The sequence below is a fragment of the Podarcis bocagei genome, assembly GCF_964188305.1.
Source record: "Podarcis bocagei genome assembly, chromosome: 11".
NCBI classification, from domain to species: Eukaryota; Metazoa; Chordata; class Lepidosauria; order Squamata; family Lacertidae; genus Podarcis; species Podarcis bocagei.
In genome coordinates this window covers 34307255-34595612 of record NC_138136.1, presented here as the reverse complement: position 1 = coordinate 34595612, position 288358 = coordinate 34307255, and the positions used below count along the sequence as shown (strand labels likewise).

General features: G+C 42.9%; 8 protein-coding genes and 3 long non-coding RNA genes across 18 annotated transcripts; 5 read left to right on the top strand and 6 right to left on the bottom strand.

Moving 5' to 3' along the window:
* Positions 1–29230: 29230 nt before the first annotated feature.
* LOC308597081 lies at positions 29231–34971 on the bottom strand. The gene is made up of 4 exons (XR_014012826.1): positions 33530–34971; positions 31846–31969; positions 31481–31546; positions 29231–30710 (listed from the first exon to the last, which is right to left on the bottom strand). It is a non-coding gene; the product is annotated as an uncharacterized lncRNA (long non-coding RNA).
* Positions 34972–53159: 18188 nt separating this feature from the next.
* On the top strand, positions 53160–62531 carry LOC308597085. Of its 2 annotated transcripts, XR_014012830.1 has the most exons (4): positions 53160–53658; positions 54220–54260; positions 54622–54807; positions 61840–62531. It is a non-coding gene; the product is annotated as an uncharacterized lncRNA (long non-coding RNA). The 2 variants fall into 2 exon arrangements; XR_014012831.1 differs by lacking the exon at positions 61840–62531 and having other exon boundaries at positions 54622–55035.
* Positions 62532–96233: 33702 nt separating this feature from the next.
* Positions 96234–100126, bottom strand: CARTPT (CART prepropeptide). The gene is made up of 3 exons (XM_081212551.1): positions 99888–100126; positions 99470–99553; positions 96234–98003 (listed from the first exon to the last, which is right to left on the bottom strand). Exons 1-3 carry the CDS (start codon positions 100029–100031, stop codon positions 97896–97898), a joined length of 336 nt encoding a protein of 111 aa, XP_081068677.1. The 5' UTR covers positions 100032–100126; the 3' UTR covers positions 96234–97895.
* A 5953-nt stretch (positions 100127–106079) lies between these two features.
* MCCC2 (methylcrotonyl-CoA carboxylase subunit 2) lies at positions 106080–143501 on the bottom strand. Its single transcript, XM_081212503.1, has 17 exons — positions 143275–143501; positions 138157–138223; positions 137474–137558; positions 135367–135468; positions 134834–134961; positions 133632–133744; positions 125162–125275; positions 122102–122166; positions 121710–121809; positions 119769–119864; positions 119362–119434; positions 118793–118869; positions 115923–115989; positions 115292–115448; positions 114635–114749; positions 114335–114420; positions 106080–106314 (listed from the first exon to the last, which is right to left on the bottom strand). The coding sequence occupies exons 1-17, from the start codon at positions 143413–143415 to the stop codon at positions 106197–106199; spliced, it is 1704 nt and encodes a 567-aa protein (XP_081068629.1). The 5' UTR covers positions 143416–143501; the 3' UTR covers positions 106080–106196.
* A 2210-nt stretch (positions 143502–145711) lies between these two features.
* Positions 145712–199940, bottom strand: BDP1 (BDP1 general transcription factor IIIB subunit). 3 transcript variants are annotated; one of them, XM_081212457.1, is made up of 42 exons: positions 199561–199940; positions 197397–197955; positions 195549–195658; positions 195026–195085; positions 193357–193491; positions 191072–191205; positions 189065–189159; positions 188842–188896; positions 188336–188488; positions 186676–186957; positions 185423–185585; positions 184013–184163; positions 182909–182976; positions 181683–181833; positions 181287–181375; positions 180523–180658; positions 180212–180294; positions 179259–179496; positions 178102–178298; positions 177173–177371; positions 176250–176431; positions 175219–175402; positions 174926–175059; positions 173052–173259; positions 172205–172410; positions 171644–171866; positions 168610–168803; positions 167816–168200; positions 166888–166995; positions 165991–166024; positions 164468–164551; positions 163285–163600; positions 162346–162503; positions 161882–162035; positions 158400–158565; positions 157112–157163; positions 155008–155206; positions 154191–154416; positions 152072–152114; positions 150420–150714; positions 149187–149418; positions 145712–147944 (listed from the first exon to the last, which is right to left on the bottom strand). In XM_081212457.1, exons 1-42 carry the CDS (start codon positions 199800–199802, stop codon positions 147822–147824), a joined length of 7206 nt encoding a protein of 2401 aa, XP_081068583.1. In that variant the 5' UTR covers positions 199803–199940; the 3' UTR covers positions 145712–147821. The 3 variants fall into 3 exon arrangements, with proteins under 3 accessions (XP_081068583.1, XP_081068584.1, XP_081068585.1); XM_081212458.1 differs by having other exon boundaries at positions 155008–155203; XM_081212459.1 differs by having other exon boundaries at positions 172205–172392.
* Positions 199941–203858: 3918 nt separating this feature from the next.
* Positions 203859–207873, top strand: SERF1B (small EDRK-rich factor 1B; the record flags this gene model as incomplete). The annotated part of the gene is made up of 4 exons (XM_081213328.1): positions 203859–203869; positions 204248–204384; positions 206748–206856; positions 207307–207873. The coding sequence occupies 4 exons, from the start codon at positions 203859–203861 to the stop codon at positions 207377–207379; spliced, it is 330 nt and encodes a 109-aa protein (XP_081069454.1). The 3' UTR covers positions 207380–207873.
* A 4021-nt stretch (positions 207874–211894) lies between these two features.
* On the top strand, positions 211895–217870 carry LOC308597059 (survival of motor neuron protein-like). The gene is made up of 9 exons (XM_081212540.1): positions 211895–212026; positions 213035–213106; positions 213694–213819; positions 214401–214598; positions 215591–215728; positions 215950–216021; positions 216285–216395; positions 216816–216877; positions 217291–217870. Exons 1-8 carry the CDS (start codon positions 211973–211975, stop codon positions 216870–216872), a joined length of 828 nt encoding a protein of 275 aa, XP_081068666.1. The 5' UTR covers positions 211895–211972; the 3' UTR covers positions 216873–216877; positions 217291–217870.
* A 1773-nt stretch (positions 217871–219643) lies between these two features.
* GTF2H2 (general transcription factor IIH subunit 2) lies at positions 219644–238562 on the bottom strand. 4 transcript variants are annotated; one of them, XM_081212520.1, is made up of 16 exons: positions 238432–238562; positions 237528–237603; positions 237349–237426; positions 236978–237014; positions 234743–234829; positions 234096–234146; positions 232465–232519; positions 230799–230904; positions 229304–229394; positions 229020–229107; positions 228177–228284; positions 226966–227029; positions 226026–226129; positions 225280–225382; positions 222354–222393; positions 219644–221273 (listed from the first exon to the last, which is right to left on the bottom strand). In XM_081212520.1, exons 2-16 carry the CDS (start codon positions 237581–237583, stop codon positions 221154–221156), a joined length of 1188 nt encoding a protein of 395 aa, XP_081068646.1. In that variant the 5' UTR covers positions 237584–237603; positions 238432–238562; the 3' UTR covers positions 219644–221153. The 4 variants fall into 4 exon arrangements, with proteins under 4 accessions (XP_081068646.1, XP_081068647.1, XP_081068648.1 ...); XM_081212521.1 differs by having other exon boundaries at positions 238300–238441; XM_081212522.1 differs by lacking the exon at positions 238432–238562 and adding an exon at positions 238265–238425.
* On the top strand, positions 222712–225273 carry LOC308597078. The gene is made up of 3 exons (XR_014012822.1): positions 222712–223541; positions 223987–224004; positions 224469–225273. It is a non-coding gene; the product is annotated as an uncharacterized lncRNA (long non-coding RNA).
* Positions 238563–240821: 2259 nt separating the features above from the next.
* ANAPC2 (anaphase promoting complex subunit 2) lies at positions 240822–243381 on the top strand. Its single transcript, XM_081212489.1, has 2 exons — positions 240822–243195; positions 243294–243381. Exon 1 carries the CDS (start codon positions 240878–240880, stop codon positions 243140–243142), a length of 2265 nt encoding a protein of 754 aa, XP_081068615.1. The 5' UTR covers positions 240822–240877; the 3' UTR covers positions 243143–243195; positions 243294–243381.
* Positions 243382–253829: 10448 nt separating this feature from the next.
* OCLN (occludin) lies at positions 253830–286912 on the bottom strand. 2 transcript variants are annotated; one of them, XM_081212510.1, is made up of 10 exons: positions 286777–286912; positions 283459–283547; positions 278926–279628; positions 276526–276684; positions 268594–268733; positions 264559–264753; positions 262625–262796; positions 260863–260904; positions 255963–256609; positions 253830–255767 (listed from the first exon to the last, which is right to left on the bottom strand). In XM_081212510.1, the coding sequence occupies exons 2-9, from the start codon at positions 283506–283508 to the stop codon at positions 256508–256510; spliced, it is 1563 nt and encodes a 520-aa protein (XP_081068636.1). In that variant the 5' UTR covers positions 283509–283547; positions 286777–286912; the 3' UTR covers positions 253830–255767; positions 255963–256507. The 2 variants fall into 2 exon arrangements, with proteins under 2 accessions (XP_081068636.1, XP_081068637.1); XM_081212511.1 differs by having other exon boundaries at positions 286746–286867.
* Positions 286913–288358: the final 1446 nt, after the last annotated feature.

Genomic DNA, 288358 nt, shown 5'->3' with positions numbered 1-288358 from the left:
TTATTGATTTGGGCAACTGCCAGAACATGTGGATGGCAACTAGGAGAAACTAGTAGAGAAAATGCAAGGAAATTAAATATATATATTTCCAGAATACTTAGCTGATTTCCGATTGGGGGGGGGAGTATTTTTTTCTTGGTTTTATGTACATACCATTGTAAACTGGTTTTTTAAAAAAAGAATAATGATATATATGTATTTTTCTAAATAAAAAAGGGAAGTCATTTGCCTAAAAAATGAGGTCATCCTGTAAACTGCTGTAGAGGATATATTTTTCACACATCACAGTTCTGTTTTTATTGTACTGCTAAGAACTTAAAGAAAAAAGAGAAGCAAAAACAAAACAAAATAAATATCAAATTTATAGATATCCCAACAAGCATCACAGTTATGAATATCCTTATCTAACAATACCCTGTAGTGCAAACGAGTTCTTAATGCAACCTCTTCTTTTTTTTATTGGCATGGCTTGGTCTCAATCATTTTCAAAGTTGTCATTTTCCTATTCCTGGGCAACTTGTTAACCTGTTTGCTATAAGTTTGTTTCAAATTTTATTCCACCTACATAGCTCAATGGGTAGAGCATGAGGCTCTTAAACTCAGGGTCACAGGTTCAAGCAAAATATGCAGTAAAACTGCAGCCACCTCACCTCAAGTATGGCTCAGTGAAGGTCCATTGCCAAGGGAAATCCTATTAATCCAATCGTGTTTTGGCTGGTCTGACCGAAAGCTATTATCTCTCTCAGGATCTGATCATTCCCAGAAACATGATTTCTGCTTCCCTCACTCCCAGGTCCCTACAGTAGACACGTCCTCCTTCCCCAAAGTTAGAGAACCACTCGTTAATCTTTTAAAAGAAACATGGAATGGAAAGGTTACTTTAACAGTAATATAATACTTGGGAATAGTCTCTGAAAATCACTGTATGATGATGCCTGGTTCTGTTCTACCTGGGCACCCTTTCAAGGCTGCTGATCTTGTGTAGCAGGGGGAAATTGCATGATCTTAGTCTGGCCTCTTGGAATTTTGTTCAGTTTTAGATTGAAGCTGCAGAGATGTTGTGAGGTTTGTTTATTTGTTTGTTTGTTTGTTTTTGAAATGCCAGATCTACAGTATGCAAAATGTTTTCTACCTCTTTTACTTCTTTAGGACCTATTGCAACCAACTGCATACCTGAATGTTTGATAGCTTGTCAATCTCTCTCTCTTTCTCCTTCTCTCCCTCCAGTTATCCTGCAAGTGAATTCTTTGCATTTCTATATGACATCTTTTGAAACTTACCACATGTTTTTTCAAGACATGTCTGCACAGGTTGGATTAAAAAAAAAAAATCTATGTGAGTCCTGCCACAGAAGACTAAATATTGTTGCAATGATGCTTCAAAGTGACAGGGGATGGGAAGGTAAGCCATAGGAAAAAGTGTGTGCGGAATGAAGTTATGGGAAGAAACTATATAGCAAGAAACAGAATGTGGTGACCAGGAATCAGTTCAAATATATGAGCATGGTCAAATATACATCAATATGTGCAAACAGAGTCTGGGGTGGCACATGCATAATTTTATTTTGCCAAATTTTGGTGGGAACCGTACCTTATTTAATCTTTTTGAACATAGTAAGTGGCAACAGTTTTACTCATATATGTTTGTTTCTGTTTAATAGTGCTATACCATGTATGTTTCGTGATAAGCTAACTGGGACCTACTCATAGGTACGTGTGTACATGATTGCAGCCTTGGGGTTTGTTTTGTTTTTTACCTATTTTTGCTAAAAAAATTATCATTTGTTTTATTACATTTCTGTTAGCTACCCTGGGGACATCATTATGTTAGAAGATATACACCATATATATGCAAGAATTAGCAGCATTTTAAATATTTTTTGCATGTAGCAATAGACCTGCTTGTTCTTAGAAGTAGAATAATTTATTTGTAAAGGCAGAGTGGAATCTGGCCCCAGGCTTTCAACTTAGCTTTAATTTGCCTCATCATTTCCTTTCTTGTGCATGACCAGGGTCTTTCCCTCAGTCTTTGCTATCTTAACAACCCCCCAGCTACTCAGCCTCAGACACTCAGTGCTTTTCTTCCCAGAAATTAGCCAATCCCCAGCACCAAACGTTTACCAGTCAGCCCATGATTATAGCAGTGAATGGAATTCTTTATGTGAGAGCAACATCTCAGCTGAATTGTACCCCAGAGCCCAAACATGTCATTCGGAGTCTGTCTCTGAAAATCAGTGAAGTCACTGCTGCCCAAGAGACTTTCCAGGATCAGGTACACTGATCTGAACAAAACTGAACTCCAGTCCCTTGAGGAGGAACTTCTGAAGGTCACTCACCAGAGTAGGAATTCTGAAAGAGTGACCAGACATATTGGATGTGATTGCTTGTCCATCTGATAATATGGACATTGTGCTTCACAGGACAGCACGGAGCCTTCAGATCTCTTGACTTGATGTTTGACCTTAAATAGATCATTCAAAAGTGAAGCTTTCCCCTTTAAAAGAGACATTCTGGATTTTTTCCAGGTAGTTACCAGATTAACTTGCCTCCGTTTAAAAGGTAAAACTCCTTGTTCTTCACCACCCAAGTGCCATGTTCAACCAATTCACTTGAGCCTTTGACAAAGCTTGACAGCTAAGTTAAGTTATGTGTGATTCAGAAGTCAATACGAATAAACTGAAGGCAGAATTGTTCACCCTCTGATTATGACAATAAAAGAATCAAGAGAGAATCCTGCAGATCACAGTCAATGCACCCACGAGTCAGACAGACAGGCATTGATCCTAGGTGCAAATCACAGCACAATCAGCTAATTTTCTGGGTCCTGTTTGCACAATGGATGCTTTAGCTTTGACCAACAGAATTTTCCATTGGTTCTAATATTGGGCTTAAAGTGCTCTAGCCGGCAAGATAGCTCAGTTGGTAGACCATAAGGCTTTTAATCTCAGGGTTGTGGGTTTGAGCCCCCCATTGGGCAAAAATATTCCTTCATTGCAGGGGGTTGGACCCTCGTGGTCTCTTCCAGTTCTATGGTTCTATTGGGCCCTAGAATCTAAAGCACTTCCAAATGCCTAGAATTACAAAATAACTATTTTATGTGATGGCAAATGATAACCGTGAATAATAGTACTAAAGAAACCTCTGAGAATGCAAATGAAGAGGCTGGTAAATCCACTGATATTCCTGATCATGGTTTAATTGACCAACTTTTTGTAGCTTGCTCATTTTTATTTGTTACACTACACTATGCTCTTAATGAGTTTCTATAGGTGGCCTCTTAGTTTTACAAAGATTCTCTATTGTTGCTGCTTTAAAGCAGCCTTCCCCAGCCTGCTGTTGTTGGACACCAGTTCCTCCAGCCAGCATAGTCTATGGTTAGAGATTATGGGAATTGTCATCTAAAATATCTGGAGGGCGTCAGGTTGAAGACGGCTGCTTAAAATATTGAATCATATCATATTATTTTATTTTTAGTATCTAATGTTTCTATAGGGAGCATGTCACCTCCTGTGTGAGACTAGAAAGGTGATTAATATGTTATTGCTAAATAATAATAAGAAATAATGATTAGCTTATATGAACTTCCATCAACTGTCACTGCAGAATAGAAGAATGCACTGAAGTTCCTCACTGGATCAATATGACTTCTGTATTAACAATACAGTCATTTAATTTAATTTATTTCTGAAGACATTTATATGTTCTGATTGTGTTGTATAGTGGCTTTTCACAATAACCCCAGTACCACATTTGATGGTTAGGAAATGGATTGCATTAATATTTTTATTCCATACGCCACATAATGGAATGATGTCTATGAACATGATGCAAAATCCATTATTATATATTTAGGCCATTTATTGAGTTTACTCACATTCTGAAAGATTGCTAACAATACCTATTAATAAGTGTCAATGGTGTGTGTGTGTGTGTGTGTGTGTGTGTGTGTGTGTGTTCAAAGTCAAAATTCCAGATCATGTATGTATGCTGCAAAACCAATTTCTGCAAACCAACTGGAGAAATTATTTCACTACCAAGAGAGAACAACCTAATTTACTTTCCAGCTCCACAGCCATCGTCTTCTAGCCACCTTGCCTGGTACTCATCTGCTTAATGATGAGTCTGGTATTGATTTTGAGAATAATGATCAAGGGTAAGGTTGTGGATTAATGATGGACTGGGAGGAGTTGATAGCTATAAGCAGAGCCAAAGGCAGTTAACCTCTTCTAGCCATTAGTCCCAAGGTGCTGCTGAGTACTGACTTACTTCTTGTCATTATAAGGAATGTAATGAAGACTAAAAGCAAACTACAGCATAATGGTTTGTGACGGGGGCCTGGAAGAACAGAGACAATAGTCAGTCAGATGAAACATTTGACAAATTTTGACCGAACTCAGTAGTCCTGTTATATTGTATATGGGCTTTTGAAATGTTTTGATAGAATTATTTTATTGTGTATTTTAATTATGTATGGATTTTATAACTGATTTTATACTTCTAAACTGCTTAGAAGCAATTTTGGCATGTGAGCAGTATATAAATACAAAAAAAATTGATTAATTAATATTAATTGTGTTCACGGAATTACCAAAGTGCTCCAGGAAGAAATATCTGCTTAACTGTCCTTCTAATCACAAAGCTCTAGATTTTAGATCATGTATTGGGATCTCTTATGCCAAATATTTTGCTTGCCAAAGGCAGTGGTTCTTTTGGATTTGAGAGCAACAAGCAGTTGCTTGTTGGGTGAAGGCTGTGTGTTTTAGGCAAGCATTAGACATTAACATGCACAATATACCCTACTTAGACTAGACAAGGCAAACTACCAAGTTGTTAAACCCAGCTAGAATAAAACACATTCCAGACTGGTTCATTATAATGTTCCATCTGCTGCCAAAGAATGCTTACACACAATGAATGATCCCCCTTGGAACTGGCTGATGCGTAGCACCCTCTCAAGACCTCTTGGTCTAGTCTGAGTTCTGCCTGATAGCATTGATAGTGCCTCCAGCTCTCATATTTACGTATCCTGCTGAGTAAGGTAACTCATGCCCATGTGGATCACAGGTCAGTGGTCCCTAGGACCCTCCCATAAATAAGTCCCTAATTAGCGATGTATGTATTTAAAGTTTTCTGTTTTAACCATCAAGCTGAAAATGTGGCAACTGCTGCTGCTTCCTTCTTTTTCTCTCCCTTGTCTTCCATGTTGTTTTTGAATGACTGGCAGGGGAAGACTATGGACAGAAATGCATGTTGTGCTGTATATTAATGTTGGCACTTCTCTTGACCAAAGCGTGTGCATTCTGTAATACAAGAGAACCAAAGAGTTTAACTGTTCTACAGCAGGTAAGGGAACCCATTCATACTTAGCTCTTTAATCATCATGCTATTCAATTAAGTGTTTCCTAGCAGACTGAACACTGTGAGAAACTTATAGATTTTCCTTGTCTGTTTTGCTTTTAGAGTCAATCAAATTGATGTGTCAAATTACCCTTTGTCCTGCATGAAATAGTAGCTAGAGTAGTTTTAATTGGTTCAAAACCTAATCTGAGGTGCCTTTTTCTATATCTGATGCCTGTTTAAAAGTGTGCATTTCCCCCCTTTAGGAAGACAGTAAAGGGATGAAGGTTACATATTTGGAATCCAGTGGCCATGTTCTGCAAGGCAGAATCGCTTGCTTGCTCCTGCCAAGAAGAAAAACACCAACCTGCAAAATAATTTGTAATGTCAAGACTTTATTTACATTCATAGTCTGGTTCTACATAATAGGTTTCTTGCAGCCAAAGTATCTACCTTCCAAAATGCTGGAAGTAATTTAGGCTTTCTGCAAACCCAGGTTCCTAGATGTCAACAAATGTATTTTCATACAATAAACACTTATTTTTGCCCACTTAGATTTACAAACAGTTCACGATGCAGGTCAAAATAATTTCTGTTCTGGGAAGTGATGTGACAGTGTTGGGGAAGGTAAGATGACTGCTTATCCTTTAGATTTCTGATTGCATCCATATACAGACAGTACTAGTATTCAATAACCCTAGGCATTTGGCATTCCTCCAACAGTGTATTTATATATTGCATTGACCTGCTTTTGTTCCAGCTCATTAAATATAGCTGATGTCAATGATCAGGGGGGAATGGACTGTCTGCTGTGGTCTAAAGGATTAGAGTAGCTGCAACCACTCACCACCTTTTCTAGACCAGTGATATTCATTGCACAGTCTATATACCTTGCAATCCTAACTGCTTGTCTGAACACACTCTGAGACCATCACTCACTAAGGCTAATCCAGCCCAAGAAAAGCATGTACACTCATATACTTTTCCACATGTGTGACCCTTAATATCAGTTCAGTGCAAGGTGTTGCTGCTGCTGAATTAAAGGACAGGTAGTGGCTGACTTGTGACTTGTGACGCGGGTGGCGCTGTGGGTTAAACCACAGAGCCTGGGGCTTGCCGATCAGAAGGTCGGCGGTTCGAATCCCCGTGATGGGGTGAGCTCCCATTGCTTGGTCCCTGTTCCTGCCAACCTAGCAGTTCCAAAGCACGTCAAAATGCAAGTAGATAAATAGGTACCGCTCCGGCGGGAAGGTAAACAGCGTTTCCCTGCGCTGCTCTGGCCACATGACCCGGAAGCTGTACGCCGGCTCCCTCGGCCAGTAAAGCGAGATGAGCACCACAACCCCAGAGTTGGTCACGACTGGACCGAATGGTCAGGGGTCCTTTTACCTTTACCTTTTAGTGGCTGACTTGTACCAAATCATCATCCCATGTATATAGGTGGTTTGCAAAAGAAATATAGAATAAAAATGGGTTGATATAAACCAATAGAAAGGGACATCATTCTCCCTTCTTCTCTTGCAGAATTGGGGCTTTTTTTCCAGCCAGAACTCGCCAGAACTAAGGTGGATGCCATTGCGGTTCTAAGAGAATGAAAGAGGTGTTCATGGTGAGTTTCAGCACCTCTTTTTCTAGAAAAATAGCACTGTGCAGAATACCAGGGTGCAGATGGGAGTCCTAGAGAAGAGGAAGCAGGATGATCTCAGGGAAAACCATTCCTCCTTTCTGACCTTGTGAACTTCTCTCAGCATTTTCATGCCATATCAAACCAGCAGCAGCACACACAGCCTCCAGCCAACAGCATTTAACTGCCAAGGTCATGGCAGGATAATTGACAGTGCTAGCAGGCAGAGGAAGCAGGCTTTTTTGGAGTTAAAGGAGGCAGAGTTAAAGAAATACTGAGTAATATTATGATCTTAGGAGCAGAAGTGTATAAAGGTACAGCTTTTTTAAAAGGCGGAAGATTTATACGATCTGAAGAGAAACCAGAGTATCTGAAGAGAAACCAGAGTTTCTCAGGATTGCTCCTCAGGATTGGGGGACCTGACAGAACAGTGAGAGATAGGTCACTGGAGCTGCAGAATGAGGTGCCCCAACTTTGTCAGAACGTAAGTGCTTTCTACTAGTGTTAAGTCTCTGTTGGAGATGTGTGGAGGAGCAGAGTTTCAGTTGTAAACAGAAGCAATGCTTCAGTTGTAAAGCTGCTGATAATCATTCTTGCTACCCTGTTTCCTGCATCTACCTGCTGGCCTGTAAAGCATGTTGGAAGAAAAAGAGAGCTATGACAGCAAAATCCATTACATCAGAATTCCGGCAAGCTGTGTTAATGTATTGGCTGCATTGTGAGTGCTGTACACCTGCGATGCCTCAAGGTGGGGGTTGGGTGGTGGTTTTGTTTCAGCTTGTATATGCTGCAAGATACGCTGCGGAATCCTTGACTGATGAACTTCTTTGACGGATGACTGAACCCAAGGTGCCCATTAGCGCTTAAGTATTTCACCAATTATATGCAGACACTAACAGCATCTTAAAGGTTAAATGTATTTTCATAACTCTTTTCACATAAGCAAATCCACCTTAGGATTAACAGTGATTTATTCTTGTTGGTTATTGACGATAAACTGCCAAGAGGCAGAAAGATAATTAACTCAGATATAATGATTCTGTGACCAATTATATTGGATATATCTGAGATCATTAACTCTGCATCTACAACAGGAAGCAAAAACACTAAGCAAAATCATTTTTAGAATTACTGAGTCATAATAATAAAAAAGGGAACTAATACAATACAACAGCAGCTTTGATTGGCTTCACTTGGCCCTTTTACTTAGTGCTAATATTATTTGCCAACTGTGCCTGAAAAGGAGGTCCTTCGTTTCTAACTGCTTAATAATTTGTTTTTATTAAATGTTTGAAACAGGGATTTTTACCATTACCATCTTGAGAGCATTTACCCAGCATAAGCCACATATCAGGGGTATAAATTTATGAATGCGCTATGGAGATATTTAAATACCGGTTAAATTAATAGGATGGATAAGCAGGTTTGTTCATACACGGGCTTCAATGGAAATTAAGCATGCCTTGAGATGCCCTGGATTGTGCCTGTGATGAATTAGATTTATAGCATCATTTTGGAGGGTAATGGGAACAGTGATGGAGGGCAGAAGAAGAAGAAGAAGAAGAAGAAGAGTTTGGACTTGATATCCCACTTTATCACTACCCTAAGGAGTCTCAAAGCGGCTAACAATCTCCTTTCCCTTCCTCCCCCACAACAAACACTCTGTGAGGTGAGTGGGGCTGAGAGACTTCAAAGAAGTGTGACTAGCCCAAGGTCACCCAGCAGCTGCATGTGGAGGAGCGGGGAAGCGAACCCGGTTCACCAGATTACTAGTCCATGCACACTAGAACCCACTGCCACCTTCCACATTTACTGCACTCTTTATCAAATGCCTGAGAAGGACTTTTGTGAACTAGCCCAATCACACTAGTAAACAGCTTCCCAAGAATCAGCCATTCCAGGCTATGTGCAATGAAACTCCTGGGATTGACTTGCCACAGCCACCTGTCAACCAGAACCCACCTAAGTCAAGAGTCTTTATAAATGTTAGTATTCCTTGGTCCCTTGGTCTCTGACCATTCAAGATGCTGTACTGCTTGTGTTTGAAGATGGCCCTAGACTTTTGTGAGTAGCTTACCTAATAAAATAAATACAACCTTTTAGAAAATTTAAGCATCCTGCCTCACTTGTGCTTACCCTCTCTGAAACCCTGTGTTTAGTAAACTCTCTTCAGTTTGGCTGCTGAGGTTCTTGTGTGCATTCGGGCCAAACTCCAAAGGATATTCCCCTTCATGCTATGTGTGCATCAGATGGGATTTGGCAGAGAACAGCAAGCTATATTGGGCTCGGGTGAGAGATGGGTGACATCCTTGTGTTTCACTTCCACTTAGAGCAATATACATAAGTATAATGGCAGCTTGCCTGAGAGCCTCTTGCATGGCTGGCCTACCTAGATTGGCAGTCATAGCAAAAGAGGAGTAGAGCAACTTCCTTACATGGGTGACCAGATGCTAAGCGGGACAAAACTCCTTCATGCATATCAGCTGTCTGTTGTTGTTGTTGTTTAGTTGTTTAGTCGTGTCCGACTCTTCGTGACCCCATGGACCAGAGCACACCAGGCACTCCTGTCTTCCACTGCCTCCCGCAGTTTAGTCAAACTCATGCTGGTAGCTTCGAGAACACTGTCCAACCATCTCGTCCTCTGTCGTCCCCTTCTCCTTGTGCCCTCAATCTTTCCCAACATCAGGGTCTTTTCCAGGGAGTCTTCTCTTCTCATGAGGTGGCCAAAGTATTGGAGTCTCAGCTTCAGGATCTGTCCTTCCAGTGAGCACTCAGGGCTGATTTCCTTAAGAATGGATAGGTTTGATATCAGCTGTGTAGAAGAGTGAATTTTGCCAGATGCAGCTCATCATGCATGGATCCTCCTTTTCAGGCCATTCAGTGGAGGCTGCAATTATTTGAGATTTATTAATGTATGCAATCAATAGGATCTTGAGGGTAATCCACTCTGAGGAGCTGACTTTGATGGAAGATGCAGAATATAAACATACAAAATCCTATATATATGCAGTTACTCACGATCAAGTCCCATTGAACTTCGTGGGATGTGCATCCAAATAAACATGTACAGGAGTGCACCGTACTGCATGTAAGGCCCAGGAACAGATAAAAAGCAGCACCTTCAAGGCAAAGAGATACAACAGAGAGCCTGTGGAGACTGTGCCCTCGTGGAAATGTATTCCTTCCAGCTTAGCTCTACCAATTATAAAGCTGTCTCAGAGAATGCACATTTCAGAATTTACTCCTGCAAACTGTTACATGCCATAAAATATGTTTCACATATAGGGCACTGTCTCTATAGTAACACCGGCATACTATAAGCACTGACTTTTCAGATAGGTATTGAAAAGGAAACCCACTACAATTTATTTTTAGTTGGTTTGTTGCAACTTATCTGCTATTTTTCGTGATTGTGTTATGTATTTTAAATTGTTTTAGGAGTAATCCTCTCCAAAACTGCACTTGTATTAAAGTGCAAGAAATGTTTGAAATAAATAATACTGGCTGCAGCTAGACTAGATATTGTTGCCAACTAGAAGTATTCTAAGTCATTAGGCATAGATCAATGGCATAAGACATTCTGGGAAGGAAGTCTTCTCAGCTAAGTTTAATTATTTCAGAAAACAAATGAAAGGAAGAGCACAAAATATATTTAAAGTAAGATGGGAGCCTTTTTAAAATAAAGCATTGAAATATACAGTTTCAACATAACCTCTGGCCCTACACTTCTGTTACATTAAAAGATTTGATTTGGGTTAGCATTTCTATGCATTGATGGAACAAAGATGATATATAATATTTATGCTATACTCCAAGGACATTTAGAATAACTTTTTAACTCTTACTGAGAATTAGTTTGCATATAATTGGTTTATTCATGATAAAGCTTTCCACACGTTAATCACATACAAGATTGAAAATAGCTCATTATTTTTTCTAGGCACACTATTGCATTTGCTTATACTTTCCCAGTTACTATATTGCATCTATATATATATTTGTAATAATAAAACAATATGGTGGGCTTTTCTTAGTTTTACGTTGACAGATGGTACCCTTTTCAAAGACACACACACAGACACACACACTGCAAAAGTGTTCCTAAACTTCCTTTTCAATTCAGAAGGTTCTTGATCTGGATATTGCAGGAGGCTGATGCCTTCCAAGGCAAACTTTCACATTCTATTATTGCCCTCAAGAGCTATCGGCCAGCCTTGCCTTCAGAGAATAAATGAGCCAGGAACCTTGCCTTCCGTTTTCATTTGGGATTGCAATTAAAGAAGAAGTAGGATGCTCAGTCGGTTTGGTATAAAAGTGTGGCTGGTGCGTAAACAAAGGCTCCTCGATCTTCTCCAGTTGTCTTTTTCTGTGACACAATGTGCCCCAGGGCTAATGTAAAACCTTTAACTCTGCAGGTGTCTGGGCAAGACAATCACTGTAAAGCTACTCTCCCAAAGACATTTTCAACTTGATTACGCAGCAGCAAGCAGGCCTGAAAGGCTTTATGATGTTTGCAACTGCTGCCAAATGTGACCCTCCTTTAGAAGTTGCAGGCTTTTATCTCCAGGATTGCATCCAGCTGGAAGCTGAGTGAAGGGATGATAAAGCAAAGCTAAAAGCAGCAATGCTACATAAAAAGTAATCTCTGTGATGCACACAAGTCAGGCCTCCTGACTGAGACAGTAGGCTTCTCCAGATTTCATCCTGGCAACACACATGAAGGATTTACCTTGAGAAATGTATGCTGAGCTGCAAAATAATAATAATAAAAATGCTAATGTTAACAAAACACATTATGAATCTCTTACTGTGATTAATGAAATCTTGCTTACCAAATAACTCTGCACAAGGCAAGGGCACCGTTGTCCAGGCTTTGCAGATAGAAAACTTTTAAAGTGAAGATGCCATTTCATCTTCTTAGGAAGAAAAAAGAAGAAAGGCACATTGGAAGGGACAGAGGTTTATAATATATAATGAGAATGAAAAGACAGAAATTATTCCCTCCCCCCTGACTTTCAGTATATTAGGAGGACTCTAGGCCATTTGTTTTAAAAGTAGCAGGTGTAATACAACTACCACAGCCAATGGACATTGGACAGGGTTGCCACTACAGTTAAAAACGGTAGATTCAAGGTGTCGTGAAAGAGCAGCAAATTGTTAGTTACTGCATCATTCCTGTTGTCCTTTTGCTGCCAGAGAGGAAGTACCGTATTTTTCGCTCTATAAGACGCACCAGACCACAAGACGCACCTAGTTTTTGGAGGAGGAAAACAAGAAAAAAAAATATTCTGAATCTCAGAAGCCAGAACAGCAAAAGGGATCGCTACGCAGTGAAAGCAGCAATCCCTCTTGCTGTTCTGGCTTCTGGGATAGCTGCACAGCCTGCATTAGCTCCATAAGACGCACACACATTTCCCCTTACTTTTTAGGAGGGAAAAAGTGAGTCTTATAGAGCAAAAAAAACCAGTATTTTGAAAGCTGAGAGGGAAAATCCCAGAAGCACCTCTTGCTGGAAGTAAAACATCAACAACTTAAATTACTAGCGATTGGCTGTCTTTCCATGGCACCAAAAAATCAGCTGTCTGAAGTGGCTACCTCACTTTATCACATTGACACTAGGGTTTGTTTTTTCCTCCTCATTTAGTCTGAATGGGTACGCTAGCTTAGTAATCAGCTTGCAAAGCATAAAAAGAATTTAATTCTTCAGTGCTGTTGTGCCTTTGGCAAAGTGTTGGTAGTCTGTAGCATTTTCTCTGCTCTGCTCTCAGAAAATGTCTAAACCAATTTATTAGATATTTTGATGATGATATATTATTTACTCTGTTCATGAATCCCCTCCCATGAAACATCCTGAAATGATTAACAAAGGAATACATATGCATAGATTTTCTAGCCCAATAAAGTCAAGGACAAAAATCTCTACTGGAAAAAGAAGGTATTCAACAATCACTGTCTGTCTGATACGTAATGTGGGGAAGCTCCAAATGGTGGTTACTATCACACTAAAGGTGTGATTGCTATATGCATGGAATGGTTGTTCTGATAAGATGGTATCTGTATGAGCCCTTTTCCTGCAGACTGTAGTGACTGGGTATATAAGAATTGAAGCAATCCTTTGGGAACTTAGATATAAAAACAGAGGTCTAAAGTTTAAACACTAGGTTCACTCAGTAGTCTTGCACATGCCAAAATGGATATTTGTTCAATTTTAGACCACTTTATTCTTTGGACAGCAGCAGGCACTAGTATCATGCCTCCCATTGATATATCACAAACTGCTTTTGACTTCACCCTCAGTTTCAAAAGCAATATGACACACTGTAGGAAGAGGATCTTTTGTTAGAGAAAAAGATATTTGAAGATCCCTTAGGCTTACAAAACTAGTTTCATGGCTCTTTCTATCCTGGTCAAAGTCTGCAGGTCAGGACATGTATAATCTTACTTCGTAATAGGGGCAGTCTAGAGGGCAGCTGGAATGTGTGATATGCATCTATATGGAGCCAAAGTGACCCAATACTCAATAAAATAAAATAAAATAAAATATAACCAGAAAGTATGATAAAGTAGTTTGAAAAGAAAGTATTAGTCATAAACCTAATGGCCTTATATTAAATATATTTAGGATAGACTTGCTGCTTTGCGTTGTTTGAAAGCATAGTGTTGTGAAGGTATGGGAGGACCACTGAACGAAGAGAAAATACTGATTCATTTATTTATAAGTTTTGTATACTGCTTGATTGTATATCTGCTTGATTTTGTATATCTGCTTTGAGGGTGGTTGCTGATTATTTAAATATTGTATGTGTGTGTGCACGTGCGCGCACACGCACCCACCCACACCCTGCAGGAATGTTGATACCTGGCAAGAAGGAAGGGATAGGCAGTTGCAATAATTCAGGACCATGGTCAGCTCCCTATGGAGCAAAAGTCATAGGCTGAATGTATGCAGACTCCAAGCAGGTGGTTAAGCCCAGAGGTCTAGGAGCAAAAGGCAGACTGCCTAAACCCCAGATAGGTCATGTGAACAGGCATTGCTGTTCATGACTTGGTGCATCGCTCACTGAACCACATGGGGAAATGAGAGCAAGACCTGCAGCCAGGCTGCCGGGTCTTCAACAGGGCCTGCTACTGCACTGGTCCCTGTCCTGGGATCTCCACATCAGTGAGAACCACTGCATAAATTTCCTGCAAAATCCTGTAGCAATGCTAAGCCGTGGGTCACTGTGGGAAATTAAAATGGTGGCTCAAACGCAGCTGCCAGACCACTGCTAGATAAGCCCACACGGATCCAATGGCACAGGAGAAGGCCCACCAGAGGACACCATACAGAGGTGCCCCTCAAACCCGGACTGAGCGTTGAGTGCCCAACAGGTTGTAAGAACATTGCTGAAACTGTGAGGTACATGGTGTCCAGCTCTGATGAAATGAGTAGCGGAACTCCAGTGAGGAAATATCTCCTAGCAGCTGTCGAATGCAAGAATCAGATTTACAAAAACAGCTTTCTCTTCTCTCTTTTTCACTTTAAGAGCTTATCAGTCACCTTTGCACTGAAAATTGCTCAGGGCAGCAAGGAAAAAAAGGAAATGAATATCTACAAATACACACTAAAATATCAAAAGCAATTTTTTGAAGACTGGAAGAAAAGGCTTCTGTTTATTCAGAGCTAGTCATTTGTCATGGGCTTGTCACAAGCATCTTCAGATCCTAACAGTTTTGCACAACTGATTGATTTTCTTTACATTAGAAATTCATGTCTTGTTTACTGTGGAAGCGTCTATCAGCAGGCGACTACATCATAAGGCAAAGACCAACAAGAACTCAAGGACATATTGGCCAAGCCATTTCACTGTTTAGCTCCAGACATCTTGTCAAGACATTTCTGTTTAAGCAAGCCTCACGGTGCTGGTGCTGTGAGTGGATCAACAATTATCGATTGCTTTCAGCATTTTCATTGTTTTGCTGTTTTTAAGAAATGGTGCATTCTCTTCCATAAGGCTTGATAAAGGCTACGAGTGCTCTTTAAATCATAGCAATTGATAATAGTGCCTCTTTGCAGCTCATATTAAAAAATATTATCGGCTTAACAGAGAGATCACCAACCTTTTGGGGCCTGAGGCACATTTGCAAGCTGGAGGTGTGCAGCAGCTGTGAAAAAAGGCAAGTTCTATGCTAGGAATAATTAGGAAAGGAACTGAAAATAAAACTGCCATTGTCACAATGCCATCACACAGATCTGTGGTGCAACCATACAGTTGACCTCAAAAAATATATTGTAGAATTAATAAAGGCTCAGAAAAGGGCAACCAAAATGATCAAGTGGGTGGACCATGTGGGATGTGATACATAATTAACAGTCAAGTACAACCTTCCTTGTTTTCCTTGAGAGGACATGCGAGGGAATGTTTGGTCCAGCCAGTTGAAAACTTCCCGTTTCCTCCTGGCTGGGACATACTTCCCTTGCATGTGACTAGAGGTGGGCGTGACCTTACCTGTCCAGGTAACAAAAGGACAAGGCACGCAGCACTCTCTTTCTCTTTGACTTCCTCCATCGTTGGAGCAGCTTTTTAGCTAGAGATGCTCTTTTGGCTCTCAGCCAACAGAGGACACTGGGATTATCCCCATTTGGGATAGATTCACATGTGTACTAAGTCTGTCTTCAGGGATCCAACTGTGAACTGAATGTGAGTAAACTTCTTTTATATACTTTAAACAATATTGTGGAGTGTTTATTCTTTTAAGAAGAAGGGAACTAACTTACCGGGAACCTAATAGTGAGAGGCTTACACAAGCCTGCAACCAGCTACCTGCTGTGTGTTTAAAAGGGGAAAGTGAAACACTGCTAAGTAAAGGAAATTGCTAACGCAAGTTTGGAAGGATATAATAATAATAATAATAATAATAATAATAATAATAATAATAATTTATTTATACCCTGCCCATCTGGCTGGGCCTCCCCAGCCACTCTGGGCGGCTTCCATAGAAACCAAAAATACAATAAAATATCACACGTTAAAAACTTCCCAGAACAGGGCTGCCTTAAGATGTTAATAAACAATGTATCCTCTCCTGCCTCCCGGAACATTCCCATAGACCAACTATATTATGAGGAAAGGTTGCCACATTTGGAGCTTCTTAGTTTAGAGAAAAGCTGAGAACGAAGCAACATGATAGAAGTATATGAAATTATGTGGAGTTTGCTGGTAAGAGGGATTGGTTGGTTGTTAAATCCTTCTGGCGACTCTAGCGCTGCGCAAGAAACAGGGGTCTCTTAACAACTCTCAGCACCCTTAACAAACTACACTTCCCAGAATTCTTTGAAGGGAGTCATGGCTGTTTAAAGTGGTGCCAGAGTGCTTTCGGTGTATGGTGTGAATGTGGCTTTGCTTATGTCCCATAGATTTCAATTGGTCTGTTCTAAGCTTAAGTCAAGATCCAACCCCATGCTTGTCTTTTAATGCCCTTGTGTCCAAAGAGATTTTAATATAAGCATTTTTTAAAAAGAGAGAGAAATGTTTTCTGGCTTTGATTAACTAATGACATGTTAATTAATTTTGGCAATTACCCGCATTGTTTTCTCCCAAAACAAAACATAAAATTAACAAGCCATACTGCATTTTAAGCATGCCTTCATTACGCAGCAGAATGCAGAGGAGAGGTAGCTCAACTGCAAGCAAGATTTTGTAAGCGTCTTGCTTAACCTCCAGGTTCAGCTAAAAGCATCATGGATGAGGTCATTCTCAGCAATGAGGTTTTGGCTTCAGTCCTAATGACATTGTTTCTAGCTCTTGTACACTATGAGATACATATTGGCGGAGAGGGTGGGGGAGAGAATTCCTTGTAAAATAAATGTATACCACAGACAATATGACCTTCCTTACCTTGAAATTTATATTGCACAAGGTCCTGCCCTTTTCAATTAATGATGGCAATGCTTTTGGAGCACTGCAATATAAAGTGACTAATTCAGCCTTCTGCAAAAGGCCCAGTTCTGCAACACTGCTGTGAAGGCGTGCCAGCATTCCATGTTGCAATATAATAAATTTTATAACCACCTCTAGAATTTAAATCTGCCTTATTCTCAGAATCTGATTCTCAAGATGAATATAGATTGCCTTTGATCAAGTGGCAGCTGTCTGCAGTGGACTGAATGCGTTCACACAGCGATGAGCTGAATTTCTGAGAGTATCTGATTTACGAAATAGGGGAAGGGACATAGTACAGTGGCAGAGCATCTCTCTTGTGTGCAGAAGGTTTCAGGTTCAATTCCCAGCTTCTCCTTAAAGAGACCCTGTTTACCTGAAACCCTGGAGAGTCGCTGCTAGTCAGTGCAGACAGTAATGCACTAGATCAGTGTTTCCCAACCTTTTTTGGACAAAGGCACACTTGTTTCATGAAAAAAATCTCGAGGCACACCACCATTGGAAAATGTTTAAAAAATTAACTCTGTGCCTATATTGACTATATATAAAGTATATATATATGCTTTCGTAGATTTTCACGGGTACAGGAATGCAGGTTTTGGTGTCTTCGGGTGTCTTCCTGTGTAAGAGTTGGGGTGTCTAGGCGACGTTTCGACGAGGTCTCACTCGTCATCTTCAGGCTGGTGCTTTCCTAGTAACAAGAAGCCGAAAGCACCAGCCTGAAGATGACGAGTGAGACCTCGTCGAAACGTCGCCTAGACACCCCAACTCTTACACGGGAAGACACCCGAAGACACCAAAACCTGCAGTATATATATGAAGATGACGAGTGAGACCTCGTCGAAACGTCGCCTAGACACCCCAACTCTTACACGGGAAGACACCCGAAGACACCAAAACCTGCATTCCTGTACCCGTGAAAATCTACGAAAGCAAATATATATATATATATATACTATATATTGACTATATATAAAGTATATATATATATATATATATATATATATATATATATATATATATATATATAGACTATATATAGACTATATATAGACTATATATAGAGACTACGGATTTGTGTCACTGCCCATTTCCATGAAAGATTTATTCATGCATTTTGCACAATGCCACAATCCCACATGCAACTTTTAAAAAGGATGGGAAACACTGGGCTATGCAGCTGAGGGTGCACCGCTTATTGCCAGCAGTGCAAAATAGCTCTGCTTTGCTAATACCTGTTTAGCTGAGTAGGAAGGAGTTACAGTCCAGCAGCGTAGTCCTGTGTTATCCTAGTGCATTGGCCTTTTCAGGAAATTGGAGTCAGCGGGCACAGTTGTAAAAGCAGGGGACAGATTGGAGGTTTCAGCCTTGGGTATCTGGATGCCTGGCCTACCCAAAGATGGAAAGCAAGGGCAGAGGAGCAGACCTGGTTGCTGTCTGACTGTATGCTTAGAGCAGGGCTGGAGAAGGGGCGTGGGGCGGGGCTGACGTCGGTCATCTGGAGGCCTGCCCCGGAGAGACGGAGGCACGCACTCCCCTGGACCACCTTGACGCGCATGTCGTAACCCGGGTCACCTCAGTCGTGCGAATGCGCGCCCAGCCAGGCCTCCCCCGCCGCGCTTCCCATTGCTGGGATTTGCCCGGCTTTCAGTCTCAAGGGAGGGAGGGAGGCTGCTCAAGACGCGAGTCGGAGGGGCGGCCTTCCGGCGGCTACGAGGGAGGATTTCGCCCCGCCGCCTCCACGACCAGGCCTTCGCTTCACCCAGGCACCCCATCCCTCCACCTTTTGCACGCGCCTCCTTCCCGCATGCTTATGCACCCGTTCTTACGTGCAAAAGGCGGCGGCAACTGCAGCTCCTCCTCCTCTAGAGACGAGGCGGGCGCTTGCTGCTGCTGCTGCCACTCGCTGGAAGCTCGCGATGGCTCTCCGTCAGCGAAGGCTTAATGGTTCCTCCCCTCCTCCTCCCCCCCGCTTCCAGGACGAATGGTACAGCCGGAGAAAGAGCGACACTCGAACTCCCGTGAGGAGGAGGAGCCTCCGACTCCCCTTAACACCTTCCGCGCCAGCTGCGGCTCTCCCTCTCTTACAACAGCCCTTCACATTTCAAGCGGTATCTCCTACCACTTTAAAGAGCGGCGACTTACCCCCCCCCCAAGGAATCCTGGGAACTGTATTTTGTTAAGGGTGCTGAGAACCGTTAGACTCCCACGGCACACCAGGCAACATCTCGCGGCACACTAGTGTGCCGCGGAACACCGGTTGGGAAACACTGCACTAGATCAGTGTCATGACTAGAGAGCCAGTGTGGTGTTGTGGTTAAGAGCGGTAGTCTCGTAATCTGGTGAACCGGGTTCGCGTCTCCACTCCTCCACATGCAGCTGCTGGGTGACCTTGGGCTAGTCACACTTCTTTGAAGTCTCTCAGCCCCACTCACCTCACAGAGTGTTTGTTGTGGGGGAGGAAGGGAAAGGAGAATGTTAGCTGCTTTGAGACTCCTTTGGGTAGTGATAAAGTGGGATATCAAATCCAAATCCAATCCCCAAACTTAGTCCTCCAGCTGCTTTTGAACTACAATTCCCATCATCCCTGACCACTGGTCCTGCTAGCTAGGGATGAAGTGAGGTTACAGGGAACCAGACAGAGGGCCTTCTCAGTAGTGGCGCCCGCCCTGTGGAACGCCCTCCCTTCAGATGTGAAGGAAATAAGCAGCTATCTTATCTTTAAAAGACATCTGAAGGCAGCCCTGTTTAGGGTAGTTTTTAATATTTAATGCTGTATTGTTTTTAACACTTGATTGGAAGCCACCCAGAGTGGCTGGGGAAACTCAGCCAGATGGGCGGGGTATAAATAATAATAATAATTATTATTATTATTAGTAGTAGTAGTAGTAGTAGTAGTAGTAGTATTAGTATTAGTATTAGTATTAGTATTAGTATTAGAGTTGTAGTCTAAAAACAGCTGGAGTCCCAAGTTTGGGAAACTCTGCACTAGATGGACCAAGATGGACTCAGTGTAAAGCAGCTTCGTATGTTCCTATCTTGCCATCGTGTGCAGATAAGCACATAATATGATGGCTATAGTGTCCTATCGGGTGGTAAGGAGCATGTTGCTACCTGCCTGCATGTAATCAGAAATCCAGGAAAGTGGGCCAGTCATAGAATTCACTACTTTGTAGGCCAGTGCAGAGGATCACAGGTGAATACAAATGACCGTTGACCAGCTGATAGCGTACTGCAGAATATACACAATGTATATTTACACAAAAATATGCCTCACTGACTTCGATGAGTCATCTCCACACCATGGGAAATATTCCACTAAGTTTTACTCAAGTTGGATCCACAGAAAGTAATGACCATGACTAAGCTGGGTCCATTAATTTCAGTAGGTCTACCTAGAGTAAAAAAAAAAGTTGAAAAAATAGTCCCCATACATTCAAATAACTCTTATACCACTTTTGCACTCATGACTTCCCCCAAAGAATCATGGCATGGGAATTGTAGTTTGTTAAGGGTTCTGATGTCACGGAGCTACAATTCCCAGCACCCTTAACAAACCACAGTTCCCAGGACTTTCCATGACTATAAAAGTGGTATAAGAATGTTTTATTATATGTTCTAATTAAGTGGGGCTGAAATCCTATCCAAACTTACCCTACAGTAAGTCCCACCGAACAAAGTGTGACTTATTTCTGAGTAAGCATGCACAGTATTGATCTGTAAGTGAACATAAGATTGTGGCATTAGGCTGCTGCCTATGCACATTTATTAGGTCCTAAATCCTACTGGGCTCAGTGGGACTTACTGTTGACTAAATATGTTTAGGGTTGTGCTGCACATGGGATAGGCATTGCATAGGGTGAATTAATCCTAATCCAGAGGATGAATTAAGTTTTAAATTTATATCCCACTACCTGGCTTTATAAAAGCTTTCAGAGTGGTTTTTAAAATTTAAAATAAATAAACAATACTTATTTACAATAAACAAAACATACAATTACATGGATAAAATGCCACATATTAAAAATAGAAAACAGCATTTTCAAATAAAACCATTGTAGCCGTAGAATTTCCCAATAAAACCATAAGAACTGAAATTTTATAATAACAGATATGAGATCATATTAAAGTTTAATGGCATTTCTGCTGTCTGAGCTCAGTACTGCACAGTGACAGAGAGTTCTACCAACCCACAATGCATTGCGTGAGAGAGGTTTCTTTTAGCAACATTTAAACCTGCTAAGCCATTAAGTACCACTGAGTATCATTAAAAACCAAAGATTCACAAACCCATGAAAAGTCACATCCCATGTGTTTAGCTTGGGTACTATGGAGACTGAAGTGTGTCAAATGTTGACTTTTATGTGGCATGCTTTATAATTCTTGAAATCATCTCAGTATCATTTAATCAGATAAGACTGTAAATCCTGTACCAAGTGGGGATACTGTCACATGAACAATGAAGGCTATACATATTTGACAGTAACTTGCAGACTGAGGTGCCATTGAAGCATTCTGAAACGTCGTTTGTTAAGCCCTTACCCTTGTGTGTAAAAACCTGTTCAGCTCTCATGCATGGCAATGTAAATTTCTGCATGTATAAAGAGATGCAGACATTGATTTGCATACTGGAATCACAAGCCAGAGGGAGACTTAACGACAGCCCGAATGACAGCAACATGAATGCCCAGACATAGCAATGCAGGAGAGATTCAGTTCAGTTTGCATTTTAAAGCAGGCCTATCTAATTCATATTTCCCGAAAGAATGTGAAGCGAAATGCAGCTGTTCTTTAAATCGAGCGCTTCTCCAAATTTGGCAGTACGGTTCTTCAACCCAAAGAAGGTGTATATCAGGTGGAAAGTGTATAATATGCACATATCAGTGAAAATAACATAGAAAATGCATTATATTTAGGAAAATGAGAAGCAATGCACACTAAAATCCTGATTTATTTTTTTAAAAAAATCACAAAGTGGTGTGGAAATGTGGTGGGCTCCATTTAAGACCAGAGAAATAATAAAAAAATTGAGAAAAACTGCAATTGACACATTAGAACGTACCCAGGCAGTAACACCCCAAGAGTGATGAAGAGGAGGCAGGCACTGTGATCTCTATTACTGCACTTTATGCAGATCCAGTGTGTCACTCTGCAGTGAAGGTTGGGATCTTTGAACTGACCTTGGTATCTTGATGCATCAGAATTAATTTGGGTGTAAGCCTATGAAATGTAAGACAGCTTTAGAAGAGGACTGGGCAGCTTCATGGAGGAGAGAGCTGTTGAGGACAATGAGCCACAAGAGCTATGCTCTGCCTGCACAGCTGGAGGCTGTAGTGCTTTTGAACATCAGCTGCTGGAAAGCACAGGAAGGGCGAGGGCTCTTGTGTGCAAATCTTGCTTGTATCTGTTTGGCCACTGTGAGAACAAAGGCTAGACCAGATGGGCCATTGGCCTGATCCAGCCTCTTCTTATGCTCTTACGTTATTTTATGCCTGTGCAAAATTCTCTTTTTAAAAAGTCAGCTTCCATTCCAGTTGGAAGTGAATGTGTTGGCATCTGCCTGTGTTGAGAATCAATGGAAGAGTGCACCCATCAGATGTAAAGTCAAACTGTCGGAGACTTACAGTGCTTGCTGTAGCTATAGAGACCAATATAGGAGAAACATGTTTTATTGCAGCTGGGGCAGATGAAGGCATCTGGTATTGCTGTTATAAATGCACCACGTTGCATTTCTCCCAGCAGTCATTTCTCCTCTGGTCACTGCTGTGGGTACATGACCTGTCTCCAGGCACTGTTGTCATCTGCAAGGCATTCCCACACGGTGGGGTTAATGTTGCCAACCTTCATGAGACATTTGTAGACATCTTTATAAGGCAGAATTGGTCTTTCAACAGGCCTCATACCTGAAGCTAGCTCACCACAAAGCACATAACCGGGGATCCTGTCACCTTCCATTCTGGGTACATGACCAAGCCAGCATAGACGTCACTGAGACAAAAATGAGAACCACTGGGAATGTGGATGTGGAAAAGCATATATTTGTTTGAGACTCTGTACTGTTATGCGATGCCCAAATCTTCCGGACACAGTACATATGGAAGGCATTGAGGCATCACTCCTGGCAGGAGTGCCAACTTGGGCCCACAACCATGGGTGCTCGCGGCTGTGGGTGCCATGCAGCATGCATGGCCCTCGCACCAAAATTTGTGGGTGCTCGGACCCTTCATGGGGAATTTTGTGGGCGCTTGGGCACCCAGGGAGTTGGCCCATATGACTCCTGGCAGGTGTAAGTTGCCCACGACTTGCTTCCATGAAACATTTCTGCTTGGAACAGCAGTCCCTCGGTCTTATAGAATGCTGTTCTCAAAAGCTATGTTTGAAACCAGTGTGAGTTTCAAAAGAGCTTCCAGTACCAGCCAGGATGACTGGACTGCTGTGTATAAAGAAAACTTAGCAGTGCAGTCTGGTACATGTCTACTCAGAAGTAAGCCCCACTGAATTTACACAATGCTGCAAGCCTTTATATTGGCCCCATTAAATTTGTTGAGGTTTACCTTTGAATATACATGCATAGGATTTCCCTCTAAAAGACCCAGTATGTCTTTGAGTCCTTCCCATTTGATGCTCTGGATCTGGTCCATGACACATACCTGTCATACATGTAAAAGTATCTTTGAACAATCCAGCTGAATTCAGTTGAAGTGCTCTGGGTACTTTCTTATCAGTACATGAACACAAAAGGCGATAAAAATTTACAATAAACATCTGCTGGCTTGCTTTCAGGCCCTTTCTGCTAAATTGACCACTTGGCTAATGTTGCCTCTCTACTCCTCCTCCTCCTCCTCCTCTGTCTCCCTCTCTCTCTCCCCCTTCCCCCCATCGCCCATGTCTTGGTTTTCTCTTATTAACAGCCTCAATGGAGGACAGGAGTGGAGAAACGTAGAGGCAACCTCAGCGCTGTCCCTGGAAGACGCAGAGATGAAATATTCCCCTTGCAACTATGAACCTGTGCCATTCTGGTTATGGAGCACTGCGATACAGCAGGGGGTGTCTGGCATCATCTTTCTTTCATGACTGTTCAGAGTTGCTAGTTGAAAAGATTCTGCTCCGGCGCTGTTGGTTGAACTTGTTCCATTGCAGTCTTTACATTAGATTACCAATTCCTGCTCTTTATAGTCTCTGTCACAGCGGTAGGCCCTGCCCATTAGCCACCCTGCTTCTCTTTAAACTTACGACATTTGCAAAGAGGGATCCCATTTGTATTCAGCCTCTCAGCCGAAAGGGATGGTTCACACAATGGGTTTGGCATTAGATGCATGTAGAAATTGCATTTGCACTTGTTGCAAAAACAGAGAATCATAGAATTGTAGATGGTGCTGGATTTAAACGTTCTCCCTATAGTTAGTGAGGTGATTTGAGGGCGGGGGCAGGCACTGATTCCTAGAATTAAGAATTAGAGAGAAATGCATGTTTGCACATAAACAAGCCACACATGTCCAAAAGTGCTTGCTCCCAAGTAATTAGGCAAAGACAGAAACAGTGCTAAAGACTCTTGGTTTAGGAAGGGTTTCAGCCTCCAAAGCCCTTAACCTTTCCTGCTACATGAATCCTGGTTCCAACTCTCCTTAGTGCTTGTAAATATATCATAGGTGCCGTTCTGTCTTACCATCTATTGCATGTTATGCAGATTAGGAAGGACAAGTGGAACATACAACAAAATGTTGCAGTGTGGAGGGCTCCAGTTCAGGGTTCCAGCCTGTCAGCCATACCTTCTTTCAGGATAGACTGTTACATCACTCATCTACCGCTCCTTTTTTTGCCCCCTTTCTCACAGAAGGCATTCTGCTCCTGATATTAGAATAAGAATAATTTATTTTTATATGTTTCCCATTTGACTGGGTTGCCCCAGCCGCTCTGGATGGCTTCCAATAATTTATAGAACTGTGTTATTATTTATTTTATTTTTTAAAATCTATAGTCTGAATAGGGGTGTATTTTTCTGAACATGTGTGGTCAATATCTTGTTTTTATTTTTGCATAGTGCTTAGCTATCTAGGTCACTTTCTCTAAAGTGGGTGGTATTCAACTACATTTTGTTTAAAGTAGACCAACTGACCATGACTAATTAATTATTATTATTATTATTATTATTATTATTATTATTATTATTATTATACCCCACCCATCTGGCTGAGCCTCCCCAGCCACTCTGGACAGCTCCCAATCAAATATTAAAAACACAATACAGCATTAAACATTAAAAACTTCCCTAAACAGGGCTGCCTTCAGATGTCTTTTAAAAATAGGATAGTTGCTTATTTCCTTGACATCTGATGGGAGGGCGTTCCACAGGGCAGGCACCACTACTGAGAAGGCCCTCTGCCTGGTTCCCTGTAACCTCACTTCTCGCAGCAAGGGAACCACCAGAAGGCCCTCAGAGCTGTATCTCAGTGTCCAAGCTAAACAATGGGGGTGGAGACGCTTCTTCGGGTATACTGGGCCAAGGCCATTTAGGGCTTTAAAGGTCAGCACCAAGACTTTGAATTGTGCTCGGAAATGTACTGGTAGCTTAATACAGATCTCTCAGGACCAGGATCTCACCAGTCTAGCTGCCACATTCTGGATTAATTGCAGTTTCCAAGTCACCTTCAAAGGTAGCCCCACGTAAAGCACATTGCAGTAGTCCAAGTGGGAGATAACTAGAGCATGCACCACTCTGGCAAGACAGTCCATGGGCAGGTAGGGTCTCAGCCTGCGTACCAGATGGAGCTGGTAGACAGCTGCCCTGGACACAGAATTGACCTGTGCCTCCATGGACAGCTGTGAGTCCAAAATGACTCTCAGGCTACACACCTGGTCTCAGGGCACAGTTACCCCATTCGGGACCAGGGAGTCTTCCACACCCGCCTGCCCCTTGTCCCCCCAAAACAGTACTTCTGTCTTGTCAGGATTTGATCTCAATCTGTCTAGGTCTAAAATTTAGTAATAATAATAAAATTTTAGTAATAAAATTTAGTTTAATACTGCCTAATATATATTTATTTCATGTCCCCCTCTTGCACTCCTTTTTCCTAAACTAAAAATCCCACCATTTGTTATTTATTACATTATATGGTTCTTCAGGTTATTTATGCTTTCTCAATTTAACCTTATATAAATAAAAGGTAACTCCTTTTCAAGGCTTACTGCAAGAATTATCACAATTAAAGAGCAATGTCTGGCTGAATGTATCACACAAAGGGCCCAGTTCTGGGGCTAAAAAAAACATTCATTCACATGAGTTTTGACTTGCCACTAATGAAAAACCTTGTTCTCTCTGCTCTTTTTTTGACACTGCATTGCCCATGAACTCTAGGGTAAGAATATATTGATCTAAAAAAGACACCATAAATTTTCCAGGTTTGGATTAGAACTGCATTGACTGCAAAAGGCACATCTAGCATGACATGATACTGCACGCACGCGCACATACACACACACTTCTTTCTTTTCAAACTATAGAAATATGGAGGGGTGAGGAGAAAACAGGCAACAGTTCTTACAGCATAAAGTAAAAATGACTATATGTTCAGAGCATCCAGCAAGATTGCTTCAGTCCTTGGCAATGTGCCTGTATGAAGAGTCCTCTTGTAAGGACAGGGACAATTTTGTTGTTGCTGCTGCTGCTGTTATAAATTAAATTTTTATTTGTATCTATTTTCATTTTTACAACCCATATCATTAAATAAATAACAGCAACAATAATATTCATAAACTCAAAACACACATTTCTTGGTATTTAAATGTAATATCCAACTCTGTAAATCATTTACAGTGGTACCTCTAGATACGAATGGGATCCGTTCCGGAGCCCCGTTCGCATCTAGAAGCAAATGTAACTAGTGTCGGCACATCTGCACGCGCGTCGCTTTTCACCGCTTCTGCACATGTGCGTGACGTCATTTTGAGCATCTGCACATGCGCAAGTGGCAAAACCCGGAAGTAACACACTGTTACTTCCGGGTTGCCACGGAGCGCAACTCGAACATGCTCAACCCGAAGCGCATTCAACCCGAGGTATGACTGTAATACATAACAATTCTCTTGAATTTCCTTACATGGAAATGCAATCCAACATGAAATAGTTTCATTTTAAAGCCCCCATTAATTTTATTCCGTTAAGATTCCATGTTTTAAAAAGCCCAGTTCTTAGGTCAGAGACAATATTGGCCGATTAAGACTCCAAGCCGTGAGGCAGCTTTTATTCACATTGTTTCATTTCTGCAGCATTTATCCCCAGGACTAATTTACGTTTAGCCAGAATAGTTTCGATCAGTCTCCACGTTGTGCTAAAGAACAGGCCCCAATTAACCTCTCTGAGATTCTTGTTTACATCTAGAAAAATCTACTATACAGTAATCACAGCTCTGAGCTTAGCTTGCAGCTACCTAGAGACAAATGCACTATCACCTCTTGATCTGGCAACCCAAAGGCAAAGCATGGTGGGTGCATAAGCCTTGAGAATGCATTATGCTCAGCAGCCATGTCACCGCCTTAATAGAATTGAAGTGGTCCAGACCAACATCAATCACTTGTCCAATTTCCTTTAGCTCTCTCCTTTTTATTGGAACACAGTGTTAAAATTTAATGATGCATTTCAGTGTTTTCTAATTTGGAAACAAAGGGATTTCTCTTTCCAGCTCATCGAGAACAGCCACCATCCATTTGGGTCCACGTAGCTTGCTGAGCGCTCGCCTGTTTCACAGTTGCCACCACGGACATCTGGCCATGGCAGGTTCTCGTTTTAATACTTTAAACTTGTTGCAGGATGTTCTGGCAGTGGCAGCTGGCTGCAGACATTTCCTCTCTGGCAGCACAACCAATAATGGCACTAGGATTTATTGCTTCCAGTCCCCGGCGCCCCCTCCCCTTTCATCAGAGGCAGCTCTCCATTCGTTACAGATGCCCGTGTTTTATATCACTTAACATTCTGCAGTGCTTCATCATAGGAGCAGATTGATGCTGTGAAATGTCAAACAGCAAGGTTTTATAGTGCCTTGGAATCACATATGAGTGCAAATATCAAAAAGGAATGTTATGCTTCCTGGGTGGCTGGGCATAGGCGTATAGCAAGTCTGACCTGTTGCAAAGCAGCTATGTTGTTCATCGAATCTAGGATTGACTACTCTGCCTGACAGCAGTTCTGCCAAGACTTGCTACCAGATCCCTTCTGCATGCAAAGTGTGCACTCTGCCAATGAGTGATGGTCACTTCCCAGGCCGGACACCAATGGTCGGTCAGGTCAGGCAGGCACTGGCCAGGGGCTCCAGGATTCACTGGAAGGTTACCATAGCACACCAGCAAAGGCGATTTGGTGTTCCTGCCAGCAAGTTTGCACCTTCCCAACACCACACCTCTCCCACTCTCCCTACAGGTAAGCAGCAGTGACCCATGTAATACAAGGTTAGTATTTAAGTAAAGGTAAAGAGACCCCTGACCATTAGGTCCAGTCGTGACCGACTCTGGGGTTGCGGCCCTCATCTCGTTTTATTGGCCAAGGGAGCCGGCTTCCAGGTCATGTGGCCAGCATGACTAAGCCACTTCTGGTGAACCAGAGCAGTGCACAGAAACGCCGTTTACCTTCCCGCCAGAGCGACCTATTTATCTACTTGAACTTTGACGTGCTTTCGAACTGATAGGTTGGCAGGAGCAGGGACCGAGCAACGGGAGCTCACCCCGTCGCGGGGATTCGAACCGCCAACCTTCTGATCAGCAAGTCCTAGGCTCTGTGGCTTAACCCACAGCGTACTGCTGCCCTATTGTTACACACACAACCCACAGACCCTCCAAGTGTCCCTATTTTCCAGGGACAGAACCGGATTTACAGAAGCTGTCCCAGTTTCTGATTTGATCCCAGAATGTCCCGCTTTTCTGCAGGATGTCCCTATTTTCATCGGAGAAATGTTGGAGGGTATGGAGTTATCTGACCCCCTGAGCCAAGGAGATAAGTAACTATACAACCTTTAGGAGACTTCTGAAGGCAGAAGGCAGGGAAGTTCTGTATAGGGAAGTTTTTGAATGTTTTCTTATGTTTTTATATATGTTGGAAGCTGCCCAGGGTGGCTGGGGCAACCCAGCCAGAGGGGTGGGGTATAAATAATAAAATTATTATTGTTATTATTATTATGGAATAGGATAGATTCACAGATTTGTAGAATTGGAAGAGCCCACAGGGGTCATCTAGTCCAACCCCCTGCAGGAGTCTTTCGTCCCTATTTTCATTGAAGAAATGTTGGAGGGCATGAACCCAGCAGTTGTTAGTCCCCTGACTGATGAATGAGATCAGACCACCCTTCCCTTCAGTTTTGCGGGCCCAGGGCAACTTGCAGTTGGAGCTGAATATTCTTTCTGGCAGGGAGTAGCGAAGCTGCTCCTTTTCTGGCCAAGAGAAGGGGCCAGACTAGATTTCCTGGGTCCCCTGTGACACCATAGTTTGCTTCCCTTCTGCTCTAGTTTTTGGAGAACTGCTTTTAAATGGAAGACTTTAGTTGCCAATTCAGCGCATTCTTACACACACGATGGATGCAGGGTTCCTCCAAAATCTGAATTAGGATGCTGTCCATTACAGGGTAGGGCCCTTGCTGTGTTAATTTGGGGAACAAGGCAGAAAACCAAACTCACTACAGCTGCAGAAAATGCTGAGGAAGCATCATTGCTCCTGAGTCACTGTGAACACATTGTAAAGCAGTCACGTGGGCAGCACTAACAAGCTATTAGATTATTTGTCTTTTGTAATACCCCCTAGAGTTACAACAAATTATTCCCCCTAACAGAACACTGTTTCCACCCAAGGTCTTCCTTCTCCCTTTCTTCATGCACTTCCTGTTGAACTTGAATTATTTCCAAGGCTTTTCCTCTTCTGCTTCTCTGCAAATTTCATAAATACATCTGTGCTTGTATAAACTCATCAAGGGTGGTAAATGGTCAAATGAATCATGTGGTCTCAATATAAATGTTGCACACACAATGTACACTTGATTGCCATTCAGTTCACCTGGAGTGTGCGCCTTAGTGAAACTAGTTATTTCCTCTGCCTTTTATTGTGGACAGGCTTTGCAACTCTATTATGGAAGTCGTGGCAAATAGGGGTGCGGTGGATAACAGAATGGTTGAAAGAGGAAGAAAGCCATTTGAGCAAATACTTTGCATCTCAAACAAGTCATTCACGCTTTTAAAATTGGCTCTCTTCATCATGAAATAAGCAGGGATGCCCTCAGCTGGCATCAGTTGCAGCAAAGCAAGATTTAAAGTCACATCCTATCCATGTTTACTTTGAACTGGGCTCACTCTTCAGGTAAGTGAACACAGGACTTCTGCAAAAAGATTTTTCTACTTTAAGAGCTTAAATTTTGCTCTGGTATGAGAATATTTGGAATATTGCTATTTGGGAGAAAGTTACACTCCATTTCCAGACATTGCAATGAACAGCTGCACTGGACACTTTTGGTGGGATTTTATTTTGTAGACAATGAACCACAATTTACAACGGCTTCGTGTGAGATCTTGAACTCTTGAGTTAACTTTGCTTTGGCCACTTAATATGTGTGATTTGCGTAATCTTTCTCCTTTTTTGGTTCCTTATTGTTTTTTTGTTTCCCCCCTCTCTTTCCCCCTTTTTATATTAAAATCCTTTTTTTAAAAAACTTATCTCAGTAAAGTGAGCTCCTGATCATTCCTTTGCTGATGGGCAGTAGGAGCGCACCTTCCTCCAAGAAAATGGCATTGAAACTGCTGCCAAAATGAAGCTTTCCCTCTCTGGCTACAATGCAAACTATGTTTTGCCACAGATCCCTGCAAGAAACAGACTTGAATTTACCGCCCATCTGCTGAGTTTGAGCCCTCTGGGCTGGTCCTGTCTATGTGTTTTGGTACTTATGCAAGAAGAAATCAATAAAAACCCCAGCCAAACCAGCCCTAATGCAGATGTACTCCCGTATTCTAATTTTCTGTGTCCCATTGTCCTCCTTGCCGAGAATTAGCCTTCCTTCTTTCTGCTATGTAACAAAAGCTCTTTCAGAAGGAGGAGCATATCCAATTCAAGGGCAGAAAATCCTTATAAGTAATCAGGGGAGAGAGAAAGAGAGAGTGTGCGTGCTAGCCAGACAGTTATTTGGGTTTTTCTATAACTGCTTACTCTGCTTTCAAATGAAAGAGAACAGTCACTATAGAAACTGCTGCATCACATGGCATTTAGTCTGCCTCTGAGGTATGAAATACCTTTCTAATGAGACTCCCCCACCCCAACATAGTCTCTTCCTCACCCCCTTTCATTTTTTTTTTTAAAAATCAATCTTTAGACAATATATCCCTTCCTGTAGCCCTTGCTAGCCTGGTTCTCTCCAAATGCTTTGGACTGCATCTCCTATCAGCCTGGCTAATGGGGTTTTTGGACTCACCGCTGTCCATGGAGACACAGGTCAATTCTCTGTCCAGGGCAGCTGTCTACCAGCTCCATCTGGTACACCGGCTGAGACCCTACTTGCCTGCGCTCAGTCTCACCTCTACTTGGACTACTGCAATGAGCCCTATTCAATTCTGTTGGCATTTAAACACGAACCTACCAAATCTGTGCTTTCCGAGACAAGATGCGACCTGGACCATCGCCAGCCTTCAGTTTTCGCGCATATCTGAATTTTGCAACACAGTTTTCCAGTTAAGTAATGTGTATAAAAATGCATATACTGGGGTAAACCCTCTCCCCCCCCCCACTATCCTTGTAATCATCCCCAGGCGAACAGGGAGAATCATAATACATTACAGAAGTAGCTATAATCGGAGGTTAGTTTCAATTTGGAAAGAAAATGTCAACATATTCTTATGTTTAATTTATTGAAAGTGAAGGATTTAACTACTAGTACCTATTTTTCAAGCAAAGGAGGTTCATCACTCTTCAGTAATTAGAGGCTCCAACACATTTTCTAGTTACCTGAGAAAAGAGGTTCTCTCTAATAATTATGGGATGCAGTTTGCTGGTTGATTGTAAATTGGACCTTTGTGCCAATTTACACTTTCCTTCTCTGTCTTACGCTGCTGGCATTCCCCATGGGATTCTGCTGGAAAGAGGATAGCTACAATTTAGTTTTGGGACCCTGGAGGAAAAGTTCCTGAAACATGCACTTAAAAATGGCTTTTCATGATGGCCTGGCTTCTAAAGCAACAGTGCAAAGCGCATGTAATGGGCCATCTCTGAACATCTCCCCACCACCACCAAAAAACCCCCCAACCCAGCTGCTTCTTTAGAGTTGGAAGCATCAGTGAAGAGCATGTTGTGGTTTCTAGGCAACAGACCCATTTGCCTGGAACAAAGAGCAACGTGGGCCTTAAACCTTTTGCTGGCTTAAAAAAACCCAACAACGGGGGGGGGGGGAGGAAAGTCAATTGCATCTGGAGTACCGGAGGTGGCCCTGAGGGACATGAGTTCCAGCAATTCCTTGGCAGTGACTGGGGCAGGCCTTGAAGTTGTCTTCCTGTAATTTAAGCTCATTACTTCTTGCGCTATCTTCAATTAATATGCTTGGCAATTGTTTCCCCCTTGTTATTGTCTGGTTACATGATGCTTCATTCAGTTTTCCCCAGGACCGCTTCATATGACTATAACAGGGAAGTCGAAGGAAGATACTATCCCCTCTTATTATACAGAATAGCATGCTTGGTAAAGTGGCTTTGGTTTCGCTAAATGTATTTGTCTGCAGGGAAATGGGTGCTTTTTAATGCTGCCTGATGCCCGGGGGCTGTGTCAAGTTATACTGTGAGTAACTGCAGAAACAGGCAAGAATATTAGGGGACCAATGGGACACATTCTCCCACAGGTAAACTGAGGTGCTTTCATACCCTCCAAAATGTCTCCAAAGAAAACCAGGGCATGTGTCTTCTGGGATGCGCTTCCGCACAAATCACGGGACCCACACAAGTTTGCTAAAGATGTGCATGGGGGGGCTGTGATATCATGGTGCCCCAAAAGTGTGTGTTTGGCTGCTGTGTTCTTGAGAGCACAGCCTCCCACAACGGGATGTCCTGATTTAATTGGGACAGTTGAAGGGTATGCATTTGTCCACTTGCTATTTCTACCAATTAAAATACATGAGGAGCAGGACACAGAGATATTTTAAAAGCCCCAGATTCTGAACCCAGACAGTGGTGAAAGGACGGACAGAGGCTGAAAGTGCAGGTGCACACCTGCCACTTTTCTATCCATGGTAATTAATCTGGAATAACTACCACCCCCAGGTTCCTCACTCACAATCATTTCTCAAGAAAGCACAGAGAGAAACTACCCTGTAGCATCTCTTTAATCACTCTGTGCCTGCCATGTGGTGATTAAAGGCTCATCTGGGTTATGTGATATAAATAGATTTAGCCAGCAGCCCAGCTGAGTTTGCTATTGGAAGCTACCAGTAGCATCCTGTAGAAGGGGACTACGATCGCCATATTCCCCTCTTTACGCACGGCAGTTTGAAGAACTGTCCAGTCCCAATTCTAGTCTAAAGAGAATGAACCAAAGCGAGGGAGGGCAGTCTTTAAGTTGCCCATCACCAGTGAGCTCCTGGACAGCAGACGCAGGCTTTCTCGTAATTTTGATCTAGACCGGGGGTTGTCAATCTGGTCCCTACCTCCCATTAGTGGCTGTTTCAGGATTCTAGGTGGCCGGTAGGGGGTTCTGCGGCACAAGCTGAATCCTCCTTCCATCGAGCACTGGTGGGTGGTTGTGGCGTTTGCCTCCTAGGATGGGTCAAGGAAAGGGTTAAAATGGGTGTGATGTGATTGGCCAGTGAGAATGTGAGGGTGGAGTAAAAGATAGAGTGGGAGGTTTTGAAAGACAGTTGAGGTTTGGGAGTTGAGGTTTGTCAGTTGGGAGTTGAGGCTTGGGTGTTGGAGAAGGAAGAGGGAGGCTTAGGTGTGGGTTGGCAGAGTTGTATTGTGAGAGGAATTGTTAGGTTGAGTCAGATAGATAGTTGGAATAATCAGTTTGGAGTTGTTAGGAACTAAGATTAGGAAACTGACAAGAGAAAAATAAACTGTAACCGTATGTTTGTTCCTGCATTTAAAAATAAACTTGATTATTTGTTTATGTTAACAACTGTCTGGAATCCGGGTGTCCCCGTGAGAAGCGGGGTGGTGGCAGCGAAGAAAGCTAACCGCAGTGGTGGCACAGGGTCAATAGACTGTGAAACATCCGGGGGCCCTGTGTGATCGCCACAGTGGTAAGGAAATTTTCAAGAAAGATGTATTAGTGAGCGGTATGTATAAAAAGGTTGGCTACTCCTGAGCTACACTGTATTCTACTTAAATTATATTAACTATTTCTAAATTTGTATCTAAGTATATGAATTAGCATGTGCAAATTTTATGCAAAGCTGTGCCATAATGCATTTCCTCTTGTATGGCAATGCCTAAATGGCCACCCTAAGAAAAGGGGCTTTCTTCAACCTGACAAACAAACATGAGAGGTCAGAGTGGGAATCCAATCTGGTCTGAGGTGTGTGTGCAATGTGTGAGGCACAGCAAGAATGAAAACATTACTGATTTATCTTTACTTCAATTCCAAGGTTATATGACTTGTTATCTGGTCAGCTGTCTTTGTTTCACAAAGTGATTGGTTAGGGTTTTGTAAATGTTACTGATCCGATAATATGACATTATTTTAAAAGGTTTCCATCTGATTGTTAATATTTATTGCTGATTAATATTGGTTATTAATATTTCGTAGTGTGTTTTATTTTTATTTTGCACACCATTTTGAGATATATTTTTTGTTGTCTTTGAGTTCTGTTGGGCATATTGTTTGATTTCTTTTGCATTGCATTTGACCTACACTTGCATATTGTTTTGAGATTCCTTTATACTGTGTTTTATTTTTGTATTGTATATTGGTTTGAGTGTTTGTTTGCTCGTTTGATATTTATTTCCATTTTGAGCATGGTTTTGATATTCTTTCGTATGGTGCTATGCCTCTACTTTGTACAATGTTCTAAATCTCTGTTATATTGTATTTGATTTTAATTTTCAGTGCATCGCTTTGAGACTCTTTGGAATCTAAAGCATTTAGGAAATGGTCTAAATAAAAATGAGCAAGACTCCCCAGCTGGTGTGCTGTGTGTTGTTGTGCCTATTGGCCCGTCTGGTTGGGTACAAAGGATCCTGCCTTATAGTGCAGTGAGATGGTGTCAGTCTCCATCCATCCTACAGCTTCATGACTACATGACCAAGAGTCATATGAGGTTTGTGCCACTGAAAGCTCAGTTCCCAGTGGTATGTTGCTGACTCAGAGGTACAGTGACATCAGTAAAAGACTTAATGCCCCAGATACAGAGCCGGATTTAGGTTTGATGAGGCCCTAAGCTACTGAAGGTAATGGGGCCCTTTATATGTCCAGCTGTCGTTTGTCAACAACAAATTGTCACTGTTTTTTGTATTCAGTATATGCTATATGGTAATCTATTACCAGTCCATGCAGAATGTAAAAAAGGTAAAGGGACCCCTCACCATTAGGTCCAGTCGTGGCCGACTCTGGGGTTGTGGCGCTCATCTCGCTTTATTGGCCGAAGGAGCCGGCGTTTGTCCACAGATAGCTTCCAGGTCATGTGGCCAGCATGACTAAGCCGCTTCTGGCGAACCAGAGTAGTGCACAGAAACACCGTTTACCTTCCCACTGGAGCGGTACCTATTTATTTATCTACTTGCACTTTGACGTGCTTTCGAACTGCTAGGTTGGCAGGAGCAGGGACCGAGCAATGGGAGCGCACCCTGTCGTGGGGATTTGAAGCGCCAACCTTCTGATCGGCAAGCCCTAGGCTCTGTGGTTTAACCCACAGCGCCACCCGCGTCCCATGCAGAATGTAGACACCATATATATAGAAATGAGCAAACCAGTGATATTTTAGAGAGTGGGCTAACATGTGGGGCCCATTACTTACATCATAGGAGCCTACACAACACAAAACACTGCTGCTGTACGTAGATGTTATTTTATTTGTATTTTATCTTATATTTTGGAAATGTACATCCAGGTTTATTTTCCTTTAAAAATGTTTTTGGGGGGGACCCAGGAGAGTGGGGCCCTAAGCTATAGCTTGTTCAGCTTATACAGAAATCCGGCACTGCCTAGATACCAGTCCTCCGTAAACACTTCTGGATCAAAAATACTCTATTCCTGTTTGCAGAAGTGAAGCTGAATGCATTTGATGCACTTCCCGGACTCCAAGTGGCAGAGATGGGAGAAACAAAGGTACATTTTGCACACAAAAGCAGGAGAAGCCATGTTTCTTTTCTGCCCGTCAATGGCAGGGAGGGGAGAAACCAGCAATTTTCCAGTGCTTTCTGCCATACGTCCCTTGTGGAGTGGTTCCTGCACAAGGAATTTTGACAGGTGGGAGATTTTGCCCACCTGTCAATCACCTGCTGTCATAATGCTGTCACACAATTGATAGGTATGTAGCTCCACCCACCTGTCGCATTTGGCCCACAAGGTGATCTTGAGAAGGATTTGGCCCACGGAGCCAAAAGATTTTCCACCCCGTCCTGAGGCACTCCTCTTAGCTGATACAAGCCAGAATATACACACATTTATTTTAAAAAGCCCCCTATCCCTCTTTCAATCCCCCATGAGCAACATCCACTAGGGATTCTTTTCAGATTTTAAAAGGTGTGCTTAGCTTCCATTGAGAAAACACTGTGTCTTGAAAGACTCATTTAAATGGGATGAAGAAGAAGAAGAAGAAGAAGAAGAAGAAGAAGAAGAAGAAGAAGAAGAAGAAGAAGAAGAAGAAGAAGAAGAAGAAGAAGGAGGAGGAGGAGGAGGAGGAGGAGGAGGAGGAGGGTTTGGATTTGATATCCCGCCTTTCACTCCCCTTCAGGAGTCTCAAAGCAGCTAACATTCTCCTTTCCCTTCCTCCCCCACAACAAACACTCTGTGAGGTGAGTGGGGCTGAGAGACTTCAAAGAAGTGTGACTGGCCCAAGGTCACCCAGAAGCTGCATGTGGAGGAGCGGGGAATCGAACCCGGTTCACCATTTTACGAGCCCACTGCTCTTAACCACTACACCACACTGGATGTTGGAGATGTGTAATAAGGATTGTGTGGGGCTGCTAACTTGACCAGAGAAGCTGCACTGAGGAGGAATGGCCATTTTTAAAAAATTTCCATGCCATTTCCCTGATCTAAATCACTCCCTGAAATTATTTGTTTCCTGGATGTTTCACTCCACAGGACAAACAGAAGCTGGGGGGTGGGGTGCAATTTAGATCAGGAGAATAACACAGTAAGAAGCCTTATCCCACTGACCACAGGCACTGCTTGGGGCAGTTATTTGGCATTTTAAAGAAAAGTTGCAGATGATCTGTGATCATAGATCTCCCATCATTGTACAGTACAGAATCATCATGCGGGGTCTTTCCAGACTGGATCACTATTTGTTTTACTAACTGAAGACCTACTGACGCAACTTGGTTCTCTTCACTTGCCACAACCCTCATCATTTTCTCCCATATAATTAATGTAATTCATTTAATCCAGTTTTAGAGGAGGAACTGAAATAGTGTTCCTCAGGGATTACTTCAGGCCTCCCTGTCTCAAAGCAATCCGAAATGCCATGGCTTCACAGAGCACATTCATATTATAGAAATGTGTATTGAATAAATAATCTGACAGATGCATATGCAGACAAGCGACTTGTGTGTTATATTTATCAGCCCCCACACTAGTAAATATTCCATTGTATTACCTCCTTCACAGATAAAGCAAGAATCTCACGGAAATTAGAGTGCTGATAATTTGCTGGGGTGGTTTATTGCTACCTTCAAGTCATTTCCTGTCTATTAATATAATGTGCCTGAAATATATGAGGCATAAAGTGAAATATTAGCAGACCTCAGATTTAATAGGATATTGGCCTTAATACACAGCTGTGTGTTTTGCATTTCAGTAAAGCTGGACTGCAAGCATTTTGGAGTAAGCAAAACTACAGGGAACATGGTACTGCTTTCCCCCCCATTGTTTTCACCACATTTTGAATCTTTCTTTGCTTTGGGAAAATCTGCTTCATTAGTATGTACTGCCATTCCTACCTTGCTTACCAACCCAGCATAAAATAATCTTGAATTCTGCTGTGCGATGGCAGGAGTCAAATACTGAAGCTGAAACACATTCCATTTATAAGTAAAAGCATTTAGAGTGAAGGTCAAACTGCCCAGAAAATCAAATTTCCTTCTAAAACATCTTAGGGCACAAAAGCCAAAAAACATTGCAAGAGACAGTGTCTTTTAGACATTACAGACAGTGAAACAAAAATAGAGAAGTATTCTAATTTAATCCACCTTTCATGAATGTACACTTCCTTTGCAGATCACTTGCTATATATAAATATTTGTTTATCAGTCATTCCAGCACTTTTGAAAAAGCCAGTGGCAAGTGATATGGCCACGTTCATTTCCTGGTTGACATAGCAGTGCATGTAGATGTCTGTGTCTTGATAAGACACATGAAACATACAGAGAATGCCAAGACAGTGGCAGGTAATGGAAAAAGTTGCAAAGATTCATACAGTTAAGTAAATTTCAACAACTGATAACTTTACTCCCATGGTAAATAGTTCCAGACACCTGACAGCAGGTAGATCTGTTTCAGCAGAAAATGTAATAATGAAACTCTGGCAGGGTCCTAGAGTCTTCCCGTCTCCTTCCTAAAGCCTAGAATGGGCTTGCCCAGATTTGGGGAGGATAAGAGAGGGTTCTAGGATCCTGCCTGAGTCCTCAGACTGCCTTGCCAAAGCTCGGAAAGCCTGTGCAGGTGTGTGGTTGTTGTTGTTGTTTAGTCGTTTAGTCATGTCCGACTCTTCGTGACCCCATGGACCAGAGCATGCCAGGCACGCCTGTCTTCCACTGCCTCCCGCAGTTTGGTCAAACTCATGCTGGTAGCTTCGAGAACACTGTCCAACCATCTCATCCTCTGTCGTCCCCTTCTCCTTGTGCCCTCAATTTCTCCCAACATCAGGGTGTTTTCCAGGGAGTCTTCTCTTCTCATGAGGTGGCCAAAGTACTGGAGCCTCAGCTTCACGATCTGTCCTTCCAGTGAGCACTCAGGGCTGATTTCCTTCAGAATGGAGAGGTTTGATCTTCTCGCAGTCCATGGGACTCTCAAGAGTCTCCTCCAGCACCATAATTCAAAAGCATCAATTCTTCGGCCTTCTTTATGGTCCAGCTCTCACTTCCATACATCACTACTGGGGAAACCATAGCTTTAACTATACAGACTTTTGTGTAGGGAGGAATAAATAAACGTACAGTGGGTTTCCTCTGCTCTTCATTTATTTATTTCCCCACTCCCACCCCACCCTGTGGTAAGCTGCAATCACATCAGTAAAGTAAGTGTTAGATGCATGTTAACCTGTAGTTATAAAAAGTTTCCTTAATGGAAATTTGTACACTCTTTGGCGGCAGAGTGGAGAATAAAGATAACGAAACAACAATAAAAAGTGTTTATTGCAACTGAATAGCAAGTCTCTAGTATAAATATTAGGCACCTACCGTACTTTTCCATGTATAAGACTAGGTTTTTTATTTTAAAAATTATGTTCAAATTTGTGGGTTGTCTTATACACGGATACAACCCCCCCCCCATTTTCTCAATTTGGAGTCCCCCAAAATAGGGGACGTGTTATACATGGGGGCGTGTTATACAGTACACAGAAAAATACGGTATTTTGTTTGTGCATTGACAGTGCAGGCCCATGCATGGTTACTCAAAAGTAAGTCCTACTGAATTCAGTAGGACTTACTCCCAGGTAATTGGCTTAAGACTTCACCCTAAATATTTCATTTTGTGATACAGCCTGGGAGCATCACTGAAGCTCTACTTTATTCCTCTGATGGCCGTGTCGGAGGGCATTAAATAATGTATAAATGATATTCTTGGGAGACCTAATCTCCGCATTTGCTTCTCAATGAGGAAGTTAGCTCTGGCAGGAAATGATAAATAAGTAACCATATGAAATGGTTCACTTTGCCCCGTCCTGCACACTAACCAAAGGCAAAAAGATTCCTTTGTATCTCACCCTCTCAAAGCAATTTGCAGCAACTGAAAACCCCTTCATCCAATCTCTGTGCCAATATAATGTATGTGCAATGACTGATCAAGTTGCAAAATGAATCTTGAATTATATTTCTGTTAACACTCCACTTGTAAGAACATCTGCAGGACTGTTTTTATGTGATCTCATCAGAAGACTCCTGAAGGCATTTCTACTACATATAAGGCTTTTATTTCCAGATGCTATTGATTTTTCCAAATAAAATTAGGATCGATTCTTTTTTAAGCATTTAGTTCCATTATAGTAGCTTGCCCTGCTATAAATGTTAGTGACATAATGTTAGTTACAAAAAATCCAGGAATACATATTTCCAAAGGCCGAGAGATATCATTATTATTATTGCTATCATCATCACCATCAGTTTATAAATCACCTTCTACACAATATCTCAAGGCGATGTACAACAAAAGCAGTAAAAGCCACTTAAAAACACAGAAAGCGACCAGTGCATTAAATTGAAAAGCAATTGAAGGAAGAGGCTTAAAGAAATTTGCTGCAACTTTTCTTGTACTTCTGAGGTTGTATCCTAAGCAGAGGCAGATTTCGGTTGCAACGTCTAGGGGGTGCCACAGGGGGCACCATAACTATGAGGCAGAGTGGAAGGTGAGAGGTGGGGAGAATAGGCTGTTGCTAAGACTGTTGCACATGGAAGTCCCTCCTTGTCTACCTACCATTGAGCAGAGGCTTCCCATATAACCACAGAGGTGGGAAAGCTTAAAGCAAATATCTTAAACCTTCCTCACTCCCTAGTGTTTTAAATGGAAAGATTGCCTGCCTGGCCTTTGCAAAATATGTATTCCTGGATCCCTGCAACTTAAATCTTGGCTTCAGTGAATTAAGTGGAGCCAAGATCTCACTGTGTTTTGTCCCATATTTATACATCCTTGTGCCAACTGTGACTTTAAAAAAATCTCTGCAATGTGGCATAAAGCCATCAATTATATTACCGTTATATGGAAGTGTGCTCTGAGAAAAGTACTTGGGGACAGTCCAACGTGAAGAGTGAATTCTCGATTTTAGGCCATGCCTGCACTGCAGGTTAGCTTGTTTCTATTTAACGCAAGGCTGGCTTGACTCAGCACATACAATTTTCGCAATGCAGTTGTATGTAGTTGTCTATTTCTTCCAGAGTTCTCATACTATACTGCAGGCAAATCCAGTGCAAAGAATTTCAGCTCATTTTTGAATAATGTTGGGGGGGGTTAATCATCACCGCCATCGTTATTTTTTAAAAAAATAGTATTTCCAAATATACATAATATTCGTAGCAATTTTCATGCAGTGATGATCAAAAGGGAAGAAGAAAACCACACAAATAATTTAAGATGCCTCCTTTGGCAATCTTCACAGAACTTTAACTTAATGGTTGCCATCAATTTGATTTTAATTAATTTTTATAATGAAATGTTTTTAGAATGTTGCACTATTTTATTGTTGTTAGCTGCCCTGAGCCCAGCTTCGGCTGGGGAGGGCGGGATATAAATAAAAATTATTATTATTATTATTATTATTATTATTATTATTATTATTATTATTATTAAATTTGTTTAAATAAGACATATGGATGAGTATTTCTCAAAATCTGAACAATGTAGGGACATATTTCAATAAACTGGTTCACTGTTCACCTCTGAATTTGGAAATTTTGACTTGCACTGTAGTGGATACCAGACTAACTTCATTACATCATGGGATGAGCTAAGAGTTCAGAAACTGTGAAAATTGCTTGGCTGTGTGACATGTCAGAGCACATAAATGGTCAACGCACTGCAAAAAAAACCTGCAACTCCAGAGAAAAGCTGCTGGAGAGCAGATGATAGAGCAGGGAAGCAGAAGCAGACTACTTAACCCTTTCTCCACCCACCATTTTCCTGCTCCAAATAACTCCCCTAAGCTGCTTCTTCCTATCGCTTCATGGCTTTATACTGTTCATACATTACTCTGAATGCAAGCATATGTAGAGAAAGGGGCTGAATCATAGCCAATTGCATTTATGAGCCCTGCTACTCACTCTTCAGTCTTTAAGGAGGTTTAAAGACTGTCTCAAGGCAAATCTTAAAAAAAGTAGTATAAACACTGACAACTGGGAATTTTCATTGGCCTGTGAGCGCTCCAGTTGGAGAACAGCCTTCACCAAAGGTGTCATGGGCTTTGAAGACACTCAAACTCAGGACGCAAGGGAGAAACGTGCTAAGAGGAAGGCATGCTTGGCAAATCTACACCGTGATCAACTCCAGCCTGGAAACCAATGTCCCCACTGTGGAAGGACGTGTGGATCCAGAATTGGCTTCCACAGTCACTTACGGACTCATTGTTAAAACCGTGTTTATGGAAGACAATCTTACTCGGCTACGAGTGATCGCCAAAGAAGAAGCTTAGTCTATGCAACCTATTTGGACAGAGCCTGCAGTCCCCAAAAGCAATTATCATTGTGCAAGGGAGAGAGCAGGAATTAGCCTGTTGGAATTGTCCCTCCATTGCATCCTCACTGCCAGTTACATCACCTTCCATGTACTGAGACAGGAAATGTATCTTGCAAGGGAGAGGCCTTCTCCACTCATAGACACACACATGAGCAGACTATAATATTTAACCTGGCATTTCAGGACTCATCCCCACTGTCCTCCTTGCATGATGGCAACCACACAGTGGTGGTGGTAAGGATACCTGAATAGCAATTCTGAGCTCACCAGCAAGGAGCCTTCGTAGGTGCTTGCAATCATCACCCATCAGTTTAGATATGGCGATCAGGTGCCATCAGGGCAGGATTTGGGGGCAGAAACCCACTCAGCAGGATGAGCAGGAAGGTCCCCAAGGGCAACAGGGCTGGCTCACTACATTTTGAAGTAAGTGAATTAAGAAACGTGGCCATTTCAGGAGCATACGGCCATTAAGCCCAGAGTCTAAAATTACTTAAGTGCACAACGGATGACTTGAAGAAGCAGGGATGGCTGAAACTGGAAACAAACCCAAGGGCATAAAATTAAGGGAAACATTATAACTTGTAGTGGGAGACAGGAATGCCTGGATGTGGAGCAGCAAGAAGCAGAGCAACAAATGAACCAAGCTGGCAAGACAGTAAAAGAGAAGATGTATTCTTTTTCCATTCTTCTTAGTATTCACTCTGTTTTCTGATGCCTCTGTTGTTTGGCCTTCGTTTGGCCTCTCAGCATTTGTGGAGCAGTTCCTCAGTGTTATTTAATACAAGAGCCAGGCTGCAGCTCCCTCCCACTGTCTGTTGGATTCCACATTCATTGCCTCAGGAGATTCCTTTCTGTTTCCCCATATGTTTTACCACCTTGGGCCTCAGTGAGTGACATCTGGCACAGGTTGCACCATACATATGCCCAGGTTGGACTTCCGTTTGTTTGCCTCTTATTCTTCATATTCTGTGGCCAATTCAGCATGGGCGGGAGGATGGAGAGACTCCCCTGTGAAGTCAGGTTGCAGTGTTTGGGACATTTTAGTTTCAAGAAAAGTAAAAGGTGACATGATAGACATTTATAAAATTGTGCATGGCATGAAGAAAGAGGAAATAGAAATGTCCCGTCCGCCCTCTTGTAACCCTAGAACTCATGGACAACCAGTGAAGCTGAATCTTGGAAGTTTTGGGACAGAGAAAGGCAAATACTACTTCACATAGCTAATGGTTAAATTATGGAGCTCAACCCCCAGGAGGTAGTGATGGGTACTGTTATGTACTAAGCTTGGATCCTAGAACGACAGGCAAGTAGAATCCTAGAATGCAACAACTGATTGGCTTGCATGAACAGACCAATCAGGCTCCAGGAGGAAGTTAATCAGCCTATTAGGCTGGTAGGATTGTAGAATGCAACAGCTGATTGGTCTGCAGGAGAAGACCAATCAGGCTTCAGGAGGGAAGCAGAATCAGCCAGTCAGACAGGACTCATTGTGTAAATAATGTATATAAAAGCCTGAGGTTTGGGGGGCAATTCAATCACTTGTTTACAAGCTGCAATAAAGAGCATGAAATCATTACAGGACTCTGGGTATATTTCAGGTACCAACCTAGATGACTTTAAAAGAGAATTAGACAAATGAATGGAGGAGAGGGCTATTGATGGCTACTAGCTATGATGGCTAAGCTCTGCCTCCACACTTGAAGAGAGAGTGCTCTTGAACTCAGATCCTGACGGTGGGTTATCCCACAGGCATTGGGGCATCATCTACTGTGAGAACAGACTGCTGGACTAGATGATCCAGCAGGCCTTTGTGTTTTCAAACCGCTGTTGGCAGCGTAAAAACTGTAACATATTCTACTGGCTTTTGAGTCCTAATTTCAATAGGGGAGGGGACCTTGTGGAAGCCAGGAACATAAGAAGCTGCATTGTACAGAGTCAGACCATCAATCTGTCTACACTGACTGGCAGTAGCAGAGCTGAGTTCCCTGGGAAGAGAGTTTGATGGTTAAACTGCTCTGAGATCTGTAGATTTGCAAGGGGGAATAGGGGTCTCCCAACAACTCTCTTTTTTCGTATTTTATTTTCAATTTTCAATAATTTAACAATTCAGCGTCCAAATTACTTACTTATTCATCCCTTCTATGCTTCCCAATTTCTCCCCTTTATTACTTTACACATCTTTAGTTTTCCATTCAGTTATAAGTCCATTGATAAGCCTAATTCACATTACTTCATAGATGCTATGTCAATCCTGCTAATGTTTTTAAGTCTTTACAGTGGACCTTAGTAAATTTAAATTTAGTCCAGTCTTGTATAAACTTTTTTTCATCTTGGTCCCGGATTTTCACAGTTATCTTTGCCATTTCAGCGTAGTCTACCATCTTAGTTATCCATTCATCCTTCTTTACAAATGTCTCCCAACACTGTCAACGAACTATTGTCCCCAGAATTCTTTGGGGGAAGCCATGACTGTTTAAAGTGGTATAACACTGCTTTAAATGTATAGTGCATGCGGGTCCTGGCAGAATGTGAGCCCTACCCCTTTTAAGGTACATGGATCTGCATTTCATCTTTATAAGGCTCCTGTTTGTGTTTGTGGTTCATGGCTCTTCCTCTCCCTTCCAACCAAGTGTGTTGAAGGACTGGGCTAATTAACCGTATAGAGTGCTTTTTCCTCTCACAGCTGCTTGGAGAGCATTCCCTAGAGCACTTTTTCAGGATTTCTTCTCACTAGCTCCTGCCTGGGAGCCCAGCTGTACCTCACCCATTTACCCATCTGCTTTCTAACACACATACAGTCTTCATTTCAGGAACTCTTTGGAATTGCTTCAGTTGGGCAAGCTCAGAATTTACATACACCTGTATCATCAAATGAAAGCTAGAAGAAGAGAAATTAATTAATTATATTGGAATTATTGGAGTTAAGGGTATTGACATAGCCAAAAAAAGAGAAAACATATCACTAAAAAAGTAGGGAAAGTAAAATAGTTTTTGCATATGCTAGTATTATATATAGATGCAAATTTTGAAAGAATTTTTGGAATTTAAATTTTGCAGAAAAAAGTAATTTCCCATGCAAATCAATTCCCCCTCAATGAATTTACTTCACATTAATCCTCATTATTCACCCAAAACTTGCCCCAAATTCATTATTTTGCAATTAGCCCTCAATCCTATTCCCCCCCGACACTAGTTCCAAAAAAAGAAATGAAAATATATGGGTGGGTATATATACCCCCTTGTTATTGCATCTTACTGTCCAATGAAGTGGGGGGGGGGGGTCTGGGGACATTCGTAGGGAATTGAGAGATGTTTTATTTTTGAGTGAAGGGGTAATTCTTAAATTTAAAGTTGTGAGGTGGGCCAAGGGCTCTTTTAAAGGCAAAAGCTGCCAGAAATGACTATGAAAAACTGCAGACATGAGCTTTCATAATGGTGGCTGGAATGGCCATGGAAAAAAGGTGGTGATGTAGTATTGGTTCCAGGGACATTGCACAGAAAATGTCTGTGGGAAGAAGGTGGAAAAGAAACAAAGATGGATGACCCCATGGGTGTTCTATCTAGTGATGTTCCAGTTACATTTTGAAAGTGCAACTTGCCTTATTGGCTGACCATACACTATACCTTTAAAGCACATTCAATCCCTCAAAGAATTCTGGGTACTGTAGTTTACCTCTCACGGAGTCCCAGCAACACTTAACAAACTATAGTATCCAGAATTATTTGAGAGCGGAAATGTGCTTTGAATGTGTTCTATAGGGTGCATGCAGCCATTGCCTGTTGAAATTAAGTTTTTTAAAAGTAAAAGGAGAAAGAAAACCAGTTGCTCTAATAATAAACCAGAGGTGCCAGATTTCACCCAATATTGAGGGTGCCCAGCCCCTTTCCAACAAACATTGAGGGGGGCGAAGAAATGTTTGCTGGGATCTTGTACCCAAAATTATGGTAATAAATCAAAACAATAAAGGTGGATATATGTGAGTACAGCAAAGCCTAAGCTGTCAACATGTTCTACCTCTTTTTAATCTGCACTTGAAAGTAATCGATTCTGTTCTTTTTTCAAAGAATCACATTGATTGGCAGTCTATCCTGGATAAAAAAGTTTGCTATCAGCTATTGGAGAAAAGTGTTAATTTTGTAGGGCAGTCACTGAGAAATGAATGGAAGCAATGATCTTAGCAACTACACCAGTTGCCTGGCCATTCAGGGTCATTCTAAGGGTTGTATGGTGGAATTAGCATTAAATTTCTAACAGTTGAGAGAAGAATGATAATATTTCTTCCACGTCCTAAATCCTTGAGACAAGGTAGGCTATTCATCAAAATAAAGGAATACTAAAATGTTATCAAATTATCAGAAACTCATTCAGCATTGATTATCTATCTATGCCGTTCAGGTGTTGCAAATCAGATCGGGCCTTGGAAACTTGTTGACAGACAGAGTTAATAGAAGACAATTGTAATAAGACTTAGTGGTTCAGAAAAAGCAAATAATCTTTTAATTTGACTCAGGAAGGAAGAGGAAAAAATCCTCAATATCCTCTTGTTTGCCTTCTCACTTTTTGGGTCCAGTGGAGAAAGACAAGGTCTTAGATAAAAGGAACTGGGTTCAAGTCCTATGTCTGCCATAGGAAGACATCTTTCACTTTTGCTGCAAGCAAGGAATGTTTCAAATTAAGAGTGCTAAAAAACTGGCAATTCTATTTGTCATGCAATAAAAGAACTTGTTTTCCCAATGGCCCAAATTATGTCTTGATGTTGTTAGCAAATATAGCCTAATGAATCCTAAATAACATACACTGGTATCTCTGATGTTCTAGTGATTCTATGTGGTGACTGTCCATGCCAGGAATGTCATCCGCAACAACTTTGCACGTGGAAACTCATCACACTGAGGTGATAGTGCCAGGGCTGTGGTCAAGAGTCTCGGACGAGGCTTTTAGGCATCCAGTTCAACCTGAATGAAAATTGACAGATAGAACCCTTCCCCTCATCTACTTCCACCCTGAACATGGGGCCACCAGACATCAAGTATCTTGTGGGAAGCATTGCAGGAGAGAAAGGGATTGCAGGCAAAAACCATCTCATAGTCTTCTTCTTCAGCTGGACTCATTTGTACCAAAAATATCCTTATGATTTTTCACATATTTATTGAGGATTCAAAAAATGTAGTTTAACATTGTTTATAAGCCACCTTGGACAAATGTGTAACCTTGAAAAATGGGGTGAAAATAATTGTAATAAACAAATGAATAATTTCTACAGAAGTTATTACCAAAGCTGCATTGGATCAAGCAATGAGGCAGAGGCTTCACGTCTGGGCATGCCCTTGGCTCTCCTGAATAAATATAGGGACTGCAGTAGCAAAGGAATAACTATCCATGAACAAGCTGCAAGCACAAGGCTGGCATATCCACTAGCATTTCTCCTCTTTAAAACATTGCTGTCTATAGCTATCTTCCATTTCATTCTGGAGCAACTTAGGCCAGTGGCTGCCAGCCTTCTTGAACCAGTAGGCCATTCGGAATTTTGAGAAAGTGTCGTGGGCACCAGACACAAAATGGCTGCCATGCAGTCATGGCGTAACATATAATGGATGTTGTGTGAGTGTTGCATAATGCATATGATGCTACATCACAACTGCTGCCACATCTAAGAGAGCACGAGAAAAGAGACAAGACCACAAAATGTTGTAGACATTCCCTCCCATCTGCCACCCCAGAAATGGTGGAGAAAAGCAGCCGAATCAGCCACTTCTGCACTTGCTTACAAAGAGCAGCTTACAAAGAGCACCTATGTTCATCAAATCCTGATAGCCAGTGAAATGTGGGCATGTTTAAGAGGGTGTTTCAGTGTAAGAGAGGCCGACCTGGTGCAAACGGAAATTGAGCATGAACAGTAGAAAGTCTCTCATATCTTGTGTTTTTGAGGGAATATTTACTGAGACCTTTTGTCGGTGCCATAGCAGATATTGGTGGGCACACAGGAGGGGCAGCACCAGAAAAACATATGGGGCACAGAAGCAGCAAATTATATGCGAAAGAAAGAAAGAAAGAAAGAAAGAAAGAAAGAAAGAAAGAAAGAAAGAAAGAAATGTTAATAATAGGAGTACAGAAATGGGGGGCAAGTGGAGGACAGGCTCCTTTGAGGTCGGTGCCTGCCTCCCTGCCCCCCTCTGGTGCCACCAACATCTTGATGAGCGCTGTTTTAGGCAATAAATTACATGAATAGTCCAGGACTTTGCTGCAGAGAATAGATTTATCTATCTTCAAATTCTTTCAGCTAAAGAAAAAGTATGCCCGAGAGAAACAAATGGCAGTTATCTGAATGAAGTATTTGACCTTGCTTCTGGTTCCTCAGCTCAGACTTATCTAATTCTGACATCATTGCCAAACAAACAAACAAAATGTGATTAAGAGTCCTGTCTTATAAAATGCTCCTTGAAGAAATTTACTGGAGAATCAACAGAGACCAATGTCCATCATGACAACATGCCAAGGCATACTCATCCCTTCTGAAGTGACAGCCTGTAAACATCAATTAACTTTTCAACCAATTTATTTTCATTTTGACAATACCCAACAAATAATGGATTAAATTGTTAGGCCCATAAATACTGTAACTGGATAAGCAAATCTGAAGCAAGAACTAAGGAAAGACTACTCCCCACACATAAAAAAAGCTAAGTCACCTTTAAATTTTGGTCAGGTTACCTGTTGGCCTATGTATCAAACTGTATTAAGAGGATAATAAATACATAAATATGAATTTATTCCATAATTTAGGGCTCAGTCAACATACATGTACACAAAGCCAGGGTTTAGGAACAGAGATTGGTGTGCTGGATTATGTGAACCCTCTCAGATGCTTCTTCTCTGTCCCATATTCTCTCTTTATCAAAAGAGTTTTTATTTTTCCTCTATCCATGTGTTCCATGGATGTGTGAAGGGGAACCATGCTCATGGATTATGTACCGAGTGTCAGTGTGCTTAACCTATGCACTTCCACTTAAATACATATGGGTTGGGGTCATGGCCCACACGCCTGTGTCACACAGTCACTCAGTATGTGAGTGAATGAGTAACAAGAGTTAGAATCTGACACTAACCTAAGGTGGCAATTACCCACATATAAAGTCAAACCAGTTGTGCTCTGATCGAGATCCTATTTAAACATCCCAAAAGATCATGCTCAAAATATCCATATTCAGTTTTATTGTATATGTATTTTAGGAGATGTCAAGATAACCTGTTTCACACGCGTTCTACCAGAAAAGAGAAGCTCTGGGTAAGTAAACAGCATATGCCAAACAAAGGAGGTTTAGTCTCTTTGTCTTGAAAAAGATACAGTATATCTTCTAAGAACATAAAAAGTGGCAACATGAGCATATTAAAAAGCAGTGGGTTGGTTCATTTGACATTATTTGTGCATTTATAATTTTCAATTTGTTTACTATAGGATGTTGAGCATTTTCCACAGCAATTGTGGATCCCTGCATTTTCGTGGATCTGAGCAGAAATGGCTTTTGATCAAACTTTCATACCAGAAGGCTCAATTGTGTGTTTTCTCTTCCTCTCCCTTTCCCCCCATTGTTTGCTTGTTTCTAAAGCTTGTCATTCTGACAGGGAGCAGAAACAATACCATGTGACTTGGGTGATCAATCACACACACTATAAAGGCTGAAGGGCTGGAATAAACAATTTTCAGGCATCCCTGGTTTTGCTTAAACACGTATGGGGCCTCTGACAAATCCCTTGACTAGATCTCACATCAAGATCAAAAGTATGACTTTTGCTATTCCCTTCCCAAGCTGGGCTTTGAGTTATGTATTTGTTTAGTTCTATAGCTTGCCTTTCCCAGCTGGTGCATACAAAGCATCTAATTACTGATAATTTAGATAGTAGATCCTTGTATTTGTGGGATCTGCTATCCCCCCTCTTTATCATTTAATTGACTAAGTATACTTTCTAGAGCAGGGCGGTCCAAACATCTGGCCTTCAAGACCGTTTTTGGCGGCCCTCAGCAACATTTGATGCCTCCACCCCAGCCCTCCCACTGGTGTCCCAAAGCTGGGTGAGGCACTGGGGTTGGGGATGGAGGTGAGACAGCTCTGACAGGGCCCTAAAGTCCTCCTCCACCTCCCTAAAACTTAGTTAGTGCTTTCCCAGCTTTGGGGTGACTGTGGGAGGGCTCTAGGACCCTGCCAGAGCCTTGTGCCTCCTTCCCAAAGCCTGGCACCTTGCTTAGTCAGCTTTGGGAAGGAAGTTCAAAGGCTGTGGGGTAAATTTTGGCCTCGCTCCCACCCACCCCCAATGCAACAAGTCAGTGTGCAGCCCATGGGTTCCATGTCAAAATACTCTTGTGGCCCACTTAGTATGAAAAGTTGGATCAGACTGTTCAAGAGAGGCAGAGCATAAAAGATTATTTCATGGTTGGTCTCACAGAAGTCCAAAATCATGAGACCCAGAGGTAGGCTGAAGTAAGTGCTACAGAACTCTGTCCACCAGTCACTGCTCCTGCTCCTTTTCTCTTCCTCTGAACTGGGCTAGCCAGACCTCCTGCCAATCCTCCATTTAACTGGGTAGGGGCTATGCAGCAGTAGTATGCAGCAGACTGCATCTGTACCTCAATTGCAATAAGGGGTCAACACATTTTTTAGGCCCTGCAGCTATAAGGCTCCTTATCTCCCTGCTGATGTGAGATCTATTACAAGAGCATGTCATTCCATCAATTTTATAATCATGTGCACTTCAGATGACCTACTTTAGGCATGCCTTTCTGAGGCGTCTTGATATGTTCTAGCTGTAGGACAATATTTCACTGTCATTTGAAGGGCACTGAAATACAGCCCCCTCTCTCAGTGACAGCCAAAACCTGTAAAGGAAAGAGAGGGGGGAAACTCCTACAGAGATATCTAATTCATACAGGGAATGTTCGTCGCAATAATACACAATGATTACATTCAGAACATTCAGCTTTCTTCAGAGCAGGGCTGCTTCTTTTTTCTTTGTCCAACATTGCTTCATTTTGAAAAGAAGGTATGGATTTTTTTTTTTTAATAACTAGAGCCACAAGACGCTGAATAATAAGAGTAATGTTGCCCCTTGAGAGTGCAACGAAGGAACAGCCATTTAAAAACCCTACAAGGAAGCAGTACAAGTGGTAGAGTGGAAAGCAGGGAGAACTACAGTAGGTTCGGCCAGAGCCAATGACAGGCCAAGTCAACTAATTCTAGTTTTGTCCCCATCCTCTTCCCTGCCAAGTTCTATGGAGGCAACACGGGGACTTAGGAAGAGGAAGATGGCAGGCAGCGCCACCTTCTGGTAGGGTTGGCTGAGGTTGATGGGGCAGTGTCTCATTGGTATAAATGGACCAGCCTCTACCAATAAGAACTGGCTAGAAAAGAAGTCAAATACCTGAAAGCTGCATCAATTAACTATGCAAATAATGACATTCTGGGAAGTCATGTTGCTATTCTTAGGACTAAAAGAATTCTAGATCTTTATAATTAGTATATATTGAAAAGGGAACAGTGTTTTCTTTGCAACTTACTCTTTGTTTCTATTGAACGAATAGTTACATACCAGTGTCCTGCATTATGCTGCTAGTTAATCTTGGGGTACGGTGTGGGTAGTAAGCTACTCCCTCGTCGTGGTCAGCTCTACTTTAGTTTAGTTTAGTTCAGGGCTATGTGTGTGGTGCTTTCGACCAATTTTTTTGGTCAGCTGAATTGCTTTACACTACAGGTGATGGGATGGTGGCTGATTTTGTTCCACCATACCCTTCACTGTTAAAGTAGTGAATAATTCATAAGATGTCATTATCCTGTTGTTGTTTAGTTGTTTAGTCGTGTCCGATTCTTTGTGACCCCCTGGACCAGAGCACACCAGGCACTCCTGTCTTCCACTGCCTCCCACAGTTTGGTCAAACTCATACTGGTAGCTTCGAGAACACTGTCCAACCATCTCGTCCTCTGTCGTCCCCTTCTCCTTGTGCCCTCCATCTTTCCCAACATCAGGGTCTTTGCCAGGGAGTCTTCTCTTCTCATGAGGTGGCCAAAGTATTGGAGTCTCAGCTTCACGATCTGTCCTTCCAGTAAGCACTCAGGGCTGATTTCCTTAAGAATGGAGAGGTTTGATCTTCTTGCAGTCCATTGTCATTATCTTAGTAACTTCTAATTAATAGTTATTGTAGCCCTTCCTTATTACTTGGTATCCCTTGCTTTATTTTTCTAGTACAAAAAGAAAAGGCTATCACAGTAAGAAAAAAATCTTCCCAGAGTTCCTCTTTTGCTCCTTTCTCAGTTTTTCCTACCTGCAGAAAATTGGAACAATTCCCAAAGGGGTGGGAGAAATAAAGGCGACCTGCACATTGCTACTTGTTCATTTTAAGCTTAAAAGGTTCGAATGAATAAAACCTGGCACAGGAATAGAATCAAGTGATGCAATTTACAGTAAGTGCTTCTTTTTACTGCTCCAAAGGGACATAAATGTATTGTCATTTGAATTATAAATGTGATCAAAAAGTGAAAAATTATCACTTATTTAATATAGAGGGTGAAGTAATATGCATAATATAAACGTCCCTCGTTGGAAATGGCTCCAGAGAAAACAGCAGAGCTATGACTCTGCAGAAGCATTAGGGATATCTTCTTTCATGTTCCTAATGAAGGGGAGAAGATGATATGAAAGTTAAGTAGCAAAAGAGTGAGACAGAAAAAGGCACTGAGTGATAGGATACATAAATTTCTATCACGTTCTGTCAAAAGCCAAATTAGGCTGCAGTCCTACCTATGACTAAGTGCCATTGTATACTGTGTGACTTATTTTTGATTTAATGTGCAAAGGATTGTGCTATTAATTACTCAGCTAAGAACATGTTCCATTCATTTCAATAAAACTTCCTTCCAGTTAATCTGCCCCAACTGACCATTGTGTCATATTGTCCAGCTACTGGTTTCTGTCCTGGAAGCTGCTTTAATTTCCTCTCTGTGGGTCTAGCTCCAGGAGGTTGTAAATTCCTCCTTGACAGATAGGGTGGTACCAGGAGACAAGACCAAACCTGAGAAAAACTGACTTAGACCCAGAAGATGTAAACAACTATAGACCAATTGCTAACATCCACTTCCTGGGCAAGGGATTCATGCAAGTGGTTACTGACCAACTCCATGCCGTTTTGGATGAAAATCATGTTCTAGATCCAGTTCAAACAGGCTTCAGGCCTGTTTTGGAAGGTAAACTGTCTTCAAATTTTGCCATGAGAGGGGCAGGGAAAGTGTGACCTTATTGATACTTTTGGACCTCTTCTGATATCCTCCACCATGGTATCTTTCTGGATAGGCTTACTGGGTAGGGTGCTGAAAGCACTGTTCCACAGTGATTCCACACTTACTTGAGTGGTCAGTTTCAGAAGGTGGCATCCCAGTTGCCCATTGACATTCCTGAAGAGGGTTACCTGGGCCTTACACTGTGATATTTCTGTGCCAAGTGAAGACTTTTTATATTTCCCCAGGCTTTTCAGTCATAATTTTAAAAAATGCTTTTTAGATCCCTTTGTTCTGATGCTGTTCAGTTGCTGGTTTTGTAATTTGTTCCATTTAATTTGTATATCTTGTGGTTTTAATTTTTACTTGAAAAAACCTCCCAGAGGACCTTTGTTCTTGGGTAAAATTCAGTATCTATAAATATACTTCATTTTTCATAGATGACACCACTAAAGGCAAGTAGTGTCAATTCTGTGAATGTCTACAGATGACACAGTGGAAGCATTACTGAAATGCACTTTCTCTTGACAGGTTCCAAATCATGGAATTGACTTGGGGATGGGGGGAGCAAAGTGAGTGCATACAGAACAAGCACATTTGCATTTTTTTATCCTGTTGTGTGTCAGAATCAACTATCTGCCAGTCAAGGAATCAGCAAACACAATCCATTTCATTTTTTGCATGTTCATATAATTATAACTTGATATGCCACGCTTTGTACCCATTCCTTCATTGCTAATAGTATCTTGTTTACATATAGAAAAATCTGCACCTGCCTTATCAGCGCTGTATAAATCCATTGTTATTCTTTTTTTTTTAATCATTTAGAAGATCAGTGTGGTGTACAAAAAAAATGTAATATAAAATAAAGCAGGCTGTATAAAAGCTAGTAAGCATTTTTCTTTGAGTTTGAATCTGAACCCTTCCTTATAGATATGCCCAAATTGAGCACTCCCTCATGACATGTGGCTGGAGGAATCTTGGATTAACTACTAGTTCCAAATCTGCCATCATGAAAACTACACAAGGAAGAGTGGGGAGACTCAGCAACATGGGGGCAGAGAGAACAGACCATCTTCTGGTACATGTCAGGATCTGAATCTACCAGCCAAGGAATCAGTAAATGTCATCCTTTGAATGCCTTTTGATTTTCTTCTGATGCCTCTGCTTGGTGGCCTGTTCTTTGCACAGGCTGTCATCTCATCTCTGAAGGCTGTGTCAGATGTTCAGCAGGAACGTCAGGTGCTGAGCACAAGGGAGACATTGAACTCAGTTTGCTTTTGTGAAAAGAGTGGATGGCAGTCCAAAGGCAAAGGATGCAGTTGAGGTGACTTGTAATGAATGCATTCCAGACAATTTTGAGAACAATAAAACAGTGTTTCCCAACCTTTTTTGGGCAAAGGCACACTTGTTTGATGAAAAAAATCTCGCGGCACACCACCATTACAGCCCCGTGACGTCAGCGCGCAGCGTCACGCCGGGAGGGACACACGAAAGTGAAAGTTTTCAATTTTTCCCCTCCCCCTTGCCTTCCTTCTGTGCCAACCGCCAAAAAGCCAAGAATCGCGGGACCGCCGGCGGAGGGGGGGAGGGGGGAGGGGGAGCGGAGGCAGCGGCGAGCCCCATTCCTCCCCATCCGCCCCATTCCGTGCAAGGAGCGCAAACAGGTGTGAGAAGGGGGTCAAACCTGCGGGTCGGCGCCGGGGAACCTCCAAGCTTTGGGGGTGGGGGGGAAGGAGGCAGCAAAGCGAGGCAGGAAGGAGAGCGGGGCTTGGTGAAGTACTCGGCGGCGAAGGCCAGCAGGTCCGGCGGCCGGTGCCGCAGCACCTCCACCGTGTAGCCCTGCAGCAGCTCAGTCAGACCCGGCGGGATCTCGATGCTCATCTTGTAGCCGAGGCGCGGGGAGACTCAACGGACAGGCCCGGGAGAGAGAGAGAGAGACACGACGGAGAGAGAGCGGGAGTCCCTGCTCGCCGTTGCCGCCGCTACAACTACTGTGGCGGTTGGTGTGGTCGTCGTCGCTGCCGCCGCCGCCGCCCACCTCTATTTTATCTCTCCCCCTCAGCTTTCTACACGGGCCTGGAGCCGGAGGTGGGGGGTGGCCGCCGCCGCTTTCTCTGCCTCCACGTCCTGCCTCCTCCTCCTCGAGCCCTCCGTCAGCCCTGAGGGAACCGCCGCGCTCGCGCCGCCGCTCTCTGACACGCGAGAAAGAGAAAGGAACAGAGCGGCGGGGTAGTCGGGGGAAGGAGGGGCCGGAACGGAAGCGCGAGGCGAGCTGCGCATGCCCAGCAGGAAGCGGCGGAGAGCGCCACAGAGAGAGAGAGAGAAGCAAGGGAGGGCGGGGAGTGGGCGGGAACACGCTTCATGCGTCACAATAACGGACAAGGGGCGCTCGAGAGATAGATTAGGACCTAATTTGACTTTTACAAAAAAAAAAAAAATCTTTTTAATTTTCCCCACGGCACACCAGGCATCATCTCGCGGCACAGTAGTGTGCCGCGGAACAGTGGTTGGGAAACACTGCAATAAAAACTCTGTGAAGAGAAGCACTGATTATTTGCTCTTGTTTGATTTGGGTCTTTTTAACGGAGATATGACAGGACCACATAATACAGTTTTCTGCATTAATTAAAAGCCTTTTTCATTATTACTCACTTGTCCATGTTGCAAAATGGCATTAAGACCCAAAATTGGTGCACGCGCTGATGATAAGCCCATAAAACAACATTTTAAACAATGACTACAGTGCCTGTAGATTCACAGTTTAAGCACAGTGGATGAATATATTTACAAATATTTATTTTCCTTCTTTCCAAATGGTTGAAAGTGTTCTTTTGATTAGAAATGTGGTACTTCAATGGTAGGGACGCGGGTGGCGCTGTGGGGTTAAACCACTGTGCCACTTGGGCTTGCCGATCAAAAGGTCAGCGGTTTGAATCCCCGCGACGGGTTGAGCTCCCGTTGTTCGGTCCAACTCTGTCCCCTCTCTACAAAGCTCTGGGGATAGGTATCTTCGTGACTGACATATAAGCCAATTAGTTTTATATACATTACCCCTAATTACCCTATAGATGAGCAGATGTGGCTTTGTGACTGAAACAAAGGATGTCCAATCAGAAGAACAATAAACTTCTGCTTATTGTATTTCATTTATTCTGTGGTTTGAAGGATGCTCCACAGCAAGAGACAAACCCTCACTTCCCTGCCTTAACAATATGAAACTAATATGCATTTTGGAATTTTAGCTGGCCTAATGAATTATTGCCGCAATGAGGGTTGTGGAGGAAGGTGGATCCCTTTTACTTTTTCCATTAAAAAAAAAAAACCCTGGACCTATCTGTCTGCAATTTGGCAGGCTTAATTCACACTGGAGGGGGCGGGGTTTCTCTACCTACAAATTTCATGTACTTCTGTTCAAATGGAAAAATGTTGTTGCCATTTATAGATTTCTCACAAGAATGAGTGGGGAATACGCAGCTTCATTTTACACAGGGTTGCTTGGAACCCAAGTCACAGACTAAAGCAAACAGAAACAGACTGATTCTGTTGGATTCTGTTGGTGGAGGGGAAGATACACGTACAAAGTGAATCTTGAGCCTGTACACACACTCAGTATGTCCCCACATAATAACTGTGATTTATATGGAGAGCTCCATTCAAGGATCAACTCTTCTAATAATTTCAGTGCTGAGGGATACTCTGTGGATGTAGATGTAAATATCCTAATATTTTCAGAATGTCACAGTGCAATTATTTCCTGTTCTTTCCCTGTTGCTCATGAAATTGGTCATTTCCCATGTTAATCCAGTGCTTTGTGTTTCAATTCTCAGTACTACAGAACAGCAATGAGTCAACAATTCTCTCTTCACTTATCAGGCATTGAGCCCAGGAAAGTGGGTGTATTTCTGGCTTAGAAGAACACTTTGCTCTTCTTCAAGGAAAGGAGATCGCCCACACATTATCCAGTTAAACTATAAGTAATATGCTACACTATCAAAGTATCAAAGCAGCCAGCAAAAATATATTAAATGACAAGTAGGCAGCCTTTCTTATCCGATATACAAGCTCCTGTCTCGTCTGTGGCATTCAGATTGGTAAATGCCGAAACCTTTCTAAACTCCACCCACACTGCATTCCAATATTTGCTCTTTTGCTCTTCCCTTCCTCTCGTTTTAGCATTGTCCACCTACAGAAATTCTGCCAAGTCATTTCCTCTTCCCACAGTCCCACAGAGGACAAATACAAATGGGAACAGTTCAAAAAAAGAAAATGCAATAAAGCTACAGTAAAAGTACAACAGATCAATAAACAGAGCAAAAAACCTGGAACACCATGTACCACACTTTATTTTTTTTTATTTTTTTTAAATGATATTTATTGGGAATTTAAATTACAGAAAAGAAAAAAGAAAGAAAAACCAAACAAAAAAAGAGATTAAACAATACAAATCAATACAAAAAGAATAAAAAGTACCAAATATACCATACACCAAAATAAAAAACAAGAACAAAAACATAAATTTAAAAACAAATCCAATATTCCCATACCCTTATCTTCATTAACCTATTTCCTTGACCTCCTCACACCTCCCTTTTTTGTATTCTAATTATTAATTATCTCAGCAAATCCTTTCCATCTTTCACTGTATTCTGTCCTTTAGTTGTCTTAATTTATTTTAGCCTTATCTTACCATAAAAAACCCTAAAACTTAAAAACTTATTTATACATAACTCCTTATAACATTTCTACTAAAGCCTAATAGTTTCATTCCAAGATTTTCCTAACAGTCGTTAATTTTGCAATATTACTCTAAATGAATTTTTAAACTTTCTGCCAATCTTCATCCACCGTCTCTTCTTCCTGGTCTCGGGTTCTGTCAGTCCTTTCTATCTGTTCCATCTAGTCCATCAACCTGGTGATCTTATGTCCGAGGCTCTTAACTCTTTTCCATGTCCCTTCTGCAGATCTTCTTCATAATTGTACCTGCACTTTACTTTGTCTTCTGCTGGTCTTGTTCTTAATTTCCTTCCTTTGTCTCTGAGGAGTAGATCTCGGAGGAACAACCTAAGAGTGTCTTTATCCCTTCTCGGCCGGTCAGCCCATTCTTCATGGTTAGCACTAAAATCCAAAAAATATTCCAAAACATACTTCAATGCCCCTCCAAAGTTGAGTGCCTCAACCACTCCAATCTCCTCCTGGCCCAAAACCAAATCCCAAAGGTCAGAGCATCCCTGCATGTACCACACTTTATACATTCAGGGGCTGCATTGGTGCTCTCACCACAAATGCAACTGCCATCACAAACACACCTGATTCCACCAGAGGGTTCAATTCTCCAGGTGCAAAAACAGGAGCTGGGCAGAAGCTGCCAATCAGCGATAGTTCCATTGTTGCTCCCTCCACTATCAGGCTTAACTTCTCCTTCTCAAGGAATCTCTCAAGGAAATCTAGCATAACCCTCCCTTTACACCAGGAGTAGGGAATCCCTGGCCTCCCAGATGCGGTTGGACTCCAACTCCCCAAATTCCCCGGCCCTGCCTTACACCAAACTGCTTACCACACCCATTTACTGCAGACACATAGCCAGACCAGGTTGTTTAGGTGATGGTGTTTTGTGTATGTGTGCCAGTTTGTAACGACTGCGGGACTTGTAGCTTCCATCTAAGAAGAGTTTGGATTTAATATCCCGCTTTATCACTACCCGAAGGAGACTCAAAGCGGCTAACATTCTCCTTTCCCTTCCTGCCCCAGAACAAACACTCTGTGAGGTGAGTGGGGCTGAGAGACTTCAGAGAAGTGTGACTGGCCCAAGGTTACCCAGCAGCTGCAGGTGGAGGAGCGGAGACGCGAACCCAGTTCACCAGATTACGAGTCCACCGCTCTTAACCACTACACCACACTGGCTAATCCGCGTCTCTTTGCAAATATGGACATGTGGCTTTCATTTAACCATGAATGTTCCTCTCATATTTAAACTCATGCAGAAAAAAAATAAATCCAATATTTTCCTTATAGCCAGTGCTTTCCCCCTGCAACAGAGCAGATCATAAAACCCAGAAGCCTTGTGCTGTCAGCATATTGCACTCAGGACGTCACTTATATATGGCTCAGTCTAGTAGTACTGGAAAGGTTTCATTAGCCTGATGGCACTTTGGCATTATGTGAATTATTTACAGGAGATGTTGCAGAGCGATTAAGATATCTGCTGAAGGGTTGGCTCTTCCCAGAGACAGTCTGCAGGTTTGGTTTGACTACTACTGGAAAACTGGTGTAAAACACGATCAAGGGGTCAATGGCTGCTTGTTGTGAGTAGAATTGATTGCCGGCGTTTTCTTGGTAAAGTAATATCTCAGCAATTCTATACACTTCTCATTGCTCAGGCAGGCCTAGCTACAAGCCCAAAGTCATAAATTTTGTTCTGTTCCTCTTGCATTGGGGAAACTGCCAAGCACACATATAGGATCTGTTGTGAAACATCTTGTTATCAGCCCCTGGCTGTGAAAATTTAGACTTTTCATCACTTTGTGTTAGTCAGGCTGATTCAGCTGACACTGTGATTTTCATATTAATTCAATGCCATCCTAAGGCGAATAGGGAAGCTTCTATGACCATGAACTTTGCAGACCTCCCATAGTATCTTCCTGGGCTTACAAACAACAGACATATAGCAAAGACTAGCTGCATAGTAACTATGTGCCAAAGTCACACACCCAACTTTACCGTTAGCACAAAGAAACCATTAGTATTACTATATAAATGCCTTTTCATTTTGCAGTAAAAAGTATGTTTTGAGTACACACAAAGAAATGTAAGAACACCCTTGGAATAGAGCCAACCACATTTCCATCTATACCTAGAACTTTGCCTTAGAAGGGTCACTCATGGTCCCCAAAATAAGGTGAGCCCACTCTCTGAATGCTCAGGCAGAAAAATGAGTCTGCTGTTGTAGTCAAGGCTAATTAATATAGAAGAGGAAGTGATGAAGCCTGTTTACTAGGATCCAGCAACTAGATTCATCTTGTTTGCTAGGAAGAGAGTAGCTGAATTGAAAGCTAATGTATGGTAAAAGGTAAAGATAAAGGACCCCTGGACAGTTAAGTCCAGGCAAAGGCGACTGTGGGGTTGCGGCGCTCATCTCGCTTTCAGGCTGAGGGAGTTGGTGTTTGTCCACAGACAGCTTTCTAGATCATGTGGCCAGCATGACTAAACCACTTCTGGCACAACAGAATACCGTGACAGAACCCAGAGTGTATGGAAACGTTGTTTACCGTCCCACCATAGCGGTACCTATTTATCTACTTGCACTGTGTGCTTTCGAACTGCTAGGTTGGCAGGAGCTGGGACAAAGCAATGGGAGCTCACTCCATTGTGGTGATTCGAAGCGCTGACCTTCCGATCATGAGAGTGCAGAGGGAACAGAAGAGGAAGCTTCTGATCTTCTACCATTCCAGTACAGTCCTCCTTCCCCCAGTACCACTTCTGAATTTAATATTTCATTTCATATTGGATCAACTTGAGGTTTCCTATTTTATGGGGAAAAAACACTTCTGAGTTCTCCAGGGTCACCAAATTACAATGTGGAGAGGTTGCATTTCTTTTTCTTTCTTTTTTTAAATGAAGCTGCAGGTGACAGTATAGTAGTCCTGGCTCTTCCTATCACCTCCCTCCCCTAGCTCCTGCTCCTAAACCCCTTCCCCAGCTGCTAAGGGCATACCTGGAGTTCTTCTTGCAACAGTAGGTGAGGAAGGTGAGGCAGTGGCACAAGGGACTGATGGAGCCTGACTACAGGAGAGAGTTGATAATAGTTTTTTTTAAAAAAAAAACCAACCACCAGTCTTTAAAAATGTGTATACATCACTATCTTAAGCCTTCAAACATTAACAAATGCTAACAAATGTTCCACAAAAACTTGTTGCCTACGGTTCTGTGAACAAGCATTAGCAGATGGAGTTAGGAGAGCTTGCTGGTCCAACATGTGTGGGATTCTAGCAGGAAATAGCAGAAATTATCACCCTTTTCACACATTTTAGGCCCACAGACAAAACTTTTTGCATTTCAGTTTAATTATTGTCTGTATATTGGAAGCAAGGATGAGATGGCAGACAAATGACTCTGGGCAACAAATAATAGAGGCATTTTTACTTTGTTTAGTGAGTTCACATTGGCAAATATCCTCGTTTGCCAGAACATGGAGACATGATGGGAACTGAATGTTGACAATTGATCCTCCACCATCTGCAAATGAGTCAGCCTGACACAGATTTTTCTGAAGACTACAACATGGTCAATGTATAAAACAGTCAATGGGGATCAGCATACTTTGGCCAGGAATTAGAGCACATTTTAAAAATATTTTTATATTTTTCTTAACTGACAGCAAAGTACAAGGTGTCCAGTTCAGTACCTTCCAGTGTGTAGCTCAGAAGCAGCTCCTGATCCAACTGATTAATTTGAGATGTGGATCACTGGAGATCAGTCACAATCAACAGTCACATGACTTCTCCATGCTTTTGAAGACTTCTTTTTCTGCTGGTGCATTGGCTGCATTCTCTTAGACAACTGCTAGACTACAAATTGACATTGGCTGCTGTGGAGGACATCATATTTAAGTTGGTACCCAAGAGATGCTGCTGGATGTTTTTCCCTCATCTTCCCATGCTTAGATGTGGTATAAGAGTGCAGCAAATAAGAATTGTTTCAGCAGCTGAGTGTGCAAAGTTTGTGATTAAGGAAATGTACCGGTAACTCCAGTGTTGAGCCAGGCTTAGGTATGTGGATGCTACAAATGTTTAAATAATAATTCCTTTTACTTTGTTTTTGCAAAATACAAAAAAAAATTGGTTCCTCTCCTCCTTTTACTCTATTTCTATTTCAGTAAAGTCAGTTGTCTTCACTGTCATTTCAATAAAGTCATTGTGCCTTCCCGGCATATATTTTAAGCCTCCCTGCAATATATTTTGTGCCTCCCTGCAAGATTTTTAAAGAAAATATTGTTTAAAATAAGTGCATAAAGCGTGTTCTCTCTGTACTTGTCCAGCCAAAACAAACCCTCCAAGAAAGAATACCTTTTTTCTCAGCAGAACTTCCATATAAAAATAAATCATTTTTAAAACATTTTAATTTTTTGGTGTGGGGTGTGTGTGTGTGTGTGTGTGTGTGTGTGTAGTGCACTCTGCTGCTCCAGCCCAAGAGCATACATCTGCCTTCGTTAATTAAAAACATAATGCAGATGTATGGCAATCTTCCCCTTTCACGTACACACTGCAAGGCTACCCTGCTCCCTTCCCTTGAAAGGTGCAAGAGATCTCGATGCTATCAATACCTCACAGGAAAATGCCACTGTCAAGAATCTGATATGGAGGAGAGGTGATTTCAAGAAAGCACACTGAACGGAGAGCCAGATTGCAACCAAGAATGGAAAGAGGTGGGGTCAGGATGTAAAAGGGTTCCCACAGAGTGACACACTTAGCAGGGGGAAGCCGTTCCACATCTCCTCCTTATCATTAGGAGCGCAGACAGCTGATGTCTGAAACAGCAGGGAGAACAGAACAATGACATTTGATTCTTTGGCTTTCCAGGTGATTATGTGAGCAGCAGGGCAAACTCCTTTTATGTACTGTTGCCTGAATAGCAATTTCCTAGGAAACAAGAGTTCATATAGAAGGATTCAGAAAAAAGGATTTTCCTTTTGCACATGACAGAAGGCTAATTTGCAGCTGCACCCAGTAAAGTTACAGTTGAAGTGACTGGGAAAGGTCGTAGGTCACTGGTGGGGCATCTGCATTCCACGCAGAAGGCAGGTGGAACTGGGAGTTCCTGCCCCTCAGCTGATAGGCCGTGACTTCAAGTCCATGGGATTGGCTCCTCTATTGAGTTCCTGCAGGAATACGAGAATGAAGCAGAATTCCATAAGATTTGGGGCAGGCAAAATAAAGTACTTCTTCACACGGCATAGTTAAGCAATGGGGCTCGGCCCCACAAGAAATAGCAACGACCGCCAAATATAATGGATTTAAAAGATGGACTAGGCAAATTCAAGGAGATTAAAGCTATCAACAGCTATGCTCTCTGCTGTTGGCAATATGCCTCTGAGTGACACCTGCTGGGAATGGCAAGTGCTGAGTGCTGTTGTGCTCAGCTTTTAGGCTTCCCATAATCATTTGATTGACCATTGTGAGAACAGGAAACCGGACCAGGTGGGCCAATGTTTTTATGTCATGTTCCAGTTTGCAAATAATAATAATAATAATAATAATAATAATAATAATAATAATAATAATAATAATAATTTATTATTTATACCCCACCCATCTGGCTGGACTTCCCCAGCCACTCTGGGCAGCTTCCAACAAAATATTAAAATACCATACTACATCAAACATTAAAAGCTTCCCTAAAGCCTTCAGATGTCTTCTAAAAGTCTGGTAGTTGTTGTTCTCTTTGACATCTGGTGGGAGGGTGTTCCACAGGGCGGGGGCCACTACCGAGAAGGACCTCTGCCTGGTTCCCTGTAACTTGGCTTCTCGCAGTGAGGGAACCGCCAGAAGGCCCTCAGTGCTGGACCTCAGTGTGTTCATAGACCCCAAAAGATGGATAGGTCTTCTTCTGTTGTTATCATAGGCGCCGACTCCATGGGGCCTGAGGGGGCCCGAGCCCCCTCAAAAATTCATTTGGGGGGCTCCGCCCCCCAATAATCTTGGGCGCCCCTCCAGCAGAGCACCGCCGCCGCCCCTCCCCCAGCCCAAAATGCACAGGGTCGGGCTGCATGCCTCCTGCCCTCCCTCCCGAGCAAAAGCTCCACCCAATTTCCTTCGGAGCTGATTAATAGGCGCAGCACGCTCTCCCCTATTCGCTCACGAGGAGGCGGCGCCACTTTATCTGCATATTCATGAGCTTATTTATTATTCATGAGCTTTCCCGGGCCCCCCCAATATTTTTTATAAGTCCGCGCCCCTGGTTGTTATAACTGGCACATGGGTACATCACCATTTTTTAATATAAATAGTTCCCTATGATTTAGGATGGTATTGTCCTGCCACATGCCATTTTGTTATTAGTGAAATGCTAAGAGGTTTGTAAAATGATGCACAGTCTGAAGAACGATGCTAGAAGAGCGTCTGGCCTGACTTAGCAGGACTCTTCTTCTCTTCTTTCACATCATCCTCAGTACACAGGTTTGGGAAATAACATTTGAAATAAATCTTTTTTCTTGATCAAACACCACACAAACCAGCAGTGGAACCTTGTCACAAGATAGCAATGCCATAGAGAAGCAAAATTTATTTTTTTTCCCCCAGAGGAAAGTTAACAAGTTCACAGTTTCCTGGGCAGGTTGTTCCATTCAACACTTTCCCTAGTTCTAGGAAGGAACTAGAATTAAATGTTATGGCAGAACTGCACCACAGGATGCATTTGGCTGAGGAAATGAAATTTAATACAAGATAGCTGGTTAATTACAAGTGGGGCTCTGATAGCAATTTCCCCAGCGGCTTAAACTGGCCTTTGTTCTAATTTGATTATGTGCAGCAAATAGAGCTTTTCGGGGGGGGGGGATTAAATGAAAATGTCTTACAAATAATCAGATTAAGGAATGGGGTCCCCCGCCCCTTTAAAGAAATTGCCAAACAATTTGGTTCAATTAATATTGTTGTGCTATAGATTAAGATATGGATTATATAGATAGTGACAAGCATCCTGTCTTATTCTCAACCAAAGGCTGTTTAGGAATAAAGAAAATGTGATCAGAATCAGTCATCCCAGCACTCAAGAGGACACACACCTTGTAACTACCCAAGGGAGGGAGTGGGCAATAAGGGCTGAGGACAGAGGACTTTACCAGAGAGTACCCCACTGTTAAGTTGCGGGTGAACATATCAGACAACACAGCGATTCTTCAAACAGCTCTTGTTTATTCACAGGCCAGAACAGAACTGAACTGAAGGGTTCAGCCAGCCTGCTTATATAGAGCTCCACTAGAACGCAAAAGTAACCATTTTCTATCCAATCACTGAACGTCACTTTCGATCCCTTATTTGCATATGTGGACCTGAGTGAAAACTATCTACAGTATCCCCCTGCTGGCCCAGGGTAAGAACTTCAGTACATAACACCCACCTTCTGGTTGCTTCAGCTGTTAGGAAACTCCCAAAAAGTGATCAACGCAGCTTCCAATAAAGCACTGAAATAATGCACCAGGTTTGAATGAGAGTACTCAACTCCCCTGCATAAGATGCACAGGCGTGAAGAAGAGTAGATAAGTGCTGAGGAACATCTTTTCCTTTAATCCAGGTGTGGGGAACCTTTGGCCTTCCAGATGTTGGTAAACTACAGTTAAGAGCAACCAATGGCCAGGAGTGATGGCTGTTGTAGTTCAGCAACATCTGGAGGGCTAAAGGTTCCTCACAGCTGTTTGGGGTATTTGTGTACAGCTTGAGGGAGGGGCGTGTTGCTTTCTGTGGGAACTGCCACAAGCCTTCAGGGGGTTGTGAAGACCCTATAGAAGCAGACAACATCATTGTCCATGGCTGTTTGCAGAAGGGGAAAAGCGAAACATGAACACATTCCTGGAAGACTACACAGGCAGAGTAAGAGAGAGGATAGCTGAGCAGGGGGAATGAGAGTCAGTTCATATTTAGGCCTGGGTTGCAGCTAGGTCAGTGGGAGGCTCAAATTTGGCATGTTGGCACAGATTTTACACATTGTCTTCTCCCAGAAGCAGTTACATTTATCATGTTGGATGGTTTGTTATGCTTTTGTTCTAGCTGTAACGTTTAAGCAACAAAGAAATATCTGAGTACTCCAAACCCCGTACAAGACAGCAGAGCATTTTGCCTATCTTTTGATACTTGCGAATATAACAATAGACCTATTGAGTGTGGAAATAGCTGGCGCTTGTAGCTGTGTTTTACAGTACGTTCCTCCCATTGCTGTACAATATTTTCTTCTATATTGTATCTACTACATAATGTTCGTTTTAAATGCATAACTGACGGTTCCATAGTACAGTCTTTTTGTGTGATAAGGATTTTCAGTTGCTTGGTATTTGAAGAAAGTCCTTTTTTGCCCTTGGGAGAAGCTAAAACAGTTATTATTACAGGGATAACTGGCATATAAAGGCTGCGAATTGATTCCATTCTATGTACAGCAGAGGTATTTAAGTAGCTAAGGAAAAGCTTTGCAAAAATCCATATCTTTGACATAAGTGCAGCTTCTAAAATATAATATACTTCTTTATTTTCAGGGTTCTTGGCCTCAAGTCTATATCACTAAGGCAGAAAAAGGGCATCTATTCTTCCATTTCCTCCCTTGAATTTAAGTTTCAGACAGGAGGTGGTGGTTAGGTGGCTTTTTTATTTTTTATTTTATTGGCTCATATTCCAAACCAATCTTTAGTTCATTGGTTATTACTGAAGGTTATGCCTTTCCAGGCTCAGGCAATTTTCTCTCTCTCTCTCTTTCTAACAAAAAAGCATCCAGAAGATTGGTGAAAATGTTGCCAAGGAGAACCGCAACCATGACTATCGACATTGAGAAGTTTGTTTACAAGTGACCTTAATAAGGCAGAGAAAAAAGAACAGTGTGTTAAAACAGGCTTCATATACACTGTACATTTAAGGCACGTTTAAAGCACAACCTGCAAAAATAATCCTGGAAGCTGTAGTTTACCCCTCATAGACCCAGCACCCTTTACAAATGACAGTTTCCAGGATTCTTGGGGCATGCTTTAATGTGTGGTGTGTACCCACACAGCCACAGTGCCAGGGTGGTTCCATCCAGACAAAAGTTTAAGATTGTAAATAGCAACAGTGTTGTTGTTTTAAATCTACGAGATTTTCCCTAGCAAGTCAGAACCAGCAGAATTAATCTGAGCCTTGAAAAGGACATAGAACTGAAATAGGAAGTGGGGAACAGTGTCGCTTGTCCAACTTCCTCCTTCATCTCTATGCACATTTGAAGGAAGAAAAAGGTAACAGCGAGTGGCGGAGAAGGCTGCTCAGAGGCTTTGTGGGTACTAGGGAAAGACCCTCCAAGTGTCCCTATTTTCCAGGGACAGTCCCAGAAAGCCACCCCAGCTTCTTATCTGATCCCGGAATGCCCCACCAGTGCTGCCAAACTTGGGGAGGAGGATGAGACAGTGCTTATCCTGAGAAGTGATGGTGGCAGTGGCGGCTTTGAAGGAGCATTCCATCTCCATGGCTGCTGTTGCCAGCCTCCTCCCTTGGACAACTTGGAGCAACTGCTGGAGAGCGGGTGAGGAGGAGGAGACCTGAGACTGCCAACGCCCAGCCTCATGTGACGCGCCAGCTGTGAGGCGCAGGCAGAGGGCAGGGCCAACCTGGGTGGGAAGTAAGGGGAATGCAATAAATTTTGCTTTAAAAAAAATAATGTTTTGTGTGTCTGCATATAATCATGCCCCTTTCGTGTGTGTGTGTGTGTGTGTGTGTGTGTGTGTGTGTGTGTGTGTGTAAATCTACCAAAGAATAAAATTAAATCAGGATTAAGGGGTTTTCTCAGGACAGTGGACAGCATGTGTGCTGTGTCCTGTTGGTAAGTTCATACTTCTTCTGATAGGAAATGTTCTGTGGGTGGGTGGAGGGACCAAAATTGCAGGGTAGAGGACAGTCAGTTGGAGGCAGTGAAAAATGTCCCTATTTTCATCAGAGGAATGTTGGAGGGTGTGCAATTGTGTCCTTGGGCGTCACACTGGCAATCCATGACCTCTGCTGACTGGCATTATCTCTCCAGGGTTTCAAACAGGCGTCTCTTCCAGCTGTACCTGGATGTGCCAGTGATTGCATCTGAGACCTGGGGTATGTGAGCATGGCACTAGCTACCATCTACACAACAGCCTCTAAAACTGGTCCATATGTTCAGGCTGACCTTCAGAAATGTGCTATACCTAGTTAAACCTTCTTGCAACTTTGCACTCTCTTTCAACAGCGAACTTTGCCCACTTGGTATTTCTGCAGATGCTATCATTGCTGCTGACGGGCCTGTAGTGACACCCACTGCCATGCCAATTTCAGTCCCAGTCACTCATGTATTCTCCAGAATAAACATTCTAATGTCTGCCTCCTAAGGGGTTCTCCTCTGGCAGCATATCCAGATACAAATTTAGCAGCTCACTTGTTGATTCCACAGCAGAGTACAAAGAGAGAGAGCCATGTACTTACAAGATCTTGCCAAAGGGTTCTTGTTCCCTTATCAAAACACATTGGCAAGGTGATATTTTGAAGATGATGCTTGTGGCTGTCTTTTGTCATGCAGCCAGTGTACACCTGATGCCCCGCCCACTGCCCAGGTGCACTGCAGAATGCTAAACTTGTAAACTTAAGTCACACAAGGTAAACCAGCCTGGTTGACTCCTATGGGGTTACTCCGGACAGCAGAAAGCCTACCAGGTTGTTATTTTTTAAGTCTTTAGTTAAAGCTACGGTTTTCCCAGTAGTGATGTATGAAAGTGAGAGCTGGACCATAAAGAAGGCTGATTGCCGAAGAATTGATGCTTTTGAATTCTGGTGCTGGAGGAGACTGTTGAGAGTCCCATGGACTGCAAGAAGATCAAACCTATCCATTCTGAAAGAAATCAGCCCTGAGTGCTCACTGGAAGGACAGATTGTGAAGCTGAGGCTCCAATACTTTGCCCACCTCATGAGAAGAGAAGACTCCCTGGAAAAGACCCTGATGTTGGGAAAGATGGAGGGCACAAGGAGAAGGGGACGACAGAGGACGAGATGGTTGGACAGTGTTCTCGAAGCTACCAGCATGAGTTTGACCAAACTGCGGGAGGCAGTGGAAGACAGGAGTGCCTGGCGTGCTCTGGTCCATGGGGTCACGAAGAGTCAGACACGACTAAACGACTAAACAACAAGTAAATCCCACTGTGTACTGCAGGGCTTAGTCATCCCTTGCCTAAATATGTGGAGAGCACCTGGTTGCAAACAGCTGAGGAACTCATTCACAACCCATTAACTCAGCCTTCTATATTTAAATGCTTCCAACCTCCACATTGATTAAAACATACCCAGGGTCCCAATTTAAGCATACATCCCTTATCTCTGTTGGGGATTTAGGATTAAGAGAGAGCTGCGTGGCCTATGGGGAGGCACAGAAACTGGAACATTTCATGCTCCTGACTCGGTTGTTTTGTAATAAGTTCCCCTCCTGCCCACTTGTCTTACATGACACCTAGCAATATGCAGTAACCTCTCATAAGACTTCAATCAATCCCCTCAGTAGGCTGGTAATAAAAAAAATGAATACATAATTATGAAAGTTCAAGGTGGAAAAGGTAATCTCATTTCAGACTCTTTTGGAACTGGCCTGGCGATGGGACAGAAGCTGCCTCAGGTTAATCTTATTCCTAATGAGGGTTTATCACATCTGCAGTAGTTCTGGATTAGCCTCAGAAATTGGGAGGCTCAAACAACTTCTGTTATATTAAAAACTCAAGAAAGCCATTTTCAGGGTTAATTTCTTAATCTGCAGACTAAGAAGGAAATACTAGCTGCTTCAGGAAATATCTGTGGAACAATTATTGTGCATTGCAAGCATCGCTGTCCATAGCGCTATTGATTAGAGGGTGAGCACAGCAGCCTTTGTACAACGCTAAACGGCTGCCCAAAACCCACCCAGAAGGCAGCATTGCAATTCTTTGCAGGACTCCTTATGCCAATCTCACACTTTACAAGCAAAAGGTACCATAACTATGGAGATGTCTATATTGTCAGAAAGCCTGGGGTGAAGTCAATCCATGTGTTGCTGTTTTTCACTGAGGATGGAGTAGCATTCCCCCTAGTTCTAATGGCATCATTGCATCACGGTGGAAGACCCACATTCTTGGAAGGGGGTCACCAAAAAAACCTATTGGGGGGCCACAGACTAGCCACTCCTTCCCTAGAATACTACGTCGCCAATTTCAGTATCAGCTGCTAACCCAGATCTCCTCCTGGTGTAACACACAATGCAGATTTTTCTGAAGCTGTCCTGGTTCCTCTTCCCAAATGCTGTTCTTTGCTAAGCCTTAAAAATGGTCTCTTGTATGTACTACCCCTCCTCCCCACCAGCAGCTTTCATGGCAATACAGTGGTACCTCGGGTTACATACGCTTCAGAACTTTGCTTCAGGATGAGAACAGAAATCGTGCTCCGGCGGCGCGGCGGCAGCAGGAGGCCCTATTAGCTTAAGAACAGGTTAAGAACAGTTTCAGTTTCAGGTTAAGAGTGGACCTCCAGAACGAATTAAGTACTTAACCCGAGGTACCACTGTATACCATCACTGGCTTAGACTTCAACCATTAAAAAGCATCCTAAATTCACTGGCTGTGTCTTCTTGAATATATTGTTTCTTGAACCCTACTGCATTTGGATTTAATTTTAAAGTACCCTGGCAGTACTTCAATGTGAATGAATAATGTTCCTATTTGAGGGAAGTATAAATATTTGGCTCCATTGCTTGTGTGGCCTAGATCCACAGACACACATCCACAGTCTCAATCAGGGCTCCAGTGCCCCGCAGAATGAGCAGGAAGGTTCTCAAACAATGCAAGGCAGGGCTGACCTCATGCACAGTTTGAAATAAGATTTTATTTTTGGTGTGCTGAATCCAAAGCCATGGATTTTGGGGGCCTCCATGGAAACCTAATGTGGAGGAAAGAGCTGTTGAAGTATTAGTGCTGTGCACCCTTCCTTCCATTCTAAAGGCACCACAGTCCCCACTGACCTTCATTCCAAGAAACTGAACCCTGGGCAAGTACTGCTTGCAACACCACCACTCAGCAATGCCCTCCTCTTGGCAGAAGCAGATCGCCAGGTGGGGTGGAAATGCTATGCTAGCTTCCCAGCAGGGAGGGAGGTGGCGAGGAAGTCTGCCCAGTCAAGTTCACCAACAGGAGAGCACTACCTTACCCCTTCCACTCTTCCTCCCAGTAAGCAGTAGTGACCCATCTGCAAAGCTACTCCACCCAGCAAGCCACTTCTGACTCTCGGCCATAAGCAGCACCACACTTTTCAGGTCAAAAATGTAGCCGCTTGCTCAAACACTTGAATAAAGTGGCGCCCCTCTTTTTGCTGATGGTGTTTACGTCATTAATATGGTATCTATTTTTATTTTGCATTAAGTTGCATTGACATGAATATTGTTCTATTGCATTTTTACGTTGTTTCTTGCTCTGAGATTTTGTGAACGGTTCGGTCCAATTTGTGGAATGCTTTCTTCAGGGAAACATACTTGACAGCATTATTATCAGCTTTTAGCGGTCATACTAAGCCATTCCAGTTTGCTCAGGCTTTTGGCTCTCAATCTTGAATCCTACCCTGGTATGATGCTGGCCTCCCTTATGCTGACATCATTGCACTGTGGAGTTCCTGGCTTCCGCCACCAGCAGCCAGTAGTGCGACGCACATCACACATTCCGTCAGGCTAAATATGACCCAGAAGAGAGGGAATGAGCTCTGAAGTGGCGGCAGCTGTCTCTCTCTTGTAGCCTGTCATCCTATTCATAGGACCCCATTCGATGGCTTCCGTCAATTGCACCTCAGCTTCAGGGTCACCTTTCCATTCTGCACACTTCCTCCTCCTTTAACCTCGGCCCTGTCCCCCTCCGTCACAAGCTTTTGCACATAGCAAGGCTGTAACTGAACAGTGTTGCTTTCCTTGTCTGAGACACCCAGACGAGGCGAAGAAGCGCAGCCGAGAGAGTCATCAGCTGCTTCTGGAACAAGTGTAAATGTGTCAATGAAATTCAAAGACAACTCAATTAAGGTTAGCCATGCCCAGCTGCTGTTGCTGCCGCCCCATTCTGCTGTGTGGTCGCTGGAGCACTGCAGTAAAATCTCTCCACCCAAACAGCAGCTGCTGTTTAAAAAAGAAGCGATTCACTTAGGAAAGAGAGAGAGAGATCAAACCAAGGCGACTGTGACTCAGCAGTTTGCCAGGACATTGATCCTGGAAACAAATTGTGGAAAACAAAGGCTTTAGAAACCATCACAATTTAAAAACCACCAACCCTTAAAGTGCTACTGTTATATAAATTGCAGCATCAGCAGTATCACATTCTCCTCCTTTCTCTTTCTCTGCATATAAATGTCAATACATAAATGCCTCACCATTTGCAAGCCAAGATCTTTACCTCTGGTTACTGTTTTGATATGCAGGGATCCTTCTTAGCTAGAAGGCTTTATGCCTGATCCAGGCTAAGCTTGCCCCCTTTCTAGCTGGTTCACATCAAAACTGGGATCTGCATATATTAAATTTTTATAGTTAATAGATTTAGCATAGCATAGCAAATGAAGAATTGCCGCTCCTTTTGTAACCGGGGAGAAAGAATGAGGTCATAAGTGAAACATGGGCTGTATAGAGGAAAGGGACACTAATGATGTAGTTTGTAATTCAGCGATAGCTAACCCATGGCATGCGGGCCTTATATGGTCCACTATGATAGCGTTTGTGGCCCATGGATAGCCCTCCCCCCAAAATATTGTCATTGATAAATTTGGCAGCTGCCCACCCCCAAAATTACACACACACCCCTGAGTTTTTAACTTATGTTGTGTTCACCGAGCTTCCCCAACTCCCATACTGTAATTTTCAGTGTGGAGCCAGTGTGGTGTAGTGGTTAAGAGCGGTAGACTTGTAATCTGGTGAACCGGGTTCGCTTCCCCGCTCCTCCACATGCAGCTGCTGGGTGACCTTGGGCCAGTCACACTTCTTTGAAGTCTCCCAGCCTCACTCACCTCACAGAGTGTTTGTTGTGGGGGAGGAAGGGAAAGGAGAATGTTAACCGACTCCTTCGGGTAGTGATAAAGCAGGATATCAAATCCAAACTCTTCTTCTCTTCTTCTTCTTTCAGGTGATTTCAACTTCACTATTCATGGATTTCACCACCCCTCCCCAAGGCTCCTTCAGGGTTCTCTGAGTGTTCCCCACTTGCCCACAAAAATATCTGGTAGTGCTACTCTTTTTAGTGCCACTCAGTCGCTAGTTGTGAAGCTTTCAGCGGTCAAAGAGATCCTCTCTAAAAAACAGCCAGAGGGATCTGTTATCTCTAGTTCCACAGCACTAAGACTGGAGATGCAGAATTTTATCCCGCCCACCCTAATGCTGGGTTAAGGATGGGTGGGCAAGCTGCTTTTTCCTCTGCATGGATCCTATTGTGAAGAAAAGGGCCATATTGCACAGAGAAAAATGGTGTATTTGTTACATGTACACCCCTCCTAGGAACTCAAGATTCTAATACATGGTTATGATTCTCCCCCATTTTGATGGCTCTGCTGCTGCTGCTATCTTTACTGGTGGAGTACAGGCTATATATTACACCGGTGACATTTTTTCCAAGTTCTGCTGGCATAACAGGGCTTTCTCAGATTCCAGAGCCCCTCCTGATGGATCTTGAGTGTAAGTTGCACCCTAAAAGCAGTTACAATTACAACTGGACAAAGACAGCTTCTCCTTTTTCTAAACAGTGCATGCATGCAATAAACACACAACATAATGTTGTACCTCTCTAGCGTAAGATCCACAAACTAAATTCAGCTTCCCTTCCAAAATTCACAGATTGCCATGAGCATCTATTTTGCACTGTTCTTTAGTAAGCAGCACAAAGGAGTGACTCAGCCGGAACCACTCCGAATCCCGATGCAGAGCTCAGGATGACTTGACAAAACTGCCTTACCAGACAAGGCCTAATGAGGGGGAAACTGCAGTCTTATTGAACAGAAGTTGTGCTGCTCTCAAAACAAGTCAGTATTAGACCACTTGATGCTTGTTTATGGGCTAATACAGCAGTACTGGGAGGTACTAAAACAGAGGTCTGCATTCCAGACTATTGAACTAGATTCTTCATTGCTTTATCCACTTAACCAAGAGCCTCATTAAACTGCATAGGATTGCACGGTTAGTACCCTATTTTTCGCCCCATAAGACGCACTTTTTCCCCTCCAGAAATGAAGGGGAAATGTGCCTGCGTCTTATGGGGCGAATGCAGGCTTTCGCTGAAGCCTGGAGAGCGAGGGGGGTCGGTGCGCACCGACCCCTCTCGCTCTCCAGGCTTCAGGAAGCTCTGTGCAACCCTCGGGAGACCGGCTCCGAGGGTTGCGCAGAGCTGCCTGCAGTCCCGGGACCAGCGCAGCTCTGCGCGGCCACCGGGAGCCGGGGGAGAAGCCCTCCCCGCTCCAGATGGCCGCGCAAAGCTGCCTGCGGTCCTGGGACCAGCGCAGCTCTGCCCGGCCACCGGGAGCCGGGGGAGAAGCTCCGCCCCGCTCCCGGTGGCCGAGCAGAGCTGCCTGCGGTCCTGGGACCAGCGCAGCTCTGCGCCGCCATCCCGAGCGGGGCGCTAAGTCCCGCCCCGCTCCGGATGGCGGCGCAGAGCTGCCTGCCGTCCCGGGACTGCAGGCAGGTCTGCGCCGCCATCCCGAGCGGGGCGCTAAGTCCTGCCCCGCTCGGGATGGCGGCGCAGAGCTGCCTGCCCTCCCGGGACTGGTGCACTTCTCCCCATTGCCAGCCCCACAAGCTCGGGGGACAGCGGGGAGGCAGAGCGTGCATTCCCACTGTTCCCCGACCTGGTTCTTCCAGCCCCGCACCTGGGGGGGAAAATAAAATTTTTTTCTTTATTTCCCCCCCAAAAAAACTAGGTGCGTCTTATGGGCCGGAGCGTCTTATGGGGCGCAAAATACGGTATGTGAAAGTGAACTGACCACACATTCTTTCCTGTTTATCTTCACTTCTGTCTTCCTTCTATTTCTCTGTTATCTCCCCTGTGTCAGATTTTAGAGCAGGAGTAGGCAACCTAACGCCCGGGGGCCAAATGCGGCCCAATCACCTTCTCAATCCAGCCCATGGATGGTCCGGGAATTAGCGTGTTTTTACATGCGTAGAATGTGTTCTTTTATTTAAAATGCATCTCTGGGTTATTTGTGGGGCATAGGAATTCATTCATTATTATTTTTTTCAAAATATAATCCAGCCCACCACATGGTCTGAGGGACCGGCCCACGGCTGAAAAAGGTTGCTGACCCCTGTTTTAGAGTATAAACTCCCTAAGGAAGGGACGTGTCTCCTTATTGTTCTCACGCCAGGCACATTTATAGTGCTAAATATTCTGCTCACACACACACACATTGTAATGAGATGTACAGAACAAAATGGTTTTGCACTGTGCAGCTTCTTTTGTGTGTGTGTTTTATAATTCTTAAATGTATTAATAATAATTGTGATTCGAGGACCAGCCACCCGCTTGAAGTTAATAAAATACACAAGGACACAGAATATTAGGTTAATGGGCTAAAAAAGGCCACAACTTTATTGATTACAGCATGTGAGCGGTATTGGCTTAGGCATTGGATAAAACAATGGAGTGTGACTCCACCCCCTCAGGAAGGGGTGAGTCTAACAAGGGTTAACCACCAGTAGGAGGAGCCTGTTGATGCAAATACAACTGTAAGCTCCCCCTGATGTCACCGGGGGCCATGCCATGGCCCTAGCCACCAGCAAGGGCGTTGGACAGGATCCACAACCGCCGGATTCCTTTAACGGAATGCCCATAAAGTGGAGGGGTAGGCGATGGCGATGGCCACACCCTGCCCTCCAATACACAAACATATTCTAATGCCTAACCGCCAATACCTAAAAGTTGTGATGATTTGCTATGAGGTAGGCGAAAAATCAAGTGGCTGGTGCCAATTTGCCGGTTGGATAAAAATTCCTACCAACTATAGGTGCATTGGATAGCTGTCAGGGGGCACAGTGCGGTAGCTGAGGCAACAGAGCAGGGGCCAGAACGCCCCCTGCTAAAGGCGGGAAACGGCTCCCGATTACAACTCCTCCCCTCTGGGAGGAGGAGAGGCTTAAAAGAATCACACACAAAAAATAAGCCACACAGTACAGAGCAATCTTAAAATTATAGCAGTTTTTCAAAAGCAGCCAAAAAAAGGCAGATTACAGCAACTGGGAGACTAAGGGTGCAATCTCAGCCCATTTTACCTGGGAGTAAGACTCACTGAATTCAGTTGGACTTACTTTTGAGTAGACATGGTTAGAATTGAGCTGTAGGACCAAATACAGTGGTGCCTCGCAAGACGAAAATAATTCGTTCCGCGAGTCTTTTCGTCTTGCGATGTTTTTCATCTTGCGAAGCATGGTCCGTCGCAACTGCGCCTCTTCAAGCGGCTTTAAGAAAAAAGCGCAAGACGTTTTCGTCTTGCGAAGCAAGCCCATAGGGAAATTCGGCTAGCGAAGCAACACAAAACCGAAAAACCCTTTCGTCTAGTGAGTTTTTCGTCTTGCAAGGCATTCGTCTTGCGGGGCACCACTGTATGTAAAAGCATGCCTGTAAATATTAAACAGCCACATTCATTGTATTGTTTTGATGCCTGCTAAGCAAAACGTTTTTGTTTAGGGAATCCTACCCAGACCTTTTAGTTTTACTATGTATACTTGTTTTTAAAACTGTTGATTTTATCTATAGTGTGATAATTTAATTAGGTCTACTTGATTTTAAAGTCTGATAATTTTATTGATATTTTCTTATGAATATTTAAACCATCTGATGTAAACTGCTTAAAGGGTTTTTTTTATTAAGTCGTAAATATATCTTGTCAAAATTGTAATTTGGGGATAATATAGGTAGGAATGCTCAAAGATATCCCTCTGTTAGACTCTCATTATGATTTCTGCTCATGGATGAGGTGATTATAGTTTTGTTGCTCATCCTTGTTATGATCAATGATTTTAATTTATTTTTCTTTGCTATACAGTGCTGTACAGATATGTTTGTTTTTGTGACAATAATAATGAAAGTGAAAATGCAAATGCAAATGCAAAATAATAACCTAAAATGATGTCTGAAAAAGAAAGGTTCGAGCAAACCTAAAAAGGAAGGATATGTTTTAATCACTGTGCCATCCCTGGAAAGTCTTTGTGTGGAGCCAGGGGGGTTTCATCTAATCTTATATAAAAACAGAACTGAGAGTGGGGCATCTGAGGCTGACCTTAACTGAAGGGGGAAACTCATATCCAAAAAAGCAAACCAGCTCAAATCCCTGCCAAAAATTTCTAAAAACGTGTGCTATGATGTTGGCAAGACAATCTGAAAAATCTGCTCTACTTTTGACCACAACTATGGCAAACAGACTGTGAGGGGGTGGGGGTGGGGAAGATTCCCGATACAAAAGAATACCCCTCTATAGAATCTCAGAGAACTGAGTGTTTTTCCATTATCCAGAAATAATTCTTCCTTCTGTTTCTGAGATTTAAACTTCTGGCAATTGAGTGTGTGTATGTCTTTCTGTGTGTACTGGGAGGTGCTTTTGGGTGTGTGGATTTTGCTTTCAGCTACATTATTTGAATAACCACTTCAGGCTATTAGAACATACTTCTGTATTAATCAGGACGAGGGAGCCACACGGCTAACCAATTAGTCATTTATATTTGAAGATCCAGAGTCAGATTATAATTAGGTCAGATAGCTTTGGTGGTGTCTCATGCTTATTCTCCTCTCTCAATCTCTCTTTCTCTCTCTCTCTCATCACTAACATTGAAGCACATGGTTTCAATTATCACCTCTAATGCCGATGAGTCATAATTCACATGGCTATCCTCATCCATTCCTGCTTTGAGACTCAAATCTAGGTATATTTTATCTAATCCATCCAGACTCTATGAGGCTATGAACAGCTATTATTTGCACTTGGTGGCAGTGGCGTAGCGTGGGGGGTGCAGGGGGGGCCGACCGCACCCGGCGCAACATCTGGGGGTTAGGGTTAGGGGGCGTAAATCCACGGGTTAGGGGGCGCAAATCCACGGGTTAGGGGGCGCAAATTACTTGCCTTGCCCCGGGTGCTGACAACCCACGCTACGCCACTGCTTGGTGGTGCTGTGTGGAATTTGATTTCTTGTGCAGTTAGAAGAAACTGATTCTATGATTCTGCAGTGTATCCAACTGAAAACAGATGAAAGATATAGGCAGTCCTGGAAATAAAAGGTGTATCCATACCTGCCCAGTGATGTTGTGGATGGGCGTGCACCAATATTGCCATCACCACTTTCTTCTTCATTCACCTGGGACCTGAGCAGAGCAGAAACAGCATGGGCAACCTGACCAAGAGAAGTGTTTTCAAATGGGCATCAAGTAACCACACCTGCCCTTGTGGGCTGTAAGATCTAGAACCAATCTAGATTGAAAGCAGCATGTTGAGGATCAGCATGAGTGATTCTGGATTGAGAAAAACTTTTTGTGCTGCAGCCTAAGAGTAGTTCTAAAAAGAAAAACAACTTATGGAATATGCAGAAATGGCAAAACTTACCGAAGAACAAGAAATCAAGATAACAAGTTTTTTTTGTAAAAGAATAGAAATGGTTTATTGAATATTTACAGATAAATTCTAAACATATAAAAACACTGGCAGGATTATTGTAATAACCTGAAGCTATATAAGAGTATATACACAAAGAAGATAAATAAATGAGCAAGTTAAGTTAATTTGGATATACAGACGATATTAAAAATAAATTTAAGGAACCACAGAAAGAAGGGGAAGGAGGTTAAGTTTTAAAATGTCAAAATGTATGTAAAATCAGTGAAATGTATATATCTGAAAAGTATAAATAATTATTTATTTAAGAGTAGTTTAGAAATATGGTGTTTGTTTGTTTGTTTGTTTTAAATTCCACATATCCTATGTAATTACCCTACAGCCTTGGCTTTCTCTTTGTGATTTCTCTTACAGAGACAAATATTATTACTAGCCATTTATGTGATTTTCCCACCACCACCACTAGGCTTGTCGTAAATCTTTGTCACAAATCAAAATGAAATTACAGTCCCGTTCGGAATTTAGCAGAAAACAAACCCTCTGCACAGGTTTAGGCCTGTCTCTGGCTCTTCGCCTGCCAGCCCGCCAGCCTGCATTCCACAGCTCTTTTTGTGACTTTGCAAGGATGCTTGGAAACTGCTAATTAGAGTTTGTACGCACACCATCAATTTCTGCCTGCCACATCAATGAAAGGAGATAAAGGATTAGGAAATGTGGTGCTGGCAACCTTTTTTTTACCCACAAAGCTATCAGGTAGTTTATGGGTGACCCAAATTTACTTACAGCTCATTAAAGTTTATGGTAGTGAATGGATACTGAATGTGGTTGCTCTCTGTTAAACCATTACAGTCATGTGTCGGAAAATATATTGTCTCCCTTTCTTGAGCAGCAGGCAGTACCAAGAACTTCTGAACTCATTGGCAAAGAGGGGTTGCCACCAAGAGGAAGAGGAAAGAGGCAGAGGGAAGATTAAGCCAATGGGGTACTCACACAGTGTGGTTTGCCCCAACCCCCCCACCCACCCACCCACCCATAGGGTGTGTGCACACCATACCCTTAAATAAAATAAAATAGTAAATTGCTTGGCAGAATCTGAGCAAAAGGTCGCCTAGTTCACACATAGGCTTTCATACACTCACAAACTGGGCACAAAGGCAAGTATCATCTCTCATCAAATGCCTCCAGCAGCTGGTAATATCAGATCAGTCTTTGATTCTCTCTCTCTCTGCATTAAAGCTTATACTAAGACAGGCTTTGAATGCTGGTACTTTAATAATGGGGACGTGGGTGGCACTGTGGGTTAAACCACAGAGCATAGGACTTGCCGATCAGAAGGTCGGCGGTTCGAATCCCCACAACGGGGTGAGCTCCCATTGCTTGGTCCCTGCTCCTGCCAACCTAGCAGTTCGAAAGCACGTCAAAGTGCAAGTAGATAAAAAGGTACCACTCCAGCGGGAAGGTAAACGGCGTTTCCTTGTGCTTCTCTGGTTCGCCAGAAGCGGCTTAGTCATGCTGGCCACATGACCCGGAAGCTGTCTGCGGACAAACGCCAGCTCCCTCGGCCTATAGAGCGAGATGAGCGCGCAATCCCAGAGTTGGTCACGACTGGACCTAATGGTGAGGGTCCTTACTTTAATAACAAAATTTTCAAAGCATGTCCTTATTGTACCAAAAGATAAAGAGTTTCTATAAACCGGGTCTCTGAGGATGGGCCTCTTTGTCTGAGGCCAGCGCTGCTTGCCTGAGAGCTCCATTTTCAGCAGTGATGTGCATCAATGCATAGACAAACCCTGCGTCACACACATGCCATAAACTTCAGCCTACACTTTACCTCTTGTGAGAGTCATGCGGGAGAAAGAATCTGGTAGGCAGGTGTCAGGAAATCAACCACAGAGGGGGCCAGATAGCAGTCGCTACCAGTTGTTTAAGGCACCAGCTACCACTCCTTATACAGCACTCGGGATCATGAGTCAGGATTATGACTCAGGATTATTTCCTGAGCAGTTGTCTGTATAGGCACGTCTGAAAGCTGTGTCTTAAATTATACCAAAGTCATTTAAGAAGAGCTGAGGACATGGTGGTTTTGCTGTAAAGAAGTCCTTTCAGTTTTGTAGTGATAATTATTAGAAACTGCAAGTGGAACATGCAATAAAATGTTTTGCAACATGGAATACTCCTCCTGCTCGGTGTGCCAGCCACATCCTTTTCCAGGATATGCCATTACATTCCCTCTCCCTGGCTTTTTCTACATTATGTTTTTTTCTAAATATTGCTTGTACTTCTGCAAATCTTTGGGTCCTCCAACCCTACAGAGACCTCTCCCTCGAGCATAGATAGTTCTGCTTTGATTACATAAACATCCACACTTGGAGAGTTCGCTATCACGATGTAGGATTAGAGCTGGTGTCGCATCTTGGCTAAGAGATTGGAGTATGGATCAAGAAGCCTTCGTTCTGAATCTCACCTCTGCCCTGACCTCACTGTTAGCCTTAGGCAACCAATTCCCTCTCAGCCCCTCCGTCTGCAAGACAAGAATTATAATCCCCACTGTGTTATTGTAAGGTTTAATGAAAAAAGGCATGTGAAGTCCTTGGAACTTTCAAAAGCAGCATACGAATGCTCAGCACAATTAAGTATTCCAAAAATGGGACATGGATAGGATGTGATGCTGGAGCACTGAGAGCAAGAAGCACAGAGTAGGTTTCTGCGGTCTTACAACGTTTAAAGCTGAGTTTGTAATGAATGAACAGAATATTACCATCAAATGCACCTCCTCATTGTAACGTCCACATATGTTTAAGCTGAGATGCTTAAAAAACATTAAATGTGCAAATAAAAAGGACTGCTTCTAAAGCACCTCTCTTTGAGTGCCTCCCATTTCTCATCAATTTAAATTTCCTGTATGGTATACAGATTGTGTTTTTATTGTCAGGCTTAGCATTGATTTTTAAGCGCTGTCTCGTATGGAAACAGAATGCGCGGCATGGGACCCAATTTGCCTAATCATTTGTAGAGCTTGGGGAGGGGAGATGGGTGGAGGCGCAGGTGGCAAAAGTGCTCATAGAAGGAGCACCTATTACTAAGGCAACCGAGAACCGTTAAATGGCTCTAATGGGATCTGCGCTTGCTTAAGCCCTAAATTACAGGCGCGTAGTTTTAAAGAGCACAAGCATTCACACTTTCCCCTCCTTGCCTCCTGATGATGGTGTTCTTAGTTTGTATGCATGTATTTATAAGTCTTCTTTGAGGGCTGGGCCTGGTTGTCTCCAAATCCCTGTCCTAATATTTACCATTGTTCTGGGTGGCATCAAACCTTCTCTGCCTCCATGAGCTGGTTCCTGAAGGCTGTGTCCTAGTCGTATATAACTTGGCATCTTCCTTTCCTGCGACTGCATGCATTAAGAAATAACACATGTCGCACGGGAAGCTTTCTGGTTCAAGGACGCCCCACTTTGCTCTATCAAAAGGGGACTTGAATGGACTCATTAATGGAATATTTGAATGGAATCATTAATAGCATGGCATTATGGCAAGGACACAGTAAAGACAGAAAGTGTTTGTGTGAGTGTGCATAACAACCACCTTTTTTTTTCAAACTCAGAAGGAAGAAAGCTCCTTTCTCCAAGGTTTTTAAGGAAACATATGATGCTGCCTTATACTGAGTCAGAACATTACTCCATCTAGCTCAACATTGTCTGCACTGACTGGCAGCAGCTCTCTGAAGTTTTGAACAGGTAAATTTGCTGTTAGCAGAACACATCACTCAAACATTTGTGCACGCTTCATAATGTAAGATAAAGCCATGCCTTTTAGGTATGGCTTCTCCTTACTGGGATGTTGGGTGCTGCTTAGGCAAGACTTACCTCATGCTTAACAGTGATGGGGCAGAAATTCAATCCAGTTTGCATTTAAAGGTAAAACTACAAGATCCAGGGGTGATTTCTGCTTGGCTATGAAGCTCATGAAATGATCTTGACCACTCAGTCTCTCTCTCTCTCTCTCTCTCTCTCTCTCTCTCTCTCTCTCTCTCTCTCTCCTCTCTCTGCTTCATCCAGCTCACATAATTTATGTTAGAATAAAATGGGAATAGGTTGCCATGTGTACCACTCAGAGCTCCTTGGAAAAAGGGCCTGGTGGAAATGTAACTATTATTTACTGCCTGGTCCAATGGTCCCTCAATGCTGTCACAGAATTCATTCCTCCCTTCATAAGGCATGCCCATTAAAAAAAAGAAAAATCAGCACCACTGTGCAAATTAAGAAAAATATTTAATATAGAGTAATAATATATTCCTGTTTTAAAATATCCTAAGCAGTTACAAGAAAACAAACAATAGATTTTACAAAATAGAAATTTTTAAAAATCTACAATGGCAGGAATAGTTAATGGTCGAAAGCCATGGTCCAAAGGTACAGAATGTAATAACTGCTAAATCAAAGCAGGTCAAAAGTCTTTAGATAGAAAACTTCTCAATGCTGCCTTGAGTAGAAAACAGCAGGGAGGGGAGATAGATATAAATGAAATTATTCAATAGTATAATGATTAGAATCAAGCAAAAGCAGCATGGATATAAATCACTCCATTAAAAGCCTTCAAGAATAAAATAAAATAAAATAAAATAAAATAAAATAAAATAAAATAAAATAAAAAGCTCAGCTTGGCCCTTGAAATTACATCATGGTTTGTGCCTCGCGTACTGGACTGGGTAGGCAGGGTGTTCTATAAATGTGGAGTCATGCAAGCACAAAAGGATTTGGAATCAGATCCAAACTCTTTAGAAGTAGCATTGAGATCAGTTCTTTTAAGTGAATAGTACATTTGTTACCTTGAACGTTGGCTTCAATCTTTGCCATGCACTTCAGTAAAACTGGTTCTGGATGAATAGGAACTTCAGCCAGAAGCTTCAGCCAGTTTACTCCATATATTTTTGGGGGGGAATTGATAAGCTCAGCACATTGTGATTTGAACACTGCAACTTTTAAGCTTATCCCTGCAGCAGATACTAGTGGATTTTAAACATTCTAAAGCAAGCAGTAAACTTAAAACTTTAAAAAAAACACAACCACAACTTGCAATAGCCTAAAAAATGATGGTTTTGTACAATTAAACAATGGATTCTAATCTTTTTTTAGATTTGCACATCATTATTATGATTATCAATTGATGTATAAACTACCTTCTAAACCACCATCTCAAGGTGATTTACATAGAAGACAATTTAAAATAGTTATGACCTGCTTGTAGCTTGAAATGCCGGCATCCTGATGGCTTCAGTAGATCACTGCTGCCCTTCAGTGGCAAACACCAGAAAAACGCTACATTCATTTGTTAGGGGTGAACTATATGATTTGAATGGTGCAGCATACACACTGCCCAGGCTTGCACCCCGGGGAGGTCACTTTGGTGCTGCTAACACAGTGGTTTGGCTTCACCCCCAGAGACTCACGCCATTGTCTTTCAAGACAGAGGAATGTCAACAATATGATTTGAAGCCACATAAGGAGAGTCCTGCTGGCTCAGACCAAAGGCCCATCTAGCCTAGCTCTCAATCTTACAGTGGCCCCCCAGATGCCCCTGGAAGCTTGCAAGTAGAACGGGGGGGGGGGCTACAGAAGTTCTCTCCCATTGTTATTTATCAGGGACTGGCATTCAGAGGCATGCTATACTGTACTGTACTTTCCAAAAAAATTAAAATGAGTTAAGTTCATCATTCATAAATGTTGGTTATGTGTCCATAAGAAAGCAATGTGGAACTCGGAAGCCCAATGGTTTCCCCAAGACTGTGTACACATCGCCAGTGTGCTCCCACCTCTGCTTTCTGAAGCCACAATCCCTCTTTATTATGCTAAACATCACACCTCACACTTTGCCGGTTATGCCTTTCCTTGCAGTATTGGCTGAACTTTTCTGCTGTCAAAATGGGGCTTGCCCTAAGGTTGCCTGACGGTCATCACCTTTGCTGTATGCATGAGTGAAGAAAGGACCCTTCTCATAGATGTAGATTTAGATGTTTTTGTAGGTCTTTCCATCTTCAAGAAAACTATGAGCTCATGTTGAAAGCTTTTTTATCTCGCCTGATCTATACGAAAGGATATTTTAGTGATGGATCCATCTGTATCCTGTTGCTTCTTGAGAAATACTTCTATCTGATGCAATCTCCCTCAAAGCAGCTTCCATCCAATTAGAAAATGGAAGCCATGGTTAACCTGAGGTATGTACACATCAGACGGCTGTTGCACATGGACAGATCGACGCTTCAGTGAATTGGGACAGAGGCAGTGTTGGGGGGGGCGCCACGCCGCCGGGGGCACCAAAGCAATGCTGTAGAAGGGAGGAAGAGAGGCAGGGGGGGCCAAATTTTAGTGTTGCATAGGGCACTGCTGAAATCTGAGAGCCCAAAGTCCACCACTGATTGGGGTTTGGAGTGGGGAAAGAAATCAGGTAAAACACGTCAGGTGAAGTACAGCAATGAAAGAAAGTGAACTGAAATGCAGGGGGGGGGGATGAACCTCTGCATTTTCAAGCTGCTCATGTGTGCACAGCCAAAATGTCCATATCTCTATTTCATTTTGTAACATAAATTCTCTCTCAAAGTAAATTTGAAGAGCACATCATAAAGCATTAATAGGCATTGCATTTTGGCAGTATTGATCAACACAGCTATATAAAGCAAGTGTAAACATTTTAATATCCCCAAGGCGATCAATAAAATCAGAACTGTTCTTTCATATAGATCGGGCAAGTTAAAAAGCTTTCATCATGGGCTTGTGATTTGCTCAGAGATTGAACCGACTTCCAAAATATCTAAATCTAGACCAGCAAGAAGATTCCTGTCTTCACTCATATATACAGCAAAAATATTGGTGGTCAAGTGGCCTTAGATCATCCCCAATTAGGCTTGTGGCGGGGAGGAAATGTGATTTTTCAAGCCTTGTTGTTAGTGGAGTGGGGGAGTGTGCAGGTGTCATTGCAGTGTGTGTATATGTGCATGGTTGTGGTGTATGCATGGCTGAAGTTTGTGTGTGATGCCTACCACAGTTTGCAAATGTGCTCATGGGCCTAAAAGGGTTGGCACACTTTGCTGGGAGTAAGTCCCATTGAATTCAGTTGGGCTCACTTCTGAGTACACAAGTATAGGACATAGTAAAGGTAAAGGGACCCCTGACCATTAGGTCCAGTCGTGGCCGACTCTGGGGTTGCGGCAGTCAACTCGCTTTATTGGCCGAGGGAGCCGGCGTATAGCTTCCGGGTCATGTGGCCAGCATGACAAAGCTGCTTCTGGTGAACCAGAGCCGTGCACGGAAACGCCGTTTACCTGCCCACCGGAGCGGTACCTATTTATCTACTTGCACTTTGACGTGCTCTGTGGTTTAACCCACAGTGCCACCCGCGTCCCTAGTATAGGACATAGCTGTCAACTTTTCCCTTTTCTTGCGAGGAATCCTATTCGGAATAAGGGAATTTCCCTTTAAAAAAAGGAAAACGTTGACAGCTATGGTATAGGATTGCGCTGATCATTTCACCACCTTCTTTGTTTATTTCACAGACTCTTGCATCCTTTCTGCCCAGAATAAGCCAACCTCTACTTACAATTTGCACATATGTTGGTGTACAATGAGTGTTGGCAGCCTGGAAGAATCATGTAGGCAAGAGTCATTTTAGCATCTAAAGCTGCCCTGAAGGCAACCAGCTGCTATTCACCCTTCAGATCTCTTGCCTGCATATGCATGTCCATATGTGACTATGTTGCATTGGGGGTTTTCAAAACAGAACCCCAAAATTAAGGAAAGGGGAAAGAATGAGACTGTTATTCTGAAACAAGACCATTCTAGGTTGCTCCTCTGAAAATGCCAAGTGCCAATGGCTACCTTTCATCCTGAATTCAGTTGCTTCCAAAGACGTAGAAAGGGGATTTCTGATGTGAAGCTGCATGAATCAAGACCCAGGGGTTTGCCAAGGAAACTGACTGCACTAAACCAATTTCCATGAAACCTGCCGAGAGCATTTGGGAGCAACAAAGCATATGTGGCATGAGAGGATTGCCACCAGGCAGACTCAGCCTGAATAACAGCCAAAGGCAGTCACTTGCTAGCGTATGCTAACTGCTTGCTAAAAGCAGTAAATCGGTCCACTCAAGAAAACTGCAGGTTCCTCGCTGATGGCAGTATCAGTAAACAAAGTGTTGATTGGCAGTTAATAAAATTATATAAATGATGCTCACCAGAAAAGTTATTCCATGGCTAAGAACTGAAATGGGTCATTACTTTGGACAACCATCAGAATGATTCCTTGATCCCTTAACAACAGATTGGCTTGTGTAAATATCCCTGTTCGGGTACAATGACTGAAATGAATGCCCCTGCCCTAGCCATCGCCTCGGCCCCAGCCGAAACCTCATTTCCTGGGGTCTCAACAGTTCTCACCAGAAGCCGCTGACTCTACACAACCCTGGTGGTCAGGTGGAACATCTGCATGGGGTTTCACTGCCTGAGGCACCTGCTTCAGTCTGCCTCATGCGCGGGCTGGCCCTGCCTAAGGAAGCTGCTGTTACCATCCTTTATTTCCAGCTCACATCATCTATTTCCGGTTAAAAGGAAAAGAGCTACATGTCCCAGCATGCCTTTGGAAAGTTTTTGTTCTTCCCTGCCCCTTCAGAAAAATAATCAAACTGTGATTAATAAATAAATTGTCCAGTTCTGGGCACCACAATTCAAGAAGGACACTGACAAACTGGAACGTGTCCAGAGGAGGGCAACCAAAATGGTCAAAGGCCTGGAAACGATGCCTTATGAGGAACGGCTAAGGGAGCTGGGCATGTTTAGCCTGGAGAAGAGGAGGTTAAGGGGTGATATGATAGCCATGTTCAAATATATAAAAGGATGTCACATAGAGGAGGGAGAAAGGTTGTTTTCTGCTGCTCCAGAGAAGCGGACACGGAGCAATGGATCCAAACTACAAGAAAGAAGATTCCACCTAAACATTCGGAAGAACTTCCTGACAGTAAGAGCTGTTCGACAGTGGAATTTGCTGCCAAGGAGTGTGGTGGAGTCTCCTACTTTGGAGGTCTTTAAGCAGAGGCTTGACAACCATATGTCAGGAGTGCTCTGATGGTGTTTCCTGCTTGGCAGGGGGTTGGACTCGATGGCCCTTGTGGTCTCTTCCAACTCTATGATTCTATGATTCTATGATTCTATGAAATAATTAAACTCTGTTTTAAAGCATATTGTATAATGTATTTTGCTATTTGTATCGTAATGTGCACTGCAATGTGTTTGATAGAGTGGTATTCTTTCTGGTCAGGTGAAAGTTAGTTTAACTATCCCTGGGGGACCTTAACTGACAGCTGAAAGGAGAGAGTGGAGACAGGAGTCCGTAGGCAAAAGGAGAATAGCCATGGGCTCTATCTCTGTAAGCATAAACACAAGAGAACCTTCTGGATCAGGCCAATGACCCATCCAGTCCACCATCCTGTTCTCACAATGGCCAACGAGATGCCTGTGGGAAACCAGCAAGCAGGATTTGAGCACAAGGGACCTCTTCTCGTCCTGTGCTTTGCAGCAACTGGTAATCAGAAGCATTTGTGGCTTCCAACTGTGGAAGCAGAGTATAGCCATCATGACTAGTAGCCTTCAATAACCTTCTTTTCCCTGAATTTTTCTACAGTACTCCTCTTTTTAAAGCCATCCAAGTTGGTGGCCACCACTACTTCCAGTGGCAGTGAGTTCCATAGTTTAACTATGCACTATGTGAAGAGGTACTTTATTTTTTCTGTCCTGAGTCTTCCAGCATGCACCTTCAATGGGTGTCCAGGTGTTCTAGAGTTGTGAGAGAGGAATAATTCTTTCCCCCCCAAAAAAAATCTCTATCCACTTTCTCCATTCCATGCATACTTTTCTAAACTTCTATCATATTCTATTTGCCTTTTCTCTAAACCGACTGGGAGGTCAGAGGGAGAAGACTGGGAGCAGGTGTCAGAGGCTGAAGGGGCAACAGGGTTTAGTGAGCAGGAAGAGCCTGTGAGAGGGAGCAGTTCAGACTCCAAGGCTGAAGCAGAGGAGGGGGTTGGTCAAATGACTGCTGAAGAATCCAAGGAATCTTCCTCTCTTACTGCAACAATCTCTCCTCCCCACTGGTCTCCAAAACTAACAGAGAAATGAGAAGAATAGAACAGAGGTCAGAGGTGTGCAGATGCAGTTTGAGACTGCGAAACACCCGGGAGAGAAGGAGCCTTAGAGAGGGTGGAAGGCAGGGACCTTCAGTTCTGGCAACTGCTCCATGGGGGCAAGACCTTTGGGGGAGTGTTGCTGAGACCACAAGGGCAAGTTGCATGTTCATTTCCTTGAATAATTTCCTTGAATAAAGAGTCAGTGGACAACGGAGATCTGCTTCCTTTATTGCTGACCTGCATCTGACTCCATCCCTGACAGTATGAATCTGGAAAGTTTGTTTTTAAATGCAAACATAATTGGATTACTCTTCCATCCCTACCCCCAACACACAGTGGGGGTTTTGCCCTACAGAATTCCAGTCCAAAGTGAGCTGCTCCCAGGCTGGCCCAACGCAGAGTAGTGAAAGTGGCACAGCTGCAGGTCCCGCTCAGTGATCACAGCTAGCCAACATTGTCTGAGTAGGTGCTCCTCTTTCCCAAAGTCAGCAAAGAGCCATCGGGATGACCCCAGGGAAGGGGGAAACAGGGTGTGCGCCCCTGGCAGGAACAGGACACATCCCACAGAAGTGGTGAGGAGGGAACAGCCCTCAAGGGGGCAAAATTTAAAGGGCACCTTTTGAATTTTACTGTCCCTATAATTTGGCTGCCCTGGAAAGTTGGAGTGTCACACTGGTGGTAGCCACTCAAACCTGACCTCACCACAAATCTCTCCCCCAGCCTCATCAAGATAAACAGCAGTACGACCAGCACTGAAAGGGTCGCTCCACTCCACTATGCATGCTGATATTGAAATGCTTGTGTACAGTAAAAAACACTTAACATTTTTTTTAAAAGGTATATTGTTCACCCTGAGAAATCAAAATCAACATTGCCACCTGCTTTTTCTGAGTTTCATGACATTCGCACAGAGGTGAAAAGTCTCATCTGATGTTGCTGCCTCCTCTGGTGCAACGACAGATGCACTTAAGGGAAACAAACTCTGCAAAACAGCCCTACCATTAGGCAAGGTGGTGGCTGATTTCAGTGGCATGAAAGGACAGCAAAGTGTTGGAATTTAAACCAGTTCTGCAGGATTGAAGTCATTCCCACCAGTAACATTCATAATCACACTTAGAAACCAGCAGTGGAAGGGCAATGAAATAAATGTGGTGGTGGTGGGGTGTCATAAAATGAGTCTGAAAAATCCCAGAATAAAGGGTTAGCAGAATAACTGCAGGTTGGTGAACGTGTCATATGTAAAGACAAAGGTAAGGGAGATCCTGGTGGTTAAGCCCAGCCAAATTCGGCTATGGGGTGTGGTGCTCATCTCCACTTTCAGGCTGAGGGAGTTCCATTTGTCCGTAGACAGCTTTCTGGGTCATGTGGCCAGCATGACTAAACCACATCTGGTGCATCAAGACACCGAGACGGAAACCAGAGCACACAGAACACCGTTTACCTTCCCGCCACAGTGGTACCTATTTGTCTACTCACACTCGTATGTTTTTGAACTGCTACATTGGCAGGAGCTGGGACAGAGCAACGAGAGCTCATCCTGTCACATGGATTCGGACTGCCAGTCTTACAGTTGGCAAACCCAAGAGGCTCAGTGGTTTACCACAGTGCCACCTGCATCCCTGAGTGTCATATTAGTGTTTCACAAGAAGCATTGGGACCGGGAGAGTGAAGCAAAATGTAAGATGGACTGAAATGTAAATTCGAAGTTTAAATATAGCTGAAAGCTGTAATTCTACATTCCCTGAGAAAGCTACTCAAGGGCCATGGGATGGAGGAGATCTACCCCTCCTGTGTCAGAGCCTCTCTCTACAGGGAGCACCATTTCCTAAAAGTATTGTATGGAGTTGTCCACTGGAAAACCCAAACCTAGAGCAGTTTATGGCCTCTTGTTCCTCTGTATCTACCTTCCATTATCTCTCTCGCTCTCAAGCCTTACTTAATTTGAATTAACAAACATCCATTGCTGAGTGATGCAAAGGATTGTGTCCTTAATCAATACAGGCAATTATAAATGGTGGTTGGCTGTCCTGAGGATTGATTGCAGCTTGTCTGAGGTCAATAAAAACATATATCGAAAGCTCAAATAGTCACATCAGTCCCTCCCTATTTTGCATTATTGTTATTTGTACCTGAAGAGAAGGGCACAGTTCATTACAAAGAGAATTTCCTCCCTCAGTAAATTGTGAATATCATCCTTCGCAACTGAAATCTCTTATTTTGAAAGCATTAGATTAGAACTATTCTAATAGATTGGAAGAACTATTTTTGCAATATGAAAATTAAAAAGTGTGCCGGCAGCAGAGCGTCATCCACTGGTCATAGCCGCTGCAGGACTCCACACATTCCAGCTGGCCTTTGCATGAGAAAATGCTGCACATGCCCCATTAAGGTGAATGCTAATCTCTCTTATTACCAGGAGAGGGAGTCAGACTCACACTTTTGGGTAGCAGCAGAGAGACAAAAGTCTTCCGTGGTATCAGAGGCAAAGAGGCAGGGTGTCTAAGCCTCAGCAAAATGCAGGACTAACCATGTGGACTCTAATACCACAGCAGTCCAAAGAGGCACAAAACAAGGATGCCCACTGTCTCCCTTCCTCTTCATCCTGGCTCTGGAACCCCTAGCAATCCGAATCCGAGCAGCCACACAGACATCAAGCAAATAGAAATAAAAGGCAGAGCCTATAAATTAGGGCTCTTTGCAGACCACCTGATGGTCACAACACCAGACCTCAGACTGCTGAGAAGGAAACCACTGGCAACCAGGTGAGAGCAGAGACAGAATGGAGAACCTCTTGCTAAATTGTACTTCAGCAGTTTCAGATGCAAGTCTCCCTTTAAAGCGGAGGGTGGCCACATTAAAGTCCATTATGAAATGCACTAGGTGGTCAAAATGTTTCTTCACTGGAGTTTGGATATTGCCATTTCTACTCTCAGATTCGTGCCCATTTATTTTTGTGTGTTGAGACTGGCCTGGGTGTCCTACACAAAATACAGAAGAGCATTGCTGGCAAACAGTGGCATACATATCACACTGGAAGGGGAGCAGGGGAGTGCACACTTGATGTTGTGTGTTAAATTGATCTGCTTACTACTACTCTAATAAACATTCGCCTTTCTTCAGATATCCTATTCAGTTATCCAAAGCAACGAACACACATGGTGCTAGTGCATATCAAATAAGACGAGTCTCCAAGTCTCCAAGATAGGTGATATGCAGTTGTGATGCAGCAGTGTATGCATTTCCCACAGGCAACTGGCTGACCACTATGGGAACAGGATGCTGGTCTAGAAAAGCCAATGGCATGAACCAGTAGACTCTTCTTACAATTGTGAAGTCTGGGCAGTTCTCAGGATTACATTACAAAAAGAGTATTCAGTGTGGATGTTTTCCTTTTTATATACAGTGGTACCTCGGGTTAAGAACTTAATTCATTCTGGAGGGCCATTCTTAACCTGAAACTGTTCTTAACCTGAAGCACCTATTTAGCTAATGGGGCCTCCCGCTGCCGCCGCGTGATTTCTGTTCTCATCCTGAAGCAAAGTTCTTAACCCAAGATACTATTTCTGGGTTATCGGAGTCTGTAACCTGAAGCGTCTGTAACCCGAGGTACCACTGTACTGCAGCACTGTTCTTAAACTGCCACCACCACACCCCTTCTTTTTAAAAGCAAACTGACTTATGCTCAGGGGAACCGTTTATCACAGCCCCTGAGTGAGTAGAAGTGATCAAAGGTGTAGGTGCTTCTATCTGAGATATACAGTGGTACCTCAGGTTACATATGCTTCAGGTTACATACGCTTCAGGTTACAGACTCCACTAACCCAGAAATAGTATCTTGGGTTAAGAACTTTGCTTCAGGATGAGAACAGAAATCGTGCTCCGGCGGCACGGCAGCAGCGGGAGGTCCCATTAGCTAAAGTGGTGCTTCAGGTTAAGAACAGTTTCAGGTTAAGAACGGACCTCCGGAACGAATTAAATACTTAACCCAAGGTACCACTGTAAATGCTGAGCAGTGGCACTTCTCCCCTGCCCTCTCTAGGCCTTTTTGAACATCTCAACAACTGCTGTTGACTACCATTTGTCAAATGCGCTGAAAAGAAAGTATCAACTATTTTTAATCTCACCGGCGGAGGAGTGAATACTGTCCAGAAATAGAAAGAAGTGTGTCTATCTGGCAAAAAGTGACAGTCTAATGCTGTCAAGTGTGGAACTGAGAACACAATAAAAACAACATGTAGGTATTTTTACATTCCACTTCCTCTGGGCTTAGAATCCTATTTAATAAGAGAAAAACAAATTCTTATTTCTCTCCCCCCGCTCCCGAAGTCAACCGGTTTAGTATGCAATCCTGTACACAATATGGGAGTAAATCCCATTGTACTGGATAGGATTCACTTCTGACTAAATTCTGACTAAAGTGGCTAGAACCCTGATAAGTGTGAAAGTGTCTGAGGTCCAGGGTCTGAGCAGAAGTGACTATCTGGTGATACCATGTACATCTTTTTGAACTTCCCATAGGTTAAGTCATAGAGTAAATTGACAGTTGACCTGAGTTAGAAAACAGGAAGCCAAAACTATGGATAGTTAGACAGTTTTGTCAGTGAACAGATGTGAGAAGTGGGGACCCTCAATAATCTATTGAGACGAATGCTTGAGTTAGGGGTTAGCAGTGAGCAGTGAGGTGGCTCAGTTTGCTGATGATACCAAATTATTTGGGAGGTAAAAATGAAAAATCATTTTATTGTAATCGTCTTGTGAAATACTTGTTAATAAATTGCCTACTTCATAGTGTAGCACAGATCAAATTTTATTTTATTTATCAAATAGCTTACAAGGATTAATATGGTGCAAGTGCATAGCTTCTTCTTCTGCTTCTTCTTCTTCTTCTTCTTCTTTGGTGCTGAAACATAGCTTCTTTTTATATGCATGGTGTGCGTGGAATCACATAGGCAAAGTACAATTGACTTTGATTTGATACATGCACATCTAAATCTGCACTGAGAGTTGAGCACTCACAGATATACTTGACAATGATAGCCAAACCTACGCAAACCACAGTGTCTTAATGGAATTGTTATCCCAATGAATGTTAACCATTTAAAACTACATATGCACACCCCAAGACCCTATTGTCACACTTGCTGATTATTCTGGGGAATGTTGTTACCCATTAGATTTCTGACGCAAGGCACCTGCAAACACTAGATTGAATTAACTATTAAAGGCTTAAATCATCCAATGGTGCTCAAATCACCACGGTCTGTGTCATTGTGCTGGGTGACAGCACAGCCTTATTACTGGAAAAGATACCCAGAAACTGCAGAGGAGGGAGCAAAATATGCACACTGTCACTGCCAAGGAAGTAATGAAGGTTGAGAAGGCTCACATCCAGACACCCTTTATATGGGACACATAGCATCCCTATTTTCCAAACTGGTTTTATTTTTAACTGTGTTTCTTTAGTTCAATAAAATAGCGGCTTTATTATTTTCAGCTCCTCCATTTCCACAGCCTGCCCCTTGCGCTATCATTTATTCTAAATGTGTACCCACACAGTAGAGTTTATTAGGTTGGATCTAAACTGTCAGCGCACTCCTAACCATGTCTACTCAGATGCATTCCTATTGAATTCAATAGGAATTATTTCCAGGTGTGGGGAAAGTGGTCCAGGAGATGCTTCCTCTCTCATAATATTAGACCTTGCGTCAAAGAGTGAGCTGGCAGTTGGAGTTAACTCTGTATTAGCAAAAACACGATCTTCATAGACTTGGCTGAGTGTCAGGCCTAATAAGCACAGCAGCTGATCCCCAGCAAGTCTTACCCCACTGCCGAGACTGAAAGTCCCCACCTTCCCACTGCCATCTAAGTCCTATCCTCTCCAGAGCTTTTTCCAAGCAATCAGAGACTGCACCTGTGTGAAGCTTGTTGCTGGTCCAATTTCAGCCCTCTTCTGGTTCTTGGAGATAGAGGGGAAGGGAAGGGAACTTGTTGCAACAGGAAGGAGGCACCTGTGACTATTCACCAGCCTGACTCATCAATGCCTCTTCACCTCCCTCCTCCGACTCGCCTGCTTCAGTTTCTTCCTCTGATACTGGACTCTCTGCCCAGATCCTCCCAGCTCACTAAGCCCAGTTTCCTCTTCAGCTTCTGACACACCCTTTCCCCAGTCTTCTCCCCCCCCCAACTGCTCATCATTGTCCCACCACTACTCTCTGGGCTCTGAGTCTTCTTCCTTTGGTGGGTCCCCAGCTGGTTCCTCTCCCCATTCCTTTGCTTCCAACCTTGGGGCCATTCAATAAAGCTGAATGTTGGAAGATTAAGGATGTACAAAAGAAATAATATACGTAAACTATGTAATTTGCTTCCACAAAAGTCATGATTAGGATTGCACTGCAAGTTATTCTTGCCGCTGAGGTCAGTGCAAACTGTGACTAACATAGTCTGAATCCAACGCACGGTACTTTTAAATTTGTTATTTATTGAGCACACGTTAACACTGAAATACCCTGGGCATTATGATAAAGCCATTATTGTTCCACCATTTTCCCAGAGGCAGTCCAAGACATTTGAGAGGTGGCCATCCTTGAATCCTTGCCATGTTTCACAGGAAGCAAGAGAGCATGGAAGTGTTTATGAGACTTGTACCACAATATCGCCAGTGACTTTGGGCGAAACCCCTGGGTCCCACATTGCTCCATTGGTGCTCCTGATAATATGGCCATCCACCCCAAGACACCTCTTAGATACCATTTGGGCCATCCCCTATTTTCCAGAATATTAACCATTTAACAACTGTAGCTGGTGGTAGGAGCATCCCGGTAGAGCATCAGGTTAATCTTGCTGACAATGTCCATCCAAACAAAGGCAGCAGTCCTTCAAATTTCCCATTTACCTTACCAAATTCTGATGACTTTATTACCAAGGCTTCAGCTTTGCTATTCACATGGTCATGTATGCATACGTTTGTGCAGGTGAAAAAGAACTTGCAACCACCTAACCCAAAATGCCCGAGTATAAAAAAAAATTCCCAAATGTCTGAAGATACTAAAAGAAGAAGGACTACACTGAAGAAGGACTTTGTAACAATGATTTTTATTAACAATCAAATAAAGGATTTGAACACAATGGGACATTACTGGAAAACATCTAAATGTGTGAGCTGTACATTGTTACAGAAGTACAGAAGTATTCTGTTTTGTGTGCTTCTAAACATTAGAACTCTTCCACTGAACACTCAGTCTCACAGTTCTGGACCCTGATCTATTCTGCAGCAGCTACCATCCATTCCACGCAACATAAGATATGTGAGAAATGGTGCCTAAAAATGGAAGGTTTTCCATATTTAATAGAAATTTGTACAGTACCCACCTTGATTCAGTAACCCCTACATCTTTAATGTGAGCTGCTTGGAGTTTATGATGCCTTGACCTATTCTTTTCAATCTCTTGCCAAGACCTGGTCAGCACAATGGTCAGAGATGTGCACAATGGTCATGCTGTTTGTAACTGCACCAAATTCATGCGCTGGGTCTCCAAAACAATCCCAAGTGGATACATCCATTAACAATGCTTTCTTACAAGTAAAACTGTTGGTAAAAGCTTAGACATTTTGGTCAATTTGAAGAAGACCCTTGTTCTCTTTGAACCTGTATGCTTTTTCACTGTTGAGAAAGGAAGACCCAACAACTGAAGTTTATACAGAGGAAGATTTGAGCAATATTCCTTTCTTTTCCCTTGTGGCTCCTTCAAAACCTAATTTGGCTACATATTAAGCATTTCTTCCAATTATTTCAGATTTTGAAGCCTGCTGCAGATCAACCGTACATGGTTTTCAATGTAGGACTGTTTTCATACCACGTGAATTTAGTAACCAAGAAGCAAACATGAAATAACATGGGTGGCTGATCAGTACAGATTCACTCGCTGAAGCTGTTTAACATGAAGTCAACATAGTGACATGTTTGCAATGCAGTTACTATTACATACACTTGCCCTTTGAAATGGCAACACCACAGGCTGATCCATTGCACACTTGGTCAAGAAAAACCATTCCTAGTTTCTAATTGCACCTAGAATCCTAGCATGCAGTATACAATTAGCTTCCATTGCTTTTTATTTTATTTTATTCAAGAATTTGGCCGCCCACCAAAAAAGGTGCAGGCACAGGGTGAAGGCATTACCAAACAGAGACAAAAGGACTGGCCCACAGGGTGCTTTGGAATGATGCCTTTGTTTACTTACTGTTCATTTACACATTTTCCTTGGTGTGCTTTAATGAAAAAGGTATTAACAGACACTGTCCTATTTATTGTTTATGTGTTGCAACCTCCCACATGTCCTGTCTCTTGGACCATTGGCTGCAAAGAAGGTAGACAGGTTAACGGACGCTCCCTAGATCTAGTTGTCATGAGGACATTCCACATACAAAAATACTAATTTCAAAATATCATTTGAGCTTCTTTGCACAGAGATACAGATGCATGGAAAGAACAAAGATGGACACAGGGAAGAAAATCAAACGGACAGAAAAATGTCAGACATCCTAAAAGGTAATGCACTGGCAACAGTTAAATATAACTGTCTCCTTTTTCCCCGTGTGTGTGTGTGTGTGTGTGTGTGTGATGGATACTATTCTCCACCCCACCCCACCCGCCTCGGTGTCACAGGTATGATCCTTCAGGCAAGGCAAAACTGGATCTTTCTCTGTTCTTCAATGGTCGAGGGAGGGGCATTTCTTTACAAGCACTTCAAGAGAAAAGTGTTACAAGATGTTCCTCTGGGGCAGTCACAGAGCTTTCCGATCCTGGATCCTTTCCGCACGGCACACTGCTCTCCAGCATCACACTGTTGTTGAGAGTAACCAACAGTTAGACAAAGGAAGTCACCATGCAGAAGAACATAAATGGCCACAGTGCCATTTCTACTAATTTTTCAATACCCGAGCTTTACTTTTTAAGGATTTAAATATTCTGCTATCCCAATATCCTAATGGGAGAACGAATGAGTGGGAGAATTGGTTTGCTCGGCTTCAGGTTGGGGGGCTTCCAGAATGGGGCTTAATTTGCAAATGGGTCACTGACATCCTGCAGATAGGTCATTGGCAACAGGTCTTTGTTTTTTGTTTTTTACTCATACAGATAAATTCAGATTAAATGGAGGTGAAGCCAGGCTTGCACTTTGAGGCCAGTGATGATGTGTAGGTGCTGCAAAAATAACAAAACAACAACAAAACCAACATCTGCTTGCATGAGGAGCAGTGATCCCGCAGTAAGCACCCATCTGGAAATACGGATACCAATATTGGAACATCTAGAAAACCACATTAAAATCTCATCAAAAAATTCACAAGCATACTTCCCCTAGGGAATCTGTTGTTTAATAATGGAAGCATGCAATATTTGAATTAGCAATCCTATACATTTCAACTCATAAGTAAGTCCCATTGTTTTCAGTGGTGCTTCCTTCCTGGTAAGTAATAAAAGATCACAAGCAAATAACTGTTTTGACCAAAGCACACATACTGCTGCCAAACATTTCAAGTACAGATTGAAAACTGAAACCCTACTTTTATGAGAATCCACTCAAAACTCAAACTGGAAATTTAAATATTGATAACATTAAGGAATTTTGTCTCCCAGTGCAATAGAAAGTAATCCTCTAATACCTTAATATAGCAAGGGGGAAGTGAAATCTAGTCCTCAGCTGAAATCAATTACCAGTTTCTTATCGGCTATTCAGAAGGATTTTTTTTTTAATGTGCTCCAAGTTCCACATCAATTTTAGATGATAGGATATAACAAAATATGCGAAGAAACTAAGACTGCAACCTTCCACTTACACTCCATTTTGAAAAGAGGAAGCCTCTTGGATCTTCACCAGGATTTACTTCCCAAACTTGCTTCAAGTTTAATCATGTCTACTCAGAAGTAAATTTAATGGGATTTACTCCCAGGTCTGTGTAATCGGGGACTGCAGCCTTGTAATACCTAATGGATTAATACGGCAGGGAGAGCTCAGAACTCTTGGAATCACAGCAATTGCGTGAAAGAGCAACAACCTGCAAAACTTCTGAGAGGTGTGGACTCCCAAGTCCCGATTTCAAATTAAGTGGGGGACGCCAGGATGAGAACCAGTCAACCAGGCTGAAGTCCGGAGGAACTGCTCAGTTTCCAGAATCCAGACTGACAGTCCCAGCCCTGTCTTGACCACACACCCACCCCGCCACTTCCTCTAGTCCCTCTCCGGACAACTTTCTCCTTCGAAAGCTGTCCTTTCCCTTCTCAGCGCGATGGGATCGGAAGCCAACTCACCATGGGGACTTGGCCATACTTCTTCTCGTAATGCGGGAGCCGCTTGCTTTTCAGCTTCTCCAGAACTTCCTGCAGCGCTTCGATCTGCGGACACACAAAGCGACCCGTCAGTGGATCGCGCAAGCAAACCTCGCAGGGCGGTGGGACCCCTGCCTCTAGCGGACACGTGCTGCGCTGCCCGGGGGCACCACGAGACGGGACACCCTCCTTGAGAGCCTTCCTCCTCGAGCTTCAGCTCCACCTCAGTCCCTAGATCACCTGCCTGCTCTTAACTGTGGCGAAGTTTCCCCGAGACTTCTACCTCTGCCGAGCAAAGCGAGCGATCCAGCTAAGCGAGAGATTTTACGCGCGATCCGAGCACGCTTTCTGGGTGGCCCCCGCCCTGCCCATGCACATCCTTCCCTGCTGTAGGACCTACCAGCTCCTTCTCGTGAGACGTATCCTCCATCGTGGAGTAGATGTCCAAGCCTCGCGGCTGGAGCTCCGTCTCCTCCTGCCCTTTGACGCCCACCAGCAGCAGCACCGCGGCTCCCAGCAAAGCCAGCAGCCGGTAGCTCTCCATGGTGCTGAAATGAAAACGCTGCACCTCGCGGCGCCCTCTTTATACAGCTGGCTGGGGGCACCTGTTGACAGAACTGCTTGCTCTGCGATACGTCAGTCCTGGCGCGGGTGCTGATGTGTGTGTGTATAGGGTGGGGGGAGGCGGGGACTGCAAGGTGGATGACGGATGAGTTGGACGATTAGCTCAATTTCCTCCAGGGTGGACGGGAGGAAGAAGACGCAAGACAAAAAGAAAAAGGGGGGGGGGGGAGGAAGGGTGCACTTAGGGTAAAGCGCAGTGACGGGCCTCCTTCCGGAGACAGAAACAATTCCTATTTCTAATGCAACGTGTTCCTCATGGACATGAGTATGATCCAACTTAGTAGCACTGTGCGTGGTCAGAAGGTACCTGGGAGCGTCTAAAATGTTGGCATATAATATCTGTACTGTATTTTTTATTAAGTTGTCATTACACAAAAGAAGTCTCCAAACAACATAAAACGCAAAATTAAACCAGTTAGGAACCAGATAACAAGAAGGAAACAGAACACAGTGAACAAAATTTCTCATCCAGGAGTGCTATGAAAAGGATAATCCCAGACCAAAAGTTGAGCACCGCAAAAGAGGCTTGATCAACTGAAGTATATGGGCAAAAGAAATGCCTTTGCCGGGCATCAAAAAGCTGATAATGAGGGCACCAGACATGTTGCCCCGGAGAAAACATAGAAGAAAGCAGTTGACTGAACATAGGAAGCAGTTCCTTCGTGCCAGTTCGGATCATTGGTCCTTCCTCTCCATTTTATGTAGCTATTCAGGAATTCTGGGAAAGCTGGTTAATGTTGGATGTAATCTGAATGTTACCTTTGTAGAGTGATTGTCACTCTCATGGATGGTTCCCATGTTATGGCACTAAGGCTCAAAGTTCCACATCATATGGTTCATGGTTCTGCTCCTGCCTGCTTTCCTAGTGTTAGGACTGCTGACACTAGCAGGCGAAATATCCATATGATTCCAATAATGAATGTGGTGCAGAACTCAAAATGACGCCAGTAGAGCACAGGAGCTAACTAGAAGAGGCAGCAACCACAGCACAAAGACCACATTTAAACCAGACCTGAATTTACACAAGAGGATGGAGGGAGGATGAATAACTTTGCAGTCTACATTATGCAGCTGTCATTATGCCAGGGAAAATGGTCATGGTGGCTCTAGGCTTTCAGTCTAACATTTCTCTTGTTACAAATGAAAACTGTAAGTGGTACTGAGCAGTCTGCATCCTGCATGTTTATAATATGTCGTTTAAAGTGGATTTTGGTGTAGGTCAGTGATAGGGAGGCTGTGATCAGATATTTTTGGACTCCAACTCTCACCAACCCCAGCCTACATAGTCCATGGTCAAAAATTTTATTATTATTATTATTATTAAACAAATTTATAAACAGCTTCACGGCATAAGGCCATCAAAGTCACGTCCAGGGTAAAAACAAAGTAAAACACAGAAGCACAATCTCCAAGAACAAGAAAATCAGTCCAACAAATTCTGTAACAATAGAACTATCCATACAAAACTCAAAAAAAAAAAAAAAAACATTTCATGAAATGTAAAATTGATTTTTTCCATAAATGACTGAGTTACACTTCAGGGAAAGCTTTTGTAAACAAAGCTGTTTTTTGTAAGCATCTAAATAGAAGAGAACAAGAGTTTGGACTTGATATCCTGCCTTTCACTCCCATTAAGGAGTCTCAAAGCAGCTAACAATCTCCTTTCCCTTCCTTCCCCGCAACAAACACTCTGTGAGGTGAGTTGAGGCTGAGAGACTTCAGAGAAGTGTGACTAGCCCAAGGTCACCCAGCAGCTGCATGTGGAGGAGCAGGGAAGCAAACCCAGTTCACCAGGTCACGAGTCCACCACTCTTAACCACTGTCACCAAGCTAGGCCCGTGACTTCTGCTGAGAGTTGTACTCCACTTTTGGAAGGACACACGTTTCCAATTGTTTTGGATTGTTGGTTATATAATTTATAAAATAGGGTAGAGTTGAGGTGGTGTAGGTAAGCTGCTTTAAGGCTTGGTTGTGAATGTAACATTTAGAAACTGCAATGACTGCTCAACTATGGACTTCAAAATAAATTGCTTTTATAGATTAGGTCTCACTTATCTCATTAACTGTGTAATGCTTAGTAATTTTAAAACAAGGACTTAAATCACATCTCACTTACATGACTCACACAAAATAACCAGTTCTATCAAGAACTGCCCATGTTCTTAGCCAGTGCTATTTTTCTAGAAAAAGAAGTGCCAGAACTCAGCCTGAATGTCTCGTTTGTTCTCTAATAATGGCAATGGCTCCCACCTGAGGTGTTGGAATTGAGTTCCAGTGAGTTCCCGCTGGAAAAAAAGCCCTGAGTTTTATACTCTCATCTGCGGATGCAACTTGGGATGTATTCAGCTAAGTCCTACTTGGGTAGGGCATTGAAATTAAGTTAGTCACAACTAACAAGACTATTAATTTTAATGGGTCTACTCTATGACCCTATGATACTATCCCTTGTACTCTCCCCCAGAGGAATTGCTTCTGTTCCTCAACCATAACAGGCCTAGCTCCTTAATATTTTTAATGCACTCTCAATGAATAAAACCAAATGTTACCTAACAGACATAATTTTATTTGTATGCCACCTTTCCATAGCTAAACTCATGCTCAAGGCAACTTGCAACAGGAAAATAATTACATAACTAACAAAAGTACAGGTAATCATAAACAATTAAAATATCAAAAAGTACACAACCAAATTGAACAATTTCCACATAAACCATAGTATAAAGATATAAAAAATACTATCAATAACAACCCCCTCCTCCCCGCAAAAAAACCCCTAAGCAAAACCCCAGCCTTAGAGTCAAGACTACATGTTTATGACAACAACACAGTGAAAATTAGTAATTTCCTACATCTTATAATAAGTAAACAGGAGGTAACATTTGCAAGGTATGAAGTCTGTAGAAATGCATCCTTTTTCATTATCTACATCTCAAGATTATTGATGAATTATTCCCAGCTCAAGAAGGGATTTAATTACCACTCTCTGTGGGAACCTTGGCAAGATAAGGATGTAATTCTGCAGCAAAGGCCTGGGGTCAGAAAGTAGTCTTCCTACTCCCTGCAACTAAAGGACAAGTAATCTGGCAAATAGTTCTATGAGGCATTGTCTGCAGCCCAGAAGAATGTGTTTACAGTAGTAAAGATGACCCAATTCTATGTGCAGGGTTTTGACCTATGAAGTCTTATGTGGTTCAGGACCCCAGTAGAAAGGACCACCTCTCACCATAAGAACCAACATATTTTTAATATATCTTAGTCTCTAGGTTGATGATTTTCCTTTTTACTGTTATCCACCATGAGCAATATTCTGTTGGAAAGGTGAGCTATAAATATTCTGAATAAAATAAAATAAATCAGCATATTGCTGATACTCCCGCCAAATTTCCTGATGAGGGCAGTCAGTGGCTTCAGAAAGATATCAAAAAGCATGGGAGACAAGATGGAACCCTGTTCTACACCACAGGACAGTTCCCATGGCACTCAGAGTTGCCTTTCTAGAACGACTTCCGTATTGGGAAGTAGGGTCAGAAGCACTGAAGTGTTGTGCCCCCACCTTGCTAAGCCTTTCCAGAAGTTACTATGGTCAATTGTGCTGAAAGATGCCGAGAAGTCAAGAACAAGCAGGGCCACACTCCCACATCTTTCTCGTAACAAATGTCATCAACCAAGGGTAACCAAGGCTGTTTCAGTGCCATGACCCTCCATTCCTGAAGCCAGAATGAAATGGATCCAGACAATAGGTCTCCTCCAACCATGCCAGAAGCTACACCGCCAGCACCCTCTCAAACACCTTGCCTCTAAAAAGGATATTCACCACTAAGAAATAGTTGTTTAACACTTCTTGGTCAAAGCAAGGAGAGGAGGCATCACTGCCTCCTTCAAGGCAGTTGGTACCTCCCTGTCCTCCTATTTGTTCTCAGGAGACAATGGAAGACTGCACCATTTGGGGTAAAGTCAAACGATTGGAGAGCTACAGCACCTGCTGTGGCTCTAGAGACCAAGATGCAACCGGGGCAGATCAAGGCATCTGGTTATGCTGCAGCAGATGCTCCATAGCATTTCTTTTCTTGGCTCTCCTCCCAGTAGTCATATCTCCTCTTGTCACTGCTGCAGATACAGAACCTGACTGGAATCTGTTGAGAACTACACTTGCCCCACAGTACACAGCAGGGAGATTTCATTGTAGCTGTTAGTGACGGTGGTCACCTTTGTTCATGTATGTAGAGGATCATAATGCCTTGTTCTGAACACCGCACGAGGAGGCTGTAGAGGTGTATCATGAGGAAGGAATCGAGTTTTCAGCACTTCTGTCGGGATTCCATCCTGTCCTGGGGTTTCACAACATGCCTGCTGAGGTCCAGCACCAAGGGCCTTCTGGCGGTTCCCTCGCTGCGAGAAGTGAGGTTACAGGGAACCAGGCAGAAAGTCTTCTCAGTAGTGGCACCTGCCCTGTGGAAGGCCCTCCCAGCAGATGTCAAGGCAATAAACAACTATTTTACTTTTAAAAGACAACTGAAGGAGGCCCTGTTTAGGGAAGTTTTTAATGTCTACGCTGTATTGTTTTTAATATTTGGTTGGAAGCTGCCCAGTGGCTGGGGAAATCTAGCCAGATGGGCAGGGTATAAATAATAAATTATTATTATTATTATTATTATTATTATTATTATTATTATTATTATTATTATTATTTGAAAGTTGATGGGTGTTCTTCAGCTTGTCAAGGGAAGGACATCTAGCTCTTCCAAGACAGGCAGAGTCTGGCTCCTGTTGACTGCTGTGTCAGAGACCATGTTTCCCCAGGAGTACAGTTCTTGATAGTGCTCTGCCCATCACTTCATCTGCTTGCTGTGGTCTGTGATGCTCTCTCCCAGCAACGTTTACAGCAGTGCAGTTTTTCTGATTATTGGCTCAAAGACTTTCTTCATATTTTACAAGTGTTGCCAATGTCAGCAGGAGTTGAATGCTCTGACCCAGCTTTAGCCAGAAGTCATTGGCACATCATCCGGCAATCCACTGGGCATCACTCCTTGCCTTTCTCAGTGCAGCAAGCATATTTCCACAGGGCACACTTTTTCCTTCCAAAGAAACATTAATTATTTGAGTATGTAACTTGGGGAGAATTACAATTAGATAACAATGTAGTAAATCTAGTTTCATTTAAATTATGCCTGAACACATTTGGACTAACAACTGCGTCTTGGAACAGATTGCCTTGCTATGGACTGTGCTATGGAATAAGATACAAGGTTAAAAAATGCCAAGAATCAAGCAGCTCCCATTGGTTTTAGTGTATTATCTCAAATTCCTCCCATAAAGGCAACTAATCTTTGTTGGAGTCAAGTCTTTTCTGCTATTAAATGCTGTGGGTGAGACCCAAGATAGTGGAAGCAGGTGTTCATTTATACAGGGTGGGGCTTCTTCTTTCTCTCCTCCCACCAGAATAATTTGGGAGGGGCACATGGGGGCTGACAGAGGGGGGAGAAATTGCAATTCCCATTGTGCAAGCATATTTCCATTGGGCAAGTGGTCCTTCATCATTGAACGTCACCCTGTACGTTACAGGTGGGGCACCAAAGGAGGAGAATAACATTGGGGACAAAATAACATCTGCGAGAGAAATATGACTGTACAGCAAAATAAGATATATGGCTTTGTTCTTTCTTACCTACTCATTATTACTCACTGTTAATTATAGCTCATTTTAGTTAACTGAAATATATAAAGGTGTATGTGATGCCTGGCTATTTGAATTAAATTAATGAAGATGTATGAGCTGTCTGGCTTCTGAATCACTTATATGCCTTAGATTCAAATTTGAATGTTATGGAGAAGATACTTGTGAATCCAATTTCAATTATTTAATAAATTGTTCAGTTTTTTTTGACAAAAATGCCACAATTACCTGTCTAATTACTAGAGCGATATCATATGAAGCCTTATTTCAATATGCACAACAATAAAACCCAACTACAGTATTGAACATATCTTTATTTGATATACTGATTCTTTTAGTCCATTTTATGTTTTGATTTGTTAATTAAAATCATATTAATAATCCAGAGGTGCCACTGCCAGACCATCCAAATCACATTCGGAAAACTCCAAACTCTGTCTTCTGGGTGGGCGCATTGAGTGCAGCACTCAGGCTGAGACCCAAAACCAGTCTTGTATCAGCTGGGTCAATAATTCCATCATCCCACAGACTGAGAAATAAAAAGCAAAAATAAAGGGTTACATTTTTACTGCAAGTGACACAGAAAGCTATTTCAGTTTAATAAGCAATAAATGGAACCTTTAGCATAGTACCCAACTACATTTTGCTAGTGTAGCATTTAAGTGACATCACTATATGGGCAGTAGACTTTAGTAGAATCTGCACTGTGCCACGTGGCTCCCACATACATAGCTTTGCTACATTTAAAGGCCACAGGATCCCAATGGATTCTATTCAGTTATGATTCCATCCTGAGACTGCTATAGATCCTGTTAGTCATTCAATATTCAACAAATATTTCCATTAGAAAAACAAAAAAACCAAAAGTGACAACTATGTAACAGAGGAGAATGCAACTTTTCCATATTCAAACTACAATGGAATAACAACAACAACAACAACAACAACAACAACAACAACAACAACAACAACCCTATAAACAACAACATAAAGGCTAAAAGTGTGCTGTGACCACAACATTCACCTGTATCTGCAGTATGTGGAAATAGCACATTTCAGATCTGTTTTGATTTGTTATTCAGGCCAAAATCTGAACTTTTAAATCTGAAGCTGTTTCACCATCACTGACTGTAAGAGGTATAAAAAGGGGTATAATATAAATCTGAAGCTGTTTCACCACCACTGACTGTAAGAGGTATAAAAAGGGGCATAATTTTTATTTTCCACATGTGGATGAAGTCTGTATGCAAAGAAGCCCCTCTTTTAGAGGATAAAGCCTTCTGAATTTCTGGCAGACCTATCCAGGAGCTCCCATACAGGGAACCTTTTAAAGCAAAAGTGTCTACATTTTTAATTTCATGCAAGAATTGGATGCGAACCACAGGCATGGTCACCCCTTCTGACAACTATGCTCTAAATCCAGTGTTTGTTTGTTTACACACACACGCACACACGTAACAAAGCGGTTTACACAAAACAATAGGGCAGTATATAAATTCTATTATTATTATTATTATTATTATTATTATTATTATTATTATTATTATTATTATTTCAGCAGAATTTGAACAAAACTATTTAGTTTTGTATTAAGCTATCCCACACATATAGAGCACAATCCAAAGAAACACTTTCAAGTCTCCTCCAGCATGTACACACACACAAACACAAACATACTTTTTTACAATATCTGTTCTCTAAAGGGGAAATGTAAATTATGACTAATTACTGGGCTTAAATGTCAACTAAATATGGTTTTTGTATTCAACTCAAAGATATAGAAAGTGGTGAGACATTTCTTTGTAATGCTCTGCCAACAATCATTTCATTAATCTTCTTTGTTGAAGAATGGAAACTAATGGAAAGTAATCCAAGTCATAACAAATTGCCTTAAAGCAATGGATTCGAAACTAAAAAAAGGTAACAAAAGCACTCTATCCCAATGCTGAGTACATCCATTCATTTAAATTTTAGATTTATGTCGAGTGTGTGGAAGCCAGTAGGTACTAGCCAGTTGCAAAGTCAATAAGCAAACTGATCATACAGATCTCTCAAGTAATTTTATTTGATTATTATTTTAGAGGGCAGAAAGTAAGAGAGAGCAGGCCATCTGGAAAACAAGTGCTTTAGAACATTCATCTGCGAATAAGCAGTCGGAACTGAATGGTTAGAATAGGGTATTTTCCTCTGGCTAAAGAATCAAGCCTTCAACTGTTTATTGTCTGAAGATTATATTTTTAAATCTAATTATGCAGAAAACGTGCAGCCCGCTTCCTGAGTGTTAATATTCCTAAAGAACAGGACAAACCAAACTTCATTTGTACATGAAAACATACTTATGGCAGCCTAACCCCATCAGGTATTGGAGATGGTCTTGGTTTGCTTTCGCCGGTTACACTTACAATCATAACAGCTGTTCTTTGACCTTTCTCAAGCCTCTTAAAAGATTATTCAAACTTAGCATTCCTAGATGTGTGATTTCCAAGCAGCATGCTCTCTCTGTTGTAATGTGCTACTGCGCCTTAGCTCCTTTTCATTTATCTTTTAGCTTCTGGCTTTAAAAAAAATACAAATGTCCTTTAGCCACATCTTTCTCTAATTGACTTGTGGTAGAAACACAAGGAGAAGATAGTACTTTTCTTTAATATGTGAATGGCCTGAATTTTTAAAATATGAAGTTTGTTTGGAGTATTGATATCAGGGAAGGATTGGGGAGCAAAAGTCCAGGGCAGAATGAAGGGAGCCCCCAAACACAGGACTGGCTTACGACAATTTGAAGTAGGTGAAGGAACAACACACTAGCATTTAAAATGAGGGCTCTTAAGACTAGCAAAACAGAGTCTAAATTACTTAGCGGCACTACTGTATGGTTGGGAATAATTGATACCCACTTTGGATGGGGTTGAACAATACTCTAAGAACTAGATTCGCAGTTTGGGAGTGTGCATGGATTGCTTTGCTCTAAATGTCTAAGGTGTGTCTAGGACCAGGATTGCTTTTGCAGATCTGGTTGCTCCTACACATTGATTGATAACCTGTCTTGGTGAATTATGTACCATCTAAATTGGTCCCTGGTCCATCTCCAAGCCCAATTCAGAATGTTGGCTATGACCTTTAAAGCCTTCAATTGTTTGGGATCAAGATACTTAAAATGCAATCCTCCCACGATCCTATCCTTCTGCTCAGGTTTTCAATTGAAAATCTGCTACAAATTTCACCACCACCTGAACAGTTGGTGGGTATGACACACATCTCATTCATGATTCCAAGACTGTGAATTGCCCTGGGAAGCTTGGCTGGCTCTTTCTTGATGATGGTTCTAGACTCCTTATAAAAACTATATTGTTCAAGGATGCTTTTGGCATAGTCACTTCTGCCTGGTAGTTTTAAGGACTTTAAAAAAACCTGCTTTGCCATGTACTTTTCATTTGAATTTTCAATTACACTTTATTCTTCTGGCTTTAACCTCACTATAGCCTCTTCGGGCTGTAGAAGCCAAAGATGAATTCCTCTTTCAGGATTAAAAAAACACACATTTTGATATTCTAGACAAGGTATCAAAATTAAATGAAAACACTGACCAGGACTGTATTCTAAGAAAATCTTAGTTACAGGTAGGTAGCCATGTTGGTCTGCCGTAGTCAAAACAAAATTAAAAAATTCCTTCCAGTAGCACCTTAGAGACCCACTAGGTGTGTTATTAGTATGACCTTTCGTGTGCATGCACACTTCTTCAGAAAACCTTATTGGCCCAAGTCTAGCCTTTTAAAAAAAGCACTATAACAAGAAAAATATCTATCCTTTAAATCTGTAGAACACAATTTTGATAGGGCAAATAGAATTTTTATTGGCAACTTGAAAGATTCTTCACCGTAAGATAAAAGATTACTCTCTCCAAATCACTGTGGCTTCCTATCTTTGTTTAGTGAAAACTGCCTTCTGTAACAGGACAAAGCATTAATTATTGAGCAACCCATCAAACCCCATGGCGAGACCATGAATCATATCTCTGCTTGTAAAAAATTCATAACAGGGCCTCTGCAAGAAAAAGAGGCTTGGGAAGAAAACTGCTCATGTCATTTGTTACAAGGTAAACTGATTAAACTCCTTTTAGAGACCTGAAAGCTGATTAATCTAGCTCATTAAAAAGATGTCTGGCTAATGACTCTTGGTAATTAAGACCTCTGCATGTGAAAGGTCCTAGTCAGGCACGTTTGATGAGGAAATACAACTATGGAGCAGACTACTGACATCCTGTACGCAGAATGAGATATAATTTATACACACAGCTAATAAAGAAATGTACCTCCATTTTTTAAAAATGCACTGTTCTGCCTCCTTCTGCCTCCTGTACAATTTTATAGTACAAAGATCACAGTACCAATATAAACACCACAGTGTGCATACAGAGTGATTTGCAAAATAATATACAGTGGTGCCCCGCAAGACGAAATTAATTCGTTCCGCAAGTTTTGTCGTCTAGCGAATTTTTCATCTTGCGAATCACGAAATCCCATAGGAATGCATTGAAAATCAATTAATGCGTTCCTATGGTCAAAAAAAGTCCAAACAAAGCCAAATTTGGTACAACAACAGTTTATTAACTGCTCTTTAAAGTCACACATACTGTAAAGAGCAGTTCAAAAATTTAAGGGAAAATAAATTAACTTTATAAACAAAACATGTCTTTGTTTTTAGTCAAAGAAAAAAAGTCGCGAGACGTTTTCGTCTTGCGAAGCAAGCCCATAGGGGAAATTCGTCTTGCGAGGCAAATCGCGAACGGAAAAAACTTTCGTCTAGCGAACTTTTGTATTGCGAGGCATTCGTCTTGCGGGGCACCACTGTATACAAACACGCATGCAGCACACTGTCACTGTTAATACCGCCGATCACCCGCTGAAGAAGTGATGGGGAGACTGGAATCTGCCTCCCCAATATCCCCAACAAATAAGCAGAAATGTCATTTGTTGGGTGCTACACACAAAATTCAAATCCACTTACTGGGATCTATGAAAGCAGCTGCAAGGAACTAGAACCAGAGACTCAGGCATAGGAATCATGAATAAAGCTCCCTTAAGCATGCACTGTTCCGTTTAACCCAGAAGAAGGTCAAACAAAAACCAAATTGACCTTGCTCTCTGAAGGTCTCGATCCAAAAATGTCACTGGATCCACTACTGCAGATTCACACAGATCCTGGCAATTTGTCCAAGATTCAGATACTTGGCCTTATACTAATGTCAATAAAATTTCCTTTTATTTGACTTTATAATCTAGCATTCTCTTAATATCTTTTATAGAAATCATTCTGATTTGTGTCACAAATTCAATGAGAAAACTTTTTGTTGATGTCAAAAAGAACTGCATTTGTATATTGATATTGCAGCTCTGAGGGAAATAATCTTATGAAACAAACAGTACTTCCTAAGCGTACAGCAAGCCAGAGCAGCAGCAAAATGCCCCACAGGTGCTAATAGTAGCCAGAGTGGATCAAAGGAGTCAGTGGTGGATCAGAAAATAGAAAAAGAGTTTAAAGGAGGAGCTTCCCCCTTTTTTGCCTCATTGTAGTTCTGACACCCCTGTAGCACAGACTAGTGTCTTTCAAGACAATGATGGCTTTTCCTCTTGAACTTAAGCATACAGACTTTTACCCACTAGAAACACCAGTCAAGGGGAAATATTTCCACTTCCACTTGGTGGATGTATATTTCAATGCTTAGGGCATAAAGTACTGTACATATAATTTGTGTGCACAAAACAGGCTTTTGGAGCTCTTGCTACCAATTATTGCATGCGGGTGGCGCTGTGGTCTAAGCCACCGAGCCTCTTGAGCTTGCTGATCAGAAGGTCAGCAGTTCAAATCTGTGCGACGGGCGAGTTCCCATTGCTCTGTCCCAGCTTCTGCCAACTTAGCAGTTCGAAAGCATACCAGTGCAAGTAGATAAATAGGTACCACTGTGGCAGGAAGGTAAACAGCGTTTCCATGCGCTATGGTTTCCGTCACGGTGCTCCGTTGCACCAATAGCAGTTTAGTCATGCTGGCCACATGACCTGGAAAGTTGTCTGTGGACAAACGCTGGCTCCCTCGGCCTGAAAAGCGAGATGAGTGTCGCACCCCATAGTCGCCTTTGACTGGACTTAACTGTCCAGGGGTCCTTTACCTTTTACCACCTAAAACCCTGCTTATGACAAGCAGGGGATCATTAGAGGTACCTTCAACAAAGTTCATGAAGCTGAATTGGAAAAGGGAATCTAGAATGCCCAATTATATCAGGTGATACAAACTATGCAATCACAGTTGTGCGCTTGTGCAATTCCTATTCCTTTCAATGAGGTTGCATATGAAATGTTCTTAGTAGATCCTATTTTTTCTAAGTACTTTAGCAATGCAGCAATTTAATGATGGATCTGAAGAGCATCAGAGATACTTTATTACTGAAAAGGTCAAGCACCACATAGGTAGAGGCAGACCAAACATGTCTGAAATGTTCTCTCATGAAGATCTCAAATTTAAAAGCAAAAAATGATGGAATGCCTCTAATTTTTAGCCTTTTCATCACAATTACTGAACATTCCTTATTAGTGACAAGTTTAAAAGCCTAAAGTTAAAATAACCTTTGTACAACCAATAACTAATAGACTGCTTATAAGATCATCCGCTGAAAGGCAGATGTTTCTTGTATCACAACTAGGCACATACTGCATGCTTAAAAATCCAATTATTTTTCAGGCCTTTAACACATATAAAAATTATAAAGGGCCTCCAGTTATTATATCCAAGAAGACAACACAGAGAGGGGGAAAATACCTCCAAATTAAGGATTTGGTTTAAGCACATACAGTCTGATGATAATTTTTTTAATGTAATTAGTTCAATGAGAAGTTTTCTTGACTGCAGTATAATCCAATAATAAAAGATGAAAATACATGTATTTATTTGTCCCTTCTGGCCTGGGGAGACATATGAAATTTTGTGACAGCTGGACAAAGCCAGGTCCTCAAGCGGTTTAACCACACGTATTTTTGCAACTGAGATGAATCACCCAGATTCGTATTTATTGCTAAGGCCAATCTATATCAAAGACCATGAATTTCCAGTTGACAGCAAGGAGTACAAGATAGGCTACTACTATATAGATAAGTCTGTGAGAACTGAGTAATTAACAAACGCTGGATGCCTTTGGGCGTTAATGATAAAACCATGCTTTAGCATTCTGAGAACAAATTGTAGTGGACCTCAGGATTGCAAACTCTTTTCTTCCTCTGGAATGGCCAATAGATAGGAAATTAATGCTTTAGTATAACTGCGCTTTAGCCTATCATCTGAACCCTGCAAAACTACAGTCAATGTTGACTGTGGTTTGAATAAGCTGGTTTATGGCAACCAGGTATATGTAACATTAGTCACAGTTTGTCTGGGTTCAGACAACATGGCAAGCTGTGAGCTTAACCTCTTTGCAGTTGTTTGGGATCAGGAGAGGGGAAGATGGGAGCAAGCAAGCCCTGCAAGGCTCATTGCAGTTTGTTCTCATAATGCTAAACAATGTCTTAGCGACAACATGCAACACAGCCTGCTATGTCAACTCTCAAGAAAAAAGATTGCCCCAGGTTCTTGCAATTGTTTGGTGTTGGCAGTAGGACAATGAATAATAGACAGTGAAATTTTGTGTTTAAACTCACACTTATTAACACCTTTTAATAAATCTGACTGATCAGATTTACAAGGTGGTAATTCAAATGCAAGTAAAATATATCCTCTGTGGTAAAACAGTTTCATTTGCTTTTTGGAAGATAAAAGCTCTAGCATTCTTCAAATGCGTTTCTTGAATTATCACAAGAAAGATATGGCTTGCTACTATTACTAAATAAAAACTTTTAAATAGCATAATAAACATACACTCTGCTTTAGTAATTCTAAGAGAGATGCTGGCTGCCCTCATGCCTAGTAAAACACAAAATGATCCATGTAAATTTATCTCTAGCAGATCATGAAAAGCCAGTTTCGGCTGGTAAATAAGAGTACTGAACTTGATCCTTGATTATCAGACTTCACATCCCCCTCAGGCAGTGGAGGAGCAGGCAGGGGCTGGCACGCATCCTGGGGGCATGGCGCCCAGCGCAGGCAGGGGGGGCAGCCGTGATGGCACCCCACCGGGACATGCTGCCAGGGGCGATGCAATCCCCCCGCACTCTTCCTCCGCCAGTGCCCTCAGGTACGTGGAATAGCCTTAACTCGAGTTATTATATTTGAACCTCAGTATTTCATCTGTTAAATTGGAGTGTTGATTATATTTACCAATTTTGTGGGTGCACAGGACTGAACACTTTGCACATTAACAATGTTTAATAAATAGTTGATAATAAAGGGCCTGATCCAATCAAGTCTCTGTTCCGCTAATGGAAGAGTAAGGCATTACCTATCTGACCCTCGTGACAATCCAACATCTCTGCAGCTTAAGCTTTATCAGAACCACCACCACAGGTTGTGGTGGCGAGGGGGTGTGTGGAAGCAAAACACCGTAGCATGTTAAACTATAATCTATAGGTTACCGTGCACTAGAGTAGTAGGGACTGCCTTCCTCTTCAAACCTCCGGATGATTGGCTCTTTGAGAGTTTTTTCCTCCTCTTCAGTTAGCTAGTGGATTGATATGGAAAGAAAGTGGGATTTTAGTCTGCAAGAGCTACACTTTTATATATTAAGAAGCGATATTGCACACTGGTTGCATAAGACCATAGGTTAGCATGACAAGAACAAGAACCAGAAAGCTTCAATCTCACATCTCTCTCCCTGCCCCATTCCCAGATTTACACCTGTCTTCTTACCCACATCAATAACAAAAAATACTTACCTGCTTCCCTTCCCTTGCTTTTCGGTCCTTGGCTATTGTAGCCAAAACCATTGCAGCTTGCTCTCCTCCCATAACTGAGATCCGAGCATTTGGCCACATAAAAAGGAATCTGGGACTGAAAAAGATAAAACAAACTAACACAGGGCACAAATCTCCTGCTTTTCCCCCAAATTTCCTACTCCAGAATTATTCTAATTTTATTTTATGTTTGAGGGGCACAGGGACAGGAAGAGTTTCAAAGACCTGCTCCATCATGTACCTAAACTTCCTTACTGTCATTGTGATTTGCATAATATGAAAGCAGCAAAGATCCACCATTTTCCTTAACCATGCCATTTATTTAATTCATTCAGCAGAGTTGTTATACCGCTTAATTATCCATTGGTGCCTACAGTGAGCATCAAAATTTTCATCAAGTTTTTCTAGCTATAAAGAAGGGGTATTTTATTTTCTGTGCCAGGATACTGCAACATTACACATACAAAGTGGCATGAGCACCATGTAACTGGAATGACCAAGGGATTTAATACAATGAGTAGGACATACGAATGTATACATTCACTAATTCACCTGTATAAGGTGAATAAACACAGGTGACATAGTCTGCCTGAGCCACAACTGCATTTAACAGTTAACTAATTCTAGGAACATACTCACCTATATGCTCTTCCGCACATCCCATAATTTCCAGCTCCATAGGAACCTCCAATTAGTACTGTTATTTTAGGCACATTGGCACATGCTACAGCAGTTACCATCTTGGCTCCATCTTTTGCTATTCCACCAGCTTCATAATCCTTACCAACCATGAAACCTAGTGAATTATAAAAGCAGCAAGATCAATGTCAACCAATTTTGCAAAGTAATCTTACTGGTCCATTGCAGAGGGGGTGGGGAGAGAATCCAAAAGCAACAGTAAGGTAACACCTTTACTGGGCCCACCCCAACCAAAACACAACATAAATAGCTTCCTCACTATTTAAGGTATTAATCTATTCTTACTTTAAGATAACAGTCCTTGCTGATTGTACACCTTCAGGACAGGGTTTCTTGTTCTTAATTTCAGTCATTATATACTGCTTAGATTTTAAGACACTTTAATAACACTTTACTTAATGTCAGCTCTACAGCCCTCCTAAAAAAACAAATAAAGGTTATAAATAATGGATAGGAATATATTTATTACTACTACGTATTTAGTTGCCTGGGGGCTATGCAATGAATCTGCAGCTCCAAATAATTTATTTCCCCTGAAATTCAGCTACATAAATCATAATGAGTCACAGACCTGTGATGTTTTGCAGAAATACAATGGGAATGTTTCTCTGACAACAAAGCTGAATAAAATGGGTGCCCTGTAAAGACAGTAAAAAGATAGTTTATCTAAAAGGTAAAGGGACCTACTGGCAGTTAATTGTTGAACAGCTTATCTTCAATCCCATCTATTGTTAAAACCAATAGGTGCTTCCATGACAATGTTTTATTAAGTTGATGTGTGTGTGTGTGTGTGTGTGTGTGTGTGTGTGTGTGTGTGTATCACAATCTTTTACATGTATATAATGCTTATCTAATTAAAAAAACAAACATTCCAACACATAATTGCACTTTCCCAATTCCCTCCGTTGGAAATGACCCTATACCTGAGCATCAGCTTGTCTGTTATTTTTTCTAACTGTAGTAATACTCTCAAATTGCTTCAGAATAAAACAACTTTTCCCAGTTAGTGTTACTTATCTTCGTAAACAGCTGATTCATGAAGAAGTTACTCATTCCCCAATAACTGCTAAAATAGATTTGAAGCAAGTTTCAACACATAAGGATGTGATAAATGGTAGGTGGTAATAACTGAGGAAACAAGTTTGCTATGGTACGGAATGCTAGAAATAGTACGTTAGATCACTGCCATTAAGAGTGACAAAATAGCAGGTTAGACTAAAAAATTCTTGCAGCGTGGCAGGTCTTGAGAAAAAGCTTTCGTAACTTTGTTAATAATCATACTTAGCATCTGTACAAATGTTCAAAGTGTTTCCCATGCACTATCTAGTTGTAACCCTTACAACAACACTGAAAGGTAAGTCAGTATTATTACATACACACACTATTAGACAATAAATCTATGACAGAATGTCTTCTAAGTCAGTGTTTCCCAACCACTGTTCCGTGGCACACTAGTGTGCCGCGAGATGTTGCCTGGTGTGCCGCGGGAAAAATTAAAAAATTCAAAAGATTTTTTTTTTAAGTCAAATTTTCGATTGGGGCGCCGTCACTAGATGACCCCTGGGGTTCCCTCCCTCCCTCCCGCTCTGCGCCTCCCTCCTCCTCCTCCGGGGAGGCCCTTCCTGGCTCTCGGCCAAGGCTTGGCGGCTGCCACTCACTCACTCGCTCGCCCACCCGTCCCTCCATCCCTGCACCCGGCCTCTCCCCCTCCGTCTCCGGCGCTGCCAGGATCCGTAGTCCCCTCGCCCTTGGGCTCCGCGCCCGCGCGGGGTGCGCGAACTACGTTTCCCAGCGTGGCCTGGCGGGTCGGGCGTTTTGTTTGAAGCGCTCTTCTCCCGGCCATGGAATGAGCGCGGCGGCGACCGGGTGGGCAGGGGCTCTTCCGCGCAGACCCCGCGCAGCCTGCCTGTGCCCCCGCGGAGATCGGGCGGCAGGATGGAGCCCGGGGATCCCCGCGGAGGCGGAGCGGCGGAGGCGGAGGCTGCCCCCAGGTAGGGCTGCGTCGGGGGGGGTGTTATTTTTGCAATGCTGCATCAGCGCCGGAGGGGACGCATCGGACCCTTGGCGGGCGGGCAAGGCAATGCATGCGTGCAGGCGTTGCATGGAGTGCAGTGCAATGCAATGGCAATGCGGTGCCCTGCATGCATGCATGCAACTTCCACCGGCGCTCCGGACTTGGCAGGTGAGGGGGGTCCCCAGTGGGCAGCAGAGAGAGCCGGGAGGGCGAAGGGGAGCCGGGGGGGAGCAGCGCTGCTCCCCGAGCCGAGCCCGGGGGGAAACTTCGGCGTCGTTGCGCCAGGTGTTGGAAGCGGAGGCTGGCGGGGGCCCCTCACCTGCAAAACCTGGTCGCCTCTCATATATTTCGTGCATTGCATTCATCGCCCGCTTTCTCCTCCAAGGAGCTCCCGGGGGCGCGCGTGGTTCTCCCCGTGTTATCCTCGCAACAACAGCCCTGCGAGGTGGGTCAGGCGAGTGGCCCAAGGGAGCACCCAGGGATTGTCCTGGCCAGGTGGGGTGATTTGAACCCTGCTCTCTGCCCGGTCTTCGTCCTCATTTAGCCCCCACATGTGCATGACTGTGCATGACTGAGGTTTCCCCCCCCCCCCTCGTCTTGGCTATGGTGTGAGTCTGTGCTGTTAATTAATGGGGTTCTGCCTTCGGAGAAGATGAGCCAGCCCTCAAGGAGGTGATTATGTAATTTTCTAGCAATTCATGTCCCTCCCGGCGTGACGCTGCGCGCTGACGTCACGGGGCTGTAATGGTGGTGTGCCTCGAGATTTTTTTCATGAAACAAGTGTGCCTTTGCCCAAAAAAGGTTGGGAAACACTGTTCTAAGTGTTTCTTCCTGTTGGGCATACAGTGGTACCTCGGGTTACATACGCTTCAGGTTACACACTCCGCTAACCCAGAAATAGTGCTTCAGGTTAAGAACTTTGCTTCAGCATAAGAACAGAAATCATGCTCCGGTGGCGCGGCAGCAGCAGGAGGCCCCATTAGCTAAAGTGGTGCTTCAGGTTAAGAACAGTTTCAGGTTAAGTACAGACCTCCGGAACGAATTAAGTACTTAACCTGAGGTACCACTGTATTTACAACTAAAATCAGCAAGAGTAATTATATTTCCTTAAAACAGGGATGGGGAGCCTGTGGCCATGAAGATGTCCCGGACCACAATTCCCCAGCCAACATAAAAAGGGATAATTGGAGTTCCAGTCCAGCAACATCTGGAAGGCTACAGGTTCCCCATCCCTGCCAGAAAATGTAAGAAAATGTAAACATGAAATTATTTTATTTTTTAGACTTGGTTATGCTTCTTATAGTCATAAGTAACCACCAAAAAGGTAATTAATTACCTGCTATGAATGTAGTTATCAGCAATTGCTTTGTTCTCAGCAATAATGAAAGTCTGGAAGGCAGAGCTTCAATAACGTATGTTATACTTGCCTTCTTTGCAGATTCTGAAAAAAGGACACCATTGTTTCCAATTATTCCTACCGGATAACCAAATATCCGAGCAAATCCTAGAGGGGGAAATGAGAATAAGAGAAAATTGCACATGTATCTCACAATGAAAGCATAAAACATTTCAACACCTTTTGAATGAAATCAGTATTCTAAGAATAAGAATTTTAGGCCTGCAGCCACAATTCTTCCATATAAATTATATGAATTGTTAATTTTCCACAAGCTCTTACAAAGTATTTTTAAAATGCAAACATACCCATATTCCAACATATTAAATAGTAGCAGCTTCATACCTGGTGTTCCTCATGAATTGTAAATAAAAAACAAAAAATCAGTTCAGTTTTGAAATAAGCGGGGGAAATAGGTGCAGTTTTGAAAGGTTCTGTTCACCATCTTGATTCAAAATGGCACCTGCTCCCTGATCTCATGAACCATTATGCAAATTTGGTTCTGATATCATAAGAAGTGTCCAAGTCCATTCAAACAAATAAACTACTTTCTGAAATGTGTAGCAGAAAATCTGATTTCTAATCACCTAAAAATAATACCTGTGATTAAGGTATCCCCGTATAAGGATTTAAATTCATCGAATTTACTTCCATCTACAAGTCTAGCAATGACCTTAAGTAGAAAAACAAACAAGAGACACATTATTAGTTCATTCTTCGTTACAACAGATAATATTTTTAAGATCACATTCTCTTTTGTATTAGATTGATATTAAATTCCAAGTAACTGGGCTTCATTACTACCAGCTGAAGGAACACACTAGGCTGAACGTGTTTGAAATTGAAAGCCCGTTTATTATAGAAAGTAGTTGTTATCATCACCGTCATCAGTCACCTTCTTCACAATTGTCTCAAGGTGATGTAGCAAACAAAAAACAAGTAAGCAGCAGATACATTTAAAACAATACAAAATAGACAATCATGGCAGCAATATTTTGTATTTATACCTCTCTAACATCAAAATTTCTTTTAAGCTGCTCTCCAACTATCCCATAAAGTTCATCAGCAGGAAACAAAGGTTCTTCCGATGGTTCTATTGTCACCTGCAATAATTTAAAGTACAAAAAAACCCACAAATTAATCAAAACATTCATCAATATTTTCCTCCAGGCTTCCAGAGTCTCTCTCTATAACCAACTCGGGCTCAAGTGTTTGCATCTGAGTAACAATTCATTCAGCATGACAGTTAAACTTATCTTGGATTCTTGGAACTTTTCTCTCTTCCTCGCAGCTCTTCCTAAGTTCCAGCAGTAATTTACACATTTCCAAAACAGCTTTATGGCTCAATTCTGACCTACAAGTTATTTGTTTTGTAATTATATATTTTATTGTTGTAACTCACCTTAGGACCCTATTATCTATTAAATTAGTATACCACCCTACACCCGCAGGTCTAAGGGTGGTTACAACATAAAATCACAATATAAAAACATAAAATACATAATAAAAATGAAAATTAAAAAACCCAATAATCCCCCTTCCCTAATACATTTTAAAAGGGCATTGGATATAGGAAAAGGTGGGTAAGAAATCAAATTAAATAAAAGATAGAAAGAAAAGATAGAAAGAAAATTGAACCCTGGTTAAGGGACTGGGAATGGGGTATCATATATAGTACCTGGCACCCTATTTTTGCACAAGTCTTGCTGTGGTGAAGAAGAAGAAGACGACGAAGAAGAAGAGTAGTAGTAGTAGTTTGGATTTGATATCCCGCTTTATCACTACCCTAAGGAGTCTCAAAGCGGCTAACAATCTCCTTCCTCCCCCACAACAAACACTCTGTGAGGTGAGTGGGGCTGAGAGACTTCAGAGAAGTGTGACTAGCCCAAGGTCACCCAGCAGCTACATGTGGAGGAGCAGAGATGTGAACCAGGTTCACCAGATTACAAGTCAACCGCTCTTAACCACTACACCACACTGGCTCTCCTCAGTCTGAGCCGCTAGGGGGCAAAAGAGGCACACTGGACTGTGCTGAGACTTAGCAGCTGGCCTTTGCAGAAATTAGCCTTAAAGCCCAATGGGTCACCCCTGGAAGAGGAGGAGGACAGAAGAGGGAGGGCACAGCAGGGCTCTCCTCCCAACTCTCTCTCCCTGAGACCAAAGGAGGCTTTTCCTTGCAGGTGTTTTCAGCTTCAGCCCTGCTCAAGTAGGTGATACTACCATGATCCTAAACTCACACTGAGCACCACAATCAGAGTTCAGGAACACCCATGGTTTCATGACAATCACACATAACCCTGGAATAGGAAGGTTAGATGAATTTGTGTGCGACAGGAGGATAGGATGGATGGTGTATGCTATCCTAAATTGTAGGTCTGAAAGTTAAATTGTAGGTCTGAAAATGTAATAGTCTAATATCTAGTCAGGGCCAGTGCAGGCATAACTCTTCATTTTCTGAACTAAGTTTAATACATCATCAGACAAGGACAGACCTGCTTACTCCATCTCCCACCCACTCCCCCCAGATGAACTCCTCAAAGCCATGGTTGAAGTTCACTCAGAGTAGACCTCTTAAAATTAATGGACTTCACTTTTTCATGTGCATTAATTTCAATGGCTCTACTAAGTATCACTTTGTTGAATACAACCCCTTATGTCAAAATCTGGCCTAGCGTAAACCTGGCCTAGTGACCGTACTGATAACACACTGCTCCAGGGATAGTGTTAACAAGGGAGGATGGGTAGAATCCAAATGGGAGAAGGGAGGGAACACATGAGCTTGCGATCCACTCTCAATCTAACCATGATTAAGAAACCAGCTGTCTTATGTTTGCAACAGGCCACAGTGCAAATGGAAACTTTAAATGCACAGCACTGCTACCAAAGCCACATTCTAAGTATTCTATTTCATACATCGCTTCAAAGGAAACTGAACAAAACATACTCACGTCTACTTTCTTCTGGTAATTCAAACTTCTCACCACTTTCCTCGCTAAATGGAGTGCATGATTATCATCCAAAGCATAGTGATCAGTTACACCAGATTTTCTGCACAGATTTAAAATACAAGACCATGGCATGTTATTAATCAATATATTTTTATCTACTATTCAATGGTGAAATACTTTTGGGAGGGGGGCAGGGAATGACATGCCATAGAACCCAAACACAAAGGGAACTTGAGAAATAAAGGGCAAGCATTTAGTGGTAATATCCATTGATAGCAGAAGAGCCCACCATTATTTAAAGCAAGGGGAATGCAACAACAGTTCAAAGCAACATAATTTAAGGCACGTTCCATTAAAATGTACTGAAGGTGGAGAAGAGTGTTTTGTTTTACCTGCAGTGAAGATCAGCACCACCAAGATCTTCTGCTGATACCTCCTCCCCTGTTGCTGCTTTAACCTAAAATACAAAAACAAAGTCTCAGCACAGAAGTTCATAGAACTAGGGATGCTATTTATATATTTAAAGCAATTTTAGCCCATAGCTGAAAAGGCTTCCAAAATAGCTTCCAAAGATAAGCAGCAATGCAATTATGTGTTTTTTTAAAAGTTAACTACAATAATCTTTGAAATTTTCAGGCTTTGGACCCTGCCTGTTATTTCCCCCAACTCTCATCCAAGAATCTCTTCAGTTCACTACTTTGGCCCATATAAACCAAGGTTTGAACCTAGTAATAAACACTGGTCTACACAGTTGGTTCAGACATACTGCTACATAATACTAATGCTGGAAAGAAAAGAGAGGGAACTCAAGCTGGAAAGGGAAGACGGGATGGAGCACTTTGCACTATGCTCAGTGGACATAGCTGATTGAGTAGAGTTTTAAATGCCATAAAAATATAACCAAGTAACATAAAATCATTATTATGATTATTTAAGAAGCACTATTAATATGTATGTCACTTTATAAAGACTTCCAGGATCTTATTATCTAAAGTTAAACAGTAAAATTGGAAGAACATGTGTTCAGTTCAGGAACAGATTTAAGGGTGATCATATCAGGAGAGAAGACTGAAAGGGTGTGCCAAAGAAGACACAGAAAATGGGGGAGAGGCGGTGTTGCAGGAGAGAGAGCTCCAGGCATAAGGGGAAGCAAGGAGAAACAGCAGAGTTGTTTAAGGGAGCTGGAGACTTTTTTATGACTGTGGGAAGTGTAGCTGAAGGAGTGGGTCGTGGGGCATGAATAAATTTAAATGTAAGAGTGAGGGATTTTGTGCTGGATCCAGCACAAGAGTAAGGAATTTGTGCTGCAGCTAGGAGTGGCCAATCCTTAAAGACAAATACAGAATCATTTCCCCAAAACCTAATTTTAATATTATCTGATGCTAAGCAGAGCCTGCCTGCCTCAAATCTCCATTCAACTTAGCAGCCTCAAAGCTACCTATTTTTTTAAAAAAAACATTTGTTTCCAAAAAAAATTACACTTAAAACTAATCAATAAGCTCTGAGTCTGTTCCATTTTTCTAAAGTGATATAATTAGTGCTGAAAATTCAAGCAGGAAATTAAGTAACAAATTAATTAGGGCTAAATGGCAGAGTTTCGTCATCCAAAGGTACCTATTGATTTTCTGTGTCTGCTTCTGCTGATTACTTTTGTACCAGAACACTATTCCTGACCCAGGAAAACACTTCCCACGCTGAAGCCATTATCCCTGCAAGCTAAGCAATGAAATGTGCATGTTTCGGCTTTGACAACACATCCAGCAGCTCCACCTTGAGACGTATTCTTGGACTCCCAGCTGTGATCAAATATGAAACAATGTGTGCAGAAATAGGTATACACACAATGGAATACTGGGCCTGGTCCACCTCAATAAAGTACTGGTTACGCTGCCATTTTCGCTGCTCTCCATCAAGCCTGCTCGCTGATTTGCTCAAAGACTCCTATAAATCAAGATGGTATCAGTTCCTCGAAAAAAAGATTGAATCTTTAGGCATCGAGCTGGAGCCCCTGTACAATTCTAACGAGCAATACATTTTCCATAATATCCTAACAAGACTAAAGGATGTCGAGAGACAAAATATTATGGCAGCTGTAAACAAAATTTGCTCCCCCATATTCTATGATTTAAATATCTTAGATAGCAGAGCCAATTACATCACTAAATTAATAATCCCAGCCCAACGTAGGGCTTTTATGCTGGCCCGGTTGAATGTTTTTCCCTCAGCATTTGTCTGGGGAAGATATCAAAACATCCCTAGAAACAAGAGATTCTGCAGATGCTCTATGAATGTCCCGGACACTGTAGAGCATATTCTCTTCCATTGCCCATTGTACGGTACGCTCCGTCAACGCGTGCTGTCCCCCCTTTTGGGTGGTCTGGAACCCCAGCAAGGTGAATGTGTGGGATTCTGCCTATCCGACGTTGACCAAAGGGTAACGGCGGGGGTAGCTGAGTTTTTGGTAGCAGCCCTCCAAGGAGCAGGTTAACAAGGAAAACCACTGATTCTATATGTATATATATATATATGTATGTAGCCAACTGCTGCCTTTTTATATATATCTCAAGGCTTTTACATGTTATTCTCTCTTTTATGGTTCTTATTTGCATAATGCCTAATAAAGGTTTGATTTCAAACAGACAACACATCATCTTGGTAAAAGAAATCTAGGTAGTGGCTGCCACTTTTTATTGAAATATATTTCAACAACTACAAATTTCCAAAGTTCTAAAAGTTCCGTATCATGTTTCCCCTTTAATGTGTTAGCTCTGTTTTTAATTAAGGACTGACAAAATATTGGAAAATGGATGTTTATAATTAAAAAGCAGAATTGGATATAGTTAAGGAAATAATAGTTTACATCACATTGAAAAGGATACAGGAAGGAAAATGCTTTTGAATTATGGTGCTGGAGGAGACTCTTGAGAGTCCCATGGACAGCAAGAAGATCAAACCTATACATTCTGAAGGAAATCAGCCCTCAGTGCTCACTGGAAGGACAGATCCTGAAGCTGAGGCTCCAATACTTTGGCCACATCATGAGAAGAGAAGACTCCCTGGAAAAGACCCTGATATTGGGAAAGATGGAGGGCACAAGGAGAAGGGGACGACAGAGGATGAGATGGTTGGACAGTGTTCTCGAAGCTACCAGCATGAGTTTGACCAAATTGCGGGAGGCAGTGGAAGACAGGAGTGCCTGGCGTGCTCTGGTCCATGGGGTCACGAAGAGTCGGACACGACTAAACAACTAAACAACAACAACAACAGGAAGGAAAGTGGCTGGATGATAGAACACATATTATCTCAGACATTTTCCTCAACTATCTGGGATACAGCTAGGGCAGGTATTGTTTTTGGTGTGACCCCATTTCTTCATAGAAGCCTGTGACACAGTTATATGTTATAACAAAAGCAGGAAATCCTACAAAATCCGTTCAAAACCATGCACTCACCAATGGAGGACCTCCCAAAAAAATCGTCCCTTGCTTGCCAACTATTATACTTTCATCAGCCATTGCAGGGACATAGGCTCCTCCTGCTGTACATGAACCCATAACCACGGCTATCTGAGAAAACAAACAGAAACACAGCATTCAACAGAAAGAAATATACTCACCTACGGGCAACTTCACTTCCTTGTAGTCTTGCAACCTAACGTGCAGCAACTGGCTCATATTTGTTTACATCTAGATTAAGTTTGTAAGCTGATCAGAAGAGGAATAGTTCTCTTTAGTTCTGCCAATTGGATCTATAAATTATGCAAGCTGCTGATGCTGCTGGGTCTTTCCAGGCAGCGTTTTATAGAACAGTAATATTAATCCTTCCCAGAGTCACTCCTTCTTTAAAGATTCATTCCTGCTATGTAAGAGAGGAATATTGTCCCAACTGGTGCACTCAGACCTCTAAATATGAAGCACAAAGCATGACATTTTCACCAAATTAGTATTACCATAAAAGCATAGAAAAAGCTTGAGAAAGCAAGCAAGAAAAATGAAAGGATATAACCTTCCGCCCTTGCTGTCTCAGTGGGCATTTATTGAAAGGAAATGCACTATACAAAATCGAGGGTAAATTAGGCATCATCGACTGAAAAGGCCCCCTTTATGTCCATTATGAACACTGAAGGCACAGGAGAAAGTGTTACAGGCAACTATTCAAATCATTAAGACGTTTACGAGGGGGAAAATTTCTTAGTTTGAGAAAAAGGCAGGATTATATTTCTTTCAAAACAGAAATCTAATTCCACAAGAACAACTTAGGGTAGATATAGGTAACAGAGCTGGAGGGTGGGGGCTGCAATTACATCGATTTTGTGATATCATCTGAAACCCAATCATTAAATTACATGCCTCTAGGACTATGACATGGTTTGATGAAATTATTTTCTTGTGGCTGTAAAGGCCTCGTTTCTTATATATAACACGATAATCAACAACCAAATGAGGGCCTTGATTGGTTTGAAAAATGGTTTCGGAAACAGATGTGATGGGCCTGGGTCTCAGCAAAATCTGCTTCTGTGTATATTAGAAAATACTTTAAAAGTGGTATGCAGGTGGTAGTGGATACCCATATATCACCTACAGTCCAACCATGATGCTGGTGGTGATGTGATAGTAAGGGGACTTATTATCACTTACAGCAGGGTTGCCTGGTAATACAGGTATTTGGGGGACTCAGAAGTATCCAACGTAATTCAGGCAGCCATGGATTTTACGCCCCAACTGTGTTTACTATCCCTCTTTCGAGGCCTTGAATGTTGCTATAAAGAATAAAGGTTTACTAACTATTCTTTTAGTGGCCACTTGGTTCTCTATAGGTCAAACCTGGAAGGCCTTACAGAGACTATCCTGGACTTAAGGTATAAACATGTATGGTGACTGCCTATCACTGAGAAAATAACTCATAACCTAGTGATAAAAGGAACAGAAAATCTGGACAAATTTTGTGCAATATGGTGCTCATTTATTCAATATACTGTACAAATTAAACTGGTCTTCAATACAAACTCTCCCAAGCATCTTTGTAGATATGACTATGCTGAACAGTACAGTTGAACTATATTCTTTCCTGGAAATGACCGTCTGTGATGGATAAAATAACATTTGTGCTGTCTCCAGGATATTATATGCTAGACATGTAAGTAATTTGTATGAATTAATAAAAATCATTTATTTTAATGTATAACCTGATAGCTGTTATCCTGGTGGGTAGGGTTGCCATATTTAAAAAAGAGAGAATCCAGTTTATCTATCTATCTGTCTATTTATTTATTTATTTATAAAGGTTTGTCTGTTATCCTGGTGGGTCAGACAAATATATTTATCAATCGTCCAAGAAAAACATGTGTAAGTGTGAGGGTTTGATTAGCTGCTTGTGCGTGAAAACGCGCTCCCTCAGAGTTTGTGCGGCCCCACAAACCTCCGTGTGTGACGGAGCTCCTCAGACATGTCTGCTCTAGTCACTAGTAGAGTCCGACAGTGGCTGCCTGCGGAAGCGTTTCCAGCAAAGAAGTTCCTTAACGGAAACGCGTCTCCTGGACTCACGGCGTGACAGTTTCCTGCGAGGTATGGGTCTCCCTATGGGAGACTCCGATACCTCCCCACTGTTCTCGCTGGAAGCCTCCCTGAGCCCTCCCTCCTGCTCGCATTCCCTCAGAGACCCACTCCTCCCCCTGCTGGTCCCTGCTTCAGCAGTTGAGTCTCTTTCATCCTGCCTGAGTCCCTCCACCACCTGATGCTCTGATGGCAGTTCCCTGACATCCACTTCCCCTCCAGGGCCCCCCTCACCCCCTCCCAATTCCTCCCCCCTGGGAGGTGAAGGGCTAAAACCCCGAAACGAATCTTCCTCATCTTCTGACGTCTCGAACAATTCTCTCCATCGATCGTCGTCCTGGCCAGCTGAATCCTCCTCCTCTTCAGAATCTGGGAACCCCTCCAACTCCTCTTCCTCGTCGGTGGTGGCAAAGTATTCCCTTCGGAACCTCGCTACAGGCTGAGGTTTACGTGGGAACCTCTGATGAAAAGTCTCTATTAAAACCTCGTCATTGACATCCTCTGCCCTAACCCAGGTGTTTTCCGACTCCGGTTCCCCTTCCCACATTACCAAATACTCTACTTGATCTCCCTTCCACCTGGAATCGAGGATCTCCGCTACATGGTAGCTGTGTTCCTTCTCCTCCATTGCTGGTCCCCTAGTGACCCTCCCCTCACTGTCTCCTCTATACGGTGACAGCAACGACCTGTGAAAAACTGGGTGCAGCTTCATGTGGTTCGGTAACCGGAGCCTGAAAGCCACTGGATTGACCTGCTGTATGACTTCAAACGGACCCAGCCTTTTGGGTCTTAATTTCTTACAACCTCCTTTGAATGGCAACCCTTGGGTTGACAGCCACACCTGGTCCCCCACCCTGATGCTTTCACCTTCCCTTCTGTTTTTGTCTGCTTGCCTCTTATATTCCTCCTTAGCCCTGTTTAAGTTGAGTTGGAGCTGGCGATGGATCGCTTCCATTTCTTCCACGAACTGCTCTGCAGCTGGAACGCTCCAGTTCTCCCCCTCCCCCCCTGGGAAGGCTCTGGGATGGCACCCGTGATTAGCCAAAAAGGGGCTCATCCCCGTGGACACGTTCTCTGCATTGTTGTAGGCAAATTCTGCCAACGCCAGCTTCTCCACCCAATCATTCTCTCTGTCATTAACATAACACCTCAAATATTGTTGGAGAACCCCATTTGCTCTTTCCGCCTGCCCGTTGGTTTCAGGATGACGGGCCGTCGAGAAATTAACCTCTACATGCAGTAAGCTCATGAGCTTCCTCCAGAACTTGGAAGTAAATTGTTTCCCTCGGTCTGAAACCACCCTCAAGGGGGCGCCATGCAACCTAAACACATTCTCTACAAACAATTTGGCGGTTTCTTCTGCTGTAACCGCATGTGAGCAGGCTATGAAGTGGGCCATTTTAGTTAACAGGTCTACTACAACCATGATGGCTGTTTTCCCTCTAGACCTTGGCAGATCAGTCATGAAATCTATTGCCACTGCTTCCCACGGTCTCTCAGGTGTGGGCAGTGGTTCTAATAAACCAGCCGGCGCCTGCCTCTCCCCCTTGGCTCTTTGGCATTGTTCACACCCTCTCACATACTCCCGCACATCTTCCCTGACCTTGGGCCACCAAAATTCCCTGGTAACCAGCCACATGGTTTTGTGTTGCCCAAAGTGCCCTGCTGTGGGGCTATCGTGCAGCTGCTTGAGTACTTTCTCCCTCAATTCCCCTTCAGGTATATATAACGCTCCCTTATAATACAATGCCCCATTTCTCTCCTCAAAACCACCGGGTTTGTCTTCCTCCCCTCTGAGATCCCTGAGTTTCCCCTGGGCGTATGCATCCTGCACCGTACCCTCTACCAATTCCCTTTGCCCCACCAAAGTCGCCCCACACACCCAGCGGTCCTCTGGAATGATATGGGTTTCTTCGGGTGCTCCCTCCCCCTCCAAATATTCAGGTTTGCGTGAGAGAGCGTCCGCCCTAACATTCTCTGGGCCTGGCACATAACAAATCTCAAAGTTAAATTTGGAGAACTCTTGGGCCCATCTCAACTGCCTTTGGTTGAGCACTCGCGCCGTTCTCCAGTACTCTAGATTTTTATGGTCCGTGCACACTTGCACTTTATGTTGTGCACCAACTAGCAGATGCCTCCATCTCCGGAACGCCTCATGAATAGCAAGCAGTTCTCGGTCGTACACCGTGTAGTTCCTCTCAGATTTGTTCAGCTTCCGCGAGAAGAAGGCACACGGACGCCACTCCGACTCCTCCTTCCCCGGCTGCAGAAGAAGCACCGCCCCTATGGCTCTGTCAGATGCGTCTGTTTCAACCCTTAGCTTCTTTCGTAAATCCACATGCAGAAGTTGTTCTTCAGAGGCGAAGGCCCTTTTCAGTTCCTCAAACGCTCGCTCCGCCTCCGCCGTCCATACAAACTTCTTCTTACTGCTGAGACAGTCAGTGATGGGCGCCGTCAGATGGGCGAAGTTGCGGATGAACTTACGATAAAAGTTTCCAAACCCTAGGAACCTCTGCACATCCTTCTTGGTTTTGGGTGTTTTCCATTCCAGCACTGCCTGTACCTTGCCGGGATCCATGGCCAATCCCTTGTCTGACAGGCGGTACCCCAGGAATTCCACCTCCTTGGTATGGAACCGACACTTCTCCAGTTTGACCCACAGCCTGTTGGCTTGCAGTCTGCTCAACACTTCTCTGACGTCTCTCACATGTTGCTCCTCATTCTCAGAATACACCAACACATCATCTAGAAAGGCAACGCAATTCTTGTAGAGCAAAGGGCCCAGCACGTGGTTCATAAAAGATTGAAAACACGCGGAGCCTGCTTGTAATCCAAATGGCATAACGAGGTATTCAAACGCCCCCAAAGGGGTAAACATGGTGGTTTTCCATTCATCCCCTTTCCTTATGCGTATCAGGTTGTACGCCCCCCTTAGATCCAGCTTTGTGAAAATCTTTCCCTTCCTCACCATGGTCAAAATATCATCAATTCTGGGCATAGGGAACGCCACCGGTTCAGTCACTGCATTCAGCCGCCTAAAATCACATACAAGTCTCGGCTTGTCCGCATTTTTTTTGTCCACAAAGAACACTGGGCTCCCCCCTGCTGCTTTGGACTCTCTGATGAAGCCTCTCTTCAGGTTCTTGTCAATGAACCCTCGCAACTCCTGCATTTCCCTGTCTGACATGGCATACAACTTGCCCACGGGAAGCTGTGCTCCAGGGAGTAAATTGATCTGACAATCAAAGGGTCTATGAGGTGGTAGTTGGTCAGCTTCCTTCTCACTGAACACGTCGCTGAGATCTGCATACTGTGGTGGTACCTTCACCTTCCCCATTACTTCAGTCCCTGCTAGGGTGGCTTGGGCCCCTACTGAACCCTTCTCCCCTTTGCAGTGTTCTAGGCAATGTGCTGAACCAAAGGACACCACTCTTTGATGCCAGCCAACCAGCGGATCATGTAGAGCTAGCCAGCTCATTCCCAAAATAATGGGAGCGCCCCCCAGGGTGGCCACATTAAACGCTATCAGTTCTGTGTGCCTTGCCACCCTCATTATCATTGGGACAGTCTGCAAGCGGACTCCTCCTCCCAACAACTCCCTGCCATCAATCGTGGTCACCTGCAGGGGGTTGCTTAAAGGGATGGTCTGTATCTGGTGTTCAGCAGCAAACTCCTTGCTCATAAAATTGCAGGAGCTGCCTGAGTCCAATAGCGCCTTTATTTTTAGGGGGTGCCCATTCTGCAGCTCTAGCGACACTTCAATCACTAGAGCAGGTCGAGGAGCTTCTGGCACGGGCACTTTCACTGCTCTTTGGCCTGGCTGCAGTGCCCCAATTGTGGCAACCAGGCGTTGGCTTTTACCTGCTCCGCTCCCCCTTCTTCTCCCCCCTCAACAGCTCCCACCATCCCTTGCCATTCCTTCCTCTGGGGGCAGACTCTGGCAAAGTGGCCTGGCTGTTGGCAGAGATAGCATTTCCGGGGGCCCTTTCCCTCCTTCTTAGCTCCCTCGCTGGTTTTTGAAAATGCGCGCGCGCGCGCTGTTCCGATTTCCATCGGCTCTGCCGGCGGGAAAGCTGGCTCAGGAATGTCTGGAATGCGGAACTCCTTCCAACGTTCCCCTCTCCCTTCCCGCCTCTCCAAGGCTCTTGCCTCCTGCCGCGCTCCTATGGTCAGCGCAGATTTGGTCAGCTGATCCATAGACTCCGCCCTGGGGCTCCGTGCCAGCTCGTCTTTCACCCCCGAAGAAAGACCTTCTTCAAATAGCATTTGAACGGGTGCCGCCGATAAATCCCAACTCAGTCTGTGAATCAGCATGGTAAACTCAGTCCAATATTCACGGACAGATCGACTCCCCTGCTTACAAGCCATTAGCTGTCTGCGCACCACCCCTTCCTCAATATCGCTGGAAAACATGATATCCATTGCACGAAAGAACTTCATTGTGTCCTTTAGTATGTCATTGTGCGTTGCCATTAGGGGTCGAACCCAGTCTCTAGCCCCTTTCTCAAGATGCCCAATTACAAAAGCAACTCGCGATTCCTCATCAGGGAACTCATCGAACTGCACATTAAGGGCATATTGCATCTCTGTCCTAAAAGCATGGTAGTCCTTGGGGTCCCCCCCAAATTTCTGCACCAATCCTGGTACCTTTCTGGGGAATTGAGTGGCTCTCCCCTTCTTGTCTGCATCCTGAGCCCTTCTCTCCTCCAGCCTCGCCGTCTGCAGGGCCAGTTGAACCTCCAACGCTCGGTATCTATCTTCCAAGCTTGGACCAGCTCCAGCCCCTGCTCCTCCGGTTCCGGTTGGTTCGCTCATGATGCCTTCTCTTGCACAGGCAGCGTACAAAGACTGTCGGACTGCTGTGAGGGTTTGATTAGCTGCTTGTGCGTGAAAACGCGCTCCCTCAGAGTTTGTGCGGCCCCACAAACCTCCGTGTGTGACGGAGCTCCTCAGACATGTCTGCTCTAGTCACTAGTAGAGTCCGACAGTGGCTGCCTGCGGAAGCGTTTCCAGCAAAGAAGTTCCTTAACGGAAACGCGTCTCCTGGACTCACGGCGTGACAGTTTCCTGCGAGGTATGGGTCTCCCTATGGGAGACTCCGATACCTCCCCACTGTTCTCGCTGGAAGCCTCCCTGAGCCCTCCCTCCTGCTCGCATTCCCTCAGAGACCCACTCCTCCCCCTGCTGGTCCCTGCTTCAGCAGTTGAGTCTCTTTCATCCTGCCTGAGTCCCTCCACCACCTGATGCTCTGATGGCAGTTCCCTGACAGTAAGGGACATCTATTTACTCATGGACTTACGTAATATTAATTTTACATTGGGGAAAACATCCTCTAGTTTATTAGATTCCCACTTTGAAAGAATTAAAACAGACATCCACTCGGCAGTGGGAGAGCAGTGAAGGTGGGAATCCAAAATACATAGAGCTATTTGGGGGGTCATTGCACTCTGAAGAAGACTCGTCATCTTGCGGTCAGACAAACCTTTCTCTTTCCAGGCTCAAATACAAGGAAAACCCAGTTGGCCAGCCTGCAGAAACAGTCAACAATGCATAGAACTAACTGGCTGGGACCTGTGGTATCATGAATCCATCATCACCCTTCTGCCCAGCAAACTTTTGCAGCTTTAAAAAGAAAAAAATGATTTCTCTCTCTCTCTAAAAAAGTTTCAAATGAAGTCTTTTGAACTTTTTTTTTTAAAGGAGACAGTCTTCCTAAAGATATGGAAGGAAGGACAAAGTGAACAACTACTGTAAATCAGTGTTCAAAGAGGCAAGTACGTATTTTGATTGCAGCGCAAAAGGTAAAAGAATGATGTGCAGAAGTGGGGAGGAGAATGCCAATTCCCGTTTTGACGTACATCAGTACACACTCAAATCTTTTCCAGTTAAATGGTGATGGAGTGGGGTAAAGCCATGTAGGTCAAGTGCTAGCAAATTGCTTCCTGCTGTTGTGACTCTACTTCCAAGCATAAGATCAGATATGGTCAAAACAGTTTCTTTTAACAAGTTGTATAAAATAATTCTACCCACTGCTATGTGTTTTCAACAGCACATGAATAATAGAAGAAGAAGAAATGTCCCTTTGAAATAAAACAAAGGAAAAGCAAAGAGGTCTGAATTTAGCAAATCAAACCTGAGACAGTTTTCTTGTCAACTCCAAATACACACAAGAAACAAACACTAATGTGATAAACTGAGATAAGAAATTCATGAGTGTCCTAAATAGCAAGGATGACTTTTAATTGACATTTTCCATTGTAACTGAAAATTATTTAGTTCTCAATTCCATATGATGCATGTCACTGCCTATATAGTTCCCTTTACAATCCAGCTTAATTATATTCCTGCTTTTTTTCTCAAATAAAGTTACCTGTGGAATTCTTTGTGAAGACATGCGTGCTTGGTTATAGAAAATTCTACCAAAATGATCACGATCGGGAAACACTTCTGCCTGGCGTGGTAAGTTTGCACCTCCAGAGTCAACTAAGTTAAAATAAAGATTGAACATTGATAAACAACATATTTATCTAAACATTACTGGAAACCATTATTCCCTGTGAGGAGGACACTGAGAAATCATAGATGTTTGAGGCAAGGAAAGGCACTTGCTTTCTTCCCCTGTCTAAAGTCCTTAATCAGCCACTGTCACTGCAAGCCAGAACCCTTATATGACAATTGCTTGGATGAAAGGTTGCCCTTGCCTCCAGTCTATAGCCCTTTATCTAAGCAAGTGCCACCGAAGTGAAGAACAGGGTGGGCTCCAGCACCTGAAAAAGGAAAAACAGGAAGCTTTGCTCTGGACAACAGTTGCTTAAAGCCCAGCCTTTTCAGACGCTTATATGAAGCATTAGAGACATACAGCCTGATCTGCAATTTTATATTTGCACTCAATACTTTGCTCCACTGTACTGCTCTGAATTGTTTAAACAGTATGTAATGTGTACAAAAATCCATCTTCTGCCTCTTCAACTTAAGTTTGCCGTTTCCAAGAAGGATGCACACACAGAAGCTTAATTTAAGCACCAAGTCTAAGCTTAGTTTGCACCCATTATAGATTATGGTATAAAAAACTGTGAGTGGTGTTCATGAAAGTTGTTAACTGCATTGGGCTCTCTTGTGAGAAAAGGTGGGATAAAAGAAAAATAGACATACAACAGACAAACTAGAGTTTAAAGCTACTAGTGTACATTTGTTTTCTGTCTTCAGCATGCAGCTTCAGAAATTCATTCCCATCGTCCATGGTGTAGCAGCCTTTGATGAACATAACTATGGTTGCCAAATCAGACATAATGCCAAACATTTGTTAGAGCAAACCTTGATTTCCGAACCCACTTCAAACCAGAGTTTCCTATTCAGATTTGCCAGCTGATGTTTTGTCAGTTCTTACACCAAGCCAAACCATAACTGAGCTTCCTTAACCACATTTTGGTGAGTAAAAGCACTATGGCTCCACAGCCCAACCACTAGAAAGGTAAAAAAAAAAAAAATGTCATTGACAGCCTACTCTTTAAAATATAGCTTTCCTCCAACCTTAACATATCAGTTAATAATAGTGTTTGCAATAGAACTTACCTAAATATAGACAAGGGAGATGATTCTGCATTGCGATTTCTTGAGCACGCAGGTGCTTCTTTACAGTGATTGGATAGTATGTTCCACCTTTGACAGTTGCATCATTTGCAATAATCAAACACTCCACTCTGAAACACAAATGATTTTCAGCGACTAAATCTTTCCCAGTTGAGCAAGAGAATTGCTGGCATTAATCCTAACAAGACTGAAATCCATCAAACTTTCATCCAAATAAACATGCTCAGGTATGCAATGCCAATCATATCTCATAAAAGGTTTCCATCAGTCCTGTATCATGACAGAGAGTGTTACACAAACATCTATTACACTTAAACTGAAGGTGACACTGCTGCATCTGATGTGCTGCTAATGAATCTTCAGAAACAGCTCTTATTACACAGTAACACAGTAATTCTAGAAAATAAAAAGAACTTATGAATTGTGATCTCTTGAGATTGTTTTCTGACATTTTGCAAGCTGTCGGAAAGCCAGAGTTGCAACCCACAAAAAGCACAGATAGTAACAGTTCTCACCCTGACACCCGTCCAATGCCTGTAATGATGCCACCTGCTGGTACCTCTTCATCGCCATATAGCTGGTAACCTGCAAACTGGGAGAACTCCAGGAACGGAGACCTGGGAAAAGATTTTTTAGAAATCTCAGGCACATAAGTCATATGAAGCATTTTAGGTAGGTAACTTTTCAAGCTCATAGATTGGCTCCAAAAGCATATTTTAATTACATGTATTACTTATTTGGAATTTTTATTCCACCTTTCCATTCTCACACAACATATAAAGTAAGTTTTATAACTTGCCAAATTTTGAGTTATCTCACAGAAAAGTGGTATATGCTTATGATACCATGAATTGGGTCAGATAATTTTCATGGAAGCTGTGAGAGGAGCAAACAATTTGCCAGGTTGGGGGGAAAAACTGAGGCTGAGACATAAATTCTATAGCAATGGTAGACAATGTGGTACCATGCAGATTTTACTGGACTACATATCCCATCAGCCCAAGCCAACATAACCAATGGTCAAGGATGATGGGAGTTGTAGTCCAACAGTATCTGGAGGCACCGAACTGTCTACCCCTGCATATAAAAACTCATGCCAGAAATAAGTACATTCTTTAAATTATCACAGGGCTCCCTGAAAAACTAACCATATTTTGTCATTATAATTTTTAAAAAATTAAAATAAGTATATTGTTAATAGGCCTGGTGTTAATAGGTAGGGAGTTCCAAACAGTGGGTGCTGCCACACTAAGATAAATTTCTTACAACAGTAAAATGTGTATTATGTAGCACCTGTAACAGTGCCTGTTCTGCAGACTGAAGCTGTCAAGTGGGTATATATGGGGCAAGGCCACAAGTAAAGCTCCATCCTGGACCCAGACGGCTATGGGCCATGTAAATTAATTTAAGAACTCTGAACTGAGTCTAGTAGTGGATGAGAAGGCAGCACAAGGTTTTTGAGCACTGGAGTCATATACAGTGGTACCTCGGGTTACATACGCTTCAGGTTACAGACTCCGCTAACCCAGAAATAGTACCTCGGGTTAAGAACTTTGCTTCAGGATGAGAACAGAAATCGTGCTCTGGTGGCGCGGCAGCAGCAGGAGGCCCCATTAGCTAAAGTGGTGCTTCAGGTTAAGAACAGTTTCAGGTTAAGAACAGACCTCCGGAACGAATTAAGTACTTAACCCGATGTACCACTGTACTGGCAATTGTCTGCCAGCATCAACATTCTAAGTTGCAGCATTTTGCACTAGCTGGAGCAGCCATAGGCAAACTCCAGCCCTCCAGATGTTTGGGACTACAATTCCCATCATCCCTAGCTAACAGGACCAGTGGTCAGGGATGATGGGAATTGTAGTCCCAAACATCTGGAGGGCTGGAGTTTGCCTATGCCTGAGCTGGAGCCTCCAGACTGGGCTGAAGGGTAACTCCCTATAGAGCAGATTGCAGTAACTGAGTCTTGCAGTTACCAGTGCATGAATCACTGTGGCTAGATTATCCCTGCTCAAGGACAGCCATAGTGAACATACCAACAATAGCTGGTAAAAGGCACTCCTAGCCACTGAGGCTACTTGAGCCTCCAGAGACAAAGATGATTCCAGGAGCAACCCTGAACTCCAAGTACCTGTTCTTTCAGAGGAAGTGCAACCCCATCCAGAACAAACAAACAACTAATCTCCCAGACACAGGAGCCACCAATGCACAGTGCCTCCATTTCCCCAGAGCTCAGGCTCAGTTTACTTGCTTTTAAATGTTGATAAATTCATATAATATTATTGTGCTATCTACAGCAGGCACTGTAACCCTCCAACGGTGTGACTTTACCCCCGAAGGCGCACTCTTCCATTGTCTCCCAAGACCGACAGATGCTAACAAGAACAACAATCATGATAGTACTGACTTCACAGCTGGTTACCAGGCACAGACATAATTTATAGACCCTGCTTAATGATGGCTACCAAAACAACATAAGTACACAATATTTGTCTTTCCAAATGACTAAATTCTAATATAATCTGAAATGGTTTACCATGACGCTAAAATCTTGGAAACAAAGCAATCTGCTAACTTAAACATCCTGTACATTAAAATATTAATAATGAAGACGGAAGTACCCACCCAGGATCTATGAGTCTGTCAATTCTTTCTCTAGGTAACAATTTTCCTCTTGATGTGTGAAGCTTCCGTGCCTTCTCTCCACCACCTGTCATGCAAGATCTTTTATTATTCCTTGTGCATGGAGCTGAACAAATAGCTCACACCCTTTAGCAATAATCAATACTATTTTAGAATCAAAGATATTAATAAAAGTTTTAATAAAAGTTTCATAAACTTCTGTTACTTGTATTTGTAATATATTACACCGATGCTAAACAACTGTTAAATGATACTATTTCTGTCTTTTTCTATTAAGTCCTAAAGCAATGACATTTTATCATGGTAAAGGTAAAGGGACCCCTGACCATTAGGTCCAGTTGTGGCCGACTCTGGGGTTGCAGCACTCATCTCGCTTTATTGACCGAGGGAGTCGGCATACAGTCATGTGGCCAGCATGACTAAGCTGCTTCTGGCGAATCAGAGCAGTGCATGGAAATGCCGTTTATCTTCCCGCCGGAGCGGTACCTATTTATCTACTTGCACTTTGACGTGCTTTCGAATTGCTAGGTTGGCAGAAGCAGGGACCGAGCAATGGAAGCTCACCCCGTTGCGGGGATTTGAACCGCCAACCTTCTGATACTGAAGGCCAAATACAACCAGTTTCCAATTATACAATGCGCTAATAGGAGAAAAACAGGACATACCAAACCTGATTTTTTCAGATTGCTGTTGGAGTTCTGTTACTAATGCCTTCATCCGTTCATAATTTTCCTGGTGGAGAATGTTTCAACAGGTTAACTAATGAAAATGTTTAACCAGAGACAATAAATCCCACCCCCTTTTCTTCACTATTGAACAATTATGTTTATAAACCACTTTTCTAAAACATGTTGTTAAAGCTGGTTAAAGGCTTATTAAATACATTTCAATTGATCCACTGTTTTAACTGCATTTTCTTCATACTTGTTTCTCTTTTGTGTATTTATCCCAGAGTTTCAGAAGTTCAAACACACCAAATACCACTGTCAATTACTGTGCATTAAAGCCATCTTCAAAGGCTCTCCTCCGGGTAGCAACTAAAAAGAAAGTCTTCTCAGAGGGGGATTCACCTGGTGCCAAACCATTTTTTCAGTTGTCAGAAAACTACATTTGTATTCTCCCAGGCTTTTTAATTTATTTTTTAAGGAACATATGCTGCTATTTGTTTTATTTTATCCATAAATATTATCTGCTTATTCTTTAACTGCCCTGATAGCTTTGCCAGAAGAACTGCTTGGTGGGGAGACCAAAATCAAGGTCAGAACATTTCCACCTGCTTTTTTCCACCACGACGACCATGGTGCCTTAAAAAGCTTGCCTGGAAGAGTTGCTGGCTGGAGAAGACTGAATAAAATATACATGGGGGTTGAAGGAGAAAAGATAATCTTTACTTCCCCAAATCAGAGCTGGGGAAGTGAGAGAACATGCCAAATGAGCGATAGGAGAAAGACTGTCTCAAGTGAGAGGTGAGGCTACCAACAAAGGTGTGCAGGTTAAATATGGAGAAGATCCTGTTACCTTGTGGAACTGAGATCTAGTTGGCCTTATATGCTGTTGTTATTCCCATGTTAGGTTTTATTCTCGCTCCCAACTAGGTTTACGCTCTTGAGTTAGGCAATTTTATTTGTAGAGTTGCATTGATTTTTATTATGTACTTGCTTACTGACACTACATGTTTTTTGTATTGTTCATATGTTTCATTTTATTTGCCCATTTGATAAACTATGAGATGCTTTGGCCACAATATTGCAGAGGTGGGATATGAATAGACAGATGGTAATAATGATGGAAAGAAAGAAAGAAAGAAAGAAAGAAAGAAAGAAAGAAAGAAAGGAAGGAAGGAAGGAAGGAAGGAAGGAAGGAAGGAAGGAAGGAAGGAAGGAAGGAAGGAAAGAAGGAGGGCCAGGCTGACAAATGCAGCAGGATGTCCCAAACCAGCATGAATGACACAAAAAAGTAAATGTGTTCGCCCACTTCTGTGTACCGAAAGAAACTCTCTGGATCGAAGTCAAAGATAACTAAGACAATGAAATCTGTTTTGATAATATAAGTTTTGACTATTCTGCATTTTCCATGCAGCCAATTCAAGTTAACATGCCCTTTTGTACTAATGGTAATGGCATTTCGTGGGCAACAAACAAAAGCTTGTAATGCCAGTTTATTCACAAGAAGAGCAGTGGAGGGAGGGGTATAAAGTGTATAAGTGTATAAAATAAACCCTACATTCTGAACAATGACCATGGGTTAGTCTCTGCCTCAGTTATTCATACCTGTCAAGCCTTAAAAAGGAACTACTTATGCTTAAATTATATTTTACATTCCATCACTCTATTGATGTTAGAATGCTCTTACAGAATGATAAATAAAAATAGGATGAATAAGAAACTTTTTATACTACTTATTTCATCTGAAGCTACACAGCAGCAACGGTCTCCTTTTTCATAAGTTACTTCTAGTTTTATCCACTATAGTTTGGATTCAGAGATCTACTTTGGCCACAGTCAAGGACTTGTACATGCCTAGAGGGATTTCTGGTTCTTTCTCCCATTTGTAAAACAAAATGTCAATTTTCGGCTCAGTTTTTTGAAGTCTCCCAAGTTTCAAATATGGCTTACTATAGGGAATCAAAGGTTGCCGTTTGAGAATTGCCAATCCAAAGCTCCCTTAAGGAAGCCTCAGTCTCGCAAATTCCTTCCTCTCCTTGCATGTGCCAATTCCCTACTGTTATATCTGAATTGGCAAGCCATGGTATACTGTTATAACCAAAGAAGGAAATGACATGCTTGCTCTCCAAATGAGAACTGGAAGCCATGATCTGAAGGGCAAATGCAAACCAGTTTGTTGATGTGTAACAGAAAACTATGCCAAAAGTCAGCAATGGAATCAGGGTGCCTAAGCCCAAGCTTGATTCATGCAAGGGATAAGCCATGATTTGGCATTATATACAAACTGGATCTTTGTATTTAATGAATCATGTACAATGGGATCTGAAAAGAACGATGAACTTCATGTAGCCACAACAAAATGTAATTGAATCCATTATTATTTTCTCTTTAGTTTGACAATGAAAACTAAATGTATAATTATTAACACACAGGAAAAACAAATGGTGCATTACAGGAATCTGCTGCCAGTTCTGTCCCTGTGACCTCATCAATGAATTTAGATTCCTGAACTAACACATACACTTTCTGTCTTACCAAACTACTTTTCCATCTATCCTGCCTTGAAAACTATCTTCCACCCTGCCTTGTTAAATCTTCAGAAATGAACAAACAATAAAGATCAAGAAAGGCAACTCATGATTGCCGCTGCACCGTTTCTGAGTTTGCACAGTATCTTGCCATATTACATTTGCTCAGAGTATAAGCACCTCATGGAAGGAACCTCACATGCTGGTGAAACAAAGTGTACATATTATGACCTTCATAAATAATAGCTACACCTGTTCAACAGCTCTGGGCCATCTTGCTCCTTGAATGTTATACGTGATATATGTGTGAATAGTTGTTTATTAAGCATAACTGGATACGTCTGGCTTGCCTTGGCCATTCACTTGAAACTTCCTTTTAAATAATTTTAAAAGAAAATCCAAAACTAATCAAGACTCACAATGAGATCCTGCAGAGCACTAACAAGCAACTAATTTCACAGGAGCAAACGGAAGTCCCAAATGGACTTCCAGCAAGCCACACTGCCACAGCCACAAAACCTTCCATGCTCAACTAGGTGCCAGATCCACTAGCTGTTAAACCCTACTATGTCAGACTAGTTATTATTATTTATTTCATTTAAGAATTACTTCACATGTGGCATCCTAAGTGATTTATAATACAATAGAAATATAGAGAGAGCAACAGTTGAAACATTTGCATTTATAAAAGCAATTGGGGGGGGGGGGAATTGTATAGCAATTTAAAACAACAATGCCACATAAATAAAATCCATTCAAATCCAACACAGATACCAGCTGGGATAAAAACCTGGCCTCCTGAAGGAAAAATGTCTTCAACATGCTCCAAAAGGCCAATAATTACCCTTGAAGGCAGTCCAGAAGCTGCGGTCAGTGCAAAATGTAGCCACAAGACTCTTACTTGGTTCAACACATCCAAGCCATATAATACCAATTTGGAAGACTTTTCATTGACTGCCTATGGTGCTTGTTGGCATCCATCTGTCTTGAGAGACAATGGAGTGTGCCCTTGAGGGTGAAGTCAAAATGCTGCATTAGCAGCACCAAAGTGACCTCCTTGGGCACAAGTCTGGGCAGTGCATATGGAAGCCCTGGGCTGCCCAGATGACAAGACTGCTCTCTCGGCCTCACTGATGTGGTCCAAAGGAAAGTAGAGCAATATATTGGGCACTAGCTTGGCTGTAGGAGTTGCCAGAAGGAAGCGTACAAGGCACTATCCAACTGTCACAGGGACTGTACTCCAGATTTGTGCAGAGCTTTAGCCTTTTCTTCTCCCAAACATATCCCACAAGTCAACAGAGGTTTAGAATCAGGGTTTTCTTTCTCTCGCGTTGACAATACCCACCTGTCCCTTTCTTCCCTTTACAGCACATGCAAAAACCGGCATTTAACCCTTGGAACCACTATTGGTCTTGTCTGCTCAATCCACCAGAGCCCGTCTTCGTATGCAGGCAAAGCCCTAACTCACTGAAGGTTTGAGACCCAACAGCTACCCCCACCTGGTTTAGCCGGTCAGCCAAAACTGTGAGTGTATGGGGTGTTAGGCAAGGGGTAGTACTTCTGGAGTAGTGTGTCCACCTTTGGTCGCCACCCTGCACTCAGCTCTCACCTGCGGCTCCTAGAAGCTGTCAGCATGCATGGTGCTTATGTTAGTGTAAAAAGCGGTAACAGATTGGGACCCAAGTTCCTGAAGGGAGTGCTTCTACCTTAAATCAAACTATTTGATTTGACTGCTGGTGGGGTCAAGGGGATCAGAGCATGTGACACCCATTTTGTACTAGGAATGAAATTCTAGTTTCTCTGAAGCATCCTCTCGGGTTCGCAACACGACTGCTCTAGAACATCTTTCCTTCAAAAAATGGGAGGCGGAGAGATTATGCTGCTTAGTGCTGCTCTTTGGAGAAATAGATCAGCCACCTTGTTGATAGCTCGTACAGTGGTACCTCAGGTTACATACGCTTCAGGTTACAGATTCCGCTAACGCAGAAATAGTGCTTCAGGTTAAGAACTTTGCTTTAGGATGAGAACAGAAATTGTGCTCCGACGGCACGGCAGCAGCAGGAGGCCCCATTAGCTAAAGTGGTGCTTCAGGTTAAGAACAGTTTCAGGTTAAGTATGGACCTCCGGAACGAATTAAGTACTCAACCAGAGGTAGCACTGTAGTTGTAAGAATGAGCTTCTGCTCCACTACACCGCTGCCTATCTCCCTGCCAAGCTAGGCTAATGTGGCAAGAAGGCGTGGCAGCTGTTACGCTGCCAGTGAGAGAAAATGGCAAGTGTGAAGCTATGGGACGAGACTTCCACGCTGATTCGGACTACCTTTAGGACCTACACTCCGAATTGCTAGGCATGGTTCTCCGTATTGGGAAGAAGGCTTCTAGCCACTAGAAAGGCACACAAGCCCCGTCTTTCCCTCCCTTTTTAAACGAAGACCGCGTCAGGTACGAGCAAGCGAAGGTGCGCATCGAGGAAACCCACGCGAGCTCACCTGAGAGCCCTTCCGCGCGCGCGCGTGTAGACTACCTCAACCTCCTTTAAAATAAAAGGAAAAAAAACAAAAGGAACGGGTCTCCTCCCCTCCTCGGCCTACCTGATAAACCGGGGAGGCGACGTCGGGCTGAGAGCCCACCGTGGCCACCTTGTCCCCATGGTAAGCGCGGCGGAGGGCGGCCGCGGCCGCGCGCGGGCAGCGAAAGAGCGTGCAGACGCGGCATTTCAGGCCCGGTAACATCGCGGCGGCCGAGGGTGGAAGGGCGGGCGGCGGAGGAACAACTTCCCGGGCCTGGGACCAACCTCACGGCCACTCCCCCCGCGTCGCCCAATAGAGAGACGGAGCGAGGCCTAGGCGGCACGAGGCCTTCCCCTCGCCAGGCGCCGCCTGCTTCTTCCTGGTACCTCAGACCAATGGAAGAGGCAGGCGAAGGGAACAGGAGGGGATTGTGGAAACCGACAAGCCGGCCCTCTCTCGCCCTCGGTTCCAAATCCCTTCCCGTCTTCCTGAGGAGTGTCTTTTTTCCGTCCCTTTAAAAGAAGGCTGCCTTCTTTTCGGGGCAACGTTCTTCTGACTTTTTAGCAGGCGTGCGAGTGGCAGAAGTTCACACCAGCTTTGTGGTGCTGCGTGGAGAAGTTTTGGCCCTTTAGTGTTTCCCAAACTTGGGTCTCCAGCTGTTTCTGCTATCATCCCTGACCACTGCTAGCTAGGGATGGTGGGAGTTGTAGCCCCAAAACAGCTGGAGACCCAAACAAAACATCCTACCCTATAGGAAAATTAATGGCCAGCCATACAGACTTTCAAATAAAAAGGAAGAAGTGCAAACAGCAGTAGCCTATGAAACTGGATTGGTGCTTTCTGTTAAGCATGGAGAGAGAAATAGGTTTTGCATACAATTATGTAATAGGCACAACAGGTCTATAAATAGAATGAAGTGATCAATATATTTGACCCAAGTGAGCAAGACACTGCTTTGAGCAGGGCAAATTGATTTTTGACAAGTCCACAAATTTCCTTTTTAAATAAACTTAATATATGTCCATGAAGCTTAGCACAGCCCTAAAGCATACAGCATTTTGGATGCATGTAGAAGGCTGCCATTTCCACCTTCCAAACAATGCTGGGCCATTCAAAAAGATACATTTGGTAGATAAACTAGGCACAAATTTATTATCAACCTATGTAGCGTATATATTGAGAATATTGTGAATATAGACCAGCCATAAATTGGCAGTTATAGAGCAGCAAATTGAAGGGGAAGAAATGGAGGCACAGAGAGCTTTACTTTCTTGGGTTCCATGATCACTGCAGAGGGTGACAGCATTCACAAAATTAAGACACCTGCTTCTTGGGAGAAAAGCGATGACAAACCTAGACAGCAACTTAAAAAGCAGAGACATCACCTTGCCAACAAAGGTCCGGATAGTTAAAGCTATGGTTTTCCCAGTAGTGATGTATGGAAGTAAGAGCTGGACCATAAAGAAGGCCGATCGCCAAAGAATTGATGCTTCTGAATTATGGTGCTGGAGGAGACTCTTAAGAGTCCCGTGGACTGCAAGAAGATCAAACCTATCCATTCTGAAGGAAATCAGCCCTGAGTGCTCACTGGAAAGACAGATCGTGAAGCTGAGGCTCCAATACTTTGGCCACCTCATGAGAAGACTCCCTGGAAAAGACCCTGATGTTGGGAAAGATGGATGGCACAAGGAGAAGGGGACGACAGAGGACGAGTTGGTTGGACAGTGTTCTCGAAGCTACCAGCATGAGTTTGACCAAACTGCGGGAGGCAGTGGAAGACAGGAGTGCCTGGCGTGCTCTGGTCCATGGGGTCACGAAGAGTCAGACACGACTAAACAACAGAGCAGTAGGTACAGAACACTGTCCACAATCTTCACAGAGCCTACTGTTGTTATTACACATGGCAAACAGAACTTGCTGTCGGTATTATCTTGTTGCTGCTGGCTAAGAGACACTTCATCTGCTCTTGACTAGTCTCAAAAACTCACTGTCTTAACAGGGATAACAATCTGTAGACACAGCTAGTTCTCTTAGACATACAATTTGTTAAAGCTAGATCACTTGCAATTTTGCAGAAAAACAAACTAGTTCTAAACAAAAACAATTAGGGCAAATCTTTTAATTATCTCACTATCTCTACAGACAGGCACTGATCTGATCCACACTTGCTCATATTCAGGGGTTCTAGTACCATTTAAAAAAGGTAAAGGTAAAGGAAAGCCTGACAGTTAAGTCCAGTCGCGAACAACTCTGGGGTTGCGGTGCTCATCTCACTTTACCGGCCGAGGTACAGCTTCCGAGCCAATGTTTGTCTGCAGACAGTTTTCTCGGGTCATGTGGCCAGCATGACTAAGCCTCTTCTGGCGAAACCAGAGCAGTGCATGGAAATGCCGTTTACCTTCCCACCAGGGCGCTACCTATTTATCTACTTGCACTTTGATGTGCTTTCTAATTGCTAGGTTGGCAGTACCATTTACTGCACCCTAAATCACCAGCCTTTAAAGAAAGACTTAACAAGTTCAGTGGTACAAAATTATTTATTCACATAATTTACATATATAACACAAGCGCTACTAGCGCTTTCTTTGAAATAGAAAGCTTCCACAGGAACATTACACACAGTTGAGGGGAAAAAAGTGTGTCACACTTTCCAGGACAGCAACCCCTTATCATATTTTTATGCAAATGAAATGCTCTGTTTCTGAACCCAGCATATTTAGTTCCCTTCTGTCATTAAATATATACAATACTCATGAAAGAAATATGCATGTTTTAAAGACGTTTAAAAGGGATAACCAAGAAAACATGGTTTACAGTGAAAGCTAATAGGATCGATTGTTCTTTCCATTTAGCAAGGAAAGATAAGGCACCTTCTAGCTGAGCTTTTTATGTGATTTCTAAAAAACAGTTAGTTTTGCTTTGTAATTTAAAGCAATTCCAGCAAATTACATAAAAACGTATTTCATTATTTCAGCAGCCTCTTGTGTGTACATAATTTGAGAGTACATTATATCTCCTCCATGTGATTAACATGAAGTAACAGCATACTGGAACGGATTCCACTTTCTCTGAGTCTGTTGATCTAAATTTACATTTGGTAAATTATTCACATTTATTTGGCGCTCTTTTTTTTGTTCTATTTAGGGCTTCAGATATGACAGAATTGAAACAAAATTCAAATGCTCAAACCAGCAGGCAAATATAGACTTGTTAGCTTGAAAATTAAAATATTGGGCAGCGTGCAGTCGTGCGAATGGACTTTTACTTGTGCAATTGAGTTTCCCTTCTTTACTTTTCGACTTCACCTGGCCAAATCTGCTCCAGAGGATAGTCCAACCCACTCGAGCAGATTTGGATAGCATTTGGACAGTGTTTGTTCTGGCAGAGAACTGACACACTTAGTGGACATCCACTGATTTGCTACTGATAACTATATGATACGCTTTTAGAAAAAGTGAGGAGTCTGTAATGCTTCTGTTATCCAATTTAATAACATCGGTAATTTTGTTTTGGGATGATATATGGTCACAAACAGATGATTTGGGAAAGAGAAGCAGCTGCAAAATTGTATGCTTAGTTGGACAATTGCAAGTGAGAACAACTACTTCCAAGTATTTGCAAATATTAATATTTATGCGGAAATGTAGAATAAAGTTATATTCAGTTGCTAATTGCAGTAAAGGAGATGAGCAATATTTGGTATCCAAATCACTAGGTTCAAGAAAAATGCAGAGAAAACAGGACACCTTTCTCAGAATGAGCACAACTGATTTAGACAGGTTTCCCCAAAAATGTCACATGGAAGTTGTGCCTTGTAGCAAAATCATCGCCAACCAAGGCTATAAACAGGGAAGGACAGAAGTCAAAAGTCTAAACAGGTAACAAAAGTGGGGGAGGGAACCAGTAATAATCATGATATATTATCCTTTTATATATTGGGGCTGATTTTATTCTTGAACATCCAATTTCTCCTTGTCAGTGGGTGTTTGATGGGTCGTTTTATGCTTTTCATTGTTTTTAGCTTTTTCATTTAAAATTTAGTGCTTAGAAGTAGAGTAATATTAAATTCCTCTTTTATCTCCAGGACAGACAGAACTAACTTGGCATAGTTAAAATTTCTATACATTCAACTTAAATAAATATTTTTTTCATGTTTATCTCTGTACATTGAAATTAAACATTACATTTTTGAACAAATTCACATAGGCATTTGTTATAAAATAATAACATTAATAAGATGACTAAAATCAGAACTTGGCTTATTTTATGATCCACATCCCATAAACATTTACTTCACAAAAAGAAGTAAAGATAATTTACAGCCCCCACAAACATGAGCATTATATTTAGATGGTGTCTGCTCATTCTTCATGGCATTTCTCAAGTGTAGCCATGCATCTAGAAACTACTTGTACCAAAATAAAACACAGATCTGGTGCTGTTCTTGCGAGTATCTTGGAACTTAAGAGAGTTGTGTTTTCTTCAGTGTTTCCAAATGATAGATTATTCATAGTAAAAGGAAAATAATTCTGCATTAAATGTAAAGGCCAACTGAAAACTTGTGACTAGTCAATTACATTACTGCTACAGTGCATTCTTGGATGCCAGGCATTTGATAAGCTCCTCAGTTATTCTGAATCATCCACCTCCATAAAAATATCCCCAAAGAAATATTCTGAGATCCTGGTTGGCTCTTCTTCTTTTTCCTGCTCCTTAGTAATGCCTTCCTTTTCAGATAACTCAGATAAAATCTACAAGAAAAACAAACAAATAAAAGCAACAGATATGAAATATGTAAATGTTAAATGTATGCCTAATAAACCAACATCTGCTAGGAGTGCATGATTTTGCTCACTTGTTTCAGAATATAATTTTCTATACAAATCACACTGCAGTAGCTATTCTAAAACATTTTTTAAATGGACTGAATCCAAAAGTGGCTCTTGCTTGAGAGTCTGTCCATGAACAGAAGTGCTTTTGATCCAATGGTGAATTCTACTTGGAAAGGAGGCAGGGAAGAGGTGGGTTGTTTTTTTCCAATTTCACATGTCCTCTGCAGCACCATGCAACACCTCTCACACTGTTGTGGGAGTGTCTCCAAACTCTTCAGAGCAGATTTGTGGAACTGGGGGCAGTGGAGGGGGGGTCTCTTAGAACACTCTTTCCGTGACAGGAGCTCTGTTCAGGGAAGCTTTAGATTCAGCCCAATAAAAAAGAGATTCCCTTATTGACTAAAGCAGTATAGCCAGTAGTCTTTACAGCAGGGGTAGAGAAATGTTGCTCAACTACAACTCCCATCATTCATAACAATTGGCTATGCTGGCTAGGGCTGATGGGAGTTGGGAGTCCAACAAGGGCCACAGGTTCCCTGTCTCTGCTCTATAACTTCACTGATTTGAAGTAATTCAAACCTTGCTTTATCACGATGTAGAGCCACAAAGCATAACCAGACTGCACACGGTGACATGGTCTTTAAAAAATACCTTCTGAAGAAAAACATTTATTTCACTCTCTGCATAGGTTTTTGACACAGCTACAGGGCAATGAAGTTTTGTTTCTGGCTTAATTGTTTACTTTTCCATGGACACCATGTTTGTTTGTTTTATAAAATTTATACACTGCTTGATTGTAAAAAAAAAACCCTTTAAAGCAGTTTGGAGCCTACTGTATATGTTTCTGGAAGAACTAAGTAACTAAAAGACCAAGGAGGTTGTGGAGAACTAATTACTGTTAAATTTTTATAAATAAGTTAAACAAAAATTTGCTAGAGATTTAAAGACAGGCAGTGCCTGTCTTTAAAAGGCCATGCAGGTCTACATTCCATCAGTCACAAAGTGAAACAATTCATACAAAATATGGCCTAACTACTAAAGCACCTTTCTGTGTGCAACACAATGAGGAATGCACTAATAAATGAAGAACTGGACATTATCTTACGAGCTGCGGAGTTCAACACACTTTAATAGATGATGTGTAGATATAATCATGCATACCTGAACAGTAGAGGAGCTTCCATTCTCACAGTTGGAGGTTGATGGAAACGAACTATTTTCTTGAGTATCTTCCTTGTTGTTTGAGGACAACTTTGGAAATTCAACAGTGCTTTCAGAGACCAATATATGAGGTTCCTGGAGAGGCTGTTTACTCCCTTTACTAGTTACTTCATCATCACTATTATTATTTTTGCAAATTAAAGGTAAAAATCCCAGAGATCTTTTATATGACCTATTCAATACAAAAATAATACAAATGTCAAGATAAATTGTCCGACATATGGTGATAATAATGATAGTTTTTTAAAAAACACAACCCTCTCATAGGAATCACAGCATTGCAGAGTTGGAAGGGATCCCAAGGGTTATTCTAGCTCAATGCCTAGCAATGCAAGAATCCTGCTAACAGTCACCCATGGGTGGGCTTGAGCCATCAACCTTCTGGTTAACAGCCAGATGCACTGACCCATTGTGCCACAGGGTGACTAAGACTTCTTAAGATTGATTTTAAAAAGAAAACAATAAAACACTTTCCCCTCATCTGGATTAACTTTTCTGCTGTACAGTGGTACCTCAGGTTAAGGACTTAATTCGTTCCGGAGATCTGTTCTTAACCTGAAACTGTTCTTAACCTGAAGCACCACTTTAGCTAATGGGGCCTCCTGCTGCTGCCGTGCCGCCGGAGCACAATTTCTCTTCTCATCCTGAAGCAAAGTTCTTAACCCGAGGTACTATTTCTGGGTTAGCAGAGTCTGTAACCTGAAGCGTATGTAACCCGAGGTACCACTGTATATGGTACAGAATCGGGAGCTAGTCAACTCCTTTGGTGGTATTACTACTTGATATTGTGTTCATGTGAGGTTATTCTACCGCTTGCATTGGGTTTACATAGTACTTTAGTCTCCTCTGCACCTTGTTAGCAGTAAAGCAGTTTTATTGCAGACCTTAGTGCATTGGTAAAGGACCCCTGGATGGTTTAGTCCAGTCAAATTCAACTATGGTGTGCGGTGCTCATCTCTGCTTTCAGGCCAAAGGAGCTGGCGTTGATCTGCACACAGCTTTTCCGGGTCATGTGGCCAGCATGCCTAAACTGAATCTTGTGCCATGGGACACCATGACAGAAGCCAGAGCGCACGGAAACACCGTTTAGTGATGAGCACATGTGGCTGTTTCAACACTACTACAAAGTGGGGGAGCAGCATAGCATACTAAAAACAGCTACTAAATAAGTACCTGGATAATTGTATTTTTGGAATGACTGCTGTGCCTCCAGCTTGCTCTGATTGTACAGATTTACAGGTTTCAACCGAGTTTTTCTGTTTTTCACTTGTTTCTGATTTTCTTGCATGGAGTGTCCTTGACACTTGGTCACCAGTAGCAGCTGCTTCATCAAGGAGCCCAGCCCCTAAATTCAGAGAAGATTGAGGGTTCTCTCTTTCCATTACTTTTACCTCCGTAGATTTAGGTACTGGTCTAGAGGTGGAGGTGGTTTTCTTCTTTGAAACGTTCGATTTTCCTGACTTTTTCCCTTTTTTTAAAAAAAAAGACGACAGCAAATACAAATAAATAAGCAAAAAAATATAGAATCTGCTACTTGTATCTGCTACAGGGAAATTCCATTTTACTCTATACAAAACAACAAATTTGTCTCATTTCCCCACAAATAAGATATTCCCACAGAAATAGACATTCAGTAACATCAACACCAAGAGACAACAAGTTCTGTGAATCCAAAAGTGGCTATAGATGCATTTCTCAAACAGCATCTGCCCAACCACACGGCACACGAGGAACTACTTTTGAAACTAGAGGGTGAGTTTCAAAATCAGGAATCAGGTGGGTACTGACAGTTGAGTGCTTCTGCCACTGAAGACCTACATCTTCATCCAAGCTCACCAGCTGCTAGCATCTCTGGCTACTGCAATTGTAATAAATGTTTTATTGTTGTTTTACTGATGTGAATCTTTTGTTGTTATATGGTATATTTTTATTTTACTTATTGTCATGTAAACCACCACGGTATTTCTTTGAAATGAAAGATGATATGTAAGTAATTTAAAGAAAGATGTTTCTGATCTGGACGGAGGAATACCTCAAGGCCTGCCTCTCCCAATATGAACCAAGTCAGACCCAGCAAGCACCTGAAGTCCTTCTTTGAGTGCCTCCTCCATGAGAGATCTGGGAGGCCTATTCTGTGGTGGCTCCCCATTTGTGGAATGCTCTCCCCAGGGTGGTTCGTCTGGTGCCTTTTTATGCGCCAGGCAAAAACATTCCTCTTCTCCTAAGCCTTTGGCTAATTAAACTTATCTAAGGCCTTTTAAAGGGACGTGGGTGGCACTGTGGGTTAAACCACAGAGCCTAGGACTTGCCAATCAGAAGGTCAGTGGTTCCAACCCCCTCGACAGGGTGAGCTCCCGTTGCTCAGTCCCTGCTCCTGCCAACCCAGCAGGTCAAAAGCATGTCAAGTGCAAGTAGATAAATAGGTACCGCTCCGGCGGAAAGGTAAACGGTGTTTCCGTGCGCTGCTCTGGTTTGCCAGAAGCGGCTTAGACATGCTGGCCACATGACCCGGAAGCTGTACGCCGGCTCCCTCGGCCAATAAAGCGAGATGAGTGCCGCAACCCCAGAGTTGGCCACGACTGGACCTAATGGTCAGGGGTTATTGTTATTATGTTATGTATATTATAAACTGCCCTGTGATATTCTGATGCAATTTAATTAATTAATTCGGTATAGAAATTTAATTAATTAATTGATTAATAATGTCTGCTGTTAAAATAAAAATTCAATAATGCATTTGGGATGCTGATGTACATCAATAGCTAACTATAGAAAATCACATGTACTGTGCCTTTTTATGTGAAAACAATATAAATTTCACCTACCAGCAGCTTTCCTTGGTATACAACTTGATTTCATAGAGGCGCCCTGCATGAAAGGAAATATGAACATCAGTATAAGTTCATTTTCAGAAATATGATTCAAAAGGACAGTACAATTGCTTCTATTATTTAGACTGTGAAAGAACAGGGATTAAAATTTTTAATGATACATCAACTTCATTTCCTGAAGTAAGGCTGAATTAGTATTATTTGTCCCCCAATATATTTCAGTTAAGATATTTGGCTAAGGGTAAATGTGTTGAAACAGTTTACAAAATCCTTCATCTTGAATGGAAAAATACTACAGTACTTAACCTTAGGTTAAGTACTTAATTCATTCCGGAGGTACGTTCTTGACCTGAAACTGTTCTTAACCTGAAGCACCACTTTCGCTAATGGGGCCTCCTGCTGCTGCCGTGCTGCCGGAACACGATTTCTGTTCTCATCCGGAAGCAAAGTTCTTAACCCGAGGTACTATTTCTGGGTTAGTGGAGTCTGTAACCTGAAGCGTATGTAACCCAAGGTACCACTGTACATCTATTTGGGGATTCAAGATAACATCTATGCCAGTGGACTTCCAAAAATTTGCATGATGAACTAATTCATTTATGTACTTCCTAACCTGAACACTGCTTCCAGAAAACCATTTAGATTTGGGTTTTCAATTAATTGTTTTTCTAGTGTCTACTCTAAGGTGCCTAAAGCAGAAGTTCAGAGGAGACCATAAATTTATATATCCAACAAAATTTGTCTTGTAAAAGTTCTATTGTATAAGTGGAAGTCTGCTGTGGTAGCAGAACAGCAATGTTGGACACGACCCCATGTTTGTTCCCTGGTTCTCAAATGATTAAACATGGGGTCATGTTCAACACTGTTGTTCTGTTAGCACAACAGACTTCCACATGCAACAAAACTTTCCTTTCCTTTCCTGTGCACCCTCAAAATCTGCCCCGAGAGTTGGAGGACCTCCTGGAGCAGACTTTGAGGGTGCACAGGAAGATGAAAGGAAGGGGAAGTTCCACTGTGTACCTAGAACTCAGCACACACGGCACTGGATGCAACCTATAAAGTGGAAAACTAGGGTTTTATCTAATGTTGCAGCAGCGGGGTTCCAATGGCTCAACAGGACTTTTACTCTCCTCCTCCTACATCTCCCCCAAATCTGCTCAGGAAGATCTTCCAAATCTTCAGAGCTGATTTTGATGGTCCTCAGGGGACAGGAGGGAAAAAGGAAAATCCATTGTGCACATTTAAGCCCCTTGACCCAGTAAAGCTGCAGCATTGGGTATGACCCCTGATTTCCAAAACTAAATTTCCTGAGAGAAATTCTCATAGTTTAATTAATCTGCAGCATGTGTTTATGATATATTTTTATTTATTTTACCCATAGAAACATACAAAGAACATAACTTAAAACATGAATAAAGCTCAGTTCCACATACAAATACACAGCAAAAAAACACACAAGAATTACTCGACAAAATACAGCAGAAAGATAACAAATGCCACTATGATCTTTAATGTGACTACAGCAATAGCAGCTATGCATTATTAATTTAGATGGCAGATCCCACAACTCAATATAATAGCCGTAGCTAACCTTTTCAGGATGAAATTTCAAGTCATGTCTCTGGGGACATTTTGCACTGGCTTTCCTATGTGCACGTACCTAACAATTCTCCAAATTAAACAACCACAAAATAGAAATACAATGGAAACTAATTCTCAACTCAGTAGCCAAATTCTTTAACACCTGTGCTCAAAGTTCCCAAATGAGTGGTTTAAAACATTTGTTAATTTTAGATTTCTTCTTTGTAATAAATACCCTAAATAAATACATTTCTCAAAATGGAATGGACTACTGTGCATAAGAAAGCAGTCAAACATCAGAACATCCTAAAAAAATAAGCATGTTGTTTTCAATTGCAGCACTTCACCATAGTTCAGGGTTCTTAAAAATGGACTCTTTTCTATAGCTGCCATCAAAAAACAGCACTGAGACAGATTAGAAGTGCTTTCTCCATTCTTTTTTCATGCAGCCTCCCAAGTTTTCTTCACTCAGGCAACAGATAGCGAACCCAAAAAGTTCTAACTTTTGTGATTCTCTGAATTAATCTCTGACCTTATCGGTGCTTTCCAGGTTTCCCCCTACAGGAGAAGACAGTTTTTTCTTCTCAGGAGCATTCCCGCTTTCTTCAAGGGCTTCAGCATGCCTTTTCAGATTCTGCCAAGAGGTTGAACCAAGCTCTGCCAATTGTTCCAACGAGGCTTCCAGCAATCCTTCTGCCCTCGCAGTGTTGTCCAAAGAGACAGCATTTTCTTCCACAGCAGCTGTGACGGATCCAAAGCTGTACAAAGTTGCCATGCAAAAGTTGTGAAATTAGTGTTATTTAATTCAATGTAAATGTAATTCAAATTAAAACTCTCCTTAATGGCAATCATTTAATGCCCTTTGAAAGCTGCAATGCTTGTCTCCTTGACTTGGCAGAGGTTTCACTTAGACCAATGGGACCACAGTCCAAGTAACTAATGTATGCTTAGGACAGAGCAGTAAAAACTCCTCTTTTCCTGAAAGTCGCTCCTTGCCTTGAGCTCACAAGGAGACATTCTGTCCTTTGACAAGGTACAGTTCTAATCAGCTGGCAGTTCTAATAGTTTTATCATGAATAACTTGGCTGACCACAAGAAGAGGGGAAACATAGAGCCTATTTCATGTTCCCACAAGGAGAATCCCCTCAAAACTTTCATTTGTTAAAAGGGCAAATTCTCTTCCATAATATCCCTTTGAATCGGGCACAACTAATTTTTTTCAGCCAGAGGGCTATATTCCCATCTTGGACAATTCTCTGGGAGCTGCACACTCATCTAAGGGCACTACCATCTCCAGTCTTAAGTACATCCAAGAACATCAGTGCATATTAAAAGATAATATTACTTACTTATCTTCTCTTGCCACTTCTGTGGAGTTCAGATTGTCTGGGGTAAAAAAAACTGGTGCTGGAAGCAGCTGTTCAGACGTTTGTTGTAGCAAACCGGATCCGTCACTGCAATTCTCAGAACCAACGGAGATTTCCACCAATGTTAAAATGAAAGTTGGCTCCTCTTCCTTCGGATATTCTTCAACTCCAGCACTAACTACTAAGATACATATGTGGGGCAAATAAAAGATTAATAATATATAAAATAACATCGTTCTGCATGCTGTTACTCTATTCAAAAACCCTTGCAGTATTTTTTATTCATTTTCACAAGTAAAGTGATATGCAAGTGCTGTAAGAAGAGATTAAGGTTGCTCCATGCTCAACTACATAATGAATACAACTCTGGGCTGTATCCAATGGTGTTCAAACAGATGGCAAACTTCCACAGCAGATCTTCCCTTTCTCTGCCCCCTGCAGCCAGCCTTGATAGACAGTTGATAATGCTATGTACAACTTCCCTTCTTATAGGTAACCAGTAGCAACTGTAACACACATACAGTGGTGCCTCGCAAGACGAAAAGAATCCATTCCGCGAGTCTCTTCGTCTTGCGGTTTTTTCGTCTTGCGAAGCAAGCCCATTAGCGGCTTAGCGGATTAGCGCTATTAGCGGCTTAGCGGATCAGCTGATAAGCGGCTTAGCGGATCAGCTGATAAGCGGCTTAGCGGATCAGCTGTTAAGCGGCTTAGGATCAGCTGATAAGCGGCTTAGCGGCTTGGGGAAAAGGGGGGGAGGGGAAAAATCCCGCAGGAACTCGCAAGACATTTTCGTCTTGCAAAGCAAGCCCATAGGAAATTCGTTTTGCGAAGCACCTCCAAAACGGAAAACCCTTTCGTCTAGCGGGTTTTCCGTCATGCGAGGCATTCGTCTTGCGGGGCACTACTGTATTAGAGATATAGCCAAACAAATGGAATCCATATATCTTTAAAAATCATATATAATTAGACTACATTATACATTCTTTAATGTGACAACTCCAATTTTTATTCCTTAAATATTTATGCCTCACCTTACATTTATAAAAACATTCCTGACAGCTTATTAGTATAAGCATTAGCTATTACCAAAATAGCCGTTTTCTTAGTATCTTTTGTGTTCACAGAAGCAAACGCAAAGAAGCCTTATGTACAATGTTGAAGAACTAGTTATAATTAATTTTATTGCTACATGTAGTAGGGAAAGAAGGATTGCTACAGGCCATTCCAAGTGCCTATCCCACTGAATCTCCACACGTGGAAATCTTGTTTGCATAGCTTCTCGTAGCAAAACATTCCATGCACATAGACTCAAACTGAGTGATCAACATCCCACATAAAACTAGGAATTTGACAGCACAACTTGAATTCTACAAACTGTATTTTTCAAGAATGCATGGTACGTAAGGGAGATGCCAAGCGTGGCCATCAAGCAGACCTAAAGGCAGAGTCAGCAAGCTGCGGTCCCATGCCAGCCATAAAGGTAAAGGTAAAGGGGCCCCTGACCATTAGGTCCAGTCGTGACCGGCTCTGGGGTTGCGGCGCTCATCTCGCTTTACTTGGCCGAGGGAACCGGCGTACAGCTTCCGGGTCATGTGGCCAGCATGACTAAGCCACTTCTGGCGAACCAGAGCAGCGCACGGAAACGCTGTTTACCTTCCCGCCGGAGCGGTACCTATTTATCTACTTGCACTTTGACGTGCTTTCGAACTGCTAGGTTGGCAGGAGCAGGGACCGAGAAATGGGAGCTCACCCCTTCTGATCGGCAAGTCCTAGGCTCTGTGGTTTAACCCACAGCGCCACCCGCGTAGGCAATAAAATTAATCAGAACTGGTCGTAACAGTGTTTCAAAGGGAGAACTCTTAAATCTTCACCAAAGCATTGATGTATAAGCCCATTACATGCTTCAGTCTGAGACATCTTAATGATACCTAGTTCCAGGGGAGGGGAGGTTATGGTGATCCACATTTGCATTTCTCTCTTCTTCTTTTTAATCTAACTTGTAAATGACGAGTGCATAACGAATATTTACGTTAAGCTAGTTCCCTAAAGCAGCAAATATGTGATCATAAAACAGTGTAAAATGTACCTGCAGCCATCTCTGTGGTGGATGAAATACTGGAACACTTGGCTGCTTCAGTCTGGCAATGAAAAAATCACAATAAAAATCACAAGCTTGCCAAATAACACTAATGCTCAGAAGACAAAAGGGAAAAATAAAGCAATGAAAAATTATTGATAATTGCTTTAAAAGGAATACATATTTTTATCCATGTTGTTTCCCTCTGCCAAGCCACCTGGAAAAAAATGTTTTAGAAGAGTGGAGTAAAAATGCCTTTTAAAATAAATAAACATGATCTCCTCCTTTGAAAGAACATCACTAAGAAATAAAGGAAAGAGACTTGGCAAAAGTTGTAACCCAAAAGAAAGAATTTTTGACTGGAAACATGTACTATTAGGAAATAAAATCTTGCTTATAAATTTACCTTATAACTACATGGAAACGAACAACTTTGGCCTATAGCACAATCTTTGCCTGAAGTGACTCACAGAAAAGATTGCTCAATAACTCAAAGAAAATTAATTCCTTCAATTATTCTAATTACTGAAGTGTTCATCCAAACCCACAGAGCTTGAGGCTGCTTCACTGATGACATTTTCCTACAGTATTTTTGCACATTTACAACAAAAGTTAGTTTAAATGCTTGTCAGAAGAACAGTCTGACATGCCTTTTGTGTGAAGACCATTGAAGACAAATAAAAAAAAAGATTGCTCAAGCCCCCAAATTCAAAGCAACATTAAAAAAAAATAGAAAATACAGTTTAGCAACAAACAAGCAGGGATGCGGAAACCATTTGTGGAAAAAGAGATCTAGTAGGAGGAAAGAATATCCTGTCCTGATTCCAACAAGGAACCCACAAGGCAGCAATATGACTGCAGTGTCACAGATAGTCCTAAGTGACTAACGTGCTCTAATAAAGGCTGAGAGGTGACCTGAGGCCTTATGACACACAGTCCACCCCCTCAAGCCCTACCACCTTGTTCAAAAAACAGTTTCTCTTGAAGGGTCGGTCCAGTCCAGTTCCTCAGCCAATAGCAGTCTTTGTATTGGCCAGCTCCTCCTGAGAATGAGGGCTAGGGCCATGACTGAGACATAGACAGACAATATACATATAAGCAGGGATGTCGTTTGTGCAATAACTATCAGGAACATTCAGAATGTACTACTGTATTCAGAGTGGCTTCTATCTATAATGGTTCTCTGTGTGTGCGTGGGTGGGTGGGTGGGTGGGTGCGCACGCACGCGTGCTTGAAGCAGCTTCCTCCTTTTATTCTCTCCCTTAAGATAGCAGTTTTAGTTATATAAAATATATACCTGTGCAGGTTCAATTGCCAACAACTGGTGCTCAGCAGGAGCAGAAACTTGGACACTGATGTTTGTGCTGCAGCCACCGGGTGGTTCAGGAGGGTCTGCTTCTGGAGAAACTTCTGAAGCAGTTAACAGTGATGCAACTTCCCAAGTCTCTCTCACCGTGTTGTCTCTTTGGAAAAATTAAGCCAGTTTCACTTCATAAAATGTTTATCAGTTAAATGTTTTCATGCTGCATTGCTTTGAAACAAATGGTGCCAGGTTTACAGTCACTGTTTGTCAAAGTGATTAAAAGTACTATTAACCGTTCCATATATAAGTTCAGCTAATAAAAAATACAATGTCTTAAAGTGTCTTCCTCAAGTATCTTAAAGATGTTTTATTATTCTCACATCTCAAAAGTTACTTGGGTGAGATGATGTGGCTTAACAATTAAAGATGCTATTTTCCTTTCTTTTCTCTAAAAATGACACCCTCTTTAAATATAGAACCAGTAAATGTGCAGTTGCATATTTTCCCATAATTCTAGTCAACTATATACTGGATATGCTCCTATTCTAATGGTCATCTTTATTTATTGCATTAGCCGTGTGGCCATAGCATAATATACATTGAGATAACAACATAAAATAGGGGTGGGGAGGTAAAGGTAGATATCGTCCTGGGCGATTACTTTAACAAACAAACAAACAAAAAACAACTGTTGAGGCTGGAGGAGGACCGTTAAAGGGTCCTTCAGCTCCTCAGATATGTCCTAGTTCGATTGTCCTTGTACAATAAGGCTACTTGGGACTTCGTTCGGTTGTGCGGCGTATCGACTGCAGCTGTGGTGTTAAAGAAGACGTTGGTGCCGCTTTCCTCTTCATCACACTAAGCAGGAAGTTTGCTGTCATCTCGGTAATCCAACAATCAGAATCCTGCAGAAAGAGGGACACTATCCAAGGCTGGATTGGGAGATGAAGCTTATTCACTAGGGGGGTTAAAAACCGAGATCTTTCATCTGTCCAGTTGGGACAGAAGAGCATTACATCGTCCATAGTCTCCAGGGCCGTGTCATTACAAGAGCATGTTCTATTTGCAATGGGAACTCTGGAATAACGACCCGACAGAACTGCTGTAGGAAAACAGTTGAGACGGGCACAGGTAAAGGCCCTACGCTTAGCCTCCGAAGAAATTGTGAAGCAGTATAGAGGGATCCCTTCAGGGGGTAGAATAGCTAGGGCTAGGCCTGAACACGGTCCTCTTGCATAGGAAGCTGTGTTAGAAAAATCAAGTTGCTGTAGTTTCTTTTTAATTAGAGGTAGGGCCGCCGGGCTGATACACTCTAAGTTAAGGACAGTTTTACAGTTCAAATTGAGAAGAGAGCGGAATTTGAGGTTAATTGTAGTTTTCCAAGGAGAATTATGAATATCTCTTAGGATCAGATTGGAAAAACCACCTCTAATTCGAGCATCCGATGTTAGTAGGTGGAAGCTGTAGGAAATGGCTCGGCTCCATGCTCGTTTAACAATTGAGGACTGGGCGAACTCGAGTCGTAGGGCTGCACCTGAGACACATCTCGGGACGCCAGAAAGAGATCTCAGAAACATATGAAGTGGGCGATCCAAGTTACCTGATATTGCTGTAGTCCATACTTCGCATCCATATAATAATTTTGGGACAACTTTGGCATTAAATATTTGAATTGCTGCTGGAAGGTGTTTGCCGCCCTTCTGGTGGTAAAATCGGACAATGGCGTTAGAGGTCGTGGTTGCGGCAAGAAAAGCAGATTGTAGATGGGTGGTCCAGGAGAGATTATAAGTGAATATTACGCCTAGATATTTAAAGGCTTTTACCTTTTCTAAGTAGCCACCTGTGATCTTAAGCGGCTCCAATTTGAGTTTGCGGGAACGAGTGAAGTGGAGGACTTTCGATTTTTTATAATTAATATTAAGAGCTTCCGCCTTACAATAGGCGATAAATGCGTTAACTGCGTTTGCTAGATCCGCAGCTGTTCTGGATAAGATGACAGCATCATCAGCATAGAAAAGGGAAACAACAGGGTGGCCTGCTAAGTGAGGAGGGTACTTCGATGCTAGCTTCAAAGTGGAAATTGCATCGTGAAGATAGAGATTAAACAATAAAGGGGCCAAGAGACAACCTTGTCAGATGCCCTTGGCCGTTGGAAATGGAGTAGTGAGGGAGCCGTTTGGACCACTTCGGACGCGAGCTGTGGTGTTTGAATAAAGGGAAATAATTAGGGAGAGGAGGTGCGAATCAATTCCCAGATGGGCAAGTTTGGACCATAATCTCTGCCTAGGAATGGAATAAAGGCGGCCTCCAGGTCCATGAAAGCGGCAAATAGGTGGCCTTGCCTTGGAGCAGTGTATTTACTGGCAAGGTGATAGAGAGTTAGACAGTGGTCCATGGTTGACGCTGACTTTCGGAAACCAATCTGTTCCAGCGGTAAAATGTTCCTCTCCTGGACCCATGAGAGAAGTTCCTCCAATGAAACAGCGGCAAATATTTTCCCCGGGATGGATAATAAACTGATGGGGCGATAGTCCCTAGGGATGTTTGGCTGGCCGCCTTTGAAGATCGGAACTATTATAGCTTCTCTCCAGGAGTCGGGGATGTCTAGGGCGGAGGAGATAGCAGTGAATACAGGAGTCAGGTGTTCGCTCCACCAAAGAGGATCAGTCAGGAAAAGGTCTAACGGGACCATGTCTGGGCCGGGGGCCTTATTCCTTCGCATTGACATTATGATGTTGAAAATGCGAGTTGAGGTAAAGTTTATTGAGGAAGTGGGACTAAGAGAGCAGGAACAGAGGTCCGACGGGGACTGAGGGAGATCTGTAAGAAGATTTGGAGAAGCGAAACTGGTTGAATAATAGGCAATCCATTCATCAGCGGAAATCTGGGTAGCTGGATTGAATGGTGCCGAAGGTCTAACTAAGCGCCAGAAGGAGCGGGAGTCATGCCTTTCTACAGCCGAAGAATGGACCAAGCCTCAAGGATGTGCTGCTGTTTCTTGCGATGAATCATGTTTCTGTATGTTCTTTTAATATCTATGAGCTTTGCGCGGGTTTGGGGATCGTTGGAAAATTTGATGATTCTGACCATTTTCCTAATTCGCCTTCTTAGGGCTTTACATTCCTTGTCAAACCAAGGCGATTCAGAGAAAAGGCGTTGGTGAGTAGGCGAAATGGTGGTTATGTAAATTGTTGAGAAAGCATCAAGTAATGTCCGGTATTGATCAGCGGGCAGGATTGGATCAGAGGGAGCTGCAGGCATATCAAATGATTTTTGTATGTCCAGGGCAAGAGAGGAGCTGAGGCTTGTCCATTTCTTTGTTTTGTATACAGGGTGGCTTTGTACCATAGTTCTATAGTTTGATGGGACTCCTATTCTATAAAACACAATTTACTACATATTTCACATACAGCAGCTCAAGATATCTAAGAAAGAAGCCAAAAGTACTAGCATGTGAAAATTATTAGTGTTATTACCTTTCTATGTTGTCTTTCTGCATGGCAGGACCAGAACTTGGAAGCTGTAGATGATGTTTCTCTGCAGAGCTGCTCTTAGTTAGCTCATTCAATTTGAGATTCTTTTCCAGTTCAACTTTCTGCTCTTCTATTGCATTGTCTGACGCCTTCTTTTCTATTATTTTAGACATTAAAACACCACTCAGTATAGTTTGCGGAATAAATATATACTATTTTGGATGAGGTTACAACCTTGACAGGGCATCACATCACCTAATCCCCAGCTGGAAGGATGAACAGACAGACACAGGTACCTACAGGTTTGGATGCACATTTGGGGGCCAGAAGCTTGTAATTTAGGAAAAATGAAATCAGATATTCTCAGAAAACATCTCCACAAGCACAGAGTACAATTTCTGCACAGGGTAAAGGATTCGTAAAGTCCTGATAACTAAATGCTTTAAGCGCAGGAACCAAAAACTTACCATTCTGGATTTCTTCAGATTGTTCAATACACGAATCAACATATTTTTGAGAAGCTTTCTTGCTCAGCCTCAGACTTCTGTTAAGATTTGGTTTAGGCTTAGGAAACCTACATCTTGCTTGTTTGGATGATTGATCTCCTTTGGATGACAGTAAATCACTGCAGAGAAACAGAAACCACCACTGAGTACCCTTAATTTCAACATTTATCCAACAGAAATAGTCAAAATCTTAGCTAGCAATGCAACCAATCTAGAAAAGGCATAAGAATGTCTGTGACAATTCACGTCAAACACCTTGGATGCAATCAACCCCCGCGCTTCAACTAGCTTTAACTAGACAAGAAGGGCAGAGGTACAGAGGGCATGTGGTTGGACACATTAGTGCAATAATTTTGTCCACATCATCAGGCCACGATTCCATAACACTTGGTCAGATGTGGCACTGGACACCTTGACCAAATTTGCCATAACAGTGGCATCCAAGTCGCTACAAAGTCAAGGGGCTTTATCCCCCAAGTGTCTTGTCAACTACTCAAACTAATCACAGTTTGTTAAAAGGGAATCTGGGGTAACTAATATTTGGATACACAGCAAAAAAAATGCCAGCCGAGCCCTTGAGGATGTGGCAAATGCAACAAAGAATGTCTTCTTTGCTGTCTTCACCACCACATGGCAAGCACAATTATATGTCCTAATGTGTTTGGGAAGCTTTAGAGTGAGTGACCTAGTCCTAAAAATCATAGACTGAAGATGAAACATAACACTATACACCTATGTTGTCCATTTACTTATATTTACATGGGATGGCTCGAAAAGATTAACTTAGAATGGAGAACAGCTAGGTGATATCATGCAATCATGGTAAAACTTCTTACAACCTAAAGAATGAGGAGGATTCCTAACTAACACAAACAGATTTTTAAATAGAACAATGCAAACCTGCTGATTCTAGTTGTTTCCTCTGAGCATGCTTCCAAAACTGATGTACTGCAATGCTGTGCAGCAGTTTTATTCATATTTTTTGAAAGTGACACATTAGTTGCTTCCTGTAAGTAAACTTCCAAGCCTGATGGTTCAACAATATGATCCTCTGCAGCAGTTACGTTTGCACTGACTGAAGAAAGCGATTCATTTTCTGAAGGGGCAGGATGTTGCATATGACAATGGACTACGCTTTGCTCTTCGTGACACTCATTTGGGAAGCTATCAGTTACATTCATTTCATCTTTACTGGGAAACTCCTGAATTTTTGGTTCTTTTTTTCCACAAAAAGAAAAAAGTTGAAAATAATTAAATTCTTAATTTACGTATAACAAACATTTACACTGTGCAATTTCAGTTGGGACAATATAAAGATTACAGTTTGAAATCCTAAGTAAATGATACATTTTCGTGTCTATATTTCATTAAATTACACCACTGCTTTTTGAATGAAAAATACCCATGAGATTAGAAACACAGAATTCTACAACTGGAATCCATTTTGCAGCTAAACCAATACTTTTATTTTACAATATTTGAATCTTGTGCAAAGTCTGGTTCTTTGGTTAAATCGAAGAGTACCTAAAATGATGTTTAGGGTTTACTAGATACTTCTTAGTCCAGATCATATGGACATCCTTCAGACATTTTTAGTTGCCAAAAGACTGTAATGTAATGTATGACTAGCATAAATAATGTAAAATGGTCCCCAAGTGCAAGTTTCATATTTCACTTCTTCAATAAAAGCATTCCATCCAACACTTATCACTCTCTTTCTCTTTGTTTTAATAAAAAGTAGATTTAAAAAGGAAAGAAATGGAGCAGACCTCCTGGAAATAAGAACCTACTACTGTCACCTAAGTATAGAATCCACAAAATATGCCCTGGCTAACAATTAGAAGTGGATGACCTGTAATCACAGTGAAGAGGAGACAATTTGGTCTTCCCATATTTAAATAGTGCATGCTTTTAAAACAAACTTAGTTTGGTGTTCAGTGCATGTTAATTAAATATTGCAAAGGAAAAATAACCTTTATTTCCACCCTCCAAAATAATCACAAAGCTAGAAAAGAATAAAAACAATACAGAATCCATTGTACCACTGCTATACCAAAGTGCTATATGATAACACTGAACATACCTTGGATGCCAATGTTTAACTGGAACGCTGGATCTCTCATAGCAAGTAAAGTCATGGCTGCTTCGGTACTTCCATCACTAATCCCTGAAAAATGTTTACCAAACAAAAGCCACCAAAATCAAATTTTGTTTCTCTAGTACACCCAAACTGCTTATGCTTGTCTTAAAAATGACTAGTTGCTTTTGGATCATCCTAGGTATTAAAATCGGTTTCTAACACATGCATCGTTCAGCATCCCTCATTTACAAACCATGAAAGTGGTTTCAAAGTTCTTGTTTTACAGTGCAATCTGATATGCTTTCTACTCAGAAGTAAGTATCGTTGTTTTCAATGCAGCTTACTCCCAGGTAAGTGTCTATAGCAGCATTTGCCAACCTGGTGGCCTCCAAATGTTTCTCGTCAGAACCCAGCAAGGCTGGTCTGTGGGACTGCAGCCTGAGTAGTTATTTCTTTCTTTAGGGAAAGAGAGACTTGAGGATCTCATCTTTTAAAAACTTTTTTTTTGTAAAGACCATTATTAATAAAATTTACAAATTTAACTTGGTCTCAATGGTACATTTACTTATGTATAGTTTTTTACCCTTCGCTTCATTCAAAGCAAGGCTCCCAGTGGCCTATATCAATCAATAATAAGACAGTTCCTGCTAGAAGACATGGCCCAAAAGGAAAAGGAGGAAAATCAAACTCATAAGAATTTCATAACTACAAGCTTCTTTAAGTGGCTATTCAGTTGTTCAGTGTTGTCAGAGCTGCTTCCAGATCCTAGCTCACAGAGGATCACGCTAGCCAGCGGTCACTTTATAAAAGTCTTTATTGAGTTACAGTTTCCATTCTCAAGCTGCTGCGCGCAACTCTACGTCTTAAGGGTTAGACCGGCGAAGCTCCGTCTGAGTCTCCGCCCCCTGTGCACCAGCTTACTAACCTAGCTTTACTCCACCTTTTCCGCCTGACCGTTCTTCTCTGGGTCCCTCTGCCCCCCGGGGTCTCTTCCTTCCGGGACTCTTCTGACGCTGACCCCCCGGACCCTCCTGTCTCCTTGCGCCGGGCTTTAGGACCTGGCTCCCTTTCCGGGCTGCTTACTGCGCCACTTTCCTGTGCATTTGAACTTGGCGCGCGCGCCCAACCTTCCACTTTCCTCCTGACCGTTTCTTCACTCTCCGATGGAGGTTTGGCCACTCCTGACTCGTGCCCTCCCTCCTGTTGCGAGCTGACAGCGCTTGATGCCTGGCGCCCTTCTTCTCCCCTGCTCTCTGTTGGTGACGCTGGTCCCGATTTCCAACTGCTCCCCTCTGAGCCCCCTCTGGACCCTTCTTCCTGGGGTGTCCCCCTAGGCTCCCCCCTTGCTCTGGCCACTGGTGCTCCTTTCTGTGAATCTTCTGATTCACTGGAAAGACTCGGAGATCTCGGGTCGTCGTCATCACTCATCTTTTCTTCTGCCTCCTCCCCCTCGCTCTCTGTTTCCTCCCTTGCCCTTGCCTCTGCTCCTGAACCCCTGACAAGTGTCAACAACTTGGACCATTTACCTGCTTTCTTTTCTTGATCTTCTTGTGCAACCACCTTAGATAAAAAGAAACGCAAGTTAGCAACTGTAGTTTTGAATCCCTCCCCCCCCCAATTAAATTAAATTAAATTAAATTAAATTCTACAGATCAGCTTTTTCACTTAGCATGGATAGTGACAATAACAGCTTGGCTGGCATATCATAAGCCACATGTTGTCATAAAGCATGTTTTAATCATGATCTTGCTCCCCTATTGCCACATGGTTCCACACTCTCCACACAACTCAAACCAACCATATTTTGGCTTGTTCTGTTGTTCAAATCTGGATCATGGTTTGCTTGTTTCAAACAAACCATGCACGAGGTTCATTTAATGTTTATTTCATGTTTCATGTGTTTCATGTTTGTTTAAATGAACCTGGTGCATGGTTTGTTGGAAACACACAAACCATGATCCATATTCAAGTGACATGATCAGCCATACTATGGCTCATTTGAGCCACGTGGACACCTTGTGGGGAAGCAGGAACAGACAAGCCACACCAGGAGGAAGAGCAAACAAGGCCTACATCAGCACAAACAACAAGGCTCCACATTCCTGCAGGTTTGCCTGTTATCATGCCATACTGGAATGGTGTGCTACATGCATTATCTGAATAGATGAATATACTGCTAAAAATAACTCAGTTCTTTAATCAGTATTGCCACTCCCTAAAACATTTGCTTCTCATCTTGCTTAAGGGAGTGGGGATTATTCAAGTGGCATCACAAAAGCGTAATATTTTTGCTAGCCTTGCTCCCTATTCATGCAAATGATACGTTAACTGTCCTAAAGTAACAAGAACTGAATTATGCTAGAGAAAATAAGTTTTAAATACATTTAAGGATGTTGCATAAAGAGGGAAATCAAAATACTTACATTTTGTGAGGAATACAATCCTTTGTCTGTCTGAATTACAGGCTGAGCATCTACATTCAGTTCATGAGACAGAAATGGCTCATCTGCAACATTCTCATATATCTCAAGCTGTTGGGCAGGGAAGCATACCAATTCAGTTTATCAGTTCCCCAAAACCAAACACATCCTGAAAGGGATCTAAGAAATGTCCTTTGTGCATTATAACTGCTTTCTGCACACTTAAATATAACGGAAGTGACAGCATGATATATTTTCAGATGCAGTGGAGGTGCTATATGTTTCACAATTCTCAAAATGCAATTCTTTCTAAAAGAGGCATAAGCAAAACTTCAATGGGACTTAAGTATGCATGCACTCTTAGGAACAGGAATATTTAGACGAACAATTGCTAATGGGAGAGGGAGCCGTGGAAGGAATGGACAGATAATATCAAATGAAATGTTGAAGAAATAACTTTCTTAAGAACAAATCATCAGATTGCCAGTAAGGTAACACATGGGAAAGAATTCCATGTCACAGACTATGACTGAGGCCAAAAAACTAAAGTCATGGCAAGCAATTGGCCCCATATTGTATAATGTAGACCATCTTTCTCATGGCAAAATGATCCATCAACTCTTCTCCATTAGCTGTTCTTTTATACTTGACAATAAAATGTCTAAGACCTTCTATTTTCTGCTTTAGCTTAAAGGGTGCTAAGCAGCTATATGTAAGTATGGCCAATCAGAGAGACACACTGAACTGGTACATCTGCAGTCATCTCTTTACAGCAGGCATGATGCAATTATAGCTTTCCAGATGTTATGAGACTGTAAATCCCATAATTCCTGACCACTGGCCATGCTGGCTGGGCCATATGGGTGTTGGGGTCCAACATCTGGAGGGGCACTGGTTCCTCACCCGCACTTTACAGGTGTTTCAGTCATACCTCTTCCATTGTTTCCTCAATCTGAACAGGAACTGGATTTGGAGATCGAAGCCCTTTAGGAACAAACACTGGAGCTTTGTTTACTTCCTCTGGTGAAAAGCATTCAACTTCATAGTCCGGCTCAAAGTCATCCCCATCATCGTCATCATCATCCTCTTGCTGAGAAGAAGCCCTAAGAGTCACCAGGTTGACCTTTGAATTCCCATATTCCTTTTTAGCATTCTTGCGAAGGACTGGTTTTGAACTTCTGCCTCTACCAACATTTGGTTTCCCCTTTTGGTAGTGTTTCCCCTTTTCACTAAGGTCATTCTCACATTCAGAAGCGAAAGACGTTATTGACCCACTTATGTTTTTCCTCTGTTTCACTGTCCTTCCCGCTTGTTTTCTAAGTATAAAAAGACATTTTGTTAAGAAGAGTTCATTGTAAAGGGTGGAAAAGACAGGGTGCGTATTTATGTTTCTTCTGTGATGAAAAAAGATAACAATCAACTCTTTTTTAAAAAGATACAAAACTTTTGCTAACATGTTTTTCCTTAGGGGCCTACATTTATATTATCAATATGGACTAGATGTTCGAGTTTTATTCATTCATAGAAGCATTTATGCTCCACGTTTCCATTTAATACAGGCATCCCAAAACTCGGCCCTCCAGATGTTTTGTGACTACAATTGCCATCATCCCTGACCACAGGTCCTGTTAGCTGGGGATGATGGGAGTTGTAGTCCCAAAACATCTGGAGGGCTGAGTTTGGGGGTGCCTGATTTAAAGAATAATGTTCGAAGAGTAACTTTACCCTTTTATTCTTTCAGATGCTCTCTCCTGGACAGAATGGGCCTTAGAGGTTTCTTTCTTGATTTGACTTCCACTGCAAGGGGACTGTTCTGAGGAATCACATTTTCCAGAGTGCCTGTGTCCTGTTGGAGACATCGTCTCAATACTATCTATATGACTTCTTTGTCTTGATTCAGAAGATGACGCGGAATTGTGCTGGAAACAATACAAAATTGTGCCAAATTTAATACGTTAAACTCTTCTGTTTTTTTTTTGTTTTTTTTTTTAATAAATTTTTATTGGTTTTACAACATTTTTAGAAAAAACAAACAAACACAAAAAATGACAAACAATGACATACAAAGTAATTTCAAAGATATTTTCATAAACCTCTTTTCTTGGACTTCCCCATACCCCCCCTCTCTGCATCCCAATGTCCATATTTGAACTAGCAACTCCCAATTGTTACTTTCTAATCTCTGTCATCTTAGTCCTCTTTTATTGTCTAACCTTGTATCCTTGTACCCAATTGCTTCTGGCAACCACAACATTTTAACTTTCATTCAATTTATAGTAGTCCTTAAGATAGCTTTTAAATTTTTTCCATTCTTCTTCCACCGTCTCTTTGCGTTGGTCACGGATTCTGCCTGTCATCTCAGCCAATGTCATATAGTCCATCACTTTCATCTGCCATTCTTCCAGAGTAGGTAAGTCTTGTGTCTTCCAATACTTTGCGATGAGTATTCTTGCTGCTGTTGTGGCATACATAAAGAAATTTCTATCTTTCTTTGTCACCAATTGGCCGACAATGCCCAAGAGAAAGGCCTCTGGTTTTTTAGGAAATGTACATTTAAGTACCTTTTTCATTTCATTGTAGATCATTTCCCAGAAGGCCTTTATCTTCGGGCATGTCCACCAAAGGTGATAGAAAGTACCTTCAGTCTCTTTACACTTCCAACATTTATTATCGGGCAAATGGTAGATTTTTGCCAGTTTGACTGGGGTCATGTACCACCTGTAAACCATTTTCATAATGTTTTCCTTTAAGGCATTACATGCCGTAAATTTGATACCGGTGTTCCATAACCATTCCCAGTCATCTGACATAATGTTGTGTCCAACATCCTGCGCCCACTTAATCATAGCAGATTTAACTGTTTCATCCTGTGTGTTCCATTTCAACAGCAAGTTATACATTCTAGATAAATTCTTAGTATTGGGTTCTAGCAATTCGGTCTCTAGTTTTGATTTCTCCACCTGGAAACCGATTTTCCTATCCTGTTTAAAAAATTCCATTATTTGGCGATATTGAAACCAATTTTCTACTTTGTGCTTCAATTTCTCCTGACTTTGTAGTTTAAACTTGTCTCCATCCTGTTCTAAGATTTCCCAATACTTCGGCCATCCGACCTCCATATTGAGTTTCTTCACTGCTTTAGCCTCCACTGGTGACACCCATCTAGGGGTTTTATTTTCCAATAGGTCTTTGTATCTTATCCAAACATTAAATAATGCTTTTCTAACAATGTGATTTTTAAAAGTACTGTTAACTTTGTCATACCAAAGATATGCATGCCAACCAAAAGCATTATTGAAACCTTCCAGATCCAAGATGTCCGTATTCTCGAGAAGCATCCATTCTTTCAGCCAGCAAAAAGCTGCTGCCTCATAGTACAATTTTAGGTCCGGCAGGGCAAAACCCCCTCTTTCTTTAGCGTCAGTCAGTATTTTGAATTTAATTCGGGGCTTTTTGCCCTGCCAGACAAATTTCGAAATGTCTTTGTGCCACCTCTTAAAACATTCCATCTTGTCAAGAATCTGCAAGGTCTGAAACAAAAATAACATTCTAGGCAATACATTCATTTTAATTACTGCAATTCGGCCTAACATTGACAGTTTCAGATTTGACCATATTTCTAAATCTTTTTTAATCTCTGACCAACATTTTTCATAATTGTCCTTATACAAATTGACATTCTTAGGTGTTAAATAAACCCCTAGGTATTTGACCTTCTTGACCACTGTCAAACCTGTTTCCTCCTGAAATTTCTCCTTTTCCATATCTGTTAGGTTTTTCCCTAAAACTTTAGTTTTTTGCTTATTCAACTTAAATCCAGCTACCTGGCCAAATTGTTGTATTATTTCTAAGACCCTTTTCGTACTAGTGTTTGGCTCTTGCAAAGTCAATACTAGGTCATCTGCATACGAAAACTCTTCTGTGTCCTTTCAGATCTCCTACCCCTCCTTTCACATCCAGCTTTAAACAAAAGCAGCAGACAACCAGCTCCTTTAACATTCAGGTAAAACAGAAATAATTTTCAGTTTTATCTAAAAATGTTGAAATAATTGTCTTTCTTTTAAAAATGTCTAATTTATTATATTATCTAAATTATATCCTGCCTTTCCACACTGACACTGAAGGTGGCTGTTTTAACAGCTACAGAAAAAAATACAGGTTATACTAGTTGATTTCTATCTGTAGTCCATTACTAATTTTGGTAATGAAGTGGATAGTGTGCTAGGTCCGCAGAGTGACCTCCTTTCAAACTGCAGTTAACTGTGGTTTAAAAGGTGAACACCAGGCCAGCGAGGCTACCACTTTAAGAAAACCAATTAATGAGAAAGAAATGGAGAGAGAATGCGACAAAATCTTAATTTTGTGTATCTTATTGCCAAAGGAGCCTTAAAAAAGAAAGCAGGAGGCAATCTCAAGGACTTTGAACCTGAGAATGGGATCTGCTAAAAACAATACACATACACCTTGGGGATTTCCTGGCTTCTCCTTCCTGATGCAGCTCTATGTGTCCCCTGAAAACCCCTCCAAAGGGTTCACTGTGACACAGGCCACTGCATCTGGTGGGTGGGGAGGGAAGGGAATCCCTTTGCATGACTGGGTGCTTTCCACTCATCCTAGGATTTCATTGCTGTTCCCATGCTGCTGCAGGTGATTTCAGACAGCATAAAAGCAGTTCAACAACCAGCTTCTTTATGAAAATCCAATGTTGTCAAAACCATTTAAATCAAAACATGATTTAGAATTCCCGATCAGGGCTCACCATTAATGTGGGTGTTTTCCCAGATTTGCTGTCACTTGGGGTTGTGTTGCTTTGTGTATCGCTTCCAGTTTTCTCTTTGGTGCTGACTTCTCCTTTTGAAGAGGCTTTTTTCTTTTTAGCTGCTTGGGCTAGGTTTGGTTTTGGCTTCTGAAGAGGACCCCTCAACAGCTGTGTGGATTTTATGCTTTTTGAAAGACTCCCTTCATGAGCACCAGAGATATCACTGACCAAAAAGAAAAAGTAACAGCAAAACAATTCAGTGTTTAGTTATTCCTGAAAATGTGTGTGTGTGTTTTGGCATATCTACCTTTTATTGTCTAGAGTCGAAACCATATTAATATTTTTTCCTTTGAAAACCCAGAACCAATCTTAGCTCCTCCTTATCTCCTCCACACGAACCCAATAAATTTGTGAGAGTGAGAAAAAGTAAAAACAAAATCCCACCCTCACCCCTCTGGCACGGTTATTTTCAGCTTGGAGATCACTGAAAGTTCTAATAATGCTTGATATAAAGACTTGGGTACTCAAAAGAAACACTTAACTTATTGAAAACCATTTTACCTTTCTGGAAGATCCAGACACTTTCCTTCAACATCTTTAGAAACAAATATTTCTTTTTGGTCTTTTGGAAGTTTGCATCCCTCTGGCTTCTCAGTCCAATCAATTTTCTGCTGATCGATATTCCTTTCGGGTGATGGGGCTTCACTGGATTCTGACACTTCTTTTTTCTCCAGATCACCAAGGGATGCCTGGACATTGACATTATCCTTGATTTTTTAGAACAAATACGCTTGTCAATTTACTAACAGAGCAAACATAACCCTAACAACATAGTGCTCACCCCCTTGATGTTACTGGTCTTTAAGTCCCATCAGCCCCTACCAACACAGCCAACAATCAGAAATTACGGGAGCTGTAGTCTACCAACGTCTGCATGGGATCCCTGCTCAAAAGCTTGATCTGGATTGTGATCCAGAAGTTAGTGTGAACTGGAATTTCCCTGTAGAGTCTTAAGATGGTTGACTCTAAGAATTTTCTGTTTGACTTCTGTCGTCTGAATTATCATTGCTGTAGGAATTTAAGTTTGGCTTTTGTGGCTCATCCCACAGTAAATTTATGAGTCTTTAAGGTGACACAAGTAGGTTCGTTGCTCAAAAACACAATTAATTTAAAATACACAACAGAAAAAGATATGCAGGAAAAACTCTATAAAGCCTTTGCAAGAAAAATGGTCAATTATTCAAGAATGTGGGCCAGAACTATTTTGCTTCTGCGGCCCCTTTCCTAATGCAGACCCCTCTGCTCCCTCACCTGCCCAAAAATGAACCGGAAAAGCAGCAGCATCTCCCACAATGTTGGGACAGGTAAAGCTGTGCTTAAATGAAAGAAAACTAAGTGTGTAGCTAACCTCTGAAGGCGGGTGCAGATCACTTTCCTTGGTCATCTCTGTTTTTTCTATGTCTCCCTCAACTGGAGCAGTAATGCTCTCTGACACGGGGTCTTCTTTCTTGTCATTCATTCTTCCAAGGTTCGGCCTGACTCTCTGGAATCGACCTCTCACCAGCTGAGCTGGTTTGATAGTACATGGCTTATTCTCTTGGGAAGTTGGTTTTTCCCTATCCCACAAAAGGAGAAAATGTTACTGAAGTGATTCAACAGGCCCAGGAATCAAGGGAGTGCTGTTTGTGGCAAAAGCCAAACAGGAGAGAGAAGAGGAGACTTCAATCCTTTCACCATCTACAGCTACTCCCCCCACCCCCGCCTTGCTAGCTTTGCACATGCTGAGCCTCTCACCATTAGGCAAGCCAGCCTCAGCAGCTGAGAGCAGCAGTAGTCTTGTGACCTCTGCATCTGCAGCCAAGCTATATCTCCTGGCTGCAGCACCAGATACAAAGCCAGCGCTACAATTGTTTTAGCTGTTTTCAATCGTTGTTGTTTACAGTTTTACTGAGGAAGGGAAGATGGCTCCACCCTAAAGTTTAGCTTAGAAATATTCTTAATTAATAAATTCACAGATTTCCCCACTTGACCAACTGCTTCTCTCTCAGTGGCAGTTCTAGAGCAAGAAAGAGCAAACTTAACCAGAGGAAGTAAAGTACCGTATTTTTCGCTCTATAACATGCACCAGACCATAACACGCACGTAGTTTTTAGAGGAGGAAAACAAGGAAAAAAATATTCTAAACGAAATAGTGGATATATGATTTTTGTGGTTCATGCTGTGGCCACAGACATGTGATCTGACAGTGAGTTTGGAGTAGCCCAATGCAAAAATCCTGAGGATCCATGCTTTGTAACCACAGAGGAGAGAAGGAAGGGGAACCATGGATCCTCTGCTCACGACTGCAGCAGATTCCCCCCCGCCACCCGCAGGCATTCGCTCCATAACACGCACAGACATTTCCCCTTACTTTCTAGGAGGAAAAAAGTGAGTGTTATGGTGCAAAAAATACGGTAACTGCCTAAGAGCTGAATGGCTACATTCAGACCTAATATGCTGAAAAGGGTCCAGGATCATCCATCTTCTTTTCTACAAAGAAGCAGGAGAGGAAATCTGACTCTGTGGTTTGCAACATCTGCCATTTCCTGAATTTGGACCTAGGAAACTGCAGCTGGAAAAAAGTGTATTGGAGTTCTGCCAGAGCTGTGCCCCATGCTAGCTGCGTCCTTGCCTCAAGTCAATACTCTCCACACCTGAGAAAAACAGTTGCAGCTAGAACAGAAAGGAGAGTGTGGAATCGTCCAAAGTGTGTGGTAGGATAAATGGTCATTTAAACATGCTTTGGGTGACGGGGGAGCAGATGGGAGACTTCTAGGAAGCAGATACAGGCTTTAGCAGCTGCCCAAGCAAGGAAGGAAGCAGAGAGCTCCAGAAATCCCAAGGCGAGTGCACACAAGAAAAGGGAAAGGCAGAACTCTAACCTAGGACTCCCTTTCCCCCCAGTTAAGGAGGGCCTGTTTTGCTTTTTTCTTATCACTGTGTGCCCTCTAGTTGCTACTGGTGGGAGTGCACTAACCCAAAGCTCTCCTATAGCTAAGAGATGGTTTAATTAGAGAACCTTTGCCTACGCTGTGTCACAGCAGAACCCCCATTTGTTTTTCCTCTTGCTGTATTATCAAAACCTGAGCATCACCAGCTTGAGGCCATAAGAAGCGTTATCCGCATTGGGGCCCCAGCAGAGAAGAACTGCACTCTTAAAAATATGGAGGATTTGTAAAGTCATGCACACATAATAAAGGGAGTTTGGGACAAGCTAACAAGACCTTGTTGAAGAACACACACCTGGGATATTGATCTGAAATATCCTGAGAGGTACTGGGTGCTTGAGGGTCTTCCTGAATCAATTTCTCCATGTCGACCAGTCTGTTCTCCAAGCCTTCAGCAGGTAATCTTTTTCTGTCACTCTTTAAATGACGCTGGCAATAAGAAGCAATATCGAACATCAAAACATGGAACCATTTTAGCAATGATGGTCTCAACTTTACACTGCATTTGCAAAAATATAGAAACAAAATCTCTCTTGAATTTGAAATGTCTTTACTACTAAAGAAAGTCTGGCCCTTTTCTTAACTTACTACTGCAGGGAGAGTTCTGGAAGGTCCATGTTTCTGCAGTTCTGATTTCTCAGTTCCAGCTGCTACTGCTGCTTCATTTCCTAGAGATGGTGTTTCTTTCCTTCCAACTGCCCTTCCTATGTTAGGTTTCGGTCTCTGGAATCTGCCTCTGAGAAAAGGTGTTGGCAGAACAGTGCTCTGTTTGCTGGAGGGGAGACCCAAAGTAGCACATATGGCAGTTAAAATCATTCTCATCAGATACATCACCACTGATACACACATGTAACAAAACTACATCCATAGGTTAAATAATTTATCCCATGTTTCACAGATTAATGGTAACTAGTGTACTTCTCAAATATGCAACAGAAAAACAAGTGCAATAAAACCTGAATTTGGTACTTCCACAAGGCTGAGGGAGAGACTTGCCATTATTGCCCTTCCCAACATATGCCTTTTGCAGCTGTCAAATTTGGACACAGTTAATTGTGGAAAAGCGGGACATAAGTAAACTTAATCAACCAATCAAAATAATTTTCTTTTTTATTCTTCAGTAAATTAATTATGTGGTGTTATCTTGCTTTAATCTTCAGTAATCACACATTCATTGCTTTCCCAAGGATTCCCTAGTTAACTACAGCTTAGATGCAGAGAACCATGTTCCATGCCTACACTGCTGCAGCACCATGTTCCACCTCTGAATAGTTACTCCTGAAGACCAGGAAATCCCCCAAATGGTACTGCAGTGATCTGTTAGAGGGAATAAACCTATCCGTGGCAAGGCTGCTTGGGTGTCCCTGGCCCCAAAGTGAGACAGATAAACTTGTTCTGGCAAATAGCTCCATCACAGAAGGATGGAAAACAAGGTTTAATTTTGGATATTGTTATTGCATCTCATTTTCAGTTAAGGAAAATCCGTTATCTGCAACATCTATCAACGTATCAAATGAATAGGATTTTTTTCAACCTATGTTTCAAATCAGCAGACCTGTAAAGGGGGGGGGGGTGGATTTCCAACTGATAAAACTCTTTAAAAGCTGATAGATCCTTACCCAACTGTAATCTTTTCTTGGATATCTGGGGATGATAAAACTTCATTTGGATCACTACTTTTGAAGTCAGAATGGCTTGGGGGAGACAAGTCGATCTCATTTGTTGCAGCTGCTTCTTGAGTATCTGCAGAGTTCCCCTCTGACAAAAGTGACGGTGGCAGGATTACGCATGCTATAGTTTCCTAAAATATATTATCAGAATGTTCAATACCTGGTGCAAAATGCATGCAGTTAAATTATAAAGTTCAAGGAAACACACACACACACACAAATCAGGCAGGGAATCCAAGTACAACACAAGACTACCAACAGTTTGTTCTATTATAACATACAAGGTAATATTTTTCAGTTCTTGTACAGGGAAGTAATGCAACATCAGCAAGGGGGAAAGTGGCATTAAACCAGCTGAACTGTTCTACTAACTCTCAGTCATTATAAGAATCTGGTACTCACTTAAGCTTTGTAAACAGTCCATGCAGTTTACTACAAGCCTGTCCCTATGTGACTTTAAAAAACAACAACCCCAAATTAAGAAAGTCATCTTAATGTCTTTGTTAAAACATGGACATCCTTCACAAAGAAATCCTTCATGCTTGAGTTTCAAGAATGATTTGCCATACATTGCCAGGAACTCCTGGGTTTTTTTAAGGAAAAAATAGTGACACTGTGTTCCTGAAATTAAACTGCAAGTATCTCATATATGGCCTAAGGTCAACAAGTAATCTCATAGGAAACAACATGCAAACTGACTGCCAACACACCATTTGTCCCACATAGGGCTTTCTACAAATCACAGTATTAAGTGTAATTTACTGTTTAATGCTTTGTTATGCAAGTGAATTCATAGGTACTTTCAGGAGCAAACAATACAGCAACCTGAAGCCATTAAATTACCAAGTACCAGCATTAAAAATAAGTCTTACATCCAGATTAGACGAGTTGCTGCCTTCACTCCTGATATTTTCTCTAGAGTCAGTCTTATGTTCATTTGTAAGCATTTCTTTTTCTGCTTGTATTAATTCCTCTGTTTCTGCCGCCTTTTCTGTGTTCTCCTTTAGACTTTTCAAAGATGGCTCTACTTCAGCAGAATGTTCTTTTTCTTCTTGTACAAAACTAGAATTGCTGTTGGATAAAGAAAAGTCAACAGGACTTCTATAACTTCTAAGTAAGCAAGAAAGGGTGTGTGATTTAGTTTTCCTTTTTAAAATCTCAGGAGCAACGAAAAAACCAATCAACACAGTGTTGCCCAATACAACACCACAACCCACATGAATATGTGCTTACTTACACTCTTTGCACATGTTTCAATTACTAAGGACAATTCCTATAATTATAATGCAGGCAACAGATGTTTTCACTCATACCCCAATAAATAATGTTGCTGCCTGCTTGTGGGGCGGCGAGGGAGAGGGTGATGGCAATCAGAGGGAAGAGGGACTCTCAGATCCTGATCAAGGAACAAAATTGACAAGTGAGCAAGGGAGTCACAGGTAGGTGGGCAGGCAGGGGAAACACAGAGCACCCCACACACTATAGCTCTGGTGGCCAGGAAGAAGAAAGCCAAGAAGGATGAGTGGGTGGAGGCAGCGAGACACTTGCAGCAGTCATGCAAGCTGTTTTTCACCGATCTCCGGGTCTCTGCCACCCTTTCAACGCCATTTTGGCACTATTTTTTATTTTGTGGCAACGCACGTAAACACGGTTGAACCCGAGTGGAATGTGCGTTGGGGCGGGGGGAGTGCCTGCACAATGTATTTGCCACAAACATACACATATGCCAGTATGCATTTTTTTCCATTAAGAAGATGGCACTGTGCCCCTTATTATTTACCTACAAAATAATAAACCTTACCTGGTAGCAAGATCCTTCACATCCTCCACTTTATCACTTGACGGAAACACATTTTTAAATTCATGGCTCTCACATTCGAAGAGTGTCTTTACAGGAGATTGGATTGTGTGTGCCAAAAGCACTTTCTCAGCACTGGCAACAGCTTTGTCTTCTAAGACATCACAGTGGGGAATGTCAGCTTCATAACTAGCTGCCTCCTAGGAAACAAATTAAACTTCTCTGAAACATCCAACGTGTAAGAGTTCATAAAGAAAATAATCTTGAAGACATTCAGCTAGTGTATACTTAGATGAGAACACAGTGTTCTTTTAAGCCTTTAGCCTGCATTAACGTAAGAAATTAATACCAATATAAAAGGAAATAACAGTTTAAAATAATAGTTACAAAAAAAGGTTACACTGGTACTGGGGGTGTCAAAATTGCTAATGTACTAGACTGCTTTGGTATGATAAAGCAGTACCAGTAAGTTTTCACGCTGCTTGGGATTCTTCTATGCATGAAGTCAATGCAATTCAAAAGTGTGCTGCCCTTTCTTACTAATACAGTTAGCACAACAAAACATATGTTTTGAATTATTGAGGATTACATCTGGAAAAAAGAAGGCAAGCTTTAACTTGGGTACCAAAACCAATATGTGCACATGTTATTTTCTGGACCAGATTACATCTTATTTAAGCAAAATAATGCTGTGCTCTTGAATGTTTTCAAATATTGGCCCCAGTCCCAAAAACATAAGTTTTGTACATTGTCTGCTAAAGTAGGGATAGAATGCCCTGTGCACCTACAGTGTACATCTTCTACATCAGCAGGAAGCCCATTTTCCAGAATTCTGAATTAAAGATCTAGACTGTATGTATAGTAAGCCTGCAACTTCCTCACATGTAATTTGTGCGCATTCAGCTTTATGCATGTGGCTAAAAAAATTTAAAGGGGACTGAAAAGGGTATGGGGTTCCAGGAAAAATATAATACAGAAAGCTTTGAGTACTTAAGATGTGATCTTACCATCTATATTAAGAAAATGAGTGCTCTGGCACCTTTTAGACTAACTGGTTTACAAGAAGCATAAATGTTTGCTGGCTGGAATCTAATTCATCCAAAATGTCAAGTGCTCACATAATGTTTTATGTACAGTAGCAAGCAGGCTGTGGTACTTACTGTGGTAACAGTTAGGAGTTCATGGCTGTTATATTCAGCTTGTATCTGAATCTTCTCAGATGATTCAATGGCTGCATCAGTTGCCTTTTCTTCTTCTGCCTCCGTGTTTCTTGCTGGCTCTTCTGGCTTTCTAGCAACCCTTCCTATATTTGGCTTGGGCCTCTGTATTCGTCCCCTTGCTAATGGTGCAGGTTTCAAGACAACCTGCTTGCTGCTTTCTTGTGATTTCTTACTAGTCCTGAAAGAACAATGATTTCAGGGAGGAAAAGAATTAGGGGGTCTTAAACATTGCAAAGATCCTTCATTTCCTAATGTAATTGAACCTGGTTGTTATTTGAACCAATTACAGGTGCTACTTCAAATTTTAGAAGCTTGTCACTATGGAGGATCAACTCTCCCCATATGAATAAACCAAAGGTATATCATCATCATCATCATCAACAGTATATAAACAGGCATAGTTGTATAATAAAAACAGGAGTGGTGTACCAGCTGTGGCTTTATCCACAGAAAGCAGACATTGCCTCTGTAATACACACCTTTCTTACCTCCAAGTTGGATTGCTGTAATGAGCTCTACACTAGTCTGCCCTTAAAGACTGTCTGGAAACTTCAGGTGGTACAGAAAGCAGTAGTAAGAAAAGTTATGAGAACTAAGTGTTCCAATAATCTCACACCTATTCTGTGCCAACTACAGTAGCTGCCTATTAATTTCTAGGCCCAATCCAAGGTGCTGGTTTTGGTCTTTAAAGTATGACATGGTTTGAGACCAGCTTATCTGAATCTGCTTAATTCTCTGATACTGTTTTTAACTGCTGCTGCTATTATGTTTTAGTCGTATTGTGTTTTGTAGAACAATTTTACAGTTTGCAATATGTTGTGAGCAACCTGCTGTGGGGTAACTCTAACGGTCAGCCTATAAATTATAGAGTAAACTCAAATAAACATACTTACAGAGATTCAGTATCTAAAACTTGGCAATCTTTTTCTGCAGTCTCCTCTGTGATGATACCGAGTGCATCATGCTGATCATTGTTCTGAGGAATAGGCATAAAAATAAGTGGAGTATACATTTTTAAAATAATAGTAGTTAATGTTAGTTAATAAAGTGGCAGAAACCTGCTATAGAAAACAACTAACATAATCCTTTACATGGAGTTAAAAATCACTAATAATAGTAATAATAATAATGGAGAGTTATTTTCCTAATTTCCCAAATTGCAGGAGCAGGGTAAGGGGAGAATTAAATCTAACATAGAGAATACCTTTCCTCCTGTTTCATTAGCCTCTGACTTTTCAGGCTTTTCCCGGAGAGGTGCTTCTTTTCTGCTGCACACTTTCAATATATTAGGTTTAGGTTTCTGCCGACGGCCTCTCACTACAGGAGCTTTTTGAGTGTCTCTGAAAACACACAGAGAGAAAATATTATAATCCCAACACTCTTTAGGCAAAACCTGCAAATAATTTATAAAAACAATTATTTATACTCTCCAAAACAGAGATGGAAAACCTGTGGCCCTCCATATTTTGTAGGGCTACAACTCCCATCGGTGCCAGTCAGCAAAGCCAATGCTCAGGGATGATGGGAGCTATAGTCCAACAACATCGGGGATGGGACATGATTCCCCATCCCTTCCCTAAAATGTCCAAGTGATTTCAAATGCAAAAAATCCAAAAAGAAATTGTGAAAAGTTCTGTTTTTAGTTTCCACTCATTGAAACGGTTATGCCTAATGCTCTGTTACGGTTAAAGTTTAGTACTATTTGACTCATCTCTAAAAAGGATTGATTTGGTTCAGTATCAAAGCAAGACTTTGCTCCAAAATGTCACCTCTTCTTCTATCCCAAAAAAACACAGATCAGTGTAAGCTGCTTAACTCCAAGTAGTTCCTACAATGTCTGATTAGGAGATGACATTCTCTAGGCACCATTAGGAGCTGCTTTCTTCACCACAACTGAATATAGTAAGTGGTGAAGTGATGCACACTTTAAGCCATATTTTTCAATCTTTCTACTTTACATATACTTACTGGGATTCACTTGCCACATCATTGCTTGCTCTGTCTGTTTGCTCTATGGTAGGTCCAGTTACGTTAGCAGTCGTATCTTGCACAGAACTCTAAATGAAAGAGACATAAAGAACTTAGATAAGAGTTATTATCATTATGCTGTCTATTATTCTGCTTTGTATTATGTGTTTATTATTATGCTCCATAAAATGTGTCCTTAATGCTATCCATCACCTTGGGATCTTTTGATAAAATGCAGTATACAAATTGAAATAACAACAAGGGTGTGTGCAGCAATGCAGCCAATCTCCTGAGCCCTCTGAAAAACAGGATTGGGTTGTGAAATTAAAATAGCTTCCATGTGCACAGAAGAGACAATAAAGGCTTGTATTAAGTTTAAATTATTTAGTCCCATACCTTTTCTGCAGCAACCAGAACCTCTGAAAGAGAAATCTTGCCCTCAGATGTGTCATTAACTGGAAGTTCTTTTTCTTCTGACGGTTCTGCTGCAAGTCTCTGTAGCTGTCCTTTCACTGTGGGCTTTTCAATAGCTGCTCTATCCGTTTCCCTGAAGTTAAATTGAATATATTTATATTTTCCAACACACACAAATCTAGTCCATCACCAACCATCTCAGTTAACATAATTTATTATGGGATGTAGAAGTGGTGGTGCCATCTATTATATTTTCCTGCCAGTCACTTCCTGCTGAAGCCCCCTGTGTCCCAAAAGCCACTTCTGAGTGTAACAGGAGTTTCCAGAAAGACATGCAAAGCAGCCTAGAAATTTTCTGCAGGATGGAGAAATTGCTAAAAATCTAAGACGCCACTCAAACAATACTCACACCTTTGGATTCAAACTATGCATTTCAATCTTGCACAGAAGAATCTACTTCTATAAACATTAAGAAACAGAAATAGAAACATACAAAGAGCCCTGCTGGATCAGACCAAAGGCCCATCTACTCTCACATCTTGTTGTCACAGGGGTCAATCAAATCTCTATGGGAAACCTCCGAGCAAGACCTGAGCACAACTGCACTCTTGTCACTTGTGAATTCCAGCAACAGGTATTCAGAGGATTTTAGGTATTCACAAGGTCTATAAAGTCTCTGTGACAAAGCCTTTGTGATCTTGTTAGTTCACCGACCAAAAGGAACATTATATTCCAATGCCACACCTTTGTAGGAAGGTGAATAGGTTCCATTCCTATGTGCTTACCTGGAAGTAAGCCCCATTGAACTCAATGAGACTTACTTCTGAATCTACATACATAGGATTGCACTCTAGAAAAGCAAATATGAAATTAAAAAGACAGATTCCTTTGGGCAAATAGACCTCACACCCATCATATATTTTCCACCTCTTTTCTGTTATTTTATTCACTTCAAATGGTAGTGAGTTTTCTTTTCTAAAATCTCCAGACCAACTTTACCAAGCCCATGTAATAAATTAAAAGCAAGGCTGAGAACCAGGAATAGGAGTTATGAGATCATAGACATGAACCTCTTTCCTATTCTATCCATAGAGAGATCACCTGAACTCACAACTTGTTTGAAAGCCTCCCCCACCCCCAAATCAGGCTATAGGATTAGTTTCATTATATGTGGGGAAATGGGAATCACGTCCAATTATTTTACTCACAGAAGCTCATCATTACAACTTGGAAAGGCTGTATTTTCATCCAGTTGATCTAACTCTGCTACTTCATTCTGCAAGGAAATAAGGACAGTTAGTATGATCTTATGGTCCTGGCTTCTTTAATGATGAAGGGAGAGGCTATGCCCAGGAGCAAGAACCTCTACCCACTAAGCTGACTTCTCTACAAAACAGAAGTGAACACGGATGAGAATTTCATGTGTGTGTCACGGTTGAAAGTGGGGGAACCCCACATATTGTTCTCTCACTCTCTGGGGGGAAATTGAACTAAAGTAGAATTTCAGTCAGCTCCCAAGTACACCACCTTCAGCTCCTTGGAAGATAAAGGTGGTATATAAATGTAATATATAAATACATAAATATAATAATAGTGGTGATGATGATGTGTCAGAAGCTTTTACAGCTTGTGCATATGAAGCAAAAATCTTTGTAGACTGCTGTGTATCTCCCCCACTGAACAAATAGCAGGCATTCTCCGGGTGGGCATGCATATTCCATGAACATTTTCCCCATGTGGGTTGATGACTGCTTAATCTTTTCCTCCTCACCTAAGTCATCTCTCAGAATTGTTTCCTCTCCCAGGCTGCTTTTCCCCCCAAGTGAAACAGGTTCTGGTTTATTTGTTTTTCCTCAAGGAAAAAAGGCATTTGAGAAGAAGGCAATTTTAAGTGGGAAAATAGCTGGGAAGAAGAAGGAGGCTGAAACAGTCCCTCACTCAGCTGGTCCTCCACTCATTCTGAGTTGTTTTACCCGAAAGAACAAATCCAGAACAAAGAAATGGGAAACGATCAGTGAGCTCCCAGAACATTTGGTATGAGTCCTTGTCCAAATAAGCTATCAGAGATGATAAAACCTCTTATCTGGTAGTAGGCCTGCAAATGCAGGTGCAATGTCTTCAAAGCACTACCTCCCCCACCCTGTTCTGTACATAATAACCATATCCAAAAGCAATATCCATATGCAGGAATCTCTGCCGAATCAGAACAGAAACCTTAAGTGTGGCATTCACTGCCTTCTTGTGGGTTTTATTTTATGAGTTGTTTCTTTGAAATAGGAAGTAGGCTAGAATCGCATGTACATATTGTTTACCTTTGCTGAACTGTTTTCTTCAAAACCTTCTTTATTTGTTTTGAGAGACATCTGAGACTCTGAAGGCTGCCCAACATGGTGCTCAGAACTCGCATCTGAATCATCTGCTTCTCCAGAATCCATGTCTAGGAATTCATTACCTTTCTGAATACTGTAAAGGTAAGAAGAATATGAAGAAAGCATTAATGGTTTTCCTACTCTACCCCATAGGCTCATGGCAGATTCTTGTCTTTCACTTTTGTCTTTCACCAGCTGTGCTGAGACAGAGGCTTGCTCAAAGAGACTGATAAGCGAAAAGCGCTCAAACTCACTTCTCTCTTTACTGGCATTTACACACGATTGTTCATGTGCAATCTCATCACAATTACTGTAGAAGTCTAGTTCACTATTCCTATTTTACAGCTGGAAAACAAAGATAAGGTAGGGCTTTCATCAAGATTACCCTGAGAGTCACTTGCTGGGCAAGAATTCAGCACGAAGTCTAAATCTAACACTTATTATTTTATTTGTCACATTTGTATACTCATATAAGGCTAAGGCTGGAATCCAGCCCCCCTCCCTCTGCCCATCCACTGTGCTGCTTGGGGTGGGAATTGGGAGTGGCCAAGCCCAAAACAGTTCCACTGGCATCACTCCCCCAAGAAACTCAGCATCAGGCCTTATCACTGCATCATTTCCAGGCTGGCGTGACAGGGTTTTTACCTCCAACTGCCTTCTGCCCCAGGAAGCATGAGCAGAGGAATTGTGGAGGTGGCTATGCCATTCTATCACACTCCACTGCTGCCCCGCTGGAGTTAAAGGACTGCACTGTAACGTCCTATCAAAGGACCCCCTCCAATACTCAAACATTGTATCTGAAGGCAAAATTCAGCACTGTGCAAGAACACTTCTGTTCACACAATAGGCCTTCCAATTCTCTTCCCCCTGCAACCTTTCAGAACAGATGTGGGGCTGCATGGGGCAGGGGACTACAGGTGGGAGGAAAGAAGATGAAGCCACATTGTTCAAGCAGAAGACTGCTGCTCACACACAGATAGCAGGTAAAAAGAAGTTCACAGCACACTGCAGTTATTCAATATTTGCCTATGAGATTCTATAGAGGTGTGCTATCTTTCTCCCAGCCCAAAGAGAAAGCAAGCTATGACATTTGTTTTGAATGCTCCTATGCACTCTCCAAACAAACAAAAAAATGTTTGTTTCTGTATATAAAAGACTCAATAGCTCCATATAAAGAAAATTAAGGCAGATTTGTCAGCCACATCTGAGTGGCAAATGAAATGGGCTCTATGTAATACAGCAATGCAGGGAATCTTTAGGAGACTTTTGGAAAGGAAGTAATAAAGTTGTTATATTTACACTTTGTAACAAGGCTTGTTCATATTATTCTGCAAAGATAATGTATCTTATTACCCAGATAAAGTTGAACCAAGGTCTCCCTCTGTCTCTTCATCCACCTGTGAGTCTTCTTCAACAGATGGAAGAGTTTTGGCAGGCGTTTCTTCATCAGGGACTTCCAGTTCCTCACCAATTTCTTCTGTGCCATTTATCTCCACATTAGATGGTAGATTTTTTCCTGACAATGTATTGTTGAACATTATATGTCCACTGAAGCAATTCCCACTCAAACACACTTAAAAGACAGAGCCTCTGGTTGCTTCCACATTAACTTTTTTCTTTGAAATTACTATCCAGATGGCAATTTTCAAAAGCACTACATCTCAGTATTTTCTGTGTTTCATTCCCGTTTTCTCAAATTGATCTTTGGTCATTTCCTCCCCACCCACCCCAAAGTAAATTTCAGTTACACCACTGGTCTATTTGCTATGGGCAGGCAGGATGATTCTGAATAACTAATATGCTTTTAATTAAAGCTTCCTCCTACCAGATCCAGTTAATTCTATTGAACTCTATTCAGTGGCTCTGATGAAGAGTATTTAATTTACTGGGTTGCTTTACTGGAAGGACTCTAGTGTGAAAGAAGTGCAATTTCCTAAAGTGATCTGGATTTCCCACTGTCACAAAGCATTAATCTTGTATTTAAGTTAACAGGAAGGAAAAAGAAAATTACACAATGTCCTCCCTAACCCAGTCATCCTAATGCCAGTCAGTATATGGAATTTATTTAACAGTAAGCTGAATCTTTCATTATTTCTCATAATTATTAATATGGCACTTTAACTATGACAACAGTTCCTGAAAATACTTAATGGAATAAATGACATAAAAATTAATGAAAAATAAATTAACGAAATAACTTCAAGTGGATATATTCTTGTGACTATGGAAACAATTCAACACAAACCATTATAAAACTCACTTTTCATAATTGACCCTGAAATATAGAACAATGTTGTGCAATTGCACAGCCTACAGATCTTTCGGAATACAACAAATATCGTATCCAACTACTTGCAGATGCAGATCAAGCCATTTTGTTACATTCAGGTTTTAAATTCAAATTCAAGATGAAAATCATCTCTATTTATGCTGTACACCTGTCATTAAGATGAAGTAAATGAGCTTCAGTTGAGTGATTATTAAATCTGGTTGTGTTACTAAGGCTGTTTTATCTTGCAATAAATAGTTTAGCGTCTGGAAGAAGATTAGCAAAATCAGCACACATGCACACTGTGACATAGTAGCAACAATTTCTAGATTCTTACTTTTCTTTCTAGTTTTTTCTCCCTCAGCCACTTCTGCAGAAATAGTTCTTTCGTCAGAAAGATTCTCTGCCTCCTGTTCAGAATCTTTTTTCTTCCTTTTTCTCTTCTTTTTTACCATCACTGATTCAGTAACTGTCTGTCCGTCTGGCTGCTCCAAAATGCTAGGAGATTCTTCGTTCTCTTTTTCGGCTGTGCCAGCATCCACTTCCATTTCTGCATCAGAAATTCTGGCATTCTGCGGGTCATCCTGACCATGGTTTGCTTGTCCATTGACAACTTTAGCTATCAAAGTATACAATGTAAATATACCTACAGCAAGACAATTCTCAACAAGGAAGCTAAAAAAAAATACCAAAAAGCTTTTTTTCAAAATCCCAAGAACAAAAATAGAATTCTACTTCCTCCATATAAGATTGTTCAACCTTTTCTGCTTTCCCTTCAGTCCTCCTTCCCTCCACTATACCCCACCCCCAAAGACAGTCTTAGCTGTGAGGAAAAGTCTTAATTCCACACACACGGCAATATTATATGAAAATAAGAGATATGCAACATAGCACAATAGGACTTCTCCTTCCCTGCAGCAAATCTATCCAACCAACCAAATCTGTCCCAGAGCATGAGGTCTATACGGAGAAGGAGAAGCCAAAGTTTTTTCTGCCGGCAGATGGGCACCATCGGATATCACCCAATGTGACTATGCATGTGACATATTCCAATCAAAACTATTCAAGATGGTAAAATTAAATTAAAATAAAAACCCAAGGATAAGACAGAGCAAGCCCTAGACCTGTCAAAACAGTGAAAGAAATCAAAACAAAACTAATTCTAGCACTGAAAAAAGCAACAATCAAACATGCACTATGTGAAATGCCTGTAAGGCAAAGTGTTTTTGCAGCCTTCATTGCCAATCAAGCCTTCGGAAAGGCTTTCTAGAGTGCAGTACTGTCTACACCAGGGGTCGGCAAACTAAAGCACAGGGACCGGATCAGGCCCAATTGCCTTCAGGATCCGGCCCACGGACTGTCCGTGGATCAGCGTAGGGATTCTGTTCATTCGGGCTGCACCATATTTTTTTCTGCGCCATTCAATTCCCCCTCACACACACACACACACCACGGCGGCGCCTCCTCCCTCCCTCCTCCTGGCTTCTCCCTGCCCTGCCTAGAGGAGGAAGGGGGCTGGGCTGAGCTGGTTGGGTGCCATTTTAAGTAGCCCCTCTCCGAAGCCAGCCCTTTTGTGCCGCTCATCTTCGCTCCACCGTCGCCTCCCTGATGCTCCTGTGGGCCAGAGAGCGGAGCAAACGAACTCCCTCTGCCTACCCACGAGAAGCAGCTGTGGCAGTGGCAGTGGTGGCAGCAGCAGCCCCTGGGAAGGTAAGTGCAGCGGCTGGGGGTGGGGAGGAGGACTACTTGCCCCCCTCGCCTCTTCTTCTAGCTTCCCCCCAACCCCGGTGCTGCTTCTCCAACCTACCACAAGGTCTGAGGGACAGTGGACCTGCCCACAGCTAAAAAAATTTGCCAACGTCCGGTCTACACTGACAAATCTAACATTGCACACAGAAGGAATGCAAAACAGTGGCTCCATCAGAACTTAGAAGAGAAGTTTAATAACAAATAGGATTTACTTTTACTCCTTAATACATTTAAGTACTTAGAAATACCTTTTCGCTTTTTCTTGAGTGTTTTTTTCTCATTGGGATTTTTTTCTTTTTGATGCTGACATTTAGCATCCTTATCCTTTTTTCTCTTTTCATTTTCCAGGACCTTCTCAAGGAGTTTTGTAAAGAAATCAAAGTCAAATGGCGTTTTTTCTTCTGTAAAAAGGGGGAGATTATTATTTTATGTACAAACATTCCAGCTAAAAATAATAATTTTGCCTTGAGCTTCTGTTGTCCTGAAAGGATTTGTCACTGAAGTTCATGCAACTAAAAATTAGTATTTTAAAATACATGTAGTCCTGATGCAACTTAATAGCACGAAAAAACATATTTACTGAATATCAAGAACCATTAAACGAGATCTAACAGAGCGATGAAACAGACCCTTTACTCAAAATGTTTATCTATTGTAAAAAGGTACAGTTATGGAATTTTAGTTTAGTTTTGCTAAAGTGCACACACCATTTCCCCCAAATGAAAAAAATGATTAAACATGTGGTAATACTTACTGAATGCTTTATCTATTCGCCATCCATTGGACTTTTCTTCACGTTTAAATTTATTCTGAAAACAGAAAGTTATGCTATATAAGCCATTCTCAGATCATCAGCTGATACGAAGCAAACTCAATTGAAATGATCTGTGCAAATGTTTAACAGAACAGCATAAAATGATAGATCCACAACCAGATGATCACTTCTCAATTGATTTTGGGGTTTTTTAAGTGCTTACCTTAATCTCTGTTCTTGCTCTGTGAGGAAAAAGCTGACTAATCATCGAGAAGTCAGTTCCTACCATACTTATAGCTAAGAAGAACATGTCTGTTTCTGTAAGAGAGGGGGGGAAACAGTTTAGCCATTTTTTAATGAGCAATTTTGGTATATCAATTTTAATCTCATGATCAATACATGTACACATTCAGCTAAATACCAAAGCATCTCCCTTTAGCTGCATATTATGAAATGGATAATACTTCATACTAACATTAGTTACTGCATTGTACTGCGCATTTTAATAAGGGTTGCATAGCTTTACAATTCAGTGAAACACAGTTCTGTTTTTCAGGTGTTCCCATTGAAAAGGATCTTAAGCTATTCACTCCAAATGTTAGGGTGCAGAACTAAGTTATATCTCTCCAGGACCACAAATGGAGCCTAAAGAAGCAAACTACTAACACTAATCTTCCTCTGGCAGCAATGAATAATTAGTGTGAGTCACCAAGTTTAAAGCACACCGATAAACACTGTCAATTAGCATCCAGCTATTTTTAACTCTGTACAGTACAGTAGATCTAGAGTAGGGGTAACTAACCTGGTGCCCTCCAGTTGTTGTTGGGCTACAAGTCCCAACATCCCTCACTAATGGTTATGCTGGCTAGGGCTAATGGGAGCTACAGTCCAACAATGTATATGGGCACCACTGTGGCTGCCCATGATAATAGAAACAGAACATGAGAATTACTTGAGATTATATGGATACATAATCATTTGATCGCTACTGCCAGATTTGCACAGAAAGTCAAAGGCACTGTAACTCTTTGCAGCAGTAAATGCCACTAAGACTTACTCTTGCAATTAACTTGCATGCATGCAGACACACACCATGGATTGTAAAAAAAAATACAAATTATGTTACATGATGTAACTGTCAGTTTGCATTTCTTAGTGCAGAAGTATTGATCTGATGTGCAGAGATCTTTCCTATTCTAATTAATTCAAAAAGGTTCTGGAAGCTTCTCTGTGTGAAAGAAACAAGCAGAAGGTTCATGATGTTTGGGCTATTCCTTCAGAGAAACTGAGTACAGCTGGCTTAAACTGGTCCTGTTATCTCTTTCAGTCAAGGTCATGCTGACTATAAAAATAAGGCCAGAAGGAGCCTGGGTTTCACTTTTCTCTTTCTATCGCTTTTCCTTCTGTACATAGTATGCTTAGTGTTAAGGTTTAGACTTACTGTAAGTTACTGTAAGTTTAAGTTAAGTCTGCTGCAACTGGATTTCTTATGGACAGTGCCAATCCTGAATGTATTGGATTTGTGACTATTATGCTCATTTGCCTTCAGTAGCAGTAAAGCTCTGCTGGATGAAATACAATTGCCTCTGGTCTTTTTTTGCAATGTGTTTAAATTGTTACTCTGCCAACTAGACATTGGAATCTACACTGGATCAATATTGAGTAGGATTCCACGACAGTAACTCCATTATTTTGCAGTGACTGAAGTCCAGGATAGAAATAAGATAGGGATGCATGCAGCTCTTGCCACTCACACTAGCTTTGTCCACCTCAAGCCATACAAGCCAAGATACTTAAAAAAGTGTAGGTCTTCAAAGCCAGGGACGCGGGTGGCGCTGTGGTCTAAACCACTGAGCCTCTTCGGCTAGCTGATCAGAAGGTCAGCGGTTCAAATCCCCGTGACGGGGTTAGCTCCCGTTGCTCGGTCGCAGCTCCTGCCAACCTAGCAATTTGAAAGCACACTAGTGCAAGCAGATAAATAGGTACTGCTGCGTCGGGAAGGTAAACAACGTTTCCATGCACTCTGGTTTCCATCACAGTGTTCCATTGCGCTGGAAGTGGTTTAGTCATACTGGCCACATGACCTGGAAAGCTGTCTGTGGACAAACGCTGGCTCCCTCGGCCTGAAAGCGAGATGAGCGCCACAACCCCATAGTCACCTTTGACTCGACTTAACCGTCCAGGGGTCCTTCAAAGCCAAATGCAAATAACATCACTGAGCTGCACCTACCTTTTTCTGACCATGGCTTGGTATAATAGCTTCTCCTGAAACTTGAGTAGGTTGTTGTGGATCCACGCTCAAAGATGGGATCATTATCTTCTACCACACATTGCCCTTTTGTCCTTAAAACTTCCACAGTTAAGCTAAATGTGAAATTGAGAGATATTAAAATACAAAAGAAATGTTGCAAGAAAACTGTCTTAACAAATAGTGAAGACCAATTGATTCCCATCTCAAATTTACTAGAATTTCTGCTCTTACTAGCAAACACTTTAATGAACAGTTTACAGTTTTTCAGTGAACTCCAGTATGGCCTTAAGTTATCATTCCATGCCAATATGAATATAGTTCACTAATCCAGCAACCATTAAGATCCATGTGAGAAACAAGAAGCCTTAAGAGTTCCAGGGCCCATATGGCTATTAGGTAACCAGAGGCAAAGCACTCAGGTGACAGATCTGGCACACTTTCCACAGGTAGAATTTTTTTTATATAATAATAATAATAATAATAGTAATAAGAAGAAGAAGAAGAAGAAGAAGAGTTTGGATTTGATATCCCGCTTTATCACTACCCGAAGGAGTCTCAAAGCGGCTAACATTCTCCTTTCCCTTCCTCCCCCACAACAAACAGTCTGTGAGGTGAGTGGGGCTGAGAGACTTCAGAGAAGTGTGACTAGCCCAGGGGTCTGCAACCTTTAAGACAAAAAGAGCCACTTGGACCCGTTTCCGGAAGGAAAAAAAATTGGGAGCCGCAAAACAAGCCAAATGTAAATAACCACACATTCTTCCCCTCCCCCCATTCTCTCTCTTTTCCCTGAGTCTATTTCAGATAGCAAAGAGGGGTATGGTACCTCTCATATCCATTTTTTGCAAAGCACCATGTGCATAGAGGGCATTATACAAATTAATACATAGGAAAGTGTCTGTCCCTCCCTGCAGTTCAACTCCCTCTCTTTTTACTAATAGCACATATTCGTTCCTTCTGCTGGTGCAACTTTCTCATCATTTCTACATAGCAGCATTTATAAACCAGTGCCAGAGAAACTGGGTGAAAGGAAGGTGAGAGGGAAGAGATATGAATATTTATGTGTGTATATGTATACATACATACACCTACACAATTACAGGTTTGAAGCCAACTTAAAATAAAAAGAGCTGGTAAGCAAAGGAATCTGTGGTGCTTTCCATGGGATCCGGGGACATGTCAGCTAATACTCTTCCCTTTCTTCTTCATTTGCTTGTCTCTGCAGCAAATCTCGAGGGGAAAGGGAGAAGGGCAGGGATTGCATAGGCACAAGAGAACCGGAGAAATCCCGCATGCAGGATTTTGGTGCCTAACAGCCCCCCTCCCTCTGCAATTGCTCTCGTGCTCCCCCGCCTCTCCTGCTGGCTACCTCTGGACCCCCTCCTCGTCACTGACGTAATTCACCCCTTCCTCTCTGACAGGGAGGGCGGGCCCATTTTGTGGTTCACCTCAGGTGCTCTCCCTCAACTCGGCGGCCACTCAGAAGCCAGGCACGGAAAAGGATCCCGAAGCACCACCGCCACCCCTCACACACACACACCCAAAAACCCGCCCCGCCATTTCCCTCGAGCGTGTGCGCTCTCTCTCCCTTGCCTCAGGTGCCTCGCGTGCGGGGCTGAGGAGAGTGTGGCCTGGGAGAGCGTTCCCCCTCACCACCACTGCCGCCGCCGCCCGTCCTACCCCGGGGGAAGCTATGAGCCATGAAGCCTCCTGGCAGAACTTCCCTCTGGCGGCAGAAGCAGCAGCAGCAGCAGCCCTTCTCCGGCCGCCGCCGCCGCCTCCTCCTCCATCCCAGCAGCCGCCGCCTCTCGAGCTCTGCTGCCGCCGTCGCCTTGCTTTGCCCGGCTCGGCTGCCCAGCTCCATCCCCCTCCTCTTTCTGGCACTTCTGCTTTTCTGCTCAGGGTCCCTGAGGATCTGCGGAGCCGCGGCAAAGGTGTAAAAGAGCCTCAGGTTGCCGACCCCTGGACTAGCCCAAGGTCACCCAGCAGCTGCATGTGGAGGAGCGGAGACGCAAACCCGATTCCCCAGATTATGAGTCTATCGCTCTTAACCACTACACCACACAGGCTCCCAGTGGACAAGCTCCTTTGCCGCCACCACTTATTCCCACTGCCTCAAATCTCTGCTCCCCGTCCTCTGTGGTTTAAAACTGAGCATATGCTACTGAAGGGGGGCAGCAGAAAGAAATCGCATATGTGAGACCGAAACAGAGTCAGAGGGGAAATGCAGCAATGTCCAATGCAGATACAAAGTGACAAAACCTAACCTTTCTTCATCGAGAATAATCGAACCATCTTCTGCAACCTTTACTCGAGGTACAAGAAGGGGGCCATCATCATCATCTCCCACTTCTTCTTCATCCTCATCTTCCTCATTTTCGCTTTCAAGAATGATTTCAGGCCTGAAATGGGAAGAGATAACAGTTTTAGTAGCAGGGAACTTTCTTCATATTTCCTTTTCAAATAAAAATTATTTTCTATGGCCCAAGCACTTATCAGTTACTTCCAACCGTGGCACTGTCATTATACTGTACACCGTGTTCAGAAGACTGTAATGTATTCTTGCACATACACTTTAAATAGGCATATATTTTAAATAGGCTGTTGAGAGCCAGCATCCACTAGCAGATGAGAAAGTGCAATAAAGTGCAATCACAATCCTAACCCACTCCTCTGATGTATTAATATTCCTCTTGCTGCCATCAACCATGGTATTATTTCTGTACTAACCCTGGGAACTCCTAAGCTAGCATTTGAAATCAAGAATCAAATGCTGGGTTAGGACTTAAGGTACAGTGGTGCCCCGCAAGACGAATGCCTCGCAAGACGGAAAACTCGCTAGACGAAAGAGTTTTCCGTTTTGGAGGTGCTTCGCAAAACGAATTTCCTATGGGCTTGCTTTGCAAGACGACAATGTCTTGCGAGTTCCTGCTGGTGTTTTTTCCTCCCCCCCCCCTTTTCTAAGCCGCTAAGCCGCTTATCAGCTGATCCAATCAGCAGATAAGCCGCTAAAAGCCGCTAAAAGCGCTAATCTGCTAATCCGTCAATGGGCTTGCTTCGCAAGACGAAAAAACCGCTAGACGAAGAGAATCACAGAACGGATTCTTTTCGTCTTGCGAGGCACCACTGTAAAGGTAAAGGTACCCCTGCCCGTATGGGCCAGTCGTGTCCGACTCTAGGGTTGAGCACCCATCTCACCTAAGAGGCCAGGGGCCAGTGCTGTCCGGAGACACTTCCGGGTCACGTGGCCAGCGTGACGAAGCTGCTCTGGCGAGCCAGCACCAGCGCAGCACACGGAAACGCCGTTTACCTTCCGTTACAAAGCGGTACCTATTTATCTACTTGCACTTAAGGGTGCTTTCAAACTGCTAGGTGGGCAGGAGCTGGGACCGAAAGACGGGAGCTCACCCCGCCGCGGGGATTCGAACCACCAACCATGCGATTGGCAAGTCCTAGGCGCTGAGGTTTTACCCACAGCGCCACCCGCGTCCCCAGGACTTAAGGTTAAACATGGTTAATGTCAGTGCAGGCAAAAGGTGGTAATTTTGGTAACCCACTTGCACACAAGACTTCTGCTGAGAATTTCTTGCCCACAACTGTTAAAGACAGTGCAGATAAGGTACAGTGAGTTTCCATGTGAGAGGGAAGAGGCTTGGGGAACCCATGTACCCAAGAACACAGCATGTACTTGGTCTTAGCTAGGATTATGTCTAAACTGGTCCTCGCAGAGTTTTACCATATGGGTATTTTATTACAATACACTGCCCAAAGTAGTATATCTTCAAGTAAAAGAAAAAATTCTGGGATTATAATCTTTAGAGCAATAATTTAGTTTCAATAATATTAAACAAACCAATCTTTTTCATACAAATCCCTCTGTGCTAAATTATTGCACAGACCACTAGTTCTATTTGAAAGAAGGGACAAAAAAATTACTCTTTTGCTTGAGTCACTGTAGAAGGCTTTTCGGATTTCTTTTCTTCCACCAGTGAAGACCTATTAAATATAAAAAGCACAATTTTCATTAACCAGTTATTAAAATAAAATTTGAAGACAGCAACTAGTGAACACTCCTGCAGTTTACCTGTGTGATTTACCATCCTACTCAGCACACTTTAATGTGAAATATTAGGTTTTTAATTGGTTTATTCACACAAACTTCAGTGGGATTGGGGGAAAATGTATCTATGTGATTTATTGGTTGTCAGAATAAGACAACTATGAATTGTTTAGAAATCTAATTACTTAAAATTCCTTTATATGAGCCGTGATGTTTTCCTATGGACAACAGAGAAAGCTGATATTATTTAAAGCAACTTAACAAGGAATCCCAAATTTTCCACAAGCCTGGAAAGTGAAAAGGAGGAGGCCTAGGTATCTTAAAGGAAGGATAAAATGAAGACATAACAAATATATAAAAGCAATTTACATTTACAATAAAAATAAAATGTGTACTTACTTCATTGGATTGTTTTCAGGCAGATAGTATATGAAGTCCCTCATAACCATTTTTGAACGATCTTTTGGCATGCTTTTTTCAATTACTGGGTATTTGTATTTCTGTTGTTGCTAGACACAAAAATTAACATTTATATGAGTTTGATAGGGTTTGAGACTTAATCAGCAGTCTATACGTTAAAATCAAGTTCATATATTTCGTAACAAATATATAAGCAAAGACTTTTCTTTTTTAGACAAATCTATGACAACTTGGTTGCTCTTTTTCTGAGTGGCCTTGTGGGAGCTTTTAATTAACCTTAACTGACTGCTCATTTTATTGTTATTTTTTACTGGAGTAATTGCAACTACTCTGTTTTAATTGTATGTATTGTTTTCTTTTAATATAGTTATTTTTATGTATTTTTATAATAGTCTAAGCTGCCTTACCACTGAATGCAGAAAGGCAGTGTATATGTTTCAGTAAATAAATAAACAAATACTTACTTATACCCCACCCATCTGGCTGGGTTTCCCCAGCCACTCTGAGCGGCTTCCAACAAATTAAAAATACATTAAAACATCAGTCATTAAAAAACTTCCCTAAACAGGGCTGCCTTCATAACTGGAGCATGCACCACTCCAGCAAGACAGCCTGCAGGCAGGTAGGGTCACAGCCTGCATACCAGATGGAGCTGGTAGACAGCTACCCTGGACACAGAATTGACATGCGCCTCCATGGACAGCTGTGAGTCCAAAATGACTCCCAAGCTGCGTACCTGGTCCTTCAGGGGCACAGTAACCCCATTCAGGACCAGGGAGTCCCCCACCCCCGCCCACTCCCTGCCATTAGGTAGGCTTGATGAAGAGCCCTCACCAGTGTTTGACCGCATTTGACTGGAGTTTTCCTCTACTTGTGTTGAAGCCATCTCGCCTAGCTTGTGCCCTTGCCCTAAGCTCTGTTGTGAACCAGTAAGCCAAACAGGCTCCACAAAGCAGGGGAAGACCTCAAGAGTGATCATGGCAACCCATTCAGATGTTCCTGGGGTCAGCTAGGGCTTCGACAAGAGTGCCAGATATATCAACCAGAAAATCCTCCAAAGTCACCTGGAAACTGATTGGATCCATCAGACTCCAAGGGCAGACCATCCTAACAGGTCCCCCCCCCCCACACACACATTTCATTTTAAAAGGTAGCATGCTTGATTTAAAAATCATATTTCATGTGATGCCACCTTCTAAAGAGAGGTGCTAACCAGTTCCATTATATCATTTCACATTCAGAGCATACTATACAACCATGATAATCTTACAAAAAGACATCCCACAGATACAAGCAAAGCTCAGTGTCTGCTGGCCATTAAATCCGGCAGGCTAATAAATCCGGCAGGCTAATAAGTGACCTTCCAGGTGTTTTGAACTATACCACCCATCAACTCCAATGAGCATGGCAACTCCAACGAGCATCAAGGGTGATGGGAGTTAGTACAGTACTACAACATTTGCAGGGCCATAATTTCCTTATCCCTGTTATAAATTGATGTATCATACAATGTTGCTGAGGGTCACGCCAGCTTTAAAAACTGGCGACCTTTAGCAAACTACCTTTTATAGGGAAGCATCATATCATGACATCAAGAGCTTCCACATCTCTTGTGGAAGTGGCAAAGTGCATGCTTTGAATGCTAATCTCCAGGTAAGACTATATAAATCTCCTCTCCAAAACCCTAGAAAATCAGGGTAGAGACAATACCACTGAATCAAATGCCAAAATTGATTCAGTATGACTTCTATGCAGAAATCAGGCTATATGCTCTTTCTATTACTTTCCCCTCTTCCTCATAACCACATCTCCAAAGTGTTGTTATACCTTCTCTTTCTTCAACTCTTCCTTGAGCATCTTCCTTAGCTTCTGAGCTTTGATTATTTTCTCACGATCGGAACATATTTTTTTCTCTTTGGCTGGAATACATTTTGAGTGTGGTATTTCTTCTTGAATCAGACTTTCCTGCGTTGGTCTCTCTTTGAGGGGTGAGGATGTGTTCTTCTGCAGGGCTTCGTCACTTTTTTGACCTGTTACACATGCATTCGGCTCTTTACTTACAGACTTTTTGAATGGAGAGAATTGTGGTACTTGGGGAACAGGAGTTTTCTTTTCAGGAAGTATCGGAGACTTCGGGGAATTCTCCACATTGGTCTTCTCAGAAGGTGGCAAGTCCTTCTGAAGTGGCGGGTTACAAATAACAGGAGAATGAGGTACTTGTTTTTGAGAACATTTTGATGCTGAAGTGGCAACACGTTGTGTGGATAGTGGTGCAACTCGTGGTTTAGCAAGATTAGGCATTGTAGATATTCGTTTTCTTCTCTGCAGAAGTGTCTCTGCATGTCTGCTACAATCTCCATCACCACTAGCGTTGGTCTTTTCATTTCTGGAAGATTAAAAGAGAGAAAGCTGTCATATTTCTAAAAACTGTAATCAGGCTGTTTTTAAAATAAATAAATGCACTGTATTCCCACAAAGCCAATCACATCATATTACGAGTTTATTTTTGAAAATGCTTATTCTGATTAGACATAAAAAATTAAAGCAAAAAATATATTACCACCTTATATCTACTTAGAATATAGATGGCTAGAGTCCCACATACAGCTCACTGTTAGCAATCTAGTATTTATATTATTTGATACATTCAGTCATCACTTTCCACAAGAAGACATTCCTAACTTACTAATACATAATAATACAAAAAAGGTTAACAATAATTTAAAAACCAAACACATAGAAAAAATGCAACAGAACAAAATTTCTAAGGGTGTTCATCCTACAATAACTATAAAAAATTACTCTTACCCATAAAATAGGCCGGAGATCATAGCACAGAACAATCCAAATTAATGACCAAAGGTCTTAACAGCTAAAAGCTGGGAATGATGGCCACATATATAATTAATAACGCGGGGGGCGCTGTGGGACGCGGGGGGCGCTGTGGGTTAAACCACAGAGCCTAGGACTTGCCGATCAGAAGGTCGGCGGTTCGAATACCCGCAACGGGGTGAGCTCCCGTTGCTTGGTCCCTGCTTCTGCCAACCTAGCAGTTTGAAAGCACGTCAAAGTGCAAGTAGATAAATAGGTACCGCTCCAGCGGGAAGATAAACGGCATTTCCGTGTGCTGCTCTGGTTCTCCACAAGCGGCTTAGTCATGCTGGCCACATGACCCGGAAGATGTACGCCGGCTCCCTTGGCCAATAAAGCGAGATGAGCGCCGCAACCCCAGAGTCGGTCACGACTAGACCTAATGGTCAGGGGTCCCTTTACCTTTATAATATACATTGCATATTATTATTAGGAAAGATGCAGCTAAGGTCCTGTAGATGCTATTAAACTACAAGTCTCATCAGCCCAGCCACTATGACAAAAGATGAGAGATGATGGGGCCATTCAGCAGCAACTTGAAGGTCATGACTTAGCCACCCTTGTTTCTGGAACTGGGAGACAGCAACTATTTCAAATCTAGAATTATCCCTCTTCATTACAGCCAACCAAAGAATGTATATTGAGAATTCTCCCCACACCTGCAATACACAAACTTGGTAGCACCACAGTCACTGTCTAATGTCAGCTATAATTTTGAGCCCTAGAATCACAGACACACACACACACCACTCTAAATAAGATTCAAAGCCATGCTGGTTAAAGGGGGGGAGGAAATAACGGACGATTGTGCGATATAAATCTTCTGAAATAAAAATAAAAAATACTCCGAGCTGGTTCACCCCAACTACACGTGCGTAGTGACTCCGGATAAAAGCGCCGCACTGTGTCCCAGGCGACGTGAAGCACCGGCCTTTGCGAGGGGTTCCTTCACAGGCGCAGGCCATCAAGTGTCGGAAGTGCACGTGAGAACCAGTTCCCGCGATTTTCAACGCGTCTCTCAAAAAAAGAGCTTTTTGCGCTCCAGCTCATCTCCTGAAACGGCTCCTTTTATTTTGTGGAGAAAGGAAGCGCGCAGCCTACAGCCAAAGGCGAAGCTTACCCCTCGGGGCTGGGGCTGCTACCGTCGTCCTGCTGCAGGCTTCCGGCAGCGCCCGACGGGAGAGCCGAGGCAGCCGCATCCTCAGAAGAACAGAGGGCGGATGCCGAGCCGGGCTGGGGAGCGGGGTCCGGGGCCGCGGCGATGCCTGAGGGGCTGGGGCTGCCCCTGGGGTTGCTGCCCCTCGCCGCCGCCGCCCCCGGTCTCACGTTGGGCTTCACATTAAACCTGGCGCGGCGGAACATGGCGCCGCAAAGGGGAACCGCCGACTCTCGCTAAAGCCCACCGTCCCCTTTTTCCTCCGGCCGCCGAGGCCGCCTCATGTCACCGGCCTCGCTCGGCCCAAGCCAGCTCCCCGCCCTTCCTCTCTCGCGGAGGGGGGGAGCCTGTCAGCTGCTCCGGGGACGGCGCGCGGCGTGGCGTCATCACTCTGCGACAAAACAGGAACATCACCTGGGCGGCGAGGACGCCCGCCTGAAACGCAGGAGAGCGACGCGTGTTCATGTCGAACTTGCCCTGAACTTGACTTGCACGAGGAGAGGGAAAGCAGCTAGTTTATTAGCCCAGTGCATTCGTAGCGATTCCCGGCTTGGCGGCTCTTGCCGCGTGAAGCCCGCATCACGAGAAAGGCATCCCGAGACCGGTGTTTTGTTGACCTCCGTTGGATTTTATAAATGTTATTGTTTTCCTAGAGCGGATTCCGAGCACAATTCAAAAGTGTGGGTGCTGACCTTTAAAGCCCTAAACGGCCTCGGCCCAATATACCTGAAAGAGCATCTCCACCCCCATCGTTCTGCCCGGACATTGAGGTCCAACGCCGAGGGCCTCCTGGCGGTTCCCTCACTGTGAGAAGTGAAGCTGAAGGGAAACAGGCAGAGGGCCTTCTCGGTAGTGGCGCCCACCCTGTGGAATGCCCTCCCATCAGATGTCAAGGAGATGAGTATTTATATATCTTTGAGGAGACACCTGAAGGCAGTCCTGTATTGGGAAGCTGTTTTAAGGTTTAATGTTTTAATATGTTTTTATATGTGCTGGAAGCCACCCAACGTGGCTGGGGCAACTCAGTCAGATGGGAGGGGTATAAATAATAAATTATTACTACTACTATTACAGAATCTGGAACCTTCTTTTAGTTTTGCAATTTTCCTTATTTTTAGAGGGTTATATTCTGCACTCTTCATTTATAAAGCATATTTGTATACCACTATTTCATTAAAAATTATATCGGGGTGATTTACAGATGAATTTACATGCAATAAAAACTGTGTGAACATTTAAAATTGGAGATCATCAACTATTAGAAAAAGCAGCTGTCTGCACAAGCTTAGTGGCATAAAAAAACTTTTCAGCAGGCACATAAAGAAGAGGAGGAGGAGTTTGGATTTGATATCCCGCTTTATAGTGATAAGGAGGAGGAGTCTCAAAGCAGCTAACATTCTCCTTTCCCTTCCTCCCCCACAACAAACTTCAGAGAAGTGTGACTAGCCTAAGGTCACCCAGCAGCTGCATGTGGAGGAGCGGAGACGCGAACCCAGTTCACCAGATTACGAGTCTACTGCTCTTAACCACTACACCACACTGCTGAAAGAAAGGGGTGCTGGCAACTATTCTGTAGTTGTAACATTCCACTGAATCCAGACATGGACATAGCCAGAGGGGGGCAAGGGGGGAGCTGCCCTTCCCCAATCAAGTAAATAGATAAAAATTAACTGACCAATAATGTCACGGTTCTGCCCCCCACAAAAAAAAAATTATCATGGCTATGCTCATGGATCCAGAGTAGGCTTTTAAAGAAGTAGGCACACAACTGACTCTTTAAGGGTAGCTGGCAACACTCCAACACAAAAATACATTTACTACACCCGTCACCCTCTCAGTCATCTAAATCCACGTAGCTTTAATAACCCATGGTGGACAAAGATCTAGTGAGCAGATGTGGTTGGTACATAAAGTATCTAGTTGGTCAACATAAAACATACAGTGGTACCCCGCAAGACGAACGCCTCGCGAAACGAAAAACTCGCAAAACGAAAGGTTTTTTCGTTTTTGAGTTGCCTCGCAAGACGAATTTCCCTATGGGCTTGCTTCGCAAGACGAAGCTTGCCCCGGGGACAGCGGGTCTTCTCTTTTGAAGCAAGGGGCTGCAGGGAGATCGCTATCTCCCCGCAGCCCCTTGCTTCAAAAGAGGTCCAGGGGCAGCGGGAAGCTAAGCGCTTCTTCCCTGCTGCCCCCCGAAGTCTTTTGCAGCAAGGGGCTGCAGGGAGATCGCTATCTCCCCGCAGCCCCTTGCTTCAAAAGAGGTCCAGGGGCAGCGGGAAGCTAAGCGCTTCTTCCCTGCTGCCCCCCGACGTCTTTTGCAGCAAGGGGCTGCAGGGAGATCGCTATCTCCCCGCAGCCCCTTGCTTCAAAAGAGGTCCAGGGGCAGCGGGAGGCTAAGCGCTTCTTCCCTGCTGCCCCCCGACGTCTTTTGCAGCAAGGGGCTGCAGGGAGATCGCTATCTCCCCGCAGCCCCTTGCTTCAAAAGAGGTCCAGGGGCAGCGGGAAGCTAAGCGCTTCTTCCCTGCTGCCCCCCCGACGTCTTTTGCAGCAAGGGGCTGCAGGGAGATAGCGATCTCCCTGTAGCCCCTTGCTGCAAAAGACGTCCGGGGGAAGCGGGGAAGAAGCCGCTTCCCCCGGACGTCTTTTGCAGGGTTGCCGGCATGCCGAAGCCTGGGAGCGCTGATGTCAGCGCTGATGTCAGCGCTGATGTCAGCGCGCGCAGGCTTCGGCATGCCGGCAACCCTCCGCCAGCAGCGGCAGCGCTGCCGCTGCTGGCGGAGAGGTCCGCGAAGCCTTGGCCGGACAGCTTTTGAAGGCAGGCGGGGGGGGAGCAAAGACTTTCGCCCCCGCCAGCCTTCAGAAGAGGAAGGCTGGCGGGGGGCAAAAGTCTTTGTCCCCCCTGCCTGCCTTCCCAGGGGCTTTTAAATCGCCCCGGACAGGGGAGAAGTCCTCCGCTGTCCGGGGCGATTTTAAAATGCCGCCCGCCAGCATTTTAAGATCGCCCCGGACAGCGGAGAAGTCCTCCGCTGTCCCGGGGTTTTTTAAAATGCTGGGGGTGGGAAGAAAAGCCCTTGCCCCCCCCCAGCCTTCAGAAGAGGTCCGGGGACAGACTGTCCCCGGACCTGGTCTGAAGGCGGTTTCCCTAGGAACGCATTAATTGATTTTCAATGCATTCCTATGGGAAACCGTGCATCGCAAGACGAAAAAACCGCAAGACGAAGAGAATTGCGGAACGAATTAATTTCGTCTTGTGAGGCACCACTGTACATAAAAGGATCTAAACATTTGGATAGTGATATACAATAACCAATATACTGAGCTATAGATATGAAAAGGAATGCATCAGCAGAAAAATAGTGCCATGCTTTATATAACTATGGCACATGCCATTATTATACTGTTGGTTCCAAAAAGATATGACCGTATCTTGGACTGCAGCTCTCCACCCATTTTTATGATGGTGTCCTAATGAGTTAAACCTATACTTTTTCAAATCAAGCTAACCAAACCATGGTGGGATTTATACAATATGCCAAAAAAACATCCAGAGAGACCACATCCTTATATCACTTACCGGCAAAAATTGTATTTCAGAAAAATGGCTCAGAACGCCAGCTTCCAAATGAACCAAACCAATCAAATTCACAGGTCACATTGGAACAGGTGGGAATGATGCAATAAGCCACAAAAAGTCCACAGAAACCACATCCTCATTCCTGTTCTAAGCAATAAACAATATTGCAGAACAGTCAGGAACACCCAACTTCTGAGTAGCTAAACCAATCAAATTCATGTCACATTGGGCAATGTGGTTCTAAACTAGCACACTGGTTTGTGGCTTAGTGCTCATTCATATCGGTTTTGATCTGACCTATAAATGACACTGGACAATAAATGGTATCAGAATGTGCTTTCTGCTTAAGCTTTGTGACTGCATCAATTCTATCCATTCCCGTGACCTGTGAACTTGGTTGATTTGAGGAACCATAGGAGTTGGTTCTGTTCAGATGAGTTCTGGATATGAAGGGGCCAATTGTATAAAGTATAAAATTGGAATACATTTGTTGTTCTTCCTTGCCTTTTTTGTTGACATATTACATCAATACAACAGAAATGGGCAAATATACATGATAGAATTCAAACACTGGAAGTCACTGAACAAATGGTATATCTCAAAATACATCCCCCAGTTTTGGAAATCGATTATAATTTAAAAAGCAGCCTTATCCTCCCAGTTTTCTTTAAAGTCCCCATAATTTCAGATGAATCACGGGTAAGTGCATCAAACTCAGTGGGGCTTCTGAAAACACAGGAATATTCGTTCATTTTATTTCCATCCCGCCTTTTAGGGCAAGAAACTCGCATCCCATTTGAAACCTGGAGATCGTGCAGAAATCATATCCCGCGCGTGCCAGGGAAATAGCGGTAATTACATCCCAACCGTACGCGCGTTAACTCGGAAGCAAACCCCACTGAGCCGCTCTCCCGCGTAACGCGCGCGCAGCGTCTCAGCTTCAACTCGCGCAGCTGATACGAGGTGTCGAGGCCCCATCGGTGGGTTGCGCGCACGCGCAGTAAGGGCACCGCGCGACCGGCTCCATGAGCGGGGCTGGGAACAGGAAAGGCGTCGACGTGCGGCCTGACGTCACAGAGGCGGCCCCTTACATAAGGAGAACAACGGCGGGCGCGGCGCGCAGAAGGTTCTGGCAGTTGGAGCGGATAGCGGGGTTGTTGCTGTTCGTGCGCGTAACGGTCGTCGCCGCTGGGGTTATTGTTTTGCCATGGCCCGTAAGTATGCGGCGTGAGCGGCGCCCGCCACCGCCCTGCTGGTGGCCTTCCCTCGCCAGTTAGGACTTGTATAATTGGTGGCGGCGGCGGCCTGGGGCCGAAGCGGGCCTTGCGGGGACCGTAGGCCAGCCGTGGGTTGCCGCTCCCGTGTTGTGGTCCCTGGCGGGCGGCTATTGTAAGATCGCCTCAGAGACGTTGGTAGCTTCGCTTGCAACCCTGGCTCCTCTTTGTCCGGGGAAGAAGCCCCCGTTGACTTCAGTAGGGCTTGCTCCCGAGTAGACCCGGCGAGGGTTGCTGCGCCGCTGGAGAGGCCGGTCGCGCGTGGGGGCCGTAGCCGCCCTTGTGTGTATCTGTTGGGGTGAACGGGGACTCTCGCTGGAGGAAATCGGTTCTCTTTTAAGAGGAAGCGATAGGAAGGGCTGCCTGAGAAAGCACAGCTCTGTTTTCCTTCCTCGACCGGGGAAACAACATGCTCTTTGTAAGCAGGATACGTCCCTGCTGCGCTCGCATTACTGCCTCCCTTATTCGGAATGAGCCGTGTGAAAGGGCCCTTTTCACCGAATCCGGGGCCCCAAACTGCCTTCCCCCAGTGGAGAGAGGCAGCGGGGACGCTCGGTGTCCACGGGTGGATGCTAAATATGCCTCAATAGTTAAGTGTTTGCACTATGCGGGCTGTACTGTACAGCATTTTCAAACTGCAGCGTAACTTTTTGGAAACAACAGCTGCGGCGCCGACTTCCGTTTCCAGTGACTTCAAACTGAAACAAAAGATGGTGCTCAGTGTGTGTTATTTCTATATAGGAGCGCTCCGATTTGTTTCCTCAGCAGGAACTAAGCTTTGCTGAGAGCTTCATTGAAATGTTAACTAGACTTGTACGCAGGCTTACTTGGAAACGAGGTCCCTTAAGTTCATTCCCCCAAAGGTGGTTCCTAAGTTCCTTATTCAGCACAGAAAGAAGCTGCCTGAATAGGATGGTTACAGCTTCACGGACACCAGAAACAATTTGAGCAGTATATAATGCCAACAGAGCTGTAGAGTTATCTGCTTCATATTTTCTGACTAGGAGTTGAACCTTAAACACTTGGCTGATATTCTGTATTTATTTTGTCTTTAGAATAGTGTGCATAAACTTTGCTGAATGAAACGACTGTTCTTGATGTTCATCATATGATTGCATTACTTCCAAAGAGCTCAGGGCAGCATACACAGTTATTGTCCAATCTATACCCTTGCGTCAAATAAAGGCAGTTATGAGGCTGGTTGTGCCTGTGCAATTGTTTGCTGAATTGTTTTAGTTTCAGAGCTTGCATGATTCTTTGCATCAAGGAAATGTGTGGATGGAATTCAACAAAACTGAGTGTTAATGGGCATAAGAAGCCTCTTGAGCTTGCCACTTGGTGCACACTTGACAGAGAGCCACAGCCAGTCTCCTGGGCAACTAGCAAGCATAGTTGTCAAACTCACTGTGCTTCACGTGGCTGAGCATACAGAAAATAGATTTTGAACTTTACAATAAATGTGAGTAGCAGCCCATTAATGGTATCAAGTTTTCAGAACTATAGAAGATTTCATTTTGATAAGATGTGAGGTATAATAAAAAGTAATGATTTGGTGTGAAATGTGGCTGAAGCGTATGTAAACTGTACTGCAGCACTCAAACTTTTTCTACTACTGAATTAATTAGTTGTTGTGGCATAGAGGTTGTTTTTTATTTATTTATTCAACTTATTAGGTGCTTGCCACCCAAAGGTCTCCAAGCAACTTGCAGCAAAATTATATGCACGCACACACAATATTTCATATTGTGGATCCATGGCATCAAAAGACTAGCATAAAATATTTGTGCATGCATACCTAAAGGGCATTGGTACCAGTGCTACTCAAGTTCTTGTCAACATGTATGTGCAGTAGCCCACTTTGGTTATATCAGTTATATTAGCTTGTAGGCTAAGATGTCACCATGTTATTGGATGAAGCACATTTCTTTGCAAGCCAGCCTGAATACTTGCCCACTTGATTGAATCTCAAACTACCTGGGCAAGCTAAGTATTTTCTTGGTGACTGGTGCTTACCAAAGCCACACTTTGTTGGGAATATTGAAAATATTGGCTATACTGTGGGCTGCGTAGTTGGGAACTCAGTAGTGCAGCTGATCCAACAGGGTTTGCTTACAAGCCTCATTTACCAAAGTGCAGTCAAAAGTGTGGTACTTTTAACATAGTGTAAAGGGGGAGATTTGGATTATCGGCAGCAGGATTTACTATTGTGCAACTAAGAGATGGACAATCTTTGGCTCTGTTGGTCAAAAATAGGTACTAGTAACTGGCCTAAAGCCTAACTGTTAAAACTGTTCCAACTTTAGGTGGGAACCAGCGTGAACTCGCCCGCCAAAAGAACATGAAGAAAAACCAAGAACTGAATAAAGGAAAAAGAAAAGAGGATACCTTGTCGGCTTCTCAAAGGAAACAGAGGTATGTTTGCATAGCAATCTCTGACAACCCACATACCCTGGTGCATATGTAAGTAGTGTAAAATTCTGCCTCAGAATTCTTAAAGATAAAATACAGTTTCTGTACTGTGGCCCTGTCTTAGACAGAAAAATTATATTTGATGTTTGGGAAGCTAACTTAATGTGCTTAAGCTTGCATTTGGCTATTTGGAATGGATACAGTCTTAGTATAATTGAAGTTGAGGGGGAGGCGTAGTTTAGAATTTTAGAACCAGAACACCAAACTTTAAAACATTGAGAACCAACATTGTTCAACAGGACTTCTTATTCTTCCCCGTTGTGTGCTCCAAAATCTATTCTAGAGGGTTGGGGGATTTTTGAGGAAGGTGAGAAACCAAAACTCTTGTTGCCCTGAAAAATATTATTTCCACTAAACATGGACGTCACTCGCTCTTCATCTTTTCTTTTCCAGAGACTCCGAAATTATGCAGCAAAAGCAGAAAGCAGCTAATGAGAAGAAAACTCTTCAGACAGGAACAAAATAATCTGTGGCTGCATGAAGGACCTAATAATGCTGCAGTGCATCTCAGAATAATAGGGCCTAAGAAAAGACATATTTGTAAAAGTGGCCAGCCATTAAATGGTTGATGTTTATCTTCTACAAGCTCATTTGTCCAGTATGCATTTATTTTAGAATGTCTGATTAGTAGAGTGCAGTTGCAACTGACTTGGCTTTAACTGAAATACTAGAAATAGTTCCAGTAAAATTGGATTCAAAGTTCCCTTTGCATGTCTACTAGTAATGATAGCAGTGGCTTGACTGCAGTTTTCATTGTTAAGTGTTGGCTTGGTAAATGGCTTGTGTGACTGTACCAGTTATTAAATATGCAAATAGACTGAGAATCCTGTCTGGCAGCCCAACAGCATTCAAAAAAGATACCACTTTTAAAAGCCCAGGTCTCTGTTCTTGCTTTCCACTTTGTAAAGCTCAGCTGTAAAATTAACCGTAAATTATTTTTACAATAAAATGTTGCATGAAGTACTGTCCAAGTTGGAAGTGGGTACATCAGACAGTTATAATAGCTTTTCCATTGTTTCTGACACGTTTGGCACAATTCAGAGGGTTCTTAGTCCTTTCATCAGCACAACTTTTCCATTGTGTTTCAATTGCAGCCTGAATACTTAATACAATTCTTCAACTGCTAAGCAAGATTCTCTAAATATATTGCTATGTATAACTGCAGCTTAAAATCTGTACTCTGAACTAAAATATAAATAACCTTCTCTTTTGTCTAAAGCTTGGTTGATTATAAAAATGGCAGCCAAGAATAAGTTGCTTAGTTTTACTGCTTTTTTTTTTAGGCCTGACTGTTTTCCATAGTGATGTTAAAGGTCTAGCGGAATTACGTATTTGACATTCATGGTTGTACTTCAGCTAGTGAGCAAGAACAAAAGCCTGTTGACCTGGGATTAAGCCAAATTTATTCTTCTGTTCCCTGCTACTTCTCTTAAAAACAATAGAGCTCTGTGTAGCATATTAGCAGATTGGGGTGGAGGCAGTCGGGGTGACCCTAACTCGGGTTTCAGAAGTTCAAAGACACTGAAATCTAGCATACTAGATAAGTTGTTCTAGTACAACAAACACTCAGCTCTAATACTTTGACTTTTCTGTAACAGACTAGGCAACTTGACCCCTTTGGAATTTTACCCAACATCCATTGTCTTGGAGCAGTAGTATAGCAGTGTGTTAAATAAGGATATTTATGAGTGCACTACTAGTTTGGTAAAAGTTTGGGAGGGGAGAATAAGCTGGCTTGTAAGACATATTGGTGGTCACAAGTAACTAAGTGATATATGGTTCTCTAATACTGCTATCCCAAGGGAAGATGGATTAGCCATACCCACTTTGTGTGTGTAAATTAGAAATGTCCAACTTTTTAAAAAGGTAAAGATAGCAGCCACCCTACTTCTCCAGTCTTTCCTGGTGGTGTACTGCTATAAGCTATGGTTTGGCTTGGTGTTGCATCCAAACCTAAGCTCATGATTTTATCTTTCATCAAACAAACCATAACATATAGCTAAGGTGGGTTCTATAGCTTACCACTTGTGGCTTGTCTTGAAGAGATATATCCGAACCCAGACTCATGCTTTAATGATCAGACAAGTCATGGCTTCAATCGCAACTGCAGAACTGGAGAAGCAAGGCAACAACTACTTTCTCTTGTTTGCTCATTTGCAGTAAGCCATGGCTAGAGTTACCTGTAAACTGCCCTCTTGTCTTGCCCTAGGCAAGATGGTTCTTCTAAAATGAGATTCAGAAGCAATACAAAATACACAAGTGAGTGAGAAGATTAAAGATTTTATTCTAAAACAGCAGGCAATGTATACGTATCAAGCAAGCACTTCAGTCTGCCACTTGGAAGCCCTCAAGAAATGGTGAAGTGACTCCCCCAGGTAGCCTCAGTTTGCATGGCTCTGTGGCCAAATCAGTCCATGCACGAGCTTCAAAGAAACTGCCCATAACTGTCTGATTTTATAGATAGCCAGTCTTGGAAGCCACACAGGCTATGTGCAGATCATCCATTAGCCACCCCCTCCCAAGGCTTCATTTCTCAAAACAATGTCCAACATCAAAGAAGGTACCCAGCATTATCCTCCACAACTGATTAAAGGCAGTTTTGTGGTGCTTCACCTCCTCCCAAGTTCTCAGGACATTAATGTTCTCACACCACCCAAAAACTTAACAAGAGTGAGGGAGGGGGGAGGGACAAGCTGGCAGGGCTCTATGTCAGACCATTAATTCCTCGATACATTTTTTTTCCTTGCAGATGCATTTTCCCATACACCTCTCTATTGGGATATGCAAAACTGATCTTTAAGAAATTGAGCTGGGCAAGTAGCTGTGTATGCACCATGTATTGTACAAGTGCTTTATACAAGCCATGCTTGCATCAATAGAAGGTTCAGCTTCTGTTTGTGATGCATTGGCTGTGGTCATAGCTGTCAACTGTGATAGCTAAACACCAGTATTCCCTCCTAAAGTAATCACTCCCTTACTGATTTCATGTCTGTTTTCATACAGAGATAAACTCTGGAGCTGTATAATGATGTCAGTCTTAATCCTACCCATGTGGTGTCTGCTTTTACACTTAGCTTGAGGCTCTGCACAGGTTTGCAGAATGCTGCTGTTGCAAGTATACATTTTAAAAAAAACTTTATAGGATTTCAGGGCAGTGTACAGTATTTTTTAAGGAAATAATAGGCTACTGTTCCCCATATACACATACAAATTGATATGTAAATTTCATGAAACTGGCTCAGGTCAACTACATTTTTTATTCTGCCCACTTAAATTTATTAAAGCATTTTTACCCTACACCTTAACTAAATAGACGACTAGATCAATAAAAAGTCACTCTTTGGTCCCAGTTTAACAATACTGTATCACAAAATAAACTGCAAGGAAGAAACTTTGTTCCTATGGACTGAATGAGATCCATCTGCTCAGTTGCATTCCCTTAGGGAAAGGGACAACAAACACTGCTTAAATATTTCTGGTTCCATGTAGGAAGTATGTAATTTCTGTTCCAGTATTTGAGAACCTTTTGTAAGCTACTTTGAGAGCTTCCTGGGACTGTAAAGTGGAATATAAGTTCTACAAATAGGTTCAGGAGCAAGGAGGACACCAGTTCTTAAAAGGAATTTCTTACAGAAATTACAAGCAACCAAATATGTGACATGTTTGGTAGAAAAGTTACTAGGTATAGTACTGAGGAATAGACAAAGGAAGTTGAGTTAATGGAATAGCTTTGTATTCATTCTCTCAGTTCAATGAAACATTGCCAGAAATCCATAGAAATGCTGGTTTGCACTTGGTTACCTTCAGTTAAGCATTTCTGAGAGGCCTTTAAAGAGACTTGGTTTGTACCTCTACAGGTTACATCTAGCAGGTACAGATTTTAAATACCTTACTGGGAAAGGGCTATGTGCAGAAGCAGGCATTTGTGAAGAAAGTGAGAATAGACCACAATAATACAAATGGTACACCAATTAGAAAAGAGGAAGGACTGGGAACTTGTGGCCATCCAGTTCTGTTCATCCCTGACCATATCTTATCCCAGGGTTGAGGAATCTGGCTCTCCAACACCTGGAGGGATACAGGTGCCCCCCCTCACCCAAAAACTAATATAAAGGAAATCATTTACCACACAAGAATGGCTCATTCCCTCTGAGTGCAAAATTGGGGTAAGCCTTGTAACTGGTATAGCTTGATAGCAACTATAAGTGGCCATCTGCGATTTCCTGATCACGCAAGTCTATGGATGATTTCTGGTACAGATTTTTTTCATGACCTTGTGGGAAACGGCCACTACTATAAATCGTTTTAAAAAGGCATTATACAAATCAATGGAGATATGGTTTATCAGCAGCGGTTGGCTTTGATGGCTAAATGTTCGGACTGAGGCAATAAGCATCGGAATATCAAGTGCCCCATATAAATGCGGTTTGCTGTGTGTATTATCCCATATAAATGCTGGCTTTCCTATGAAGCAGATATAGGGGAACTTTCCCTCTCCGGATGTTGCTAGGCTGCAGTCTCATCAACACTGATCGAACCATCTCAAGGTGATTTACGTATGAACGAATTAAAAAAACACAAACAACAGCAACAGCAAATACCTTTGGCACAATACCTCAAGCCCTAACAAGTGGACAAGTCGTAACCGTGGCGAAGTCAACCACTAACGAGACTTGGTAGGGTTTGGTCTCCCACACCTTCCCCTATACGTGGATCGAAAGAAGGGCTGGGCAGCTGGGATGCGAGGGTTGCTTTTTAATCCCTCGGTCTCTCTGCCCATCGTTGGAAACGGAATCCTGCACCAGACTCGTTGCGCAGCAAAAGCGCAGCTGCTATCTGTGGAATTCCCGCCCCGCTTTTGTCGCAGGAAGGAGGAGGAGGAGGCGGCCGCCGGGAAGAGCTTGAGGCCTCCTGGCCTGCAGGGGGCAGTAAGGCAATCTACCCGGAGGTGGCGGCGCTCGCAAGAGGCTTCTGTCGGTGGAGCTCCTCCCCTCCGGTCGCTGACTGATGACGTAGCAGCAGGAGGCCCTGTGGAAAAGCGCCTTATTCCGGAGCCCTCATGGCTTCTTGCGGCGGCGACGAGGCGGTGCTGTTCAGACGCGGGGCCGGGCAGGTACTGGGGTAGCCCGGGCTTTCCGTGGCCTTTCATAGGGTTTCGCTTTCCCTCCGCTGTCGGCTGAGCGGGCGAGACGAGGCTGCTCCTCCCGCGTGAGGCGTTGCTCGGGAGGGACTCTGAGCTTCGCAGTTCAGCGGAGCGGATTCTGAGGGGAAAGGAGCTGCTTTTTTATTTTTTACTTTGACGAAGTAATAATGATAAATGAATAAGAATAAAATTGTACACCCCGTCACCAAGACCATTCCATTGTAACCTCCCAAAACCTCTTGCGATGGTTTGACCCCTTTCCGTTTTAACAGTATAAATTCTACAAACACCTTCCACATCTCCTCAAAATCATTTTTCCTGCATGCTCCCCGTCTTAATGGCACATGTTAGAAAGTAACTGCTTAAGTGGGGTGGGCAAGAAGGTCGACCCGCTTCCAAAACGGAAGCAAGCAGTGGTATAGTAAGGTGAGTCTCATTGGGGATCTCTTCTTTAGATGACACTGTGGACTAGGCTTAAGTCCACTTACCTGGTCCTGTTAGGTTACTTCTGAGTTAGATATGTACACCAACTGCAAATGCCGCATACCAGCCATGGGGCGGGTGTGTGTGTGCTCCTGTTCATTCTGCTGAGCAGGGCCTTGAATTTCTGCTCCAAAGGCTTGCCCTAGCAACTTCAACAAAAGCATGAGCTATGCACAACGTACTGTAAAGCTGTCTCGGAATGCAACTAGTTTCACAACTAAGTTCTACATGCACAAGTGGATGCTTGCATTTGCACATGGCAACCAGTTATTGTAACCAGGGGAAAGCCTCTTAGGATGTGACATGGCAATCAGCTGGTGGTGCCTGAACTAACTTTTTAGATGCCAGCAATAATATAGCATATAGCATGAGATAATCTTGGGATATTGAAGAAGCCGCACCTTTAGATTTGGCTGTAATTCTCAAAATATCTTTTGGGTTTTTAAAAAAGTTTAAAATAAAAAGGAAACCTACAATTCTGTTTTGTCTCTACAGAGTGATGATTCTGATATATGGGATGATACAGCGCTCATAAAAGCATATGATAAAGCCGTTGCGTCCTTCAAGGTAAAACATTCTCTAGCATGACCCACCTGCTATGCAACATGTGAACTGCAAAGACTCAAGCTTGTATGGTGGCTACCCATTCTGATCCTTCACTGTCACCCCAAAGATAGGTGGATTGGAAGAAAGGAACAGAAGAAGATTGTTGCATTTTTCTTCTCTCAATATCCTTGTGGTTTTTAACAGCTGAGCTGAAAGCAGATAGTCCATGGAACAGTTTTTAGTGCAGAAATGCAGTGACAGGGAAAACGTCACCTGTTCAGTTTGTTACATACGTTTTTAAAACTAAAGGAGCCTTGCCAGGAAAAAGCTGGCTGCTCTAAGAAGGATGTTCTGTATATATACTATTTTATATTTTTAACATTGGCTTGGAAGTTAAGTTTTTATGCTTGATATGTTTTGATTAATCAAATTTGGTGCAGTGCATCATTATATCAAATGATCTAGATGAAATATATGAATATTTCAAGTAATAATTATTGTATTAATACTAGTAAAAAAAATTAAATACCAGTAGCTGTAACATAGTTTAAGGAGTGAATGGAGTTGGAAACTTGCAAAATAATTATTTTGTATCTTCTTTCCATCAGAATGCTTTGAAGAATGGTGACTGTTCGGAGCCTTTGGATAAAACAGAACAAAACGCTGGGACAAAAAGAAAAAATAATAAAAAGAACAAGAGTAGGAAGAAAAGTAATGCTGGACCACAGAAACAGGTGATTTTGGGGGGAGGGGAACTGTGACAGGAGAACGTACTAAGAATGTTGTTTTTAAAATCATGGAATTAAGATCCTGTTTCTTCAAACATAAATATATTCTCCCATATAAAAAACCCTAAGGCTTTAGCCACCTTTTTCTTGTTGCACTTGAATTTTTACAGGGAAATAACCTGGTTTTTGCCATGGCCTGTATCGTGCCTTTGGTTCAGTTCAGGTATTCCAGTCCTTAAAATGGGGAAATACTTTTTATATATGCAATAATAATGTATTATGCTGCTGGAGAGTATTTTTAGGTAGTGCATCTGCAGAACTATTTCAAACAGAGGTGTTAAAGGATGAAGTTTTAAAACTGATTAATACAAAGTAAAACGTAGCATGATACCCAAAGTTGAGTTTTTAACGCTAATGTGGCTAACAAATATTGAAGGAGAGTGCAGTTTACAATATGTTAATTTTTACATAGGTGTGTTGAACAGGTATGTCACAAATATGACATACATGTATGCAGGAGGGAAGTCATACTTGTAGAGTGAGGAATAAATTCATAACACCACCAACTTTTTTTCCTTTCAATGCAGTGGAGAGTTAATGATGCGTGCAGTGCAGTTTGGTCTGAAGATGGCAACGTGTACCAAGCAACTATTACCTCAATTAACTGGAAGAAAGGGACGTGTGTAGTTGTCTATACTGGATACGGAAATAAGGAAGAGCAAAATCTGTCAGATCTGCTACCACCAACGGATGCTGAGGGAACAAATGAGAAAAGTGCTGCTGAGGTGAGGCCAAGTAGAAAATTTACACTTGACTGAAATGGGAACAATTTATCATTGCTACATGTCTTTCACAGCTCAGGGAAGTACAGTGTGTGAGGATTAAATATATGAAATATAGGATTTTACCTTTTTTTTCTGTGGGAGCTGAATTTAGTCTTGAGCCTCCTGCACATGATTTATTTCAGGGGTGGACAGCCAAGCCACATGAAACCCTCATAGCAAGTCTTTCTGCCTGTTTGCATAGCAATTTCTGATTGGGAGATTAAAATTCTGCTGCCTGCTTTTTATAGAGCTTCTCTAAAGAGCACACAGAAAAATGTTTGTAGTAAACACACAACACAAAGGTTGGAGATGAAACATGCCTGCAATTTCAGAATAAAAGGCAGCATTTCCACCCACACACATTCCAGTGCTATCTCCAAGGTTCTTGAGCCCAGTTGTATATTGGTCTAGTAGTAGCTTTGATCCCATTTACTCGAGCAACTGCTGTATATCCATAAGACCACATGGTAAGCAGCTCAAATAGTGAGGTAAAACAAAAATTCTACTGGCTCCCTTTCCAAAAGATCGAAAGCATTTTGCTGTGTTTTCACCTTTTTGTGCTGTTTGTGGCAGGCAACTTCTGTTGCAACCAGGGAGTGAATGTGATTGTGCATATTTGAAGCATGTTAAAATGCTTCTAAGTAATATCCAGTATTTATTTATTTTTAAAAATCAAGGCAGAGGAGTAGGACATAAGCAATAATAGTTAAAAGGGCAGGCATGGATGAGAATGTGTCAAAACTTAAGTAGAAATAGGGGAAGGATGAAAGTAGAGTTCCAGAAGGACAGGTTCATAAAACCTTTTAACAGTTTGCATGTAAGAGGGTGTCTTTTGGAATGTCACAAATTCAGAACAGAAGAAAATAATGTTGCTTTTTTGAGTTTCATTAGTTATAGCTATGTATGGCTTGCAAATACTGGTTGCAAATTCCTAATTACTATTATTTTTTTAGAATGAAAACGAGACTCAGTATTCAACAGATGAAAGTGACATCTCATTCCGGTCACCTGGAAACAAATACAATCGTGCCAAATCAGCACAGTGGAATTCTCACTTTCCTCCACCACCGCCAGTACCGGGCCTTGGAAGGGTAAGCATAGAAGCAAATCTGAAAGACATCCAATTACTATATGGTAGTGTTCCAGCTATTTAGAAGAGTAGTATCTTTACCTTTACAAGCAGAATTACAGGTGCCATTCTAGTCATGGATGTTTTTGTGAGATTTGGGGGTTGCTGTATCTTGCATGCTTAATTCTGCAAGCATTGGTATAATGAAGACCTTTTATTGTCTTTTAAATTACTCTTGTGTAGACTGGAATGAAATTCAGTGGACCTCCACCCTTTTTATCAGGATGGCCTCCACCATTTCCATCAGGACCACCGGTGAGTGATGGGTAAAATGCATGACAGCAAAGGGATACTCTTGTCACAAAAGGGAAAGTTAATAACCCAGACGCTGAATGGTATCACCTGAGCTGGGGATTTAAATAATGGAATATTCCCCTACAATTATTATTTCCCTAATTCAATTAAATTTGCATTAAGAATTGTTCTAAATGTTTGTAGTGAACAATTGTTTCTTCTTCAATGTCTTGAGAAGAAAAGGTAGTTATTCCAGTTCAGAAGTCTTTCATTTATCTTTTTAGTTGATACCACCTCCACCACCTTTCAGTCCAGATTCTCCTGACGACGACGAAGCATTGGGAAGTATGTTAATAGCCTGGTATATGAGTGGCTATCACACTGGTTACTATCTGGTAAGAAACATACATCTTTCTCTGTACTAAAATGCAAGCAACTTGCCTAAGTCACCAATTAAGGTGCTAACACTGCTTAAATAGGTTAATCTTTCGATTTGTGGCTGGTCAGCACCTGACAGATTACATAAAATAAATATTTCTGTAGCTCATTAGAGAGACATGGAACACTGTGGCTGACAGACTTGCACACATTTAATCGGGGGACAATTCTGCTGTGTATTTTCTTCTGATTATAGGGAGTGCCAGCTGGTGTGCCTTCTCTTAACCAAAGACCTACTGAACTGCTTTTACCACTGCTATTAAGAACATTTAGATAATCAGGTTAAGTGTAATATGATTTCCACCCCCAGTAATTTAGAAAGCGGAAATATGAACAGGTCCTCTGTAACAACCCATTCTGTCTCTTGTATTGGACAGGGTTTAAAGCAGAGCCGCATGGAAGCTGCCTTGGGGAGACATGCCCACTCTAAGTAGCTGTTGTAAGTACTGCATTTTGTTTTAACTTTAACTTGCAATGGAGGGCAAGCTGAACTTAGTTTCATTTTGAAGGCACAAGATCAGTTTTGGGCTGGTGACATTTTTTTTGCTTTTTCGGGAGATGGGGAAATCACACCTTATGGTGTTTCCTTGGGAGCCCACAGAAAATAGGCTCCTGTAGCTAAATGAGTCCAGGGTTGCTGCAAAGGGGGGTCAAATACTAGAATGTGGCTTGTATGAGTATATTCTCCGTAAAAGAGTGCATGTGTATGAGGGATGGATGGCTATCAACATCAGATTTTTAAGTTTCCTCTATTTCTGATATAAAGATCAGCTTCGATAGAACATGACCTTAGCATTGGCATAACTTCTTCTAAAAAGAATTTACTATCCCACATGGTCTTTTTAAAACTAGGTTTTTAAAAAAAGATTCCCATGAAGGAGGACATCCCAACTCTGTATTGGTCAGCAAAGAAGCTTTCAATGGTACCAGGATTACTGACTGGATAACTCAGAGAGGAATCTGCCAGCAATGTTTTCATCATCATTAGCAAGATTTCTGAATGGATAGCCCTGCTTTTTTTGCAAGGTGCCCGTATCTTGTTAATCATCGGGTACCTGTTCTGGACTAAGTGAACTGTTATTCAAGTGAATCTGATTATTTGGACTTGCTTTGATTTGTAAAGCAATCTTTCAATTTGTAGAATATCTTCATTTCTAACTCGTTCAGTGATGCCAAGCTGACTACACATTTAAACCTTAAACGAGGTCAGTTTTATGGGATCTAACCATATTTTGCCGAAACTGATGTATGTCCCTTTCTAGCTGTGGATGGCAGTGGTGATAACAGAAACTGTGTAGTCACGTGGTTAATTATGCAGCAGTCCAAATCCTAGGACTAAAACAATTCCTAGGTAAGTTGAGAGAGAGATTACTTATCAGTTACACCATTCAACTGGTTTGTATTAGTGATCAATAAAATTATTTTTTTCCAACTTGCATTTGTATAATATGTCAGTGGGTGGGTGTTTATATTTAGAAAGCTTCTAGGTAAGTTGTAAGTTACCAAACATCTTTTTACATTTTGTTGTGGATGAAGATTACATCTCTGAGGGAATTGAACTTGAATTTTTATGCAGTGATGTCTTTAGGTTGTTCAGCACACACCCATCTAGGTTAAACATTTTGTTAGCAGGAAAACAGCACTAATTTCAGAACCAGAATGTACTAGTATTCCTAAATAAAATACCATGAGAGATTATACTATTTCGGAAATACAACTGCCCTTCATCTCCTTAACCCTAGCTTCTGAAAGTCTAGGTTACATATGGCAGTAGCTTCCCTTTCTCTTCTCCCTTGGGTCTTGGGTCTTTCAAATTTCAGTGGCACCCTGCGCAAGGCCAAAATTTGCTTCCCCCACCTCTCACCTTCCATTGTGCTCAATTCACTTCATCATTGTTGTGATGCTTTGCAGTTCGCCCTAGACTCGGGCCCATTGTGGAGGAACTGGTCATGCTGCCCTAAATCCACCTCTTCAGGTAAAACAGACCCTTGTCTGCAACCCTGGAAAGATGCTGCCAGTCAGTGCAGACAATACTGTCCTAGATGGAGTAGTGGTCTGACTCAGTATAAGGCAACTTCTGTCAGCCTCCTGTTTTAGTGTCTGTGTTAATTTAAAGGGAGATTTTTATTGTTTAGTTTCAATTACGAATGTTCATATTTCAGAATTTGTATACTTTGTAAACCACTTTGAAGCTTATTTTTGACAATCAAACAATTAATTCATTAATAACATTCAGCTGGTGAATGTGTCCTTGTACAAGGAGGTGTGGCCTTGCTCTTTGAAGGATACAGTAGTGCAGCCACTCCTAGGGAAATATCCTGGATCCAGTGGCATTTAATAACTACCAGCCAATCACAAATACCTTCTTTTGGGGCAAGGTACTCAAGGGGTCATGGCAGTGCAGCTGCAGGCATTCTTTAGGTAAACTGATTATCTACATCAATTCCAGTTACGGTTCAGGACTTGATCAGCCTCAGTTATCCTGATGGATGACTTTGATTGGGAGAAGGGGGAGATCAATCTTGCTGTTCCTGCTCAATCTCTCATCAGCTTTTGATGCCATTGTCAATGGAATCCTCCTGGACCATCTACAGGAGATGGGTAACAGGGGCTTCATTCTGCAGTGGTTCTAATCTCGAGACGGTTCAAGAAGAGAGCATTGAATGAGTGTTTCTCAGCCTTCTGGCTGTTGAACTACAGGTGGTTGCAAGATGCCGTACTGTCTCCAGTGCTATTTAACACCTATGTGAAGCAGCTGGGAGTGGTAATGAGATTTGTAGTGAGGTGTCACCAGTACACTGATGATAACCAGCTCAGTTTCTATGTAACCTCAGAATTGGGAATGCTTGAGAAGGTCCTGGACTGGTATCTAGATGTAGTGGTGGGCTGGATGTGAACTAATAAGCTGAGTCTGAAACCTGGCAAGATGAGGGCTCTGTGGGAGAAAGTCACAAAGCTGCCTGCTCTAAATGGGGTTGCACTTTCCCTGTAGGAGCAGGTTCAGTCTGGTGTGGCCTCCGATTCAGCTCTTGTCACTGGAGTTGCAGGTTGTTACAAGGGGTATGGCTGAAGCCACAGGCATGTCCACTGCATATGTGAACCCAACGTATACCCTGAGAGGAATGGAAACTTGTATGGAGTCAGAACATGAGTTTATTAAATAAGCATGTATACATGTATGCCTAATAAAGTGCCTGCCACAACCTAAAGTAGAAATGATTGGTTTATTATTCAGAAATGAAAGATGAGCAGTACAAGTGCTTTAGAAAACGATAGTACAACTATGCAGGCAGCAAATACGATTTAATATGGTCACCCACCTTAGTTTAGAAGAATGAAAGAGTCCCTAACTACCCAGAGCTTAGAGAGTGAGTGCAGCAGTTTGCCAGACTCATACTGAAAAGAAAGGAGGGCGTATACACCTAATGGAGCAAGTGGACCACAAAAGTCAGGGATCTGACATATGTGAAAGTTAAGTTCCCCCCTTCAAAATCCCATGGCAGCAAGGCAACAGAGGTCTCTCAGCCATTCCTTTGGTCCATGGTCATGTGCCTGATTTCTTCTTAAAGGATGCGTCTAAGAGAAGTTTTAAAAAATTCATTTCATACTCCTACTGATTTAGATCATAGCACTTCCCTCTACCATCTTTTCATTAGTAAAGGTAAAGGGACCCCTGACCATTAGGTCCAGTCGTGACCGACTCTGGGGTTGCGGCACTCATCTCGCTTTATTGGCCGAGGGAGCCAGCATACAGCTTCCGGGTCATGTGGCCAGCATGACTAAGCTGCTTCTGGCGAACCAGAGCAGAACACAGAAACGCCGTTTACCTTCCCGATGGAGCAGTACCTATTTATCTACTTGCACTTTGACGTGCTTTCGAACTACTAGGTTGGCAGGAGCAGGGACCGAGCAATGGGAGCTCACCCCATCTCGGGGATTCGAACCGCCAACCTTCTGATCGGTAAGTCCTAGGCTCTCTGGTTTAACCCACAGCGCCACCCGTGTCCCTTTTCATTAAAAGGTGCTTTATAGATTTCTTCTACTGAAGACAGCACCCTATAGTCGCCTTTGACTGGACTTTACCTTTTTCTTTTCTTTTTTAACTGTGTGGTACAGTTCTATCTCTTGCCTGCAGAAGCTGAAGTGCAATTGAACATAAAAAGACTCTCATCTGTAATCATTATAGTAAAAACAAAACACGCAGCACACTAACACTGTTTATTGAAACGGAGATTGCCTGACATCACTCTCAACCTTTGCCAACACAGAGAAGCAGCTCTTATCATGAGATGGTCTAGAGTGACCATCGCACCAGGGATTTTGCATCCTAGATTTTAAGTCCTAATGACATATTAAACTTGCTTCTCCATGACTGTGTTTTCTGGCTTGTAGCCTATTGTGCTGATTATTATTTAAAATGAAAGCAAGAGCCACTAATTTAGGACACATATCCATTTCAAGTTTCAGAGGTACAAACTTGCACACTGTTCAGATTATTTCAGAAGAAGAAAAAGTTTCAATAACTAGTTCCACATACAAATAGCTGTACACACATGTATATTCAAACTGGGTGTGGAAATAGTAATATTTACATAAGCATTCAGCAAAGTGCTCTTCCTCATCTTAAGCTATTTTGCTGAAGACCTTCACTGAACAGTCAAGTTGAATTTTTTACTCACAGAAAAGCAACCAACATTGTTGATCATTAGGTAGCATCACACACAGGGCGGGGCAGGATGCTTGTGAATGCAACCCGGACAGCAGTGCAGAGTATCATGAGCAAAAAGATCACATTCTACACAAAACGCACACTGGCAGACTTTACATATATAGACCTACAAAAAAAAAGATTTGAAATTTAAAACGTTACATTACAGCAGATACTAGAATTATTTTTTGCAACTATTGCCTTGTGTACTGAACACCTAACATAGATTTATCTGCTATGATCATAATGCATATTATTTTAAGTTGCCCTTCTGTTTACGTTTTTGATTGTTTGGTTAGCCACTTTCAGACATGAAGTAAAACACCCTAAAATGTTTCATTTCATTTAATAATATGGACTATATTTTGCAGCACAGCACAGCACATCATGGCAGTTGGAATATTCCAATGCACTGAACTAGTCTTGACAAGGTGGCATCACTGTGAATATTGAAGCCCACCCCCTTTGCCAGCTGATGCTGTATAGCAGGGATAAGTGCTTCACTAACAAAATCCCTGCTTTATCCCTGCCCAAACACCAGGAACAAACCCTCAAGCCCAGTTTTCAGGTGGATTGGTTTGCTGGAGAGAGCCACAGTTGCACAGACAGGTGTGTGATGCTCAAAGGAACCCTTTCACCAACCTATGTTGGTGTAGCATCGACTGGACAAAGTTGGGTCAGGTCTGGCCTGCCCAGCTTGCTCATACAGGCCTTGGAAATATATACCAGGTCAGACACCTCAGCTATGATTAGGTGCCAGATGAGGATTGTTTTATTGAGAACTGACCTGGCGTTCATGAGCAGGACCACATGGTGGGAAGGTTGGTATAGCACAGACTTACATCGCTACCACTCCATAAATATTTTGTTTGATCAATCATTGACATTTTAACCAATGCACCACTTTGCTTTTAATTTGAATGTTACCATATTAGCAAAACTTCTTTTATATATCAGGAAAGAGCCTTGATCTATCAACTAGCCCAGACACATTTTTATAGCCTGCAAAGAGACAATCCTAAACATTACTAAATATTTCTGCTCTCTCTGATGTAAAAGTTATGACCTTTGTTTATATTGTATTAAGTATTAAACATTCAATAACAATTTTTTTTAGCTGGAAGAGAAGGATATGGACAAAAAACATTACTTGCCTGGAGAGCAAGCAAATATAATGTAATTTATAGGTTGAACGCTGAAGACTTACATGCTGATCTGTAATTTCTCCTTGGCATCCTTGGCAATAGCTGTTTAAAAAGAATATTTACGAAGAGATTTTAGAGAGACTAATTAATACATACCGTATTTTTCGCTCTATAAGACACACCAGACCACAAGACGCACCTAGTTTTTGGAGGAGGAAAACAAGAAAAAAAATATTCTGAATCCCAGAAGCCAGAACACCAAGAGGGATCACTGTGCAGCGAAAGCAGTGATCCCTCTTGCTGTTCTGGCTTCTGGGATAGCTGCGCAGCCTGCATTCGCTCCATAAGACGCACACACATTTCCCCTTACTTTTTAGGAGGGAAAAGGTGAGTCTTACAGAGCAAAAAATACGGTACTTCATGTTAAACCTCTATTTCTCATGCCTTAAATTATGGGTGGAGAACATTTTGGGCCTCTTACATCCCAACCACCAACTTTGACAAGTGGGCAGGGACCACCCACCTGTCAATCAGCTTACATCATGATGACGTAAGGCGACTGGTAGGTGGACAATCCCACCCACCCGTCCAAGTTGATCCACAACAGTAGGGAGAGGGGTCTGCTTCATCAGCACATTCCCCCCAGGAAACACAGTGGAGAATTAGCACCCAATACACCCCACGATGTTAGCTGATGGACACATAGACATGGTTTGGGACAAATGACCTGGTGAGCCAACATTCACCCAAGGGCCAGAAGTTCCGCACCCTCGCCTTAAGTATATATAACAGAAATGATGCAGATCTTTCTCTAGTTATTCCTGCCTCCACTCCACTCCCTTTGTTGTCTCCCCTTTGTTGCCTTACAGAGTGTAAACCCTCTGACGTAGGGACCTGTTCACAGTGTTTTGTAAAGCGTTATGTGCATGCATAGGGTCTAAATAAACAGTAACAGTGCTGCTACTGTTGTGTTTATAAAGCAACTATTACTTTAATAACAGAATATAGGATCAGAACCAGATAATCGAATGCCAGAAATGTACAGCAGCTATTATGGGTACCTTGCAACTTATGCACATTTAACTTGCATGCAATCAGCTTTACATGCTCGGCCCCCCCAAAATATCATTTTCTGAAAGTGGGTGGAAAGGGGGCTGGTGGGGAAAAAACTTTGGCAACGCCACCTGTCATTGAACCCAATGTGTTTTGACCATATGCAATTTTGGCTTTATGCGTTATCCCCAGAACATGTCAGTATATGGAAACATCAAAGCTGCAGACACCCAGATTGTTGACATCACATGATGCGCCTATCTGTGGGAAAGAAGAATTTCCCAGGAGGTTCATAGGCTGGAAAAGTCTCTGTGAGGAGTGTAATTTGAAACCTTCCGTTTGCGCATGTTCAGGAAGTTTGTCAGACGTGCTAGAAGAACTGAACTGAAAGGACGTGTTTTTCTCTAGTGCTGTAATGTCAGAAATAAACATCATGTAAATAGATTTCTGACTTACCGTATTTTCTTTCCCCTGCGGAAGCAGGAGGGAGGGGTTGTGCATTTTGCCCATGCTTGGGAAAATGTCGCCTATGAAAATCTCCCTGGTCTGTCTGGATATCAGCCAGAGGAGGTTACCGGTAAGCAAGCTCTGAGGACAGTGAGAGGGGCCAGCCTCTGTGGAGGGGGGCTTGCAAACCGACAGAACCCCTGCCTGTATACCGTATTTTTCGCCCCATAGCATGCACCAGCCCATAGGACGCACCTAGTTTTTTAGGGGGAAATAAAGAAAAAAAAATTATTTCCCCCCCAGGCGCAGGGCTGGGTCGGGGGAAGCCGGAGCTTCCCCAGCCCCCAGAACAGGCTGCTCTCCGCAAGCCGTGGGAGGGCTCCCGTGGCTTGCGCAGAGCTACCCGAAGCCCCGGCGCGACTGCTCAGCGCGCCCGGGCTTTGGATCTAGAGGCAGCTCTGCACAAGCCGTGGGAGCCCGGCGGGAACTCCTGCGGGCTCCCAAGGCTTGCAGATGTGTTCCTGAAGCCTGGAGAGCGAGAGGGGTCAGTGTGCACCGACCCCTCTCGCTCTCCAGTCTTCAGCGAAAGTCTGCATTCGCCCCATAGGACGCACATACATTTCCCCTTCATTTTTGGAGGGGAAAGGTGCGTCCTATAGGGCGAAAAATACAGTAAGTGTTACTTTTAATGGGGACTTACAATGCACAGAGAAATGTCCAATAGTCCAGCCAAAACAGGGATAACCCGTGTCTAGCAAAAAAGATCCCTCACATGTTCCTACTTTCACTTGTGTCAACACAAAAACTGCATGATTATATTAATGATATTGTGGCATAAAATATTGGACCCTGTGAAATGACAGAAGCTGTAACTGTAAAGAGCTAAAGTTCTTTATTTGAAAATATTCCAATTAGTAACGCAAATTACTGTATGAGAATATTGCCGCTCTGGTCACTCAAGAAAGAAGAACAGAAGTGTCAGTTTACCACCATACAATCAGAGTTCCCAATTTGCTCATAATAATGAACCCTTATATCTGAAACAAAAACCTGTTTCCAAAATGAATGATTCATGGTGAGTTGATTGACACAAAACTTGGGGGGGGGGGGATGTTGTATCACAAATTGTTCTTATTCCAAGCAAAACATTACCCTGCTATCTTTTTAAAGGAACTAGAACAGTGGTGGGATCAATGGCTACTGGCTATTTAAAAGGAAATGGTAGTCAAACCCAAAAAGGTGACAATCCTTGCTCTGTTTCAGTAGCCGCAAGCTCCAGAGCCATTCTTGGAAACAGCAGAAATGGGAATTATGAAAAGATAGTTCACCCTTTGGTGGGAAAGAAACCCCCTGCAAATGTACCATTGTTACTATGTGTTCACCATGGTGTTGTGGTCTGTAGGCAGAGATAAAGCTATCAACCCATCACATGCTGGAAACATTAACCCCTGGTATTCAGACTGGTTATACCAGACATCTTTTACACACCGTTCTCCTATATACTGTTCCAGTGGGACTTCCTGAAAGGCATCCAAAGGAAATAGGTGATGGTAAGATCGAGCCAGATGGGGTGCAGATACTAGTGTAAGACCTACAAAAAATTATCAGTGTATTTATAAAGGGTTCCTGAAAAACAATTCTCAATTATCCTTTTTAAAACGTAGCTTTAACTTATTAACCCTCTTATTAGTATTTCAAACTTCTGCTCCTCTCATGAAACTTGTTTAACATATACAGCCTTACGGATGTAAAAAGTATGCAAATTCTGCTCTTCACCATGTAAATGACAAGGTTTTGTTCTGGATGTCACTTCTGAATGCTTGGAAGATATGAACAGAGTAAAGGAGTGCTTTTGGTATGTACAAATGACACTTAATTCATGGTCAAGAGACCACTACCAACCCCCTATCTGTAACTAATGTGAAGGGCTTCTAGATGAAAGGATATGACTTTTACACAGGCCTGATCTGTGGCAACATTTCGTTTAGAAGTTAAATATTGGGGAAACTCACCACCTTCCACCCCAGAAAAGAAACTGAGTACCGGGAATGTCATGATTGCCTCACACATTGAAGCTGGATAGCATGCACAATTGTGAAGTGTGTGGCTAAACCACAGTGGATGCAGCAAGAATCAAGGCTGGTGGCTTACTTTTCTGTTTTCCCAGTTGGGGGTTAGAGCACACACACACCCCCTACTATAATAGACAAAGATAAATACACTTAATTACTCACCACAAACTTTGCACTCCACAGGAAGCTCACAGTATTTAGCTCTACATTGGGGGCAGAAATATCCTCCCAGGGTAAGACCTGGATCATTGCTGTTTTCTAGCTGCCTGTAAAGAATAACATTTCCACCGCCCTGACAATGTTGCACAGAAACATTTTGAAAAAACTGAAAAGGTTTGTAAGGGTGAGAAATGGCATTAGGCCTCAAAGTTTATGGTTTTAGTTCTTGGAGAAGCCAGTATGGCTAAAGAAATCGCAATGCTTTGTCAAGCACTTGAAGAAGAGTTGCATTTTCCAGCAGGGGTGCTTCATCACTAGAATCAGTGCTGTTCACTGAGAGGGGGAGGGGAGAGGCCAGCATGGTTCAAGGCATGGGAAGAGTCAACCCGCTGCTCCCACTGGTGCATTTGTACCACACCATCCTCACTGCTGCCTTTCCCCTCCCCTCCCAGTAAGTCACTTGAGTCCACTATAATATTACAGAAGAAAAGGTGACTGTTCTGCAATGGAAAGACATTGAGATCTCCTTCTACGGCAAAAGAACTCTGCATTTGTTGTGCCATAAATCCATCTGGGAAGACCCATGCAGACACTGTATCCTTAAACAGTTCTACCTCATACAGAAAGTTGGTTCAACTGAAATTCTAGCAATAATAAAATTTACAATGAGCAAAACCTAGTTTTAGTTAAACAGAACTGAAGACCAAAATCTAGACATATGGGGAAGAACAGCTACACAGCCAAACCTGCCTTGGATGTTTCCACCAAATTATTTCTGAATGCTGAAAGAGGCTATGGGCTGCTATTAAAATGATGTTTTCCCTTACACTACTGGAGCTCTTGAAGCAGTAATTTCAGATAAAATGCTGGCTGTTCAATATACTCATTCAGACTTTTAAATCACGGTCCATGCCATGTCTAAACAAAGAAACCCATTACTTACGCCATGCTAAAAGATGGCTTTGCGTCCTGATCAGTCAAAGATGCAATGGTGTGCTGAGGAAAGCCTAGCGGAAAAGAACAGTCATAGTTTTAAGTCACTTTATATGTATTGTGGTCCTCATTTAAGAGGAGAATCTTAGTGTGCATTGATTTGCACCCCAATATAAGCCACTTTACCGCGCTGACACACAAATCTCTGTGTGGTCGGCCTGGACCATGCCATCACTAGGTAGACAGGGCAAAATGTATGTTACAGATAACTGAAAATGGTAATAACCTGCAGTTAATAAACAATAACTGTCTAAAGCAGTGGTTCTCAAAGAGTGTGGCACTGCGCATGGGTGTGGCAGGAGAGAGGATGGCAATTGTCAGGGGAAGATTCAAGGATAATAATAAAAAATTTAAACATTTCAGTGTGGTATGGATATACAACTGCAAACAGTATCTACATCTCTCTTCAAGAGTATTGGCCATTCTTCTACAGTTCTCCACAACATATTGCTGTGAACAAGGATTTTCAACTCTGACAAATATGAAAGATCAGAAAATGGAAAGGCTTCTTTGTGTTGATAAGGAGATGAGAGTTTGTCTCAAATTAGACCTAATACAGTCGTACCTTGGTTGACGAATGCCTTGCAACTCGAATGTTTTGGCTCCTGAATGCCACAAACCCGGAAATGAGTGTTCCGGTTTGTGAATGTTCTTTGGAACCCAAACGGCTGACACGGCTTCCATGGCTTCTGATTGGCTGCAGAATCTTCCTGCAGCCAATCGGAAACTGCCGAAAATTTTGGAAGTCGAATAGACTTCCAGAACGGATTCCATTCGACTTCCGAGGTACCACTGTATTATAAGGTAGTTGTGTTCTGTGTCATAAATCAAGCACTGCTAGGAGTTATTTCTTTTTGTTTCCCAATGCATTTCTTATCAATAAAAAATGCAGTGTGGCACAAGCAAATTTTTGTTCTGACAGCGCAGCCCAAAGTTTGAGAACCACAGGTCTAAAATATCTGCAGAATACAAGTGAAATATTACCGAGTATGGCAGGAGATAATTTATGCCAATTACTGGCAACCACAATATAACACTGAAATCGCCAGCTCAGAATAGGTGATCTTTAGCACTATCCTAATTGCTTGCCTCTGGATTTAGAGTAAATAATGCTGTGTGTTCAATACCAGTATACAAAAATATGAAAGGACAATTTCTTACCCATTCGAATAAGCGAGCTTTCAGAACTTGAACTAGCTGGTGGTGGACTGACGTGGTGCATCAGAAGTTCCCTATAATGGCTTTCATCTAAAATGACATGATAGGTTCCTGCCACACAAGGAAACAAAATAAAAATCTAATTAACTGAGAGCAGGCATCTCAGCAGTGGCTCATCTGGTTGCCAGTGGTAAGTAAGAATTGTCAATAAGTGACCAAGGAAAGGAGCCCTGCAAAACCAATTAGTTCTCTTTTCCTCCTTTTAGCCAAACCTGACACAGGTATATGTGGGCAGATGGGTGAGTAAAAATACATGTCATCTACTACCTTGTGGACCTAATTGTGAGGCTTTTTGAAAGTATGTCAGAGGAAAGGCTGCAATGGTTTAACAGCAAATGAAAAGTTTTGCACTAATTCCATCAGAGCGCAAAGAGATAAAAAGGTTTTGACGTGAAAAGTCATTTAGATAAGCCTAGATAACGCTGACTGACTTTGTAAAGATTAACTATTTATGAAATTTTCCTTCTGTTAGCATCAGCTTTTAGTGATTTGTCATCAAAATATGTTAGATACGAGCAGTTTTTATTTTATTTATTCCAGACAGCTCTTTGGGGCAAATGCCAGTCAAAAGCAGCTAACAATCAAAACCAAAGAAAGATTTTAAAAAACCTGATAGATATTTTTAAAAGCTAAAAACTACAGTTCAAAACTACAGTCAGACGATCATCCAAATTATAAACTTCACAGCAAGAAGGCCAACTGAAAATGCAGGCCTTCATGGCTTTTTCAATTTAGTTAATGGTTCTCTCTCTCACTCACTCAGACACACTCAATACATATACATACCACCAGTTTCCCGGGCAAGTACAGTGCAAACTCGAACTTCAGCAGAAAGGCCAATAATAGACACTCTGATCTTAACTGCCTTTAAACTCTTTGATATAAAAAAGAGAAAACATGCAATAAGAGATCTAAAAAAACCTATAAAATGTGCAAGGCTTTCAGGATTCTGTAACAAATATTTGTTTCAAGCATGTTAAGTATCTCTGCATCATCCCAAATGTCAAGAAAGTCCAGCATTCATTCTGGATTGTTTTAATAGAAAAAGAAAAAAGCAAAAACTTGTGTACCTTAATTAGATCATAAATATTGGAAGGATCACATGTTGTCAGGCTGCTGAATATTACTAAGACTTCTCTGCTTGTATGCCCTGGCATATGCCTAGAGAGAATAAAACACTCTTTTATGTTTGTGACAAACAAAAACAAGTGCCAAAACAATCAAGCGCAATCAAGAGACCCATTTCTACATAAATTACATAAATTACGTGAGAAAATTATTTTACACTCTGACAGCAATGAGACTTGTTATGAATCGGTGCAGAGAAGATGTTGCACATAGACACACAGCATGAGTAGGAGCATTTATGCTCACTAAGTAGTTTGGTGGTTCAGCCAAGGCTGTTGAAAGCAAAGTAAGAAATAGGGGAGGGGAATCAGTCTTGGACATATGGGCTTTAAACATTTAGCACTGTAACTTAGCACATACTAATCTCCAAGATAATTCTGCAGTTTGCTTTGAGTTGCTGCAGCATCTTCAAATTGCAGAATGTCCAAGAGCCAGGGTGGGCAATCTCTGGCTAAGTCTTTGAATCTGGACCACAGCCTGCCCTCTTCAGTGCCATTCACCATGTACTAAGTAATTAGCCCTCGGTCTTAGGAAAAAGGTCCCATTTGCACAAATGGAACCGTTCTTTTCCCTGTGACTACTTACTGCATGGGGAGGAAGCTAACATTCCCCTCACCCTATGCACAACACCCCCCCAAAAAAAATATCTAAGCCTAAGTGCCACACTGAGTAGGGGCAGGAAGAGAGAGGAGAGAAAAGGTGGAGAGATAACATAAGTGACTGTTTAAATGGCTGTGTGAGAATTGGGCTTGTATGGATGTGTGTGAATGGGGAGATAATTTAAATGGATGGGTACATGTGAATGGGGAGGTGTACGCAGTTTTGTTCTCAATATGCAGTCCCTGGAAGTTTACCCAAGACTCTTGCAGAAAGATTCCCCAATCTTGACAAAGAGGGACAATCTAGTTCTTCAACAAAATATTCTATTATTGGATAAAAGAACTTCAAACAGGAAATTCTAGTATGAAACTACTTATCAAGAAATTTGATTCTATCACCTGTGGCCTGAATACAGAACAGGTTCTTATCCCAATATAGGTGTTAATTAGCTAACCAATGCTACAATGTTTACGGTATCATCAACACTGCTCTGGGAACGGTCACTGTAATTATTTTACATGCATTTAAACTTTAACACAATTGTCAGACTGTTTTATTGCATTTGATTTCCTTCTAACCTAGTTTACACTCTGCCTCTCCCCAAACCATGAGTAAAAACATTCCATATGTCTAATGAAATGAATGAAAGTTTATACCATAATAAATATACTAATCTTTAAGGGGCTACAAAACTTGGCTGTTTTTGCTGAAGCAGATTAATGAATGCTGAAAAGGGATACTTGATTAATAAATCACTCTCCCTGTGATTATAGTCAGATAGATCTCCATGGTTGCTAAACAAAAAAAAGCACACTACAGTAGACTATATATACTTACTTTAATGTTTGTGCGGCCAAATTTAAGGCATTATATAAAGATGGCTCTCCGAGACAAGACATATCTACAGCTTTTTTCAAAGCAGCTGTGTGTTTTCTCGGATTCCCTATGAGGAAAATCACTCATTATCAAACATCAGAAAATATCTGAATTAAAAACAAATATTATGACATAAAACGCTGCTTTTATTAGCAGGAAGGAAGGAAAATACAAAGGAAGTAAACTGACACACATTCATGCAATATCATCCCATGGTCTGGCATTATAGCTGAATCAAGACTATACAGTGGTGCCCCGCAAGACGAATGCCTCGCAAGACGGAAAACCCGCTAGACGAAAGGGTTTTCCGTTTTTGAGCTGCTTCGCAAGACGATTTTCCCTATGGGCTTGCTTTGCAAGACGAAAACGTCTTGTGAGTGTTCCGATTTTTATTTGCTTCCCCCCCTTTTTCTAATCCGCTAAGCCTTTAATAGCCGCTAAGCCTTTAATAGCCGCTAAACCGCTAATAGCGCTAAACCGCTAAGCTGCTAATAGGGTTGCTTCGCAAGACGAAAAAACCGCTAGACGAAGAGACTCGCGGAACGGATTAATTTCGTCTTGCGAGGCACCACTGTACCAACAATGCTCATTAAGTCTCCAGGCACCCCAAGCCCACCTTTCATTATCACATGAAAGCTCAAAACAAGTATTTTTCATGCACTCCTTCTCCTTTGCCGCAAGAGGGTCCTCTATCCATTCAATCAACTAGTTTCCCTTATTCAAGCCCTGCTTCATCTTTGTCCAGTGTCCATTATGCCTAAGAAATGGGGCCTGCAACAAAATGCTGCAATCTAGAGCAGCCTTTGTGAACCTTGGGAACCCAGCTATTGTTGGACTACAACTCCCATCATCCCTGACCACTAGTTCTGCTAGCTAGGGATGATGGGATTTGTAGTCCAACAAAATCTAGGGACCCAATGCTGACAAAGTCTGGTCTAGAGTGATAAGAGTGATCCTGTTCACAGTTCTAGTCAGCCAATCAGTCAACCATCCCCTTCTCCAGAAAACCATTTCATTTTCTCCACCCCATTTTCTTTTCCAACTGATTGTCAACATTCTGGGACTGAGAATGCTTAATCTTCATTGCACTTTTTACTTGGGGGGTGTACATATACACAACTAAAACGCTGGTTCAATGCTTTATTTAAAATTTTAGAAATTAAAAGCTTGCTTTGGGGACATGTCACATGTGGCAGCCAATCAGCACTGGGCACATCTGGCTGCTGAATCAAATTTGCAAAACCAAACCTGTCACCGTCCCCACCACATACATACACTTAAGGTCAATACCATCCTGGAGAAAACTTTATTTAAACAGCAAACAGTGAATGAATTTACAGAGTTGCCCTCAAGTAAAGTTTCATTTGTACACAGTCTAAGGTAGAAACATCATAGGGAACATTCTCTTTAAACTTTCTACTTCTCTCCAGTAACTATCCTTAAATTTCCAGTGTACTTTTAAAGTTCACACTGGGTCAAAGTCAGTTGTCTGTATCATGATTATTATAGCAATAATGGCCGAATGAGCCAGAAATATAGAAGATATTATCTGTTTTGCTTTTTTAAAAAATGGCAAGGCCATAATAATGAATCTCTTCTCAGTATGAAAGAAATAATTTGTTCATACCTGAAAGCTCAGTAAGTTTTTCAGCTCTTTTGCCCTTAGTCACAATAATGCCAACCTGCCAGAAAGATGTCTACTATTAATAGAGTCACAGAGTAATGAAGTCTTGTTGAGCCCAACCATGTTTTCCAACTTACAGAGGTGGCAGCAGAGGGCCAAGAATCATTTGCAGAGCTTATAGTAACAAGTTACTTGAGATGCAAAGAAGACCAAGAGCCACCTAGCAATCCTGCAGCTTCCCATCAAAACATGTAATGAGCAACACTGCAGGGAATTCGACATGGCAGAGCTGGATAGTTTCATCTCCACCTGCCTTTGAATTATGGAAGCCATTGCTACTTCCACTTACCCCATGACATCAACAGCTGGGGATAAGTTTGACCAAGAGCTATAAATATGAAATCTGGGGGGGGGGGGATGTTTATGCCGTTTCTGGTAATCTATATAATTCATTCTACTATATTTACAGCAGCTTTTATTCCATAAGCGTGATGAAGAAACAGAGTTTGACACTGCAAATTTCAGAATCTCGGAAGTCTCTGCTTTAATATTATTATTATTAGCCACTTCCTAATTAGTTTCCGGGACACGGGTGGCGCTGTGGGTTAAACCACAGAGCCTAGGACTTGCCGATCAGAAGCTCAGCGGTTCGAATCTCTGCGACAGGGTGAGCTCCTGTTGCTCGGTCCCTGCTCCTGCCAACCTAGCAGTTTGAAAGCACGTCAAAGTGCAAGTAGATAAATAGGTACCGCTCTGGCGGGAAGGTAAACGGCGTTTCCGTGCGCTGCTCTGGTTTGCCAGAAGCGGCTTAGTCATGCTGGCCACATGACCCGGAAGCTGTACGCCGGCTCCCTCGGCCAATAAAGCAAGATGAGCGCAGCAACCCCAGAGTTGGTCACGACTGGACCTAATGATCAGGGGTCCCTTTACATTTTTATTTAGTTTCTTGATAGCCTAGGTGGATACAAAGACAGGCTTGATGGGAGGTGATGCCTGATGAAATCAAAAGCTGAGGGAAGGAGGGGAAAGGCAAAAGGAGGGGTGGTCAGAGGCTTCATTGCACTGTGTCATTTCTTGCTCTTGCCCATAGATAACAGAAGCAAAATGAATTGTGCAAAATCATCAAATGCATGCTCATTTATATGGACCAAACCCTATTCAGGCATTATAAATCACCTTAGTATTAATCACATGGATTAGAGAGCAAAGTCCACCTACTGGCCTGACTGCCAAGTCCCCTGCTGGTGTCCAGCCCCCTTTGGCTATGCATTGGAAGATGGCCCTGTGATTTGGAAGCATGATCGCATAGAACTCTGAATCATGGTGGCAGCCTGTGCTCATGGAGCAGGCTCCCTTCTTCAGACATTCTCCAATGCACAGGCAGGGATGAAGATATTAACCCCCTCATTTAGAATGCCAAAATGCTTTGCGCTTTATTGACAGAAAATTGAATTATCCCAGTACAACATTTTCATTATTTAATTTTAACATAAATCATGGCTTTTATTTTGTCTTTAGAATGTTTTTAACTCACCGATATGCTAATAGTCACACTTAAGATTGCTTTTAGCTAAACATTCAAAGAGGTGATTATTTCTAATCTGCAGCAACCATCTCCAGCACAGTGTACATACCTGACTAATCGGATTTTGGTCAAAATATTCTTCAACAAAATATTCCAGTAACTACAAAAAGAGAAATATCATTAGATCCATTAGTTCTCAAGTGTTACTTTACAGTGCACAACTTTATAAACATCACAACAGTCATTTTATACCTAGTTATCAAAAAAGATAAAAGCTTCTTGTCATCTAAAAAGTATGCATGATAACTAACAAAAAAAAAGTTGTGGTTACCAATGGTATTTCAAGAGTGATGTTAAGGTCCATCTAAACCTTATTTTTAGGACAGTTATTGACTTTCAGGAGGAATTTGAAAACATTCCCATTTGATGGCTGAAAGACACTGTTCCTGGAAACCCTGAGATTACCAGATGAGAAAGGGAAACAAATGAAGGATAATTTATCACATTTGTTTCCTTCTCTCCACCTTTCCTTCAAGAGATTCTAGGTGATGTTTGCTGTATCTAACCACACCCAATTCATCCTCCAAACCACTCTGCAAGGTACATTATGCTTAGAAATGGGACTTGGCCCATGGTTATCCAGTGGGTTTCAGAGCTGAGCAAGAACTTGAATCTGAGTTGTCCCAATCTGACATTTTATCTATTTTCATTGATTTCCGTGATCTTAGAGAAATGCAAGTTATCAAGAATAAATACCTTTAGGGTACACGTTAGCCTGGTAGGTTTTAAATCCTGGTCTTCCATTGTTCTTGATCCATCAACCACTACATACAGGTGACGCATCTACAAATGGGTAAGATATTTTTAGGGAATTCAAATATATTTTATTATAATATTCATAAAATAGAGTATCAGGCCAATATGATACATACCTTTTCAAAAGTAATCTAGGATTCACAAATTATTCTAAATGCACAACACTGCAAAGGAATTGTGGGCTGTTGGCCCCTTCTTTCAGAGTTACAGAAATATATCTGAAAACTGAAAATCTATGCGTACTTGCTTTTGAGTGGTCCCCACTGAATCCATGGAACTTACTTCAGGGTAAATTTACACTTCAGGCTGTTTGTTTTTCTCTTTGTGCTGGTTTTGGGTTTTTGTGTTTACTGACAGTATTATTTGCTTTTAAGCAGCACACAGCATTGAGCCAAGGAAGCCTGTCAACCTTTATCATACTATATACTCACTTATTCCCTGAAACCCATATTTTCCACTAATCCTGCCCTGACATTCTCTTAGACATGCATGGGTTGTTGGTTTGTTTTTTTAAAATGATTCAGTTCAGATACATTACACTCAACATCCAATCTGGTCAACCACCAAAGCAGAGGACTAATGATAATAATAAAAGATACAGAGGGTTATATCCAACTAAGTTGTCCAGTGCAAGACTCTCCTCCCTCACCCCTACAAATAGGTTCTGGGATTCCCCCAACCCTATGAAGCAGATTGGGGGGGGGGGGTATGGGGAGAGAAGAGGTAGCCCCATTCAAGTCCTTGTGCTAACAGCACAACATCATTGGATGCAACCCAGAGACCTTTTCATCTGTTGCTGTGCCTCTAAGCACATTAAACTGGTATAATTTTAAACCGTTGCTTCATGACCCATGCTTTTAAGATTCTTGTTAGCCATCCTGGGTCTGGTTAAGAGGAAGAGGGGGCAGAAAAGAAGTTTAAATCCAATCAATTGTATGTACGGTAATCAAAATACATTTTTATTTTTTTATTAATAGTCCAATAACATCACAAATAAATGCAATGTAAAATTTGCACACAGCCTAAAATAATAATCAAGTAGAACTTTTCTCACGTCTTTATCCTAACTGAAGAATCCAGCATTTTACTATAACATCCCAAAACCAACTCTAAAAGCTGGTAAGCTGCAGTCAGAACCCCAGAGTCTTTATTGAAAGCACTTAAGCAAAGCTAAGACTTGTTTAAACTTTATTTGCTTTAAACAGAATCCAACTTCCCTCAACCAAAAAACAATCAGAGCTACCTTTTGTTTAGGCTGACTTCAGATTATCTCTGTGAACTTGGATGGCTATGCAATTTGAAGTTTATTGACCTGCTTGCTTGAAGCTCAAAGGTCATATGAACATGCCAAAATAGTTCTAGTTACAGGTAGGTAGCCGTATTGGTTTGTCAGAGTCAAAACACAATAAAAAAATTGCTTCCAGAAGCACCTTAGAGACCAACTAAGTTTTTTATTGGTATGAGCCTTTGTGTGCATGCAAGTATTCTTCAGGTATCTGAAGAAGTGTGCATGCACACAAAAGCTCACACCAATAACAAACTTACCGTAGTTGGTCTCTAAGGTGCTGCTGGAAGGAATTTCTTTATGCCTAAATAGATTATAGTTAAATGTCACTGCAATTTTACAAGAAGGTGTGTATGGTGTAGGGAAAGTTTTTCTCCCTCTCTCACAATACTAGAAGCCAGAGTTATCCAATGAATCTGAGTGGTGGGAGATTCAGAATGGACTAAAGGAAGTACTTCTTCACATAGCACATCCTCAGACTATGCAATTTGTTACCACAAGATGTAGTGATGGTCACCAACTTGGGCAGTTTTATGGAGGACAAAGGCTCTCAATGGCTATTAACCACAATGGCTATATACGACCTCCAGGATCAGTTGCTAGGGCACACAAGCAAGAGTGCTCATATCCCTCATGTGGGATTCCCATACACATCGGATGAACTACTGTGACATCAGAATGCTTTACAAGATGGACCTTTGATTTGATCCAGCAGGTCTCTTCTTGTTCTTATTGCTGAATGATAGTGCAGCTGTCTGCCCAAAGCAAACTGCAATCTAAGGAAAAACAAGTGGCTGACTATGCTATTATTAGGCATATGAACGAGACCTATTTCATATACAACTTCACAGCAAAATAAGTTTAGAGCCAAGTAGAAAAAGAGAACTTACCATCCCAAGTCGAACTTGTCCATGATGCTCAAAGATTCTGCAAAGTAAAAAAAAGAAGTTAATTGCTAATTGTTATAGCATTTATATATTATAGCATCTCACTTGTGAAAAACAGATTATATTCAATGACTCATATTTACTTTTTTAAAATACTTTGATACAAAAGTTTTTAATTATGCTGTGAAGATGGATGTCAGAGCCACATTGTAATCTGATTGACTATAACATCATACAACCTAAGTAGAATGAAGTTAGATTTTAATTTAAACTGGAAACTTTTCACCCTTCTCCTTGTAAGACTGCAGCAAAATGCAATTTATTCTGAAGTGTCATTTATAGTGCATTCCTACACTGTGCAGCTTCGTGATTACCTTTTTCTTTTGGCCTTAAAAAGAATATCCTCTATGCTGGCTTTCAATGATCCAGATTCATCTTCTTTAAGAACTTCCCTAGAAGCAACAAAAATAAAGTATAATATGCTGTATATAGATAACAGAAGACTACAGTTCTTAAACAATGGGGGGGGGGGGAGAGAAATATAAAAGCTTACCAAGTTCTTTCATAACCCCCTTCCCACCGTTTGGTTCTCTCTGGTTCATCATCCATTTCTCTTCCAAGTTAAGAAACTAATAAGGAAAATTATTATACTGTAATTTACAACTATATTTTGAGATATTATAATAGAATTTATAAATAAATAATTAAATAACACAACATATGTACACAACATATGTACAAATGGCTACATCTTGTCAGGTTCAAGGTTCCTGAATAGTACATAAATCAGAGAAATCAGATGTAACTCTCAGGAGAAGCCCTTATGAAACCCCATCAGCTTTTGTGGTCTTCAAGACTCAGAGTCTACAAAGCTCCATCCAGTACTAAAAACTAGGAAAAGGAGAGGTATTTGATGGGAAATGATTTATAACATCCTGATTCTGCTGCATCAGCACACATCACTACTCTGGTTGATCCGGAGCTGGGGTCCCAGCCTGGGCAGATTTCTGGCTACAAGGAAATCAACTAGATTTATTTATTTTTAATGCTCGCTTCAAGCCTCCCTCCCCCCCCCTCCCCTTCAGCTTAGGAAGTTTTGCTGATTTTAACGAGCCTTTTCCTGCAATTGACTTAAGAGGACAGAACATACAGTAAGCACATTTCAACCCTTACCCAAATGACTTTTTAAAAAAGAAAAGAACAAAACCAACAACATGAAAATAGCTAGGATAAAATGACACTTCCACCACCGAAAACTAAGATAGCTGCCACATATTACAACTTTAGCACCTCTAAACTCTCAAGAGCCAGACAAGTAGAACTACCCTCCTCAGCTAGTGGACAAGAACAAGGTTGGGCTTGGGACAAAAGCGTCTTGTTCCCACAAAGTCTCCTCGCTCAGGAATAGGCTAACAGCTCTCAGGGAGGTCTTGGGGGAGGCTGCTCTTGCCACCTGCCTTTATCTTTCAGGAGACAGAAAGAATCGAAGAGGAGGAACCAAAAGAAGCGCGCGCCCAAGAACCTAGTCGCATGCACTTCGGAGCCTCTCTAGGAAAACCATCTCTCTGGCTAAAGGTTCCACACTTTAAACATTCCGGCGGCAGCGCAAATATTGAGAAGAAGAGTTCCGCCGTGCAGAGAGCTTGTTGGGGAGAAAGATTAGAAGAAGGAAAGAGCAGGGTGACTGACATAGATGTAGGGAAAAAAAGTATGTTTCTGCTGCTATGGATGACGCAGCCTCAGCTTCTGGCAGCAATTAAAACCCACACTTTGCTATAGTCTGCGTCGCAGCAAAAACAACAAAGCCTGTGGGACTTTAAAGGCTGATAAAGGACTCTGAGTCTTCAAAAGCTTATGTCATAAAGAAGTTTCTCAGTTTCTTCTTTTCACGTCCCTGCCCCCAATGTGGGGACTCTCGGACTTTTAGAAACTCTTTAAAATAATGAACGGTTCAGGTGAAATAAGACTCCAATCTTTGCTGCCCTTTTGTCTTGGAAGGGGCGTGGGAATAAACTGGTGCAGCTGCTATGGACAGCTATTACTTCCTCCAGCCCAGAGAGACGCAGAGATGCTTCTCTTTTGCTAACGCTGCGGTTTAAGCCTACCTGTAGTGTCTACAGTGTTGCAGACCATGCCTTGTGACCTGGATAGCCTTCCTTGTCATCCAGTAGGTACTGTATTTTAGAGGCTAAAATTTAGAGGCTTGTAACTTTGGGACGCATCTCAGGGTGGGAAAGTTCTCCTTCTAATCACACAGACTTTATTCCCCCTCTGAGCTTCACCAGTTCCAGGGCTTAGCTTCAGCATACCCTCCAACATTTCTCTGATGAAAATAGGAATGTCCCATTCCATAATGATAATTATACTATTTATACCCGCCACATCTTACTGGGTTTCCCCAGGCCCTCTGGGCAGCTTCCAACATATATATAAAAACATAAGAAAACATTAAATATTAAAGATATTTTTTAAAAAAAAAACCCTTCCCTATACAGGATTGCCTTCAGATGACTCGTGAGTCTGATAACTCCATACTCTCCAACATTTCTCCAATGAAATAGGGACAGCCTAAGGAAAAGTAGAACATTCCAGTATCAAATCAAAAACCTGGATGGCTTCTCTAAATCAAGCACATCCCTGGAAAATAGGGACATTTAGAGGGTCTGCTTTAGCAGAGCATGTAGAAATCACAGGTTCAACTTAGCATCTCCAGGTAGAGCTGCCTGAAAACCTGTGGAACTGCTCCCAGTCAGACTAAGCTGAGCTTAATGGACCACTGATTCAAGGCAGCTTCCAATGTTCCACTGGCCAGCTGGTTCAGAACTATGCATCGCTTAAAGCAGGTGTAGGGAACCTTTGAGCCAGTTTATATTTAAGTCAAGAGGGGGCCCTTTGGACCGCTGGATGTTGCTGAACTACAACTCCCATCATCCACTGACACTGGCAGTGCTTGCTAGAGCTGATGGAAGTTGTGGTTCGGCAACATTTGGAGCCTCAACTGTTCCTCCCTCCTAAAAAAAAAGCTGGTACAAATTAAGCCTTACATTAATTAAGTATACTTAATCAAGTATATATCTGATCAGCTCCCTTCTCTACTCCAATTTATTGATAGTCTGTTTTTAAAAACTTATATCTCGTCTAGTTTTCAGAATAAATTCAAGGCGGCTAATAATAAAAATCAGTTAAAATATAAAACCATTCCCAATTCAACCAAATTATAAATCAAAATATTAGCATCTCCAGCTTCAATCAACAAAAATCCCAAATGTGCCTTTCCTAATCATTTTGGACTTTCCTGAAACGCATCACACCGTCAGAGACTGGCATCACCTTATCCCAAAAAAGGTGTTGCTAGCTTTCAATTTCCCAAGGACAAGAGAGTCACTAATCACAGGTGAACAGACTCTGTAACAGAGCATTGCTTTAACAAATAAGAGATAGGGTGGGTTCTCACTTTTAGCCTTTTTATTGTTAAAAAAAATGTTCTGTTTTAAATTAATAAAACAAGATGGCTCAAAAATGGTATAAGCCTATCATCAACAATTAGTTTATTGTGCTAGCCAAAGGCCATGACATTTCATAACAGTTTACTGAACTACAAGCAAAAAATATCCTGGTTCATATAAATATAATTAATTGATCCATTTTCTTTCTTTTTGTCCCAATCAAACATTAAGGAAGGCAGGCAGTAACTGCCCCCCCCCAAAACTTTTATTATATCTGCTTTTTTCCTGCATTGTAGTTTCTTGCTTATTATCTCATTCCGGAATTCAGTGTCAAAACATATATTTGGCGACGTGACGTCGCGCGTCGGACGTCATTTGCCGTCGCCGCCGGTCCGCGCATGCGCAGAAGCGGAGCCCAGTCCTCCTCCGGGTCGCCGCCGCCGCGTTCAGACGCGAAATGGAACTGTCGGCGGCCTGGAGCGCGCTGAGCACCGGCTTGGTGCCGCCCGAAGCCCTGGGGATGGAGGCGCCGCCGCGCTACGACTCCCCCCCCGACCTGCGCCCGGCCTGGGCCGCCCTCCGCCACCACGGCCTGCAGGGCGCCCTGGAAGACTGGTTCCTCGAGGTCCTCCAGACGGACCTCCAGTCCCGCCTGGGCCCCGAGTTTTGGAGGCGCGCGGCGCCCGGTGAACTGCAGCGTGCCCATTCCCTGCTGGAGGCCTTCCGCTGGCTGGAGGAGCGCCTGGCGCCCTACTTGCGTGGCGCTGCCCTACTGGAGGAGTGGGTGCCCGAGGCGGTGCCTGGCACCGGCGCCACTGGGCGCCTGCGCGGGAACCTCGACGCCCTGCTGCGCGCCGTAGTTTTCCTGGCGCCGCCGGGGGCGTTTCAGGAGGCGCTGGGCGACCTCTACGGGCGAAGCTTCCGGGTCTACATGGCGGGAAACGTAGCGCCTGCGGGCAGCGGCGAGGAGGAGGGAACTGTAGCGTGCTTTGAGGAGCTGAACGGCGTCCTGCACCGCCTCCGCCTCCTCGAGCGAATCAGCACGCCCGCCGTGACTGACATCCTCCACCGCATGATCGCCGAGCGCCTGGAGGGCACCTGCCGGGGCGAGTTCGAGCGCTCCTTCCTCCCCGACTTCCAGGAATGGCTTGAGCGTGTGATTGGCTGGGTCGGCTGGGTCTTCCGGCGGGAGGGCGGGGCCGAGGCCGCCCCCCTGCGGCGCTGGCGCTGCCACGTCCAGCGGTTCTTCTACCGCCTCTACACCGCCATGAGGATCGAGGAGCTCTTTGGCATCATCCGAGATTTCCCCGACTCCAAGCCGGCCATAGAGGACCTCAAGTTCTGCCTAGAGAGGACCAACCAGCGCCAGCACCTCCTGACCTCCCTGAAAAGCGCCCTGGAGATGCGACTCCTCCATCCTGGGGTCAACACCTCGGACATCATCACCCTCTACATCTGCGCCATCAAGGCCCTGCGCCAGCTGGACCCCTCGATGGTCATCCTGCAGGTGGCTGGGGAGCCCATCCGCAAGTACCTGAGGACCCGCGAGGACACCGTGCGGCAGATCGTAGCCGGCCTGACGGGCGAAGGATCGGGCGACCTGGCGCACGAGCTCTCCCGAGCGGATCCCATCGCCCTGGACAACGGGCAGGAGAGCGACGAGGAGGCCGGTGCCCAGCCAGAGGACTGGGTGCCCGACCCGGTCGACGCCCACCCAGCCGGAAAGCCCGCCGCCAAGCGCCGCTCGGCGGACATCATCACCCTGCTGGTCAGCATCTACGGCAGCAAGGACCTCTTCATCAACGAATACTGCACCCTGCTGGCCGACCGCCTGCTGCACCAGCTGAACTACAGCGCCGAGAGGGAAATCCGCAACGTCGAGCTGCTCAAGCTGCGCTTTGGGGAAACCCAGATGCTCTACTGCGAGGTGATGCTGAAGGACATGGCCGACTCGCGCCGGATCAACGCCCACATCCGGGACGAGGAGCAGAAGCTTCCGGAAGGCCAGAGGCCCCCCTTCCGGCTGGCGGCCGCCATCATTTCCAGCGAGTTTTGGCCGCCCCTCAAGGAGGAGAAGCTGGAGCTGCCGGCTGAGATCAAGGCCGCCATGGAGGACTATGCCCGGAAGTACGAGAAGCTCAAGGCCATGCGGACTCTGAGCTGGAAGCACCACTTGGGGGCGGTCTGCCTGGAGGTGGAGCTCGCCGATAGGACGCTCTCCCTGTCCGTCACGCCGGCCCAGGCAGCCATCATTCTCCACTTCCAGGACAAGGGCACCTGGACCCTGGAGGAGCTGAGCGCGGCCCTCCACTGCCCCCCAGCCCTCCTGCGCCGCAAGTTGGCCCTCTGGCTCCAGCAGGGGGTGCTGCGTGAAGAGGCGCCCGGCACCTTCGCGGTGGTGGAGGAGGCGCCCAAGGAGGCGCCCGAGAAGGTGGTGCTGGTGGAGAGCGACGAGGAGGGCGACTCCGCCATGGCCTCCCAGGCCGACCAGAAGGAGGGGGAGCTCCAGGTTTTCTGGACCTACATCCAGGCCATGCTGACCAACCTGGAGAGCCTGCCCCTCGAGCGGATCCACAGCATGCTGAAGATCTTCGTCATGACGGGTCCCATGGTCAGCGAGATTGACTTGCGGGAGCTCCAGATCTTCCTCCAGAAGAAGGTCCAGGACGAGCAGCTGGTCTATTGTGGCGGCGTCTACCGCCTGCCCAAGGCCGGGAACTGAAGCGCCGGGTGTGAGAGATCCACTGGGTGCGAGAGATCCACTGGGTGATGTCTGTTTGGGGATGCTACGGTTCCCACACAATAAATATATTTGTTTGCAACAAAGCACCTGGGTTTTTCCCTGCTGGGAACCGAAGCGCTGGCTGTGAGAGATCCGCTGGGTGCGAGAGATCCACCGGGCGCCATCCGTTTGGGGGCGCTACGGTTCCCACACAATAAAGATATTGGTTCGCAAGCAAAGCGCCTAGGTTTTTTCCCCAAGGCCGGGAACTGAAGCGCTGGGTGTGAGAGATCCACTGGGTGCGAGATATCCACTGGGTGATGTCTGTCTGGGGACGCTACGGTTCACAAAAAAACCCAAAACCATATATTTGGCACAAAACATATCTGGGCACAAAAAGGCTTTCCTCCGTCTCTCTCTGGAGACTGCAGTTCTTTGTTGAATGACTAAACACAATGTGGACAAATATCACATCCATCACCATAAGATGTCAAAAAAACCAACCCCCATATGTGCTCATAACTTTCAAGGAGAAACCTGCCAAGTGAGAGTGCATTTCCCGATACCTTCAGTTGCCCAACAGCTGAACACGTCTATTTGCATATCCAAACAAAATGCTTCGCTATGTCACATGACAGAAACCCACAATCATAACATGAAGATCAATAGTCATGTTCTCAAGGGAAAAATGGATACACGCAAGCCTGTTCTAAAACAAAGTAAGGAAGGAAGTAAAACCAGGTAGTTTTTAGTTCTTTTTTAAAATAGTAAGACTTCAAAAGACAGCTCTGTGACCAAATTATAAACACTTTGGTTGTTAAACATTTGCATCTGTGGCAATTTTAGTCTAGTTTTTATGAACAGAATAATTTCAAAGGTCACCCAGTCAGCCCATGTTAGCTGGTTAAAAAGAGGTATAACAGCCCTGGACCCATCAAGCAGTTCTTGATTTGTATTTTGAGAAAGTTAAACTATTTTAATAATTTATGTGGTTTTATAGACTCTAGATGTTTTTGACTGCTGTTTAAATTATTATATTTCATGGAAATTTTACATTATTTACTTTTAGATCTTTAAAATAAATAAATAAATAGCCCTCTTATACTTAAGGTTTTAGGTTTTGGGCTCTGGATATCACACAAATCAGACTATCCAATTAATTATATCCGATTATTTTTTAAAAAAACTACAAAACTTGCCTAATATTGCTACAATATGGAAACACTCATTTTTCAATATAAAACGTCAAGTTTGAAACATGTCAACCTCCACCTGATTCTTCTGTAGAAATTAGGAAATACTGTAGTTGAAAGTTTTGGGGAACCATCCAGTAAGCTTGCTGCTGCTTCCATTCATTTCAACATTCACTGTGACCCATTTGAAATATCATTTGTTTTCCTTCAGAACACCTGGCTATAATCTGTTGTTCCAAAAATGTTTAGTTTTAATAGAGGACTAAGTACACACTATAAAACTCTGATCATTTAAATTACATTCACATAAAACATTTTATTTCAACAACAATGTGCTGGGTGAAGGTATTTAGTTAGAACTAGATGACAGGAGTGCCTGGCGTGCTCTGGTCCATGGGGTCACGAAGAGTCGGACACAACTAAACGACTAAACAACAAGTGCTGTGATGTAAACCACTGAGCCTTGGGCTTGCTGATTGGAAGGTTGGCGGTTCAAATCCCCGTGACAGAGTGAGCTCCCGTTGCTCAGTCCCTGCTCCCGCCAACCTAGCAGTTCGAAAGCACGTCAAAGTGCAAGTAGATAAATAGGTACTGCTATGGCGGGAAGGTAAACGGTGTTTCCGTGCGCTGCTCTGGTTTCGCCAGAAGCTTAGTCATGCTGGCCACATGACCTGGAAAAACTGTCTGTGGACAAACGTCAGCTCCCTCGGATAGTAAAGCGAGATGAGTGCTGCAACCCCAGAGTCGTTCGCAACTGGACTTAACTGTCAAGGGTCCTTTACCTTTTTTTAAGGCTTGAAAATATTTTCCCTATATTAATTAATAGCTGATAATTTACATTTTCTTAACAACATTTATTTGCATGCATGGTATTACCCTTATGGTTGTTATGTGCAATTAAAATGTGTGGTGTTTGTTTTAAGATTAACACCCTGCAGTTTATTTATTTTGAAAAATTATATCCATCTTTTCACCATCTCGTTCTCAAAGCAGCTTACAATGAAAAAACCACAAAATTTCCAAAATAAAAACATAATTAAACTGCAAAAAAATTAAACCTTAGAAATTTAAATATCCATTTGAACAAAATGAGAATGTTTTAGAACAGGGGTCGGCAAGGTTTACCTTGCCTGGGCTGGTTTACTCCAGCAGAGATCCCTCCGTGGGCCAGATCGAGCTCGTGCATTAGCGCACGCAGCTGCAATTTCCGGCATCTCCGTCTGTGCAGACATGACTTCCAGCGTCTGCATCTGCGCAGACGTGATTTTCGGTATCTGAGCATGTGCGGACGCGATTTCCGGCACCGCGGAAGCGAGTCCCTGCGCCACACTGTGCTGTTTTAGCACAGTGTGTAGGGGCTCGCAAAGTGGGCAGCTCGGTTTGGGGGCTGCTCGGGGGCCGGTTAAATGACCCCTGTGGGCCACTTGTGGGCCATGGGCCTTAGATTGCCTACCCCTGTTTTAGAACATTGGAGAAGCATCCATGATGCAAAGGCCTCCTGGAATAAGATGGCTTTAACCAGGCACCTGAAACTAAAGAGAGACAGTGCCTGTCATAATATGTTTGTTTGCATAGTTTTGATATTGAGCACTGCTTCAGATTCTGCAGATACCATGTTCCTCCCTGCAAAGACGAGGAACATTTTGCATCATCATTTATTATGACACAATTGGAACTGACAAATGTTAAATCAAAACTGATGAAATATTTCAGTGCAATTCCTGACTCCACACCCTTACCCTCCTTCTCTCGATTCAGCCTGAAACTGGGTGAGAACTGCATGTGTTCCCTCTTTTCTCCTAAGTGAAATCCTTCTCACAGGAGAGGCCAGACCAAATGTTTCCATATTCTTAGTACAATTTGTAACACAAAATGTGTTTTAAGTAAAGATTATAAATGAAGGTGATCGTGTAAGAGCTTAAAGAAGTGTATTACCATAATTGTTCCCTCTTAGGCACAAAGGAAGCTGCTTGATACCAAATAAAGTCCAATGGTCATCTAGTTCAGTATTGTCTGAGCTAGACAATACTGAAAGACAATGTTAAACAATGGAGAAGGGTGTTGTGAATGAGCCAGCCCCCAGGGAAGGTTTGCAGCCACTCCCAGAGAATGGTTGCTGACAATTGAAGGAAGCAGTCAGGAACAGAGAGGGTTAACTGCCATGCACCCACCCCATGGAATGCGCTGATAAGGGAATAGCTGAGAGCAAGCTAGAACACAGTCACAGCTCACTGGAAGCACAAATAGGTGAGAAAGAGTTAAGAGACAGCCTCTCAGAGACTGGGGAAGAGGAGGGAGCTGACCCCCTCCATGAATGGGAGGGCTGCAATATAGGAAGTGAAACAAAAGACGTACAAAGTGAAAGTTCAGTTGCTTCTGGTCTCGCTGGAAGCATTTTTCAGAAGGGTCATGATGGTGGAGGCTGTGTTAGAGCCGTCTAGTTCAGTGTTTCCCAACCGGTGTTCCGCGGCACACTAGTGTGCCGCGAGACGTTGCCTGGTGTGCCGTGGGAGGGAGGCGGGCGAGGCGAGAGGCGAGAGGATCGGGCGCGGCGGAGGCCAGCCCCGCGCTTGGAGAGGACGCAGCAGCCGTCGCCAAACCCGATCCTCCTCCTCCTGCTCCGCCGCCGTCCTCTGGCTCTCGGCCGGGAGGAGCCTGCGGCGACGGGGCGGGCGCCGAAGTTGGCAGAAGTTGGCGCGCCTCCTCGGCAGCGCCTTCGTCCTCCTCCTCCTGCCTCTGCTCTCCTCCGGCGGCGGGGGCGCGCCGCCGCCGGATCCGCGCGCAGCCTCTCGCCTCTGCCTCTCGCCGCGCCGGCCCAGCCAGTCAGCCAGCCGAGGGCGGGCGCGCTCTCGCTCCTCGCTCGCTCTTTCCGTGGCCGTGCCCGGCGCCAGCCCCGCGGGAAGACGCTGCGACAGGCGGCCTGTGTCGCGAGGGGCGGAGCCCAGGGGAAAGGACCGCCCAGCAGGCGCGGCTGAGGCGCGCATGCGTGGCTGGGGGGGGTGCGCGCCCTCTGCTCTCTGCCTCTCTCCCCCTCCCCCCTCTGGACCCCGCGCGCGAGGCTCTCCGGGGGCGGGAAAAGGGTTTCCCTCAGGCGGAAGGCCCCGTGGGAGCCGGGAGGGGGGCAGCCGCTGCTCTGGCTCCCCCCCGCCCCGAACCGGCTCTTCCTTTCGGTTCTGGCGGGGAGCGCGCTCTCCCCCCCCCCTTGCGCTCCGCTTTCCCCTCAGAAGAGCCCCCTGCTCCCCGTAATCGAGGGTGATCGTGCCCAGGGGCTCGCCAGATCCCCCTCCGGCCGTCTCTTAGTCCCCACACGATCCCAGGAGCGCGACGTGGAAGTGTGTGGACACCCGCAAAGGTCAGGGATGCTTCTCAAACCGCCAAGAGGCAAAGCCAACGTCCCTCTCACCTGGCCCAGGAGTCCCAGATGCGCCAGTTCTCAACAACAAATGCATCGAACAGGGTGTGCAACCCAAGTGAATCACTATTTTAAGCCATTGGGGGGGGGGGGGAGATGCAACCCATTCTTAAATCTTTCCTACTGAAAATGACCTAAAAGTGTTACATTTGGACGGATCACCCCCATAACTAATGTTGCATCATCTCACTATTTGCAGCAAGCATATACATTCTTTTCCACGGTTAACTTTTGTATACCTCAGAGCACCAAAGTTTATTTCCTAATTGCTTACTGATCTGCTGGTGAAGCAAGTTTTCTCTTGACTCCCCTTTGAACCATCAACATATCCTTTAACATCCTTTTGACACTAATCAATAAGTTACATTTTTTTATCTTTTTTATTTAGCTATAAATGCCAGGCCATCTCTTTTCTCTGCCTGGAGAGGAACAGATAGCTCTTGCCAGAGGTCAGATGTGATGGACTTGAGAGGATTCCCTGCTTTCCACCATTCTGTCTGTCTTGACTGCCCCCCCCCTGTTTCTTTTTCAACTTTCTCTCCAGACTTCCCCTATCAGCATAAAATTAGGCAGAAGAAGCTTGGTTCCCTACCCCTGATCCAGTGCAGGGGGGGGGGGGGACGACAAGCAGTTGTAGACAACCTTATTTTAAAAGTTCTCTTCATGTAACTTTAGTACAATTACATCCTCTGTATATCATTTATATCAGAAGTGGGGAGATGATAAATTATGCTGTACCATGCAGCACTAGGGACGCGGGTGGCGCTGTGGGTAAAACCTCAGCACCTAGGGGTTGCCGATCGCATGGTTGGCGGTTCGAATCCCCGCGGCGGGGCAAGCTCCAGTCGTTCAGTCCCAGCTTCTGCCAACCTAGCAGTTCGAAAGCACCCTTATGTGCAAGTAGATAAATAGGGACCGTTTCCGTGTGCTGCGCTGCTGCTGGCTCACCAGAGCAGCTTCGTCACGCTGGCCACGTGACTCGGCCGGGAGGAGCCTGCGGCGACGGGGCGGGCGCAGAAGTTGGCGCGCCTCCTCGGCAGCGCCTTCGTCCTCCTCCTCCTGCCTCTGCTCTCCTCCGGCGGCGGGGGCACGCCGCCCTCCCCGGCCGGGGGGCTCGGCGGGGCCCGCGGGGAAGGAGGCCATGTTCGCGGCGCGCGGGATCGCGGCCCCCCTCGCCCGCCTCCGGCCCGCTCCCCTCCCCCTGCGCGCTGCCCTAGCCGTGCCGGTCTCCTCCCCCTGCGCCGCCGTCCCCTTTCCACATCCTAGGAGCCGCGGTCCGCCTACCGCCCCCGGGCCGCGGCGCGGCTCCCAGCCCGGGCTGGCCTCCGCCTCCTGGGACGCGCGCCCACCCCCGCGGCCCCCCAAACTTCGGAGCAACTCTCCAGACGCTTCTCCCCCGCCTCAGTCTCCCTCCTTTCCACTTCTCTTCCCCCCTTCCTTCCCTCTTTCTTTCTCTTTCTCTCCCACCCGCCTTTCCTTCTATTAACTTTCCTTTCCCCTCCCTTCGTCCTTCCTACTTTTACTCCTGGGTTCCTCCCCCCTTTGCGCAGCCACAAATCAATCTCTCTCTCTTTTTTCCCCTCTCTCTCTTCTTTGCTCAGACGCAAAAAAGCGCCGCTTTTTGGAAATCCGGACTGCTGTCCCCGCTGAAACGATACTTTAAAAAAGGAAGAACCCACTGGCTCTTATTTCTGTTTAAAGCAGTAGATCCCGAACTCTTTTGGCCCACTGCCCCCTTGGTTCCACATCCCCCAGTGTCCCCTATGCTTACTCTATAGAAAGCATTACAGGGGTTAACGCGGCTCGCTAAGGAAGATATTAATAGAATTCTGCATTTGGGGGGAGACCCTAACAGTCATCTACCATTACCTTCTATGCTGTTACTTTTTTTTTTTTTTTTTTTTTACATAAGTAAAAAGTGACCTTTCCCCATCTGGCATGGTGGTGTGCCTCGAGATTTTTTTCATGAAACAAGTGTGCCTTTGCCCAAAAAAGGTTGGGAAACACTGGTCTAGTTATCTGTTTGTTATGACAATAAATCATCCTTTTTAATTAACTACGCTCACTGTGTTATCAAGCCAGAGACTGGACTCCTGACAAAGGGTTGCATACCCTCCAACATGTCTCCAATGAAAATAGGGACGTCCTGTTCCATATGTAGTGATGATGTAAACATTTGAATTGATGGAGCTGCAGCACAATCATTATTGAAGCTGAAGTGCAATAATAATAAACAGTTTTTGCTGTTTCTTCATTCAACATCCACATTACAAAATGTCCAGTGTATTTTGGGTCAAAGATAATTAATGCTGATTAAGAGAATGTAGGCTTTGCCTCTATTTTCTCTCACCACCTTCTTTTAGTATCTTGAACCTCTTTGTCTGAGGAGGAAATGTGGCTGTGCTTCACGTCATGATTGATATAGGACAACCAAGGATGCCAGGCCATCCTCTCTCAACTAGGTCATTCTTTCTAAAGTCTGTTTTGAAAGAGCTTGTACTCAGCTTCTCCACCTCTCCAGGAAAACACACACCTGACTCCACGGGTCTGTTTTCTGGGCAGTTGGCAGGATGCTGTGTGGGCTGAAGTCAGCAATAATGGAAGCCCATATAAAACCGCCCTGCTAAGACCAGTCTAGTGCCACAAATACGTACTTTAGGGATGCCTACAGGCTTGTCTGTTCTCCAGCAACTGGCAGAAATACCCGGTACATTTCCCCTGAACTTGGAGGATCAACTGAGCTATCATGGTCAATTACCCTTCATAGCCCTGTCCTCTGGATTAACTCAATCCCATTTTAGAGAAAGCTTTAACTCGAGGGTTAACTGCTCCCGAAAAGACTCTCAACATTCAAGAAATAGCTGCAAAGCCTCAGTAACCACTCCCATATTGACACTACAAAAAGGCCCGGCCTCAGCTATCAAGTTTTCAGAGGATCATAAAAACATACAAGAACAAAACAACTATATAAAACACAGTAGAGCGATTAAAACCAGCTACTCAACATGCTGGGAAGCCAGTGCAAATAAAATAGTCTTCACCTGGTGCTGAAAATGACACAGAGGTTATTTTACTCCAGAGAATAGTATTTTCCATAAGAGGTGCCACCACTGCAAAGGTGCCCTCTCTGGTCACCATCTGCCTTCAGTGGAGAAAAACCTCAAATAATGATTTCAAATGGTGAATTCAACTCAGGTAGGCTCACGTGGAAGAAGGCACTTCTTTATAAGACTCAGGCCCCGGTTGTTCAAGGCCTGTGGTGTTGTTTAGAGTGACAAGATATAGCCAGTTTCGGTTAGAACTTAACAGCTGTTTTGGACTAATTAAAGTACAGTATCTGACAGGAGTGCCTGGCGTGCTCTGGTCCATGGGGTCACGAAGAGTCGGACATGACTAAACAACAACATCATCTGACAACACAGTCCCCTGTAGAATTCACTGCAGTACGTAGTCTAATCTGGAGGTTACCAGAGCATGAATCACTAGGACCAGACTCTCTCTTCTCATGAGGGGGGTCACAGCTGGCAAACCATCTGAAGTTGTTGAAAGGTGCTTCATATCAACCACAGAAGGCATTCAAGTCTCCATTGACAATGCCGGGTCTCGCAGCAACCACAAATTTCACAGCTGATCCATAATAAGTGATACCCCAACCAGAATGGTTTGGATACCTCTCTCTATCTTATCAGAACTGAGCTTCAATGTATCAATCCTCATCCAGTCAATTTAAAATCCAAAATCCTGGTTCAGCAAGGCTACAGCCTCAGCTGAATGAGATGAAAAGAATTTGAGCTGGATGGCATGAACATGCTGATAGCTCTAAATCTTCAGACAACCTCATTCCACAGCTTAATTGAGATACAAGTATAAAACCTGTACTAAAGGCTGATGGAATTTCAAAGTTGATTTTGCTGATGCTTTCTTCAAAGGAATGCTGAGACATATTTCTTTTGACCAACCATGGATGCTGTGAGCCTGTCAACTTGATACAGGTGCATGTTGGGAATTGTAAGTTTGTTTGCAATCTTGCCTGAGACATGTATTTTTTTGTTTTGTTTTAAGCAGTAAGTTGCTTCCTGTTATGAACTGGGCAGAGGGGACTGGGTTAATCCCATTTATGCAAACTGTTCAGAAGAAGAAGCGTTTGGATTTGATATCCCGCTTTATCACTACCCAAAGGAGTCTCAAAGCGGCTAACATTCTCCTTTCCCTTCCTCCCCCACAACAAACACTCTGTGAGGTGAGTGGGGCTGAGAGACTTCAAAGAAGTGTGACTGGCCCAAGGTCATCCAGCAGCTGCATGTGGAGGAGCGGAGACGCGAACCCAGTTCCCCAGATTGCAAGTCTACTACTCTTAACCACTACACCACACTGGGTGTAGTGATTGTTGTTGTTGTTTAGTCGTTTAGTCGTGTCCGACTCTTCGTGACCCCATGGACCAGAGCATGTGTAGTGATTACAAAACTTTATGGTTGTCAATACCGTGGTGATGGTAGGATGTACTCTTTCTATGAAGTCAGTCTGCTGTGGAATCCTTACCAGCAAGTCTGGTGCACTCTGTACATGCTTGCGCCATTTATTTCTGAAGCATTCACAGCAGATAGCCACATAGTGCAATCTTGTACATATGTATCAAGGAGCAATCCCTATTAAGTGTAGTTTACTTCTGAGTAATGTGGTTATTGTTGCATGAACCCACACTAGAAACTGTGATAGCATATATTCCTCCAGAACAAAGGTAGCACAAGTATTTATGCAGCTGTAGTGTTTAAGTGCCTACTGTTTCTTTGCAAAAGAGAAGGCGGAAATCAGAACAGGTGGAGAGCACATTTTTTCCCTCTCAACAAAAAAGCGACTGTGGCAGCAGGGGCCCCTTCTGAACCAAAGACTTTGGGCTTCATTAGGGGCTAAGTATTTGTATAATTTAAATGCTTAAGTGTCCAGTATCTTTGCAAGGAGGACAGAAAGAACCTGAACATGACCTCTGGTTGTCAAGCAGCCCCACCAGGTCCAATATTCAACAACCAGAACTGAGACAAGGTATTTTCAGTATATCTTAAATTGTGAAAATAATTTTCAGTATTGTCTGGATGGTACTTGACCTCCCCACTCCCACACATGAGAGTACAGATCAGGGCTTACATTGGAAGGGCTGTAGTAGTATTTTCATATGTGGCAGATTTCATAATGTAAAAAAAAATTGTTCTAAAATTAGTAATAAGTACTTTATCTGATTGCTAGACTCCTAAGATATGTCACAAAGACTGGTTGAACAGGTTGCAGAGCATAGCCATAATGGAAAATGCTACATGCTTTATTAAAACAATAACTGACCAGCTGTTCATTATTATTTTTTAGAATGCTCATTTTATTTTGGAGACATCACGGGCATAATTTATAATGAGACCCACTGGACTCTGATCTGAAACTAGACCCGCGACAGACCCACATAATTAGCATCATTCAAGGATAGCTGGAGTTTCATTAAACCATTGCTGCTCATGGAAACTTTTCTGGGCACCCATTCTTACAGTTCATATACAAGGTGTATCGCTATGCGTGTTTAAAGGAAAGCTACATTTTATTGCCTCACCCACAACCATGTCCTGTTAAATGCTGTGTATGAGCTTGCCCCTCTCAACCATTAAAAACCACCAGTTGAACTATCCCTTTGAGAACGGTGGGCACTAGTTGCCAGGCAGAGATGAGGTACAATGGCCCTTTGCTTAAATCCATGCTCTGTTCCCATTAGGCATGACCCTAGGTTCTTAACACAATAGGATATTCTGTTGTTGCTCTATAGAAAGGTTCCCGTGACACCTTTAGACTAACACACCTATTTGTAGCACAAGCTTTTGTGGATTAATAGTCCACTTCATCATGTGCATCCAATGACATACTTTGCTCCACGAAAGCTTAAGCTACAATAGATATGTTAGTCTTAAGGAAGCACATACCTCTTCTTTATTTAATTTCTGCCGCAATAGATTAACACAGCTGCCACTTGAAGTTCATACATAGTTCATGACACCCCCCCCAAAAAAAAACCCTTAGCAATGGAGCATGCAATGAAGGTTGGGAATTAGTATTAAGCACATTATTTTATTGACACCATATAACAAAAATACAAATCAGCCATTACATACACAGTTATTATGTTCCAATTAAGACAAATTAAAAGCACACCTTCCATTCTTTTGCCAAATTCAAGGAATTTGTTTTTCTTTATTCAGTCCATTAAAATCCTTATGAACATTGTCCGTTATCTAGAGCAGGCACAGGCAAACTTGGCCCTCCAGACGTTTTGGGACTTCAACTCCCATCCTCCCTGACCACTAGTCCTGTTAGCTAGGGATGATGGGAGTTGTAGTCCCAAAACATCTGGAGGGCCGAGTTTGCCTATTCCTGATCTAGAGTCTTGGATGTATAGGGGGTGCTTTCAGGCAAATATACTTTCCCCAAAAGCAGTGCAAGCCAGAGCTGCAGAATGGCCGACTACAACTGTGGCCTTTTCTGAACAAAGAACTGCCATTTTTAATTATCATGGAATGCATGAAGATTAGACAGCATCTATATTCCACTAGCAAACATGGATAATATTGTGCTGTTATTCACAATGCAACTACAGTAGACTCGCAAGTTGCTCAAGGGGTTACATTTATAAAGGCAATTTAGCATATAGTCAGAACAATCCCTGAACCAATCCTGGCATGATCACCCCTCCCCTTCTTCTGAAGCTGGTGTGCCAAGTGGGCCTTGTCCCCCATGTGAGGCAGAGCGCTTTTAAGCCTTGCTTAGCAAGCTCTGGGGTCTCACGAAGTCCCAACAAGATCTTGAGGCGGCCTCCAGAACCCTTGTGACAGTCTTCCAAAGCCCAATAAGCAAATCTGAGAGTCTAACAGCTCTCTGCTTTGTGTGCATTTAATTTGTGTGATGTCAGTTGACCAGCTGCAGGGCACATAAAGCTGTGTTCACACAAGTTAAATGCACGTGGGGTGTGAGTCTGCCGTGTTTAAAACTGAGCTACAGTAACTGTAGCAAAGAAATAAGTAAATAAGTCTGCCCACAAGAAAAATGCAAAAATTTGTATTATCCATTATTATGTCAAAAGTGTCACAAAACAGGAAGCATACACACTTTTTTGTTGTATTTTGGTTTGACTAAAAAAGTGATTACCCTAGCATGAATATATCAAAATAATGTGAGAAATATGCCTCAAAAAGAAAACTACTAAGTGTTAAACTTTAGCCTTGATATGCCAATATAGATTAGTAGCTTAATCTCATGGAACCAGTTTCCTGGTTCAGATGTCAAGCTAAACCATAGTTTAGCATAATGAGAACGTATGCAGCAAAGTCTTCGTCTCAAATGCCCCCACTCGCCAGTCACCAGCACAAGTGTGAAGTGGAGCTGGGAGACTTAGTCACAGCTTGTCATGTTATCTAAACTGACAAGGTGCAGTTAATGTTAACAATGGCTTGTTTGCTACTTCAGATGATGTTTTGCTTTGGGAAAAGGGGGCAATACAAACCTTGGAGAACTGAAGGCTATTGCATTTGTGCTACGGCAGACATGGAGTGTGCTAAGAACTGACCTAAGAGAGCACTGGATCTCAGTAAGTATACAATTCATTTGGATTTTCACTGGGTATTCCTAAGTGACGGTGCTTTTGTTAAACATAACATTCAAAAAGGAGCACCCACATGTTTATAAAATGATCAGTTTCTACTTTGGTTTCCATTCTTCTTTGGCTATGGCAAAACTGTTTCACTGCAGAGTGGTCCAGACTTTGGCAACTTAGAAGAACCAGGCTAGCTGTAGTCGATCCTTTTTTACATACTCAGATACAACTCAAAAGTCAACCCACAGAAGATATTAAGAGTCAAAACATTGCTACTCAAAGCTACATTTGTACAATGAAAACATTCCCTACAATACAAATGGTTATTTTAAAAAATAATAGATATATTTACATTTAGTTTCACATTGACATTGATGATACCATACAGAATGATCAACACTGGGCTGCACCTAAAAAATACAAAATAAAAAAATTCCTTCCTGTAGCACCTTAAAGACCAACTAAGTTAGTTCTTGGTATAAGCTGAAGTGTGCATGCACACGAAAGCTTATACCAAGAACTAACTTAGTTGGTCTTTAAGGTGCTACAGGAAGGAATTTTTTTATTTTGACTATGGCAGACCAACACGGCTACCCATCTGTAACTAAAAAATACAATTCTTAATATTTTGACATTTACAAGGTAAATTGGTTGCTATGTTTCGAAAACAAAATAATGAAGAAACGTACCTTTTGGAAGAAGCACCCAGACCACACTATGAATGGCATTTAGAAGGATACAATGTGGCAATAAATCTTTAAGAAAGGGAGGACTGGATTATTGGGGGGGCACAATATATTTTTTTTGGGGGGGGACATTTCTCAACTGCTTTTAAAAATAAGATGCGACATACAGAGGTGAATGGAGGATGAGTCATCGCAGACAAAGGACAGGAAGAGGACCACTACATGTTAAAACGGATGAACCTGATGTGATGAGTGGTGAAATTCCTTGACTCAGTGAAACAATAAGAGGTCTCATATACTGAGTGCTCAATTTCATACTTCATAGTAAACATGGCACAAGTATTGTATTGGTGAAAATATCGCCCTGTCATTATCTGTGGTCCAACACAATCATGTCCCACCTTTATGAAAATTAACATATTTAAGCAACAAGGCTGTCTTTCTTTCTTCTTGTTATGACTTTCGTCTGTCATAATCACTGACCATCCTCTTGATGTGCGACAGTTTGCTCTTTAGTGCCTTGCAGTGGGCTTTGCGGTTCTTATAGTCTGCTGACTAAAACACAGAATGAAAACTATTAATAAATGAAGTAAATCAGATTTCATCTTAAAAACGCTAGAATAATATACTGTCATATTCATTCAAAGTGATCACTATCAGAAGACACAAATGAGCCTATTCTGAAACTCTCAATAGTTTATGAAGTCCTTAAAACAATGAATTTGCAGAATAATCACCAAGGGATATGACCTCATGTGCTTCTGTTCGAAACTGAAGGAACACGTAAGTTTGAATTTTGAATGTGTACCGTATTTTTCGCACCATAGGACGCACTTTTTCCCTCCTAAAAAGCAAGGGAAAATGTGTGTGCGTCCTATGGAGCGAATGCAGGCTTTCGCTGAAGCCTGGAGAGTGAGAGGGGTCGGTGCGCACCGACTCCTCTCGCTCTCCAGGCTTCAGGAAGCTATCTGCTAGCAGAGGGAGACCCAGCTCTCCCACCGCTAGCGGACCACTGCGCTAATCCCGAAGTTTGGGGCGTGCGGAGCTGAGCGCGCCCCAAGCTTCTGGGTGCCGGCAAGGTCTCCGCTAGCCCTGGGAGAGCCCCGCGACGTCGCGCGGCTCTCCCAGGGCTAGCGGACCACTGCGCTAATCCCGAAGCTTGGGGCGTGCGGAGCTCAGCACGCCCCAAGCTTCTGGGTGCCGGCAAGGTCTCCGCTAGCCCTGGGAGAGCCCCGCGACGTCGCACGGCTCTCCCAGGGCTAGCGGACCACTGCGCTAATCCCGAAGTTTGGGGCGTGCGGAGCTGAGCGCGCCCCAAGCTTCTGGGTGCCGGCAAGGTCTCCGCTAGCCCTGGGAGAGCCCCGCGACGTCGCGCGGCTCTCCCAGGGCTAGCGGACCACTGCGCTAATCCCGAAGCTTGGGGCGTGCGGAGCTCAGCACGCCCCAAGCTTCTGGGTGCCGGCAAGGTCTCCGCTAGCCCTGGGAGAGCCCCGCGACGTCGCGCGGCTCTCCCAGGGCTAGCGGACCACTGCGCTAATCCCGAAGCTTGGGGCGTGCGGAGCTGAGCGCGCCCCAAGCTTCTGGGTGCCGGCAAGGTCTCCGCTAGCCCTGGGAGAGCCCCGCGACGTCGCACGGCTCTCCCAGGGCTAGCGGACCACTGCGCTAATCCCGAAGCTTGGGGCGTGCGGAGCTCAGCACGCCCCAAGCTTCTGGGTGCCGGCAAGGTCTCCGCTAGCCCTGGGAGAGCCCCGCGACGTCGCGCGGCTCTCCCAGGGCTAGCGGACCACTGCGCTAATCCCGAAGCTTGGGGCGTGCGGAGCTCAGCACGCCCCAAGCTTCTGGGTGCCGGCAAGGTCTCCGCTAGCCCTGGGAGAGCCCCGCGACGTCGCGCGGCTCTCCCAGGGCTAGCGGACCACTGCGCTAATCCCGAAGCTTGGGGCGTGCGGAGCTCAGCACGCCCCAAGCTTCTGGGTGCCGGCAAGGTCTCCGCTAGCCCTGGGAGAGCCCCGCGACGTCGCGCGGCTCTCCCAGGGCTAGCGGACCACTGCGCTAATCCCGAAGCTTGGGGCGTGCGGAGCTCAGCACGCCCCAAGCTTCTGGGTGCCGGCAAGGTCTCCGCTAGCCCTGGGAGAGCCCCGCGACGTCGCGCGGCTCTCCCAGGGCTAGCGGACCACTGCGCTAATCCCGAAGTTTGGGGCGTGCGGAGCTGAGCGCGCCCCAAGCTTCTGGGTGCCGGCAAGGTCTCCGCTAGCCCTGGGAGAGCCCCGCGACGTCGCGCGGCTCTCCCAGGGCTAGCGGACCACTGCGCTAATCCCGAAGCTTGGGGCGTGCGGAGCTCAGCACGCCCCAAGCTTCTGGGTGCCGGCAAGGTCTCCGCTAGCCCTGGGAGAGCCCCGCGACGTCGCGCGGCTCTCCCAGGGCTAGCGGACCACTGCGCTAATCCCGAAGCTTGGGGCGTGCGGAGCTGAGCGCGCCCCAAGCTTCTGGGTGCCGGCAAGGTCTCCGCTAGCCCTGGGAGAGCCCCGCGACGTCGCACGGCTCTCCCAGGGCTAGCGGACCACTGCGCTAATCCCGAAGCTTGGGGCGTGCGGAGCTCAGCACGCCCCAAGCTTCTGGGTGCCGGCAAGGTCTCCGCTAGCCCTGGGAGAGCCCCGCGACATCGCGCGGCTCTCCCAGGGCTAGCGGACCACTGCGCTAATCCCGAAGCTTGGGGCGTGCGGAGCTGAGCGCGCCCCAAGCTTCTGGGTGCTGGCAAGGTCTCCGCTAGCCCTGGGAGAGCCCCGCGACGTCGCGCGGCTCTCCCAGGGCTAGCGGACCACTGCGCTAATCCCGAAGTTTGGGGCGTGCGGAGCTGAGCGCGCCCCAAGCTTCTGGGTGCTGGCAAGGTCTCCGCTAGCCCTGGGAGAGCCCCGCGACGTCGCACGGCTCTCCCAGGGCTAGCGGACCACTGCGCTAATCCCGAAGCTTGGGGCGTGCGGAGCTCAGCGCGCCCTAAGCTTCTGGGTGCTGGCAAGGTCTCCGCTAGCCCTGGGAGAGCCCCGCGACGTCGCGGGGCTCTCCCAGGGCTAGCGGAGACCTTGCCGGCGCCCAGAAGCTTGGGGCACGCTGAGCTCCGCACGCCCCAAGCTTCGGGATTAGCGCTCCGCTAGCCGTGTCTAGGCTGCGGATAGCAGCCTGCTTCCCGGAGCGTCGGGCGCCCTGAAAGCAGAGCTCCCGGCGCTTTGGGAACACATCCGCAGCATGGGGACCCTTGCAGGAGCTCCCCGCAAGCTTCCCCACGCTGCGGATAGCAGCCTGCCGCCCGGCGGGTGGGGCACCCTGAAGCAGAGCGCCCCTCGCGCCAGGCATACATCCGCAGCGTGGGGAGCCCTGCAGCAGTTCCCCACAAGGCTCCCCAAGCTGCGGATAGCAGCCTGCCGCCCGGCGGGTAGGGCGCCCTGAAGCAGAGCGCCCCGCGCGCTAGGCAGACATCAGCCAGCCCCACAAGCTCGGGGGACAGCAGGGAGGCGCAGCGCCACTATCCCGCTGTTCCTCGACCTGGTTCGGTTTCCCTGACCTGCTTTTGGGGGGGAAATAAAGGGAAATTTTTTTTCCTTTATTTCCCCCCAAAAAAACTAGGCGCGTCCTATGGTCCGGTGCGTCCAATCGTGCGAAAAATACGGTAAATGTCTAAAGACAATGCATAAAACAAGCACCCTTAGATTTACTACTAGATAAGAGTTTAATGGTTATTGTATTTGTTTAAAAACCAATGAAAAGTTGTTTAAAAGAAGAAGAAAAACCAGAAGGAACATGTATGGCAGACCAATAGCTGTGCTTCTGTTTTAAAAGAGACAGAACAATTCAAAGAAAACAGTTTGAAAAACAGGCTGCCACTTTAACAGTAAGAATTCATATGGTGAACACACCCAACATTAGATTCTGTCCAATACTGGTGCAGGGAGGGAAACACCCCAAACAGCTAGAGACTGAACATACTTTGACTCTGTATTTGACAGGGACAGATGCAAGCCCAACCTCAGCCTTCCCTTGCTCTGCCTCTGCAACCTGAAAAGTGGTCTGAATTTTGGAATACCCATCAGGTCAAAGCCAAATTCTTAAGAGCTGGAGCTGGGAGGCAGAGGATTGCTATGGCTATGAGCTTGTACCTGGACAGTATAAAGCCAAAACAGATCTTAGCCTTCTGCCAAACTCTGGGGTGTGATTCATCCTCTCTCTTCCATAGCTCCAGTGTTCAGAGGAAAACTTGGTTTCATCTTGCCCAGCAGAGGCTGTCTGGCCCCCTCACCTGTAGATTCAGTGACAGAATCCGTAGATCCAACTTTTCCACTGGCGGCTAAAGTGGTACTGGTGGCACAGAAACCCTTTCACCAGCTGAGGCTGGTGTGCCAACTGCACACTCTCCTAGATATAAATCACCTGGGCCAGAGTCATCCAGGCTATGTTAACTTGGCAACTTGTTCAACAAGAACTAAGTCACAATTGAAGTCTACATGTTCCGTGGCCAAGGATTACTGCAACACATCTGGGACACTTCTAGCCCCATCATGTTGCACATGTGTTCAATGAGTTAGGTCCAAACTGGTGAAGAACAAAAATTAACAACTGTGGGATACTACTAGTGTTTTTGAATAAACACCACAAGCTTTTTAGAAGACAAAAACAATTGCAACAGGTTTCAGGAAGGAGCCACTCAAAGTCTGCAAAAAATGACAATCCAGCTGTACTTCTTTCAAAGTGGGTTACACAGCCTGCTGCAACAGGAGATATCTTGGTTTACGCAGAGATTACTTAAGTAAACTACTTACTGCCTTTATATCCTTCAGTCGGTTGTATTCTTCAGCAGCAGACTACAAGTAAAAATAACTCAAATTAGGTATCACAAACATTAGCAAAAATCAAAAGCAGAATGGAGGCAGGCTTCGTTATGACGCATGTATAACTATTAAACCAATATCTTTATTGGTGACAAGAACAGCTGCAGGAATGTAAGGAGAGCCTGGCTGGATCAGGCCAAAGGCCCATCTTGGCCACCATTCTTTTCTCAAACAGATGCCTATGCAAAGCCTGCAAGCATAGGCATCTGTTTGAGGAATTCCCATCTACCCCGATCCTTCACAAATATGGACTGGAGATCACACACTATTTGGGAGTGGGGAAGGAGAGGTATGGGTCAGTGATAACCCACGGGCTTTGCATGCAGAATGTCCCAGGTTCAATCCCCAACTTCTCCAAGTAAAGCTTGCAAAGACTCGTTTCTGAAGCCCAGGAATGGCAATATTCAAATAAATAGACAAAAGGTCCGACTCTTTTTAATGCAGCTTCCTCGACTCCTATAACCCCCATAAGCCACCACCAATCAAAGATGACAACATTGAGATGGATGGAGTAATGGTTTAACTCAGCCTAAATAAGGAGTGGTTTCCAGGAAGACACTGTAGGAGTCTAGACTGATTGACCACTGACAAGGGCCAGAGTCTCTATCTTTAAGCAGTGCTAAAGAGGCTAGAAGAGGGATTGAGCAACAAGCAGCAGGAAAGGAGACAGAGAAAACTATCCCATTATTTCATCAGTGTATTCACTCAAAAGCTGACTCAGATCCTTCAGAAAGAAAAAGGAAGCAGCAAACATTGTGCAGTCAGCCCCAAAAGTCTTCCTCAGAGGTCACCAACATTAAATACTTTCCACGTTGCTAACTCCCCACAACACTTGGGATTCTTGTTGGATGAAGTAGGTTAGAAAGCTCCTTTATCAAGCATGTTACTTCCTCTAAAGCTACAGGCATTTGAGTCCCAGTCAGTGTTAGTATTAAGGACTGCTTTCTGCATTACAGTAAATTATATATCTGTCTTTTCAGGTCAAAGAGCAACATTTTTTCTTCAGAAAGGAAAAACTGCTTCCAGCTACCTAGCCTAAGGGAAGCCTATGGTTAGAGTTGGTTTCAACAAACACTGCATTGATTATTAGGAGTTTAGGTTTTCTTTCCTGGTTCCTTTTTAATTATAGTATCACAGACTTTAATAGCTTGTGATTTTTTTAGGGGAAAGCATATGGGACTAATAATAGTTGCCCATTGGCTACTAATATTGCGTTCAACATCTAAAGCCACATTTGAAAAAAACAAAGAGGAGCCATAAAAAATACAAATTTGCCTTCACCAAAACACCACTGAGTCACTTCACCAATATTTTGCTGTTTTCAGTGACTCTTCAAGGCAGAGCTCTTTCCTTGACCTATTGCTTAAGAATGTTTTAAGTGGAGATGCCAAGGATGGAACACGGGTCCTTCTGCATGCGAAATACGATGTCCAATGCAATGCCCATCATCCATGCTGGGTGGGGTTGATGGGAGTAGGAATCTGACAACATCTGGAGGACTATCCCACCCTGCACAGCATTAGCTAGACTGTAGTTCTGGGAGATGGGATGCAAGCAAATTTAGTGCATATTACAGCACATGTGCAGATGCAGACATAATTCTAATGTCCAAAATTCTCTCAAGAGGCAAAAGGTGTATGTACCACTAAAGAGCAACATTCATATCGCAATATATTTCAATGAATGAAATTACCCTATATTCTTCACTGTCTTCAGGGTAGTCATCCAATTCTTTATCAAGACGAGAAATTTCTCTGCTGATTTCATCAAGCTCTGCTTGCAACCGCTTGTATTCTTGTAGACCTGCATCGAAATCTCGCTTGTATGCTTGCCTTTGTTGATCGGATGATACAGGTGGATATTCCCTGGATGAAGAGTGATTTAAATGACATTGTTTGAAGAAATGGAGTGGGCAGTTGCAGAGAGACTTGCTGATTTAGCATTTGTTTATAGGGAAAGGATACCTATGATGCAAATTAATCTTTCAGTTTTGTGCTTTGGTCAAAGCATGAAAATGTAGAATTTAGATCCGCATTTTTTACTAGAACTGGCAAATGCCTATAGGAGCCTTGTACAAAGATGAACCAACGCAATAAAAAAGAAGTACATTTCCACACCTTTAAAGAGTAAAGTTTTCACTGCACTAAACATTAGCCTGTGCAAAAGAAACATGTTAATAAATTGAAAAATACAACTATCATGTTTGTTTTCCCAAGGAGAATTCTCAATCCCAGAAAGTTACTTCATGTCAATGGTTTCTACAGAATATTGCAACACTTGTGTTAAAAATGTAATTTAACAAACAATATCACAGCATATTTTAGAAATGAACATTGACATGCTATATAACCTGATTTGATCAAATGGACTACACATGTATTTCACTGAACAGTTCCTATTTTTTGCAGTCATGAAATGAAAGAACCAGACAGGCAATGTACCAACGTGCTTATGGTATGCATTTTGTTAAAGTTTTTATACTGAGTAACAATCCCATATAAAGTCATGATGGTAGACCATTTCTAGAAATTATTACCACTATTTTGGGCTCCATCTTCCTTCCATGTACATATGGTTATCTCTCTCTCTCTCTCTCTCTCTCTCTCTCTCTCACACACACACACACACACACACACACATGCATTCCGCATAATATGTTTTTGCACGTTGATTGGGCACATGCATGGAAAGGTCACTGTTTACTTAACAAGCAATGCAAGCTTTCCTTCATACTTCATTATCTTGGCTGACCGTATGAGTTGCCATAGTTACGCATAACACACTTGAGTTTCTAACTCAGGTTACATAAAGGGTAGCTGGAGTGCATTTCATTTGTATCTCTTATTTTGAAAATTGGTTACTATAAGTTTTACTTACAAAAAGGTCTGTTAAGGGACAAATCAAGAATTTCACAAACTGTGTTACTATCTGATTAGAGTGAGGTATATTTATTTAATTGCTGGTCAGTTTTTACCTATTTAAGCAGTGATCCAAGAACTTTTAACCAACTGAATCATATCACTGAAACACAGGAAGAGCCATTTCTGAAATCTTACATTCTTGTGACCAGATTCTAAAAACAGAGACCTTCCAAGTATGCATACAAGCAGCAGCTCAGGATGAGTCAGTTTCAGCAGACAGTTTTCAGAGGCTAATAATGTTCCAAAATATGACATCTGCTTGCACCTCCCTTCATTTTCCTGCTCTGCCATAACATACAAGATTGACACCTTAATAGGTAGGTAACACACAGAAGCAACAGCAACTAATTTTTCAATCCATCACATTCATGTAAAATACTTGTATTCAAACACAGTGATGCTTCCATCAGTAGTAGGAAAGGCACTGCACTTCTATTTTCCCTGCTGAAATACTAGCTTTTCACTAACAAGTAGGTGACATCAACTTCTAAATTTCATATCCAGTTTCCATTTATGCTAGTGGAAACCTAGAGAGAGAGTGTGTTGGTAGGAGGCTGTATCCCAGTGTCATTCATAACATACACAACCTGTTAAAGCCTCATGGTAACCTTGTGTTAGAATAAGTGGGGTTCTCTGTACTGATGCTCTACAGCCAGGCTGCCATTAACATGGTACCAATGCCCAAGTTTTATGGAATTGTCCATACCTGTCCCAGTCCTCCTCCAGTTCATCACAAGACTCTCCTCCAGTGGTGTAATCTGCATCATAGTTGTCAGTGTAGGTTCTCTTTGCTCTTCCTGCTCTTCCTTTTTGTGCTGGCTCCTTAGCTGACCCATTGTAACTGCTAGTGTTGGCATACTGAGGTGGCATTGGGCTCTTTGTTAAATTCACTTCAGGTATCCTGTTACAAAACAAGAACAATTCATTTCCACTGAGCAGATATTAAGAGAGACAAAATAAAGACTGCTGGATGTTAATGCTAGGCTTCCCAATGTTAAGATTATTTTCTTCATCACACAAAATGACGTTATTGTCTAAGAGCTGTTATACGAAGTCAGGTGGACTAATGCAGCAGGTAACAAAGTCAGCGAAGTCATGCCAGATACTTTCTGCTCTGTAGCAGAAGCTGGTACCCTTCTCTAGAAATGTTAATCAGAGTAACCCCTGTAATTCTAAGGGCTCAGAGTTACTGTTCAGCTTTAGTAAACTAATGATTAAAATAGGAACAAAAGGGACCTACGTATTGAACTTAATGAAATAAAATGTTGGGCACATTTGCTTGACTGTTCCTTAACTTTAAGTATCCCAACCTTTTTCAAGTTGTACACATTTAATCTCCCTGTCATTTACAGAAAACAGTTGACTTCAAGAATCCAAGACAAAATGATATTAATTATTGTTTCCTTTGGCACACACATAACAGTCCTCAGATCCTTCTGTAAGCAAACCTCAGTATGTGCAAGTGAAACAACCAGATATACACCCTGCCTTAGTTTCCCTCATCATCTTCTGTGTTTTGTCGTGTCTTTTTTGATATTGAAAACCCCTCTCAACCTGGCTCACATAATTAAAATTAAATTTTACTGTGAATATGGTTCTGCCCCTCCCTACTATAGCCATAGCTGGGGGCAGTTTTTGGGAGGGTCAGACCAATATTCATAACAAAACTTATTTTTAATTATGTAAACCACCCTGAGACTTGTGTTCAGCCATTATTGAAAGTGATTTACATTTAACTTAGTCTTTAAGTGACAAAACAAGAGTGGCACATCTTGGGTCTGGCACATTTTGGCTGGCCCTGACAGCCAAAATTGTGTGGTTTCTAGGACCCTGCTTTTTGCTTTCAATGCAATCCTGGGTATATTTATTTGAAAGTCAGTCTCGTTACATTCACTGGGTCTTACTCCTAGGTTAACAGGCATAGAGTTGCAGCTGTAGTAATTGACCTTATGCTGCGCCTCCATGGGAGGTCAGGCACAATTTACAGCTGTATTTTGGGGGAACTGGGATAAGAGAACAGGAATTTGTTTTAGCAAGGACTAGTTGAGGTGGCTTGAGCACCAGTCAAACAGCTGCCCCAAACCTTCCTCTCTAGCTGGTTTGCCTGCCATGCCCTGATGAGTGTTTTAGCAACATAGCCTTCCTTTCTAGCTTGAAGATGGTGGGGAACACATCTTCTTCCATCTGCTCAAGAGTGATCCCTGCCCAACTCTAAGCTACAAAGAAACTTGATTGGGCTGGTAGAACACTTTCCAATGCATGGCGATAAAAATATTAGCCCCACCCCCTGGTCAATTTATTTTCTGCAATTAGATCCCAGATGACCGAGGGACTTACACATTCTAGGTTAAGACATGGTTGTGAAACTTCTGAATGCCACTAATGTGACAAGCCGCCCTGCCTGCCCCCGCCCAATGAATGCAGTGTTTTTATTTCATTCAATATAGAGACTGAGAACATTATGAAATCGTCACTTGTGAGCTAAATTTGCAAGCAGGATGGTGTTGCTGGCCTCTCATAACATGGCCATCAACCTTTGACAACCATTCATTACAGCGCTATTTCATGTAATATGTATGCAAAGACTGTCCTTATTCCATTATGTTCATTCATAAACAGAATAACTAACAAGTTCAACTATGGCTATCTTCCAGACAAAACATAGTTCTGAAGGTACAAAGGCAAGCTGGATGAACGACATACTTTCTGATCATCAGTTCCTCTTGAACCCAATTAAAAGGTGATACATGGGGGCAAAGTAATGATAAACCACCAATACATCACCTAAGGCAGTGGCAGCCGATATGATGCACTCCAGATGTTATAGACTGCACTTCCCATTAATTCCTGGCCATTGGCCATGCTTGCTAGGGTTGATGGGAGTTCTAGTCCAAAACATCTGGAGGGCATACTACCTGATGTAAGGAACGCTTGATGAGCAAGTGGGCAATGGAAGCCAATAATAGAAGGCAAGTCAGTTTTCTAAACAATGGAGCCAGAGAATATTACAAGAAGAGCAATCTCTTCAAGCAACCTCTTCAAGCCCAGAGGATAACATGATTCTTTCAAATCACTATGCTTAACGTTCTCCCAACACACCCCTAAGTTGATATTGGCTCTTGATTAAAAGCTTTAAAAAAAATTCTACACACCCAAGAACTTGGGAGAAGTTTTTTTTAAAAAGGCTGTTCAGTATTTACTAGATGCATGAAGGAAGATAGGATAGTACTGCTCATTCTCTAAAAATCCCTAGAGTTAGGATTCTTAGTGCTGCTTTAATGTTTTTAGGTGTTGGCTTTATGTTATTGTTTTCATCATAAATTCCCTTACAAAACGCTGTGAAATGCAGGGTGCAACAGTGAAAGAACAATACACCCAAGGGACTAAGTCTGTAATCCTATGCCCTTATCTGACAACAAGTCCCACAGAACTCAGCGAGACTTACCTTATTTTTTGCTCTATAAGACTCACTTTTTCCCTCCTAAAAAGTAAGGGGAAATGTGTGTACGTTTTATGGAGCGAATGCAGGCTGCGCAGCTATCCCAGAAGCCAGAACAGCAAGAGGGATTGCTGCTTTCACTGCACAGTGATCCCTCTTGCTGTTCTGGCTTCTGGGATTCAGAATATTTTTTTCCCTTGTTTTCCTCCTCCAAAAACTAGGTGCGTCTTGTGGTCTGGTGCGTCTCATAGAGCGAAAAATACGGTACTTCCAGAGGACTGTAAGTGTATGTTTACTTCCTAGGTTATCAAAATGTGGATTGGTTATCCTTATCCAAATACTTATTAAACAGTGGAGGACACACATGAAATGTAAACAACAGTGTAACCATGAAACTACGCCCTAAAAGCACAGGGCCTGTGTTTGTTCTCTCAGGTTGTGTAAATGTGAATGGGGACATTCTACATTTTATAAAATATTTGCACTTTTATTGTTAGGTCTGCATACCTTGAAAAGTATACCCACTCAGGCATCAGCCTTGCTTTTACCTCAGAATATTGAAAAGAAAAAACAAAGCTATGCACATCCCAGATGAACACTGTAACAAATAAATCCTGTATATGACAAAGTGATAAGTAGCTACGAGATGAAGATCAACAGTATGCTTTTTTCTTTTTTTTTTCAAACACCCTAGTCTCTTAACTCTCTGGACAGGTCAGATCCAAGAGTTATTTATTTATTGAAGTTTTCCTATCCCCTCTAGTCTGGAGCACTTCACATAAGAAAAGCTGAAAAGAATCACCTAACACATACAATAACCATAAAACCATTACATTTAAAGACAACAGAGCAGCAGTGATACATTTCTTTATCCCCTCCTTCTGGAGAATTAACCCTTCACCCCATCCTCAACCTAGCTACACCTATCTGCCAGCTGTTCACCTAAACTAACCCATGATCCAAACAAAGGTGTAATTCAGATCCTGGGATCACTGCCAGTGTCAGAATTTGGGCTTTCAAATTTCAGTGGGACCCTGTGTAATGCCAAAATTCAGCACCCATTGCAGGTGAACTAGTCACACTCCCCTAAATCTGCTGTTGTTACTGCACCCCACCCCTTTCAACTGCAGGTCAGTGTTACAGTTTTGTCATCAGGAATCTTAGTAACTGATTAATGTTCCGAAAGGGGGGGAGGAGAAAATGATATCACAACCTGCTTTGAATTGCTTAATATTGATCCTGTGTGGTCTTTTGCATTGTGTCCATTCAATTAGAAAAAAACCCAGGAACATTTATACTTACGGAGTAGCTCTGTAGCTATTGTCATTATAGATCTGTTGTACAGGAACATCAGAAACAGAGTAACCCACAGAACTGGCAACTCGATCTGTATAGTCAGCTACAGGGGTAGGTATTGCTGGCTCCGGATTTATGTTCTTCACCTGGAAGGACATACATGTGTTAAGATAAACACGTAACACTGAACAGGATACCGTCATCCCAGAGCAGAATACTTCCCTCGGCTTTTAATTGGCTGCATTTCAGATTCTAAAATGGTGCAAAATGTGTATTTAAAGAAAGGATTAGACTCCACAGTAGAACAGGTTGCCTGCCAGCTCTCTTGGCCCAAAGAGGTTATAATAAGCAACTACACTCAAGGAAGAATTATGAAGTTTTTCAAATGCCAAAATTTCGCACCAAACGTAGCCTGCCTCAAATGTGCATGTTGAGAATAAGGCTTTGTACAGATTCACTCTGGCTCCAGTGCGCTCCCGTTGCTGGTGTTTGAAACTGTGTATGCATGACATTAGCCACTATGAATATCTATCCTGTAAGGGTTTGAGAAATACTGCTGTTTAATGCCTCATACCAGCTTCCATCCAATTTACTAACTTAAACCACAGTTAAACAGCCATTATGCGTGTGCAGGTGACAGCTTCCTGAACAGGGGTTTGGGGGTTGCTGGGGTGGGGAAACCAAACAGGTAATGCCCATTCCTGTCCCTTCTTGGTGCATACAGCAATGTGCAAGTGAGACTTGCAGAATGGGGTGCACAGTGATCATGTCTTCTTAGTCTGACCCACAGTTGAAGAGATCCGAGATGAGACACCTTTCTAGAAGTCATTCTCAAGAGCCCCTCACACACGGCACTACAACTGGAACAAATGCTGAACTTGAATTCAACATCTCACTATTGTGTCTGCTCGTCAGCACATGCATTTCTGCTTACTAGAACAAATGCTATTCCCTGCCCCTTGTGTACTGTTCTGAGGTTCTCCCAGAGCTGTGGGGGGGGGGGCGCGCCCGGGTGCCCAGGGGTAGGAGACGGTGGGGGGGGGGAGACCCATTGTTCTAGCAGGACTCGTTCCTGCTACCACAACTGTTTACTTGAATTGGACCTATTGCAGTGACTTTTACATGCCTGTTGATGGAGCCTGAGAATTCCCAGTATCCCACAGCAAGAACACCCGAGAACTTCCCACCGGGGAATCCCCTTTCTTGACTCATTAGGAAAATACAGGCATTTAGTCACCTTCTCTGCTGTAGAACAGCAGCAGGTGATGAAATGCACACATGGTAACATTAAGGTTCATTTAAAAAAATCAATATAAACAACTATCGCACGAAAATGAAAAACAAACAAACACAGCAGTCCAGGAATAACTCAAGACATCAAAACATAACTGGCTAATTAAAAGCTTAAGCAAGCTTAAACACACAAACCAAATCAGCCAGTAGAAAAAGGTTTCAACGAGAGCCACAATTTCACCTGTCAGCAACAAGCTATCACCAAGGGAGCCAGGCAGCCCACTCTGGGGAATGCATTCCACAGAAAAGGCTCAGCTCTCTACACCCTCACTGACCTCACCCAAAGCAGGCTGCCCAGAGCAGAATCCAAGGGCCTCTCCCTTGAGTGACTGGCTCTCTTATCAGCCAACTTCTCAGTTCAAAGAGCTTCCCATGAGGCCGCTCCGACCCCCAGGCATGCTGGCTGAAGGCAATACCCAGGATATCAATCCAGAGTGATCCAGGTCAGTTTCCAGGCTGATGCATGAACCCAGTCTCAGGAATGTTCAGCCCAAGGTGGCAGAATTTGTAAAAACAATTCTAACTATATGGCACCATGTCATAAAAACAGTGGGGGTGGGGGCAGCTGTGACATCTTGCTAAATAATTCCATAGTCAAAATAAAAAAATTCCTTCCAGTATTTATTTTGACTATGGTATTTATTTATTTTGACTATGGCAGACCAACACGGCTACCTATCTGTAAATAATTCCAGTCGTGCCATTCTGAGGTGGGGCAGAAGTTACATATGGAGTGCACCACTCATATCAAGAGACACAGAACACACGTACTTCTCTTTTAAGGCATAAACACCCGCTAGGCAGAAATTTCTCTGCATTAATTGGAGCAGCTCTGACCACAAGAGATTGATGGCTAAGTATTGGCGAGGAGCCTTCTTCAGCTCAAAAGCTGCATTTCCTGTTGTCTAACTTGGGGGAGGAGGGCTGCATGCCAAAAGTGGGGTGTGGCTACCCCACCCCCTGCTCACACATGCTTTTTTAAAAGAGTGCTTTTAAAAGCTTTTAAAGTAACAAACCCCAAACTGCTAACAACAATTAGCATGGAAAGGAAACCTTATTTCACGCCTACCTGCAAGCAGGGATTTTCTGGGATCACAGGTGGGAAATGAAGGGTTAACTCTCCTCACAAGCTCTGCCTGGAGGGGGGGGAAAGAAAGCCCCTCTCCTACATCACAATTAGGCTTCTGTTGTTTGGAAGTCTTTCAAGCCTAATTGCAGCACAGGGGGTCCTGGCTGGGGAAGGAAAGGTTTACAATTGCCACCCCAGGGGACAATTGTATATAAATGAAGGATTTTTTTTTAAAGCCTGATAGCTGGAGGGCAGGGGTGCAGCAAGAAGGAGATGCTTATGATGCAAATGAGGAGGATCCTGGGGCTACATCTGGCTGATACACAGGCTGATATTTTCCACCCCTGAGTTACAGGGTTTTATCAAATTCATACTGGCTTCAAAGCTGCATGGGACTGCAGTGATTTGCAGTTTAACCAACGGGGCAAAATATTCCCTGCCAGTATCTGGATACCACACTAGAAAGCACCATGGTTCTAATCTCAGCATTTTGTAAAATGGTGTGCATAAACATTTGTTCTGTGAGTATACAGTCAAAACCTCCACTGCCTTGGGAGAAGAAAAGGCAAAGGAGTAAACCTTACAGAAATCCAGAGTGGAGTCCCTAAGGTGGCGTCTTGTACACCTCTTTCCAGTGACCCCTGCAGCCAAGCTGGTGCCAAATGCATAGGGAAGCATAAGTCTGATGTTATTAAGCTTTTATATTTGCTGGAATCTGCCCAGAGTGGCTATGGCAACCCAGTCAGATGGGTGAAGTACAAATAATAAAATTTGTTGTTGTTGTTGCTCCTTTGGACCACATCAGCGAGGTCGAGAGAGGGGGGTCTTGTCATCTGGGCAGCCCAAGACCTCCATACACACTACCCAGGCTTGCACCTCAGGAAGGTCACTTCCATGCTACTAACACAGCAGTTTGCCTTCACCCCTAGAGGTGTAATCCATTGTCTCTTGAGACAGAGGGATACCAACAACAACCCCATCCAAGAGGCTGGGTGTAACTACTTTCACAAAGGAACTACTTTCTTCTCAAATTCCATCTGATATTCAGTATTAGATATGGAGTGCTATGTGTCTTCACCTCACGATCTCTTTTGGGCAGAGGAAGGAGGGAGGGAAAGAGCAGTTTGACTGGTTTTTCAAACTTTACATGGATATTTGTTAGAGTGTTTAAGGGGGAAAGTATTCCCCCCCCCAAAAAAATGGCATTCTTCCACAGTTTGCTCTATGTAGAATATGACAAAAAGCTTTTGGCTCCAAGTTCTCCAGCGGTTTAAAACTTCACACAGAGTTGCTGAAAGCCTACATCTCTTCACAGCCACAGAATAGCTTTGTCAGCTATGTTTTCCAGAGCACAGAAGCAGCTACTTAAGAGGGAAGTGCAACATTCCAGATGAAATAATTTCATCTTTCCAAAACACAAACAGCGCTGGAGGACAGCTCATACCCATTTCAATTTATGCTGAATTTCTTATTCTTTCTCTCTACATCTTGGACACACCGTGTTCAAGGTGATTAATGCTGTTGTTGTTTTTTAAGGCATACACAATAACAAAGCCAAAACAATGGCAATGCATAATGCAGGACACCAGAGGAAAGAAAAACAAAAACCAAGCTGGAAAAGGTCTGCCTACAGTGGAAAGCCAACAGAGTAAGGACTAAGTGGATTATGCAGAGCAAGGAATTCCCCATTCTGGCCATCATGACCAAGTAGACTAAGTGTGCTGGACAAAATCTGCTCCTTATCTCTCCCCTTGTGGGGCAAAGGAGAGAGATGGGTAGAGTCACTCACTGGTCAATCACCTGACATCACAATGATGCCAGATGATGATTGTTGGGACCTCCTATGCAGGGCTTGCGAAGAGCCTTCTGCAGTCTGAATGCAAGACAGTCTGAATGTAAGACGGGTGGCTCCACCATGGAGCTACAGCTCTTTCTTTGCTAATGTTTCTAGGAAAGCAGTTTTTTCACTTAAGTACCCAGTCATTGTATTATTTTCAAATTTAATCTACTTTCCACACACCACAAACGAAAGATAACTGTCCAATTAACACAACAACCCTTTTTCAAGGAATAGCTCCAGTAACCATTTAACCCTGAGAACTGGATTGGCACAAATTTCATCCTATTGACTTAAGGTCAAAGGAACTCACTTATTTAGTTTAGCTGGTTTGTTGACCCAGCATGTAAAGAATCAGTACTACATGAGATCCAAACGATTTTCCCTATGGCGGAGACTAGAAAATGTTCAACTGCCTAAATTCACCTAAAGTGATTGCACATATTAGCATGTTAGATAGAAGCAGGATTCTTGTGGGGACTAAGGCATAGAAGAAAAGAGAACGTGCAAATCATGGTAAACAAGACTATCTCACTAAGTTATAAGAGCTGCAGCAAGTCATCCTCTTGTTTAGCATAACTGAAATCCATGCATGACCTCTAGTTTTAAAGAGTGATGCAGAACAGGCAGATACCAGAGTATGTTGGTTCGCATTATATTTAAAAGGGCACACCTAAAATATGAAGTCTGAATGCAAAGACATGCATCATCCATGATTGGCTGCAACTCCCAGTTGAGTATATGCTTGGTTGTAAACCCAAGTTTGTCTATATACTGTGTAAAGTAAGCCTGAGGACATATAGAATGGTTGTAGTAAGACACCAAGGCACTGAATAATCAACTCCGGAAGTCCTGCTGATCCCATCAATTCAATAAATATACAAGACAAACTATGGTTTAGCAATGTAGGAATGAAGCCTGTATTTACATATATGCTCACACCTCTCCCTGGCACTTCCTGAGTTATGGCAAATATAGTTTGCTGTTAAATATGCAAAAGCAAATCATGATTGGCCTCAATCCTGAAAGTAACTTACAGTATTAAGTTGGAAAAAAGGGGAGGGTGCATGCAAGCCTGAGGCTTGCTCATGCAACGCAAAACCATGGTTTGCCATTACAGAAACTGGCTCAGTATTGGTGGAGTTACTGCACCTGATACACAGAGGAATGTTATGCAAGTCCTGGGAAGCTTGGTACCCTCATTTCCCCTGCACATCTAGTTGATAATTACTGCCCAAACTAGGTCAAAATCAGCATATGCCAAAGTAAAAGGAAGATTATCGATTTTGTGACATGTGGATGTATCAGACACTCATCCATGTAGCTCAGAAACCTAATCATGATTTCATTTTAGGTTGATATATTGTACAGCGGTAAGAGATGCGGGTGGCGCTGTGGTCTAAACCACTGAGCCTCTTGGGCTTGCCGATCAGAAGGTTGGCGGTTCGAATTCCCACGACAGAGTGAGCTCCCGTTGCTCGGTCCCAGCTCCTGCCAACCTAGCAGTTCGAAATCATGCCCAAAAGTGCAAGTAGATAAATAGGTACTGCTCCAGCAGGAAGGTAAATGGTGTTTCCATGCACTGCTCTGGTTTTGGTGTTCCGTTGTGCCAGAAGTGTCTTAGTCATGCTGGCCACATGACCCAGAAAACTGTCTGCGGACAAACGCCAGCTCCCTTGGCTTGTAAAGCAAGATGAGCGCCGCAACCCGAGAGTCATCTGCAACTGGACTTAACTGTCAGGGGTCTTTTACCTTTACCGTGGTACCTTGCATCCCGAACGCCCTGGAACTCAGACGTTTTGCCTCCTAAACGCTGCAAACCCGGAAGTGATTGTTCCGGTTTGTGAATGTTCTTTCGGAACCCGAACATCTGACGGAGCTTCCATGGCTTCTGACTGGCTGCAGGAGCTTCCTGCACCCAATGAGAAGCCGTGATTTGGTTTTGAACGTTTTGGAAGTCGAACAGACCTCCGGAACGGATTCTGTTTGACTTCCAAGGTACGACTACATTACAAAGTGTGAAGAGGAAGACTTTTTTTAAAAAAAATCCCCCCCGCCACAAAATGAGAGAATGCTACAACTGTTTCTAATTACCATTTGAAGTATGGTGATATAAGAGTGTTTTTATGTGTACTCTAAAAGCTGTGACAGCCCACCTAACCTGGCTTTACAACCTGGATATACAGAGCGCTAGAGAAGCCATTGAATATACTACTCGACAACAGTAACTATGACAGATTTTCATAGCTTTTGGAGATGGCTAAGCTGTTGTCTCCAGATGCTGCTGAACTCCCCCCATTCCTTTTCACTTGTAATTATGACTGCGGCTGATATGAGTTTTACTTGAGCAATAGCTAGAGGACCACAAGTCAGCCACACCTGGTTAAGCATGAATGAGCAGTGTTGCTAATACGTTACTCTCTTAAGTCATGGTTGACCTTGACCATTTCCAGGACATCTAAAAGGCAATATACATCCAATCCCGCTACTTTCTGCTTGATCTATTAATAACTCTGGTCAGCCACAGTCCTAGGCTGAAACAAGTTGCAGAGCTCGGAACATGCAGTATAAAAGGCTCCATGAGTATTTAGATAATTCTAAATTGGTCACTGTGGATTTTCTGGGTGCACCTGAACAAAGTGTCATTTAAAAAAATATTCAGTTACATATAAGTGAACCTCAGAACTCCCCCGGCATTAAAACAGAAGAGATTTCCTCTAAAGTGTTAATGTAGTTCTTCATAAAAAGCCTCCTCAGATATCAGAAGTTAGCCATAATTTTCTGCTTGGGATATCTGATCTCTGGTAAAGACAAAAAGCTACAGGTACTGTATAGTTATTCACTGGGATTTGTTATTTGGCTCAGGTTTTTTTTTCACCTGCACTTCTCCTGGCAGAGTGAAACATGAGTAAACAAGTTCATTAGCTAGTAAAGAACACGCCCCGAAACTGTCTCACCGAAACATTTGCTTCATATCATGTAAGGCACTATATGAAGCAGTCAGTCCCTTTACACTGGCCTGATGGATAAAGGACAAACGAAGTCCATGTCATGTGCAAGTCATAAAATATCAAAGTGCACAGTGAATACTGTACTCATAAAAGAGTAAGCATTAAACTGAGTCACTTTCCTAGTTAATTAAGCACCTCCAGCATAAGGAGGTGGGTTGCTTTTTATATTACAGTGCAGGTATTTTAAATGCTCAGCCTTGCATTTATAACATTTGCATCATTATCTCAAATGTTGTACTACTACCTCTCAAATTACCTGAAGTTACATTGAAAATTCTGAGTATTTATATTCCAAAAGAGCATTTAGACTTTGTAAACAGCACCAGCAAAACACAATCCAAGGGCCAATTCTGCACTGTATATGACCTGGGATCTTTTTCTCTGCCCATAACACACCACACCCGTAGTGAACAACTCATTTAGCTTGTTCATTCTGAGTGCAAACTGCAATTTTACATGCTGCAAACCTGGAGAAAACCTATCCAGCACAAGCATTGTGCAACAAAGAGATAAAAATGGGTTGTCTTCCCTAGACTCCTGTCAAGAATGAACCCTGCTGCCTCAATAGGAGGTGGGTTTAAAAAAACACAACTTCATATAATCACTAAACTTAATGATTCTTCAGCATTGTAGTCACTAATGCACATGTCTATGTGTATAATCTTTAATGCAGGCTCACAATTATTGAAGACAAAAATTTCAAAATAAAATATTAAAACATAACTTACCCATTCTTCTACATTGGGAGCCTCTTCAAAACTTTTTACGTGGTCCCACAGGATATTCACTTTGCCATAGTAATTCATTTTACTTCGGGTTCTTGCTGCAAAGAATATTATTATGGCAAAAGCTACAACAAGGAGGAAGGCCAATACAATGGCAATAGCCTAGGAAAGGAACAGATCAATAGGAGTTTTAAAATGCAACAAATCAGAACAAAGATAGTCTTAAATTCGACTATCTATCCCTTTCAAAACTACAAGTAACAATGAGACAGAAACACATTGGTCTTAAGCAACTTACTCTTTTAGCCATGGTTACTTAACTGCACTTAACAGAATAGTTAAAATGGTGGCCCACCTCACAAGATGGTTGCAAAAACTGATTATGACAGGACTTGGTATGCAAAGTGCATTGTAAATTACTCGGGATCTCAACGCAGGTAGAAATTCCTTACACTTATTTAGGCAAGCCATTCCTCAAACTTGATATACTCTATATATGCAGAAACTCAGGCTTTCATAGGATTAAGAAAGGAATAATGAAAGGTAAAGGATAATTTAGAGATACCTGCCTTTCTAACAGTCATTTAAAAAAAATAATGCTTAGCTCAATTAGGTGAACCTAGTGCTTAAAAATAAGGTGTCCTAGGGCAATCTCATTAACTGAGAAGTATGAATCTGCACCTGCCTGCGCTTTACTGGCAGAATCCACAGTATATGAATACATGTGATCTTTCTAAAAAGTCTTTTTTGTGCTCAGGAACAGGTTCCCAATTGTCAACAGCAATGCAAGAAACCAGTTGCAGATGGCACGGTGGAGCAGAGGCACTCACCCTGCTTCTCAGGAGAACACTGGGAGGGGCAAGGTGGCAGCACCAGTGGAGCTACAGAAGTGCTCCTGCTGGTGTGCTTACACCATGCTAACATCGCCGCTGCGGTGCCCCTCCTAATTCTTCCTCCTGGTAAGCAGCAGCGACTTGTCTGCTATTGCAAGAAACAATTCTCAAATATTTGGGGGGAGGTCATCCAACATAAGCTCATACTTTGATTGGTTGGCTCCTGTTCTGCCAGTTCTGAACTAGCTCCCCATGACAGGGGCCCTTCTTCATTTCAGCCTTCAGTCTACTTTTGTGTATCATAGGGCAGAAAAGAAACAAAGAGCCATTTCCTTCACATTCACTTCTGCAAAATTTTCTTAACTGGAAGGCAAGGCTGAGCAGAACTTTCTTGTGAGAATCTTTTTTTTAAGATCAGGCTGTTGCGGGGGGGGGGGATTTGAGCATAATTTTTCATGCTTAGCCTTTAACTTCCTTGGGCAGAAGCAAACAATTACATTATTACAATCAAAAAAATATGATTGCAGCTATTTAGCATCCCCATACTTTCATTTCAAATTATTTTTATTAATCCCCTTGAAATTTTTGCAAAAATCCTAGGTGGTGACCAATTGATTTTTTTAAACAAACAAACAAATGGAGAATTGAAACTTGTCCAAGACCATTCAATATGTCTTCAGAGCTGAGTTACTGTCCATGAACATAATTGCCCAAGACAGCTAGAACAGGTTATTCAATTAAGGATCAACAAAGACAAATCCATAAAAGGAACAGCTAAAAGGATTAGCATGGTTTGTAGGCTCCAGCTGCTTCCTAACAAGTGTTTCAATAATTCAAGTAGAGCTTAAACCAGGATACATAGATCTGAACTCAAGATTTAGAGGTGCAATGCGACTCCAGTAAATAAAACCAATCAAGCCATGTTGAAACCCTGAATCTACATAGGATAACCCCTACTCACTAGATCTAGGCCTCCAATTAATCATCTGAATCCTCTCTAGAGCAGTATAAAGGTAAAGGTAAAGGGACGCCTGACCATTAGGTCCAGGTGTGACCGACTCTGGGGTTGTGGCGCTCATCTCGCTTTATTGGCCAAGGGAGCCGGTGTACAGCTTCCGGGTCATGTGGCCAGCATGACTAAGACGCTTCTAGTGCACGGAAATGCCGTTTACCTTCCCGCCGGAGCGGTACCTATTTATCTACTTGCACTTTGACGTGCTTTCGAACTGCTAGGTTGGCAGGAGCAGGGACCGAGCAACGGGAGCTCACCCCGTCACGGGGATTTAAACTGCCAACCTTCTGATCGGCAAGTCCTAGGCTCTGTGGTTTAACTCACAGCGCCACCCGCGTCCCTTATAGAGCAGTATAGACAGTATTAAAAAAAAGAGAATGATCACATTCTTCCAAATGCTGCCCAAGGTTAGCTAAATAGCCACCAGTATAAGCTAATCAATAATAGCTCAATTACAAAACTAGTTTTAGCATCATTATTCAGCACACCGTTTGATTCAGGACCGAAATACAACTAGTATTTTGCATTTTGAATTTCTTAATTATCGCATCTACATACCTCCTGAGGTTCCACCACACAGTAGTGATACAAGTACTGATTCACAAAGACTCCAGTGGTTGTAGGATTGTAAAAGGAGCTGCACATGGCATAAATCTGATTGTAGTACATCGATCCAGAAGCTTGTGCAGTTGGGTTCACTGCTAGTGTATATACAATGGCCGCGATAAATACCAAAAAGAGGAAGATGGAGCTTCCTATTATCAGGAGGAGGTAATACATCCTTGACCTGGCTATGCTAGTCTTGGTAACGCCCGATATAAAAACCACTAATCCAGCAATAAAGCAAAAAGCTGCCATTGCAATGATGAAGCCTTTTGCTCCTCGTGGATCAATATAATTTCCTCCATAGCCATAGCCATAAGAACTTCCAAAGCCACCAAAGGAACTACCATAGCCATAGCCAGATCCCATACCATAGCCATAGCCAGTTCCCATACCAGTTCCCAGGCCAGTTCCTAGGCCAGTTCCATACATATCCATGTCCCAAGCCAACGTGGATGCAACACATGCAAAGATGCCAATGGACATCACTATTATGAGAACCGACATGATCTTGATTATTCCTGGAGGGGAGGACCATTTGTAGAAGTGTTGAACTTCCTCTTCCGGATAGTAGGAATATGCAGGCTGAGAGTACATTGGCTGAGAATGGAATTCACCACCATACGCATTATTGCTTGGTACATAGTGTGAAGGTTTGCTGCAAAAATCAAAAAACAACAACACACGCCTTGTTATGAACCACTATTAAAATATGAAATGTTAATTTCCCTAGATACCTCTGAAAACCATTTAATCACTGTCTTTTATAACAGCATACAGCTTTATTAATTATTATTACTATTATTATTATTATTATTGTTATTGTTATTATTATTATTATTATTATTATTATTATTATTATTATTATTATATTTATACCTCGCCCATCTGGCTGGGTTACCCAGCCACTCTGGGTAGCTTCCAACACACACAAAAGTAATAATAAAACATCAAACATAAATAGTAACGATCAGATCTTATATACAAAGTCACAAAAAGTTGTTTAAAATAAACAACTTACACCAAATAAGGTAGTATGCAATAATGCATTAGAATCCAATAGTAAACACTAAAATTAAAGATCAGCAAGTAATAATTAAACTGTTTACACTTATCAATTACAATAAAGAATTACATCTGCCATGTTTGAAATACACATTATATGGTATGCATGTATTCTGTACAGCGTTTCACAAACTTTGACTGGCCTTAGTAGTCAATCCAAAATTTGTTGTCCGAATCCTACCCTTGGAAGACAGGGTCTTTGTCTGACACTACACTCAATATATGGCAAGCAAGAGCCTGCACAAGGGTTGGCATCCATCTCCCATTCCAGCTGCATGTTCAAAGGACTCTGCAGAGGGTGAGTCTGACCCACTTTCTAAAACCTTACATAACTTAGTTGTGCTCAGCCGTAAGTTGCTGCTGCCTGACTAGCCAAAACTGACTGGGATGGGGTGGAGTAGGAGTTGTATGTGTGTACACATGCACCTTGCAGTAAACAGTGGTGATGGCTCCTTGCATACTGGGCACTTTCTAAATGCTGGAAAAGGAGCAGGATGAAATGAACATCTCTGATGGGGCACAACACCATTCAGATCACCCGCTACCCTGCTTCTGAGCTTATGGGGAGTGGGCCCCTGCTGCACCTTCCTCTCCCCTCCACCCACACAGCTCTGTAGCTTTCATTTCAGTAACCTCTCCTACCTCTTGGAATCAAGCTTCCTTCTCCCTCTCCAGCACACCTCTTGGTGCTTGAGCCTCTGCCGCTGTCTGTTCCACAGAACAGGTGTTCACCATCTCCCTATGTGGCATGGGCTGGAGGGCAACAGGAGTTCGCATGCTGGGCACTCCATAGTGCTGCAAAGTGGGGCACTTGCACACTCAGCCCTGATTAGTGCTGAGCAGAAAGAGTTGGGAGCACACAGCTGGACAGCTGCTTGCAGAAGGGTAGAGTCCTCCACATGCCATGGATGGATTTTCTGCCTGTTGGTTTTACATTTGAGCACATGTAACTGAATACAAAGTACGACAAGTGGCATTTTTCTGCCCATAATAAGACTACAAGTGGGGTTGCGGGACAGAGGAAAGAGATTCCCCCCCACACACACATTTATGAACACAGGTATGGGTGCAATAAACTCTCTCAGGTAAGCCAGATTTATTGCATATTGTATGTGCGAGTGAGATAAAAATCCCAAAATGTATTTTATTTCATACAAGTTATACTGTATACCACTTGAATGCAAAATGCCTCAAAGTGGTTGGGAAATGAGAAAGTACTGTCCCTTTTTTAATACAGGAACAGGTGTTGACCCTTTCCTCCTGTATTCTAAAAATGAAAGCAACCTCTAAAACACAAGAAGACAATTTTATAATTGACATGGCGTGAGTTTTATATCTTGTGACAACGTTCACCTGCATTAGCTTAAAAAATTTGAAAAGCCATTTATACTGAATTTTCTAACATCTCCTATTCTTTAGCATTATTGCAGAGAGAGAAACAACCACAAAAGCACCTTCTAACAAAAATATGGCAAAAGACCTTTCATTAATGAGGATTACATACAATAATATGATTGTAATATAGCAGTTTATAAGAAAATTACAATCTTTCAGAAGTTTATAAAAACCTGTTATAAAAAAATCTGTCCCACAGATAATCCCATTGTCATCTCTGTAGCAAGTGAAAATCAATTACCGTATTTGCTCAAATGTAACGCACACCTTTTTTGGACAAATTATGTCGCAAAAATTAGGGTGCAGATTAGATTCAATGGTGCATTAGATTCACATAAATACAGTAATAGGTAGGGTGGTATTTGGGAGGGAAGCTGGATGCTTTCTAAAAGAAGCAGACATCTTCAGCCATAATACCAATGTGAAGTTCATTCTGTATTTAAGTTTATGAGAGGCAAAGCCCACAGGTTGGACTGACCTGTAGGAACAAGCATGCCCATAGGAATGCCATCACGGGCTTAATGACGTCATTGCACTGGCTTGAGAAAAGCATCACATTACCAAACTATAGTAGCTGAAGACTGGTCAGGCACATTTCCCAACTAGTCCTTTCCACTAACATAGAACCAGGATTTGATGAATCTTCCCAGTCACTCACGTGGGCAAGAAAACAAAAGCCTCTGTAGACCACCCTTTCCTGATCAAGTGCAGTCCAGGTGTTTACTAACACTCAAGGTTCCCCAGATTGTGGGAGGCTGACACATGCTATCACAATTGGCACAGAAAAACCATCCTTCCCCCATGAACTTCCTCTACGTCAGTAAGTAAGTGGTACTTTTGCCAGCCATTTCCAATGCAACATTCCAGTCAGTAGGAAAGTACAGTCAAACCTTCAGCTCACAAGGCTGGAAAGCAGACAATTCTTTGCACATTATTAAATATTCAGTTATTCAGTAAATATCTCCTGCCAGAAAACCTACACATTTTTAAACACAAAAAGTGCAGGTGTTGAAACCTTCACCAGTCACAATATGCAGAAACAGCAAAGATCAACAGTACTGTTATCACATTAAGCAATGACTCCTTGACCTTAAGCACCTTACATGGAGACAAGTCTTACCAGATTTAAACACAGGATTTATTTCCACCTCATGGTCACAATTCCTAGGTACTGCACAGATTATATTTGCATTCCAGCAGCCTTCTACCAAACTTAAGCCGTGTTTTAAGAAGAGGGATGATTGGATAAGCCAATCTGAAGTGGATGGGGTAGATGCATACTGTAGCTAGAGTGTACTTTTTTATATATAAAAAAAGCCACTCAGTTGCATGACATAATGGTTAGAATGTTGAACTATGACCTGGGAGACCAGGGTTCAAATCCCCATTCAGCCATGCAGCTCACTGGGTGACCTTGGGCCAGTTACCATCTCTTAGCCTAACCAACCTCACAGCGTGGTTGTGAGGAGGAAATGGAAAGGAAGAGAAGCATGCACACCACCTTGAGCTCCTTGGAAGAAAAAAGGTGGTATGTAAATGTGATAAATAAAATAAAATATGGACTCAGTTTCAGCAAGACCTTAGTTTGCTATGAAACCCACAAATCTGCTTGCTAAGGAAACTTATTTTCCCCATCAAGCAGCTAACCTCTCCCACCATTGTATTGTCACAACCATTTTGAAATCTCTCCATATATACATTGGATTTAACAATGCTCTCTCTACTCTAAGGCTGTACAATTTATAGCAGGGGCAGGATAGTCTACCCCCCTTATAGCCCTTGATTCTCAATAGTAAGTGTACGTCCACACACAGGGTACCTATGTTGAGCTTTAAAATGGTGTTACAACCATTATATAATTTAATTTTCAAAGTATGTATTGTTTTAGTGACAAAGTAGCTAGCATAAACTGCATCTACTGTTTATACAATTAATGTTGGGAGCTGCCAGAATTCTTATCTTTAACAGTGTACACTACTTATCAACAATAATTTGAACTAGCACAGAGAAAAGAAAACAGATATTTACAATTCATCGGGTCGATAAGGCGGCGGACTTTCAAATGGCCTCGATGACATAGTGGAAGCTCTGGACTCTTTAGCTGCAAGAATTTAAATCTATAAGAAGAAATGGGGGGAAAGAAACTCAGCTTAGAATATTAAGTCAACCATAACCAAACCATCAATAGTTATACACACCAATATGGAGTGGTAAGTTTCTAAATTACCGGTACAATAACGGGACAACTCTTTTCAGCAGATGTAGACAGCAGAGACTGAATGATTTATATAAGGGGTCGCCACATTTTTTGGCCCGCAGGCACATTTACAAATTGGTTAAACCATCACAGGCACACAAACACACCCCATAACAAACCATGCTCTGCAACCAATTATATCAGCTACAATGCTTCCTTAAAGCCTAATTTCAGCAGCATGAGGGGACTTTGTGGGGACACACACACATATGCAAGTACCATCCCTGTTTACCATGTATGATACAGGAGCAACTATTTATGTTCCATCTAAATTTACAGGAAATCCCAAGTGTGTTTACAAGGAAGTATGTTTTACTTGGTAAATGGTCTTGCACCTATATAAGTATGCACAGGACTGCAGCTTATGGATACAATATAAACTGAGGCACCCCCTCTCCAATTCTCATAATTAGCTTCCTCATTCATTCCTTTTAATATAATTAAATTGATTAAATCTACTGAAAATAGATTTGGTCAATACTCTTCAATCCAATTCAAGCTTTTAGAGATACATCCTTTTATCTTGCTCCCAGAAAGCAGCTCCCCTGTTCATTTTAGGTGAGATGGCAGATCTACACATACGCACAATGGCAGTGTTTTCATGTAATGTTAAGCTATGGTGCATGGTTGGTTTAAACCATACTGTTCATGAGTTGCAGGCTTGTCCATACAGATTATTATGCACTTCCATTTCACAACCCACTCTGGCCAGCTGGGACAACAAACCACAAGCTTTGGCTTACCCTGAAGTTTGAACCAGAGATTCTTGTTTGCTTCTCTCTAAATTCACCATGATGTTATCATGGTTTGTTTGGGAAAAACAACCGACAGAGTACTGGTTCAGACATCATGCTAGCCCAAGGCTTGAGGTTTGTAAGTTGTTGCTCCTGTCTGGACAAAGAGGGGAATGTGAAGAAAACACTCAAGTTGTGGGCACTTCCAAGCTGTTTGCATATTATGGTTAAAAAACAAACCACATATGTTTTATGTGACGGATCAGGGGCATTTGTGTTCTCTATATAATGCCACACTGCATACCAGTATTTCTTTTTAGCATTCCACATTGCTATATTATAAATGTAGGACCGAGCTCTCTTCAGTTTTTAAACATGAACATTTGCAAACATGATCTATGCTCAGATCATCCCTGCATTTCATGATTTACGCTACAATCCAAAACACACTTCCCAGGGAGTAGGCTCCACTGAACTAAATGGGATTAACTTCTGAACAAACCTATGCCAGGACACTGGAAAGTCCAACAAACAAAATCATATTTGGCTTAACAAACATACATACAAAGCAAGGGAAGCAGATCCACCTGCTGTGTGTTCTGGCTATCGATCTATGCAACTTGAAAAATGTGATATAGATACATATTACTATAATATTCCACCTAATTGCAGCCCTACATTCTGAAGCAATTGCCCTCTTAATTTAGGAATGTACTGGAAACCAACATGCAAGAATGAGAAAACCCCCTTTTAAAAATATACTGTATTCATTTTGTTAACTAAAACTGTGTGTCATATCTTTGCACAAAATTGGAAAAACTTCAACCAGATCTCAACACTGATTACAATTTCAACCCATTCCACCACCTGCACTTACACATGCTATTATTTAATTCTGTGACAAGTCTATGTGAAACCAGTTTCCAAGCTTCTGACTGATCAGAGTCCACCCTTGGCCAAGACGTCAAACTTATCCAACCTCCCAGTGCATTGTTCAGAATGTGCAATGCTTGATGACGCACTTGCAGGAGTCCTCTAACTTACCAGAGTGTCCTAGTTCTCTGCTTGGCATACAGAACCAGTAGCCTTTAACATGAACCCATCAACTGTATAGCGAAAACCAATTAAAGCATGTTCTTCAACATAACAAACTCGCAGCACAACCCTACGGACATTTGCAAAGAAACAAGACCCATTGGATTCATAGGGATTTACACTTAAGTAAAAGTATGCATAGAATTACAGCCTTAGGAAATGAGAGAACAGAAAAGTCAAACAATTGAAGAAAATCATTTATGCCCTCAGGCCACATATTTAAAAAGATGCCCTCACTGTCGAGATAAAACTGAATTGGAGCAGAGAACAAGGAAAAAGCAGGGAGGGAAGAGTGGATTTTAATGTGCTTTAGCCAGTGTAAAATTCCATATTAATTCCTGCAGATTAACAGTAATCCTAACGATGTCTACTCAGAAATCCTATTGAAATCAACAGGTAAATTACTCCCATGTAAGTGAGATTAGGCTTTGAATTTAGAATACAGTATAAAAGTTTGCCACCTAGGACTCTAAAGATCTGCCAGACTCACTGCCTTGTTTACAACCACACTTTCAAGAAACAAGGCTCAGAGCGAAAGAAAGCTTATTCCTAAATGATAGACAAAAGAGCAAACAAGAATTCGTAAGGATCAGGAGGGCTTAAGCACCTGGTCGATGAGTAGTGTTCATTTAAAACTGGACGTGTCTTTGAGCGAATCATACTAGACCAACAACATTCATGCCACTTAACCAAAATAAAGTTCAGGGTCGATAAATAAATATATCTCGATAACGACCGCAGACTTTGCATGAGAACGACGAAGAGGCAGCTGTGGCAAGAAGTTAAATCTCAGTTATATGGAGGAAAATAAAATCTCAGCCACCTGGAGGAAAGAATCGCAAATGAGTATTCCTGTAAAGTTTAAGTTTCGGATAAGCGTCCTGTAAAGTTTTAAGGGGGAAGTGGAGCGGGGGGAGGGACTAGAGAAGCATGGCTGTCTTCCCCCTTTCTTCCCCACCCACCACAAAATAAAGCTCCCTCACAACAGCCAACTCCGGGTAACCTGAAAGAGCCGGCTCCATCCAGAGCGATTCGGGTTAGCCTCACAATCTCAGCCCACGCAGCAAGGCTGAACAGCTTACGCCCTGGCTTGGGACTCGCAAGCATAAACGAGATATCCCACCTGAAATCACTACTAAGCCTGAGCAAAGTCATTCAGAGTATCGTCTTCCCCCCCCCCCGGCACCCCCCTCTTGAAAAAGTCTACACCTATCACGTTTTGGACTCACCCAAACAGCTCCCCGCCAAAGAAAAGCGCACCTTGGCTCGCCGATGAACTACAACCTGCTGCGCGCCTCGCTCTCCCCTCAAGAACTCGCATCTCTTCCTCCAACTCCGCCTCCTTCTCCCCGCAACCAAGAGCGAGAGGGGAGCGCCACACCCGAGCGGAGCATGCGCACTGCCGGCACACCTGGGGGGTTGAAAGGGAGGGGGCGGGGTGAGGAGTTCCCCGCTCCCTCGAAACCAGCCAAGCTCGCTCGGGACTGAGCGGTTCGGAATGCGCGCACGGCGCAACCCCATTGGCCCAGCGCCTTCCCTCTCCTAGCCCGGGGGCGGGGCCCGGAATGGGGCCCCGGAATGGGGCCCCGGAATGGCCAAGGGAGTAGGAGAGCGGGAATGCCGCGCGCGGGGATGTGACCTCTTCACCTGATACTCACCTGCCGGCGGCAAACAGGTTGTTCCTGCAAGCGCTTGGAGGGGAGAGAGCGCATTTAAAGGGACAAGGCTCCGTCGGGAGGAAGAGGAGCTCCGCTCTCGGCGTCTCGTTCGGGAAGCCGGGACGAGACTGGCACCCAAAAAGTGCCTCGACGCGCTTACCCAGGTGGGGTGAACTTCGCCGAGACTGCCGCGTCATCCTGGCATCCTTGAAACCAGGTGTTCTTGCGACGAATCGCTCACATACCTGAGAGGGGGTGGGGGACGGAGGGAGAAGCGGTTCGTTCCCTCACTCAGGTGTTGGGTAATTGTCCTGACTCTCTTAAATTCGGAGTTGTTACAAATAAAAACATGTCCACGAAACACCAAACATGCCCACAAAAAAGACCATTTAAACAACTGAAATTTTAAAAAACTAAGATGTTTAGAACAATAGGAGCCAACTCGTAGGGGCCTTCACCCACCCATAAAATATTTGAGGGGGTCTGCCTGTCCCCCCCCCCCCGTTAATGAGCATTGTCATTCAAATAGTGTTCATATGTGCATCTTGTGATTGATTATGTGAGACAGGGCTTACCTGCCTCCCCCCCCCCCCAATATTTTATTCAAGTTATTCACGTTTATTCAACACAGTCTCCACTGTCCCTCATTCCAAGGAAACCAAACCCTAGTGGCTGAGGAAATAAATAATAAATAATAATTTATTATTTATACCCCGCCCATCCGGCTGGGTTTCCCCAGCCACTGGGGTTTGGTTTCCTTGGAATGAGGGACAGTGGTGACTGTGTTATCTTTATGATATATGTTTGTTTACACATATATACAACCTGAACCCACAATGGAGGGGTTCAAAGCATTAACACCCCAAGAAAGTCTTGCTTCTCCCATACTAACAGCCTTGGATCCCAACAGAGACCAGGCATGTCTTATCTCTCTTCCTCTCTCCCTTTCCAGTTTGCAGCTTTTCTTCCAGCTTCTAGCTCACATAACTCTCCACTTTGGGCTTTTTGTCTTTCTAACTAATAGACAATTGAAGGAGGCACAGAGCCACTTCCTTTGTTCCCTTAAGGACCCATACTTAGCAGGCTCTACCAGGCTGCCTGGCTATTCCAAGAATTAGAAGAGGGCTCCCAAGCAATAGAAGAGCCTCCACCTACAGCCTACTGCCCACCCCAAACTCATAACA

Coding starts and splice junctions, on each gene's coding strand:
- GTF2H2 (XM_081212520.1), bottom strand. CDS start 237,583: ATGGATGATGAACCAGAGAGAACCAAACGGTGGGAAGGGGGTTATGAA. Junction 232,520..234,095: donor ACCAAAATCCGATTAGTCAG/GTATGTACACTG, acceptor TCTTTCTGGCAG/GTTGGCATTATTGTGACTAA. Junction 225,383..226,025: donor TGTGGAGTGCAAAGTTTGTG/GTGAGTAATTAA, acceptor AATTTTTTGTAG/GTCTTACACTAGTATCTGCA.
- BDP1 (XM_081212457.1), bottom strand. CDS start 199,802: ATGTTCCGCCGCGCCAGGTTTAATGTGAAGCCCAACGTGAGACCGGGG. Junction 178,299..179,258: donor AACTCCTAACTGTTACCACA/GTAAGTACCACA, acceptor TTTGTTTCCTAG/GAGGCAGCTAGTTATGAAGC. Junction 173,260..174,925: donor ATTTCAGATCAATATCCCAG/GTGTGTGTTCTT, acceptor TTTGTGGGATAG/GGAAAAACCAACTTCCCAAG.
- CARTPT (XM_081212551.1), bottom strand. CDS start 100,031: ATGGAGAGCTACCGGCTGCTGGCTTTGCTGGGAGCCGCGGTGCTGCTG. Junction 99,554..99,887: donor CGTCTCACGAGAAGGAGCTG/GTAGGTCCTACA, acceptor GTGTGTCCGCAG/ATCGAAGCGCTGCAGGAAGT. Junction 98,004..99,469: donor AGTATGGCCAAGTCCCCATG/GTGAGTTGGCTT, acceptor TCTCAACAACAG/TGTGATGCTGGAGAGCAGTG.
- ANAPC2 (XM_081212489.1), top strand. CDS start 240,878: ATGGAACTGTCGGCGGCCTGGAGCGCGCTGAGCACCGGCTTGGTGCCG.
- OCLN (XM_081212510.1), bottom strand. CDS start 283,508: ATGTCATCGAGGCCATTTGAAAGTCCGCCGCCTTATCGACCCGATGAA. Junction 268,734..276,525: donor CTCCCAATGTAGAAGAATGG/GTAAGTTATGTT, acceptor ATGTCCTTCCAG/GTGAAGAACATAAATCCGGA. Junction 260,905..262,624: donor AAGACAGTGAAGAATATAGG/GTAATTTCATTC, acceptor TTTTACTTGTAG/TCTGCTGCTGAAGAATACAA.
- MCCC2 (XM_081212503.1), bottom strand. CDS start 143,415: ATGTTACCGGGCCTGAAATGCCGCGTCTGCACGCTCTTTCGCTGCCCG. Junction 137,559..138,156: donor ATCTGAAAAAATCAGGTTTG/GTATGTCCTGTT, acceptor CTTGCATGACAG/GTGGTGGAGAGAAGGCACGG. Junction 119,435..119,768: donor GAAATTTTGATGTTAGAGAG/GTATAAATACAA, acceptor TTTCTACTTAAG/GTCATTGCTAGACTTGTAGA.
- LOC308597059 (XM_081212540.1), top strand. CDS start 211,973: ATGGCTTCTTGCGGCGGCGACGAGGCGGTGCTGTTCAGACGCGGGGCC. Junction 212,027..213,034: donor TCAGACGCGGGGCCGGGCAG/GTACTGGGGTAG, acceptor TTGTCTCTACAG/AGTGATGATTCTGATATATG. Junction 214,599..215,590: donor ATGAGAAAAGTGCTGCTGAG/GTGAGGCCAAGT, acceptor TTATTTTTTTAG/AATGAAAACGAGACTCAGTA.